General features: G+C 38.7%; 1 protein-coding gene across 2 annotated transcripts; it reads right to left on the bottom strand.

The window, feature by feature from the left end:
• Positions 1 to 129539: 129539 nt before the first annotated feature.
• LOC311285154 (leucine-rich repeat transmembrane neuronal protein 4) lies at positions 129540 to 243109 on the bottom strand. 2 transcript variants are annotated; one of them, XM_084400650.1, is made up of 3 exons: positions 243021 to 243109; positions 237269 to 238833; positions 129540 to 129995 (listed from the first exon to the last, which is right to left on the bottom strand). In XM_084400650.1, the coding sequence occupies exons 1-3, from the start codon at positions 243022 to 243024 to the stop codon at positions 129657 to 129659; spliced, it is 1908 nt and encodes a 635-aa protein (XP_084256776.1). In that variant the 5' UTR covers positions 243025 to 243109; the 3' UTR covers positions 129540 to 129656. The 2 variants fall into 2 exon arrangements, with proteins under 2 accessions (XP_084256776.1, XP_084256775.1); XM_084400649.1 differs by lacking the exon at positions 243021 to 243109 and having other exon boundaries at positions 237269 to 238990.
• Between the last annotated feature and the right edge of the window lie 45249 nt (positions 243110 to 288358).

Raw genomic sequence — 288358 nt, 5'->3', positions numbered from 1 at the left:
TCGGCCAAACGAAACATACAGATTTGACATAAATCCAAAGCGTAACTTGAAAATGAATAATTTTTTCTTACACAAACGCATCGATTCGCTTCAGAAGGCCTTTATTTACCCACAAGAGCCGCATGGAGCACTTTTATCATGGGTGGATGCACTTTTATGGACTTTCAACACAGAAACAACCATTCACTGCCATTTTAAAGCTTGGAAGCCAGGACATTTTTTAATATAACTCCGATTGTATTCGTCTGAAAGAAGAACGATGTCATATACACCTAGGATGGCTTGAGGGTGAGAAAATCATGGGCCAATTTAAATTTTTGGGTGAACTATCCCTTTATAGGTATAGTACACCAAAAAATTATATTTGTCATCACTTACTCATCCTCATGTTGTTCCAAATCTGTATGAGTTTCTTTATTCGGCTGAACACAAAAGAAGATATTTTGAAGAATGTCGGTAACTAGACAGTTGACAGTATAGCCATTGATTTCCATATTTTTTCCCACTATAGCCTATATGTCCTAATAACTACATATTATATTATTATGATATAATATTATCATTATTAGTAATTATTTTGAAAATTATAATAATATTTATCAGTAATAATGTATCAATATAGATATTACAGTACAATACCGTATAATTAATTACAGCAAAAGCAGATCAAATGATGAAATACAGTACAAATACAGTAAAGTACTATTTGGTAGTTTACAGTACTGATCTTGTGTACTGTAAAGTGAATTACAGTACAGTTACTGGAAATCAAAATACATGCAACCGTGCTGCCATAATGTACTGTAGAAATACAAGAAAATCGTTAACAGAGAAATTGTTTCAAAGATGCACACAGGAAATTACTCTAACGTGAATGCGTTGATTGATTCCTAGGTTTATTTTGTTATGAATAAACAAATGTGCGATCTATAAAGCAAAAACCTTACAATTAAAGTTGAAATGTTGTAATGTTCAAGTTTTTGATCTAAAAAAAGAAAGATGCGCAAAGAAAATGACTCTAACATGACCATATTGATTGATTCTAAGATATTTAGTTTGTTACAAACAATGTGCAATCTGTAAAACAAAAACCTCAAAATTATAGTTGAAATGGTATAATGTTGAAAGGTTTTTGACCTTGAGAAAAAGCTTTAAGTATATACTAACAATTTTTATGTTTATTATTTAATTTTATGTTGGTACATTTTTGTGAAGTACACCTGTTTTGACGTGACGTCCATTGAAATGGACAAAAAAAATTGCAATTAAAGCAAAACATTTTTTTTTTTTTTTTTATTTGGTCTCATTTATAGAAGCCTCATGAGCTGGGAAAATGTACTTTTATATTTTTCAGAAACCTAAAACATAATTCAGGTCTGAAGGGGTTAAGGCATCAGCCGTGGATAAACACCCTCTGGCTCTGCCTGCTCCAGTAGTCACGCCCCCAAACTCACACTATTGGTTGAGCTGGAAAGAGATTAACAGATCTGAGCTGACCGCTTTCAATGTTTTGATGGCATCTGGGAGGCTCAATGTTTACACTTTAGGGGAGATAAACCCATGAATGTCATATTACATTTATAGTGCCGCGCAGGGACCAGTCCGTCAAATTTTTTTTTTTTCAAATTAAGCTGGTTGAAAGACTTTAGGTGATGCTAATTTTTCCACCCACACTTTTAGAGGCTCATTCATCATCCACTTTCTGTATCTGCCACTGAGCAACAGTATCTTTAACCTTATCCTTCCCTCGCGTTTTGTAACAAATCCTTCCATCGTGGGTCAAAATGACCCAAAGCCCTAAGATTATACTTAATTATTTTTGTCCAGAAAGCTTATTTAATTTAATTTTGATTTATTTCATATTTTTTCTATTTTTTTATGCATTTTTTTACATTTTTTATTTACCTTTAAATTACTAGATTTAATCAATAAATAATCAATAAATAGCAATTTAGAAGCATATTCCTCACATTCTTTCAACTCCAAAATAACTTGATTTTAAAAATAACTCTAACCTTTTAATTCAACTCAAAATATCTTACATTGGGTGTTTTTGCCGACCTCTTGTGGAAAAATAATATAACATGATATTTCATGACTCTAGCCACTAGATGGCCTTATAGCACTATTTGGAGCAAATGAGCTGTTCCGCTGGGTCCTAAAGTCAGTTTTTCTTCAGTATGCATTCAGATACACAGGTAGACATTATAAAATATTGGGCAATTTGACCCAATTTGTTACTTTTTAAATTTCAACCACAAAACTCCTTGAATCCTTTACATTTTTTTTTTTTTTGTGTATCCGTGGTTCAAGTGCGACAAAAGTCAAGGGGTCCTGGACCCCTCTGATGAATACTCAATTTTAAAAGAAATTATAAAATAAAAAATAAATAAATTCCGGTTTAAAAGGGAAGGGTGAGGGTTAACTATTTGACACATAAGGTTATATGCGTATGAACAACAAAAACGTCTCTTAAGATCAAAGATGTTATAACCACCTTACTACCATACAATAACTTACTGTGCAATACTTAAAAAGTAATTGTAACTCAAATTTATATACATACATAGATCACAAATGAATATTTTAAAATATAAAAAGAAATATATACAAATATTCAAATTTTTTATATCTATATATATGAAGAGCTCCGATGCAAAAGCCTCTAAAAGCCACCTCTGTCAAAAATGAGATAATAATATTGACTGAATGCTCTCCGCACATCTCCGTTCATCAAATATTTTCACTTCAAACTCACTAAATCCCAGCCTCAGCCCATTCAGAAATGCCGGTACTTGGGTAGAAACCTATACATGATAAAAATGTATGATTTATTTATTTATTTTTAATGATAAAAATGTTAATATTAAACAATATTAAAAAACTTTAGACGGACTTCGAGGCTTTTGCATCTGAAGTGTTCACACATATAATATATATATATATATATATATATATATATATATATATATATATATATATATATATATATATATATATAAATATAATTATATTAACCATTCAACAATGTTTTCTAAAAAATATTTTAAAAGTCAAAGATACATATAAAGATCAGACTTAAATACTATTACATTAATAGCAATAATAATAAAAACATCAGCCTTTAATTTGATGGTTACAATCATGACAATTTAAAGTCAAAGATATATATACAAATTATCACCCTTAAATGATATTCAATTATAATAAAAAATAAATAAGTACAAATCAGCATTTAATATAGCTTCTAGTTAAAAAAACTAAACAAATTAAAATAAATGATCACTTGAAAATGTTAATTCACAGATATTTAAATAAAGATCACACAATTCAAAATAAATAAATAAATAAATCAAACAAACAAATCAATCAATCGACCAATCGACTGACCGACAAATCAATCAATCAGCATTTAATATAATCTACATATAATCTACACACACAAATAATCTATCTACATTACATATCTGCATCACGTTAACATTCATTCCTCCTTCACATCTGACATCTAGCAGGTGAGGAGACTTTTCTCATGGGCCGACAGACATCTGCAGTGAGAAGGGGATGTATAAGACAGAGAGCTGTTCGGAAGTTATCCACGGCTCTAGGACATAATTAATTTTCAATGAGTGGGCGCAATCCCTTAAAATGGCTTTCAACAATGCTTGATAACAGGTTTCTGTAATGACATCCTTTGTGCACTGTCGGTAAGTGGTTTAAAAAACATTTCTGATGTTTGTTTTTTTAGAGGGATGCCCACGAATCATGCATTAATGCATCAATCATTTAAAAAAAAAGTTGATTTATTTCTACATATAAGTGGTCCCAAGCCCCCTTCACAAATGTGATAACTGCGCCACGTCATTGTGTCTGAGCCACACAAACAAACAGACTGCAATTCTGACTATTAATTTAAACATTTAAAGGTAGGGTAGGCAAGTTCGGAGAGGCTAGCAATAAGCTAGCTTTGAAAGCATGAGATCCCATCCTCCCCTACATCATGTCTCAAAGCACATGACATCACGATAATAATGAACGTTAACAACTTACAGAGCTCTTATTGTACCGACTGCTGCAGATTCATTTCGGCGTTGACAGTGTTGACATAAATGCATAAATCCGAGACTGAGGACATGAACATATTTTAATATTTAGACCACTTTTTTGATGATTGCTATCAGGATGTAAAGATAGTTTTAACCAGTATAACAAAAAGTGTTAAAAAATTGCTACCCTACCTTTAAACATTTAATTTTATTTTAGGCTATAAAAATGTGTAGCTTTCAATACTATAGGCCACTAGTCTTACTGACATTATATTGAAAAGAATAAACAGCTTTGTGTCCACTTGACAATTTATTTGGTTTATCCAAAGTAAGTAAGTAAAAAAATGCAGGATTACAGTAATGAGACCTAAAATAAGCAGGTTCAGCCAGGAACAAATTCATAGTGAGCAGGGACCATGTGTACCACTCTGTGGGAGTGGGCAGGTGTGGAATGAGATTTGCACAGAGTCTGCACAGACCTTTATATTGCAGTGAAAAACATTTAAATGATCCGTGAACCAGAGTGAGAAATGTGATGGCAATTTACATGTTGTAGATCTTTTGCACTTTTTCCCTCTTTTTTCTATTTCAATTAAGTGAGATTCTTTTAAAAACACTTATTTTAAATCCTCATAAGTAATCTTGTGGCCTCTTATACGTTTTCTGGGGCCTCCAAGAGGGCTCCGGTCCCTTGCATGTGAACCACTACACTGAACAAAATGCATGAACCATTTGAGTAGCTACAGTAGAACTGAATTACTCACTTAGACAGTCCTGACCAACCCTTATTCAGGAGTGTATTAGATGGTGTCCTCATTATTGCAGGAACGTGACAAATGAAGAAGAATATCATCTACTTCCTACTATTTACAGAAGTTTGGCAATCAGGTCAGGGGGCAGGAGACAGTGAGAAAACAGCTACGCTGTGCTTTACTCAAGGGCTGAGAGAGAAAACAGGCCCTAAGTGATCTAAATGAGGAACTGCTACAGCACAGCTGTTGCTCCATTAAGAGTCTCCTAAAGGAGCTTCACAAGGAGCTCTTACAGAAAACCAAAACAGGGTCCATGCCAGGGAACCTAAGTTTTCCAAAGAAAATGGTTTACTTGTGAATAAACAAATATATTGGCCGCAACTGCTCATGAAGTTAATATTATCCCCTGCCGCATGTTAGTCAAGAGCTTCTAAATGTGACACAGCATGATACTTTTATTTGCATAAATATACATGGCGCACAAATATTTTGGGTTGTTTTAATTATTTTAAACTTATTTATTTTTATGAATACTTTTCCATATTAAACAAACTAAATGCATGTAGGATTGTTTTCGCTATGAAGGATATACGTGATACAGCCATCAAATTCAGCATAACTCAATACGCATTCTTTTTGTGCCTTAAAATGCTGCACCTGTTGGCAGCTCACTAAGTTTTGAAACGGAGCAGATTTCTTTTTATGACACATTTAGAGTGCCAAGACCTTAGAAAGCATCTAATGATTTCATTTCCTTTCAGTTTTCTTTTGAATTACTCAATAAGGCCATATAATATGTACAAAAACAAAACCCTTGGACTTTACCAACCAAGAATAGAAGGATTACAACTGGGATTGGTTTGTATGTTTGCTAATTTAAAACTTGCATTAAAAATGGGCAACATGCCAAAGTTAACCATGAATTACAGGAGGAATGTTGTCCTTCACATGTCAATCACAGGCTGTAGTCAGGCAATCATGGCGGTTACAGGCCGCACCTTATCAGGCTTCATAGTACATCGATACTCCCAGACAGCAAAAGCGAGTCACAGTATAGAATAAGAGAAAGAAAATGCTACTTGCTGTTATTGAAGCATGGCACTCCTGTCAAAGAGCTCTCTTGTGAGCACATATCAGTCATTCAGAGCACAAAGATAGTACCCAGTACCCCACGACCCTTTTGAATGATGTTCTTTTCCCTTTTTGCAATTTTACATCACATGATACACTATAAGACTGAGACATGCTCTTCAAAAAATGTGAGTACATGGCAAGGTGTACTAGGAGGTAATGTCATGCTAATGTTCTTAAACCAAACTGTATGTTCTCAATGGCTTTAGATATATTTGCTATGACTCATACACTTTGTTGCATAGCAGCCCAGGCCAATTAGGTGTGGACATTATGTGTGACAAATGCACTGACTATTCAAAGAACGAAGATAATGATTCATAGCTATCAGTCACAGGAAAAGCATGCCTAGTGATTGTTCACTCCGGCCAGCAGCAGTCTTTGGTGCAGAACTTTTGACTTGAAAATGCAATTGGCTCCAGGAATGAATATCATCCACTTTGATTTTACCACAAACTGGAGCCACTTTTGCAACCCTTCACCTCTTGAAAGAAAGTATTCTTTGAGTAATTGGATTCGTAAATACTTTTTTTCCCCTCGCCCCTTGTCATGATGACTTTGGTCATTGCCAAGATAAACCGCAATAGCGGTGGACCTCTGCTTATTTGACGATTGTGTTTCGAGATGATGAGCCAAATGCAGTCTTTGGGATTGCTTTGGCTGAGACCTGACCTTCCACCATAGGGCTGCTGGCGAGCTGAGATGAGTTTTCTTTCCAATCACACAAGCCATTTTCCTTTGAGAAAAAGACTGTGAAATTTGTAGTTCATCCCTCTTATGTGTAAAAGAACTCAACTCAAGGATCTCAAAAGAGACTTTTCCAAGAAAATGTATGGAAATCGCAATAAAATCTTCAAATCTTTGTATACGTACATTCTATGACTTTCTTTATTCTGTGGAATACAAAAGAAGTTTCACAGAAAGTTCACGCCGCCTTTTTCTATACAATGAAAGTGGTTGGGGCCCAGGTTTTTGAGTGAGGTCTAAAACAACACTGGACTCTGATCCAAGGTTATAATCGTTAACGAAAACGAACGAAAAAACTAAAACTAGGTGGGAAAAAACAGTGTCGTTAACTGAAATAAAAACAAAAACTAGGCATTACAAAAAAACGATAACTAACTAAAACTGTAATGTGTGTTTGGCAAAACTAACTAAAATAAAATTAGAGTAAATGTCCTTAGGTTTCGTCTTTGTCAAGGTGACCGGTCTTCCATTTTTTTAACGCTCTTTAAAACACGCAGCGTATTCGTTCAGCTGCATTTCCTTTCCCTGCTCTCCCTCTGTCACTCATGCGTCTCTCACATGCGCGCGCGCACACACACACACACACACACACACACACACACACACACACACACACACACACACAGCCCCTCCCCTCCATGCACACCGCGTCTCCATGAGAACGAGTGTTCGTTCGACGCTGAAAGCAAGTTCACGCAGTGTTGGTATCTCGTGAACATCTTTACACAATCACACATTAAAAAGTGGTATAAAAATATTTTTAATTCTGAATATAATTTTGTCAGTGTGTTGATGTCGACCCGAGAAGCGATTGCGCCTTCTTTAGAAAGTTAACTAGTCGCAAGTTTGAGGTAAAATGCACTTTTTGGTTGTGGTTGTCGATGTCAAAACACTATATAAGCTGTGATTCAAATATTAAATAATTTTATGTCATTTTTTTACTTTTACACTGAATGTTTGCTGCTTCAATCCAGATGAGTAGGCTATTGACTATATAGGGTAAATTTAGTTGGGGTGTGAAAATTGTACAGCTGTGGTATTTGTATAGGGTGTGAATTCTGTATAGAAGATGTGTCGATTTTTGGTACAGCGTGTGGATTTTGTAAGGGGTAAAAGAATTTCAATGGGGTGTGAATTTTTTTCTAAAATTGTAGGCTATGATGTTTTTGTTGAGTTATTATTACACAATACTTTTTCTGACCTTTTTGAATCTTGCCCCTGACAAATAACCCAAATTACAAAAAAAAAAGACTAAAACTAACACTAAAACTAATAAAAACTAAACTAAAACTAAGCATTTAAAAAAAATAAAAACTAAACTAAACTAGCAAACCCACTTTAAAAACTAATTAAAACTAAACTGAATTTGAAAACAAAAAGTCAAAACGAAATAAAAAAAAAAACTAATGAAAAATGCAAAACTATAATAACCCTGCTCTGATCTGGACATTGACTTTCATTGTATGAACAAAAACAGTTCAAAATACCTTCTCTTGAGTTCAGCAGAAGATAGAAAGTCAATACAGGTTTGGAACACCACAAGGGGTGAGTAAATAATGTCAGATTTTTATTTTTTTGGGTGATCTATCCTTTAATCCAGTGGCACCGACAGGTTTTCTGGCCCCCCTGGACAGCTTATTGCCTCTGGGCCCTTTCGAAATTGCGTTCCAGGGGTGGTGGCTCTCTGATCATGGCCCCCGGAATTGTCCTAACCATCCTTAGTGGTTTTTGGCAGCCCTGCTTTAACACATCCAGAATAAAGACCTCCTACTCCCCTGTGTAATCTTTTAACATTGCTGCTGTTTTCGTCAGATTTTATCAGTATAATACCACACACCGAAAAATTCTTTCATCACTCGCCGTAGTTCTGCTCAGTTTATATGTCATGTGTGTTGACTGGTCCTTTAACACAATCTACTCTTCGTGGACCACTGTTGCTAACCAGGACAAAGCACGTTAATTATAGGGAATGGGTTTCGGGACCTCTTTACTACCCACGTAATGATATTTACTGTCAAGGTTTCATATGGGGACTAACAGTATGTTGACAGCAGTGTCAAAACAACTGAATAGGATGTTGCGCTGCTTTAGCCCGGCTGGTGAGTAGAGGTGTTTGAGAGATTTAGCCTGCTGTCTGGCTGTGTCTGTGTTTGAGTTTGTGTGTTAGCGTACAGGGAGCTCTGCATTCCCTCTGGGATTCAATGCCTTTAATAGGGTTTACCCTAGACTAAGACAACCAGATTGGGAGCGATGTGGCACCTCGGGGGTAAACAGCAAACTAGAGAAGAGAGCGATTTTGCAAATGAGCAAGGCTAGCGTTTCATGCATAGAGTCATATGTCCATTAAGCACCACTGGCCTTCGATGTTTTCTCAATTACCCCCAGTGATTGCTTCATCCTCACTTCTAATGTTAAGCAAACATCCTCTGCGGCCAATTTTGTCTGTTCAATGGTAAATAAATTTTCGGCTGTAAATTTTGATTTAACGTTACCCTGCAGCACAGGACCAATGAGGGCTGAGTTTTCCTGAAGTCAATGTGAAATGCGATTGCAATGCAACCCATTACTTCTGTACTCTGGCATATTTGCCCAATATATACAAACACCCATTTATCCATCCATCTGCTTGTACTATGTCTTGAGGATGTTGGAACCTAACCCAGCATCTCAGGCCACAAGCTTTAGATTTTGGGTGATGCTTGGAGAGGCTGCTCACTGCAGAGCCAATGGGTGGAGCTTGAAATCCAGCTCCCCCTCTCTGGACGTAATGGGTGGGGCGAAACCCAAAATGGGTAGAACATGCAAACTCAGAAAGGTGTCCTGGTTAAGCCGGGGCTTGAATGGGGGACCTTGCTGTGAGGCGACATTGCTACCCACTGAGCCACTGAGTGAAATGTGTTCCAAACCAGTATGATTTTCTTTCTTCTGTGGAACACAAAAAAAGGTTAGAAATGTATCAGTTTTTTAGTCCATAGAATGAAAGTAAATGGGGTCAAAACTGTTGTTTCTGAACCCCATTGACTTCTATTGTGTGGACAAAAACATTTGTTGAATCATCTTCTTTTGTGTTTTACAGAAGAACGAACGTCACATGGGTTTAGAAAGAAATAAGGGTGAGTAAATTATGACAGAATATCCATTTTTGGGTGGACTATCCCTGTGTCAATACCAGCCTGTGTACTTGGACATAACATAACACTAACTCACTGATGCAGCTGGCTTATTTTGACAGATACTCTACTGGCAGAATCAACCTAGATGTTGCCATTTGATTGGATGTCCTCTAAAAGTCAGTTAACACGTGAGTGTTTAGCGGGCTGCTGAGTATCAGCCGGGTTTCAGGCTCACATCTGGTGCTGTCGAGGAGTCAACCCACTGAGGCTTTTGGATTATACTCCGTTAAATAGGGTCAGAGGCAGAACGCATGAACACACACACACACCCACCCAACCACCCACACACACACACACAAACCTCAGTTCGCCAGGTCGACTGGACCGGAGTGTGTCGGAGACCTGCAGGACTGCCGCAGAAACCTTTCCCTGACCCAGACGCACCTCTACGCAATTCCCTCAATCTTCAGGCCTCTAAACGGATTAACTCCACAGCTGGCTCTGGAAACAGTCTCGCCACCATATCTCGATCAAACACCTATTCTTTCCTCGTTCCATTCGTCCCTCCCACCCTACTTTTTTCCCACCCACCCTTCCTCTTCTGCCCTGTAACATGCCAGCCTGTTGAGGGATTTACTTGCAATTTCATTTTCTCCTCATCTCACCTCACCTCTCCTCTCCCATTTCCCCTGTCCCTCTTTCTGACGGAATTCTCTTCTAGTGAGCTTGTGACTCAAATGTTCACTCTCCTCTGTTTATATTCCCCCTCCCATATGTCCCCTAGCATAGCATCCTCCATAAGGAAGAGCACATGAGGTGATTCCTTGAGGGAAATCATTGCCTATTCTTTTTAAAATGGGAGGGCTCATTGTGTATTTGTTCCCAAGGGAGCAAAAGGTGCGGAATACCATTTTCTATTCCCCCTCCGAGGGATATTTGACATCTCTTAAGATATAAATGTCGGACTTGGAAACAGATATTCCGTTGAGATACCTGTGCACAATTTACAGATGCAAACTGTCGCAAACATATTTGGCCTTTCATGTATAAGGACTTTAAGCTAGATGAAAGAAGTGCCTCATGTTAAATTTGCTTCAGAGACTTCCCTTTAATTATTAACCATAAAACTTTCATTCACGTACCAGTCTACTCACCTTTCCTGACCTTTCTTAGCTATCGGCCTGAAATTCATCCCCCTCCTGCTGCTGGCCTGTTCCAATTAGACTAAATTAAGCCATCAGAGCTGGTGTATGTACTGAAATAGAATGAAAGAGCAGGAGTTACAGTATCTACCACTGAAATTATGCTTTAAAATAAAATTTTAGTGGTCCACAGAAAACTCTCACTATCACAATTCACCACATGTGTAGTAAGGTGTCCAGAGTGCTCACACATGAGCTAACACATTAGCATGTTGCTATGTGGACGGCCAGGTTGTGCAAAATTCAGAATTATCAAAATGGCTACCTTTCAATTAATGAGTGTGAATTTAAACTAATGAGTAGTTTAATTAATGAGTTCAATTAATGAGTGTAAATTGTTTCCTTACATTCAATTTTAAATTGCAATTCTGCATCCTGTTTGCTATACCTCAATTCCAATTTAAGAATTTATTTTTGGAATTTAAAATGTACGCTCTTGATATTTTGGCCCCTAGATGAATTTGCTCTTGCATGCAGAGTATTTTCTTTGTGGCAGGGGCTGTATTCTGTCTGGTATTTAGTCATTGCTTTTTGATCTATTAGAGGCCATTCACACAAGATGCTTTCTTGCATTTGAAACAGACGGAGCGCAATGGAATGGAACAGAACGCAAAGGGTCTCGAGACACGCTTTTCACAGTTGAACTGTCTTTGAACTTAACACAGAGTCTTACTGTCTTTGAACTAAACGCATTGTCTTATACAGAGAAATAAACAGCAAGACATGACACAAAGACCATACATCCCTCTGATAGATAAACTACTTAAAAATATATAGGCTACTCTTCTCTTTTCAGATAACAAAAGTTTTTTAGCCCAGGCCATTTGATTAGGTGGGTGTCGTGACTTTAGGCTGGAAACCCTGGACTATGGGAATTTGTTGCATCAGGAATTTACATTGTCCTACAGATGAAACCAGTATATCCATTCGCTTAAAAAAGTAATAGGACACCTCTTCTCAGCAAACTATGATTTGAGGAGTCATCCATGTTTGTAGCACAAACTGGAATTATGCATCATAAGGTAAAGTTTTTTTCAAATCACTAAACCTAGAGTGGTTTAGTGAATAGAGCATACAAACATTAATTATCATAAAAAGGACAGTATCTGCATTTGACTTAGGCTCTAAAACGGCAACATATGAGTCTGATGGACAAATAAACAAAGCTGAGAAAAGGTGGAGGGTGCGAGTAGGAGGGTGAGAGGGAAAGAAATATGTCCTAGCAGTCAGTCATCTCATCAGACGGATCGACACCGATCACTCACACTCTGTCAGAGAGAGAGAGAGAGAGAGAGAGAGAGAGAGAGAGAGAGAGAGAGAGAGAGAGAGAGAGAGAGAGAGAGAGAGAGAGAGAGAGAGAGAGAGAGAGAGAGAGAGAGAGAGAGAGATGTATTTCTGTGACGGATCAGCGGATGCATCGCATGCCGTTGCCCCAGCTGGTCTGCTTAATGAAATGTGTCCCATGACAAGATAGAGTAAAGTGATTTAAACTGAACCAGCCAGGCTTGCCTTTCTCTACCTCAAATGAGCCTAGAAATTGTCTATTTCCCCACTTCAGAGTGTACATCACATACTTGATTCTGCATAATATTTAGATAAAGTAAATGAAAATTGCTTTCCATGTTTGACAAGCTGTTAGATATTTGAATACACTCTCTAATAAGTACAAAAAACAAGAGGCGACAATAACGCACACACAACATTGTGAATACAGCTTTGATATTTTAATTCACCTGTCAGAAAACGTGCTCTACCATCAAGTAGCATCACATTTGGCCCCCTGGGCAGGGGAAACATACCATGTGTTTTCAGGCAAAAAAGAAAAAAGGCAAAGAACATTTTCATTTAGTCTTCATGTCCTCAGCTTAGCTCTCCAATGGATTCCCTGTGTGAATGACAGTCTGTGGAGAAAAATAAATGAATGATTAAAAGTGTCATTGAAACATGGTCACCAGGGACGACTGTCTAAAAATGCAGACTATGACAGAAATGACCTCAGCTCTGCTCAGTACAATTACACTTATAGACAACACACAGAGCAAGGAGGGAACACATTTTGCTAATTTTGTGCACCAACTGTGAGAGGTAAGAAAATAACCACAAAATGTAATATGTAAAGTTAGCCTGCCTTTTTTTCCTTTTTCTTTTCTCTGGGGTTTAAGTCCACAAGGGCTAACAATATAACAAGACACACCTGCGAACAATCAGGACTAATGATCCAGCAAAGTAGCTCAAGGGAAATATTCTAATAATTAATCAAAACTCAAAATATTTGGATCAGTTAATAAAATTAACTTGATGTTGCAGCATTAATATTCAAGCAATTAAAGTTTTTTGTCCAGCAAACACTTTGAATGAATCATCTATCAACTCTCAGAAAGGTTATTTTTGTGGCCACAGAAACATAACTGTTTCTGACTGGGGACAGTGCTGTACAGCATATAGTTGTAATCGCATCTTTAAAGGGACTTTGTTTTTTTAATTAACTAAATCATAAACACATAACTAGTCTAAACAAACACATACACACAATCACGCATTCATGGGTAAAATGGAAAGTGAATGAACGAAAATGAAACAGAAACGGGAGTGAAGTTATGAAAATGTAAGAGTCAGTTAACCACCTGAACAACCATCAGTTTATTAATTTAAACAGTGGAGCAGGAGGAACTGGTGATCAGGAGGAACTAGTGACCACCACAGTGGAGCAGGAGGAATTGGTGATCAGGAGGAACTGGTGACAGCCACAGTGGAGCAGGAGGAACTGGTGACCACCACGGTGGAGCAGGAGGAACTGGTGATCAGGAGGAACTGGTGACCACCACAGTGGAGCAGGAGGAACTGGTGATCAGGAGGAACTAGTGACCACCACAGTGGAGCAGGAGGAACTGGTGATCAGGAGGAACTAGTGACCACCACAGTGGAGCAGGAGGAACTGGTGATCAGGAGGAACTAGTGACCACCACAGTGGAGCAGGAGGAACTGGTGATCAGGAGGAACTAGTGACCACCACAGTGGAGCAGGAGGAACTGGTGATCAGGAGGAACTAGTGACCGCTACAGTGGAGCAGGAGGAACTAGTGACCGCTACAGTGGAGCAGGAGGAACTAGTGACCGCCACAGTGGAGCAGGAGGAACTGGTGACCGCCACAGTGGAGCAGGAGGAACTATTGACCAACCACGGTGGAGCAGGAGGAACTGGTGACCGCCACGGTGGAGCAGGAGGAACTAGTGACCGCCACAGTGGAGCAGGAGGAACTATTGACCAACCACGGTGGAGCAGGAGGAACTATTGACCAACCACGGTGGAGCAGGAGGAACTGGTGACCGCCACGGTGGAGCAGGAGGAACTAGTGACCGCCACGGTGGAGCAGGAGGAACTATTGACCAACCACGGTGGAGCAGGAGGAACTGGTGACCGCCACGGTGGAGCAGGAGGAACTATTGACCAACCACGGTGGAGCAGGAGGAACTGGTGACCGCCACGGTGGAGCAGGAGGAACTAGTGACCGCCACGGTGGAGCAGGAGGAACTAGTGACCGCCACAGTGGAGCAGGAGGAACTGGTGACCGCCACGGTGGAGCAGGAGGAACTAGTGACCGCCACGGTGGAGCAGGAGGAACTATTGACCAACCACGGTGGAGCAGGAGGAACTGGTGACCGCCACGGTGGAGCAGGAGGAACTGGTGACCGCCACGGTGGAGCAGGAGAAACTGGTGACCGCCACGGTGGAGCAGGAGGAACTGGTGACCGCCACGGTGGAGCAGGAGGAACTGGTGACCGCCACGGTGGAGCAGGAGGAACTGGTGACAACCACGGTGGAGCAGGAGGAACTGGTGACCGCCACGGTGGAGCAGGAGGAACTGGTGACCGCCACGGTGGAGCAGGAGGAACTGGTGACCGCCACGGTGGAGCAGGAGGAACTGGTGACCGCCACGGTGGAGCAGGAGGAACTGGTGACCGCCACGGTGGAGCAGGAGGAACTGGTGACCGCTACAGTGGAGCAGGAGGAACTGGTGACCGCCACAGTGGAGCAGGAGAAACTGGTGACCGCCACAGTGGAGCAGGAGGAACTATTGACCAACCACGGTGGAGCAGGAGGAACTGGTGACCGCCACAGTGGAGCAGGAGGAACTATTGACCAACCACGGTGGAGCAGGAGGAACTGGTGACCGCCACGGTGGAGCAGGAGGAACTAGTGACCGCCACAGTGGAGCAGGAGGAACTGGTGACCGCCACGGTGGAGCAGGAGGAACTGGTGACCACCACGGTGGAGCAGGAGGAACTAGTGACCAACCACGGTGCAGCAGGAGGAACTGGTGATCAGGAGGATCTCGTTATATATATATATATATATATATATATATATATATGTGTATGTATGTGTATGTGTATATATATATGATATATATCTGATGTGTGATTGAGTGAGCTAATTAAGTAACTAGGGAAGAGTTTCAGTTCACTGGCTTTCAGCTCAAGTGGTTCAGTATTACAGTGTGAGTGGATTATGTGAAGAAATTATTTCTACATTTTTCATTTAAAGAAAGTCTTTGTTAATCCACTTTTTTCTAATTTTTTTACATGAACAGAATGTTCCGATTCATTTAATTATAGTTATGGTACAGCACGTATTTATTTATTTATTTATTTATTTTTGCATTGTCTTATTTATCCTTGAAAAAAACTAAAAAACATTTACCACCAGACACTTCCGTCAGTAATTTTGTTGTTGATTTTAACACTGATTACTATTCTCCTTGATCCTCTTGATTCATTTTTGTTGTGTGTGTTTGGGACATTTGCTACACGCCTCTTTCTTTCTCCTAGTGTCTCTCCTTGTGTGGTGATGGGGTCTCCTGGAGGGCCTAAGGCTCTGTTTGCACTGACAGAGAGAGAAAGGGCCAAGGACAACATTCGAGAGCACTGGTGTTTACAAATTCGAGAGCACTGGTGTTTACAAATTCTCCTCCAGAGCTCCATGGGGCAAATCCCACATTTCCTAGTTTCCTTTTCTAATCCATGCTGCTTGTTTCCCTGTTTCATGTGGCTGTGTGCCCTGAGAAGAGGCACACTCACACTCCACTCCACACTTCACAAACACTTCTAGTCAACAAGCCTCCCTTTGCTGATGGCATATAACAAGTGCTATTAATCCATTTTAGTTGAATTAAATGCATTATATACCAATATTTGCTGAGAAAAGCCCTGAAATAAAGTCCCCCATATTATGCTTTTCAGAAAGGACCTTTCATGCAGTGTATAATATAGCTGTTTGTGAATGTAAAAGGTCTGGAAAGTGTTAAAGATCAAAGTGCACAATAGTTATTGTCTACCAAAAGAAAGAATTGATTCTTTTCCTGACTGCAAACAACATCTATACTTGACCCACCCTCAAACACTGTAGCTTTGTTCACCCATACAGAAAAAAAAAATATTGAAATATATTTTAAAGTGTCAAAAATATATGTGGCATATATTCCAAATACATTGAAATATATTTGCATTGTTGTTCACTTATATTTATCATTTTGAAATATATTCTGAAATATAACAAAAATATATGATGTTAAGTGTGAAATATATTTACATTTATAACATGTAATGTAAAATATATGACAAAATATATGGTCATAAAATGTTTAGCTTGCTAAAGAAGGGTCGAAAATGTATTTTGATCATAGTAATTCCTCTACCTTTTCCCCTATACACAACAGTAGGCTACCATATTTCACTACTGTATTATGACACACAGCTATAATAAATACTTACATTACATTTAAATGACTGCAATGTAAAATGACAGATAGTTGCTTTCCTAGGACTATTAGGCCATATTAGGTGCCACGTACCTAACATAAGTGCAATTATTAGATTTATTGTTGTGTTTTATTGACATCTTTCCTGAAGTCATTTAAATAGCTGTCAACTCAAAAATAGCTGAACTCAGATTTAAAATGAAATAAATAAAAATGTAAAAAATAAATTGAAAATGTGTTGTTTGTTTGTGAAAATGTTAACTTTTTAAATTTCTAAATATATTTCAAATGAAACAATTTGCAAAAGTTAAAACATATACAAACATATATGTTGTTAGTAAATATATTGACATAAATATTTTCACATATTTAACTAAAATATATTTTCAAAAAAAAAAGAATATATATTTACATATATTTAACTAAAATATATTTATTGGGCCAATTTCGGAGATGGTCCTCACTGCAGAACATGAAATCCAGGGGGAGGAGTCGGATCCAAATCCAACTCCTCCCACCTTACATATACCTAAACCTACCCATCTCCACCCCCTGATCCATAAACCCACCCCTAAACCTACCAATCTCCACCCCTTATATCTGGATCCAACTCCGCCCCCTGGATCTCGTGTACTGCATTGAGGTGCTACTGGGGAATTTCGAATATTTGCATATATTCCAAAAATATATTTCAAAATATATTTCTTTTGTGTATGGGCATGTTGTGTACATGTTGAGAATATGCTGTTTTCTGCACTGCAAAAGCAAATTCTCTTCTTATACACTTCCAAAAGATAAGTATGTGAAGAGTCAGTGGTTAAAATGACTACAGCGGTACAACAGCAGTATTGTTGTGTTTCCGTCATACCTATGACTGCTTCTCAAAATCTCATCGAGGTCAACGCAGGATTTGCAAAATGCATAGTCCATTAAAGAAGGGACAGTACCCCCTTTATGTGGAACAACTTGCTTCCCTGAATCACAACCTGTAAGTAGGCTATGATTAATTATTAATGCTTATATTTTCTACTGAGTGTTCAAAACAGTTGTGTTTTGTACACCCAGTGCCGCTATGGGTCTCCAACTAATCTGCTAACTCACATTATTATTGGCTTACTGAAATAGTTCTGCTAACTATGCTACTGTAGGGACCACTATTGCCTAAAATGGTGTTGATTAATGCAGATTGTCTGTCATTCTTATTAATTTGAGTAATGATAAAGGATGGAGCAAGATTTGTGTACAAACTTTAATGTTACATCCTGCTAAATAACAAGTTCTTCCAAAAAAATCTACGCCATCGTTCCTATCCTCACAATCGCTGAGGACTGCGGAAGCCTCCGGAGCAGAAATTCAGATATGGTAAAGGTCGTTTAATTTACGACATGAGCTGTAAGCGGTCGACCAATTACAATAGACTGGGTCATCTGATCAATAAGAGCAGAGTAGACTGAATCTCTAAACTAGTCGTTTTAGACTCTTCGAGAAATTAGGTGATGTGCAATATATATTATGAAAAAATGTATGTTTTTTATCTTTGATGCATGTAAACCTGTTGTAGGATACCTTCAAAACAGAATTAGGAACCTTTTAAAGGTGAACTAAGTAACTTTTTTACCTTAACTGAACAGCTTCAGAGTCATTGGAATGGTTATATTACTTATTTCGGGTTGAATGGTGGTCGTTTCGCACCCCCCTGGTGCCCGTGAGCGGAAAATCCGCACTTGCAACTTTGAGCCGCCGGCCGCCGCGTCAGGAAGCATCGCGTGATATCAGGTCTCGCGATGTAAACAATTGCTTTATGGCCAAAAGAAATCTGCTAAAATGCTGTCATTATTGCGCTCCCTCACACTGTTCGAACCCGAATGAAGAAGACGTTTTAAAGAATGTCCCATCTCCTTTGATGTCGTTGATCTGCTAGCCTCTGGTGTCTGAGAATCGCCAACGAGTTTTTACAACAGTGTTGTCAAATATCTATTCCGAAGCTGTGGGGGGAGCTCTAGAGAGAAACCTGCGAGCAAAAAGCGAGAATACAGCGAAGAAATCCCGAAACTACAGAGCCCCTCTTTAAATAGCATATTAGGGGCACTTTAACACATTATATTATTATGGCCAACAAGTGAATCATTTAGTACACAAAATGTGGCTTTAAATGTCAAAATACTGTTATATTTCCTTATCAGGTAGACTTAAGTTTTAGATTTTTTTGTCTATTTAAACATAAGATAGATGAATGCAACATTTTTAGCAACTCAGCGCCAAATTTATACTACATTTTAAGAGGAAAAATGCACTGAGACCCATAAATTCTCTTCCATTAACTAAATGAACACATTAAATTGACAGCCCTGCATATAACACATCCCCATTTTTCTTCTAGACTTTATACGTGTGTGTGAAATGCCTCATTTCCCTCCCTGGAATAATTGATTTAACAAATAGACGTTTGTGTTTTTGGAGGAAGAAGTGACAGGGTGCGAGGAAGTGAGCCGCGAGCCAGAGAGATTAATTAAGCCACAAAGTCTTCTTGATGGAAATTATACACGTCTAAGAAATCATGGCACTTATTTTCTAAGTTCAGCATCTTAAACGTGGGCAAAGCGAGAGAGAAACATATATTTTGAAAACATTTCCAGAGCAAAATGTAAAATTATAGTTTACCCAACATTAAAATGTCATGATGCTTTACATAACTTTGTTTCTTCTGTGGAGCTCAAAAAAATATGTTATATCCCATACAATAAAAAGTCAAGGGGGTCCAAAAAACAATTGACTTTCATTGTATGCAGGAAAAAAACTCTAAAGTTCTTTAAAATCTCTTCTTTTAATGTTCCACAGAAATAAGAAAGTCATGCAGGTTTGGATCGACATGTGACAGCGAGGCGTGTGACTGATTTTAATTTTTAATTTCTGTGAACTATCCCTTTAACTTATGCTAGACTATTGCATCATGGACACTGTCTGCCCGTTAATCATTTAAACAAGTAATAGTGCACTTTTTACATGATTTGAGAGGTCTTCTATGGGTCATGTTACATGTTAAAGTTTAACACTAGGCATCGGTAAGTATGCACAAAAATAAGAATATTGCTTGCCTTAGCAAATAAAATGAATAAAAATGAATGAAAACATCCATCTCAGATCCATTTGAAACAAAACAGGCACCACATTGAGTGCACACGTGAACGTGGTTAAATTACGCTAAATATCAACAGAGCAGCAAAACCTGCACAAACCAGATTACATTAAAATGTATGTCCGTATAAAAGAACCTTTGTGCTTAATGAAGGGATCCTACTGCTTGATGCAGCAGCCTTTTGCATAGCAAGCTGTAGGCTAACCCGTTCCCACAGGATCTGGTCTGAATTGCTAAACTGCTGGGAGAGTATCCATGAATGCAGGATTCTTTACATACTACGCGCATGGGGACACTGTGGCCTTTTGTGCATACTGATAAGATTTGGGCCAAAACAACATAATGCTCATTTAAGTCACGTACTGAAAATGCATTTACGTGAGTGTCGGCTGGGTGAATTAAGGCTGAGAGAGAACGAGAAGCGCTCGTCTGGTTAAATTTATTACTTTGATCACTCAGTGGTTGCCCTCGTTTAGTAGTTCTCGACGATTGGCTGCACGCTCCAATCCACCGCATTTCATTATAATTCAAAGGGATGATTGGAAGCTGAGCTCTTCCTCTTCAGACTAAATCAATAAGCCAAAATAAATAAATAAATGCTCACTTCTCTGCCTCCTCACGAAGCGATATTTATTTTCCCGCTTAAGATGCCTCGCAAACATGAGTCACTCCACTGCAAACACACTCACACAGGCAAAATACAAAGTAGACTTTTTGTGACCTTAATAATGGTTAAACAGAAATTTCTTATCACTCACTGCATTTCTGACTGCACTGTGCATGTGGGTGTCTTTGATGTTTTTTTTGTTTGTTTTTTTGTAAAAAGAGTTCCTGGGTCCACAAAAGAAATTCTTGCTCTTTCAAGCTAACCATTATTATATGTACTCAGGAGCACCTGTGATTTTTGAAGAGGCACCAGGGGCAGTCCTGGCACACTTAGTGTCCGATGAAAGCTAAGGCATGACCAAAAAAAAATGAATAATAAGTTAAAAATAAATAAATAAAAATAATAAATTGTGTAGAAATTTTACAATATGACACCTTTTTCAAATAAATTATAAGATAATAAAATGTATACCATGTGTCACTTGTGTTGAGATGAAGACAGTCAAAGCAGTTTTTAGCAGACATGTCAAATCCTTCTAGCTTTATTTCAGTAAATAGCTAAATCTCCCTGTTTTTGGCCCTTTTGCTCATTGAATAAATTGATCATGGCTTAATGTGAGTTTAAAGTCAAGTCAAGTCAAGATTTGCTTTTAAAATTACATTTAAAGGGGTGGTTGGTTACTAACATTAGTAACTTTAGTAATGTTGCTTTTCGAGCATAAACAACATCTGCAAAGTTACGATGCTCAAAGTTCAAAGCAAAGGGAGATATTTTCTTTTAAAGAAACTGCTGGTAGGAACTACACAACATTCCTCCCGAGTTAGTGACATCACGAACCCTAAAATTTACATAAACCCTGCCACCGGAACACAATTTATAGATTATCAAGACAGAATATGCTAATTAATGACTAGAAGATAACTAGGCTACACCTAAGCTACATAAATTCACCAACTAAGCATTTAGAAATGTTGTCTACATGTTGTCACTTCTTGAGTTTCTCCATCTTTCTGACTCCGGTTTGAACGTAAAAGGCTAAAAGTTTTTGGAATTTTAAGTGCATGTCTGTGTGAGGTAAAAGGACACAAGCTCTTGAAGCTCCGCCCTCTGTGTCGGGAGCAGCAGCTCATTTGCATTTAAAGGGACAGACACAAAAACGGTGCGTTTTTGCTCACCCTCAAAAAGTGACAACTTCAACATGCTATATAAACATATCTGTGGGGTATTTTGAGAAAACTTCACATACACACTCCGGGGACATCAGAGATTTATTTTACATCTTGTGAAAAGGGCATTATACCACCCCTTTAAAAACAAAGGTATCAGTACCCGAAAACCTTATGATGCTGCCTCCATGCCACCAGTAGTCCAAGAGGACTGCCACATGAAAAACTGCAGTTGAACTTGACAGCCAGCGATCATTATACAGATTATTATGAGGTTTTGATATACTTGAATTCAATGAGAAATTACTCCCTTAGTTTGAATAACTGAAGTGGTTAAAATAAAACCATTTTGTGTTGTGTCGACTATGCGACTGTGACTGACTCACAGAACCAAGTGGGACTGAGTAGTGCTATTTATCAGAAGGGCATTTTGGCTCTTTTATGATGATATCACTCCGCTACATCATCTTTGAATTGCTGTTTGTGTTAGTGATGAGTGCTATGCGAAGAGTCAGATATCACAATCATCTGAGACGCTGTGAGCTGCTGAATAGGCTCAGGTTATCATTCCCACTTACACCAGTAAACGAGCAAAGTTTCTTTCTCTCGCTTTTATTAAAACTGCCAGAAATAGTGAGAACTGTCTGTCAAAGTAGGACATGCCAGTTACAAACATTCAATGCGATCTTGTGTGTGAAAATCTGTGATTTTTTTTTTATGGTAAAGTCATGGAAAAAAGGCAATGGCTAGCTTGCTAGGATGCTAATTTATCAATGTTATTTTTTTTATACATGTTTTCAGATGTATATTTTTCATTCCATGCTTAATATGTGAAAGAAAGAATGTGAAAAGTTGAATGTGAAGCCCAGAAAAGTTAGTAAAGACATCGTTAAAATAGTCCAAGTGACTACAGTGGCTCAACCTTGAGTTTATCAAGCGACAAGAATACTTTTTGTGCACAAAACCCCACCAAAATAACGACTTTATTCAACTATTCATTTTCTTCTGTGTGGGCCTCTGAGTGAGTTCAAAGTCGTTATTTATTGATTTATTTTTTTGCTGATAAACTCAAGGTTGAGCCACTGTAGTCACTTGGACTATTTTAACGATGTCTTTACTAACTTTTCTGGGCTGGCAGATATCAATTACCTAGCAGCCTATGGAGGAGTGAGCCAGCTCTCAGATTTCATCAAAAATATCTTAATTTGTATTCTGAAGATAAACGAAAGTCTTATGGGGTTGGAATTACATGAGGATAATTACTGACAGAATTTTCATTTTGGGCGAACTAACCCTTTAATATGAGTTAAATATGAGCTGATATGTACTGGAAGTTGTGACTTTACTTCAGTATTGTGACACATTTCAAAGTGAAAGAGAATATTGAATAGGGGACAGGCTGTTTATGATTTTTTTTTTTGCACAAGCTCAAACTGACGTCATCAGATAAGGAACGCCATTCCTGGAGGAAGGACATTTTCAGATTCTGACTAAAGATTATAAAGACAAACTTTTTTTTCTTCTGTGGATTAACTTGATTAAACTGATTAACCCCTGGTTTCACAGACAGAGCTTAAGACTAGTCCTAGACTAAAATGTAAGTCTGAGCTGTTTCCACTGAAATAAACTTGCACTGACTGATCTTAAAAATATATCAGTGCCTTTTTAGTTTTAAGATGCATATCGGTAATGTTTTTTTCTAAGCATGTTTATAAAAATTACTTAAATGTCCTAATTGATCTATGGTCTAATCCTGGCTTAGTCTAAGCCCTGTCTGTGAAACCGGGCCTAAATGTTTAACACAAGATTAGTAATGCACACTAACAAAGTACATTTTTATTTGAAGCAAACTTTAAGAATCCCTCCCCACACTAAATCAGAAACCTAGGGCGAGAAAGACGCTGTGGAAACTGATCTTTACGGAACTGTCACCTTTGAGAACAGTTACCGAGGCCACTGTCTTGTTCTTTCAGACCTTTAGCTAAGTTTTAGTCAGACTGTGCATGCAAAGAGCTCAGACAGATTGATGGACAAAGAGTGAAAGAGCGTGCAAGAGAGACAGAGAGGAGTAGAGCTGACTGAAAATCCTCTCACAAACACAGCACCAGGTCATTAATCATTGTCTGTTAGGCCACGACCTCAAAAAACCTGCATACTTTACATAGAACTAGAAGTTAACAGCCTATGTCTGCCAGGATTCAGAAAGACAACTGTCCTTTCCTGTCCTTCTTAAGTTTGTCCTATTACTAGGAGAATAAGGAAGTACAGTACTTTTGTTTAAAATGAACAATACATCAGCAATCCTTCCAAAACGTGTTTTTGTCTTACCCAGACACAAATATTTTAGACCTGTCGGGATGGTTTTTGTGAGAAATTGCATTCAAACGTCACTCGCCCATGCATGGATCATCATAACTGTAATTAGAGAAAAGTTGCTCTGGCTACTTTGACGCGTGTATAGTGTGGGGGCATAGGTTGTCACAACGGGTGAGAAAGGTTGACATGGAGCACACTAAATCTTAAATCTCTGGAGAATCACCCGTTTAAAAAACGGTGAACAGAGGAGAGTCTGTTGGCAAAATGAGAATGCGACAGAGCTCGTAATAAAACAAGAATCAACATGAGCACGGCTTTTTGGAGATGGCAAGAACTAACCGTTTTGAAATGTTGTAAAAGCTACGTGGAAATGTTTTTTTTATTACTCAACAGGTGAGTATGGTATTTAATTGAACATAAATTAAGTAGCTCTCTAACAGAGTTCATTGTAAAGCATTATCTATTGTGAAGGGTCATACTATAATGGTTGTTGTAGCACTGTGCCTGAATTTATTTTCAATGAAGGTGTCAGGGTTCTGTCTTGAAAGTCTTGTCTGTTTTGTCTTTGTTTAACATTTCCTTGTCTTCCTTTTGTTTGCATTGGCCATGTGCTCCTCTCATCCTGCCTCCATGTTTCCCTTTACCACACCCCCTTGTTTAGGCCTCGTCTTGGCCTAATTGTGTTCACCTGTTCCTCATGTGCACTGCTCCCTTATATTGTGCTCCTTTCCTTCATGTCTTTTCTGGTTTATTGCATCTGTTGTGTGTGTTCACTGTGTACATGCGTTGTTTGCAGATCTTGTCAGACAGTGCTAGTTTTTCATATTTTCTTTTAGTAATTCAAATTTCCCTTGTTCCTGTGTTTTTACTCTAGTCAAGTTCCAGTCTTTTGCTCCAGGTCTCCCTAACCTTATTTTGTTTTTCTCTAGGTTTTTTTTTTCTTTTTTTCTTTCTTATTTTTCTCTCTAGTTCCGTGCAAGGTTGCAGTTTTGTTTTTATTTTCCTTTGTTTTTAGGTCAAGTCATTTATTCCAAGAATGGATTTCTTTTGCTTTTCTCTTTTTTTTTAACCTTTTCAATTTCAAGTTTAATAGTTGATTTGCACTTTCGCTTGTGTGTTTTGCCTTTTTTTATTATTTTGCTCTTGTTTCTGTTTATCTCTTGTGGTCCTGTCTTGAGTGTTGGTTCGGGCCCTGCCCTGCGTCCTGTTCCACTCTGGTCATTGACTCTCCTGGCCTGGCAGTTAGTCTGGTGCTACATCAAGTCTCATCACCAACTGTCAAGCCTCTGGCTCCTGGAGCCGCTGCCTTGTCTCCATCATTGGTTGTCTCATCTTTGGAATCTAACCCCGACCAGCCAGTTCTCCTATTGTGTGCACTTACCAACTGTTTGTCCTGTCAATAAATTGTCTTCTCATCTCTGCGTTTGGGCCCTCTCTTGTTAAGAATTCCTTACAGAAGTACCGTGTCTGTTAATTGGTATAGATACAGTAACGTCTTTAGCTAGTCAGCTAGAAAGCCTACTGTAGTAGTGAATGTTTTCTGAGCAGTAGGATAATATTTGTTTTTTAGTTTTGTTTTTTAGTTATGAGAAAAACCATACTCATCTGCACAAGCAGAGCTGAAGCCCAACCAAAACAATGTTCTTCTGCACAATGCAGGTAGTTTTGTTCTTAACCTCTAAAGGGCAAAAAGGTACATAGTGTACCTTTTAAATCTCTTTTTTTTTTTTGCCAAACAACTCTGCTGTTAATGCCATGTGCAGTACCCTTATTTGCTACTTGCTATTGTTGTTGCTGGCAGGTAGTATAAGAAGAGGGAACATGTTATTGAAAAAAAAGAAATTAGTGCAGGATGAGTCATCAATGTAAAATTAACATTTAGAAGTATATTAGCATTTAGATGGCCTCAAATACTGTGCACTTTAAATGGAAGAGGACTATTAGAAAAACTAAAAGCCTATGTCTTTCAGGATTCTTCAGAAGGACATCCGTCCTCTGTCCTTCCCAATTTGTCCAAGGTTACCAAGACTATCACTAGAGCAGTCGTGACCTGTCTCCTCATCTTGGGTCACATCTCCAGTGAGATACCCCCCCACCCCTCATCACTGTGTCTTTTTCCTCTCTCCTCTCCTTTTAGAGTGACGAATTAACCAGGCCGGAATCGTTACTGGACTAAGTAGATGGTGCATGTTAACAAGATCGCAGTGGCTCAGAGCATTTGTCGTAAATTGTTCACTTTTTACAGCTCTGAATCATGAGAGGGCATGTTTTGTTTGGCTCCAGTGCTCCTGTCATCGCGCAAACATGCAGACAGAATCACTTTAGACTTTACTGTTGCCAAGTAAAATCTACAAAGTGTGAGAACCAAGAGAGCAGCCAATGTCATAAATATTCCTAGGGTGAAGATGAACAAGTGCACTCGATTGGTGAACTTTTGTACTTTTGGTTAGAGCTTCAGGTCAGTCGCCCTCACTCTTTAGTGTGCTACAAGTCCACAGTCCACTGACAGACAGCACTCTGAACACTTGAAAATCACAAAACCAATGCACTTATCTGTGAAACATAATACAGTGATACAGTGTTTACAGTGGTAAATAGTTGGAAACTTTAGCAAACATCACAAAAATGTCAACTTAGGGTGATGGTGATGTGAGTCATTTTGTTTATGTTAAAAACTGGAAATATTTTAAAATATTCATGAGGACTTTGAATATTATGTTGGACCACAGGAGTGGGGTGTGGATCTTTGAGTCTAGGTTAAGAACCACTGCTCTAGAATGAGAGTGTCCCCTCTAGCCACCTGCCCTCCTGTTCCAGTATGCCGTATAACTACACCGTTCTAGGGAAAAAGCATCTTATGTCATTTATATTAAAGTTTATAAAGAGATCGTAAAACTAGTCCATATTAATTGAACGGTTTAGTCAAAATTTTCTGAAGAGACTCAATCGCTTTATATGATGAAAAGACTGAATTTAGGCTTTTATTTACATAAAAACATTGATCATTGAACATAAACAGAAGCTCAACCCAACCTGCTTGACACGCGAGAACAAACCTCAGTGGTTCTTGCGGAAGCTCAAACGTGCTGTGTAACACACAAGAATGAACGTCATTGGTTCTTGCTGAAGCTCAAATGTGCTGCGTAACACACAAGAATGAACGTCATTGGTTCTTGCTGAAGCTCAAATGTGCTGCGTAACACACAAGAATGAACGTCATTGGTTCTTGCTGAAGCTCAAATGTGCTGCGTAACACAAGAATGAACGTCATTGGTTCTTGCTGAAGCTCAAACGTGCTGCGTAACACACAATAATGAACGTCATTGGTTCTTGCTGAAGCTCAAATGTGCTGCGTAACACACAAGAATGAACGTCATTGGTTCTCGCTGAAGCTCAAATGTGCTGCGTAACACATAAGAATGAACGTCATTGGTTCTTGCTGAAGCTCAAACGTGTTGTGTAACACACAAGAATGAACGTCATTGGTTCTTGCTGAAGCTCAAACGTGTTGTGTAACACACAAGAATGAACGTCATTGGTTCTTGCTGAAGCTCAAATGTGCTGCGTAACACACAAGAATGAACGTCATTGGTTCTTGCTGAAGCTCAAATGTGCTGCGTAACACACAAGAATGAACATCATTGGTTCTCGCTGAAGCTCAAATGTGCTGCGTAACATAAGAATGAACGTCATTAGTTCTTGCTGAAGCTCAAATGTGCTGCGTAACACAAAAGAATGAACCTCATTGGTTCTTGCTGAAGCTCAAATGTGCTGCGTAACACACAAGAATGAACGTCATTGGTTCTCGCTGAAGCTCAAATGTGCTGCGTAACACACAAGAATGAACCTCATTGGTTCTTGCTGAAGCTCAAATGTGCTGCGTAACACACAAGAATGAACGTCATTGGTTCTCGCTGAAGCTCAAATGTGCTGCGTAACACATAAGAATGAACGTCATTGGTTCTTGCTGAAGCTCAAATGTGCTGCGTAACACATAAGAATGAACGTCATTGGTTCTTGCTGAAGCTCAAACGTGTTGTGTAACTCACAAGAATGAACGTCATTGGTTCTTGCTGAAGCTCAAATGTGCTGTGTAACTCACAAGAATGAACGTCATTGGTTCTTGCTGAAGCTCAAACGTGCTGCGTAACACACAAGAATGAACGTCATTGGTTCTTGCTGAAGCTCAAATGTGCTGTGTAACACACAAGAATGAACGTCATTGGTTCTCGCTGAAGCTCAAATGTGCTGCGTAACACATAAGAATGAACGTCATTGGTTCTTGCTGAAGCTCAAACGTGTTGTGTAACACACAAGAATGAACGTCATTGGTTCTTGCTGAAGCTCAAACGTGTTGTGTAACACACAAGAATGAACGTCATTGGTTCTTGCTGAAGCTCAAACGTGTTGTGTAACACACAAGAATGAACGTCATTGGTTCTTGCTGAAGCTCAAATGTGCTGCGTAACACACAAGAATGAACGTCATTGGTTCTCGCTGAAGCTCAAATGTGCTGCGTAACACACAAGAATGAACGTCATTGGTTCTCGCTGAAGCTCAAATGTGCTGCGTAACACACAAGAATTAACCTCATTGGTTCTTGCTGAAGCTCAAATGTGCTGCGTAACACACAAGAATGAACGTCATTGGTTCTCGCTGAAGCTCAAATGTGCTGCGTAACACATAAGAATGAACGTCATTGGTTCTTGCTGAAGCTCAAATGTGCTGTGTAACACATAAGAATGAACGTCATTGGTTCTTGCTGAAGCTCAAATGTGCTGCGTAACACATAAGAATGAACGTCATTGGTTCTTGCTGAAGCTCAAATGTGCTGCGTAACACACAAGAATGAACGTCATTGGTTCTCGCTGAAGCTCAAATGTGCTGCGTAACACATAAGAATGAACGTCATTGGTTCTTGCTGAAGCTCAAACGTGTTGTGTAACACACAAGAATGAACGTCATTGGTTCTTGCTGAAGCTCAAACGTGTTGTGTAACACACAAGAATGAACGTCATTGGTTCTTGCTGAAGCTCAAACGTGTTGTGTAACACACAAGAATGAACGTCATTGGTTCTTGCTGAAGCTCAAATGTGCTGCGTAACACACAAGAATGAACGTCATTGGTTCTCGCTGAAGCTCAAATGTGCTGCGTAACACACAAGAATGAACGTCATTGGTTCTCGCTGAAGCTCAAATGTGCTGTGTAACACACAAGAATGAACGTCATTGGTTCTCGCTGAAGCTCAAATGTGCTGCGTAACACATAAGAATGAACGTCATTGGTTCTTGCTGAAGCTCAAATGTGCTGTGTAACACACAAGAATGAACGTCATTGGTTCTCGCTGAAGCTCAAATGTGCTGCGTAACACATAAGAATGAACGTCATTGGTTCTTGCTGAAGCTCAAACGTGTTGTGTAACACACAAGAATGAACCTCATTGGTTCTTGCTGAAGCTCAAACGTGCTGCGTAACACACAAGAATGAACGTCATTGGTTCTTGCTGAAGCTCAAATGTGCTGCGTAACACACAAGAATGAACGTCATTGGTTCTCGCTGAAGCTCAAATGTGCTGCGTAACACATAAGAATGAACGTCATTAGTTCTTGCTGAAGCTCAAATGTGCTGCGTAACACACAAGAATGAACCTCATTGGTTCTCGCTGAAGCTCAAATGTGCTGCGTAACACATAAGAATGAACGTCATTGGTTCTTGCTGAAGCTCAAACGTGCTGCGTAACACACAAGAATGAACGTCATTGGTTCTTGCTGATGCTCAAACGTTTTACGAAACACGAGAATGAACCTCATTGGTTCTCGCACATCAAGGGAACACACTTGAGCTTCCGTTTACCACAACATGTGTGAGCTGATGAATGTTTATATGTGAATAAAAGCCTAAATTCAATCTGTTCATCATATAAAGTGGTTGTGTCTCTTCAGAAAATGTTGGACTAATTTGCTCAATTTACATGGATGAGTTTCACGATCTCTTTATGACATTTTTGAAGCTTCAAAGTGGTAGTTGCATAGCTGTCAATGGAGGGACATAAAGGTCTCAGATTTCATCAAAAAGATCTTCATTTGTGTTCTGAACATGTACGAAAGTGGGTTTGGAACGACACAAGGGTGAGTAATTAATGAACGATTTTTAATTTGTGGGTGGATTATCCCGTTAACAGCCATTGAAAAACAGAAGTGTATTCTGACTGAATAAATTAAATATTGAATTATGTTTTAGTAGTGCTTTTGTCAGTGATCTCTTTTGGAGGGCTCTTAGAGGGCTGTCAAATGGACTTTATGACAGAACAATGAGAGAGAAATAAAAATAGTTGGAGAGAGATGAAAGAATGGAAATAATAGTACCATCATGTCTGACCTGCGTCTCTGTGGAAGCTCCCCAGCTCTTATATGCTCCATGTTTTGGCTGTTTTTACGTTGATATGGTTTAGACTACTGTATGTTCATCTGGATGATTTAATTATTGCGGTTATGTTACAGTTTAGTGACACAAAGATGTACTACCCAAACTTCCTCTAGCATTAAGTGATGCGCACAGTCACTGTGACCAAATAACTGTTATTAATGACTGACGGGGCTCTATGTGTCCTAAACCGGTTACTGCAGGACACATATTCTAAAAGCACACATATAAAATCCATTTGGAATAGCCATACTAATTTATCTTTCATAACTTTAATAAATGCTATGTATCTTTTAAAAGGGGGGAAGAAAAATGAAAGTGCATTTGAAAATCTGCCCGGCAACCCACAAGGGAGAAACAATGTTGAGTCAATACTGTGACATTTTCCTTGCAAAGGGTAAAGACTGTCAGTAATTGGAGGTGAATTGACTGGGGTCTGACTCTGCAAAAAAGGCCTTTACTGGGCGGCATTTAAGAGTGAACACACACACACGTTCATATGCAATCATGCATTGCACACATTCTCAATCTATTGGGGTGATGCTGTAAATTCTTATCCACAAAATGCATGATCTCAAGCCTTTCTGTGGCTTCCATCTCATTAATGGTCTCTCTGATGGCAAACAAAACAAGCTTGTCAAGTTGAGTCCTCGAGAGATGCCATTCTCTCCAAAGCAACGTCACAGAGCCAAAGCCCTGTGTGAACTCTCTCAAAGAGCCACAACCACATCCATATGGGAGGGGAAGGAGCATGCAGGGATCACCTGCCATTCAAATCAAGGACCAGATGGACCCCTCTGTGTATGATGCATTAAAAACCATAACAGTTTCAGATGTACTGTTGATTCTGACAAACACTGATATATAATATTTAAATATTTCGTGTTTTTTTAATGGTCTTAACCAGGGCTTGACATTAACACCCCCCAGGTGGATTTCAGCAGTGGCGTGTAACACAGTCACTGCTACTAGCCACTTTGGCGGGTTGAATTTTATGTAGAATATATACACTTCTCATTTGTAGTCTTTTAAAAAGGCATCTGAAAAAATAAACTAAGTGCAATGTAGTGTTGTCAAAAATATAGATTTTTCGAAATATATCGATACTGGAATATCTGAAACGCTTCCAAAACTCATTTCCCACAGAATATACGATAGCAGCTGCGCTTTCTCGCTCACTCATCTCCGACAGCGAGTTGACACACAGACCCGCCTCCTCTCACTCACTCGTTTCATTTGCTCCAGATTTCTATTGTTGCTGTAACAGGGCTTGAATTTCGGCATGGGATTGTGCGTATTGCGCATCATTTTACTCATTCCCACAGATTTTGTGCACACACCCAAATGTAAAGTGCAACACAAATAAAATGTATTATTATTATTATTATGAGTTGTTGTAAAATATCTCCTAGTTCTTTTGAGTTTAATGTGAGACCAAATATTCACTATACGGTTCAAATCATGCCAAAACATGAGCCTGATGGACTTGTTCTCAAGCCAATTCTTGGTTGTCTTTGCAACTTGGGCAGGAGTATTGTCTTGTTGAAAAATAACATCTGATCATTCCTCTTTAAGAAAACAACTTTTCATTTGTGGGAAGCAAGCTATTATGCAATAATCTGCTCAACTCCAAAGCATTAAATGACTTTTCTCAGTGAAGTAGCTCACCAATACCAGCTGTTGAAAAGGGTCCCCACACAATGACACTCTTCCTCAATGCTTCACTGTGGTAGAGATGCATTTATTATTACTATATTTCTCAGCAGATTATCAAAAACACCGCTCTGGAGCATCACCATGCAACTCGTGTTTCATTGTGATTTCTTCGCTCAGCAAAAAAACGTCATTATGTCTTTGATGTTTTTCTGAGACAGCAATGGCATTTTAAGTAGTGCATTTGCTTAATTTTTGCTAATTTCCATACTGATAATTTCTGGTTGAGACTAATTAAAAGCTTAGTGTTTAGCCATTTTGGACATGGCCCATTTTTTATTCTTTTTTTGCCCTGGAGTGTATATATTTATTTGATGATAAAACAGATACAAAGGATTATAAAGGACAGATTCGATGACCAGCTGCGGTCCCAGGCCTCCACGACTTCACCTCACAAACTTGCAGAAGCATTATACTCTAAGGCCAGAATAAAACAGCTTTACCCGGGGTATTAACTCAAACAGGGAGGTCTAATGCCACGGGATCAAGCGTTCCGTGTCATTGACAGGAATGAGGGGAGTCCCACAGGATCATAAACTCTGTCCTGATCTTGTTACGCAGTCAGAGACTACATCTTCTCTCTTACTAAGCCTTTCTGTGCCTGAGAGGGACAGACTTGCAGAAAAAGCCTGGCTTATCATCTGCTGCTTAGGAAGCTCTTCATCCGAGTTTTCTGTGCATGTAGTTGAGGATCTAAACAGAAAAAGGCCATGATGATGGGAAAGAAAAAAAGTGGTTTCAAGCCAATCATGATATTCAGGGCCAGTGACAAATAAAACTACATTGATCATTTTAGTTTTGTTTTACTTTAATAGTTAAAACTAGAATACTTTTTAAATATTAATATTTTCCTTACGTCTTTAAAATGAATCTTTTCCTTGCATATTGTATAAAAGGTTTGAAAATCGTATTTAACCAATATTAAGACAAAGCACATTTGCAAAAACGTACATTTGCAATAGTACATTTATTTAAATAGCACATTTAAACATAGAAGATCTATCCATCCAAAATCTGTTGAGGTTCCTCTCATTTGCACACTTAGCAAAATGTTTTTTAGCAATATATTTGTAATTTTATAATGAATGACACAACTTGCAATGTTTTGTCGACATACTGCCCAAAACTGATCACAATACAATTGTTTTAATTTTACGAATTTATCTTTTATATATGATATATACAGTATATAGGCGAGTGCCTATTTTTATGCACAAAATAACTTATTATCGGGTGGTTTAAGCCTTAATTAAGGGGTCAGAGTCTCCACAAACACCCACAGAGATCGCACCAGGATTCAAAGTAATGATTTTCCTACAATTACCGTTCCGTTAAGCTCGTAGGCTGAAAATAACTCTTAGTAAGATTCCATGTGGTGGTGATGGAGGTTTCACCAAAGTCAGCACTTCCGGATTGGTGGTTAGCATTGAAAATGTAAATGGCGCAGCTTTAGCAGGCACTTCACATAGCCTCTCTGTCACCTCTCTATATTAGCCGCCCACTCTCCGTCTGCGTGACCGGCTAGCACGGACGCTTGGAGTGGCAGGTGTGGGGGCTGCCACATGATGGCTAATAATGGCGCTCATTAAAGGGGCTTTTTGAAAACCCAGCTAGCTAACTCTCCATCTCAGCTGAAAAGTGGTTGACTATTACAAACACATACTGTCCCACCACTTTCCCTCACCTGTGTCTTCTCGCCCAAACACCTCGACACGGTCTCCCATATCCCTCTTAAGAGCTTTCCAGGTTTGGTGAATCAATTTGATGGCAATGACACCATTTTCGTGTCACTTTTCTCAAGCTCCCTTGAATAGAGTGCTATTGTCCGATAGTTCCGCCGTGTGGATGGCGAGAAGGGGATTTGATGGTGGGTTCCCATAGCGGAACAATCTGAATTCTGTTCTATTTAGCAAGCGGGACGGGTTTCCAACAAGAGAGGAGGGGGGAGGAAAGAGGAGGGAGGGGATTGTCCAGTGGAACATCATAAATGAATGACGATCAGATAGCGTAACGCTATTCTGCTCGTCATATAATGCAAGGCCCCACACAATGGGATAGCAAGGCAGGTGGGTCTTTGAAAATGGTTGACAACATTGTCAGGCTGTTTGAGGCTTACAACAAATAAATCAACCATTAAGTCATCTCACAGTTCAAATCCCCTCAAGCTGTTAATAGCCTCTCCATTTTAAACGGAGAGATTAATTTCGGCGCCAAGGAGTTCGTTTTTGTGAGTATGAATTTAATTATTACTATTATTATTATTTAGCTCAGAAGTGAGCATTCATGTTTGTGGTTAAAGATAATTGTTTAAGAGATTCTATGACATGTAATCATTCATGAATAAATTAATTGAGACTAAAAAATAATCTTAAAATAAAATAATCTTTTATTTACTAATGTGCAAACTGAGTTGACATATAATGGTTATGACAGAAAATAAAACCACGTTTGCTTAAAATGAAATGGAAAAAAGTATCAGGTGAATCATGGAAAGACACAGACTTCGATTTTGCCTGATGTCATAAATGTTCTCATGAATATTTGACATATATATTATTGAAAAAAATAATAATAAAAAAATAATTATATATATTTATATATATGAAAAAAGGTATATTTTAAAATGAATCATTCTAGTCATAGCAATAATTCCTTTTCTTAAATTTAGTATTTAGTTATCGTCTGTGGGCAGGTGGAAACAAACAAACAAACAAACAAATAATGGTGCATTTGGAACACTAATTCAAATTAATTTCAAAGTGTACATTTTTTTCTAAATATTTCACAAAGCTGTTTTCATAATTAATGTCAGGTATAGTAAATGTCACAAGACACAATGAATGCTCATATTTCAAAAAAGACAACAGCAACCAAACAAATGAAGATGCAAAGGATGGTTTGAATATAATGCATAATTATGAAATATAAATATATATGCAGCTAGCCCATAAATCCTCTGATTAGTGCACAGTAAATCATAATAATTAGCATGCTCTTCTTCATGGACCAAAGGGCCCAATAAATAAAATTAGTCCAGTGAGTACTCGGAAAATGGACAACAACTGTAACTAGCGAGCAAATTATGTCCGATAAGCTGGTAAATTTGCTGGCAAGCTTTGCTGTGTGCAATAGGGCAGGCATAGCATTAATAATTTCAGAGATCTGCATTCCAAAGTCTCAGATATTAATGTGAACTCTTTCATTCATTTTATATGAAGCACTGTAAAAAAGCCAACTTACTGAAAGTTCTCCAAATAAACATAAAACAGTCAAATGAACTGAGATATTTTTATTGGAAGTGTTCATGCATCATACTAAGTTGATTCAACAAATTCGTTACTTAAATGATGAAAACGTACAATATTTTGTTGATCAAACTAAATCGTTTTAGTTTTCATTGAAGTCCGCGTTTTTTGTTAGCGTGTGCGCAGATTGAACCCTGAACGCATGCGCAGTTTGAGACTTCAGCTACTCGGCGGTTAGGTCTCTGTCTGCAGCTGGTGAGAAGCATAGACGGGTGAGAAGTCGGTAGCGGAGTGCTGCCTTCAATTCAGCGTTTCTGCCGAATCACTGGTATGTATTAATCACTTTTATAATCGACTGTATGTTATTTGTCATATATGATGTATTGTGCTCTTCCCAAACTGATGGCCTGATGTAATAGGGGTTTTGCAGAGCGCCCAGCGTTCGAACCGGAAAACAGGTCTAAGCATTTCCGCTTTTCACTTCCGTACACATCTGCAGCAGTAGGTGATCTCTGAGGTAACTGTTAATGTTCGCTTATTATAATAAAATTCTTATTTCTGATCAAACTTTAGTGTATTTGTTTTAATTAAAATGTCACGAATGTTGTAATTTCAGAAACGAGAACATCCGAACAGCAGTTTTTGTTGTGTGCCGATCTGCTCTGTGTCGGGGAAAATTGAGAGTCATAGTTACTCCTGCCGTTTACACGCGCTTTATTGAATTTCTTCACTTTTGACATTCAGAGCACTGGGCAGAAATCACATTGCGTCGACACCCGCCGCGGGCCTTCGCGATGCATTGTTTTAATTAAACAGTCGGATTCCCCTCGTCCCCGGAGAGCCCGCCTCGGCGCCGTTGGCCCCTACAACCCATATTGAACTTGCAAAACCTAACTATCGAATCTGAGATTTCTCAACGGCAATCGGGTGAAAAAGACAAATTTAGCCGTCTAGCCCATAGACTCCCATTCATTCTGCATTCATGGGCGATCGCCCCCAGTGGAACTCTGGTGGAACTACAACCAAAATTCGGTACAATAGGACTTAATAGGGAGTGGGCAGGCTCTCCGTAGACGGGCTCTGGTTTACCTCAGTAGCTGACGGCCGGAAGTAGTTAAACCTGTTTTGTAGAACCCGGAAGAATGTTGCGCATAACCCCTATTCACCAGTCCTTCCGATTTCGCACACTTTTGGGTGCTTTTGCCAATGCTGATTAGGTTATCCTGCCTATTCAATCCAGCGTTCAATCCAGTCACTGGTATGTATTAACGACACATTGACGGGAATATTGCTCTTTGTTTTGTTTACTGTATCGCTTGTTTATACAAGGGGTTTGTTACCGCCGGCGCTCTCTGGAAGACTACATTACCAATCACTGCCTAGAACTACAGCAAACTACGGCAGCTCAAATAGCTCAAAATACACAGCACTGCCACAGTATTTTAAGGCTACCGTCAACTGTTTAGTTACCAGCATTCTTCACAATATCTTCTTTTTAATTTCAATTTCAATTTAAGGGTAAATCAATGATGACTGACTTTTCATTTTTGGGTGAACTGAACCTTCAGGCTAATGTTCTTTAACATGCATTGGTAAGTACCATGCATTGAGTTAACAAATTCAAGACTTGCTACGATAATGTCATTGTTGTGCATCGGACACAAACTGTTAAAAAAAAAGAAAAAAAAAGGTCTGTCTCTTATTTAATTAAACTATTTAAATAATATATAATAAATCAATATAGGCCTATAAGATAATAGGCCCATTTGTGTTCAGCCAACTAAAAATACTTTGTTCTGTTATTCATTAGCTAAACATGACTATTTATGTTGAAGCAACTTATGATTTTAAAGTAATCTTTTGAGTTGCGTGGACTTCAGTCCCTGTTTGTGGAGTTTACTCAAAAAAGAGCTTGCGATAAGTTGCCTTATTTTTTTAAGTTGACACAACTTTTTTTTTTTTTTTTACAGTGAGTCAACATAAATATTAAATAAATTCACATCTCTTGCTTCCATTTTTATGGGAGAATTATCTGAGAATAAATGGATGCTTATGAAACATAACTTCGCCATGAAAGAGCTTTTTTTTTTTTTTTTCTTCATCACCCAATTACTGGCTCCAAGTTTTTTTTTATTTTTTTTACAAACACCTGCTAATGTGTGTATATCTGCACACTTACAGTCAACACTTCACAAGTCCAATGTGTGAGCTTCAGGCAGCAAAAATAATATACACAATCACATGCAGCGCATATCATAAAGCAGCCAACTCTGAGATCCTGCTCACATTTGCCTTTGTGTTCATAGATTGCTATTAGTATGAATTGCAACCTTGTAATTCTCAGTCTGCTAACAGGTCTTAAAAGCTGAGGCCATATAAATCACACATACTCCTACCTACACAATCTATCTATCTATATAAACGCTCATATATATATATATATATATATATATATATATATATATATATACAATGTGTATATATATGTGTGTATATGTATATAGATAGAAATTACATAGATGTCACGTACGCGGTTATTTCCAGTCGTTCGGTTCTGCCTATCTAGCTTCAGGAGTGTATTAAACCTTTGACATTACCTGGTTTGATTTTGCCTTTCCATAACATCTCTTCAAGGACCTGCTGTTGTGTGCCCTGAGGTGTTATTAAAAAGCATATTCAAAACATCTGTTTAGCATTTAGCCTAGATAAGATGCAGCAATGGTAAGAAGTACCCTAGCAAGGGTTCCTGCATTCAGTGTTATTTTTCCTCTGAAAGATTTGTTTTTATCCCTAAAAGCTTGTTGTAAGACTTTGTGTTGGAGCTGTCGAAGCGGTGTGAGGGGATGTGTCTTATTGGAGGGGACTGGAAGTGACAGGTGGGATTTAAGCGAGGTGTCTGGCCGCTATCTTTCGGTGTCAAACGCACTAGGTTTGGCCCTTCTGGATGTCCCCAGGAACCCTGTCACAACCCCAGCGGACCCTGAGCGGACGCAGCTGTGGGACCAAGAGTCACTATGTGATTGATCACCATTCGCTATAACACGATGACACACAGACACATATAGAGCGCACAGCACTGCTGCAACGCTGCTCTCAGCCAAGAGGGCAACAGAGGGCACGTCTCTCGACACGCGAAAATGCTCACGCCAGGCTTGCGTGGATTCCTCGCACATTCCAGGATAGATGTAAGATGGGATCACATAGCTTAAAGTTAATGATCAAAGCACAATTTCATGTCTAGAAACTTATTCTACTGCTTTATCGAGGGAAAAATGCAAAAGCAACGGGAGGGAGTTGTTTCAGGTTGATACAACAGTGATTTCAATTTCACCACGCTCTCATCAGATTCTTATTTTTTTCAAGAGCTCAGTTTCCTTGCATGCTATGTGTGGGAGTTGCAATGCATTGCTAGTCAGACAGGAGGTCTTTTAAATGAGCCCTGCAAAAATGGAGGCAGTTCAAAAGACACTATGGATACTTCCAAATCTCTTGTCGATCCCAGGTCCTTTAGAGCTTTGCCGTTGCTTAAGCCTGGCTGCCTAATGAGCTTGCGTTAGCTTAATTAAACCTTGCCCATCAAGATCCTTGTCAATTCATTTGGGTTTGTTGGAGAGGATGGCGGCGTAATTGGGAAAATGGCCCGGGGTCCAAAGCGGAGAAGTGAGTTTTCGACGGCGTCCCCAGATCTTCCCTGCAAAGCTTTCATGTTTTTCTTTCCCCTGGATTAGTCTCCTTTTTGAGCGCTTGAAATCTAATCGTCATAGCAACACAAACTACCACTTTAACGTCCTTTATCTGGCAATGTGAGAAGAAAGGTTGCATTTGGAGACAAAACACCCCGGCTGCCATGGTGATTGCTAACACGGTTACAAAAGCAGCCATGGCCGTGTGCATTTAGACAAGCATAAAGCACAATGGCTGGAGCTCGAGGGTTATTCAGACTTTATTCTTAGAATACCTCCGCAGTAGTCCTGCATTCTCAAGAGTATTAACACGATCACGGGTGCATTAAACAACGGGGCTCGCAGCTACAGAACAAGTAGCCAACTGAGAAGATAACCAGGGGCCTATACCATGAAGCTGGTTTAGGTGGTCACTACATAGCAAATGATTTTTAAAGACAAAATTGTCTGGCTTTTAGTAATGCTTATTTAGAATAATAAATTTGTATGATTTAGATATTATATATGTAATTATTATACCATTAATCTATCACACATGTACAATTTTAGTTCATCAATTATTATTACGCAGATTTTAAATGAATAAATATATAAAGGTAATATAAATACGCTTTAGAATCAATAGATGAAGCTATAAAATGACTACATGTGAGCTTAAATGGTCAGTTCTCTCTAACTTCACAACTTTTACTTGCACTGATATACAGTAGCGAGACTTTTTCTTTTAGTTGTCCTCTTTCATAGACTGCTATTTTCTTCTTGCTGTGTAAATTTGTTTAAATTCTTAATATTTTAATACTTTTATTTAATAAGTGAATTGCGCTGCTTCTCTCGCGAGATATGAATTTCAGTGAGTTTTGAATAAGTTTCACTCTTTCATGTGATCGACTGTTCGCTACCTAAACTCCTAAACTCAGGATCAAAGCCTGAGTTGACAGAGAAAGTTGATGATCAGCATCATGGTACCAACAAAGCCTGGTTGGATTGGTTTGGTTTTGTCAACTCTAAACTAATCCTGCAACCCTGAGTTTTTTCAACTACCATCATGGTAAATGAACACCCGGAGCTCCTCATGGTAAGTGCAAAGACAAGATTAGCCTGAACCCGGGCTGTCATTTTCTCGCATTGTTAATAAAGGATATTAAGTAAGGGTGAGTTCACACTTGTAGTTTGTTTTTTTTGGTTCCCTTTCGAGGTAACTCGCGCTGCGTCGAGAATCGACACATTGGGGAACGCCTTCAGCGTGACGCATCTGAAGCCTGTATGGAACTAGTCCAATCTCGACTGGTGTTGCGTCATTACGTCACTCGTGATGTCGCATGTGACGGTGATGCGGAAGCTATAAAGGGACGCCGGATCACAGCAGCGTCAGCTTTCTGGTCTTCAGCAAGTGTTCTGTGTTACTGTTCTGTCTTATTTTGTGTTGTCTGTCTAACGTTGCACTCAAGCACTTATTTAAAAGTATTATGGCGAGCAAAGAGAAACAGTTCAGGCAGTGTGCGTTCCCTTGCCTGTGCTATTTGAGTGAGGGTGACACGCACTCGCTCTGTGCTGTTTGTCTGGGAGTGGAGCATGCACGGGCAGCGCTCGAGGGCGCTGTCTGTGCAAACTGCGATCTAATGCCCCTGAGAACGCTTTGCTTCCGCCTTAGCCTGTTTGATGAATCAAGCCCGCTCCCCGTGGGTCAGGTCCTGCGTCTGTCGAGGCAGCGCGGCGCCTGCACACATGGGGATCGCAAATGGAGCTGGCAGATAATGTTGAGATGGCTTCGGCCCTTTCTCAGCATTCAGCAGCCAGCTCCATTGGTCCCGCGCACGAGTCGGAAACCCGCTCTGCGGCTTCTTCTGCCCGTGACGAGGACCAGATGCTCTAATTATCTGGCTCCGAAGAGTTCGATATTTTGAGCATCGAGGCAGGAGAATGTGAGGATTCGCCACCCCATTCTCCTGTCTTTGAGGAGAAAGCATATATGGTGGCAGCTCTCAAAGAGGTGGACGACAGCGGGGAGGTCGCCCTCGACGACATTAAAGAACTACGTTGAGCGGCTGACTTGCCTCTCCGTGCTACCAAGGAGACGGCCGGTGCCATCGGCCGCTCCATGTCAGCATTGGTAGCAACGGAGAAGCACTTGTGGCTGAACTTGTCGGGCATTGGGGAGAAGGACAGGGCCGTCCTTCTCGATGCCCCGATTTCGCCTTCTGGCCTCTTCGGCGACGCAGTCAACACTGCCGTCGAAAGGTTTCAGGAGGCGAAACGACAGTCAGTTTAAACAACTAATCCCCCGCCATCAATCCAGATCTTGTGGGTCTGCTGCCAGGGGGCAGTCCCACGAGGCAGTCGCCAGCTCCTCACACCTGCAGCAGCAGAAGGAGAGTCTTGCCTCTCGTGCCCCCCCACAACAGGCCTGGGGCCAGAGGCAACACCCTCAGATTTGAGGACTGTCATTTAGGCGAGGAAGGCCTCGGCGGAGAGGTCCTGACGCGATGCACAGGCCTCTGAGGGCAGTTACCCCCGCAATCGAGCATTCACGGAGCCCTCAGGAAATCAATGTTTGCCTCCTGCCGTCAAGTGCGCCTCAGGACGCATCAGTTTCCAGCGAACGCAAATCGCAGTGTCCGCCTGAAAATATTGCGCCCTGTCGAGTTCGCTTCCTCTCACGAGACCTGTAGAAAAATGTTATCGGTTAGTTCCTGCCAGTCAACTGCTTCAGGTCACCGAAATCCAAAATATAACATCTGAGGTCAGTCTCGAGAGACTGGTCCCCCTAGTAGAATATCTAGACACCTGGAAAGGTCTTCGAAATATATCTCAGTGGGTCCTGCGCACAGTGGAAAAGGGGTATAGAATTCAGTTTGAGTATCGTCCACCGAAATTCAGCGGGGTTGTGCACAAGCTTGTCAGTCCCGAGCAGGGTCGGGTCATGGAACAAGAAGTTCAGTCCCTCTTAGCAAAGGAAGCCATAGAGCAGGTTCCTCCTCATGAGAGGGAAGCCGGGTTCTACAGCCGGTACTTCATAGTTCCCAAAAAGGATGGGGGGGGTTACGTCCTATAATAGATCTCAGGGTATTGAGCCGGTCTCTGAGGAGATTCAGGTTAAAAATTCTAACCATACCTATTTTGGTGAGTCAGATCAGGTCCGAGGACTGGTTTGTCACGATAGATCTAAAAGACGCGCACTTCCACATATCTATCCTTCCCCAGCACAGGAAGTTTCTGAGGTTTGCTTTTGGGGGAAAAGCGTATCAATACAGAGTTCTTCCATACGGCCTAGCACTGTCACCTCGCACCTTCACAAAATGTATGGATGCCGCTCTAGCTCCAGACTTCAGGGCATTCGCATTCTCAACTACATCGACGACTGGCTCATTCTGGCACAGTCAGAGGAGATGGCTGTTCAACATCGAGATGCTGTTCTGAGCCATCTGAGGTACTTGGGGTTGACTCAATGTCAAGAAGAGTTCATTAATTCCTCTACAGAGAACTATATTCCTGGTGGTAGAATGGGATTCAGTTACGATGCGGGCACAGTTGTCTCCTGGTCATATAAACACCATCTTGACCACAGTAATGAGTATCAAGCTAGGCCAGGCCATCACTGTCAAACATTTTCAAAGGGATCTGGGTCTTCTGGCAGCAGCGTCCAACGTAATTCTTGTTGGCCTGCTGTATATGAGGGCCCTGCAGTGGTGGCTCAGGGCCAGAGGGTTTTCCCCAAGGGGCAACCCATTTTGCATGATCAAAGTAACGCGCAGATGCCTTCGTTCTTTGGTCATGTGGAAGAAGCCATGGTTCCTGTCCCAAGGCTCTGTGCTGGGAGCACCATGTCAGAGAAAAATAGTGACCACGGAAGTGTCCCTCACAGGCTGGGGAGCGGTCATGGAAGGCCGCTATACCAGGGGTCTTTAGAAGGACCACCATCTTTCGTGGCACATCAATTGCCTGGAGATGTTGGCAGTATTTCTGGCTCTCAGACATTTCCTTCCGGACCTCAGAGGCCATCATGTTCTAGTGCGAACAGACAATACATCGGTGGTCTCATATATAAATCAACAGGGGGGCCTGAGATCGCGCCCTCTATGCAGACTGGCACATCAGGTTCTTCTGTGGTCCCAGGGCAAACTACTCTCAATCAGAGCAATGTTTATTCCCGGGGACAAAAATGTGGGAGCAGACATCCTGTCGAGGCAGGGGCTGAGGCCCAGGGAATGGAGACTCCACCCCCAGACGGTGGAGCAGATATGGAGGGAGTTCGGTCAGGCGGAAGTAGATCTGTTCGCCTCTCACGAGAACACTCACTGTCCGCTCTGGTTTTCCCTCACGCATACAGCTCCCTTGGGACTGGATGCCATGGTGCGGGCGTGGCCGAGGCAACGTCTGTACGCATTTCAGAGAGGGTCCGGCAGCACGGGATCAGCTTGCTCCTAGTGGCCCCATACTGGCCAGCCCGGGTATGGTTTTCGGACATTATAGCTCTTCTAGCAGGCCCTCCATGGCAAATCCCGATCAGGAGGGACCTTCTTTCTCAGGCCGGGGGCACAATACTTCACCCTCTGCCAGAGCTGTGGAAGCTGTAGGTCTGGCCCCTGAGGGGGACCAACTCATAAATGCTGGTCTCTTAACTGAGGTTGTTGAGACCATCCTAAACTCTAGAGCCCCCTCCATGAGGAAACTGTATGCATTAAAATGGAATGTATTCAACTTATGGTGCAGATAACATCAGTTGGACCCAGTTAACTGCCCTGTGGCTTCAGTGCTGGAGTTCCTCCAGAGTTGCTTCTCTGACGGGCTCTCACCGTCCACGCTTAAAGTCTTTGTGGCGGCTGTAGCAGCCTTCCACACGCCTCTAAGGGTGGGCACCTTGGGGAGACACCCACTTATAGTACGTTTCCTTCGTGGAGCTAGGAGGATGAGGCCTGTCGTCCAGGGTCCCCACGTGGGACCTGGCAGTGGTTCTTGAAGGGTTATCCCTGGCATCCTTCGAACCTTTGGAAGAGACAATTTTTTATCTTTAAAAGTAGCTTTCCTGCTGGCTATTACGTCCCTAAAAAGAGTTGGGGACCTGCAGGCACTATCCGTTGCGCCTTCTTCTTGCCTCGAGTTCGCTCCAAGCTAGATTACATCTGCTATGCCCGGTCCGAGCTCTGGAGGCCTATGTACACAGGTCCTCAGGCTGGAGGAAGTCGGACCAGCTGCTCGTGTGTTTTGGGTCACCTAAAAAGGGTTCCCCTGCTTCAAAGCAAACTATAAGCAGGTGGATAGTAGATGCTATTTCCTCAGCTTACGAGGCGCGCAACTTGCCTTCGCCTCTTCTGATAAAAGCCCACTCAACTAGAGGATTGGCTTCCTCTAAAGCTCTGCTAGCAGGGGTTTCCCTTCAAGAGGTCTGTGATGCCGCTGGCTGGGCCTCCCCACACACCTTCATAAGATATTAATCTGGATCTGCCCTCTACACCGGGTTCACAAGTACTCTCGTCTTGAGTGTTCCAGATTGCTTCACACCAGGGCGTGTACCTCTCAGTGTGGCACAGTGGGCATTTCGTTCCCCAATGTGTCGATTCTCGACGCAGCGCGAGTTCCCTCGAAAGGCGGGTTACGACGGGTTACGACTGTAACGCTGATGCAGCTGAGACGCTGCGTCCCTCGGCCACACTTCCTGCGCTCCTGAGAAATATTTGCTTCGACCAATTATCAGGGAACGAGGGTTACAGTCGTAACCCGAGACGTTCTTTTGGTCCGGACCAAAAAACAGAATGATACATTTAGATTTGGTTCTCTAAGCATTAACACGCATTTTTAGCATTTTTAACACCGAACTTAAAGTTACAAAACAAAAGGCATAAGGATAAGGTCACACAACCTGATTGACAAGCTTTTATGACGTATATTTTGTGATGGAACTTACTGAACATCTAAAACAATTCTGTGTGCTGGGCTGAATGTGCTCATTGTATGTTTATATGATGGTATTTTTACCAGTTGAGAACTCACAAAGAGCTCATAAAATATGCAAAGGAATCTGCTGCCTGTACCAAACTGTAATGGGCAACTTAGCTCCTGTGACAAGAATATGACCAGGTATGCTTGAGCATTCTGTCCTGTTTTTGGTTGATGTCTTAAGGCCAATTCTCACTGCTGAGGACAGACGTTGACAGATGGCAACAGACACTTTGTCAGGTTTTGTGGGATCAGTGTGTTACCCATGTCGGTGTCTGTTGGCATCTGTCTGAGCTTGTTTTTGCCAACTTTTTGAGTCTGTCAGTGCAGTGTGAGTTGACCTTTACATGTCCGTGTCAAACTGCACCAGAACCACACCCCTGAAAATGTGGGTCTCAGTCCGCTTGTTTGTTGTGCACCAAGGTTCTGATGGCAGCATTCACACTTACTCAAAAGAACTGCACTAATAGAGCAATCAGAGCAGAGTTTGTTTTAATGAAACCAAACCTGCCAAGTCTAATGTGACAAGCAGGGCGGGGCCAAGAGCCGGTAAAAATGAGTTGTGCGAGTGCTAATGAGTCCCAAGGAGGAGCTCCGGAAGGATAAAGGGAGGAGTGACAACAGTGAGGGACAAGAGAGGACCAGGCCTGGAATTTATGTTTTGTTTTGTTTTAGTTTATGCGGCAGTCGTCCGTGAGGGGCTGCCGCTTTACTTTCATTTTGTTTATGTTTATTTGTTGATTAAAGTTATGCTGATCATTTGCCAGTTCCTGCCTCCTTCTTTCCTGAACTTGAACTTGGTTACTTCTGCTCACAAACTCAGACTTGTTTTGGTTGTGAACAACTTAATATTTTGTACTAATCAGTTAAGTGAATAACTCAATGACTCGCTTGTGCAGAACTGTGGCATAAAAATGTCAGCACTTACTGGCACAACATTGTAACCTGTCGAAAGGGTCAGTGAATGAATCTAAACGATTCTTTTCAATCTAAAAGCCACAATGAAACAGAATTTGCAACAGATTTTTTTCTTCTGTATTATGATGTACATCTGAGTGTAACAGATTATCAAAAAAAAAAAAAAAAAAAATCGCTTGTTCAATTTGCTGAATTTGAGATGTGGCATTGCACTCTAAAAATAAATACGCGTTTGCAGTCGATTGTGGAATGGCGGACTAAATGATTGGAGAAGTCCAGCATGTGTCACAGAGAAGTGTGCCATTTTCATCTGAAGACCCAGTTTTGATATTTTGATTAAACACAAGGTCCAAAAAAATAAATAAAAACTTTTAAATTTTAAAATGTAACCCACATGGATATATCATGCTCATATAGTATGCATTTAGAAAACAGATAGGGTGAATTTTAATTTCATGTTGAAATGTAGACAGACACATTTATTTTACATAAAGGCATATATGCTACAAGAAAAGGGTCTAAAATGAGCTTTTCATTTAGTTTAGACACACTTCTATTTTAAGCTCTGCTCATACCCAATTTTATTTAAAAGAAACAGAAACAGCTAATTTTATCAGTGCAACAAATACAAATAGGCTACATATATAGATCATTTTGCTGCACACACCCACTCAAAGGTTTTTGATTTAAGCTCTGCAGACAGATGAACAATAGCAGCTGGCACGTTATGTAAAGCAGACTTCCCTTTAACAAATCTCTGAACCAACAATAACTTAAAGAGAATCAAGGATACAAATTTGCATGCCAACACTGAAGCAAACATACTAGAGGGAGCTCTGTGACTCCACTTAGTTACACCGCTAAAATAATTAGGATATAATGTGTAAAGGAAACTGTGGAAAAAATGGCAGTGTTGAGTGTAGAACATAAGAAACATACAAATTGTCCAGCATCTGGACAATTTGGACACCATCTGACGTGGAGAGCAGAGAGGTGATTCGAGTGGGTGGAGATTACAGAACACTTAACATGTTGTTGCTTCAATATGAATTTTCCTTTTCTAAGCTATTGGATTTAGAATGTTAACCTGGCAGATGAAAAATCAGGTGGGAAAAAATCATTGAAAAGGAACTAGACGGATCATATTTCGGCATTTGAATGTCAGAGAGAATTGTGGGTCTCTTTTCTTTCAGGTCAACAAGCAGATTTTCAGTAACATCCTAGTAACCACCTAGCAATGCATTAGCAAACAAAACTCCCTTTACTTCTTCAGAAAATCATGTGTGCACTAAATGGCAATAGGTGTGCTTTTAATTCTGCCTGCTAACAAGTGTTTCTTGGATCATTTAAGTAGTCAGTTTTTCAGGCTAAACTCAGTATAGCTTTAATCTCTACAGTAAATTTCAGTCAAATTCCCAACTCAATCCAAACTAGCAGGTGCATGTGCACAAGGGTCTTCAACCTAAAACAAATTGCAACAAAAGCACGTCCCAGATCTGATTATCTGGTCGCAGACAGGCTGCCAGATTGACTATAAATACTTTTTCAATTTGGACGATTAGAAGGGGAATCACTCTGAAGAGCTCGAGAGCTTTTGGGCCACGGCAGGTAATCCCTTTTTCCGCTAAAAGCTAAATACCAGGAGGAGAGATCCATATCTATTCCCCTGTGTCTGGAGCAAAGTCTTATCAGTGCAACTTCCAGCATCACCAAAGAAAGACTTGTTGCGTTAAGACCACAAACGAGAAGAGTGGGGTATCATCATCAAAATGAAATTACGGCATGGACCAGTAAACTCTTTTTTTTAATTATGTATCTGGATGATTAGACATCTACATCCTTTGTTTTCATCTGAAGGAGCTTCCCTTATTATCAGTGCACCATGTGACTTCATGGATTTCAGGATTAAACTGAGAATCATTGGTGACCAATCGTGATTTGTCCACAGATAAGTGTGTGGCATGTCACATACGAGAATGAGAATCATTGATAACACTATCGGATAATTTCTCATTATGCTAGTGAAATTACTCAGAATTCAGCAGCCTGTTTTAAAACTGCACACAGGTTTGTCTTCATGCTTGAGCCACAAAGAATATGACATGCTTTCAGAAATGGCAGCCTGAAGAAATTGAAGATTACAAGAATAGCCACATAATTTGATGGTCCGGGGCTAACCCTCACCGTGAACTGCATGTCAAGTAGCATCTGCGTAAAAATACCATCCAGGCTCATAAAACTTATGTTCCTCAGCGCTTCCTCTGCTGTCATCTCTAGATAAATGGCCGTAAGCTGATCTCCTTCACCAAGTCGTTGTTATTATTAATGATATTTTTTGGCAATGTCACTCTCAGTTTTTTTCTTTATGTGGACAAAGAAAACAGATGAATTTCATGGCTGTTTGCTGTTCTGCCAACAAACCGGAGCGTTTCAAATGTTTTGCTAATCACCTGCGAGCCGTCCAATCAGAATGGAAGGACCTTGTTGACTTTTAATCAGTGTGGCTTGTGACCCAGTCCTCACTCTTGCGGTAGTGTTCTATACGCCGACTCTGAAATAAAAAGGAAATTGTTAATGGTTTTTTCTCACATCATGGCCCCAAATAATTGATCCAGCAACAAGGAGCAAAAAAAGTTCACATTCTTATTCAAATTCTCTCTTCTTTCTGTCAAATAAGTGTTGTGGTCTTGCAATCAAACAAATAATCATTGTATCAATTATAATCTGCTGTTGTTTGTTGTAAGTCCATGAGTTGTTCTTGGAACACAGCTTTGGAATGTTTGGAAGATGGAAAAGAGATGAGGAGGCTGTGAAAGCAATTAAAACCAATCATGGCTTATCACTTTGATAAATGCTTGAATTAATTCCATATTGCTGCACTAATGTGGAACGCATGTTTCCACAACCCTGTAATTAAAAGACTTGCATCACTGGAAGTCTTTGTTAACCATAATTTGCACTAGTGATTCATTATTTTCATGTCGAAATAATACTGAATAGGTCACTGGGTTTCGTAATTGTTTTATTTCTTTTTATTTGCACCTTTGTGTATATAATGAAAATAATAATAAAACAACTGTCACAGTAATTCAGTAATATATAAAAAAAGAGAGTGCTAACTCTAACAATACCTCTGATTATATTTTTGAATCCAGGTATATATTTAATTAAATAAAGCAAACAAAGTCATTTTGGAAAGAATGATACTGAAGACCTGATACAGCACTACTAAAATTAAATGCAATTATTAATAACACATACCAATATTCAGTCAGAAAGGACATTACATTATTATCAGTAAACCAATGCACAAGATCCTAGGTGTTTTTATGGTGTTTATCTAGTACTTAAAGGAGTCCTATTATGCAAAATTCACTTTTGGTGTTTGAACACTGATCCAGCCCACAGTGGTAAAAATCCAACCACTCCTTTTTTTTTTTTTTTTTTTTATAATCCCCATAAATCAGAAGCAGTGTCTAAAAATACGCTGCTCCAGATTTCCCCCTACTGTGATGTCACAGTAGGGCCAAGCCACACCCAGATCCCGCCCTGAGTGAGCCGCACAGTCCGCCATGTTTATATCCTCGCTATAACACCTATTGATATAACGTCTGTGCCACATAAATATTACAAATGTTCTGTTTTTGGATGTACCCATGAAAATAAGAGTCTCCATAGATTACTGGCATCTGAGCCACTGAGGATTAATTTCATTTATGAAAGAACTGTGCTGAAGAAACTAGGTAATGTCTATTTTGTGCAAATCATTTTGCTTCGCAAACGAGAGTCAGTTCAATGCTGGATTTACACAAAAGTTGATTATGAAATATGGGTCAATACCTACGTCCTACTACAGTTCCTACATGAGCACCTGTACAACAATTTATAGATGATCATGATGGAACATGCTAATCGATAAGATGAATAAACTCCACAATACCTTTCAGAAACGTAACTTCTTCCTGAGTCTGTGTCTGACTCCGGTTCGAACATGTAAGGCTGAACACTGCTACTGACAATTTCTGGCATTTTATCTGCGTGAGATTCTCCAGTTTTGTTGTTGCTGTGTATCCAAAGCAAGAGCTGTAAAGGCTCATTTGCATTTAAAGGGACATGGTGTGATTTTGCTCACACTCAAATAGTGGCAAATTGGACATGCTATAATAAATTATATGTGGGGTATTTTGAGCTGAAACTTCACAGACACATTCTGGGGACACCAGAGACTTGTAAAAAGGGACATAATAGATCCCCTTTAAACATTTATCATTATTTGTAGTTAAAATGAAAGAGCTAACACACAGTAAAATTATAAATTGCATGGTAATAACCTAAAGCAACTCTCAAAATATTAACAGGCCTGTGTTTTGAATCTACATGCAACAGTTGTAGAAACTGTGGTGAAAAAAAAAAAGCCCCTCAAAAGAACAAAAATCAAAGCTTGTTTCATCAGTACATGCTTATACTGTTAATCAATGACTAATTGCTATTGAAAGCCTCTTGCATAAAAATCCCCAGGGATAAAAGAGTGCTTCTGACAGGCAAACGGCTTTACAAAAGCAAAAAGTAGCCTGTGTGGTGCATTGACCTATTGGGTTTAATAATCTGAACACTGTCTTCAGAAGCCAAAGCTTTAAAGCCCTTTAGTAACTGTAACGAAACCGAACACCTACGTCGTCTAACAGGACTTAAATGATCTTTCAATGCCAATGAACTTTTTACTGATTGGTGTATTGTAGAGTGCAACTTAACAAGCTAGCAAATGAGATAGTGAGCTCTTCAAATCCGCAACAAAAACGCCCGGGGCTCATTCAAGCACCAGAGGCAACTTTATGTCTGCTGACAACTTGATTTAACAACACTGCTGCTATTTATGTGTTCTTTTATTCCAGCAGCATGCAGAGCTGTGGTCATCACAGAGGAACTTATTGCTTTTGAGTTCATAAAGCAAAGGAAAAGAGAGTAATTGGATATATTTGACCTCAGCCATCTTGCTAAATTTGACCTCTACCTTTCACATGGTTTTGTAAAGAGGTGCTCAGGTCCAAGACATAAGAACAAATGTCCTCTAGCAGTGGATCTTATCAACTTCCTTTTTAGTTTCTTCATGTGAAGATTTTAGCAAACCGAAGCAGATGATTACTGAGACTGGAAATGCAGCAGCTTCCTGTCACTGGCAAACTCGGAGCGGAGTGTTCCCTCCAGAGACGCCTTTTCTAGGCCCTTAGAGAGGCTGTACTGCACTAGACTGCCAATGGGGGAGAGAAGGAGAAAGTTGGAGGACCTAATAACTCCCAGGTTTTAATTAAGTAACATGTCTTTGAGGGCAGCGTTGCAGAAAGTTCACAGCGGCCTACTTCTGGCTGAGTATGGAGGGCCTTCGGGGGTTTCTCCTCAGTGGAACATTCAATTGATTACGACACCTCACAGCCGGGCTGGCAAAGAAGACCTCCTCCAACACTTTGCTTTCATGCTGTGCAGACTTGTGATGTTTCCAGCTTGTCTTTGGCTGACTTTAATGATTTCTCTTCTTTTATTTTCTCTTAATTTTAAGGTTGTCCTGTGTGTGATATAGTGTGCTGCCTTTAGAAAGAACTTCTTAATAAAGAATGGAGAGTTTGGGGAATATAGAGAACTATAAAACCGATCGTTTTGGTCTTGAATGCTGATTGGTCAATACCAAGGTCACATTTTCAAGTGAACCAAATAATATGCTGTTATTAAACCACATTACCATTGATTTTACTGTTCAAGACTCATTTTCCCAGGGTTGCTTTAACCCCTGGACAAGTACTCAACATAGTGCTCTATTAAACACAAGTTGGCATTTTTTTTTGCTCCATTTTTGACAATTAGATGTTGTTTTTCAACAATGGAGTTGCATTAATGCATTTTCTCACTGGGAATAATTATTGGCATCAATTGCATTAGAACATTTATTCATTTTTAGAAGTGTTTACCATGATGTAATGGCAAATAACACAATTGTTATTTGAATTTCTTCTTTTCAGACAAAACTGAACATGTTTGGAAACGGCTGTTCCAATTGACAACAATGAGAAAGTTTGCTTCAGGAAAAATATGATATTTCACAAAATTTTGTTGCATTACAGTACACCAAATAATTAAAGGGGAAAAATTTCAATTATATTGAATTATACCATGGTCTGTCTGAATATTCGATTCATACTGGCTTGAAGGTGTCCATTAAAACCGTTTAATGCACAGGTAGTTTAATCAGTCAGTGTAATCACTGTTCTATATTAATGCCCTGCTTTCATTGAAGCACACAGAGAGAGAGAGAGAGAGAGAGAGAGAGAGAGAGAGATTGTGCTGCGCACACACAGAAACATTCAGGAGCACAGAAACTTGTTATCAACGCTGCTATTAGTAAAATAGCTTCTCTACTGAATCTTTACATTATATTTTTCAACAACGAGTGTAACACCGCTGTTTTGAAGTAATTAAACTCGCAGCTTCATTGCAGGTAATTCACATCGCATCACTTTGAATCGGGTGGTTCTTTGAACAGCTTTTAATGCACAGTTAAACAGTTAAATATCCCTTACATTTTATAAGTATAAGTTAATATAAATATTATATTTAAAGCTGCAGTCCGTAGTTTTTCGCCATCTCTGAGCGAAATCTGCAATTGCAGTTATTCGCGGAATTATACATTTTACATTGGGTTTTGCCTCGACACGGCACAGCACGGATGAATCCAATGTTTTGAGGAGAATGTGCGGCTGTCAGTCACCGTGCCGGTGTGGATCCTGTCATTCGGAATCACAGATTCTTTTTTTCTGACCAACTAAGGGAAAAGAAGCATTGCGGTAAATTGTGCTGATTAAATCTATCGCTTATCATATCACGTCAAATCATGCAAATTATACTTTGTTCTCAAATTGTTAATGTTACATTTAATGCCCTTCTGATATTTATCCTTGTTTTTTCAATTTTTCACAAATAAATTACGGACTGCAGCTTTAAAGAAAAAGTGCTATTTGGATAATTTCCCTACTTTTCCCCATTTAAGTTATTAGAGATATTTAATAAAATAAATATACATACAACATAATTCTTGCCACACAGGGTTAAAGAAAGACCATAATCATGTTTGGTACAAAATGTCCTGTGAGTTTTTCTTTCATACAACAAAACCCACCAGACACACAGAAGGCCCTCTTGTTTGCCTGCCCTGAATATCACTGTAAGGTTACTATTTTACATTTTTCTGCCCTATATCAGCTAAAATATTTTAAAAATCAACATTCAGAAAGTAATCATACAGCAAACCTGTGGGAAAAAGACAAAGAATAAGCTCTGAAAAATGTGCCCCCCTTAAATGTCAGGGACACTCTCAGAAAGAAAAAAAGACGGAGAGATAAAATCAAGAAACAGGTTTGAAAAAGTTTCTATGGTTACTTCTGTGCCTTCAAGAATAAAATACTGTATGATAAATACAAGGACCAAGAATATTAAAAAAGAAAAACAAAGACTGAGAACGAAAGTGGAAAGGTAGAGAGGCTGCAAAGAGCCAAGGATGAATAGATGTTTCCTAGTGATTTAAAAGATGAACGACTTAATTGAGTGTTAGATGGTAAAGGAAAAGAATAATGCAAAATGATATATACTATTTCGATCAATGCAATAAATACCAAAATCTTGAATATCAAACAATAACGGATTTGGGTACCACTATATTGTGCATTATTAGTTCACTGCAAGTTATGAATTGACTCAAGAGTCAGTCGTTAAGCTAATCTTATTTCCTCCATGGAATACATTGGAACCAATTTTGTTTTGCAACACTATTAGTTTACACAGAATGCGTTTTTTGTATTCTACTGCACTGCTTTTCCATTGCCTCATACGTGTTGCATGTCTTTTGACCATTGTGCTTGTGTTTTGCCTCTCGCAGCGGCTCATGCATAACATACCATTCTAAAAACGTTCCACAAGTAAAACACTCTAGTCCACCGTCCTGCATCTCACATTTATAGGTCCAACCTTCCAGCCAAAGAGAACGCTAATCATCATAATGGTGACATCAAATGAAACACAGTAATGAAATATGGTCAATTTTTTATAGTCATTTGAACTGAACTGATTTTGCATTTATATTGCATGCTGAATACAGAATTTTACTGTAACTAGTTACAGTTAAATCAAATCCTGGAAATATTTTATAGTGAGTTTATGACTGTGCAAAACACCTCACATCTCTGGTAGTGCAGAATTATGTATCACTGCATTACATATAAGGAGCAGTCTTCAAACAACCTCATTCACCTGTGTATGAAGCCTTACGTGAAAAACATCAAGCATAAAGAAAGATCTCTGAAATGAACCGATGAAAGCACAGTTGTAACATAAGAGTGTTGTAATGTACAGCACTTAGCTGTGAAGACACAGTCTAAATCCGCTCTGTCTGAAGACTGACAGCATTAAACGATGACTAAGTGAAAGGAAGACATTCATTAAATGGTGATTTGAGGTGAGAGACCGCTGTCGCATGCATGGGGCCTGGCTGAGACACAGTGTAAGGATGGCGTTAGGCTGTAGAAGAAGTTGTGAATGTGCGTAAAAAGCGCCCGTGTCACAGGCCTGGCCCGCATTTCCTCAGTTAGCGGTAATCTCTCTGTGTCCAACCACTCTGATGATCTGGGAACCGTGCCACCCTGAGCTGGATTAGTGGAGAGCTAACAGGATCCTCCCATTTGTCGGGTGGAAATGGCGCGGGGAGGATCGCGGATGGGGCATTACATTAATTACAACCTTTAGAAAGTAGGACGGCTATTTCATGCACCGCTTTAGGGATTGAGATGCGTGTGTGTGTTTGTTTTTGCGTACTCCATTCTCTCTCGGTTTCCCTCACTTTCTCATTCATACAAAGGCGGTGGGTGCATTGACATCACATTACCTTCTTTAAACACTTGTACTAGAAATTGTGAAAGAAAAATCCCTTTATACCACAACTGAATTCCTGCTCATGTTGTGTCATGGTTGGCCTAGAGACTAGCCATGTGCCTGACCCTTCTTCCAAGGGTTGCTAAAACATAATGATCTTCTTCATATATTATTTGGCACTTTTTGCTCATGCTCAGAACACACACACAAAAAAAAAAAAACCCTGACAAACAGCCGATGGTCATACAGTACATATAGAGCATGACAGTTTTTGTGTCAAGAAAGTGACAAATTTTTACATGTACATTAATAAAAAAATTAAAACTTGTACAAATTTGAGAGCTTTGTAATGTATGAATGTGCAAAATATACACATGTAAATGCATTTTAATTAAAATTATAATAATAAAAAAATTTAAAGTCACCATGAAATCAAAATGGACAATTTCTATTTTGTAATGGAATATTGCTGTTTATTATAAATTATTTATCTGTGCACATAATTATTATTTTTTTAACTCTGTAACACTTTACTTCTATGGTCCACTTTAGACATTATACTAACTATGAGAAACTTTGCAACTGCATGTTAACTCACTGTTAACTTCACTGCTAACTCATTTGCATAATTTATTTTGTTAGTGGCTGCAATTCATTCCTAGTGAATTCCTCCCAGAATGTATGTGACGTGCTCTACACTCTTCAGTGGCTTCAATGAGTTTATTTCCCAGTTTCAAAATTCTGGGGTGGACCGAAATGCAATCCTGTGCTTTCTGTCTGAGTAAGAGAACTGTATCTGTGGCATAAAGCCCCTTCACCTCTGAGAGCAAAGAAAAGCCAACAACCTCTGTGAGGTTAACACATCCTGACAGTGGCCTCTCTGGGCTAAAGACTTTCGGCCAACTCTCTCTTTGTTTCTGCTCGGCAAGGGGAGATGTCTAGTATAGATGAAAGTCTTAGCATGGGAGTGGAACTTGTTCAAATTTGAACCGATAACATATAGGTTATTATAAGAGCAATGAGGGGAAAAATGATTGATTTTAGTTTTTTAATTATATGGGTGATAGACATTTTCAATGCAACCCCAGTAGTACACACACACACACACACACACACACACACACACGCACGCACGCATGCATGCAAACACATCATATATGGGTCAACGACAAATAAAGCTGCATAAAAGGGTTTTTTAATCCTTTCGAAATTGGTGTAATGCATATTTCTAAGTCAGGAACAACGTGTTTAAACAAGATTCAAGTGTTACATAACATTTCAAAGTGTTTAAAATTCATATTTTTACTTTACAATAACATATTTGTACATATATACCTCATTTTATTGTGAAATATTAGCAAAGTAACACTTAAGACTAGCATCTTTAGCATCTGATTTGACTTTTAAAGTCAGAAAAATAATCATACAAGAGTAAATGCATTCAATACAATAACTATTCTCAATCTATAGTTTCAGCCATTTGTTCACTTTGACCATTATTTGTTGGCTAAAATCAAGAAATGACATGGTTGCACCACCTGAATATCTAAATATGATAAATTATTATCATTTCAACACTGAAAAAAATGATTCGTTGAATTGAATAAATTTTTTTATGGTAAGTGGTTGCACACAATTGATTTAAGCTACATTTAAACAAATGTATGAAGTTGAACTCAAATTGAATAAGTTCAACTTAATGCATTTGTTTAAATGTAGCTAAAATCAATTGTGTGCAACCACTTACCATAAAAAAATTGATTCAATTCAATGAATCATTTTTTTCAGTGAATTACATATAAAATGTAAGTGTTTTAGTCAACAGTCTATCAAAGTAAAAGCAGTAAGTTGATCAAAAACAGAATAAATCATATGGCATCATATTCAAAACAGTGCAATAGATTGGTTAGATAAACTGTAATCGATTTTGACTGAATAACAACAAAGTCATGTTTCATATTGATGCAAAAAGAATCATCAGCTTAAGTCAGTTTAGAATTTTAAATTGAAATATCAAAAAATGTATTCATCAAAATGTTTAAAACATTAAATGCATAGCAGCTTTATTGAAAACACTATATAACTACTAAATATAATGCATCACCTCTCTTTTCTTTTTGTAAGATATGCTTCTCTTGCAGCCGGATCATTTTTAATGTTCTATTATGTTCTCAGTCCCACTTTATATTAAGTGTATTTAACTACAACATGTAAATCAATAATCTGCAATGCACTTATTGTGTATATATATGTTTTACATTGTACTATTTGAAAAAAATGCCTGCATATTAAATTTAGAATTCAATTCTGTAATGACATCTATAATTACAGTTGACCCTTTCCTTACCCCTTAATCCCTTAACCCACCCTTAAACCTATCCATACCACCAAAACCTGTTCCTAACCTTATCCTTATCCCACATCAATAGCAGAAAAAGCGTTTTGCAAAACAATATGAACAAGTACATCGTATAACCATTTTATGTGAGTACACAGTAGTTAAAGACACCGAAAATAAAGTGTGGCTGATTTTTCTTTATTATTTGTTTTGCTTTTCTTTACCACAGTGGAACCGTTGCACATCTCCAAGCAACACGCAATGGTGTTTTGTTACTGAATTAATCTTTTAAAGGGGTAATTTGAGTGAATGATTCAATAGCCTATTCATAAAGACATTCAACTTCATTACTGAATGAATCAGATGAATAAATGATTCAATGACTCACTCAGTAAGACTTGCTGCCATCTATTGCCAGTATCATACTAAATATATAATTTTCAATATTTTATATTTTAAGGAAACTTCATTTTTCCACCATTTCATATTTGTATTCAAAATGTTATATTTAAAACAATCTCATAATTTATGCAATTGCTACTGCTGTGTAAATGTATTCGTGCTACATCTGAGATGCATTAAAAATGCGAGTGAAGCTTGATTCGTTATTTAACATTTATGTAACATAAAACAATGACACAATTATAAAACAATGTTAATTAAAAATGTAAATTATACATACATGTATTTGAACATGTACATGTTTATTTAATTTAATTGATTCAATTAAATTGTAATCAGTTGGAACAAAGATGCAGTGCAATAAAGGAATTAGATGTGAATACATAATACAGAGGGCTGTGTTTATGAATTAATGGAAACATCAGAGCTGTTCCCTACTTATTGCCAAATGAGGCTATAGAAAACATTCAGCCGACACAATCACTTGAGGAAACAGACTAACATAAGCAAAAATGCAGGAAACTGTTATAAGTTCATTATCATCTCTGTGCAAGTTTCATGAGCAGGCCTAAATTATGGATGTCATCAAACTTTTGTCATTAGATTCCAACTGACACCATCTCAGTTTGTTTCTGATGTAGGCAAAATCTGCCACAAGAGTTTTTCCCTCAACTGGCTTGTGTCAAAAGGAAAAAAGGAGCCACTAAAAAGCTCTGAGCTTTAACAAGAGTTGGCCCTGGCATGTCCCACTGAAAAACTGCCTTTGCATAAATCTCTGTACTTCATGTTATTGAGGGTAATGCCAATTGGGCTAGTACAGTGTTTGAGAAGAGGGTCAACTTACTGCCGCCGCGCTAGAGAGACGACAGCCCTTTTTAAAAGATTTCTGGGAGCTTGGATAGAAAGAAGGGAACTTCTAGGATGGGAGGTGGGCTGGATAGCTATGCATTTGGGGTGCCTGACAATAATTTCTTAGAAAACTTTCCCACAAGCTACTTTATGCCAAAGTGGAGGTGGATTTGTAGATTTATTTTGAAGACACATTTTTGTCAAAAGGTGTGCTGTGTCTTTTACTAGTAGATGTTTGTCAATGGTTAATACATTAAACTCATTTTTTTAAATTTCCCCACCAAATGCATTATGTTTAAGTGTATAACTCCCAGACCCAGATTTTCATGAAATATGAAAATCCATCATAAAAATGATGAATCACAACATTTACAATGTTCATGTAATATACATGTCATACATCCATGTCTGAGTAGTATGTGTGTTGGCTAATACATAGCCTACATATGCATTTATTTATATAAATAATACTAATTATGCATTTATTATAATATTTTAATTTATATAAAATAAATTGCAATTTTAAAGCACAAATTTGAGTGATTAATGTTTGTTGCAATGTTTAATCTAAAAAAATGTCTTATTTAAAGGTGAACTAAGTAACTTTTTTATCTTAACCGAACAGCTTCGGAGTCATTGGAATGGTTATTTGACTGTTTTCGGGTTGAATGGTGGTCTTCTCGCACCCCTCGAGCGCCTGTGAGACGAAAAACCACCCTTGCAACTTTGGGCCGGCAGGCCGCAGCATCAGGAAGTATCGCGTGATATCAGGTCTCGCGATGTAACAAACTGCTTTACGGCACTGCACACATATACTATCTAAACATTTATATGCTAGCCTTCTGTGTATTATACATACCTCAGTGGACATGGCTCCGTGCGTTCGCCGGGTTCTTTGAAAACAAATGCACATGACCAGCGGGAGAAGATGGGACGAGCCAACGAGTTTTGACGACAGTGTTGTCAAATATCTATTCCGAAGCTGTAGGGGGAGCTCTATAGAGAAACCCGCGAGCAAAAAGCGAGAAAACAGCGAAGAAATCGGCAAAGCTGCATAATGCAGCTTTAACAGTAATCATAGTAGTTGCACTTATACGCCTGTCCAAATCACACCTGGGACTAATTTCATTTAATACTATCAACTCTTTCTCACCGCCTTTATTCAAACTTCTGTACTGAAATGCTGGGCACTTAAGATCAAAAGGAAAGCACATCAAGTGTCATTTCTTTTGTGTTTGGTGCACATTAGATACTGAGGTCAATACAAACCATGTAATGTAAATGTAGTGCTAATTAGATGAAAAGCTAAAAAGAAAGAAGAATAAAGGATTGAGAGTATACGTTCGGTTAGCAAGTGTGGCAGTTATAGCCCAGCAATTTTATATAAAGATATCGTAAATGATATCTTAGCTCTCAGAAAACGGTATTCAACAAAAATTCTAAACAAATAAGTAATTCAAGTGCTGGCGTATGTAACCCCTCTTCACCGGGTCCTTCACACCCCGCTCCGTGCGGGTCTCGAACCCTGGTCTCCAGCATGCTCTAACATGGAGGCTAAAGACTGCAGCCTCTAGCATCTGTCGCTTGAGCGCCTATTGAGATCAGAGGAGTGAGGTTTACTCGCACAGCAACTACTAGCTGGCCTCCGTTACACGTACACGGTTAGAGCTGTTACTGGATCTAGAATGCCAACAAGTCCAAAGGTCAATAAAGCCAAACATTCTGCTGGACAGCAACCCGAGTCAGCTCACTCACCATGGACTACAGTCGTACAGCGTTCAACTGCGAGGTTAAAGTGTGCTCTGTGTTGGTAGCGGGGCTAGAGCTCTCTACTCGTTTGTTTAGGCTCATTAGGTCAGTAATGAAGTATAGCCGAAGGGGAAGTTCATGAGTAACAGCCCATATTTGTACTAAAGCGACAGCCTGCATCGGCTTTCCCTTAGTTCTGGACTGAATGCACATTTAGCTGAGACATATGGAAAACTTTCCAAAGTCTGCAGCCGCTGAACCTAATGTGTGTTGTCATTTCAGTTAAGCTTATTATCTGTGTTCTTCCACTACCCCGTACTGAAGCAAAACACAAGCAGACATCTGCCGAGATAGATTGCGGGCAATGTTTTGATATCTTTAGCGTGATATTTAGCGACAGTAAGTGTGTTTTGGAGATGGATTCGATTGACCTTACACTGACATGCTTTCCTCAGTCTTAATCTTCTGCACAGGAATCGCCGCCTGACAGAAACTACTAGGGTCACATCTGGAGTGCTATAGATTGTTTAATCCCTAACAAGTGTCCACTGTGAGAAAGATCCATTTACTCCTCTTTTGTAGCTTTGGGATTTGATGAAAATAAAGGACCCCTGCGAGGTGAGATCATTAAAGTGCACAATAATAGCTGTAAAAAGACTTTGGAGGGGAGAGGGGGGTGGATTAATTGAATGAATTGTGGCTGCTACATTTGTTTTCATGTGCTACGTTGTCTTTGGTGTTTTAGTGAAAAATATTTGCGGAACAAAATTTGCATGCAACAATTCCCGTACTTGAATTTCTGAGTTGTAGATTGTGGAGACTACCGCAATCTGGCAGACTTTACAGTTGTGGTGTAATATCAGCCATAAGCAACAATTTCCCCCTCTAATTATGTCAGCATTCGGCCGGGGTTTTTCCGTTTTTTGGCCACATTGTGCTTTTTGTCTGATCCTTTTGGTTTCCCTTGTTTCCAGTTATTATTTGCACCTGTGCCTCGTTTCCCTTGAATGTATTTAAACCCTTAGGTTTCCTTAGTTCTTTGCTCTGTGTTTGAATGTTAGCACCCAGCCTCAGTGAAGCTGTGAACGTTTGGTGCTCCAGTTGGACTCTTTTGTGGTACTCGTTTATTTTTTGGATTATCTTTTGAGGCCTTTTCTGCTGTACCTACTTACCTTGTGGATTTACCTTTTGTCTTGGTGGATTACCCTTTTTTCTTTTGGAATTACTTTTGACGGTGTGGATTTATATTTTTGCCTGAAGGACTTTACTTTTTTTTTTTTTACATTATTAAAACACCGTCTCTAGTACTGCTGTGTCTGCCTCATCTTCTGGGTTCTGCTGACTAATAGTGGCTCAGTTTGCTAAGTCACCGGAGATCTGAGTTCGTAACCAGCTCCAGACAAATAAAGTTTAACTTTATACTTTAAAAATGTCTGGTTATGAACAGTGTGAACAGTAAAATCTCCAATTCCGATTCACATTTTTGTTTACAAGTACAATTAATGTTCAAATCAGAGAAAGTCACCAAAAGTTAGGGCCATTTTACACCAGTTTTTACCTAAAAGGAAAGCTGATAAATATGTCAGAAGTTTTTTTTTTTGTGTGTGCAAACATTAGTATTCAGTCTCCTTCACTGACCAGTTCATAAGATGTAAATAAACATGTGCATGTTTGTAAGAAGGTAAACGTATGTAAACACAGCTCTCTTATGATAATAAGGCTCCGGTAAACATACGCATAAAGGCATTTATCAAGCAAGTTATTTTTTAATCTGATTGAGAAGGTAGTTGTAATCAAGCTGTTACATGCTTAGTTCTGGGGTCTAAAAATGTTTTAAATATAAAGAAAAAATGATAGATTCTCCATTTGTGACGTGGTGGCGAGTTATAACACACCTCCGCGTTCTTTCCGCATGTCTTTTATGTGTTTATTAGAGGTTGAATTAAATTAAAATACTGTCAATCTATTCAAACTGCCCATATTACTTCTGAATATAGTCTACTTCATAATAGTATGAAAATGGCTTTGAATTTCTTGCAGTTTTTTCAATATTTTGTAAAATATAGTAAAGTATGTATTTTATATAAAATAAATTTACATTTTCATAAACTTCTACAATCTGTCTGTCTCCTTAAAAAGAGACCAAACTTAAGTCTGTGCTCCAAAGTATTCAAGATTTATAACAATTTAAAGTGGAACTGTCATTTTTGGGTCTATGCCCCAAAAATGGGACTGACAGTTAAGGGATGAAATGTGACACATTATGTAAGAAAATTATTAATATTTTAATTGCATATTATTTCTAATCAATCTTACATTTATATATATATATATATAGTGTGACAATATATTTTAATTTGTGTGTATTTAGGATACATAAAAGCTGCCTTAGCACCATTATAAATAGAAAATCTTTTTGAAAAGATATTGTCTACCCCCTGCTTTTTCTCTTATCTCTAACATGATCTCTTCCAGGGAAACAGAGCTGAGTTTTGTGAAAAAAGCACAATCTACGATGAGTCTAATTTGCATAATATGTTTTAGCAAGGAGGTGTGTTTACACTGAAAATGAGAATGTCCTACAGTATGTTAGGCTTGTTAGTGAATAAGATGCAGGTTACCCCCCAACTGCAAGACAGTGTTTAATCTATAACCCATGTGTGCACTCTAAACAGAAGGCCGCTTGGTATACTATTACAGCAGTTTGCCAAAAGAACCAACTGTGCGATGTATTTTGCTTCTCAAAACATTTCTCGCTGGGAAGAAGTGGCTGTCAAGCAATTTGAGAAAATTGTAATTCCAAGAGACCAATTTAGACCAAAAAGGTTTTAGGCTAATCATTCTCCAGACATCGGTCTCTCTGGGTCACTCTGTTGTGCTCTTTCCCTCCTCGTCTAAGCCCATTCTGCTTTACCTTTTTCGGAGGCTAAAGCATTCCATCACCAGATAACAGTAAAAACACTTTCTGCCGTGAAAAAGGTCAAGGCTATACTTTTGTGAAGGTCAGCTGTCATGTTGGCATGTCTGAGGGAAAGGACTAACCTGATTGAAAAAACCCAGCAGCCCGAGGGGTGAAGCCGCTTCCTGGGCGAAGGTGCGGTGGGTGTCCTTAGGCAAGGTGAGGGGTTACAGGGGCTTTTAGATTGAATTGTTACCCATGAGAAGAATGTCAAAGAAGTAAACAAAGGAGGATGCAGACTGCACCGTAAACAGATGTTCGCTTTGGGTTTATCTCACCTTCTACCTGGCAAACAACGTAATCTGACTCTGGAATTCTCCGGAATTTATATATTTGTCAACCAAATCCTTTAGCGCATAAGACAGATGACTTTGAGGGGAGGCTCGAGACTCAAGAGATAAAATCCCATCTGTAGCATATGCTAAAAGATAATAAACTCCCTTCATGAAGCTTATGTCAGGAATATGAATGCTGTATAATAGTGATTTTCTTAAACAAGCAATTGATTGTGTAGTTTAATTAATGTGAGTGATGAGCTTTGACCATGGCCTGAATCCGTGCCAATAAGAGAAGCTAAATCATAATCGTGTCAGAGTGTGGCACAGAAACCATTACAGAAAATCAATTTTCTCTCTCTCTCTCTCTCTCTCTCTCTCTCTCTCTCTCTCTCTCTCTCTCTCTCTCTCTCTCTCTCTCTCTCTCTCTCTCTCTCTCTCTCTCTCTCTCTCTCTCTCTCTCTCTCTCTCTCTCTCTCTCTCTCTCTCTCTCTCTCTCTCTCTCTCTCTCTCTCTCTCTCTCTCTCTCTCTCTCTCTCTCCCCTTTTTTTCTTGTTTGGAGTGATCCCCACCTCTCTCCCAGGTATCTCCTTTGAAGCATTTATTTATTGATTGTCTAACCCCCTCTACTTTGTTGTGCTTTCACTCTCTGCGCTCATCCTCTTTTGCTTTTTGTCAGGGATAGGTTTTGCAAATTTCCCAGCGGGCATGGTAAAGGCACTTAAGAATTTTTCTGAACATAAGGCTGTTCAGTCGTGAGCGGGGTGCTGTGTAGATGTCTGTTCTTTTTTGAAACTCGGAAGATTTTGAACTTTTTTTTGATAAAAGATTTGCCAGCACAACAGGCTTCGCTTAGAACACTTGTCTTTTAAAGTCAGGAGGAGGTTATAGGTAACAGTTTGACAGAAATTTTTATAGTTTTAAAGGCAGCACAAGCTATTCAAATTTGAATGTATTCATTTTCCTTTTTCTGCCATGGAAAATATAAAAATGATCTGCAATTTGAAAATCAAGCAACCTTGAAAAGGTAAATTTACACTAAATACAACCAGGGCCGTCGCAAGCATGGGGCGGGGCCCAGTGCGATTTAGAGGAAGTGGGGCCCCCCTCGGTCTATGCGCGTTTGCTTTCCAGGAGAGTGTGGGGACGAGGGTGTTGTGAACAGACCCCCCTTCGGTCTGTTCGCGATCGCATTTCTTTCTCTCCTTTTTCGACTAAAAACGCTGTATTATTCATGCCAGGCCAGTAGTCGGCGATGTCACTTTGCAAAGAAACACTATTTACCTATAGACTGAACACGTAATGCACATGACGTCACTGTTTTCACAAATTCTAGTTTTTTTTTTAGTTTATGGCAGACGGCAGATGATAACGGTATCATTTTCAAAAACTTGCACTTTGAAACCCGTTTTCAAAATTTTGCGTTTTCAGGCCCCCAAAAAGTCGTTGTTGTGTAAATGAATGGCCAAAACGCATACAAAATTTTCTGGTTTTAGTTGAAAACTGCCCCTTAGTTTAGTTTGAGGAGCCGTTTACAAACTTTTTCGTTTTTAGTAGGCCTACATCGTTGTCATGTCAGCGTATACCCTCAAATGCACTTCATTAGGCTACTCCAAATCTAAGTAAAATAAAAATGGCTTCAAATTTATTTTAATTTGTTACATTAAATAATATTATAAAACTCAACTCACTAATATTATATTATAAACATCAAACATAAAAATAACATTTAGACTAGACCGTGCTGATAATGATTTTTATTTTTTTTTATGAAACCAGTTTGCTCATTAGTGATGGGTCATTCATGAACGATCCATTCATTGCGTCTGTCATGTGACAAATTAACGAAAGACTCGGAAGGTAAAGTAATTATATGTTCCCTGTAAATTATTTTTGACTGCATTATAATGATTTCTTAATTCAGAATATGATCAAGATTGCATAGGTGGATGTGTTCGGGGAATTTGGCTGTTAAAAGTATTAAAGCCACTTGAATGAACGAAATGACTCGAAACAAGATTCGTTAATTTTGATGAACAAGAGAGTCGATAAAATGACCCGAACTTCCCATATTGCGCATTAACTTTGGTAGCCCTAAAATTCTTAAACTAAACTAAAATCTAAATAAACTGGAACTATAGGAAACTCAAAAAGCTAAACTAAAACTAACAATAATGTGAGACAGGGGCAGTGTTATTTATTTACAAAAATTAGGCACAAACTCAAAAACTCAGTGAAACATAGACCATCAAGGGTAGAATTGAAATCCCAGAGCAACAAGAAACAAAACTGAGCACATCGACAAAACAGCCAACACTAGACAAGACCTGACAAAGAACATGGGCAACACCGGGGTATAAATACACAAGGGCTAACAAAATAACAAGACACACCTGGGAACAGTCAAGACTAATGAACAGGGGAACCAATCAACAAAAGGACTACAAAAGACTACAAATCCTAACACAGGAACTGAACATAGGCAGTGAACACAGAAACAATAGGAACATATAACACTTCAACTTAAAAGTCCTAAAACACAAGACAGGAATCATGACAAGTGAAAAGTAGCTTGTTATAAAAAAATAAATAAAAATAAACTGGTTCTTATTTATTGCCCATCACTGATTTCTTTAATATTAGCCTATAGCCTCCAATTGAACTTTTGGGGTTGTTTAATGGAGCTTGCACATTACTGGCTGGCACGTCTAAAAACATCTATTCGTTTTCACGAGGACCCAACTTAAAGATATTGCTTAGCTTTAAACTAAAGATGATCAATCACAATGTAGTTTACCATTTCACCATCAGAGTCCGCTGCACTTAATCTTATTTTAGCTTTATGGTTAAATTTAATGACAGAAAAAATCGCATTATTGTAGATCTTGTTAGTCAGGATAAACCTTTGGCTTTACTTTTAACCCCACCATCCTTTTCTTGAACCAGCCAACACAGTCTTGGAATTGCAATTTTTTAACAACTAGATTTTTGGGAGCGTAGTAAATTGCTCTCTCAAAGTAATTTACTCTCCCTAGTCAAGTTATATTTTTGTAGGCTCTTAACTTACGATATAGCAAGGTCATCATTACTGTTAATTTGCTTTTGCTTAATTTGCTGTGCAATAGAACTGTACTGACATTTGCATTCCGATAGTGATCTCTGCCACAAGAAAGCTGAGAGGACTGCCAGATATGGCCTCGTTGTTCCGGAATCCTGCTAGATTTTCCCCCAGAACGCTTCTCAGCATTAGTGTCAGCTCAACCATTTCACTGATACTTGTAATGCTACCCAGGACTTTCTGAAGTTTAGAACAGTTTTGATACTGACTCCACAGAGCAAATACAGGTCATCGAATTTAAAGGGACAACCAAGATCTGACCTGAACAAATGTTGAGTTTTAAATACAAAGTTTATCCAAGAATTAATTTGTAACAAAATTAACATAATTTATTCACCTTCATGTCATTCCAAACTTGTGTGTCATTCTTTAATCTGTGAAACACACAAAAAAAGATGTTTGGAAGAATGTCAGTGCTGCTCTTTTCCATATGATATTGCCAGTTGACACCAGTTGAGACATTTTGAGAAAAGAGCAGCTTGGATATTTTGCCAAACATCTCATTTTGTGTTTCATGAATGGAAAAATAAGAAAAGTATATGGAGTTGAAATTACATGATTTTTAGTAAACAACAAATGTACTATTTGCTATATTTTCATGATTAGTACTACCACTAAATGTTCAAGATTAAAGCCTTTTTGGCCTTTGTGTTGGCTGCTTAATGTCAGACAAAATGATACAATTGAATAAAAGTATTTTTAACAATGACTTGCAAACAGCACCAAAGCTGCTTTGCACATAAAACCCCGATTACCTTGAATTTGAAGGCAGCTTGGCAACAGTGGAAAATTTTGGTCTTGTGTGGCCTTCATTAATCATAGTACGAGTTCATACAGTGCACATTCAATTAATCACGCCCCCGAAGAGAAATGTAAGGGCACTCTAATTAAATAAATGGGGTCTGGGTTGTGGGGTCTAATATTAAATCAATAAAAAAACAAGAAGTGTGTACACAGTAACCAGACTGCCATCGAGCTATGGCACAACACTGATCTTCACAGGGTGAGAATATCTATTCCTGTGCCATGGGAAACAATATATTTTAAAATAGCTGTTTATTTTAACTACGCGGTTTGGAGGCACAATATCATGCGACTGCTTGGGGAATGTGTCAGTGACAAAAGTTAAATGACCCAAACTAAAAGCAAAGATTTTTAATGCATTTGGATGTTTCTTATATTTATGCATATAATGCTTGCACAGTGACACGGTCAAGATATTTCACTTCATGCATTGCTGTTATGCAATAACACATTAGAATACTTACAAAGACAAATGATTTATGGGTTATTTTACAGGTCATAAGAAAGCATTTTACCAAGATGTACCTTTGTCATAAATAAAAATAAAATAAAATGCAACATCCTCATAAAATATTTATTTATTTTTGTCAAAAACTATGTGGACATACAGTATGTGCTTGGCAGAATATAAAAACTATGTGATAATAATATCTGAAATTAATTTTTCATGAACACATTTTAATAAAATCAAAATCAAAAACAAATGTGCTGATTAAAAAATATCAGTTTTATAATTACAAAAAATGAGTGCTGGGCAACGATTAATTGCGTCCAATCGCATCCAAAATAAAAGTTTGTGTTTACATAATATATGTGTGTGTTCTGTGTATAATTATTTTGTATATTCTGGATAAATACACACTTATGCATGTATACATCGCGATTAATCGTTGCCCAGCACAACTAAAAATGTATAGAAAAAAAAGCAGACGTGTAAATAATGAACAATGAATATAACAGGACAATACAAATAATAATTGGCTTGAGCCATTGAATTTTATTCTTCAATAGTTAAACAAGTTATGAAACTTATGCTAAGCTATGAGTGTGACTGTAGTTGACAGGACAAGGAAAGATGCTAGACAATAGGAGAGAGAAAGAGAGACAGAGAAAGAGCATTTGTTCTTCACAACCTCCCAGAGGGTAACAACAGACATCTTAATGCCAGCATGATGAAATGGAGGTACAATTGTCCCTACTCCTTTTTCTTTTGTGGATTTAATACTGTGGAAGCATCTTTCCATTCGCATAAAACTCTTTAATGGTATCTTGCTTAGAGATTACACATTACATCTCTTTGTTCTGCCACTCAATTGTTGGATAAGTCCATGATTGTGTGAAGTACACGCTCACGAAGAATATTCTAAAAGCATAGTAGATTAAGACGAATATACTACAAGAATAGCAATATATAATTCCCCCTGTGGTAGGATTGGGATTATATTTTAGAAGAGCAGCAGTGATTTTGTGCTTGTTACATAAGAAACTGGCATGCTGCATCTTAAACAAGATCAAGCTATGCAAAGTGTCAATCACCAACTCCACTTCAGTAATCAGAATGGCAATTTTTTTTTTTTTTTTGCCAGATTGTATTCAGAGGATTTTAAAATCACACGCTTGAAGCCCACAGTATACTTTTTTGGCTTAAATAGTCTGTTTTTATGTATGCGCAAGGGTTGCAGGTTTTTGTAAACGCAGGTTTACGCATGCATATCGAATTTAATTTGCATTAATCAGTTGTTCCACAAGGTGGCAACACTGGCCCGGGTCATTGCTTCACAATAGAACATGAAACTAAAGACGGAACAACGATAACAAAATACTGGAGACTGCAACAACACCAGAAGCTCCCATTGATAAGCGCTTGTGTGAGGGGGTAATAGTCGCAACTTTAGTTTAAAGGAATACAAAGATGTTATTATTGGTCATAACTTCTGGAGAAAAATAGCGCAGACACTGATGAAACTTTATAGAGTGCATGCGATCAAATGGAGTACTTTGAAAGTGCCAGCTACACATAGCTAGCTAGACGTCCCGACTGTAGTGCGCTTCTGTTCTGTGTTTACTTTTCGGCGCAGTACTAACCGGAGCAAAGTAAAATTCCGCCGCTGCTGAGAAACTAGTTCCTGTAAATGTAATGCGATCATTGAGATGCAAGAGTAGTTTGATTTCCAACATTATTCTCTCAACAGACATTTACATCGATAGTCTGGCGTTATCATTTATTTGCTTTTGGTGTACTGTGGAGTGGGTAAAACTGTTTTTAATGGCAGGCTAACAGATACCGTTGACTCGCGCTAGCCTAGCACCGGCGAACTATGCAACTGGAAGGACTGGGTGAAAATTTTTGAAAACTGTCTCCACTGATAAATAACACACAGGCTAACTTGTAAATGAGGTCCGATGTCCAAAATTCTGAACCACTCCTTTAACTTTTAAAACGTTTTGTTGATAGATGAGAAATCACAATCAAAATATCCAAAAAACAACTGTATTTACTCGAAAAAACTGAATTGTATAGTTAACTTGTGCTTCTTTTCTAGCTTTTCTTATCTCATTTGGAGTTAATTTATTTAAAATATAATATTGTAATGTGTAGTCAGTTTTGGTTTGTCAGTTTTTGACTGTAGTCAGTCTGAGGCCTCCCTCCCCTCCCTTTATCTACAGATAAAGTGCTGTCGGGATAATTCCGGTTCGCGTGGCTACATGGAAGTGATACAAATTCTGTATTATTAATTTTAAAGGAGACATATCATGCTTTTAAATTGTTCCTTTTTACATATAAATCATACATTTGTAGTCTATATAAAGCGGAACTGCAATGCTTGGGTCTGAATTCTTCATTATTATAGCTCCACAGGCCCCTTTTCTACCCCTTTTCTGATGTGCGTCTGAGAGCAACTCGTTTTGGTGCGGTCTCTTTAAATACAATTGAGACACTTCATACCCCGCCCCCTCTCCAGGTTGCAGAGGTTCAACTCCACCCCGTTCGGCCATTTTTGTAGTTTGATAGCAGAGATACGATTATCTAGCGGCACAGAAACTTTTTATTCACACGTTATTAACAAAATGTCAACAACGGAAGACTTGTCCAGCCAGCCTTACATGTTCGAGCCAGAGTCGGAGCAGGAGCGAGATGAAAATGAAGACGACGAACCTGTAGAACAACGTCTTCATATGGATGTATCGCACTGGTGTGTACTGTATTTACACATGAAACTTTGGTCTTCCGACCTTTTACCACCGTGTCGATTTATTTCGATTAATATGTGCGAGGGAGAGAGAGCAAGACAGCGTCTAGTTTGGAGACGGTGAAGTCTTGTTTACACTTTCGCCTGGCTCTGAAGAGAGAGAGTGAGCGCGCGCGCGACCGGGTCTCTCTCTGCTCGTTCTTTCAGTTAAACATGCGCCCTTGTCACAAGCGCGGCAGTTTATCTACATTAGACGGTGTAATGAAGCGTGTGGGTTACTACATCCAACAACCGAACATTTTAACTTACCCTCTCGTAACTTCTGCATCCTTTAGCTTGGACTACAAAATTGCAGCGAGAAATAAAAAATGGCGGATTGCTCGAAGTGTTGGGCCGGAAGTCAATGTCCTTATTTGGCAGTTCCGCTGCAAATACTGTGACGTAATAGTTCAAAAAACGTCATAGATAACAGAAAAATCGGAACAGGTTGAAAAATATGACCAAAACAGAATATAAAGATATCAACGAAGCACCTGAAGAGAATAATTTCATATTTTCTGTACTTCTAAACACTCCAAATATACAACAAAATGCATTTAAGGGCTAAAAAAGTGCATTTGGCATGATATGTCCCCTTTAAGGCCAGACAAGTAGTATGTTGAGGGTTGATTTGTAGGGAAGGACTACACGCCTGTGCACATATATTCAAACGCACATACCTATAGACTGAACTCGTAATACGCATTTGCACGCCATCGGCGTTCTCACTGGTTCGCGTTTTTGAAGTTTGCGCAGAAAGAACTTAAGAGTTTTCTGTTAAAACGGTGTCGTGTTAGCGGCCCCTAAGTTAATAACTAATGAACGTTGCGACGGAAGTGAATCAATCAAACTAACTTTAGCTGGACAATAACTTTATTCTAGAGCTGCTATGAAGCCAAAACACTTTACTTTAAATTTCCTATTATCAATGTAAAGCTGCTTTGGAACAATCTACATTGTTAAAAGCGCTATATAAATGAAGATGACTTAGTTCCTAGTTAGTTTCCTTGGTTATTAATTAGCTCTACACCTGTTCTATTTCAGTAAATCATCATCTATGTATTTAAGCCCTCAATTTCCTGTGTTTTATTGTCTGGTATCATCTTTATTTTACGTGGATGTGCGTACACCCACGCGTGACTAATACAATATAATATACTTTATGTGTGCCTATGTGTTTGTCTATTAATATATTAGGTAAAAACAGGCTGTTTCAGATATGAATAGCAATGCTGCAGTATGATAAATTAATTTTTAAAATATGCATAAGTTTCATAAAATTAAGCATAGTTTATCCTTCTGCATGTGATTTTCACAGCACGGTTCGGTTAAGACTGATATAATTCTTTCTACAACATACAAATCAAATCTAAGTGCATAGCCAGGAGGTCAGACATAGAGCGCTCATGTGCACACATCACACACACACACACACACACACACACACACACACACACACACACACACACACGCACACATGCACACACACACACACACACACACACACACACACACACACACACACACACACACACACACACACACACACACACACACACACACACACACACACACACAATGTAACAGGCCCAGGATTGTAATGGATTTTTCTCACTAATCCCTGTATGTCCCTTCCCCATACATATTTACCTCTGGATTTACACTTCAATGATGGGGGTGCACACCATGATAATGCCCCATACACTTCTGCCTGGATGAGACTGACACCTGCTACTGTATATGTGAAGGTGTTTTTATGTTTTTATAAACTACATTCATGATTATTTGCATGCAGCACCCTTTTCTGTATCTGTTCCGTTTTTTTTATTTTCTTTCTTTCTTTCTTTTTGGGCAGTTTTCAGCCCAATTTTGCTTCAGAGGCTAAAAACAAGTTGGGGCTGAGGTTAGTATTACCGAAAGGCTTATATTCCAACAAAAATATTTCGCAAGAGGAATTAGATCCGGAAGGAGCCGGATCCAAACACATTCTCTCAGGTTTGATTCCACAGGGAGGACTATCTCCATTTCCAATGGAAATGATATATGAACCAGTCCAATTTACATGACAATATGCACTGAAAATAACCATCAAGCGCGTCCTTAACATGAAACCTATTCACCTTTCCTTTACAGCTATCACCTTTACCATGTAATCCCCTTTATCATCCTCAACACTTTTCCCATCCCCCTCCCTTTCTAGGTCGACCACACCTCCTTATCAAATACGGTTTATTGGAACTCTCCGACTAAAGCCTCAATAAATCCATAAGCCAATGAAGATGACAGTAGAGGGAATATATGTAATGTGCTGAGATTCGTGTGGAGCATCCATGTGTGTGTGCGCGTGTCCGTGTGTTTAGCTGGGGAATGGCTCATACCTTGCTTTCTCCTTGTCATCCCTGCCAGGCGCATGACCAGTGGTGCATGAGTGTATATATATATATATATGTATGTGTGGTCTGACAATACAACTTGTCCTCCACTGTGTCCCAAAGGCATCTCCAAGAGAACGAGAGAGACAGAAAGAGACAACTAACTACTTACGACACATGGGGCTTCAATTTCCTGAGTTAAAGGTGAAGTGTGTAATTTTTTCGATAGTAAAATACTTTCTCCTATATCTGTGTAATGTGAAGAGACAACTATAAGTAAGCTGTTCTTGGGTGAACTTCATGAAATATAAAGACTGTGGCATCAACCCAACATGCCATTTTGTTCAAAAAAGGATGTACTTGAAAAAAAAAAAAAAAAAAAACAGTTTTAAGCATATTGTCACGTATGGGTTGTATATAAACACATGGCGAATAAGATGAATCACAAATCAAGTCTTTACTAGATAATCCATAAGACAAACACAGAGGAAGGCAGGAACATAGTATACACTGACAAGATCGGACAAAGGACTGAAAGACACAGGGAGTATATATACACTAGAACTAATGAGATAAGTGATAACCAGGGCTCAGGTGAATGACATCGACATTCTAATTAAAACTTGGTCACAGGGACTGAACCAAAAACACACAAGATACTGTTACTGTACATGTAACAGTTCGCTTCCTCCCGGCAAGGCGTGTCCTCACGCCGTATAAATGGAACAACTGTGGAGGTTGGGCAGGGGCTCTGGATGAGGGCGAGGAACAGAGGAAGGGTAAAACAAAAACAAGTCCAAAGAATTAGCCCATGGGGGAGTGGAGGGTGGGAGGAGCCAGGGGACAGCCAGGAGCAGAAGGGGCCTGATGATGTCCCAGGCCACAGTCAGCACGACGTACCGGCATTGCGTCGCAGGAGGGAGGAGCCATAGATGAAGCTTGGTCGGTGGAACCAGGGGTATGAACTTCTGCAACGAAACCGGCCATGATGGAGAACCAGACGGAGCTGAAGAGACACGGAGCCAGGGTGACACCGAGGGTCTGGAGGGCCAAGGCGGAGCTGACGGCTCATGGGACCGAGGCGGAGACGGAGATCCGGAAGAACGCTGCGGAGACAGTGCGACCGAGGATACCGGTGGAGCCGGAGGGAAAGCGGAGCCCGGTGGAGCCAAAGGGATGGAAGGCAGAGGTACAACCGGCAGCCTGAAATCCTGAGGTGGAACCAGGGTGATGCCTCACCAAGGCGGAGTTGGTGGGACAAGGGAGCCTGGTGAAGCAGGTGGGATGACGGGCCACGGTGGAGCTCAGCGCGCATTGAGCCAAGGCGGAGCCGATGGATCAAAGGACTGAGGTGGAGTCCAGGTCTCTGTGGCTGGAGGCAGAGACAGGGGATCCTCACGCCAAGGCGATGCTGGGACCGCTGTGGATGAGCCAAGGGGCAGACAGGAACCAGAGAAGTAAGGGCTGAAGAAATATATTGGTAAAATAGAGGTGGGAGAGGGAGGCTGGGCGGGCAATTTGAAGACACAGAGGGCACTGGAGATACTTGGAGCACAGGATATATAGGGGTGATAGCACTAGGCATTTTCAACAACATGGGTATCTTCAGTAATCACATCCGTAAACCAGTCTATTAATTCCACCTCTAAAAGGTCCAATAAGTTCCCATAGTCCATATTTACCATACACGCAACAGCGGGAGTGTGGGCGGGGCTAGCATCCATGCGCTCAAACTCCACAAGGACTCCTTCAGCAACGATCGTTGTAGCCGACTCACACACCTGGTCAGACATAATATTGGACTCAGGCTCCGGGGCGGAACACGGCTCAGCAGGCCTCGCTGGCTTTTTCTCCACGGCAGGTGCAGGCTCCGTGTCTGCAGTGGAATCAGGCTTTAGTACCGTCTGGCTGGGTTTGGCTGACTGGGCTCTTGGTTTGGTGGAGGGGTGCTGGTAGGCTCTGCGAGGCCGATAGTGAATGCAGAGTTGGTGTTTACCAGCACCCACTCCACACATGCGGCAAAATCTTCACGAGGACCTCTCCCTGGGAGGCGTGCCCGGGACTGCTCGCTGAGGCTGTCTGGATAGTGCATTAGGCACGCCAACTCCAAGAAATCCCTGGTGTGAGACTCCAGGGAGTGGTCCTTCTGCTCCAGACATAGCATGGCAACAGCAGGAATGTCCATGGTGACAGAGGAAAAAAAACAAACACCACAAAAAAATAAATTAATTGTCTTGGTCCGATCTTCTGTCACGTTTGGGTTGTATATAAACAAGACAGAGCATACATGTAACACATATGCCTGCAAAATACATAATAATAATAATAATTTTTAAAATATATAATTTAAAAGATTTACCTGTTAATTAATAAATACACAAATACCTGTTAACAGCGTGCCAAGTGTTTTGTTTGTTTTTTTTCATGAAAAAAAAAAACTTCCATTTTTATAATTTTCTAATATTGTTTGGTTCCCCTGTTCCTCTCAACGTTCCTTTTAGATAGCTATCTTGGCATAATTTTAGTGAAGTCGCATTCTTCCATTCTGATGGGCAATGGGCCTTTTTTTTTTTTTTTTTTACAATTCAGTCAATTGCCATGGATAGTATCAAGTCCCACCCAACATTTTTGTTCCTTTTTCACTTATGTAAAATAGGTAGCAACTGGCAATTAACATCATAACATTTTAATGAATGTTGCAGCTTTATCAAAAACAAGAAATAAATAATAGGAACCGGAGTGGAGAGAGCAGGAAATGTCTTAAACATCTCTTGTTTATCTGTCGCGTGTTTTCGATAAACAGAGCTGCTTCACACAGAGTGTGAATGAGAGGTCTGTATTGATTTGCAGTTCCTTAAGATGCCCCTAAGGCAGATGCAGCAGAGACTGGAAGAATAAAACAATGATTATGCATTTCTCTCTGTCTCTCTCCATCTTGTCTCCCACACAGATCAGTCTGACTTCCCACCATCTGCTGACAAACCTAAGAGATACAGCGGCCCTCCTTGTCTGGTCACCATCTGACTACAGCAGTCAAAGAATGATTTGCATGTTATTTGAATATCACACTGCTGACCCCGTCCCCACAGTTACTGAGCTGCTCTAAAACATTCTATGCTTCTTTATAATATTAAATGAATTTTTTTTTTTTTGTTATGAAGTATTATGTCTATAAAGCTTCACAAGAATTACATCACAACTTTTATGTTTATTGACAATTTTCACATTTGAATGCAGCCCATTCCAATCAGAATTTATAGTTGGAACCTTTTGTTTTATAAGGGGGAATTAAATAAGACTACATCTGAATCAGAGTGTTTTTGTTTCATAAAATTCCTCTTAACCTACTGACCTGTTTTCTGTGAATAGACTGCGAGAGTGTGAGTGTGTGAGAGAGAGAAAACGAGGGAGGAACATAATTTTTTTTTAAGCATTAAAAAGCCTTATTCACATAATGGCTTTTTATGTGATTAATACCACCATTGACAAAATAGGCAAATGGATTTTTTTTTTTTTTGTTGTTCTCTCTGTGCAATATCCATTTGGATTCTTCTGTGATTATAACCAGGGCAGATCCTAGCCTAATCCTGATGCCCCTGTCTGGATCTGCTCTCAGAGGTGAGGGCTTTGTGTGCAGGATTGGGCTTAACTCCGACATAGTTCAGAAATCTTCAGTTACTGCGACAGGACAACATGGTGTGAGAAAGACTTCAGTGAGGTGAACTTAGATGAATATTATTTTTTTATTAAAGTGAAAGAGTATTACCTGCCTCAAATGCTAATGCACAAAAGTAAGTTATTATTAGGAAGTTATTAATTATTAGCAGACTAAAATACGCAGACCTAAAATGTGCAGTAATGTAAAAAAAAATCACCTTGAAGAAGTTTTTATATCGACAATATTGTCTGTATCTGTACATTATACCGTTTGTATAACTGGTCCTACACAGTGGGATTTGAACCGTGGTCTCCGGCGTGGGAGGCGGGTGCGCCAACAAGGATGCTAAAGACCGTAGTCGTTAGCGTCAGTCGCTAGCACTCCTCTTGAGGCCAGGGGAGTGAGGTTTACACGCACAACTCTTACTGGCCTATGTGCGTTACACTCATAATGTATTCATAAAACAAAATAAAATAAAATAAATATTAGGGAAATCTATTGCATATAGTGTTAAATGAAATAGCACAGTCAGAATATACACTCACCTAAAGGATTATTAGGAACACCTGTTCAATTTCTCATTAATGCAATTATCTAATCAACCAATCACATGGCAGTTGCTTCAATGCATTGAGGGGTGTGGTCCTGGTCAAGACAATCTCCTGAACTCCAAACTGAATGTCAGAATGGGAAAGAAAGGTGATTTAAGTAATTTTGAGCGTGGCATGGTTGTTGGTGCCAGACGGGCCGGTCTGAGTATTTCACAATCTGCTCAGTTACTGGGATTTTCACGCACAACCATTTCTAGGGTTTACAAAGAATGGTGTGAAAAGGGAAAAACATCCAGTATGCGGCAGTCCTGTGGGCGAAAATGCCTTGTTGATGCTAGAGGTCAGAGGAGAATGGGCCGACTGATTCAAGCTGATAGAAGAGCAACTTTGACTGAAATAACCACTCGTTACAACCGAGGTATGCAGCAAAGCATTTGTGAAGCCACAACACGCACAACCTTGAGGCGGATGGGCTACAACAGCAGAAGACCCCACCGGGTACCACTCATCTCCACTACAAATAGGAAAAAGAGGCTACAATTTGCACGAGCTCACCAAAATTGGACAGTTGAAGACTGGAAAAATGTTGCCTGGTCTGATGAGTCTCGATTTCTGTTGAGACATTCAGATGGTAGAGTCATAATTTGGCGTAAACAGAATGAGAACATGGATCCATCATGCCTTGTTACCACTGTGCAGGCTGGTGGTGGTGGTGTAATGGTGTGGGGGATGTTTTCTTGGCACACTTTAGGCCCCTTAGTGCCAATTGGGCATCGTTTAAATGCCACGGCCTACCTGAGCATTGTTTCTGACCATGTCCATCCCTTTATGACCACCATGTACCCATCCTCTGATGGCTACTTCCAGCAGGATAATGCACCATGTCACAAAGCTCGAATCATTTCAAATTGGTTTCTTGAACATGACAATGAGTTCACTGTACTAAAATGGCCCCCACAGTCACCAGATCTCAACCCAATAGAGCATTTTTGGGATGTGGTGGAACGGGAGCTTCGTGCCCTGGATGTGCATCCCACAAATCTCCAACAACTGCAAGATGCTATCCTATCAATATGGGCCAACATTTCTAAAGAATGCTTTCAGCACCTTGTTGAATCAATGCCACGTAGAATTAAGGCAGTTCCGAAGGCGTAAGGGGGTCAAACACAGTATTAGTATGGTGTTCCTAATAATCCTTTAGGTGAGTGTATAAACTACAATTCCAATTGGTACTGTGTGAACACTGATCAGTGAAAATGACTAAAAAGGCTGTATTATTCATGCTAGGCTAGTAGTTGGCGATGTCAGTTTTTAAAGAAACACTATAGACTGAACACGTGATATAGGCATGAACATGGCGTCACCGCAAATTCGAGTTTTTGTAGTTTACACGGAGATGATAATGGTATTGTTTTCAAAAACGTGCACTTTGAAAACCTTTTTTCTAATAGGAAACAGGAACAGGGAACACAGGACAACCATGAAAACGAAACAGAACATAAACCTAACAAATGTAGTGTCTCTGAACTTTTTTCAGCCAAAATTGATGAGCATGATGTGCATATCATGTAATTAACTGATTTGATTCCAGTATTTTGACTGTCAGCCCGAAATTATTAACAAATTATTATTATTATTATGATTATCAGTGTGTGCATATTACTGTATATTTCAATATGTATTAAATAAAACATTGCAACATTTACAGCCTAAAAAGGAAATGTCCTCATCATTAACATCTTGCTATTTTGAAAGAGACTTTTCCACCTTGAATTCTGTTGAATCTATCAGTTATTCCTGGCCTCCATTTTCTGTGCCTGCTGATATCCTCTCAGTGTTCAAACATGGCTGTGTGGGCGTTTAGCCATTCGTTGTGCTCCACTGACTCCTCAGATTATCGCCATCCATCATTTGTTTACACATTCATTTGGAAAATCGAGCTGTTTTACTCCCTGAAATTATAATTTGTCCCCAAGGCCACGTAAGGTGAACATCAGCTGTGTGTTGTTGTTTTTTGTACTCTTAAGATGCTTTCTCAAGTTGGAATCGACCTCTTTGGTCTGTGGTGCGCTTCACGTGTTATGCTGATGGACGTTCTTTGTTTTTCCTTTGTTTTACGCCTTGTCTTTGCTTGTTTGCGAAGATGTAAAGGTGAAAGGGAGATGTCAGAATAGCTGGCGACACTACGTCAGTGTAAGAACACAGTGGGATTGATGCTACAGGCCAAGGCTTTTGATGCGAACTTTGTCATTGAAAACGTTCTCTATACAAGCTTAGGTTCATAAATGATGATACAACCTAAAGAAAGTCTCTTGAACCCACTTGTACAAAAGCATCACATGCTTTAGAAAACTCTAGCAGCAGAGCGCTGTAATACTACACATATAGCTGATGATAAAATAAAAATAAAAATTGAAACTAAATAAAATAATATTTTTTTTTTATAAAAAAAATAAAATGACATGAACTGAAAAATAAAATAAAATAAAATAAATAAAATAAATAAAATAAATAAAATTAAATAAAATTAAATAAAATTAAATAAAATAAAATAAAATTAAATAAATTAAATTAAATTAAATAAACAAATAAATAAACAAACAAACAAACAAACAAACATAAATAAATAAAATAAAATAAATTTAATTTAATTTAATTTAATTTAATTTAATTAATAAAATAAAATAAAATAAAATAAAATAAAATAAAATAAAATAAAATTAAATTAAATAATTTAAACAAAATAAAATAATTTAAAAATATATATAAAATGACATGAACTGAACTGAACTGAAATATCAAATAAAAAATATTAAATAAAATAATTTTAAAATTAAATAAAGATAATAAAATTAAATAAAATTAAATAATTTAAACAAAATAAAATAATTTCAAAATATATATAAAATGACATGAACTGAACTGAACTGAAATATCAAATAAAAAATATTAAATAAAATAATTTTAAAATTAAATAAAGATAATTAAATAAAATTATAACTGGGGTGTCATCAGTATTAGTGTGTTAATTCAAATAACACAGTCTGACTGTTTAATTAATTAAATTTTTATTTGACTGACAGACAACAATAATAACAACAATAATAATAACAATAATAATTATATTAAATAATATTGGTAGTAGTCATAGCAGTAGTAGTTTTATAATAATAAAAATAATTTATTAATTTATATTACTTCAGGATTTGGGGTCAAGGATTGATTTGATGAACCAAAAATAAATAATTTCCCTTGTCAGCATATTATATAATTATTTTTAATTATATGATTTTCATTTGTGTGACAACCCTAAATTATTGATTTATTTATATTTGTAGTAGCAATAGTTTTATTATTTGTATAATAATAATAATAATAATAATAATAATAGTACAGACTTTCAGGATTTTGGGTCAAGGTTTGATATTTGATCATACATTGCCTATCGGCCCAGATGGAATATGCACACTTTTTCTGCAGATTTTGGGGGAAGATATGTGGAATGGATTTAAAAATGTTTTAATGATTGCCTAATGTGGTGGCTGAAAGTATAATAAAATTAATCAAAATATTTAATGAATGAACACACAAGGGAACTTCGTGAAATACGAAAATGGAATTCTGCAGGCGCATATTCCGTGCGGGCCTGCTTATACGACGTTAAATCTGAAGGTGGAACACGCATGCATGAGAAAATATGACCTATCTATGCATGATTTATGGGGCACTTGAGAATTATTGGTATCTGGTCTTGCTCTTTTAGAGATAACACAGACAGAAGCTTGTATCACTGATGGTGTTGGTAAGACACGCTGACCTACAAGTTCTGCTCATGCGTGAAACCACAGGGAGTTCTCAACAAGAGCCACTGTCTGTGCTTGCTGATTCCACTCGCTTGGGCCAAAAATGGAGGAAACTCAAGGGACAGCTTTATTTTTGAAGACATGGGATCATAGAATTCCATAAATCTACCATGTCCTGCCATATCCGACATAGTTCATCTATGCATGGGCTGTTGTATGTCTGGAGAACATGTTACACAGATATGAGAGTGCATGATTCTCTATTCCTTTGGAATTCTTTCTAAACTGGCCCGTTTTGTAGTATTCAGAGTGAAACTGAACTAGACATAGTGTCCAAACACTACATATCCTATTTGTATGATGCTATCTGAAAGGATTTTATCAGCCTACGTAAAAATATAAGACCTTAAAAAAAGGGAAAGAAAGAAAGAAAGAAAGAGAGAAAAGCAGAACCCCCCCTTAAGCTTAATGTAACAAAGCATCAAATCTTTTGGGCTGAATTAGATTTTCTTTTGAACTTAGATGCTCCTTTATTCTGACCCCAGCACTTTAATAATTCATTGTTGCATTCATTGCACATTATTCACAGTCTCTTAAAAGATATTCATAAACCACCAAGGAAAATGTTTAATATTCTGAATACTTTTTAGTAAAACAAATGATGAAATAAAAAAAACACAAAAACTTTTACTGGTCTCAACCACAAATTATTGGTCAGGAAATTAGCCAAATTTAAGCAAATGCACTACTTAAAAATCCATTGCTGTCTCAGAAAAACATCAAAGACAGAATTAAGTTTTTGTGCTGGAGCGATGAATCACAATGAAACACGAGTTGCATGGTGATGCTCCAGAGCGGTGTCTTTGAAAATCTGACGAGAAATATAATAATAATAAATGCATCTCTACCACAGTGAAGCATTGAGGAAGAGTGTCATTGTCTGGGGAGCCTTTTCAACTGCTGGTATTGGTGAGCTACTTCACTGAGAAAAGTCATTTAATGCTTTGTTGTTGAGCAGATTATTGCAGAATGGCTTGCTTCCATTGAAATGAAATGAAAAGTTGTTTTCTAAAGAGGAATGATTAGATGTTATTTTTCAACAAGACAATACTCCTGCCCAAGTTGCAAAGACAACCAAGAAGTGGATTGAGAACAAGTCCATCAGGCTCATGTTTTGGCATCTGTCAAAGTCCAGATTTGAACCCTCTGAGGCTCCACGTTCTTTGACATGGAAATCTTCTCCGGTTAATTTATTCTTTTCAGTCCCTCAAGGTCGGACGTGAGCACACTAAAGAGCCACTTTATAGTGTAATATTAAGTTGTAATTCTAATTGAAAGAGACACTGACATGTTTTTTTATTTTTTCATGTTTAATACTGTAAAGCTGCTTGCTTTTAAACAATCTATTATAAAGTGGTATATAAATAAAGGTGCAAACAACCACATCCAGTGACATCCACATCACTGTAATGAGATGCTTTCATAACTACTGTACCCTTTCAGTCGCTCACGTTCGACGTAATTGGGATCGCCTTGAGAGACCAATCTACTTTGAGCGTATTAAAACGAGCCAATGCATATTGGCATGCGATAATTGCATCAGCTGCTCTGCATCAGCGCGAGCATATAACGAGCAGCGGGTGCCTTGCATATTGTCTTTCGCTTCGGAGCCGAGAGAACGCCTCTTCAAGCTGGTGTTGGTGTTACAGCACAAACTGCGCTGGCCGCGATCTCACAGAGAGCCGGCAAAACAGCTGTTTTCACAGCTCAGAATGTTGCGCATTGGCTCGGTTTAATACTCTCGAAGTAGATTGGTCTCTCAAGGTGATCCCAATTATGTCGTCACGTCGACGTTACGTCTCCCGTTCCCTCCTTCAGGGAACGAGGGTTACATTAGTAACCGAGACGTTTTCTCATTGCTGTCATATTTGTTGTCTTTATTTTGTTATTTCAAACTTCTTTTTCTCCTAAACCAAAGAACGAAAAAGAATTTTGCCGTAAGTACATTGGGCACTTTATGAAATAATTTAAGACATATCTCCTTATAGGCCTATAGATTCTTTTTTGACATAAAGGGTTCTTTAAAACTGAGTCAAGAACCCAGGGTTCTATATTGAACCCCACTGATTTTTTTTTCCTAAGAGTGCTTAGTGCTAGTCTAGTGTATTTAAGAAATATATATTATCATTTAAAGCTGCAGTCTGTAACTTTTTTGTGTTAACAATTATCCAAAATAAATGTTTGCACAAGTACATAACCAGCCAGTGTTCAAAACTATCTGCTTGCCTTAGCTCGATTCAAAACGGTAAGCTTGTAATAATGTTTTTAACTCCAGTGGTACTGGTGGATTTCCGCGGGAAATCCGAGCATGTCTTTGCGTCGTTACGTCACATCTGTACACATAGGGGCTGTTTACACCTGGCCACTTCATGCGTTTTCTCAGATCGGATAGCTATCTGATTTATCAAAACGATTCCATTTACACCTGGTCACTTAAATGTGTTTTTGGGAAACGGATTTAAATCCGATCTTCAATTCCCGCGCTATATGCAGATTTAATGGAGTGCACGTCACGAAAGCAACAGATATGAGCTGCATTTTATTGATCATCAGCTAAAATGTCTAAATCAATGACCGCAATAAGAGAGAGCAGTAACAGCCCTGGTAAGATCATTTCGTTTCTTTACTTTTAATGATGATGACTGTGTGTTAAGCGTCTGCGATTTACTTTCACTTTGATTTGCGATAGTTTGCACGTTGGCTTGATGAATAGATGCTCAGCTGCGGTGACGCGCGTGTTCCAGTAGCGTCGTCATAACTGGCTATAACATGACATATAGCCTATAACACGCTCTCACACGTTTATATTTTAGCATTTTTGGGAGGAGAACAATTTACATATGTGGTTTCAACAACCAGATGCATTTACACTTGTCCAGTTTCGTCTGGAATGCGGCCCAGACCACCTCCTGAAGTGGTTTGAGCGATCGGATTCAAATCCGTCTCGAATGCGTTTCGGAGGGCATTTACACCTGGTCTTTTCACGATCGGATAGCTATCCGATCTGAGAAAACGCATGAAGTGGCCAGGTGTAAACAGCCCCATAAAGAAGGTGTCTCGGCTAGTAGGCTATACTGCGTGTGAGGATGTTGGAGGTGGAGATTTATAGCCTTTTCTCACAGCACTTGATATAATTAAACTTATCAATTTGATCCAGAAAGTTGTAAAATGCAAAAGACTTCGGACTTCGGAGTGGCTACAGAAAAAAATAGACTGCAACCGGGCCCATGCGAAAACAAGGATAAATATGCATCTGATTACAGATACGTGTATTTGTAGTTCAAAGAGTACCAGTTCTAAGGAACATTAATTTGTTGGTATGACAATTAGAAATTAGACTGCACATAAATGGAAACTGAACTACAGGTAGCCCTAATATACATTAAATGTAGTCACACAATGCTGATGTTGTTAACATTAACAATTTGAGAACAAAGAATAATTTGCACGGTTTGACGTGATATGATAAGCGATCGTTAGATTTAATCAGCGTGATTTACTGCAATGCTTTTTTTCCCTTAGTTGGTCAGAACAAAAGTGGATGTTACTTACTTGTTCAGATGACATTTTCCGGTGAAAATTATTATGTTGGTCATACTCCCAAAAATCGGTGATTCTGAATGACAGGATCCACACCGGCGCGGTGACTGACAGCCGCACATTATCCTCAAAACATTGGTTTAATGCCGAGGCAAAACCCACATAACTGCAATTGCAGATTGCGGAGGCGCAGAGCAGTGAGAAGCGCTTGTCACTGCCCCGGGTTAATGTCGGGATAGCTTTTTCCAGGTGGAAAGAGCTAATGCAGGAGAAAGCTTTCAAAAGAGACGCTGAAGTTGCCTGCTTTCTTCTCGACAGGTAAGTCAATGTTACGGTCTTAATTACAAGCTTTTTTTTGATTGCTTGGTTGTGTACTTTATTATATAGACAGTAGAACATTTATAGTTCTACTATCTATTTATCTATTCTATTTATAGTAAGTTAAACAGGCTCTTTGATGAATAGCAGCTATTGAGTAAAGTAACGTTAGAGAAGGCGATGATGATATCTAACAATGCACGTACTTCAAAAAATATAACGAATAAAGAAGGCATTACTACTAATTGCCATAGTTCATGTTTTTCACAGTCAGTAATTCATACTGTATTTTTTTTTTTTGTTGTTTCAAGTGTCAGTTTGTTTTAAATAACAAGCCTGGTCACCCGAAGGAAAACTTGAAGTGCTATTATAAGACATCCTGTCATAGCTTTTTGGTACATAACGGCTACCGTAGATGCAACGCGCATTTGAAAAAGTGAGGCGCTGGAGAGCATTATTCGTTTGAATGCAAAATACAATTTCACCACTAGATGGGAGAAATTCCTACACATTGTCCCTTTAATAAAAATAATAATTTTTTTTTTTTTTTTGTTTTTTTTTTTTTACAGTGAGGACATGAAAAGTAAACTTTTAAATAAAAAATGAATTAAATTAAAATAATCATAGATGAAAATGTATTTGCAATTGAACATTACACTAATTCTTTAGTCAAAAAATTACGGTTTTATACTTTGGAAATTTACCAACATGCATGATAAAAGTATCTGCTCTCAGTCATGGGCAGCTGTATGCAATGGGTCCTTAGTATAGTAAATAGTAACATGACAAATATTGTGCAGTTTGCTAGATTACTCACCGACACATCTTACCCTACTCATCTTACCCGACTACATCTTACCCTACCCCATGTAGTCTGATCTGTCCTTAGGGGCTGCGCTGTATTAAAATAATAAGGGATTTATTTCATCATTTCAAAGACTGTGGACAGAATCAGCGCTGGAGTCTGTGTGGATCGCTTACTGTCATGGCCTAACAGCTGGCTTATTAAAAGCCATCCTGCCCGCTGGAAGAATTTTTTTTTTAGGAAGTTGCTGAAAATAAACTGATTATACAGACATAAATGTTAGTCATATGCTGTACACGCTCGGCCTGGTCTGAGAAGCACAGCAGGACAGATTTTCGCCAATTTGACAGTAGGAAATGAAGCATTTTTTTCTTTTTGCCTGTTTAAAAACAATTCAGATAATTGGAGATAATTAGTCCGCCAGTGTCATAATATGAAATAAGAGACTAGTATCTACAGTGGGTTCTTAAAGGCTCCTATAGTGAGAGGAACGTAAATTCCCAGAGTGGTAATTGTTGCTGGCTGTGATGTGAAAAGTTCGATTTATCAGTTCAATCCTAGCATATGCTGATTAAAATGAGACTTTGAAGGTGGTAAAGAAACATTTCTTTTGAAATATGAATGATGAACCTGACTGACCCAGTTCTTTGATCATGTTTCTCAGGCAAAAAAAAAAGAAGAAGAAGCTGAATCCCTTAGGAACACAACCAACAAAGCATCATAGTTGGGGAAGTCTGAAATGATGCTTTGAAATATTCTGGAGTCACATAATTTTCAGCTGAGGTTACAAAATCGGCATCATTATTATTATGGCACAGAGGGATTAAATGTGAAGAAATCCACTCAAAAAAGAAAAACATAAATAAAATAAAAACTAATTTGCTTTTTAATTGCACACTTTGAACAATAAAATGCTTTATTCATCCGTACAAAAAGTCTTCATGGCTGAGAGCTCTTCATAATGACTTTTGATTACAAATTGAGATTTTTAGATCCCAAATCAAGATATACATTTGACTAATATTAGTATCCAATTCAGTCATGAAACTCTAGATGGTGTAGGTTAATAGGTCCTTTACATGCAGTCTTCAAGCAATCACATCATTACCACATGGCACAAGCCAATGAGATTGTTTGCTCAACATTTACATCTGGTTCAGTGTTCGTTGTAGGCTAGTCCTGCAACATGCTCCCGCACAAGTTCCTCTGAAACCCTCCACCTCCCCAGCTCCACCTGCCTAGATCTGCTATGGGATTTATGTATGTCTATTCATGCAGCAGCAGCATATCTTACATGTTCACAGCAGCATGTCTGTGTATCTACTGGCAGTAGCAAGTCCATACTTGCTCTCCAGCAGCAGCTGCAGAATCCGTGGGAGAACAATGCCAGATTCATTAACATACTAAAACACTTCTAAAAATGATTATGCGTTGAAGTAAATACTACAGGTGAATTAGTAATTAGTACTCAATTTAAACTTGTAGAAATTAATGTATAAATATCAATATTATAAAATGAAGTAAAACCAACTCAACTTTTATACAACTTTCTGAACTGATTAATAATAAATAATGTTGCATTTTCACAGTTTTCCTGCTGTATTTACAATGTTTTATCATTGCTTTTGTTGTTAGGTTTAGTAACTTACTGTTTTGTGACATCTGGAGTTCATTTTCTACTCAAAATGACATTCATACTCAAAAATTATCCAACGAATGTTACTGTTATTGTGTATTGTGGACCAAGTTGAGGCATCTGTGTTTAGGTAACACATTACAGTACTTCTATCATGTGGATATGTTGTCTACACAATGTCTACTGTATTATTTAAAGATGTTCCAAGTAAAGCATACACTTTTAAAAGCATGGCTTAATTCAGTGTTATATTGTTTGAGTAAAATGTACTTTACACAGAGTATTGCAATGTAAATTTCAACAAAGTAGAAGTTACTCAACACACTTTGACTGGCCAAGTTAAAGTTACTTATTTTCTTTGTTAAGTTTACTTAGTTAAGTAGATGTAGCCTCTTTGGGAATTTGGTGCTAAAAAAAAAAAAAATAATAAAAAACACACTGGCAAAATAGTGAGTTAATAGTTTCTAGTTTGCATGACATGTGGACTTAATAAATCCTTATATTGAGCAAAATAAGCAAGCTGACATTCAGTAACCTACAACCTGTGTCTTTTATTTAGAATACATACAAATGTCATTTACATCTTTTAGTTTGTCAAGAGATTTAAAGCACCATTTTTGAAGAGTGCACATGTGTGAACGTGCTTTACCATGTAAGAACGAGGGCCCTATCTTGCACCCAGCGCAATTGACTTTGTACACCGACGCATGTATCATTCCTATCTTGCACCCGCGCACAGCGGACTTTTCCCTCCACAGACGCACGTCGGTAAACTAAGAAATACACTTGCGCTCCCGTGGGCGGTTCAGCGCAAAGAGGAGGCGTGTTCCGGCGCAAACGTTCCCTCGTGCTATTTTGCAAGTTTAGAAAACAATTCCGCCACTGACCGAAAAAAAACTAGTTTAAAGTCAGTGGCGCGTTGCGCATGTTATTATATGCTATTTTAAGGGCGCATGCTTGGCCATAATCAATGTAGCGTGTGCACAATGTGCAAATAGGCTACTTCGATTCTCTCATCTACACAGAAGCAGCAGTTTTCATTTTTGCAAATCATACATTATTACGATAGATAGATAGATAGATAGATAGATAGATAGATAGATAGATAGATAGATAGATAGATAGATTTATAGTTTTATAATTGCATACATCTAGCTTACATATTTACCCAAATTATCATACGCCTGTTTAACCGAAGTTAATTTGGGTGTGTTTCTCCATCCCCAACGTCACTTCTCTGTGTTTTACGGCCCTGACGAGAACGTCGGTCTCCTCGGCTGTGAACGTTCCTGCCGTGCGCCTGACAAATCCGCCGTTATAATAGGAATCCGCTATAGAACAAGCGCGCCTGCTCTTAAAGGGAATGTGAGATGACGCTCTGATTGGTTTATTTCACGTTACGCCCAAACCACACCTATGAATAATGAAGCTACTTCAGACCAACCCATTTTAGATTTGCGTCGGGCGCAAGAGTCATTTATCCCGCCAGTATAATAGCAACAGCGCCAAGACCCGCCCACAAAGTTACTTGCGTTTCGCGCTTGATACTTGCGTTTCAGATCGTTAAAATAGGGCCCCGAGCCTATGATTGAATCTGGAAATAAAGCAAAATAACAGAGAAAAATTTGAAATAGTCCTCAGATGTCATGTCTGTAATTTATAGCAAAATATCTAGTGTTAATTCGATCTCAAACAGATTCATTAAAAGAAGTTATTACTCCACCACTTGCGGGACGTCATAAACCAGTGTGGTTGAACGACCACTTTGCGACAATACAGTTTTGGGAAACAGTCGTGACTAGCTAGTTGATTTCTTCAACGATACATCGTACTATGGTAGTTAAGCAGCGAGTTACGTCATTGTTCAGGAAACGCACCCCAACTGTCATGATTGAAATAGCTCTATTAATGGCTGAAAAAAACTAAACAAAAAAGTAAAATCATTAAAGAAAACCACTGGGAATTATTCAGTTCAGATGTCTCAAACTACCAACTGAGATTTTGTAATACATAATCTTTAAATCCGGTCCACATTTTTCAATGTATTAAACAGCTGATCATTACATCACAGCCGCATTGTGATGTTCCTGCTCTGTTAATGGAACTGCAACCTGCCTCATCTGCAGGAGAAAATTGCAGTTCATCTCAGGCGTCATTACTCCGCTAAACATGCAGAGCAGTATACAAGGATGAGATGAGGCATTCAGCTCTGAAAGAAAATCCGTCTATGCATCAATAACCATATTTCTGTGCCAATAGTTAAAATTCATGGTCGTTGAAACATTTCTTTGTTGTGACTATTAAACTGGCCTGTGTTACTGACCCTCAGGTCAGTATTATTTGATGGTAGTTTATACATATATAGATTTTGAGTTAAGGCAAAATCAATTCAGCAGTTTTAGCATTTGCTTTTCACTAATGTGAGCCGAGCATAGCTCTAAGTATTTCCCATTTAAAGTAAAAGCCCAATGTTTTACTTCCCGCCGCAGCAGGTACTCTAATGAATTTACAGAGCCCCTCGTGTGCAGGGAGATACTGCAGATTATTTCCAAACATCTGCTTAATTAAACATGAAATAGGTGTCATTTACAGTCTTAATCTGTCAACATTATTTATTTATCAATACATTTAACTTTTAATTAGCAAAATTAATCATGTTGATTCTGTCTAATTAAACATTACAGCATGAGCTGCCCTGACTGAATACTGTACGCTATAAAGGGCTGCAATCGATCTCGTGCTTTCAGGGTCCAACTATTTGGCGACGAGGAGATAGTGCCAAGTTTCGGCTCCAACAAACAGGCCTGGAGAGTGTGCGTAAGGTTTTATTACTTGACTAATTTAGGAGAACTTTTGAAATCAAGAACTAATTCCTTATGCTACAGAAAAAAAAGAGATGATTAATTGAGAAATGGACTTGAACACATGAGCAAACCTCCTAAATTCTAGTCAAAATATTTCAAATTTATGTTGTAAACAGCAAAGCTTAATCACATACATTTTTCAGATTACAAATGGTTACACTTCATTTCGATAGTTCACATTAGACATTTTACTAACTAGAAGTAACTTTACTATACACGTCAACTAACTCTCATTAGAGTAGACTGTTAAGTTTGGGTTAAGGTTAGTATAATAAGTTGACATGTAGTTGCAAAGTTGCTTATAGTCAGTAGAATGTGTGTTGAGGGAGCATAAAAATAAAGTGTTAGCAGATATTAAGCAGACAGTCTACTGACATGTATTTGCAAAGATCCTTATAATTAGTAACATTTCTAAAGTGGACTATCGAAATAAAGTGCTATCATATTTTTTTCAAACCCAAATTTACTTTGGTTTTACAAAATCAAGGGGGAAGAAAATATTTTTCAAATCAAATATATTTCAAATATTTTTTAGAAAAATATATATTTACATATACTGGAAAATGTCAAATGGCCAAAACAAATAGGTGTATTATAGTCAAAATAAAAAATAACATTTATGCTGAAAACAGCAAGGTGTAATCACTTACTGTATATTTTGCTTAAACAATTTCGGTAGTGGGAAAAGGGGAGAGCACAATCAATTAAACACAGACCTGTAATACACTCATTATACAGACACATGAATATTAAAATATGACCAAAGAGAAAAATGGCCATATTCCATATTCTGGCCATATTTCAGGATGGCAATGTCAAGATTCATCCGACCCAAAAATGTATGCACCTCTTGATGATGCAACACTATCTCACGGCCAATTCGTACGAATTCGTACGAATGATAAAAAGTTGGCTAATTCGTACGAATTTGTACGATTTGTCTAAACCCACGTGATGGGTAGGTTTAGGGGCGGGGTCAGGGGTAGGTCATTCGTATGAATTCATACGAATTGGGCAATTCGTAAAATATGTACGATTTTGCAAAAATACTCATTTACTCAAATACTAATTCGTACGAGTGAGGTCGTATGAATTCGTACGAATTAGCCACCTCGTAGAATTTGTACGTTTTCACGTGAGATCAGGTTGGATGATGATAACATCACAATATTTAATTCCACCAAGAAGTGCATCAATTCTTGGTCAAGTTCTTGTCTTGACAATGCAAGAGTCCAGCACTCTGTAAAGTCTCCTCCAGCACAACCCAAAGACTTTCAATGAATTTAAGGTCTCGACTCAGAGGTGCCAATTCATGTGTGAAAATGATTTTTCATGCTCCTCCCAACCATTCTTTCTCAATTTGATCCTGATGAATCTTGAATATGGCCATGATGTGTCATCCTACATGTTTTTTTTTTTAAAGAAATTAAAAGCTACACACTCTATCAATTAGGGTTAGAAGAACTGTTGCCAAACATATAACATGTTAGAAACATAATCTCTGCAATAATGATCCAGTCATTAACTCTAAAGCATTTGCCAATTTAAATCCAAACAGAGACCTTTTTTTTTCTTTTTTTTTTCTAGCCAGGCATACATACTAGCCAACAGCATTCACATTGGATGTAATCAAAACAATTTACTTGCATAGACGTCATAACAATGCTATCATAACAAGATGATTCTTCTGAAGAGCTATCATCACTCTAAACCAACTTTAATCAATGATATATGTTGATGTGCAGGACATACCTGCATCCATTAACTCTGCTCCTGACCCCAAAAAGATGATATAGTACATCTTAAGTTTGGTGCGACACGAATCAAGACATGAAAATTGATGAGTTCTTGCTTTGATTGCATCTTTGATTGCAGCTATGTAAATGAAAAGGAGAAGGTCATTTATATAGGAAAGCATGTCTTTGTAAGAGTCAGAACCAAAACTATATGTTTTACTTCAGTTTCCTCTAGAAAAGAAATGCTCTTTTTTTTTTTGTGCTCAAATTCCAAATGCAATGTGAAGTTAGCGCTTAGCGAAAATCGTGCAATGTAATTTCTCAGAGCTGAATCTTTAAAGGTCTTCTGCAACGCTTTTATTGCTCTTCAAAAGTCCTTCAGGCATGATTGCATGCTTTTTAATTTCCGGTGTCGCACCACATCCACTCAAGCATTTAACATATCTGAACCAAAGTGACGGCACGCGACACAAGACCTTAATTTCTTTTGTCAAGAGTCACCGATGGTAGTCCACAGGTTGCCAACACGCAGTAAGAATAAATGCCAGACGCTTATACCTGCTGACACACTTATATATCATTTGCAGTTTCTGTAGGTGCAATCAGCAAAAAGCATTACAGCAGTTTTACTTAAAGCTGACAGCATTCATTTTAAAAAAATTACATTTCTGATATTAACATGGGAAAAAAAAAAGTAAATGAAAGGTCTCTACACCAGGCACACACATAAACACACACACACACACACACGCAAATGAACAAAATAAAATTTTGTGCAAAACCAGTTAAAAAGTGACTAAAAAGCATAATAATAATAAAATAATAATATAATATATATATATATATTTTTTTTTTTTTTTCTGTCAGGTCTACATACTGTCCTGTCCCAGTAAAGACAAAAATATTAAATATAACATACAAATAATAGTACAAGTAACAGTATAATGTAATTGAAACTATTTATATATTTATTCAGAATATTGCAGTTAAGGCCACTTACGTGTAAATAAATGTAATACATTTTGAAGATTACAAAAGCTTTAACAGAATCCAGCTATGTCGACGTTGCATGAATAAAAGTCCGTACAGCAATATTTCCCTTATAAGATTAGCCTAAAATGTAGGCTCAACATTCATCTGGAACGCTTATAAATTTACAAATAAAATGATTTGAGTCAGGAAAGGAATGATTATCTGTACTTGCCAGAGCTGCTTACCCTATTCAAGTCTCAATATAACGCATCCAACACTTATGCACCCAATCTGTGCAATGCAAGCTTACATCCATCATGCATTAGGAAAGCTCTGTTTCCAGAATTATTTAAATAACTTGGCGAGAGAAGGAGACCTTGCACTGTGGATCAAAGGGTGCGAGGAGACATCATAGGGGGGGTTTCTTTCATTATTACACAATACAACAGACCACGCAACTTTCAAAGGGTACGGTTCCTTTCAACTCAACATTTCTGCAATACAGCGCAACACTACTTTTTCAGCAGTCTTGGTTCTGGAAATCGTTTCCCCATTCATTTTCTCCACAGGGATTTGAAATAATTCTTCAATAAAGAGTTATTCGTGAACCAAAACCAACCAGCTCTGAGATGAATTGCACCATTGAACTCTTTGATTAGAAGCAAAAAGAATATGAAAATTTAAAGAAAAAAGTATATGTCTATGAAAAAATAAAAGGGATTTCTACTAGAACCAATGCTGTTGCACTCCATACTGACGTCTCACTGTATCTACTGTACGTTTTCTGCCTCAATCCTGCAGCAATTGATTGACAGATGTACTTTCTGTTTCCCTTTTTCTCCCCTCTCGTTCTCTTTCCTTCCTCTCACCATTTCCATTATCATCTTTTACATTTAATAAACATCTCTCTCCATAAATGACCGCATATCTCTCCAGCTTCATCTATCGCCTGGCAACTGGGGTTCTCGTGGCGCAGACCGCACACAGTCATCACACTTTTTAGTCCAAAACAAAAAGACATTCTTGTCCAACACTCAGTTAAATGACTCTCTCTGGGAGATTTATCGATAAGGAAATGTGGTTGAAATGGAGCGCTGTTATTATCACGCTTTGCAGATTATATTTAGGCCTACGTAGTTTAGACAAACACTTATCTCTATTATGCAGCTATAATGATGTTAATATGGTATTATGCATGCATACCATGCATGTATTCCACAATGGCTCTACAAAAAAAAAAAAAAAAAAAAAAAAAAAAAAAAAAACAATCGCACAGCACGAGGATAACACTCCAGTAGTTATGAAAGTGTATCAGAGGGCTAAACAGTGGGCTGAACATGTTTCAGCCATTATCATGAAGGCACTTATCAGTGTACTTTCAAATGTCGAAAGATTTGGTTTCTAAAATTACAGCGTGAGAGTCATTCATATGGAAATGACATCCCTTTCCTCTTTGTTGCTCCCTGTTTTCATGCTGAGTTGATATGTGGGTATTCGAAGTCACACTGTATATTTTGCATAGCCATATGGTGCACCATGAAAAAGCACAATGAAAATTTTCTTTCATTCTTTTTTTTACTTTATTTTTCATCCAATGCAATTTTTTTATTATTGCTGTTGACATTATGAATGCATATACTGTAAATTGGTCTATTTTTGAGGAACGTATGGCCTTTCTGATGTTAATTACGAACTATGGGTTGAGAAATGCTGCAATGGTAAAACATATAGACATATTAAAGGGCTCTTTATTCAACAAGACCGGTGATGTGATCTTCGAAACACACAGCCTTGATTATGTCATGAGTCACGATGCGTAGTAGCATTCATCACTGTTTGAGATCTCTGGCTATCAGCAATCTCACATGCTAATTAGCCAGCAATACTTCATTAAAATTCAAGGGATGCTTTTAAAGTACTGTAGTACATAATACACATATAAAGTAAACAAAACATTTTTATAAAACTATGGCTTTCACGTTGATAAACAGATATTTTCACTTACAACATATATTGTTGGCTGTTTAGAATGACCTCCAGTGAACTTGTCAACAGTAATAATAAAAAAAATTGCATTGAGGGAAAAATAAGAAAAAGCTTGATTTACAAGCACTGAATAAAAAAAAAAAATGAAAGAAAACTTGAAAGTTTTTCAAATAATGTAACTTATCTCCTTATTTTATTCAAACATTTTAAACAATTTTTAATGTAAAATCTTTATGTATTCATTTTGTAATACCAAAAATTGTAATACTCTTAATTGAATACAATTTTATTTTATACAATCTGTATGGTTTTAATGATGCAGATGCAGAAAAGTTAGTTCATGCATTCATGACCTCGAGACTAGATTACTGTAATGCCTTATTAGCTGGTTGTCCTGCATCCTCAATAAACAAGCTACAGTTAGTCCAAAATGCAGCCGCTAGAGTTCTTACTAGATCAAGAAAATATGACCATATAACACCAATTCTATCATCTCTACACTGGTTACCTATAAAATTCCGTATCAATTACAAAGTATTACTACTGACCTATAAAGCCCTAAATGGTTTAGCTCCTGGGTATTTAACGGATCTTCTATCGCCCTACAATCCATCGCGCTCTTTAAGATCACTAAATTCGAGGCTTTTGGTCATTCCTAGGATATCTAAGTCCACTAAAGGAGGGAGGGCGTTTTCACATTTAGCTCCTAAACTCTGGAATGGCCTTCCTGATATTGTTCGAGTCTCAGACTCGCTGTCCCAGTTTAAAACTAGATTAAAGACGCATCTCTTTAGCCAAGCATTCACATAATACTTACCTTTTATACTACAGTTGAATCAGATTGAATGCATTAATATTATGAACAGCAGCTACGCTAATTATTTCCCATCTGCTTTTCTGTTGTTATCGGTGTTATAGGTAAATACAGATCGTCAGCTCCAGTTTGTATCCAGCCTCCCATGGAAACTACAGATGCCCCAACACCCGTGAAGAGACGACTCGAAGCCCGTGAAGAGACGACTCGAAGCCCGTGAAGAGACGACTCGAAGCCCGTGAAGAGACGATTCGACGCCCGTGAAGAGACGACTCGACGCCCGTGAAGAGACGACTCGACGCCTGTGAAGAGACGACTCGACGCTGGCGATATGTTTATGCCCTAAATCAATACATGATTAACTAACTGTATTTCTCTATGTACATTTCTGAAATGCACTTTCTGTAAAGCTGCTTTGAAACAATATGTATTGTGAAAAGCGCTATACAAATAAATTTGAATTGAATTGAATTGAATTGAATTAATGCATATACTAACACTAGCACAGCCCCAACCGACCCTTTTTAAAGATATTATTCATGTAGGATTTTGTTTTTGTTTGTTTAATCTTCCTCCAAGCAAAATCATAAATATGTTTGCTTGGAAACAAATAGTAAATCTTTTCTTAAATCAGACACATAATTGGTATCATTCATGTTTGTAGGACTTATGTTTAATATTTTGAAAAACGCCTTCCCATTATGTTTGAAATACTAATGCTTGCCTTAGCAAGCACCGCTAATGATTAAAAATTAAGTCTAGAGTCGTCTCAGAGTTAAAAGAACATCTGGCATGTTAACTCTAAATGCATTATTAAATCAAATGGAATAAAAACCAAACCTTCCCCTCAACAAACGTTTTAACACTTTGACAAAATAAGCAGCGGCAGGTTGTTCTGGCAGGTTGTAAATGGCCTATTACATATTTTTATGCACAAAAAGCTGCTTTTTTAATCAATTCAAAGATTCTGTTAAAACCCACCACAAATACACCCTCATTTTCTCTAATAATGAGAGTAAAAGCATCTTCACCTGAAACTAATCATTTCCTAGATAATTGCAAATCAACATAATCACATGCTTTGTGTCATTGTGTGCACACAGCCATCTCTTAGGACTTCTCTGCAAAACACTCTTTTCAGCCACATTACTGGCTCTTGACTCAATACGCCTGGCATTTTTTACTTCAGAAACATGATTGATGCCAAAACAATACTTGGTCTTGATACATTGATTGATTACTGTGAAAAGAAACAATAGCAGCTATCAGAAAATCATTTCTTTATGACCCAAAATACAGGCTGATATGGGAGTGTTAAGGCTGCAGTGGACAATTTCTCTTACATTAGTCCCTCTAACGCCATGGCAACAAGGAAAGGTGATTAGAGGATAGCTTTCTTAGATATTGTTTGTCTCTGTTTAAGGTGGGTTTGTCACGTGTTTTAGTTCGGTTTCCTTGTACCCTTTCAAAGGAACTCCATGCTGCATCAGATGTTGATGCTATGGGAACGCCTCTGTGTGATTGCATCTCTAAGCATGTGTGAAATGTCCAAGGGCACGGCGAGACATCATCCCATAGCGTGTGATGTCAGGGTCCCGCTGCTGCCGAGGCAGTGTAGCAACTCCGATCATGGGGATCGCAGATGGATTTAGTGGAGGGATTTGAGACGGTCCTGGCCTTTTATCAATCCTCATCCAGCGCTGTCTCTCGGGATACGGAAGCACGCTCTGCGGCTTCTTCCACTCTGAGTGAAGGCCCGGTATCTGAGAAGGTGGATGAGTTGCAGTTTTGAGGCAGGGGAGATAGAGGACTCGTCACCTCCCTACCCTGCATATGAGGAACTCGTGGAGGTTATTACTTGCACCGTGGCCAGGTTAAATATCGAATGGCCGGCCGAGAGACAGGAGACTTGTAGAAGCTTGAAGGTCATGGAATAAACCATTTTCTACCCGTGTCTTCAGCCCCTGAGTATGGAACTACCCATCAATAACGGGGTTAGTTGAACACTGTTATGGGCCGATGCCTAAGGTAGAAAAGATGCTTGCGAGATATCTCTACCCTGACATGGCATTGCCCCTCAAGGCCCTGGCATTACCCACCAGGCCATGTAGAACAACTTTGGCCTTGGTGGGTAAGGCTTACACAGCGACAGGTCAGGCCGGAGCATGCCTGCACATGATATCTATCTTGCTGGCATATCAGGCTGACCTGCTCAAGGACCTATAGATAAAGGCAAGGGAGTGAGCCTGGACGCAATTTAAGAGCTGATTTGTCTTTCCGTGCCATTAAAGAGACAGCAAGAGCTATAGGTTGGTCCATGGCAGCCCTGGTGGTCACTGAGAGGTAACTATGGTTAAATTTGTCGGGTATAAAAGATAAGTACAAAGGCGACACTGTTACCTCAGTTGTCGAGAGGTTTCAGGAGGCGAAGAAACAGGCGGCGGCGTTCCAAAAATTTCTCCCTTGCCATGTCCAGGTCCCAGGGGCTTTTCTTAAAAAGTAACTAAGTAGCACAATTAGTTATTTTTTAAGGGAGTAATATTGTAATGCATTACTTTTCAAAGTAACTTTCCCCAACACTGATCAGGGTTATGTGCAACTGTTTTCATACCCTGGTGATGTAGAAAGAGCAATGTTTCTTGTCCCAGGGTTGCCCTGTCGTCGCAAAACTCTTATGACAGATGTTTCCCTCATGGGCTGGGGAGCGATCCTAGATAGTCACTCAACTCGAGGTCTGTCTGGAGATGCTGGCTGTTTTTCGGGCTCTGAAATACTTCCTTCAAGATCTCAGGGGCCACCAAGTGCTTGTCAGATCAGACAACACGTTGGTGGTCTCCTACATAAATAACAGGGAGGTCTGCGGTCGGGCCGTCAGGAGGGAACTTCTGTCTCAGGCAGAGGGTCATATCTGCCCGGTTGGTTCAGTGCTGGAGTTCCTCCAGGACTGATTTTCTGCAGGGCTATCCTGAGAAAGGAATGAGACGCTGCGTCAGCCTGACATACAGTATGTCCTACACACCTGTGATCAACTTGCTTCGGCCAATCAGAAGCTGACATTGTATGATCGGTGTGCTTTATAGCTTCCTGGCCAAGGCAGAGCCTTGTACACGCTACTGGATGATGTCTCGCCATGCCATTGGACTGATTTCACACGTGCTTTAGGGCTGTTAAATAAAAATTTGAATTTAAAATAAAAATTCACATTAGAATGCAAAAACGGTGCATTCCAATTGTAGGTGTCAGGCAGCCTTATCAGTGGCACACAAGATGCGATGATGATGATGATGATGATGATGAAAGAGGTATTAGTTTAATGTTTTTGTTAGCCTCTCCAATTGAACCCACTTGATGACAATACGCGGGGTTTCAAAGCACTGTCCAAAGTGCATGAAAATGAGCCACGTGATTGGCTGTTTGTTTCTAAGCATCTAGCCATAACATTTTAACACCACATCGTTACACGCTGTTCAAGCAAAAAAAAAAAAAAAACCTGCTAAGTGTGAAATATTCCTTTACCTGGGGTTAAGGGCAGTGTGAAAAGCCCGATTGAAATAAACATGCAATTTTTAAGTACTAGTATTTTCTTGTAAAGCATAATCCAATAATCTTTGTTTTATTTACAACTCTGAAAAAAAAAAAAACCTCTTTTTACAGTGTACTTTCCCTATGTCATTGTGGCGCATTACGAAGGGTACCTGTGGTCGTTTATCAAAAATACATCCCAAAGTACCTATATTCTTCATTAAAATGCTGCTTCATTCCAATTTGGTGAAATGTAATGGACTTGCACAGTATTACTAACAGCTTGATGCATTCTAAAGACTACATTTAGAGAAGAAAATGGATATATGAGTAGGGCTGTCTCTCTTCTTGAGTGACTTGTGTAATGGGCACTTTACAACAGTCACGCCTTGAGAGACTATCTTGGAAACTTAAAAACTGCCTTTTATATAACTCAAGCAAGTGTATAGATTGTGTTCGTAGTGCACAAAGGGATCTATTGTGACACACACGCTTCAGGTAATGAGCCCAAAGAACTGTAATTTCATCGGCTGATTACAGATGGTAATTAAGACACTGATCCTGCAATTATTCTAAGGCAGATATTGCATGCCTGGAATACTGTTCTTTATATGAAACATCCTGCTCTAGAGGCTGATCGGATGGGCTGCATTGTAAAATAGCTTATAAACACACACCTGTGATTGCCACATCACAAAAGAGATCACTTCAGTATCGCATTTGCTTCCCCTAGACATAAAAAAAGATTAAATGGAGAGCGAATGGAGATTTTTGCTCTATTGCTTCTCATATGTTTCTTCTGAAAAAAAGTCTACATTAGCCAAGATTTTAAAGACTGCAGATTTCAATATGAGCTCAAATCTTTTTGAGTTAAAGTTCTTAATGATCAAATTATCTGAATTATTCAAATTATATTTATAGCTCTGTCAACAATTGTCTCATTTGTTTCTGATTTCATTTCTCCTGAAGAGTTTTAGGAGATACATCTCAGACAACGCTGATACTTAAAGGGAAGGTTCACATAAAAATGAAAAATCTGTCATTATTTACTCTCCCTGATGTTCCAAACCTGTATGACTTTTTTTGTTCTGTGGATGAATGTTGGTAATCAAACGGTTTTGGTTCACATTGACTATAGACAAAATGCAATGGAAGTCAATGAGAACCGAAACGGTTCGGTTATGAACACTCTTCAAACTATATTTTTTCATGTTTGAAATTACATTAGGGTTACTAGGGTGAATAATAAAATAATTTTTATTTTTGGGTGGACAGTCACTGTAAATTAAAACATAACTGAGAAATGTATGGAGATATATATATATATATATATATATATATATATATATATATATATATATATATATATATATATATATATATATATATATACAGTGGGTACGGAAAGTTTTCAGACCCCCTTAAATTTTTCACTCTTTGTTATATTGCAGCCATTTGCTAAAATCATTTAAGTTCTTTTTTTCCCCTCATTATTGTACACACAGCACCCCACATTGACAGAAAAACACAGAATTGTTGACATTTTTGCACATTTATTAAAAAAGAAAAACTGAAATATCACATGGTCCTAAGTATTCAGACCCTTTGCTCAGTATTTAGTAGAAGCACCCTTTTGATCTAATACAGCCATGAGTCTTTTTGGGAAAGATGCAACAAGTTTTTCACACCTGGATTTGGGTATCCTCTGCCATTCCTCCTTGCAGATCCTCTCCAGTTCTGTCAGGCTGGATGGTAAACGTTGGTGGACAGCCATTTTCAGGTCTCTCCAGAGATGCTAAATTGGGTTTAAGTCAGGGCTCTGGCTGGGCCATTCAAGAACAGTCACGGAGTTGTTGTGAAGCCACTCCTTCGTTATTTTAGCTGTGTGCTTAGGGTCATTGTCTTGTTGGAAGGTGAACCTTCGGCCCAGTCTGAGGTCCAGAGCACTCTGGAGAAGGTTTTCGTCCAGGATATCCCTGTACTTGGCCGCATTCATCTTTCCCTCGATTGCAACCAGTCGTCCTGTCCCTGCAGCTGAAAAACACCCCCACAGCATGATGCTGCCACCACCGTGCTTCACTGTTGAGACTGTATTGGACAGGTGATGAGCAGTGCCTGGTTTTCTCCACACATACCGCTTAGAATTAAGGCCAAAAAGTTCTATCTTGGTCTCATCAGACCAGAGAATCTTATTTATCACCATCTTGGAGTCCTTCAGGTGTGCTTTCATGTGTCTTGCACTGAGGAGAGGCTTCCGTCAGGCCACTCTGCCATAAAGCCCCGACTGGTGGATGGCTGCAGTGATGGTTGACTTACTACAACTTTCTCCCATCTCCCGACTGCATCTCTGGAGCTCAGCCACAGTGATCTTTGGGTTCTTCTTTATCTCTCTCACCAAGGCTCTTCTCCCCCGATAGCTCAGTTTGGCCGGACGGCCAGCTCTAGGAAAGGTTCTGGTCGTCCCAAACGTCTTCCATTTAAGGATTATGGAGGCCACTGTGCTCTTATGAACCTTAAGTGCATTTTTTTGTAACCTTGGCCAGATCTGTGCCTTGCCACAATTCTGTCTCTGAGCTCTTCAGGCAGTTCCTTTGACCTCATGATTCTCATTTGCTCTGACATGCACTGTGAGCTGTAAGGTCTTATATAGACAGGTGTGTGGCTTTCCTAATCAAGTCCAATCAGTATAATCAAACACAGCTGGACTCAAATGAAGGTGTAGAACCATCTCAAGGATGATCAGAAGAAATGGACAGCACCTGAGTTAAATATATGAGTGTCACAGCAAAGGGTCTGAATACTTAGGACCATGTGATATTTCAGTTTTTCTTTTTTAATAAATGTGCAAAAATGTCAACAATTCTGTGTTTTTCTGTCAATGTGGGGTGCTGTGTGTACAATAATGAGGGAAAAAAAATGAACTTAAATGATTTTAGCAAATGGCTGCAATATAACAAAGAGTGAAAAATTTAAGGGGGTCTGAATACTTTCCGTATCACTGTATATATATATATATATATATATTAGTTATATTATGCCACTGGAGGCTGAGAATTATATACAACAGTCTTTTTCAGGTCATGGCTCACAATAGCACATAACCGCAGTAAATCCCTGTGACACCTTCAGTGGCATGTTTCTTATTTTGTTCTGTGAGAAGGCAGTATCCACTGCTCACTGGCTTTATTATTGATCAGTTATCAATCCCCCTAAGGTAAATATTGATAGAAATTCTAGTGATGCTTTTCTGTGTTCACTATTATTCCACCTGGGTATGAATATATATATTAACCTTAATTAAAGTTTAATGGTGTAACACAATTGTATTATTTAGTATGTCACACCTGGCTGAGTCATTTTTGCCCGGTTGGTGCAACTGGCCCCTGTTGCTTTAATATGAAGGAGCTGGAGAAACGGTTGCAGAAATCTACCCTCACAGAGTGATGTTTTGGTGTTTCTACAGGGAGGGGGTCATCTTCTCGCTGTGTTATCAGCAGCCTGACACAAACACCTCTAAATAAATATCTAGACAGACAGCTGTTTCAGGAGATGAGTAACTACACATTCTCTTTATGAAACACTATCACTCACTGGCACAATTGCATTTTCCACCCCACTTCAGTCTTTTCATGAAGCGACCGCTCACGTTTGCAGCAATCTTCTACATGCACCTGCAAATGCAACAGAATGTTTGCTATTGTGGTCGTTATGAAGTGCTTTGATTGCAATAAAAGCTCATTGTTTATTGCATACTGAATCCCTTTATTTGAAGAGAAAAGCCATGCAAAACATGCTTGTAATGGAAAGCATTTTTGTATTATTGTATTTTCAATAATGAAAGCATTATTTCTGAATGTACCCTGAACGTTTTTTTTTTTTATGTTTAAAAAACAACAACATGGTTATATGAACGTTATATGACCATTACATTTGATAATTTTGCAAATATTATGGGAATGTTACTTCTGAATGTCCTCTGAACATTCTGAAACAAATACTACAACTTTAGATGGACATCCATGTAATGGAAGTCGAAGAACCCAAGTGCAGTTTTATTAACATAAACGTGTACGAAAGACTTGACTGGGACTGGGACTGGAACTGGGACTGGAACTGGAACTGGGACTGGGACTGGGACTGGGACTGGAACTGGAACTCACCAACAGTGATAGCAGGGAACTCAACAGGGAACAATGGAAACATGAGGGCTACTTATACAACAAGACTAAATGACTAACAAGAAACAGCTGTGAACAATCAAGACGATCAGCCAATCACAACAAGGAAGTCACATGGCAAGAAACCAGGAAACATGACTATGAGAATTTCAAAATAAAAGACATGACATAAATGTTAATCAAAACCCAAAACCAAATGTGACATTCCGACTAAACAAAAAAACATTTCAATGAGCGCTGTAATGTTTTTGTGCTAACATTTTGAAAACATTAGTAAAAGCCAGATAACTTTGAATTTACATTCTATGTTCCTGGAAGAACATTTGTTCATAATGTTGACAGAATCTTGCCAGAAGTGCTGAGAATGTTCCCTGTTAGCTGGGAAGTCATTTTGTATTATAAAAAGATTATAGTGGCCCATTATGACCTCCTCTGCTTATTTAAGGTAATTAAGAATCTTGCATATCAAATGTGTCACAAACACTATGGTGAAAAAAAAAAAACATGCCTTGAAGAAAATCACACTTACTGTATCAAATAACTGTGACTTTTATGAATAAAGTCTTTACATTAATTAAGCCTAAAGGAAAGGAAGCATGTGTGCACTAAATTATGTTAATTAAAAATACCTTAAACAAACATCACAATCATGTAGGGTAAGTTTCAATACAATTCATATTAAATTACATTTTGTTATTCGACATATTTATGCTTAAAACAAGAGAGAGAAAAAAACACATTCCCAATAAGAATTTCTTTTACTTATTTCAAGATACTTCCCAATTTCAGTGCACCAACCGAACAAACTGAACTCTAAACATCACACTGACTCAGTTCACCACCAAAAGCTCTAGTGTGAAAGTGTTGTAAAACTGGACATCACTGAAATGAGATTTATCAAACCAACACAATTCATGTTAACCTTAGATGCCCTCTATGAAACAAACATAAATGCCCATAGGAGATAGATACTGCTGTTCGCTACTCATGATATACTGCCCTGCGCAGAGTTAAAGCATCATGTTGTGAAAGATCTAAGTTTATCCGAAGAAAAATCTTACATTTTAGTCTGTTCAGACACAAAGCTATTGTATCGCTTCAGAAGATGTGGCACACACTGCTCAAGTCATTTCAATTACAGTATATTTTTATGTATAATTTCATTGTGTTTAGTCCTGACTGAAACTCAAAAGCTCTAGTTCCAATTCCTTTTTAGCAGAAAAGAACAAAGGGTTTGGAATTACAGGTATGAGAGTAAATGATAATTAATTGTTAATTAGCTATTAATTAGCTATTCAGCAAAAAGGAACGTTTATTAATTTTAACAACATAATTCTAGAAGCAAAGAGAATCAAAAGCATTTTTTCCTTAATATTTTAAGCTATGCTTTGCTCGTTCAAATAGAGCTTGAGTGATCGAATGGAATTCAAGCGTAGTTCAGGCAGACCACTGATCGCTAAACAATATCAGCTGACGCTCATCTGATTCATTACTCTACTCTAATCAACTATGGTATTTAAGCTCATTCAACGAATGCTCCGCTCTCTGTCGCACAGACTTGTACACCCACCTCCAACCCCTAGCATCTTCATAATAGAGCAGTGGATTCTGTATAAAAACTCTATGTACGTAATCATTGAATCTCCTTCTGTAAACATATGCTAAGAAAAGTTTGGTTATTAAAAAGCTTGGGGGATTTGTGTCTCAAGGATATATCTCAAGCTGTCTCGTATGGCAGCTCGAGCACCTTAGAGCCTAAGCCTCTCGCCAAATCCAAAGATTGTCAATAAATTTCATTCTCAAAGTGGTCCTGTCTGAAATGACAGTGAGCACTGTGAGAATGATACATAAGTCTTATTGATATGTGATACAAAGTGAAATAGATATATCACGCTGTTTGGGTCTATCTTTTCTTTTGTGATATCTCAGGGAGAAACAGATTGGAATCTGGGATTCATGCAAAGCTCTCTCCGCTGTCACAGTGCCTTCACTTAAAAGACACTACCAGCTTTGAAGTTAACAAGTTTACACTGAAAACAGTATGTTGCAATACAATTTCAGCGATAACAAAAGAAGGAATTTCACCCCTTTTATCTGCTATAGAAGTGAAGAACTCTTCAGGTCAGCTTCTGTTTTTTTCCCCTTCAGTGTCAAAGCGGACACGATCCTAGCAATCCTGGCAATTTTTATCCATTGTACTATCTAATTTGAAAATTTGAACCTTGAGGGAACTGAATCACAATTACAAATGTAGCAGTAAAGGTGAGTAATATCAGCCTGATTGCCAGTAATAGCAGGATATGTCGGCTGGAAAAGAGTCCGACAATTAGAATTCTGATGAGTGGACTTTCAAAGCAATGAAATAACCATGTGTCTTTGAGGTTAAAATGCTGGTGTGATTTCAGGTCCATTGGTCACTAAAACCAGAAATTATTTGAAACGTCAAGAGGAGCGGTGTCATATAAAATGGCAGCTCATGCTAAACGTGGATAAACTATTGGTAAAAAGCGACAACAATCGGCTGTAAAAAAAAAAAAAAGGTGCTTTGAAAAATGATTGTAGAATTGAAACGGAATGATTATCCAATTTGAAGCTTTAAAAAAGCTATATATTTTTTTGCCATTTGAAAACTGTATCCAAGGCATTCAAATTAACACACTAACCTGAAACACACTATCCACAACCTTGACATCAGAAAAAGTAATGCAGTTGGGGAATTTTTCAACCTCAATTTTTCATAGCTTTGCATCAAGAAAAATACTTTTAGCTCAAAATTGCAAACTGTTGGTAGCACTTGAGTGCCATTAGTCTGTATGCTTTGAATGCTTATATTACAGCCAAGGAATATGAACCCATTTTGCAGGCTAGCAGCACTATTGTGAAACATATACTCTACTACCGTTCCCATACACTGGAATTATAATGCCAATAATTCCATTATGGCAAGTTTGGGAGTACATTTTGCAATGTAGATTTTCACATTTCGAATAGAACTGATTCTATTCTCTGTGAGAACTTTATGGTTTTCATATACAAACACACATTATGATTTGCTTTGTCAGATATTTATCTTTATATTTGATGTGTAATTGTTCCCAGCATTGTTTTTCATTGTTATCATTATTTACTGTTCCAGATGGACTTAAACTGGAGTCTGTTGACTAATTATTTGATTGTTTAACTATGATCATGATCACCTGAAGACCTGCTTGCTTTATAGTCATTGAGAATAAGTGAAATTGTCACACTGATGAAGACAAAGAGACAAAATGTTTGTTATCTTTATCTCCTGTTTGCAATAAAATATTTTTAGAGTGCAGACCTTTTTTGCATCTTTGTCAGTGAAACAAATTTGTATTGAGCTAGTTAAGACCTTTCCTATGACATATAGGAATATGACCGATCTGTATGATGATTTAACAGATTGCCTTTATATGATTTTAATCACACTTTAGATTAGAGTCCAGTTCTCGCTATTAACTATTAACTACAACTTTTGCCTCAAACTCCTAATTACTGCTTATCAATAGTTACACTGTATAAAAAGTACAAATAACTTGGACATGTATATCATTTCAACTTAAATTACATTTAAGTGACTTAAAATGAGTGGAATCTATAATAAAAAAGTTGAAAATTGCGGTAAAGCAAATGAAAGTTGAGGTAAAGCAATGGAAAAATCATACAGTATTTTGTCATAACTTATTGATTTTAGAATTTTTTTTACAGTGTATAGTTAAGTTTAGAAATTTGGTTAAGGGATGTATGCACAACAAGCCATTAATATGTGCTTTATAAGTAATAAACAGCCAATATCATATAATACAGATGATAATAAGAAATAAGCATACCACAATTTCTTGTTCATATTATTTGCATTTATTATTTTGCATTATAAACAGGGTGTGCGATTTGGAAAAAAAAACAGGGGGGGGGGGAGGGGGGGGATGTTTTAAAACACTTTTATTCATAAAAATAAATCATGAGAACATGAACTTCTGCATTTGCAGGAATCACTGCATTTGCAGGAATTGTAAAATCTTTTTTTTTATTAACTCATGAAGTAGCCTATTTTAACGCAATATTTTTTACTCTAATAGCTTATCTTTCCCCACACATATGAACTCATGCACAACGAAAAAACATGCAAGAATTAAATCTCCCTCCCAGTGGGAATAGTGCCACTCGGCTAGACATGTCAAAACACTTATTTATGAATGGCACATTACAGCGCTTTACTTAGTTTAATAGGCTAGGCTACTTCTATATATATATCAGCCTCTGCTGAACCACGGATTGATTGCAAAGTTAAACCATCACAGTAGAAACAGTTTTACTGCTGCTTTTAAAGTAATAACGTTAACTTTACACCGCGATGCTGAGCTACAGTGAAATGATAGAAAAGACAGATGCATTATCTGTGTTGGTCAATTCGTCCAGTTCGTGCGAATGAGGCTAATTCGCGTATACCGCGCCGCGCTAAACGTCTCATTCTCAAGTCTGCAGAGTGGTGATTACCGTGATTACAGAGAGGCTGCGGCAGCTATATCAGAGCCAGCCAAAGTAGCGCATTTTAAAATAAAATTGACTTTAATCAAACCATGGATCCGTGATAAGTTTTGTTATCCGTCTCGCCACTAGTGTAGTAGCACTGATCACTTTGAGGGGGGATAAAAATAATTAAGCAGAGGCAGGGATACATTGACCAGAAAGGGGGAAATCCCACGCATCCCCCCCGGCAAATCGCACCCTGATTATAAATAATAACACTATACAAAATGGTGTAATTTTAATATACAAAATATATATAATACATTAATATACTCCGTCCTGGAGTCTACCAAGGAGGGTGAACCGGAACAGAGGACCTCAGGACGGTACCGGCCGTACAGACGGTCAGGGCGGATCAGGCTGAGCAGGCGGCCAGGGCGGAGATGACCCTTCGGGCGGCCAGGGCGGAGATGACCCTTCGGGCGGCCAGGGCGGAGATGACCCTTCGGGCGGCCAGGGCGGAGATGACCCTTCGGGCGGCCAGGGCGGAGATGACCCTTCGGGCGGCCATGGGATTATGGCTCAGGTTCTGGGATGGTGACAGACTCAGAGCTGGGCAGAACCAGCGGCGAAATAGTCTCTGTGCTGGACGGGACCAGCGGCGAAGGGAGCTCTGGATTGGACGGGACCAGCAGCGAAGGGAGCTCTGGGCTGGATAGGACCAGCAGCGAAGGGAGCTCTGGGCTGGATGGGACCAGTGGCGAAGGGAGCTCTGGGCGTATGCCGTTAACAGTCACTGGCTCGGCGGGCATGACGTGAACAGTCTCTGGCTCGGCGGGCGTGACGTGAACAGTCTCTGGCTCGACGGGCATGACGTGATGAGCAGGCTCGGCAGGACTAATGTGAAGTGCAGGCTCGCCAGGACTGACGTGAAGCTCAGGCTCAGGCAAGACGTGAGGAGAAGGCTCTGAGAAAAAGTCAATCAAGTCAACTTCTTCAGGACTTTGGATGGGGACAGAAACAGGAGACTCTGAACAAGTGGTCATGGAAAGATGAGATTCTGGGCTCTCGACGACTCCCACAGTGATGGAGGATCCACACATCCACAAGGTGCGGTCGATGAACTCGACAAACGGCAGGTGAACGTCGCCTAACAGCAGCATCTGGGCGAGTAGATCGTCCATCCCACTCCAGAACTGCTGTTTCAGCGAATCCTCATCCCAGCTTGCGTCTTGATACAGGTGGAGGTGAACCTCCACATAATCCTCCAGCAAGCGACCGTTTTGTGATATCCAGTCTTCCATATTAAATTTTTATGGTCCGTTCTTCTGTCAGGGTGTGGTGTGGTGTAGGTTGAAGAAGACAAAGAGGCCAATGGCTCCAATACATAAATTTGACTAAATCACTCTGATAGGCACATACAGGGAGAAGGTTTACATACACCAAACACAACGTGACTGTGACTAAGAACGGACAAAGACTGACTGAACTGAAGGAACATAAATACTGACACTAATGAACATAAACCAGGTGACACAGATGAAGGTGATTGACAAGACACAGGTGAAGAAGATGAACTAATGATTAACATAACACAGGTGATACAAATGAACTGATAATGAAGACACTGATAATATAGGATTCTGGGGTTAGGGAAGGAGCTGGAGTATGTGGTGGTGGAGGTATGGGTGGGAATGGAGAATGTAGTGATAATCAACTTCTACAATCCATGTAAAAGGTTGGATATTGGTTTAATGGAAGAAGTAGAGGGACAGGGAGGACGAAAGGTAGTGTGGTGTGGAGATTTTAACACTCACAATCCACTTGGGGGTGGGAAGAAATTAGATGAAAATGGGAGGGTGATGGAGGAGTTAATGAATTTAAAAGGGTTGGTGTGTATTAATGATGGTAGAGGAACAAGGATTGAAATGGGTTCAGGAAAGGAGTCAGCACTAGACCTTACCATCACATCTAATGATTTAGCAAGGCTTTGTGAATGGGAGGTATGGGAGGAGTCGACAGTAGGGAGTGATCATTTTCCTATATTGTGCACAATTAGAATGAGGGTAGAAAAACAGTCTGGAAAGGGAAGAGGGAGATGGGTATTTAGGAGTTATGTGAGGAAAGGTTAGCCGGGGAGGTTAGGGATATGGAGAGTGATAGAGAGTATAATATTTTCCAAAATGAAACGGATGAAACTATTCCTAAGAGTTCTGGGGTGAGGAGAAGGAAAGTGGTTCCATGGTGGACACAGGAATGTACTGAAGTAATAAGAGATAGAAATAAGGCTCTCAGATTGTTGAGACATACTCATAATTTTGAGCATTTACTCCAATATAAAAGAATGCAAGCAGTTGTAAGAAAGACTGTACGCCATGCTAAGAGGAAATTTTGGCGCGGGTTCTGCAGCTCAATAGGAAGACAGACACCTGTGGGAGAAGTGTGGGGGATGATTAAGAAGATGAGTGGAATAAGGTGGAACTACCCTGTACTGGTCAGTGGGGAGGTGAAGGCAGTTACTGACTTAGAGAAGGCAGAGATGATGGCTAAAGCTTTTGTGTCAATACATAGCTCTGACAACCTGGAGGGTGAGTGGAAGAAGGGAAGGGAAATAACATTGAATGAATATCATGGGGTATTGGAAAAAAAGGAGGAAGTGGGTGATGCACTGAGTGCTCCATTTTCTAAGGCAGAGATGGAGAGAGCAATTGCTAGAGCAGGTTTGACATCGCCAGGAGAAGACAAAATGTGTTATATAATGTTTTCACATATGGGTGACGTAGCATTAGGAAGACTGCTTAGATTATACAACAGAAGTTGGGAGGAAGGACAGCTTCCAAAGTTTTGGAAGGAAGCAGTTGTAGTTCCAAATAGGAAACCAGGGAAGGATCCGACAAAACCTACTAGCTATAGGCCAATTGCTTTAACATCTCCAGTTACTGGATCCAGTAATATGCTTGGAAGACGAAATAAGGAAGGCCCAAGTCAATAAGGAAACAGTGGTAGCAGTTTTCTTTGACGTTGAGAAAGCGTATGACATGATGTGGAAAGAGGGGCTGATGATTAAACTGGATAAATTGGGTTTAGGAGGTAGGGCTTTTAACTGGGTGAAGGATTTCCTGTATGGACGATCTATACGAGTGAGAGTGGGGAAAGAAATTTCTGCCAGCTACCTCATAGAGAATGGGACCCCCCAGGGAAGTGTGATTAGTCCTTTGGTCTTCTACATCATGATAAATGATGTATTTTCAGAGGTGGGGCTTGGGATTGGAAGATCTTTGTTTGCTGACGACGGGGCTATGTGGAAAAGGGGAAGGAACATAAATTATACAGTTAGAAAAGTCCAGGAAGCAATTGATCTAGTTGGGCGGTGGTCAATGAGATGGGGTTTTAGATTTTCAAGGGAAAAAACACAGGTTGTTTTCTTTACAAGGAAATAGTTGGGGGAAGAGATCAATCTTAAACTATATGGACATGTACTGGAGAAGGTTGAGTCCTTTAGATTTTTGGGAATGGTGTTTGATGCTAGGTTGACATGGGCCGGCCATATTGAGAAAGTCATAGTTAAATGTAAAAAGGTATTAAATGTGATGAGATGTTTGGCAGGAGTGGACTGGGGTGCGAGTAGGAAAGCACTGAAGGGGATATATGATGCACTGATTAAATCAGTAATAGATTATGGTTGCATATAGCATACAGAGATGCAGCTAAAACCACATTGGCTAAGTTGGATGTTGTACAAGCACAAGCATTAAGAATATGTTCTGGGGCGTTTCATACGTCACCGGCAGTGGCAATACAGGTGGAAATGGGTGAGATGCCTCTGCAATTAAGAAGGGAACAGTTGACAGCCAACTATTTTGCAAACCTGCAAGGACAGGATAGGTCTCACCCCACAAGAGAAGTTATACAGGTATGCTGGGAGCATGAAAGGGTTAAAAGTCAGAGTTTTGGATGGGTGGGTGATGCTATTGGGAAAGAGATGGGACTAGAAGGAAAGGAATTTAGCCCAACAGTTCCGCTGCCAGTCAGACCACCTTGGCTTCTTTGGCAGACTAGTGTGGATCTAGAGATTTTAAATAGCCACACAAGGAGTAGTGAGGGGTTGGATGTTTGTCAGGCATTTTGTGATAGGATGAAGGTTAAGTATAGTAACTATTTGGTCATATTCACTGATGGGTCTAAAGACCCTGAATCTGGAAAAGTTGGATCTGCTTTCAGTGTACCAAAAATGGGGGTAGAGATGCAGAGTAGACTTTCTGATCATTTATCAGTATTCACCGTTGAGTTGGTGGCTGTTTGGTTGGCATTGAAGTGGATAGAAGTTAAACCAGCAAAAGTTGTCATATGCTCAGACTCTAGTGCAGTTCTGAAGAGTTTGCAATCATTTAGGTCACAAGCAAGACAGGACATATGAAATACTAGAACTTCATTCACGGATTTGTCAGATGGGGGTAAGGGTAAAATTTACATGGGTTCCAGCACATGTGGGGGTGAAGGGAAATGAAACAGCAGATAGGTAGGCAAAACAAGCCAGTAAACGGGAAGATGTGGATATAGAAATTACAATAAGTAAAGCAGAAGCCAAAGCACAAATCTGGTCAGAAATTAATAAAAAATGGCAGATATATTGGGATGCAGAGGAGAAAGGGAGACATTTATATAACATTCAACAAAAGGTTGGGACAGAGAGGGTCACGGGAAGGAATCGAATGGAAGAAATGATCTTCACTAGGTTAAGGATAGGACACTGTGGGTTAAATAAGTATTTACCAGGGCCGGATTGGGACTCATTTTCAGCCCTGGAGTTTCATGCCTTAGACCGGCCCACTTTAGTTCCCGACTGACTATTAAAATAATGTAATTAAACCCTCAGTATAAGGCCCAATCTTTCAAGGGCTATCTGGCACTTCCCCCAATATGGAAGCTTGTTTCCGCCACAAAATAAAAATAAAAAAATGATAATTGCGACTTTTTATCTCACAATTGCGAGTTTACATCTCGCAATTCTGAGAAATAAAGTCAGAATTGCGAGATGTAAACTCGCAATTAATAATCTTTTTTTTGTGTGTGTGTGTGTGTGTGTGTGGCGGAAACTTCCATAAACATCTGACTGTGTTAAATAGGAATCCATTGTAATAAAGTTATTCTCATTATTATGCAATAGGCTATTGCTCTACCTGCTCTCCTCTCTCATCTCCATCTCATTCTCTCGTTCTTCTTCTCTCAGTCTCTTTATCTTTACCTGTAAATCTCCCCTTCCTGAAGATGAGCTTAGATTGATACAGTCTTTGTAAAGTGATTATTTATGTCGGTCGTTTAAAATTTCTATCGTAAAACAGCCGTTTAGTTTGGCCACGCACCTTATCTCGTGAAGCGTCGCATTGGGATTCGCGCGCGGCTGCGGCTCGCGCTTCTGTGAACTTAAATCCCGCTTGCTTTGATCGGTCATCTCAAACATTTTGCCATTGCCGACGAGCGGTGTTTGAGTGCTGAAGCAGCTCAGATGATGAGGTCGGTTATCGTCGCGATATGCGAATCATTGCAGCAGGTAATATTAGGCAATTATTTCACAACGTTCATTATACACTCAGGAAAAATTACCGAGGTCCGGATCTCGGAGACCTCAATGGTGGGTACGGCCCTGACTCGTAGGCTATTTGGCCGCTTGAGTTTCTAGAGATATTTTATTATTCTGACCTTTTCAGCGCCGCCTTTGCGCCTATAGGCTATTATCCATGTTTTGTATCTCTTATTTTTTGTTCGCACATCTCTAACAAAGTGACTTTATTTTTTTATTTTTTGTGGGGCTGCGATAAAATAATAAAAAAAAAAAAAAAAAAATAGTGGGGCTGCGCTATGACTGGAGCCATAAGGAAAGCATTTAACCCAGTGCCATGACAACACCGGCCCTCCTGGCCAATAAAACAGACCGGCCCACCGGGAATTTTCCCGGTGCTCCCGATTAGCCAATCCGGGCCTGGTATTTACATATTATGGGTAAGGTCATATCAGTTAGGTGTGAATTTTGTGATAATATTGAATCTGTGGAACATGTGATTTTTGAGTGTCAGAAATATGAGAGAGGGCATAAGAAGGTTAGGGGGACAAGGAAGTTCACTTAAAGAGTTGCTGGGGAAACCATTAAATGATATGAGTACACTGTTATTTCGATTTTTAAAGGAAACAAGATTGGCAAAAAGGATATAATAATAATAACTATTATTATTAGAAGTTATTTTCTTCTAATGAGTTTTTTTTTTTTTTTTTTTTTTTTGTGGTTTAGTTATTTATCTCCGGCTCACACTCCAGTACAGTAGGTGGCGGAAATGCACCATTAATGTTGGATGCCAACCGCCGTTAAACATCAACGAAGAAGAAGACACTGATAATTTTAACTCACTTTAATGCTTAATAAAGCACCCAAGAGTGTCAGAAGATAATTTCAAGAATTTCTCAGTGTTTTTTGTTCATACAATGAAAGTCAATGTTGTTTGGACCCCAGTATTCTTCAAAATATCTTCTAAAATATCTCGTCAAACTGTACCAATTTGGAACAACCTTAGAGTGAGCAAAATATGTTTTTTTTTTCTTTTCTTTTTTTTTTTTCTGTGGGGTGAACTATCCCTTTAAGAATAACCTGTTATAGAAAAATAAGTCTTCTATATTTGAACCACGGATATTATGATTGACAAAGTGAAGTTGTTGAGAAGTGGTAGCATATTCTTAAAAGAAATTGCTCTCTCAAACTCCTCTGTTTTTCCAATAATTCACCCAAAGAAAAGAGATCTCTTCTCTCAGTGCTTGAGACTCCTCTTCAGACAGCCGACAACATCTATGACCAATGGTGCAAGGGACTTGGAGCCTCCCTATGGCCGTCTGCATGCTGCGTTGGTGATTATTTTTTTTCCCTGAGTCATTAGACCCCTACCAGTGAAGTCCATGCCCTGCTGGGACCAATGTGTCTTGATAAATTTGCCCTATTATGCTGATAAATTAGTCCATCTCCAGAGCGTTCGGGGGCTTTCTGCAGCTGTGACTGGGGGCAATGCTTCTGTCATTACACTCTTTTAAATGTCATTCTATTATCTTCCCCAAGCTCAGAAAAAAAAAATGAGACAAGAGGCAGAATTGAGATGAGAATAAGAAAGCGGTTTCACTCTTAGTTGTGCTGCGTTCAAATTAAATCTAAATAAAAGATTGTATACAGTGGCCCCAAAAAGTCAAATTTCACATTATGTAACAAAATATCAAAGTAAATGGCACTTCCTTACATAAAAGATCGCGCAAACACGCTTTTTAAGCGAATGTTAGATGTTACATACAGTATATAAAATAAATAAATAATAATTGCCAGTCACCATGGGCAAACCTGAAAAAAACTGCAAAAATGTAATTATATTTATATTTATGGCTCAGATAACATAATATTTTGAGTTTCTATTTTTTAAACCCATCTCCTTCATTGCATTAACTCAAATATTTTATTTAAATGAACTAACTTACAGTTTTAAGTTAAACCAACAATATTTTTTAACAGTGTAATCCATGTCAATATATTTGGGAATATATGTTATTGTTTTAATAGTTGGAATACATTTACACAATTGTTTACGTAATTGTTGCATAATGTATATATACAATCAATCAAAATACTTTTTGTCATATTTACACTGCAACGGTGGGACAGAAGCTGCATGTATCTTCAATATTCAATCAGCCAGATAAAACTCAAGATAAAACTACAAAGCAGGTGTTGATACAGCATGACTTTACACATTATCTGTGGAGAAATGGTCACAAAAGCCGTGAATCGTTGATATTCCGATGTCGTCTTTTATCAAAAGTGAGAATGGCTCCACCTGTATTGTTATTGCATCTGTTTGAAATCATAATCAATTATGTAGAATGTTAAGAGCTCATGCTGGTAGGAATAAATAAATGCATTATTTACCACAACAAATTCTCAAGGGATACTATGCAATGCATGTTTACTTTGGGTAAACATTACGATGCCTCGCAAGGAGAGAGAGAAATAACCTCGGATAACAGCAAAAAAACTTTCCCAGCATGCTACTCCTCTTCACTATTAAAGTTCACAAAAAGGTCATTTTGACTTTCAAACACCCTCTTCTTCTGGTGCTCCGGGCTGTTAAATAAAGCTCCTCTGTCCTGCTTTTTACTCGCAACCATTATTAAGTTTAACAACTATGCATGTTTCCAACAGAAAATCGGTAGCGGGGCATCAGAAAATGTTGGCCTCTGGATTCCTCCTTGACAGTGTCTGTTTTCACAGTCATTTGCTATCAGATGGCCTCTATTACACAAAACCTTTAGAAGAACCTGGCAATGGTGCAGCTTTAAAGGGCACGAGTGAAAACACACACAGAATAATTATGAAGCCGCTGACCTCTTGCTCGCGCAGCATACGCCATTGGCAAACATCTGTAGCAGAGTACAGGAGAGTGAGTTTAGTATTTCTGCAGTGTTTCGGGTATTGGATCCTACAGCTTTACTTAAGAGGAACCTGATTTCAGGGCAAATTTGTTATCGATAACTCTTTAAGGATTCGAGTTAGGTTACATTAAAGTGCAAGATTTGAAAGCCTTTTTTGGGAAATCCAAACAAATGTAGCGCTTGGAAGTAGCTAACAAAAAGGAACGCTGTTTATAGGAGCATGAGAGTAGCAGCTGTTTGTAAAACAGTGTAGCTTTTCAAGTAAATGGTTATTTTGTCTATCAAGCAGCAATGTGTGTTTTTTTTTGTTTTTGTTTTTTTTTGTCACACTTTAATGCTTTTCCGACATGCAAAATGGAATAGCAATCAAATGTGCTTTCATAGAATAGGTCTTTGGAAATGCCCAAATGATGCACTTGATGTGGATTTGAAGTCACACTTTCTTCACTTATGGCTCCTGGTTTTTCATCTTATGATTCAGAAAGATACCCCGTTCATTATGCCCTTGGGCAACAGTCTATTTTCATGTGCATGTGCAAATTTATGAGTTGGAACATCCTTTGATTTAATCTGTTCATTCAGATAGTTAATTTACATGAACTGGTTAAAAAAAAAAAAAGATGATTTGATTCTTTTAACCCTTCCATCTTCTTCTTTTTTTTATAGTGATCACTATGTTTTCTACTTGGTTATTCATTTGTTTACGTGCCCCTCTCACAGAGCTGTGAAATCTGATTCAGTTGATTGAATCTCTTCATTCAGATGGTTCATTTAAATGAATTGGTTCAAAAGGATTAATAGATTCATCTAAATCCTTCCATCTTCTTTTTAGTAATCACAATGTTTCTACTTGTTTATATAAATTTGTTTGTGTGCCACTATCATAGAATTAGGAAATCTGATTCATTTGGGTGAATCTGTTTATTTAGATGGTTTAAACCCTTTCATGTTCTTTTTTTTTTGACACTGAACAGTGTTTTCTACTTTTTTTGCATGTTTATCACTCTCATAGAACTGAGAAATCGTATTTGAGTAAATCTGTTCTGTAAAATATTGTAAAAATGCTATGAAAAAAACGTAATAGGTTTTTACAGTAAAATTTAATGTACTTTTTTTAGACGTAAACAGAACAAGTCAACTTATGTGAAAAACTGTAAACTGACATTCCCAGAATTCCCTGCATGATACTTCACATGTAAAAGTATGTTCTTTTTGTTTTTGTCATGTAATATTTTTGTTATCAGTTATGCTCATTTATGGGTTGTATGTTACATCTTATGTTGTTTAATGAATGTTTATTGCATTAAGTGTTGTGTGCTGCCATGGTGTTTTGTGTTTGTGTGAATGACTGTGCACCTTCTACTAGTATTTACTTCAGCTTGAGGAAAAGCTACTTTTGATGAACTTTTTTACTGTATTTTTTGACAGAATTATTCTGGTAACCACAGCTGCCATGTTTTTTATATACAAAACTGGATTTTTTTTTAAAAAAATTTAATGTATGATTCATTTAAATTGATTGCTTCAAAAAGATTTACATTTTTGTTAGTATTACAGTATGTAGTGTCGCTAAATACATGTTTTAAATAGGTAGCTCAGATTTAAAGAATCTTCCACACACTGCAGCACAAGTCAGTGGTATCATACCTTAACAAGAAATTATAGCATTTATTGTAGTGCTGATTGAGCTAATCGAGCGAAAGAATAAGAAATGCTCTACTACATAAGCAGCTTAAAGCTTCTCTCGGGCCCAGTTCATGTTTAAATGCCCCAGCGGGGTGCCTAACCTTTCAGCTGAAGAGGTTTTCCACTGTACTTTCTTGGCTTGACTTTAAATATCTCATCCCACCATTTTCAGTACAAGACAGATGATAACATCTAGAATGACACCTTTCTTCTTTGAAGGGGACAGAATCTGAAGGAGTGATCAAGAGAACAGTGTCTTCCTGACCTCGGATACTGGACCACTTTTGCACCGATTCAAAAAAGGATTGAAAAGAACTGGCCCATCATGTGATATTAGAGGACACCCTGTGGTGCTGGAAATTGCAAAATTGCAGTTTCAAAATCTTAGGACCTTTATGATAAGAGATCTTTTTTTTTTTTTTTTTTTGGAAATATGTATTTCTTTCGAGCATCAACGAGATGGCTGGCACACAGGTCTTACAATGCGGGGGCAGGAGTTCAGCAGAAGAAGAAAAAACAGCTGCTGCAATGACGTTCATGTGCGTGAATAGCGGTTGGCATTCTTCCTTTATAAAGTGGCACCGGACGCCAATTCCACTGAATCGTTCTTCTTCAGGGCATTGGCTTGTCACCATCTGACAAGCCCAACAGAAAGTTCCTCACCACAGAAAAGCACCTCTTTTTAAAATAGTTTTTAGTGAAATTATTTGACCAAAAGAGAACCACTGCATTAAAGGGATTCAGAAACCCTTGTTTTTAGCGACACCGGTGGCCGTAAAGTGAACTGCAGCCAGGAACTTACTGCTCGCGCAATGACATACATTGCAAGAGACTGAACGTGATTCAAGGCCCCAATATACTCACGGTGAAGTTCTTTTTCATTATTATTATTATTATTATTATTTTTTTGCTTAGAAGTAAAAAGAAGTTGGAAATGCCTTTGTAGAGATATACCAGTAACAAGCATCCAGACGCCTTCCACAATGCTGAGAGCAATGGTTAGATACGTAAATAATATTCTGCACACTTTCCTCTCAGTAACAAAATAAACACACAACAAAAATCACAGCGGTGAGAAAACAGTTAAGAAAGCATGTGGTCATAGCGATGTGGATATGTTTGCACAAGCTCTGCAATTCAGCTGCATCATCGACAGATGAGGTCATTAAAATTACACTGTTATGATAGTTTGATTATAGTTTGCATGACACATTGACATTATAGGATAGTATAGCTCTTTTGGCATTATCCTGAATATTGTATAAGCATTCATTTCATGCGTCATAAGCCCTATTCGGACGGGATTAGTTTTACATGAAGAGGTGGGGTAAAGTAATTATTACCAGAGCTTCTCATGGATTTGTAGTTCCGTTCGAATGTGCCATCTCAGTAATCATTACAGACAATATCATTAAAGATTACGGTGACATTTTCAAAAAAAAAAAAAAAGAAAAAAAAAGTCAGGTTAAATTACCTCAGGTGATGCTAATCTCATGCAAAAAAAAAAAAAAAAAAGAGAGAGGCGCTTGAAAAAGCATTCAGTTGTGTTCTAGGCGGTGGGACAAGTCTGTGGCAAGCCTCAAGTGTTTTCAGCACAGCATTCAGATCAAAAAGAAGGTCGAAAGCACTTGTTAGAGGCACACACCTTCTTTTAGCTTGTTACCAGCAGAAACCAATCAGAATTTAATTAATTTAATTGAAATATGATATATATCATGACGGAAGGGAGGTGACGGCGGTGCGTAAATCGAATTACCTCTCCCACTTCTGGTAGTTTTACTGAGATTTCTTATCTCATGCGAATTGGCCATTAATATTACAGACGCCCTGTGGTAAAGTTACATTACTCCATCTACCCTTGTAAAACCAATCCCTTCTGAATAGGGCTATAGTATGGAAGAGAGGCTCTCAGGAACACACATAAATGTCAGATCCCTTTGATTTTCATGGCAAAAATGTCCCGAGTCCTTCATGTAAAAATCAGTCAACATGCTTTCATAGAAAACCTAGGAAGTTGGGAAAGGCTTCGTTTTTTAAGTTCCGTTACAAGCTGTTCACACATTGGCAATAAAAGAGTGAATAATACTTGACAATTCTTACATATAGCCCCTTTAATATAATTGTATTATTTACTATTAACATTAATTATTATAAGGAAAGTGATTCATTTATCTAAATTTAAAGCTGCAGTCTGTAGTTTTTCCTCTTTGTCGCCATCTATGTTCGAAATCTGCAATTGCAGTTACGTGGGTTGTGCCTCGGCACGGCACGGCACAGCACGGATGAATCCAATGTTTTGAGGAGAATGTGCGGCTGTCAGTCACCGCGCCGGTGTGGATCCTGTCATTCGGAATCACAGATTCTACTTTTTGGAAATATGACCAACATAAGTAATTTCACCAGAAAATGTCATCTGAACAAGTAACATCTACTTTTGTTCAGACCAACTAAGGGAAAAAAAAGCATTGCAGTAAATCACGCTGATTAAATCTAACGATCGCTTATCATATCACGTCAAACTGTGCAAATTATACTTTGATCTCAAATTGTTAATGTTAACAACATCAGCATTGCGTGACTACATTTACTGCCCTTCCGATATTTATCCTTGTTTTTTCACTCAGGCCAGTTGCAGTCTCTTTTTTTCTCTAGCCACTCCGAAGTCTGAAGTCTTTTGTATTTTACAACAGGTGAATCTCCAGTTGTCACTGGTGATTGTCGTTTGAACCTTTCTGGATCCGTTTCATTTCAAGTGCTGTGAGAAAAGGCTATAAATCTCCAACATCCTCACACATATACTAGCCGAGACTCCTTCTTTATGTGTACAGATGTGACGTAACGACGCAAAGACATGCTCGAATTTCCCGCGGAAATCCACCAGTACCACTGGAGTTAAAAACATCATTACAAGCTTACCGTTTTGAATCGAGCTAAGGCAAGCAGAGAGTTTTGAACACTGGCTAAATGTACTTGCTCAATTTATTTATGCTCAAATCCAAAAAAGTTTACGGACTGCAGCTTTCATATAAAGTAATTAAATATGAACATTTTCCAAAGTACCATGACTCCTTTTTATATTTCACTATAATTCACTATAATCACTATAATTCAGACCAGTTGCAATAAGCTCTAAATTTGATCAGTTTTTAGAAATCACACAGGACAAAATAAAACAGTTAATAATCAGTAAGTGAATGTATTCATTTTGATAGTTTTTCCAGAAACAAACATGCATATAAATGACATTCAAAATGAGACAAATTAAAATCGACAGTCCTGTACATTAGATCGTTAAATTACTTTATTTCTGATCTCATCATCAAAATTTTTACAAAACATTTTTTTCTGACAATAATATACTCAAAGAAGAGCCACATTTTTGCATTTGGAGCAGGTCTTCACAAAACTGTTTTCAATCTGCGTACAGATGAAAACAAAAGAAAACAACAGAGAAGGGTTATAACAATGCATATTTACATCCCACAGAAAAACAATAACCCATAGCCCGAGACCAGGCAAAGCCAGAGAAACATGATTTTCATGGAAGTTAATGGGCCTGCGGAGGATGAAGTGGAAGGTTAAAACACAGGGAGAGAATACAAATGAGAGACAATATTGCTTTTCATTGTGTTTTTGCCCTATGTAATCCATTAATAGATTGAGTGGGGGGGAAATTAATCAGAACCAAAAAGCCAAAATTCTCTTGAATCGTTAGTTTGAGTTGTCCATAAATCATCACGGCCCAGATCGCTGATATCTACACAATTAGCAGTGATGTCACGGCTTTTTCTACAGCACATATTTCAATTCAACGGATGGTGTTTGAGGTCTCGGCTGAGCGCCGGTTTCTTTCATATAATGCGGCTCTGCTTTACAAATGGAACAAAACATCCGACTCAAGATGTTATGCTGCGGAACCTTGAACATGCTTGATGGGTTTGCAGACAGCCAGCTTAACAGACGTCATTTTAACAAAAGCGTTTTTTGCTGTTGATACATCAAGCACTCGGGTAAACAGTGAAAACAGATACTTTGGAGCTACTGCGACAAGCCTACTCTATAGCAGCCAAAATACAAAATCAAAAGTGTGCCTGCATCATATCCTTTCTCCTGCAGATGACACTTAAAAATGATAGACCGACAACTCAAAATCAACATGAAATACATAAAGCAATTGCTTAAGTCATTGTATTAGAAATACTGAAACTGCCACAAACAAAAGCAAGGCTGTATGGAATGAAAGTCCAGTCAACTCAAGAGCTGGAGTGAGTTTTATTCAACAGGATTGCATTATGACCAATTTTATATTAGTAATTTCAGGGGAAATTGCGTCTCTGTTCCAAAACCTAGCGTGCGGTCTAAATAAGCAAGATTTTAAGGCATTATTGGCATGTTCGCGACATTAAAAGCTGTTCCAAAAGGTATGATTAAGCTGCCTTCTAAAATCCCTACTTTTAGCTAGTTCAAAGGCATCCCCATACTTTGTGGACAAGGCAATCCCATAATGCATTGTGATGAGCAGTGAGGGAAAACAATCCATTACATAAAATCCTCTAAAAGTCTACTTTGTTATAAACATTTCCATGTGTGCCCCAATCGTATAGTTGGAGTCACTTTAGATTAATTGAAATCTGTCTGATGAAATTGAAAAGTCAGGTTACGATTTATGGCCAGTTGATTGGTGCATATCTAGTAGTCTTATCTAGTCAATGTTTTATAATTGGTAGCTTCAAGAGCAATTTCAAGTTTTATAGACAATTTTCCCTAAACTTAGTGTGCTATGTGTTTTATGCTTCCTAAAATATTAGCTCTGCGACATGCTAACACTCACATAGAAAGTGGATTTTTCTATGTAAAGCATTCCAAATAACTCTCTTCTGATGTTTTGTGATGGTTAGGATGCTGTCTATATAGGTGGTGAGGCACTTGCTAGATTTTGGAACAGATCTTTCGGCCCAATTTCATCCGGCCATTCTGTCCAACATTCAGTTGCTAAACTACGACACTTGATGTTTAGATAGTTTATGGGCTGAGGCTTTGGTTGAATGTGGCAGATTTAGTAGACAGAGAATAAGTATGGTGACAGGGCCAAGTCAACAATAGCAGCAGATGTTCGCCCCATGGGCCAACCTTCGTACGCTGACAACAGCGCTACCTCTCAGCCATGTGCAAGCCTGGAGATAAGCAATGTTTTTTTCTTTTTTTCTCCTCCAATTTCTGCACATATGAGCAGATGTATGCGTTAGTGTTTGCGTGTTCTATATAGCTCCTTTCACCAAGACTTTTGCCTCAATGTTTACATCTTTCTTTCTTTCTTTCTTTCTCTCTCTCTCGCAGGCCTGACTTCCTGTCCTGGATATTTGCATCAGACACTCATTTGAGAGTCGACGCAGGAGTATAAAAGTCTTCTCTGTTCCTTTAAATCCTACCCTTGAGGAAAAATGTGTTCCCAGAAGACACTGGGTCCCAAATCACAAGGGGAAAATAAAAGAACATGACTAAAACAAACAGACGGGAGGGGGAAACTCTGTGAAGTTGTGGTTGTATTTTGTTGGAACTCAAATGTAGCTTTTATGTGAATGAACTGTACTGGCCTATTCTTTGTCTGCAAAGTGCTCTCTGAATATAAGCGAATTACGCCCACGTCCTTAGTGGACTGAGACAAAGTTAATGGAAAATTTGCGTTTAGTGTGTTTGTTTTCTGCAGCTTAACAGCACCTGCTTGGATATTTTCTGTAAATCTTCCAGGAAATGTTTTGCTTTGTAAACATTACTAAACATAGTTTTGATTTAACCCTTGTGTCATATGAAACTGTGCCCACCTATGATCCTTGTGGCAAATTGAAATTTGATTGCACTGAAATCCATTAATAATTCATAAATTCTTGATTAGGGATTAGTCCCATTAAGGAAAATGTGTTTTTTTCTTCTTCTGGTTCTAAAGTGATGGAAAGCATGGACCCATTCTGCATAATCACTGCATAATAGAATGTGCGAGGCACTACATTTTTGAAAGTGCAAAATATTTTGGCCTCAAATATGATTTATAAATTAAATATATACACTACCGTTCAAAATTTGGGGGCATGGAGGTTTTTATTTTTTGAGGGAGGTCTCTTATGCTCACCAAGGCTGCATTTATTTGATAATTCAGTGAAAATACAGTAATATCGTGAAATAGTATTACAATTTACAAATAAATGTTTTCTATTTTAAAATACTGTACTTATTCCTGTGATGTCAAAGCTAAATTTTCATCATTACTCCAGTCTTCACTGTCACATGATACTTCAGAAATCATTCTAATTTTCTGATTTAATGTTTAAGAAACTTTGTTATAATTATCAATATTGAAAACAGTTGTGCTGCTTAATATTTTTATGGAAAGAACAATAAGTTTTTTTATTTTATTTTATTATTTTATTATTTGATGAATAGAAAGTTCAAAAGAACAGCATTTTTTTTTGTTTTAAAATAGAAATCTTTTGTCTTTACTGTCAGATTTTTAAGAGAGAATCTCTTTTAAAAATATGGTTGCGTATATAGCAGGTTCTTCACAGGGGCCAAATTTGACAACAGACAGTAGTTTTTTAAATAGTTATTTAAATAATAATATTTATAGAAGCAATTTAAAAATGTCAAATTATGTTTGAATAATTGTCACAATGTCACAAAGCCTGATTACCAAAATGCTCCATTTATAATGTATTGTTTTTACCCAAAATACAATAGGAGGGTTAAATACTCAAAACGGAAACTACAAAATGTGAAAGACAAGCAAAGAAATGCAGGGGCTTCCTCAGCTTTACGTAAATGATCGTAAAGCAGCAAATTGTCAGAATAATGGGAAGAGACAGTTACATAAGGCTTCATGATTTGGCGACTTTGTAGAGGAGGAGAATCGTTGCTGGGAATGACAGTTTAAGAGCTTAGATTATCTTGTCAAGGTAACTCATCCAAATAGCTGATTGGATCGGATGCTTTCATACTCATTCCTAGTTTATTTTAAGACAAAAATGATAAAATATTGCAGTTCTGGTTGCAACACAATCTCATGGCAATTCGTAACTATTGCACATTTTGGCAAATTGGTGGCTAATTCATATGAATTACAACAAACTCATTTAAATGTTTTCATACAATCTGCTTACAGGCACAGGTATGGATTTAGGGGTGGACCTTCATTCTTACTATTTTATTATAATAATCGTACAAATTCATATGAAATTGCCACCTAGTGCCATAGTTATATTTTCCTACGAGATCAGGTTGGAAAATTATCCTTTAGCATTCTAATTCATCACAATGGCAGTTGCTCAGCTGGTGCATTATATATGTTTTAACTCTTTCCCCGCCATTGACGGAATTTTCCGTGTTTTCACTGTTATAAGGTAGGGGGCGCTATGACACAACTTAGGAGTACTGAATCTCCTGATCAAAAGACACGTGAAAAAGAAGCAGAAACAAGTGATAGCATTATGTAATCATATACATATGTAAAATAACGTGATCATCAACATTAAACAGCATATAAATAAAAACTGCCTAACTGCCTTCTTTCTTTTGATATATTGCATGTTCAGATATTCATACAACAAAATATTCTAGGGGCCATGACATTTTTGTGAAAATGATCAAAAACGATGGCAGTGGCTGGCAACATAAATTAAAAAAATACAAATAAAAAAATCATTGGCGGGGAAAGAGTTAATAATGATATAATAAATACGTATACATTACATTACATATCTTTATTTTAAATATAAATTAGAACAATTAGAACGAAATATTCTAGTTTGCCCTAAACAACAGCCTGACATTGCCTTTTCAAATTCAGGACACAGAAAGTCCTATGGATTTTCTGCATCGCTGCCACTGAGCTAATGTCTTGCTGTAAGGAGCGTTTTATGAGGTTGTAAAGTTCTTGCGACTTACTCAGAATTGAAATGCGGTGGGCAGGTAACCCTATTAGCATTTACCTAACAACATCAAGCCTTTACTTGATACATCATGCATGAAGCCTCGGAGCAAAGTACAAGCCACTCTCACTGAACAAGTAGATATTATTTTAATTTGGTCTGGGCTTCTCAAATACAAGCCGAGGAGAAAGAGAGAGGGTGGTGGATCACAACGGTTAGGGCACATAGCAGAATCAAAGTATACTGTATAAGACATTAAAATGAGCACTGATATCAGTCTTTCAATTCCCAAACTGATGTCAGCAGTGAAGTGGTACACATAAAATGAAAATCTATGATGCTAATGAGATGAGGAACCGAATGAGACAGCAGATAGAAAAATATCAATCTTCCAAATGAGGGATCCTATTGAGTCTTTCTAGAAGCATATATTTTTTTTATCAGGATGCGCGTTTAAACAGCTGAGGCTTCTGTCCTTTTCACAAAACTCGTGTCAAAAAAAGCAAAACAATATGTTTCTTTATACTCTCTATTTACAAGATAAACATGTGAAGATAACTGGTGCCGGAGACCATCAGGACACGTTTCAAAATGTCATTGATCGTCTTGACAGCGTCAGTTCTCTCGAAGAGATTGAGACGTGACAGTGTGAAATCCGTTTCTTACCTCGCCAGCTCTCCACCACATTTCCTGTGACGTCTTGGCGGAGCGTTGCGTTCGTTTAATCGATCCGTGTCCGTTACAAACATGCCAAAGTAGAGTTCTGAAGGGGCCAAAGTGGTTACCGTGGCCCCTAAGAAGACGGGTGATGATGTCACCACCCGCCGTTGTTCCGGAGGCTTTGAACAGGTTGAAATTTGCAATATCCACAATAACCGTTGGTGAGGTACAATGTCCACATTCATTGTGTGAAGTCCAAACGCACAGGCACACAGGGTGAAAGAAAAAAACAAACAGTTTACAGGCAATAATTCCATATTCTCATGTTATTCAAAAGTCCTTTGAGGGTTAAAAGAAAGAAAAAATCAAACAGAACTTCTACACAATGGCTTGTAATGCCAGAGAGTTTCTTGACCAAAATGCTCTGCTGAACTACAGTGTGTGAACCTGCAAACCGAGTGATGCAGAATCAATGTAATGTTACTATTGGATGACCATAGTAGTCCATTAGACTAGTAATAGAGTGATGTTCAAAGAAAAGCCACACGGGAGCTGAACTCAAACTAAAAAATGAACAGGCCCTCGATGACTATGGGAGACCGGAGGTTATTGCAACACATATTCAGCGCATGTTTAGTAGAGATTACTTTCTGCCTGAGGAAAAGGGGGGGGGGGGGGGGGGGGGGGGGGGGGGGGCTGTATTTTTCTTCTGTTGTCTAAAATTTTATCTTGGAATAAAACAAATCTTTGTAATTGTGTGTATATTTTTCCATATTAAATAATAAATGACACGAATAATACATTTTTGTAAAACACAATTCCTGACATCTAAAAGATATATCATCTAAAGGTGAAAATGCTTCAGTAATAGCACTACATGTTAGATCAATAATACTATTATTTTGATGTGTGCTCTTATCAGAGATACAGTTGGGTTAATAAAAAAATGTGTGTTATGTGTTATGATTGCCCCAAGTCACTGTCACAAACCCATAACACTCTGACAACTTGAATTAAATTCAATTTAATGATAATATTACTTTTGGCAGATATATACGTTTCTTGCTTCAAAGCATGGCATGTAGATTTGTAGTAGAAGTTCGGGTTATAAAGGAAATTTCAGTTACAGTTGTCCCCGGTCTCCCATATGTCTTGCTGTTTTATCCAATTATAGCAATTTCATCCGTGTAGCTGCTTTGTTGAGTGACATCTAGAGTCAGAACATCTTTTGATTAACACTCCATGACCTGAGGTGACTGACCACCTCTTTCTGAACTGAAACTTGGTTTATTCAGCTCTTCAATACAACTGGAGGTTCTTATTAGAGGTTCTAGCTTTGTTATTGTCAGATCATTCCCTTAGATAATTAAAAAGCCATTTGAAAATGCTTTAGAAAGATCGTTTTGGTCAGAAACATGTTTTACACAAGTATATGAATGTAAACGCTTCTAGCTAAGCTCCAATTCACACATTGTTGTGTGCCAAAAAATAAATTCAAGTATGTGGTGGATTGCCAGCATTTCCACCATCAGCTTTTCCATTAAGGTCAATTACTGTCATAGCGTAGCAACAGTTTTGAAGACGACACTCTTCAATGACAGCTGGCTACCTCAATAGTAACACATCCAGTTTAACGCCACCCCCTGGAAGTTTGTTACAACAGCGTGTACAACAGGACAGTGCGCTTGAGATACGTCGCATACTTGTGAAGAAGGCGTTTCTGCCACTGTATGGTAACTCCAGCATGCTATCCATGTTAGGGATGTCTGCTCCTCCCCCTTAGAATTCTACCTTCTTGAAGCTGAAGTGTGTAATTTTTCTGTGGTTAACTAGCTAAATGCAGAGAGTATTTAGTAAAAAGTATGAACAGGCGGTTGATTTAGCAGAAACATCAAAACATAGTAGTTCCGACCAGCCAACATAGCAACACCAGCTCAACCAATGGTGTAAGTTTGGGGGTGTGGTTTTCTGTTTGCCTGACCAATGGCAGATAAAGAGAGTGTTTAGGAAACCTTTTGGAAAACAGTCATTATTTCTGACACTAGTGGTTGCAGAAATTACACACTTCAGCTTTTAAACTTAAAAAACACATACACACTCACAAGCAAACACATACACGATCTAGTTAACAGGTAGCCTTCAAACACAAAGCTTGATGTTTTTTACTCTGCATTTCAGTACTAAATTCTGCAGAATTAAAAATCAGGCAACATGTCGTCAGCCGTGAACGCAGCCGGCCCACACATTACAGTATGCGTTAGACACACTGATTCATTTGATTACATTTTGAAAGGAAACACAAGCTTTATGTACATCTAAGAAGCTTGATCTTTGGTACATGTGCACACTGAAAGACCTTGCCATGTGAGATAACATTTTCGAATTTAATGAATGAGTTTTCTTATACTCAAACAGATCTTCCATCTGACATTCTCATGTCTGGACAAATCTGTCTTTTGAATCAAATAATGACAGCATTTATGAGCACTCCCTGGCAACTAAATGAAAATAACAGCGAGAGGCCTTTGAGCTCTGGTGAACATTAATTTGCTTCTTTTCATTCTCTCTTTCTCACACTCTCTCCCTCTCCCTCTTCAAAAAAACAACAAAAAAAAAACACTTTTATTGCACATTCCTATTCATTCTTCAATCAGCATGGGAGAATCACCATTATCTACTCCTCGGAGAAGGCGTCCTAGCGTCGGTGCAGAGCGAGGGCTGAATGAAACCAAAGCCACGTTTAACGTCTCATGCATGTTGCATTGGATTTCAATTTGCCATTGAGCAGAACGGGGACAACAAAACATGTACTGGCCTTTGATTCGGAACAAAGAAAAGATGGAAAGAGACAAATGGAATCCCATTTTCCAGAATACACTACACTCCACAATAGAAGTGTACCGTATGCCAGATCCTCGTGTCCTCCAGCGACGTCGTTGGGAATGATTTTCACTTCTCTATATTCGCGAGAAACAGTTAGCGCGCAGCAGTATGCACAGTTTTCAGACGCGCAGCTGCGTTAATGCCGGCAGAATGTGGATCACCACCCAGGCACAGCCTCTTTTGAAATTACCCATCATGCCTTGCTATACGAGCGGGGCTGTTAGCGTCTAAAAGTGAGGGTGCTGGTGGAACGTTCTGTCGTTGGATAGTTAATGGAGCGTTCTGTGGTGGGGTAGGGGATGCTGGGTCCCTCCATGGGCGCTCTCTGGCTGGGTGGGGAGCAGGGTCCCGAGGTGCCCGTGTTGATGGTGGGCACTGCTGGAAGGGCCACAGTCTGGATGGTGCTCCTCTCGCGGGGGGGAAGCTCCTCCAGCCCCTCCAGGCTTTGGGGGGGACCATCGTAGCTCATGTTGAGCCGCAGGGGTTGATGCGCCTGGCAGTAGTCCACTATGGGCTGCTCGTACCTGTAGAAGGCCAGAGTGCTCATCTGGTGAGGGACCTGTGGGGGGTAAAGTAGAGAGAGAGCAAGAATGAGACAAGTTGAAGAATCTTAATTAGAATAATTAAACCACCAAGAGTCATTAAATCGTCATTAAAGGGGTAGTCGTTCAAAAATGAACATTTTGCCATTATTCACTCAGCCTCGAGTCATTTTAGACCCGTATGACTTATTTTCCTCAGTAGGACACAAAATACAAAATTGTACTGGTTGCTCTTTTCCATGCAAATATAATGAAAGGGGACTAGAGAATTCAAACTTTAAAAGAAATATTCAAAAGCACCATGAAATATCAAAAAGTGGTCCATTTGAATAAGCCACCAAAAAATTTGTGACAAGAAAATGTACGTTGTTATCCACTGATAACATTAACCGCTACAACTGGAGTCAAAGTTGAACTAAAAAAAACAGAATTAGTCTGATGTGTGAAGGAATCATTCAGACTCAAACTGAATTAATAATTCATTGAAAAGATCTGATTCAAAAAACATATCAGTCATTGCTTTACAATAAGGTTACATTATTTAAAATTAGTTAACCACATTAGTTAACATGAACTAATGATGAAAAATAGCATTTCTTAATCTTAATGTTAATTTCAACATTTACTAATGCATTATTAAAATCAAAAGTTTAATCTGTAAATATTATTGGCAACACTTTATTTTAGGGTCAAATTTTCATTATTAACTAGTTGCTGATTATCATGCATATTACTAGGATATTGGCTGTTTACTAGTACTTATAAAGCACATATTAATGCCTTATTCTGCATGACCATCTTCTACATCCCTTAATCCTACCCAACACTAAACTTAACAACTACTTTACAACAATTAATAACCAGTAATTAGGAGTTTATTGAGGCAAAAGTAATGAGAACTGGAGCCTTAAACTAAAGTGTGACCATGTTGTTTAATGAACCTGACTTAACATGTAATAACAATGAACAGTTCTATTTTTTATTAACTAATATTAATAAACATGAATAAATACTGCAACAAATGTATTGCTCATTGTTATTTAATTATTTAACTAATAGGACCCTATTGTAAAGTGTTAACAATCATTCAAACTGGAACTGAATTAAAGTTTCATTAAGAAGATCTGAATCAAAAGAATGATTTGTTTATGAATCGAACATTGCTAGTTCTCTCGTGAAGAATTTTAACAAAATCAATCACTCAGACTGCAATAGCGATTCATTTAAAAGTTCAGATTTGAAAGAATGATTCATTCACGAATCTGACATACAGTCCTTCTCCCATGAAGAATTTTCAATTTTCAAACAACTTACATTTTGGTCTTTTTTGATCACAAAAAGCTATTGTATGACTCTGAATATTGCACATGAGTCATACAGTACCACTTTTGACAGACCACGTTTATAGTGCTTTTTGTTGCATGAGAGTTCCTGTATTCATTCAATTTATTTTAGGAAAAAAAACAACAACAAAAAAAAAAACAATCAGGATATTCATCAATATCCATTGATGTCTATCTATTGAACCTATAGTGTTCCAAGGACAAATGAAAGACATACAGGTTTGGAACGACATGAAGGTAGGTAAATAATGACATTTTTCATTTTTGGGTGAACTCTCCCTTTAATTAGAGTAATTAAACCACCCCCTCACCACAAGAGTCATTAAATAGTCATAAAATATCTCGGATAATGATTCCACCACCAAGAGACATGCACACATTCCAACATCCCTCATTCCCCCATCGTTCTCAGCCCACTCGCGACTTCCTCTTTAAGCTCTGCTTCCGTCTGCATTTAGAAGCTGCCTCGTGGCGCCTCGTTTTCAAAGAGGAACCGCGCTGGTTGGGGTAATAGCTTTTTACACCGAGTGCAAACCCAGCATCTGTCTTGCTTCCCAGTGTGTGTGCTGTGCTCGCTGGTGACTCACTCTGTGTATACACAAGAGGCAGAACACACACGCACACACACACACACACAAACCCCCGCATAGGCTTCTGCAGCTATTCCTATGATAAGTGACACAAGCAAATATGCCTTTCCATTTCATGCCGTGACTCTCGGAGAGGCGTTGAGGAGAAACATGCCACATGTGGCTGCCTCATGCGCACTGCAAAAAATATTAAAATTGTACTGGAAAATATGACAACAAATACTGATAAAACACTGACTGGTAAATGTCCTTAAAACAAGATAAATTTGCATTATTTAAATAAAAATGCATAAATTATAAAAAAAAATATTTTCAGAGAACTCCATGAACTATGAGTTTATTTTTCTCGAACTCATCGACAAATTATTTCCTTGCATGTTTTGAACAAAACTCAGTGCAGTTTACACTTAAGGAATCAGTGAATGAATGAGCTGCCAGTTTATCCAGTTCATATTGAGCTCAACTCACTGACAACTTAATTTGGTTCTGTTTCTCACACACAACTATCATATAGCGAATGAGTCATACATTCTACATTTATGGTGATTTTATCATCATTTTTGGAGCTTATAACAGCTATGGTCACTATAAAGTGTCTTCATATGGAAAAGAATCTTCGAAATATCTCAAATTTAGTTCCAGATGAGGAAGAAAGTCTTTTTGGAACAGATTTGGAACAACAGCATTATACAGAATATGATTTTTTACGACGTAACTCGATGCCTCACTACCATAGTACGATGCATCGTTGAAGAAATCAACTAGCTAGTCACGACTGTTTCCCGAAACCAAATTGTCGCAAAGTGGTCGTTCAACCACGCTGGTTTATGACGTCATGCACGTGGTGGAGTAATAACTTATTTTAATGAAACTGTTTGAGATCGAATTAACGCTAGATGTTTTGATATAAATTACAGACATGACATCAGAGGACTATTTCTAATTTTTCTCAGTTATTTTGCTTTATTTCCAGATTCAATCATAGGCTCCTTCTTACGTACTTCAACGCTTTAAATCTCTTGACAAACTAAAAGACGTGAATGATATTTGTATGTATTCTAAATAAAAGACACAGGTTGTACTTGCTTATTTCGCTCAAGATAAGGATTTATTAAGTCCACATGTCGTGCAATCTAGAAACTATGCTTCTAACCACAGCTTGATAGCTGTCGTTCCAACTACACAACTGTGCGATGCTGTTTGCGAACGATGGTTTCGGGAAACACCGACTCGTTTAACTACGCTGATAGCGACGGAACTTGCGACCATAGTTGGCTAATGATGCTTTCGGGAAACGCACCCCTGAGCGTTACTGACAGACTGAGAAGAGAGGTGCTGCAACAATGTAAAATATGTGGAAAATAATGTATTTTTTGAACATTCATTGAAAGCCTGTTCTAGTAGACCCCAAAAACAAAATATAAAGACTTTTCAAAGAAAAAGTGCTTCATATTTCCCCTTTAATTCAAGATATATTCTATGAAATCTTACTATCCAACACAGTTTTGCTTCTCAAGTTAAAAAAATTAAAAAAATAGATTAAAAAAACTATTTTTTGCAGTGTTCTCATCTCTCGTACTGTCACACACAATGACAAATCATGCTGAACCAAGATTCCATGTTTTTCCACTGAACGACCAGAGTTCATTGCTTTTAAAGGGGCAAATTAGTGAACGCTTAGAGATAGTGAAGAGCGACCAGGCGCGATTACCGTCACCGAGCACTAAGTGAACATTAGTGACAAGAGAGCTCTGCCGGTGTGGCAGACGAAGAGATTTTACAAAGAGACTCCTGACAGGAAGCAAAATAAATAAGCAACGTCAAATGCAGGCCCGACTCGCAAGTGCAAATGAGATGTGTTGTGTCAGCGGATCGGGTTTAAAGCTCTTTGTATGCCACAATTAATCCACTTCCCCATATTCCCCTGAGCAGAGAGAATGGCTTTTGCATGGGCACAAGCAGAATGCACAGCTACTTAAAAAAACTGCTTTACTTAAAGTGTCATGGGATTTGTTAAGAAGAAATGGATAGTCATCTAGGGCCAGTACAAGGGATGTTAAAAGTAGTAAAGCCAACACTAATATACGAAAAGCGATTTTGTACAAATACATGCGTATTTGTGTTCATGTGTATGTGAAGAGCACTTGCTCATCAAGATTCCATTTAACATGGCCATGTAAAAATGTTATCATTAAAAATTGGATCTGTGCATTAGGTAGTGTAAATGTCGCTTAATATACCTGCTGCTGTCTGTTATGTTATTTTTCATCCCCATAAATCATAAGCAGTGTCTCAGAACAAACGTTTGCAGATGGTTATTCAATCAAGAGCAGTGAGTGATTTTCAGTTTTTCTTTTGTTTTTTGATTCATATTAAAAGCATATCAGTAGGTACTGTATATTACGCTGCTCTCACTTTAATACACAGATACACAGGGGGGGGGGGGGGGGGGAGCAGCAGCTCATTTGCATTTAAAGATACATGCAGGAAAATACAGCATGTTTTTCCCTCCACTCAAAAATGGAAACTTCACAGACACATTCTGGGGACATCTGAGACTTATATTACATCTTGTAAAAAGGGGCATAATAGGTCCCCTGTAAAGAAAGGAAATAACTAATTTACTGATTTAAATTGCAAATTTATGTCATGTAAATGATGTCGTATTATCATGCAGTGAAGACTGTGCCTATAATTTGAATAGTTTATTTTACATTTGACTACTTCAAGACATGATGCTGCTTTAACACACAACTTCAAGAACTTTTCTGTTGGATATAATTGATTCTTATTAATAAGCAAAACATTTTTATTATTGGTTATCAGTTGATGGTGATGGCAAATATCAATATTAATTGACCTGTCTGATACAGTATATCGGTCCTTTTGGCAACATCAATCACAGAGAAGAAGCAATCTTGCAAAAGCACAGGAAGAGACTGTGAGCTGATCTATTAAATAATGGTTATTGCATTTTATTACTCTGTGTGTTTTGGAGACAAGTGGGTTGGATCTTTAGTCTATGAGGACCCTCAGAAACATCAAAAGGTAGCAGGGTAAAAAGAGAGGAGCGCTTGCCAAAATCCAAACCACTGCCCCAGGTGGCTTGAAAAACAGCAAATGAATGAGAAAGAGGTTGGAACATTGTTGTCGAAATGAAAGACCTTTTGAAACTAATGTTTCTTATACAGTCTGACACAAATTTTCTGATGGCTATTTGTCATGATATTCAATATATATATGAGATAAATATGTATTTACTGTTAAATGACTTGCCATTTTAACCAAACAGACATTGTTGCCAAAAATATGTATAATGTTTGATGTATAATGCAATAATACATAGATTTTTCTCTACATTTTTTCTCCGTTAGGTTGATTAATAAGAACTTTGGAATATTTGGAATAACATAAACAAATTAATTAATATTTATTAAAGAGTTAGTTCACCCAAAAATCTATTCCAAACCCATAAGACTTTCTTTCATCTTCAGAACACAAATGACAATTTTTTTGATGAAATTTGATAACTTTCTGTCCCTCCATAGAGTAGTAGCTATGCAACTACCGCTTTGATGCTTCAAAAAGTTCATGAAGAGATCATAAAACTAATCCAAATGAATTGAGCGGTTTAGTCCACATTTTCTGAAGAGACTCGATCGCTTTATAGGATGAACAGATTTAATTTAGGCTTTTATTCACATATAAACATTCTTCAACTCAAATCAGTTGCAGTTAACGGAAGCTCAAGCGTGAACGTTTGACGTGCGAGAACCAATGAGGTTCATTCTCGCAGCACCTTTAAGCTTCAGCAAGAACCAATGAGGTTCATTCTCGTGTTACGCAGCACGTTTGAGCTTCAGCAAGAACCAATGAGGTTCATTCTCGTGTTACGCAGCACGTTTGAGCTTCAGCAAGAACCAATGAGGTTCATTCTCGTGTTACGCAGCACCTTTAAGCTTCAGCAAGAACCAATGAGGTTCATTCTTGTGTTCACTCTTGTGCTCTCAGATCCTCATTTGTGTTCTAATGATGAAAGCCTTATGGGACAGACATTTTCGTTTTCATTTCATACATTTTTGGGTGGACTATCCCTTTAAGAATGTAAATGGTCCATTTTGATTTGCTATCAACTGAAAGTGACTTCTCTGATGAAGAGATGTGTCACATTGTACAAGTTATAATGTGTGTCAGAGGAAAAGAGCGGTCATCTGAGAAGATAAATATCTAGTCCAGGATGTTTATCTAGTGGAATGCAGTGGACTATCCAAATGAAAAGACATATAAATGATGAACAGGGTGAATCCTGTACAATAAGGCAGACATTTGCAGTGAGTCAAACCTTTCCAATGAGCACTCAGTGGTACCATAGCAGTACCCGCTCACTCTCTCCAGCTCAGTGGGTTAGTCCCACACACACACACACACACACACACACACTCTCTCTCTCTCTCTCTCTCACACAGCTATTCCTTCCTTCGGCCACTCCCAACAGATCTGCAGTGTGGTGGCATTGATTAATTATAATATACTAACTACGAATTCTGAACAGTGCATGTACATAAATCTAGACTAATGTGTGTGTGAGGGACAGAAAGGGTGTGTGACAAGTCATAACTACACCTTTCAGCACGGCAAAGTGACAGACGTGGACCTTAGTCAGGGTAGACACTATATTTAATTTAACACAAATGAAAAATGGCCGTGAGAGACAGACAGACGTTCAATGGGTTTCACTGTCTTACAGGAACAGTTCATGCCATGAACTGACTTACGGGTCAATGACATCATGCTCATTTATTCAAAAATGCATACATTCATACATACATTGAGTCAAATACACATCTTGATGAGCATGTACTTCATTAAAATTAATTTAAAAAGTCAAAAAATATCAGGGTGACACAATTGTCCTGATATTATTATGAAGAAAAGCCTCATTAAAAGAATACATTCTTGGAAACCTTATTAAGCTGGTGGACATCATATTTTATTATTGATTCTTTATAAGTGAAAACTGCAAATATTTTTTTTAAAGCACTTGTCCACCAAATCATGTAGTAGCCAAAATTCAGAAACATGCAGAAAAAAGGGATTTTTTTTTTCTTCAAAACCACTTTACAGGGATAAACAGGAAAATAATGATTGATGCAAACAGCTCTAAAAAGAAAATAATGTAATTGTTCAGCTGAAGTCATTCAGTATTGATTCAGTTCTGGGCCGGGTTTCCCGATAATGATGTATCTTAGCTCTTAAGAACGCTTTCTACGTGCAAGGTTACGAACGCTCGCAGCAATTCCACGAGCGTTTCCCAAAAATGAACTTAACATGCGAGAACCCGCTCTACGTGCTACTTAAGAGTCGCTGTCCATTTGCGAAGTGCTGAAATATAACCTTATATGGAATCGTATTCTGAACGTTTAACCTAATAATTGTCATATGTTGTGGATTAGCAATCAAGAGAAGTTTATATAAAGCACCTACAGGCGGAGGCACTGACAAAATGGCTGAAAAAAAAACAAAAACAAAAAAACAAAACAAGAAAAGATACCTTTCAAAAAGATGAAGTTAATGTCCTTTTAGAGGAGATAAAGCGAAACAAAGATGTAATTTTTAACAGATTTAAAGGATTTTTATTTATTTATTTTTTTGTTCATTCATTTAATTTTGATTAAAATTATTAGATTAAATTATTTATATTTTTTTGTTTTGTTTTCTGACCTTTTTAATTATTTAATTTATGGATTAATTTAACCAACAACAAAAAAAGAGTAATAAAGTGTACAATAAAGTACAATCAAAACCTTATATTATAATCACATTGCATTTTAATAAAGTTAAAGGTGTAATCTGCCGGTTGTCCTGCAGGTGTCCTCATAAATCTGTCTTCTTACGACGCACTTGGGGATGTACGATTACTCCAGAGCACTCGTAGATCTACGAAGATTTTCAAGTGCTACTTAAGCTACGATGCTTTTGGGAAACAGACCATAATATTAAGATCAGTCGTACGATCGTTTTTACGATCAACTTAGGCTTACAATGCTTTTGGGAAACGCAGCCCTGTTCAATAACTGTGTAAAGATCATTAAAATATGAAATGAGTTCAATTCATATAAAGCAGGTCAGTAGAAAACAGTGATGTCATTGTCCAGCTCACAGAAAGGACACAGACCCTCAAGGTTAATAAGTCTCTGAAAATATCAGCTAATATGACTTAAATGAGATAAAATGACAAAATTACTTTTTTTATGTCAAGGCAAGGCTAGTTTAGGGTGTAACATGTCACAATGTGCGATTCATCCAAAACCTAATATTATAAAAAAAATAAAAAAAAGTTTAAATCATGATATTTGAATGAATGAACAAACGAATGAATTAATGAATGAATGAAGTTTACCAACATTCTAAAGTTTATGGGGTGGTAGGATTTTTAAATGTTTTTTAATTTTTTTAAAAATTTTTTATCTTGGGCATTCGTATTAGTCATTTATCCAAATGTTAGATTTTATTCTTTTTGGCTTATTCATAGCACACAGCAAGTAAAACGTTTTATTGTTGGTCATGTATGCCTGAATACTATCCCATAATGCCTTTGGTCTCACCCACAGGTGATGTTTAAATGCTTTCTATAAAGCATCTGTAACAAATCTCCTGTTTTGTTCCCGGTCCCGGGTGCCTTCATTTGGAATAGTACATATTGTGATGTTCCTTAACTCCCTGTCTCCTGCCCCATTACCCAGATGACAACACCATGGCCAACTATAGTCAAATCGCTGGGCTGTTTGTCCATTACGGGTGACTATGACAGCAGGGACTCATCAGTATGTGAGGGACATGGTGTCTCTGCCATTCCTGTTTATTCAGAGCTTAACAGGGAATTCTTGTGCCCTGGCCACTAGTTATGCAAATAAGCATGCTCACGTAGCATATTAAAGCCGTACAGTCAAGCTAACACTTTGATTTGTTGCACGCTGCTGGTCTTAGAAGCGTGCCAACTAGCTGACAGCGAAAGCTAATAGATTGCCTTGCCGAGCACCGTAAGGAATCTGTAGGATTCATTTCCAACAGTAAGGCCAAAACCTTTTTATTACAAGAAACATTACTGCTGTGCATTTGCAGTGCATTCATGCAAGAGGAAATTCGGTGCAACAATGTATTTACCATGTCTAAGAGGCTAAACAAGGCGAAATACATTCACCATCTGTATGCATGAGTCATCCTGCTACAGCTAAGCATGCACAGTATGGAATCTGCTAGACATTTAGTTAATAAGGTGACAAGTACGATAAGCAATATTAAATCACTCAGGTTTACCAGCACAGTCTGCATGTAAGAGGGAAATGTACACGCAAGAAGATGTTTCAGCCTTAAAACTTTCCTTCAGAAATTAAAGAAAAAAATATTTTTTTCTTCACACTTTTATGGTGTAATAATTATTTGGAAGTTGGCAGCCCCTATTGACAATTAACTACTGTAAGGCAAGAGTTGCATAATGATTCTTTAGATATTTCTACTTTTATGTTCCATGAAAAACAATGTGGGATAGAGAATAATAACAGAATTGTCATTTTTGGCTGAACTATCCCTTTTGGTTTGTTTACAAAAGCAGCAAACTGGCACCAGGGCAGGACGCGCAGTTACAAATTATCTTCACAATGGTTTGGCAGAAGTATTTTTGTCACTGTCGAGAGAGTTTAAATCGTCCCTGATAGGGCTTAAAAGTGTTTGCATGCATGTGCGTGTTAGTGTTGCATCAGGGTGCGTGAAAATTTAATGCAGCTGTTCTGAGTAGAGGAAGATGACACAGATGTTGCACGGGGAGCCTGTGTGACACTAAAGACACCAGACACGCTTTCAATGAAGTAAAACACATGTCTGAGGGCGAGTTCGCCTGAGCAGCATGAAATTTAAACAAGCGGGAGGGGAAGAACATGTTTAAGAGAGAAAAGACACTCTGAAATAAAACTGTTAATTGGTGGGTACAATTTTTCTCTAAAGGGGAACTATTATGCCCTTTTTTACAATGTAACATAAGTCTCAGGTGTCTCCAGAATGTGTCTGTGAAGTTTCTGCTCAAAATACCACACAGATAATTGATTATACCATGTTGTAAATGGCAGTTTTTTTAATGGAAGGAAAAACGTGCTGTTTTCGTGCATGTATCTTTAAATGCAAATGAGCTGCTGCTCCCCGCCCCCTTTCCAGAAGAGGGCGGAGCCTGTACAGCTCACCTCAGATACTCTGCCAACGACTAAAACATTATGTTTGGTTTTGATGATCATTTCTATCCAGGTCACGCTCACGTGGCATTGCAGTTCTTCATCATCATGAAAGTTTATGCATTTTAAAGCCGTATCAGTCTAAACTTCTGATATATGGATTTCTGAGCGCACACATCTGAAGCATGTGCACAGAAAGCTGGATGTCAGACGGTGTGTCCCGTGAGTATTAAACTAAGTTCTCTTTCACGTCTTGTTGCATTTAAGCTGTCAAATATACACAATGTTATGTCAAACAAAGTTCTATTATGCCTGTGAACATAAATAGCTGGGAAAGAAATTGCATGTCTATTATGTGTATCAAAGTGAAAGCAGAGTAATATACAGTACCTACTGCTACTAAGGCCCAATCCCAATTCTATGTTATACCCCTTCGCCTACCCCTAACCCTTCGCCTACCCCTTAACCTTGCCCCTTGAAACAGAGTGGCAAGGCGTAGGGGTGAAAATATTCCCCTAAGAAATGGGACACCACTACTACACCGTTACACGTCATTATACGCCGTTGCTAGCGCCTACGTCACAGGCGCCAATGTTTATCACAAACTTCCAAGATGCCGTCGTCAGCTGTAGTCTTGCGTGAGTTATAGCTATTTTTTTGCATTTTTCTTCTGAAGTTCACAGAAAACAACGGAGATGACGATATCTTCGATGCCTAAAGCTGCGTTCACACCAAACGCGAATAGAGCGTCTGGTGCGAGTGATTTCAATGTTAAGACGCGTTTACGCGCGTCTGGAGGTCTTGCGGCGCGAATGAAGCCTTGGTTATACTTTCGCCTGGCTCCGCAGCGCGAGTCTCCGCAGACTGCGCGCGCACCTCCCCAAACTGACGAGGCGTTTATACTCGACGCGCTCGCCGTTGTACTATTCTTTGAAACGATAGGGGGCGACTCGAGTAATTATCCTCTAAACCATCAGGAATCAGCGGTTAGAAGAAGAAGCTATACACACGTGACAATGTTTATTTTAGTACACCGCCACCAATACCACACTACAAAAAGAATCATGTAAAACCCAGTAAACCCTGAGATTATTTCTAGTGACAGTAAAACAAAATATATGGATATGAGAATGTGTATAAATAAATTAACAATCTCTTATATTTTCTAATTTCACTAAACATTTAATTAAGTTTCGTGAACATTTTTATTAAACATGGACCTTTATATTCATTAAAAATACTTTTTTATGCTATTGTATGCTCATTTTTTAAATGTAAGCAACTAATTTAGACGTCCAAACTGGGTGCCGGTGTGGTGAGAAGTTCGAACTCGGCCAGATTCGGCTCGAAGTCGTTCATCTTCGGATGCGGCGCCGCGCGCGTTGTTACAAAAATTGTCGCGCACACCGCCAGGCGAAATTGGGTCTTGCGAACACAACGCGCACGACCGCCCACACCGCAATGACGTAATTTTTGCCGCGCGCACCTTCGCGCTCGTGCGGACGCGTCGAGTATAAACAAGGCTTGAGGCGTTTAGCGTGGCGCGGTGGACGCGAATTCGCCTCATTCGCGCGTCTACTTCGCTACAAACTTTTGCTTTTTACACGCGTCATATTGTTAATGAACTTTAGCGATTTTTTTGCAACCGTTTATTTGAATAACATGACCGTAAATTTGAACACAAGATTGAATGTGACATAAAGAAAATGATTATTGGCAGTCATGTTGCCTCTGTAGCCGGTGTATGCATGTACATTTCTCATACCCCTTCGTTTGAAGTGTGGTCCCGAAAAATCTTCGTTTCAAGGGCTATCTGGCCCTTCCCCTTACCCCTACCCCTCCAACCAAAAGAGAATCGAGACAACCCTACCCCTTCACAGGAACGCGCAAAACGGAGGGGTAGGGGTGAATTGGGATTGAGCCTAAATATGCTGTTAATATGAATAAAAAAACAAAAGAAAAACAGAAAATCACGTACTGCTCTAGATTGAATAACTTTAGTAGCATTATTAAGAATAGTTCTTATTCGATCTACGTCATCAATGTTCGCGGCGGCCATGTTGTTGACATAGAAACCACGGCAACTGTCAGTCTGTCAATTGACAAGCGAGGCAGCGTCAGTATTTTCCATGGTATTATCGCTGTATTTATTTATTTTTTTTTACAGCGCGATGGTGTGTTGTGTAAATACACGGCTGTTCTAACAACAGCAATAAGAACCCCGAAGTTTTTATGCGATACCGACTGTCAGAAAACGTAAATGGAAGGAGACAGAGGAGTTGAGCCAGCGCAGGAGAGACTTGTGGCTAGCTAGGATAAATATAGTCTAAACTCCCCACAGCAAAGTCTGTTCCCATCATTTTACCACATGTTAGGGGGGATTGGGGGGATGTAAAAAAAAATATTGCATCACAATAAGTGTATTATGATTGTCAAAACATTTTAGCAACTAAACTGAATTTTATTAGGTTTAGTGACAACATGTTACAATGTTTACATGGTACAATTTCTGGTAAGCTACGCTTTTTTATTATTTCAATTCAATTATTGTGATTTGATTTAATATTGACTCATTTGGATAAATATTAGGTAGGCTACACAAATTTTTCTCAAGAAAAAAACAACTCACCTAATGCTGTAAACATACAGAGAGAGATATAATGCGTTTTTTTTTATTATAATAACTTTATTTAATGATATAAGTAAACATATAATAAATATATAATATAGTACACATATTTAGCAAAATACTCTATAGCTCTTTTTTCTAGCCAACTAACGTGCTATAGCCTATATTATGGTCATCAAATGGCTTTCCTGAGGTAAATGTTTTGTGACATAATTGTTCTCCAGCAGTTTTATTGAACCCTTTGTTTGTTTGTTTGATTGATTGGTCGATATTATGTATGAGGAATATACATTTCGGTAAGTTGTACTGTATCTTTCAACAGTGTTCGTGTTTATTTACTATTAGCTAGAGATGATCGGTTCACGTGCCGCTAGGGATCTGTCGCGTCACATTTACAAGCGCCAAAACGGTATTTATTGTTTGAATTTCGTAATAAAAGTGACAGAACCTGATAGCTGATATTTTTTATATCATAAGTAACCTGCTCTGTCTAGTCTGTCGGTCTCCGTGCCCTCTTTGCTTCGTGAGAAAATGGATGTGTGGCGTGAGAGCGTGTGAAAAGTGTCTCACAGAGTTGGCAGCTCTGAATTTAATTTAATAAATATCCGGATAAGTTACGGCTGGCAATAAGGACGGATCTTTACTTAAGGCTATTGGGTCTATTTGATATGGGTCCACACCAATCAAGCTTATCTTCTCTTGATACCGACGAGATGAAGCCATTAAGCTACTGCTCCCCTCAACTCAAACCTGCGTGCGGCTAGGCGCAGGACAGATGTCATGTCAACAATATGGCCGCGGTTAGCTACTTCCGGTGTTTGCGAATAAGGCCTACACATTTCTTACTTGAATGCTGCTGCTACATGCTCTGGACATTCAAGGTCCCCTTTAAGGACGTAAAAACAAGACAAAAATACAGATTTTAAGAAATGTAAGCTTAGCGTTAAGTTCTGCCAGGAAGACTCAATCAGCGCGTCATGAATTAACTCATTTCTAACCAATCACGAGTTAACACTCTCAGTATAAAAGAATGGTACTTACATCCGTCTGAGTTCGCAGATACTGACGGCGCCAATTACCTCCATCCTCCCCAACCACCTCCAAGATGGTCCTTTCCCTCCATCCTCCCCACCACCACCAGGATGGTCCCTTCCTTTACCTCCAGGGGGTCGGCTGCGCCCCTGCCTTCATCTTCAGGCGGGATTTGCAGATTCCGTTACCCTCGCATTGCTTGCTAAGGACGGGGCCTACGCCAAAGACTATGCTTGCTGAGCTATAAATAAATTTACTCTTGTTATATCATTTTATCTCCTGAGTCTTTCTGGTAGAAATGCATCTAATAAAATAATGAATTTTCTGCAGAACAGAAAAGTCTCTGTTGATTGGACAACAACTTAATTAATCTAGTTTGTGTTGATGACCACAATGAAAATACAAGATTTGACTCATCTCTGTCTAGCGCCATCATGCATATCTCCGTTCCTCTTTGTGACAACGTGCCATCTCCCGTCATCCTTTGAAGAGGTAAGCTTCGTCTGCCCGCCAAAAACTGCTGTGTCCATCCGTCCCAATCTACTTTCATTTTCACTCTGTCTAGCTGATAAACATTTCCAAAAAGTAAAAAGGGTTTTTGGCTCTGTGGCAGCCGCCCCTGTCAACTTTTAATCAGGGATATTGAAAAGGAGTGTGTGAACGGGCCTTTTTAAGCTGGGGCTAATCAGACATGCCTCCGTGAACTGGACCGAAGCCAGGCCTGTTTGAAGACCTCGCTCCGTCTCTGCCTTTGTTTCTTTCCCTGCTACTTTCTCTCTCCCGTCTGATTTCATTTCAGAGAGGCAGATTATCTGAAATGAGGCATTCTATCTGGAAAAAGGCACTCAGGATAAGCCTTTAGTGAAGATGCTTCTGTTTGAAAAGGATCGATGCGGATTGTCTTTCCCTCCTGTGCATCTTAGTCCTGGCTTTCTGCTTTAAGGTGCTCTTGAGAAAGAACTAGAGATAATTTACTGTTCTTTGGTAAATGGATAAATCCCCAATTCTAATAAATGGAGCTTTAGACAACAGGTTATGTTCTGTTGGCAAATCTTCTTGTCTGTTTAGTATGCTTCTCTCCACCTCAACTATAGTGTCAGCCTCAGACGGTACGCCCACAAAACGTTCACTGACTGTCTGATGCAAATTGCACACAAAAATGACATGAAACCACTAATTGGGATCTGATTGGCTGTTGCTACACACCTCTTAAAGAGATGGTGTGTAATTTCGTGCACAAAATGGCACAAAAATAGTGTTTCCAAACATACAGAAGCCCAATTTGGTCATGCCTTATTTTATAGTTTGCTCAATTTCAGAACTTATTGTATAGCTTTGTGTGTTTGTATACAATTTGGTGCCACCAGTGGTGCAAGAAATTGCACAGGTCACCAATACAGGTATTAATTTTATATAAAAAATGCAATTACTCATTGGAAAAACATGCCTGTGGCAAACTTTCTGCAAAAGGATATTACAATACTTCTTCCAATCTTGAAACTTGAATCTGGCAACATATTATTTCATTGGTTGTTGTACGTATTGCAGCAGTTTGGAAATGAAATGTCTAAACGGTTAATGCTCTGTTGCATTTGAAAATAATGTACCACCTACACTGAACCCTGTACATTAAACCTAACCGATACGTTTAACAGAAGCAAACGTGAGATAAAAAACTTTTGCTGAAACATCCACAAGTCTTTGAGCTCTTTTATTGTGACTAGTGTTTCACAGGACTCGTATAGCTCTCCACATCGCAAGTGCAATGATGTACCAGATGAGTTATCGAGTATATTTCCTATGCCCAGGGCCACATTAAGACTATAAGGGGCCCCTGGGCTTTACCTCTTGAGGGGCCCTTCATCCACCAGAACTATTGTCTACATTCACTCAATCTTCTTAATCACAAAGCCTTTTATTTTGCAGGAATAAATGCCATTGACTAAACATCCGAACTATAGGTCTGTCATATAAAATATACACAAATATTACTGCATGAACTACATATTGGCACATAGTCCTAACTAGTTGCACAGGCTACTTAGAACTACGACCTACATCAGCTCCATCTTCCTGCTTCCATCAAATCAGACTTTTGGTTATGCAGAAATTAATGTAATAAAACTTTATATACCAAATGTCATTTATTTGCATTTATAATTTCATATAAAAATATAGCCTACAAAAAAAAATATTACTTTCTAAAAGAAAATTGTATAATACTGAAAATGTAATCAGACTACCTTGCAAAGAATATTGTGTTTTGTACTGTGTATCTTCTAGCAAAATTCTAGCTTGTCTTTCTGTGGCTTGAATGAAATTATGCTTCATATAGAGAGATAATAATATTTGCCTAGATCAAGCTTTCTCTTTCCGTTTGTTCTGGGGGTTTTTTCAACACCGAACTTATCAACGCCACTTCTTGAAATAAACTATTACATGTTTTGTGATTAGATTCTGTCTTGAACTGAACGCGGCGCGTCTTGTGTGCGATACCTGTGATTTTTCCTAGCTGAGTGACATTGTTTTCTATGAGTGTCCACGTACAGCCATTTTAAATAAAGTAGCCTATGCTTTGTACAGATAGTTATAATGATATAGATGACACTTCCTCTTTCCGTTTGCTCAGTATTTTCAAACAACGAAATTCAAACTCAAACTCATCGACGTCACTCTGTTCATTCTTAAAGTGAACTTTTGCCTGTTTAGTGATTAGATTTAACTGTTTTAGACGGCTGTCTTGAACTGAAAGTGGCGCAGGGCCGCGGGAAGAGGTTTTAGGTTGGGGGTGCTGATTTTTTGGGCGTAAAGGGGTAGGGGCGTCACCACTTTTGAATAAGAAACAATATCAAGACTATAATAGACAAAACTCCGCGAATCACAACAAGCGTATCAGTGAGAACACTCGTTCAAATATAGCGCACACACTCAAACCTGACTGCACATCACATTTTTGACTTTATTGATTCTGCTTTTATTCGTAATGCAATGGACCGGTCAACGGGACATAAATGAATCCTTAAAGGATGGGACTTCATGGAACATTTGCACAAAAAGAATAAATAACTTACCGTAGCCTATTTTATAAGTCGCTCCGGAGTCGCATATCAGTCAAAAAATGCGCCATGAAGAAGAAAAAACATATATAGCCTAAGTCGCACTGGACTAAGTCGCATTTATTTAGAAAAATGTTACAGACGGGACAGTTCTCCGTTAAGGACGTGAGCGCTCTTGAAAGCGGCTCTAAAAGACTAAAACTAAAACTTTAAAACTTTCACAGAGACCTCAAACTGAAAGCACAAAGCCTGTCTTTAAATTTTATTTCGTTTTGTATTAATTGTATCTTAATTTTAATCAATGTTTCATCAACCAATTGTCTGGATTTAATAAATAAATATATTAGAAAATAGATAATCAGGACACGGAGGCGCTGGCGAACCTGGAGCTCGTCTCATAAATGAACCGAAACTCAGCGTATAAGGTACTAGGTAGCCTACTTGCCTCACAGACCTGAGACATATAGATAGCTTGAAATGTCTACTTTTAAACAGAACAATTCAAAACGAAAGAAAACATACTGCGCTGCTTTCATTTTGTTTTATTTTATTTTGTTGTAGGCTATTTATCCGCCACACCTTAAAGGCCGGTCCGTGAAAATATTGTCTGATATTAAACCGATAATATAAATATAGAAATGAACACAAAAAAACTGCCTAGTGCCATCCTTACAAAACACTGACAGTGAGGTTTTTGACTGTTTTTTTTTTGTTTGTTTGTTTTTTTGAGCAGCTGTGGACAAATTCTTTCGACGCACACACAATATTACATAGGCTAACACTCTGCGCTTATGTTTTAAAAACATAATTTAACATATAAATAAAATAAAAAAAATCGCCCACTTAAAGTGTTTATTACAAATAAATTACTAAATGCTAAAAAATAATACATTTGAATGAACAAACATATGCGTTGCATTTACAATTCTGTGAAAACAAGCACCCCCACTTCCCACGGCCCTGAAGTGGCGTGTCCGGTGTGCGATACCTGTGAGTTGCTAGTAGGTGTGCTGTGGAACGGTTTGCAATTGATCCGTGATCCATACGGACCAAGCCCCACAAATTCGTGGATTAAGTGCTAAATTTAACCATCATCGTACACCGAATTGATTCCTCTTTCGCATTTACATGCCCTTGAATGGACACATAAACACAAAATTATGTCTAAATACCCGTCTCGGCAAGTATTCTCTCGGTTATGAACAGTTGAAAAAGAAACCAGATGTTTGTCAGTTTTTTCGGTCCATGCAGTCGGTTGGTCTTAAAGTGCACACACTTAATATTCCTACTGTTGTCTGTGTTATTAATGTTAATAAAACAACAAAATACAGCTTTAACAAAGATGAAACTATATTTAATTTCTACAGTGATCAAATTTAGGCTTAATTATTCATTTCTGTACCTGAATACTACTGTTAGACTTTGTAACTTTGTTATTTAGTATTCATCTCTGCTTGTAATTTGTTTATTTGTTCTTATTTTATTACTGACTGTTCACTTGTTTTTAATAATGCTAGAACTTTATCAGTTAGGCTAGTAGTTTTTGATGTAGTATCGAAGAATTTCAAGTGAGCTTTATGTAATAAATGAAAAGCGATGTTACATTAACATTATCTTAAGCCCAGATAAGCCCGTGCATTAATGCGACCCTGACTCTGCCAGAACAGCCACACATATGGTGCTGGTTATCTGAAGCAAATGTCAGAATATATCATTTATAGAAATCAATATACAAATATGTAATAACACTACCATGCACTATGGTAAAAGTGTTTTGAGGTTAGCATTGTGCAAGGAACCCTGCAAAAATAAGTCTGTATTTATTGATAATCTGCTGGGTAATCATAATTTAAGTGAAAAGGAATCAAAGTTTTTAGCGTTTTACTGCCACAAGTGTTAGGAACTGCAGTGAATTGTATAGGTATACCACACAAAAACATCAAAGCATAGTTTTCACTACTTAAATGTAGACCTGGACTCCAGGTCTAATTTGACAATACTTTATGCATTTTTGTACAGAAGTAATGTCATTTACCATCAAGTTATATCACAACCATTAGAAAAAAAAGACAGATACCATATAGACAATCATCCTCACCACAGGCACACACACATACACACCTTCAATTTTCTAAATCATCACACTTTCATTTACAGATTACAAAGCTGCAAAAGGGTTGGGGAGGTGTAGAACTGATATGTAATTATATTCTGGTGTAATATCTCTCCCACTCCCCTTGCCTGGTGTGTGATTGCATTAGCTGCGAGCTGCAGTGCTGTTCTGTTCTGCTCTGCCTGCTGTGTTGTTGGGGTTGTTAACTTCAACGTGTGTGTGTGTGTGTGTGTTCCTCGTTCATGGTGGGTCTAGACCACTAATCTAAATTAAAACGATAACAACAACTTATTTGGCAGTAATTAAGATAGATTGTATAGTATAAAATGAATGAAGGGGCGTATGTTTTCATCTGCAGAAATAATTAACAGGAGGCAGGAATGAGGGGAAAAACACCTTACAGGGCCCGTGCATGGAAGCAGTGAAATGTCATTTTGGTACACTTGGTGATGATGACGGTATGAGCATCTTATATCAGTAATAGAGTAAGTCACAATAGAGCTATTTTCAACATTATAATCACTTATGTTTTGACATGTTTGTTAGTGATTGGCAAAAAACTACAACAAGAGTTTTTACTTTGCGTTTTTTTTTTTTTTTTTTTTTTTTGCGTACTGAGGACAACGTTGTCAAAACGATCCCTGGGATCTGTGAAAACGACTAAAAAGGCTGTTATTCATGCCAGGCCAGTAGTTGGCGAAGTCACTTTGTAAAGAAACACTACTGAACACATGATACACATGCGCATGGCGTCACCGTTTTCACAAACTTTGTTTCTGTTTACACAGAGATGATTGCAGTATATATTTTCTAAAATGTGCACTTTGAAACCTGTGTTCAAAAGTTTGCATTTTTAGTTGAAAACGATAGTGTAAACGGGTCCTAAAATTAAAACCATACTTTTTTTTTTTTTTTAATCGTTACTTACCTCAACTTAAACCAAAAGAAAATGAGAAGTTATGGCTTTGGCAACTTGCTGAAATAATTTTTTTTTTTTTTTTTTTTTTTTTATAATATATATATATATATATGATATATAGTATATCAATGATAGTAAAATAACACTGCTGTGCATGTTGGACAGCAAATACTCAGAAATACCACCAAGTCATGTGACTATCAAGAATTTTTATGCAATATCCCAAAATTTGCATAACATTTTGTAGATGGAAACCCAGCAACTGACACCATTTCAACATTTCAATTCAAGCAAAAGCTTTTTTTTTTTTAAAACCCACATTTAATATTACAGTAAATATATCTGTGTTGACAGTCTTAAATTTTAATTTCAAAATGTAGATACATTTGGCAAAATTATGAAAGCCATGTCCAAAGATGACCTGTGAAAAATGTCATCCATTTGATAAGCGGTTCAAAGAAATAGGTCGTTTTCAGAAACTCTGATCGGATGAACCATTCAAAGTCATAAAATATCAATCTACGCTCTTCAGATTCATGTACATAAAGAGTAAACAAGCACTGACATTTCTACCTTACACCAGATTATCTCCCCTTTAAATTCTGAACTTTGACATTTGAGGTCATATTTGTGTGGATAAACCGCATCACTGTATATGGATTCATATGTCTGGTGCTGGTACAGTTTGTGTTAAATGTTTGGATCAATACTGCTAATACAGACACACAAACCTACTGCCTCTCACACTGAACTTCTTATCAAAGCCCAAGCCTGTGTTGCTTTGATCTGATGTTCAGCGAGGAAGAGATAAGAACAGGCCATCCAGGCACCAGACCTTGACCTCAGGCCTATGGTGAGCATATTGCAGCTGGAAACATTTCACGATTATAGTGTTTATTCACTGACAGCTAAAACAATTCAATGAAGTGAACTCTAATTTTCGTTTGCAGTCTTCTAATCATCATTTTCTGATTTCTGGCTCAACACCTCTTAAAATGCAAGTGATTCTTTGACCTGTTCGGCAGTTACCAAGGAAATGTCACATCTATTTTCTCAAGATCAGGTCGAGGAAGTGGATTTTGAGTGGATTGCCTCTTTTATTTCGCTTTTCGTCCTTTTTTGCTTGAGAACTGCTTCCTTTTGAGGCGTGACTGCTGATAAGCCGATATGAAGTGATGTAATTTAAAAGTGTTTACTAAGAAACCAGATAGTGAGATGGAGGGTGGTCTAGCGTAGCATCTGCATAGTAGCACATCGATGTATTTACATACTTTGTGGGCCATTAAAATAATCATATACATTTACTAATATATAGCCAGCTAAATACTTATATACTAATATTCTTACTTGAAATTGTTTTAACGAGGGAGGGACAATGAAACAAGCACCTCAACTTTATCTCACCTTCAGACGCCCGACTGAACATATTCAACAAGTGATCTTAACTCTTTACCCGCCATTGACAGAAATTTCCGGCTTTCTGTGTTTTCACTGTTATATGGTAGGGGGCGCTATGACACATCTTCTGAAAAAGTAAAGAATTTCCTGATCAAAACACAGGTGAAAAAGCAGAAACAAGCAATCTCATGGAACGCATGTAAAATAACGCAAACATTAATATTAAATGGCATATAAATCAAAGGCTGCCTAATGTTACTGAATGAAATGTCGACCCAGGACGAGCTTTTGGACTGTGAAGCTTTGGGGGTGTTGATGGACTCGATCTACTGCATCTATGTTTTGATCATCGTTCGTAATCTGATCTGGATGTAGTCTTTGACAAAAACACGATTTTCTCAGCTTCTTGCTCAAAATGTTTTTTTTTTTAAAGAAACTTACCCATATTAAAGTGTTGATAAAAAAAAAAGGAATGCATGAAGCTTATTTAAAGCAAAGGGTCTCTTCTTTCTTTTGATATATTGCATGTTCAGATATTCATACAACTAAATATTCTGGGGGCCATGAAATTTTTGTGAAAATGATCAAAAATGCTGTCGGGAAAAGAGGTCATTGTATCCATTCTGATTAAAATAGTCTGAATTCCTTAATTACTGTCTGAAACGTATGTGCCTTAACAGCATAAAACGATACATTATGGATTAGAAGCTTTCTGAGATAAATAGCTTTGGACAGACAAACAACTGCATATTTTAAAGCTCCAGTCCAGAGAGAAAGATGTGACACTTCCAGAACAGCAGCAACAAATCCAGAGAGGAGCATTAAGAATGCATGCTTGAGTATTAAGTATGTAGAAGTGTTTTAAGAATGTATTATTTACGCTTCAAACCGATAATCCGAGTTTCACCTGAGCAACCACGAGAGGGTGTGTTTATCTCGCTTACATCCTACTGTATTTACTCCAACAACACTCGTCCATTGGCTTTTTTTTTTTTTTTTTTAAAGGTCATGAAACAAGTGTAGTGAGATGTTCACTAAAGCAATGGCTTATGGGTGTCTATTTGCGACTGCAGTTCTGCACATGGTCAACAAAAAAATCTCTGACTCAGCAAAGTGCTAGAAAGTAGAAAATCTTGTCAAATCTAAATGTAAAACTTGTTTCTCACCTCAGGGACCTGCAGAATGTGTTTTTCTATTGTATGACTGGTGGTTCACATCCTGCAAACAATGAGATGAAATTCGACCTCAATGGAAGATGAAGAGGCAGCGACACAAATAAACATTCAAAATTAAGTGGTAAGTAAAAAAAAAAAAATTGAATTAAAGTCAAATTTAAGTGGGGTATGGTTAAAAATCTGGCACTTTACAATTAGGTTATTTTTGTTAACATTACTTAAATTAGTTAACATGACCTAACAAATGAGGATACCTTTACAAAATTAATTGATTGTAGTTAATTTGAACATTTACTAATATATACATTTTTTAAATCCAAGTTATTTTGAGTGGTTGACATTAGTTAATGCAACTAACGTGTATAAGCAATGAACAACTTTAATTTCATTAAGAGTAATACATTAACAATTACTAATACATTATTAAAATCAAAGGTTGCATTTGTTAACATTAGTTAATACACTGTGAACTAACATGAACAATAAATAGCTGTATTTTTATTAACTAACATTAACAAAGATGAACTAATACAGTAACAAATGTATTGCTCATTGTTAGTTCATGTTAGTTAATACATTAACTAATGTTAACTAATGAACCGTATTATAAAGCGTTACCGCTAATGCATTAACTAATGTTAACAAATGAGACCTTATTGTAGAGTGTTACCCATAAACCATACCAATATATGATGTGATACAATGATCACAAATATGCAAGCTAAATAATTCTCACATTTTCTACATTTTTGCACATTGCCAGGCAAGGAAAGTTAATTTCAGAGTGTAGTTTCATAACACTCTCAGAGTGTTAATTCTCTTTTCGCCCTCCCAAGAACAAGAGTGAAACTCTTTGTTAAGCAAGGATAGAAATGCCTTCGACTTCGACCACATATTGAGAGAAAATGACTGTCTTTCAGCGGTTCCCGCTGCTGATCCGTCGTTCCTCCGTGGTTATCTGAAATGTGGCACGCAAGCACAGCAGGGGTGCAGCTCCGTTGGAAGATGAATGGAAGGTTGAGTAACCCCTAAAGCTGCAATTACCCCAAAACACTAAGTGGTCTTTTTCCCTTTAACCTCATTGTGACTCTTCATAGAGAGTGTGAGCAGTCTTATCCACGCCTGCAAAAACACAGAACATCAGCAGGCTCTAATCAAACTTTAAAAACCACCATTGATAACTTCTTGTTTGACTGCTCCAAAGACATCCAGCTGGGTTGTCCTCTGGTGACTTTCTTCTAGCAAAAACAATTGACCACAAAATGAGGCTTTATCCCAGTCTGAAGAAATAATTTCCTATAGAAAAACACTTTTGTTCCAAGACAGCTGTTCATCTGGCTGCGAGAAATAGTTCTTCACTTGAAATGTTGGAGATTATGGTGCTGACTTTGATGGTGTGCTCGACTGTTCCAGAGCAGAACGCTGAATGATACTCCCGCCGCTTCGTTCTCAGCCTCAGAGTTGCTCTTTGGCCCTCTGCGCTGAAAGTATGAGTCTCTACAGAGGTGTTCTGATTTCAGAACAGCGTGCCCTGGCTAGCCCTCCTGCCACGTCAGATCTCTTCCTGATCTTGGTGGATGTGCTTGGAGAGCGATGGGTAAATATTGGGCCTAGGCTCAGATTAAACCGGCCAGATATACCATCACAATACAGATGGCAGGTTTAGGTTGTGAGATTTACCCAGAGCTAAACATCAGATTGTGTTAAGGCTAATGGCACAGTTGCAGCGAGTTGAGGAAAAGCTTCAGCCAAAACATAAAGATTATGCACTACATGATTCTCACACTTTTTTTTTTACTAATTTGAAGTTTTTTAGGGTCAGTATGATTTTTTTATTTTGAAAGATGTCTTTTATGCTCAACAAAGCAACATTTATTTGATCAAAAATAAGGTAAAAACTATAATATATAAATTATACAATTTAAAATAGCTTTAATATTTCCATTGTAATTTATATGTGATTTTTAGCATCATTACTCCAGTCTTAAGTGTCACAGAAATCATCATGCTGATTATAGGGCTCAGAAACATTTCTTACAATTGTCAATGTTGAAAACAGTTATGCTGATTAATATTTTTGTGCAAATTGTGATGCTTTTTTCTTTTTTTTCAGGATTCTTTGATAAATACAAAGTTCAAAAGAACAGCATCTATTTTGACATTATGCTTTAACATTGTTTAAAAAAAATTATTTACTGTCCCTTTTGATCAATTTGATACAACCTCGCTAAATAAAAGCATTCATTTCTTTTACAATTTTTTTTTTTTACTGACACCCAACGGTATTGTATTTAAATATACAGAACGGCATAGCGTTAAAATTTAGAGATCAACTCGCCTTATAAAATTATTTAAAACACAAAATGCTTAGTTCTGTCATGAAACTAGCAAAAGCTTCATGTCACATCTGCAGCTAATGAGCTTGCTAATCAACATTAAAATGGCTGGTTACCATTCACTCTAGCTGTTGTGAATGCTCCGAGACACGAAGATTGATCCAAACGCAGCTTTATTAAATAAGGGTAATCCAAACTCGTAATCCAGTAAACAGGCAGTGGTCAAGGCAGGCAGCAATAAACAGAGTCCAATAAACAATCCAGATAGGGGCAGGCAGAACAGAGTCAGAAACGTTAAACAGTCCAGGGTCGAAAACAAACACGGGAAAACCACTCAGAAATGCAGACCAACAGTACAACAAGACTTCACAATGAGTGAATGTGAAAACCAGGGGCATGTTCAAGTTCAAAACGGTGCGCAACGTTTTGCTACGGTTTCCGGGTTGAACGTCATGTTTCCTGGAAACGGCGTGCACCGGTGTGCAACGGGGTTTGAGATACGTTTTCTCTTGTTTGGTGGGTGTGTCAGAACTGCAGTCCAATCAGCAGCAACATGTATATAAAGCACGCTGTATTAAAGTGAACTCGCACAATGGGTTCAAGGAAAATAATTTACAAATGTGTTTGATGCAGCTCGGTATATGCAAAAACTGAGGATATTAGATGACATGTTTGTTTTATTGTAAAAATATAGGATATCAACATAATGATGTATTGTTTATATTTTTAGCTTCATTGCAAGTGTATGACTTTTGGTATAGAAATAAACAATGGTAATTAAAGGGTTAGTTCACCCAAAAATGAAAATTCTGTCAGTAATTACTCACCCTCATGTTGTTCCAACCATGTAAGTCTTTCGTTCATCTTCGGAACACAAATTAAGATATTTTTGATGAAATCTGACAGAATTTTGACTCCTCCATTGGCTTCCAGTGTGACCGAAACTCACCGGCCCAGAATAGTTATTAAAACATCGTTAAAATAGTCCAAGTAACTACAGTGGCACTACATTAAGTTTATCATGCGACGAGAATACTTTTTGTGCGCAAAAACAAACAAAAATAACGACTTTATTCCACTTTTCATTTCCTTCTCTCTGGGCCTCGTAGTGTGTTTGCGCTGCGCGTCTGTGTTGCACGTCATCACGCAACACACACATGACCGGCGTCGGCCAATAGTGAGCCTACGTGGTGACGTGTAACACAGACGCGCTGCGCAAAAACACTACGCGAACCAACTAGAGGTCCAGAGAGAAGGAAATGAATAGTGGAATAAAGTCGTTATTTTTGTTTGTTTTTGCGCACAAAAAGTATTCTCGTCGCTTGATATACTTAAGATTGAGCCACTGGAGTCACTTGGACTATATTAACGATCTCTTTAATAACTTTTCTGGGCCAGCAAGTTTGGGCCACCTAGCAGCCTATGGAGGAGTGAAACAGCACTCAGATTTCATCAAAAATAGCTTAATTTGTGTTCCGAAGATGAACGAAGGTCTTACGCGGTTGGAACAACATGAGGGTGAGTAATTACTGACAGAATTTTAATTTTTGGGTGAACTAACCCTTTAAGTGCTTTTCCTAAAAATGAGAAAGAAAATACAGGGTATTAAAACAGTATGAACTACAAATAAAGTCAGTATGTGAGGCTAAATAGATGTGTTTTAGTCTGAATTAGGTAAGATGTGTGCTTCCATTTCAGTTTCAGCAATCCCTTCACTCTTTTGCTCTGGGCGGCAAGTGCAACTGTAACATCGGGCATATTTTGTAGTATTAAACACATATTTATACCGACTTCATCAGGCTCAGAAAATTCTTCACAAAGAACACAAAGAATGACCTTCTCAGCTGCCATAGTTGCAACTCTTGCGTCATCAGAACAGTGTGTTCAACGCATCACCGTTTCTGTTTAAAAAACGTTGTGCAACGTTTTGTCGGGGCTGAACGCAGCCCAGGTATTTATGGTGTGAGTGAAACAAGGTGATGAGAAACAGGTGAAAGAGATGAGTGTTGATGAGTCCGGGCAGTGCGTTATAGGAAATGTAGTGTTTGAAGGAGTGATCACAGTCTAGTGTTGAGTGGCCTCTGGTGGCTCTCGAAGGCACTCCAGCTGGTGACCGTTACAATAGCAGTTTGCAGCGCACTTTCAGAGTTTGTCTAAAACCCTCCTCCTTCCCCAGCTCCACCGGTATAGATCTGCTATGGGTAATCGATATGCTATTTGTGCAGCAACAGTATGTCTAACATGCTCACAGCAGATTAACGGAATATGTATTGGCAGTAGCAAGTTCCTGTACTTGCTCTGTAGCAGCAGCAGCAATAATCTACAGCAACGGCAATAATCTACAGCAACGGCACTAATCTACAACAACAGCAAAAATCAACAGCAGCAGAAACGTAGCAGATCTATTCCACCAAGACCAAACACATTAACATCAGCTGCGTTTCCATTACCCTTCAAATTGCGCAAATTGAAATTGCGACTTGAAAATACGGCCAATGGAAACACGTCATTTTCGCAAAAACCATTTACCGCAAAAAAAGTTTTTACGCTCGCATGAGGTGGTTTTTCAGGCAATTCGAAAAAGAAATATTTCTCAAAACTGCAATGGAAACAGTTTTTGCGCATTTACAGGTCACCTGACGTAGATGACACGGTATGTTTGGACAGAATACGAGACAAAGTTCTTTATTAAATTCATATAAGACAAAATAATTACAGGAATAATGGATTCTAAACCTCAAATAAATGCCACAAACAAGACCTCGAAGCAGATATGAGGGAGAAACACCCAGAAACACCTCATATATGCCACTCACAAATATAATAAGGGTCGTTTCTTACCATTAATGCTTGGGAAACACACATACATCGACACATACCTTCGATTAATAATAATGGTTAGTGCAAAAAAAAGGTTTTAGTCGCATAACATCGGTTAATGGAAATGGCATCATTTCGCAATAGTTTTTTGTCGACATTTAGAAAAAAAACGCAAACGTTTTGCGCAAATCTGTAATGGAAACGTGCCTAGTGTCATATCCATTATCATGCTAAAAATCTACCCGAGAGTTGATATAAATACATCTACTTAAACATATTTGTGAATTCGTGTTACTCACACAGGGGATCAATTAGAGTATTTTAAAAGTACATGCGAAATGATTAAATATCAATTTAATATTTTAGAACAGTGTAAAAAACTCCCTGATATTTTCAGTTTTTTCATGAATGTGTCAACCATATGTTTATGTGCTATATCATCATTTCCCCCTTCTCCTGCATCCATTTCTCATTCTTTCTTAGTTTCCTTCCCCCCAATTTCTCTCTCCATTACGCCCACAAACAGCAGCTGAAAAGGTCTGGCACTTGTTCAGAATCCCAATGATCACCCTTCCCAAAAATGTCAATGGATGGAAATCAGGCAACATCACCAGACTGAGGATTGAAGCGTGGTATTACGGGCGAGGGAGAAGCTCCGGCTGTGTGCGGAGAGGAGACGAGTGGTCTTTTCGCCACTCCTGCCCAGTCAGAGGCCTGGTGAAGGGTATAAATCAGCAGTTAAAAGCGAGGTGCCTCCGGCTGATTGGTGTATAATTGAGTGTCTTTTCCGGACATTTCTCAAGGCTCTGGCTCTGATCATTTTAATTTTGCAATGTAATTCAGGGTTCTTGCCTAATCAGAAGAATCTGTGCCCTGTGAGATTTGCACACCAGAGCCAGTGTGGCTGAATGGTGTTTAATATAAGAGAGTTGGTTTCTAAAGTCAAAAAGGGAAATGAAATTATGCTGCAGAGATTTAAATTTACATCTGGAGTACTCGCCTAATAATAGGAACCCACTTTGGGTTCTCATTGGCGACTGGAAAAGTTACAGTCTAAAAAGAGTGTAATAGAGTTAGTATGCACTTTTAAAGGTCCAGTATAGTTTAGTTTTTGAAGTTATGCCTTACACTGTGTCCTGACCAGATGCATTGGGTTGACATGCAATTATATGTATCTTTTCTGTTAATCAGACAGCGATATGAGGAGAGCTACAGGAGATTCTATTTAAAAAAAAAAAAAAAATATATATATATAGTTCTGCGACATACAGTAGTGGCCGACATGATTATCTTAGATACTTGTGTGTTTTGTACAAAATTAAAATGATTTCATTTGAGTTTGAATATCATTAAGTTTACAATAGGGTTTCATTTGTTAACTAGTTAACATGAAATAACAATACAAGGTACTTCTACAGTATTTATTGATCTTAGTTTAGTCATTTTTACATTAAATGTGTGAATGTTTCACCAATCATTATTACATATTCGGGTCTTTAGCGACCCGAATCTGTATCTAACACGGATGGATCACTACCTGTCGTGATAATATAAAACTCTCCTAATATTAGAGTTACAATAACAGAAGAAAAAAATAAAGCATTACTTGTTACCTTTTGGAGCTTGGAAGGGTTCAGTTTGAGCAGATGTTTTATACCATCACTGTCCTTGTCAGAGCTCATTTCCCAGTACATTTACCATCTGGCTCATATTCGCGATCTCAAGCATATTCTCAAAACTAAAATTTTCAACATCATCAAAAGCAATATTTTGATTGCTGACAGCTTCTTCACTAGATCCACCATCAAGTGACAGTGACACTAATATTTGATTGCGTTCAGTACTTGCTCTGCAGTAAATTGCTGAGCCATTTCAAGTTTTGCTGATGATGCTTCCTATTCTTTTGTTTTCTGCCTGCGGTAACTATGAGTGAAACGTCACTTCATCGTTATGTATCAGACATTGCCACCTCGTGGAATAAAGGTAAATTGCACTTATTCAGTCATCAAATATTAAATTATTGTTGTGCAGAAATAATATACTTACACTGTTACACACCTCGGGTCGTTAGCAACCCTATACAATTTTTTTAAAAACAATAATGGGAAAACAGGCATCCTTTTATATATATTTTTTATTTTGTCTTGTTACATTGTTTATAATGAATTGATTGAGGAATACTAAGAAGGTTGATGTCTAACTTTAAAAAATAAATGAGGAGGAGGGTAGTGAATGACATCCCGGGTCACTAAAACCCCAGGTATGAATTTAAGGGTTAAAGGTGCAAAAGTTCTGAAATTATTTATCTTTGTTTTACATCACAAAACATAGGGGAAAAAATAGGGATGTGTAGACATTTTATATCCACTGACTGTAGCTAAGATTAATAAATGCTGTAGAAATTGTTTTATTTTTAGTTCATGTTAACTAGTTAACTAATTTGAACAACTGAAACCATATTGTAAAGTGTTACCCATTTGTTTCTGCATTTCGGTAATGAGAATGTTGGGGAATTATCTGTTATTTCTCATGAAAGATATCATGAAAAATGCATTTAAAAATAAATCAAAAAAATTATTTTTCCATTAAGAAAAATGATTTGAGACTGAAATTGGATCAGTTAGCAAGATAAAACCACAGCACATAAAAAAAAGAAAACGTACCAAATATACTTTCCTTACATATTATTTAATGGCCTTTGGCATTGATTGACTGTTACCCTCTGGATTTGTTTCGATAGACAATGGAAGACCAGAACTAGTGTCATTTTCGTACTCAGACAGCAGCCGCACCGCTGATGAGTGATTGCTGGGTCAGGGTAGATTCCTTTGAAATATCTCTCTGCATCTCTTTGTTTCACCATCATACCATCCATCATTCTCAGGTGCCACCTCTGCTGCCCCTTTCCATCACCTCCATCCTTCCTGTTTCACTGTTTCCATAGTGATGTTTGCTTGTGCCCATAATGACTAAGTATCTTTCAAAGAGCCTGCAGGGACTGGCAAGAACCCCTCTAATTTTTCTCTGCCTTTTTCTTTTCTTTGTCACATTGATGCAAGCTCACCTTTTAAGAACAGTCTATATAGAACATGACAACGTCAGAAAATGCAAAGTGCACATGGTGTCTGTAGAAGGGTGTATAATGTCAGCATGTCCCTTGTCTGGGTTAGTCACATCAAAACAAAGTGGTAAAAACAAACCTGTTTAAAATAAATAGATCTTGAAAAGTGAAATTTGACTCACTCTTACTTCTTTAAAAACCTGGAACATCAAAGGAGACAAGTCCATTCTGCATTTTTGAGTGAATGGTAACCACAACTTTTAAGGAACTTTTTTGTTAAATAATGATTTCAATTTTAATATGTTAATATTCTTACAAAAATACATTGTATGATTTTAGTATGATTTTTAATAAAGTGGGCAGGTCATATGGACTATATTTTATGTTGTTCTTTAGAGATTGACATTTTTGATGTGAAGTACCCCTTTAAGAGACGAAGGGGAGATTTCTTGGAAGAAACCTGACCGAATGAGACAGAAACAGTAAGAAAGTGCACAGGGGAGAGAAAACAGGGGCTGCTACATCTGCTAAAGCAGAAGAAAATATATATTTTTTGCCCTGAAAACAGAGGGGGAGGCTTGCAGAGATGAAGAGCTAAAGCAAGACCGATCTAGAGGAAGAAGGTGGAGGGGGGGACGAATGCAGAAGAGCATTGAGCCGTGGCCTGTGTAGCAGCATGTAGGCACTCGTTACTGATGTGGCAGAAAATATGTGCCGACAGGAAACGAGGATGCCAGCTGTCCCTCGATTATGACATTACAACGCAAGAATGGGCGTCGGCAAAATCATATACGACTCACAGACGATGAATAATAGGGGCAAGAACCATGACCTTCTGGCCCTACATTAGGTGCCACATACAACCTCCCAGCCTCCCTATGCAAGACCAACACTGCATATAAACAATGACATTAAACAACTATGAGATGCTTGAGGGATTGCATCGACACTCAATAATTAATAGCAATTAAAATGAGTGTCTATGCATGCAAAATCACATCTGGAACAGCTGAAAGCAATGCCTCTAGCAAAAAGCTTGTTTTTTTCCCCTGCCAGTAACCATGCAAACATCCAAACAACAGTGTTGGTGTGTGGGCAGCAAACATTAGTATGCGGATTATTTTTTTTTCAGCGCAAGTGACCTTGCCTTTAGAATCTACTGGTGCAGAACTGTAGGGAAGTGAGAGTAGTCTAATACCACAAAAGAAGCATTATACAAGCCCATGTTAACTGAATACTGCATCAACATAAATGCATACTTTGACTCCTCGAGTACTTAACTGCAAAAGTTCTCTAGGATTCAGATGGACAACTTTAGTTGTTAACTTCCAGCATGAGTGTTGCATTTTTAAGATGCAGTCAGGTTAAAAATAGTTCAACTTTTTAAAATGTGCTCCAATACCTCTACATTCTGTTCTTTAGCTGGGCCCTGCAACCTCATTTTAATCAAGAACACAGTGATATGTCTGCAGTTTTTTGACAGGGGTGGCCATGTGACAATCAATCAATCAATCAATCAATCAATCAATCAAACAATATGATTGAAAACAACATTGATAATAATAAAATGTATTTTCATTACAATTATTTTTAACTGTTTGTGGAGGTTTTTTTATAATGGCAAATATATTTTTTTTGGGTGGCCCTGCGAGTCCAGACTCCCCAGACTCCTCCAGTCGAACAGCATCACACTGTGAGAAAGAGATTATCATACAGTATGTGCATAGTTATTCTGCCACCTCCATGGAGGGATCAGACCTTGTGTTTATACAATGAGCTGTGGACTTTTTTTTTTAAATGCATTGTAATCCGCTTCCTGAAGCCAACGCAGTTGTGGTAATATAGTTACAGATGGGAATTGCCATTCGATGGAAGAGAATGGGCTATGTCCTTGGTACTTGTCAACTTGGCAGTAACACTATTTTCTGCAGCTCGAGTCCAAAAGTTGCTTCGAAAACACTAGCATGGGGCAAGAACTGTGGCCCAGCAAGCAACCGCTGCGATGCAATCCGCATACCAGAATGTGCATGCTGCTAGTTCGGTCCCTTCGGGGACGTAATCTCTAGAGAATAATGTTCAGCATATGAGACAGGGGAGAGCCATCAAGACTTAGCCATGTGCCCCACGGCACTGGAGATCATGCATATTTCATGGAAATGGCAAAAACAGACAGTAAGGGCCGCTAGGTCTCTCTGTGGTCCTCTTGAATGACAGCGGTGTGCTTTGGACCGAGGATTGGTCGGTCATGTTTGGTAAGAAATATTTGAAAATAGCATAATAGACTTCTTAAATGGCTTTCTAAAGGTATTTTGGAGAAACCTATGAATATCTGAACCCTTACATGAGGGAATAAAATACAGAAAAATGAAATGCATTTCTGGCATGGCAGTTGTCCATAATGCAATTCAAGATAACACACAAAATAAATAGCCAAGCAAAACTGCTTCCAATGCAGTGTTAAATAGACTACTGTAATGATCATTTCATATTATCAGTCAGTCTATCTCTTTCTCCCCCATTCAAACACACACTCACACACACCATGACATCAATAAATGCAAAAGACTGGAGAGATTCAGAATCCCTCTAAGATTTTCTCTTCTGTTTTATCCATGATTGAATAATTGCCACAGCTGGTTTCAACCATCCTCTTCCATCTTTCTCAAGAGTGTTAATGACTTCATATCACATAAGTAATATAAAACATTGATGCCTCACGTGTACACTGCATCCCTTTTATCTTAAATTGCATGTGCGAGGACATTCCTACAGAGACATGTCAGGAGTTCTTTTCACCTGCTGAAAAACTGCTAATTGGTAGATCCCCAGTACACTGCCTCAATTGCATGTCTCTATGCTCTGGTGCTAGGCTGGACCATGTTGCTAAAAAGTTGCTAGAGTGTAAGCTTTCATGTAGCACAAACAGTAAAGCATTGGTGCTTACAACACCAAGGTCATGGGTTTGATTCCCAGGGAAAGCAAGAACTGAAGTAATGTGTACCTTGAAAAGTAATGTTATGCTTTGGATAAAAGCGTCTGCCAAATGCGTAAATGTAATGTGTTATTGAATGGCTACCCGACCCTAAACTCTCTATGGCATTCTGTTCCTGAGATATGATCTTTCATTTCAACGTAAATCCATGGAATTTTTCATTCGCCAGGCAAAAAACTGTAATGTGGAGTGCCTAGAAATGTAATAGCACAACAAGCTGCATGATTTGAAGTATCATATATGGGTAAAGCTGTGTGGCCAAACGTTTTGTCTAGAAGAAAAATAATATGCCATAAGTTTTCAAAAAAAGGTTTCCCAAAAACTCTTCCATTGTTCAGCCAAACAGGTAGTCGTGCCCCAAACTCAGGACAATGCTGAGCCAATGTTATAGAGTCGGGTATAGGCCAGGGTGAAATAGCTTACTTATATTTGTCTCTGCACATTAAATTTGGATAGAAGAAATTATTTTAACAAATTAAAAAAAAAAAAATCTGCTATGGCATTATAGAGTTGGTTGGGGTTAAATGGACTTTAGGCATCAACCTACTTTGAGAATTTATGATTATACAAATGTGCATACCCAAAGTGTGCTCCCTTTAAACTGTAAACAAAGTCTAAGTTGAGATGCCAATGCTCTGCAGTTTGTTTAAGGCCATCTGCTGAGAGCTTTGCTTTTGCTGTGTGATGGATTTAAAGCTTTTCAAATGGGCTCAGAGATGATACTCCTGCCACAGTGGTTTTAATCTCAGCCGTGGCACTGTCTCAATGCCCTCTGCCTTGTGAGCTTGGTAAGTGTTGGCCTCTATGAGAATGTCGAATATGAGAGAGGTGTTTTGGTTGTTTACTGAGCAAGGTAAGAAATGGTGCACTTTTTATTCCCGGCATCTTCGAGAGCTTAGGCTATAGCTTCGGTAATGGGATCCTTCCGTATAGGTGAGGCAGCAATCAGAAAAAGCAAGAAACTGGGATTGAGTGGGGGGAAATACAAGATGAGGCGGAGGCAGGAAAGAAATAAAAGAGAGACAGAAATTCTCATTGACATTTGAATAGACTGCGATGGCGTTTCAGAGGTTTGTAGTGTGCACAAGATGAAAAGCCAGTGAATAAAAATATCATGTCAAGAAGCCAGAGAGATGCAGGGAGACATCGATAGATAGACTGAGAAGGGGGATGGGGGTAGAAAGAAAAATCTCCACTAGTGGTGATTTTCAATCCCCCCATGTCATCGCGAGTGGGTGTAAAGTTCAGCCTCCTCACAAATTGGACGGGGGAATTTGTTCTCCCTTGACATTCTCTATGGAGGTGTCACACAGAGGAGCTGGCCGCCTGCTCTTTGGAGGGAGATGACAGGGGCATTGTCAGGCCAGGAAACACAGGCCCCACTCCCCCTGCGCTATCTGTTGTACATCACAACAAGAGGGCAGCTTTTCGAATGCCGTAGCTTGCCTCAAAACAGCAGGGTGGAGAGGGAAGCAATGTAGGCACTCAAATGAACTCTCGTGAGAGGCTGTTTTGGGATCGGCAGATAAAGAGGTTGTAGATCATGACGTGTTTTGGGGAATAAGGTGAACGTTCATCTTAATTACCTCCCTGACATCTCACAGCTGTCCGTGATATTTGCAAGATATATGAAAATGTGGATGATGAATCCCTGCGAGGGTTTGGAATGTCTGAAGACAGAGGGATCCTGCCTCGCTCTGTACCAATCTCTTCATCAACCACATCATCATTTCTCACACTCAGCTTGCGATGGTGGCCACATGGGAGTTGGTAGGAATCTACCCACCCCCATCCGACACAATTTCACATGCTTCGCAAAATAAACTCTGCTCTATCTGGGGAAATAGACATAGACACCTTCCAAATTAACTGCGAAAAAAAGAGCTAGACATGATCCCCCGACGTTTCCGGCTTATCACAAAATGTCTGGTCATTAGCAGATTTGCCAGTTAACACAAATGTGCATGCTTCTCCCAAAGGGACACATCAAGGTTCGACGTTTACATACTGCTACTTTTCTAAGGCGAAACCAACTGAAATCGACTTGATTACTGCATGCTGCTGAAACAAACGAGGTCAATAGTATTTGGTAAAAGCTGTTCGTTAGAATTCACATTGATCTGAATGGTAGTTGCTTAACTGGAATGCGACGACATAACTTTTTGAGCAACTCCCACAGTTCAACGCTGTGATGATGCAGTTACCATTTAGCATCTACTATTTACATTTATGCATTAGGCAAACTTTATATTTGGCCCTCCAGGAACAGGAATGTACACCCCTGAGGGGTACAATACATTTTATCAATTCATGCATTCCCTTGGAATCGAACCCATGATCTTGGCATTGCTGGCGCCATACTCTACTGTTTGAGTTACAGGGAGGCAAACAATAGGGGTTAACTGGGCTATACAAACCAGCCAAACTTTAACCACTTGGCATAACCAGAGTGCAGAATATGTAGCTGTCATGGGTCCTGAAACCACTGCAATTCAATTGAGCTGTACTGAACCAAACACAAGAGGTAACTGTCCAGGGTCCTGAAAATAAGTACACTACACATCTGCCCACCATTCTAGCCAGCTGTCTGAACTCGGCCGGCTGATACGAGAATCAGTGTCAGTAGGTTGGCACAACAAAACAGAGAACAAAGAGAACACGGGCGGCAGACGCACCACGTTGAGACGTCATGCGACCGGATTATAGGCAGAGTGACACTGCAGAAGCCCTAATCCTTATCTGTGGGATTAGAAAAACATGACACTGTGATCATCAAATCCTTTTAATCATCCAAATGTTCTGGTCTCCTCCAAATTTACAAAAATGTGGCCAAATGGAAGGAGAAATGGAGCTGTCCTGAAGTTACTGTCTGGCATCATTGCCCCACATTGCCTCAACACCCTTACAAAATATGCCTGAAAGTTAAATAGCATAAGGGCATACACTGCAGTTGTCTGCATTAGACTAAGAAATAATTGATACGTTTAAAGGCAATTTGCATGCAACTTCTTATAAGTTCTGTCTAATTCTTTCTTTATATGATTCACATTTTCAGGAACAATAGCTGTTTATAAAACAGCAGAATACGGTTGTCAGTCATGTTTTAATCCTCTCGTACTGTTCACATGCCGGTCAAAATTGACTGATTTGTTTTCCTCAATAAAATGTATATTTTAGTACTTTTAACTTTTTGAGCATAGACCTGAAAATGAAATTTCCAATAAGTTGTGTTCCAAATTTGAGGTTGGTATCTCAAAAAAATAGCTTTTAGTTTTAGATTTTGTTTGGGCGCAGTACCAAACGCTTCCACTAGATGAAATTTATCTCTCATTCATTTCCAATGCATTTCCAGTGAACAATTAAAAACTATTTTAGTAAAAAACAAACAAATTCAAGACCATTTAACCTTTTCGACTGTCAATGATTTTTTGTGTGCAAGTGCCACACAGCAAGTGCCAAAACCTTTACCAAGTTATCAGCACCAGAGGGTTAAAGTGCGAAATATGACTACATTAAAGCAATTCAGTTATAAGCAAGAGTGATAACTGTATTCTAGAACTGAAGTGACTCCTCAACTTTTTTTCCTGAGATGGAGAGATGGGCTGTGTCACTCAAAGGTTTTAGACCCAGTCACCATTTTTCACATGGAACTACTATGACTATAGGGGCTCCAAGAGGCTACTTTAACATGGGGCTGCAAGAGGGTGCTAATGGGTCCAAGGTAAAGTACAGAGAAAAATAAATAAATAATAAAATAAGATAGAATTTGACATTATAGTTACAGTATAGTTTCATTCTACTTTCTAAAAATGGAATTGACAGCCATATTAGAATCAAATTTCTCTTCATGGTTATACATCTAAACATTCACTCAAAAATACAGTCAAATAAAAATGCAAAAATAATAGAAAGTAAAATTTATATTTGCTTTTTAACAGCATAAATGGCAGTTTACCCACTTACCAAAATCTTTAAAAACCAAAAAAGAAAAATACAAAATCTTATATCATACTGTACATATGTGTATGTCTCCACACATTTCTTGCAACAATGCCCTAAGGCAAAAGACACATGTTGCACCTGTACCGCTGTCATCTGGAATTGTGTGATGGGACTCAAATTAAGTTATTACTACAGGCGCACTTCCTTCTCCCTGATGTCACATACAGCAACCGCAGAGAATTCCGCTCTCAGCCAATTCTACGTGCATGGGCTCATTCTCATGTAAACATAAACACATGCCCACTCCAGAATCCTCACGGGACTTTCCCAGAGTCTTAAATTCAGTTATTTTTCATTTGATCTGCTCTGAAAACCACACAAACACATTTCCCATATCTGCAGACATTGGAATGTGCAAAACTATGTTCAAAAACTGACTTTCCAGAATGACAAAGATAAATAACATCTGACTGTACATGAATCATTACATATCAGAAATCACTGGTCATGGATAAGGCTTTAGAATTCACGTTATGTTACAGTACTTACATGTTCATGTTACTTACTGTACATGTTGTCGCATTACTGTCGGGTCCATATCATAAAAGTCTGTTTGCAAAGCCTGCACCAAAATTGCGACTGATTTACCAAAGAATCCATAGTGAAATGTACCGCATAATGCTCAACCGAGACATTCACATTGTTGAAAATAAATAACCACATTCCTAGCATTAGGATGCTTTGGAAGATAATGTTATTTGTAGTTCAGTAATCCTGTATTGCTCTTCTCTCCTTGTCATCTCACTAAGAATCGTGGGTGAACAGTGATCTCTATTATCTATATCTCTAAAAAAATTCAGATTATCCAGTCTCATAAATTAAGCTTAAAAGAATATTTAGGCCTAATATGTCTGGCATCTAATTTATACTATTAACACTAATATTAAAATGTAAAATCTTACAGACTAGGAAGTCTTTATGAAACCTATATCCATTAACAAGGATTTGGGACAATTATAATGGCGGATTCTTTTGGTACGTTCCACGATCCATGACCTGTACTATGGTAGTATTGAAAGTACTATGGTATTTTTCAAAGAATCACAGTCTTACCATCTGAGACCATCAATGTGTCACAGTACGCCGTTACATTACTGTATGTTGCTAAATGTATGCTAAAACAAAAAGAAAAGAAACTAGATGAACTGCTCTACCTCATTAATCAATTGCTCTGTTGAACTTTGATGACTTAACCATCGTGATTTATTCCTAGATGAGCTTTTAGGTAAAACATCCACTCTACACATACCCAGCAGGCAACTAGCTGCCTGAACTTTCTCACAGAATAAAAAAAAAAGCATCATTCAGTTCCGCTGACTGTGTCACCATGAAAACATTCTCACAAGAGCGCCTTTCCCCCCGAATGTATTCAGAAATCAGGGAACATGTCCATACACATGCATGCCGCTGTGATAAAGTGCCCAATTGCACTATCAGAAAGCTGTGCCTCCAGTGTGTTGTAATTGTGATTCTTGTTTCAGAGTGTGAGCCTTCGGGCTGCTCTTTTGGTTTATTCATGAGTTGGGTTTGAGGATGGGAGTGGTGGAGAAGAATCTTTAATTTTACTATCAGCCCAGGCCTGGCAGATATATGTGAGGAAGCCTCTAATTAAAGTCAAAAGGAACATCTAGCATTATCTAATGGAATAATTCAGATGAGCCATGTTTGTCCATGCCAGTCTCTCATCCTCCATTCTCATTCATTGGAATGCATTACACTCATGTGATTTCTGGCAGCTTGTATTTGCTTCAAGATCACAAGCCAGTGTTGCCGTCAAAGAGAATTGCACTCGCTCTCTCTCTCTCTCAAGTGTGTTTGCCAGTTGGTGCAGGAAGCGACCCGATGAGGAAAGCGAGGGATTATGTGCTTTGGTTAACCCTGTAAAGCTTGACATTTACATTTTTTTTTATATATATTTTTTTTAAATGGAATCGTTTCTTAAACCTTTAGATGAAATCTAAAAACAAAAGTAGCATAATTGATACATCAGGCTCATATAGTATGATAAAGAAAAGGAATATATGGAGCTCATACACCAAATTTATTCAAATGCCCCAACTGAGAAAAAATATACAATTTGGTGCAATTGTTATTTACATGGCCAAAAAGTTAAATACAATTCTGATTTGTTTTGTAATGTAAATCAATGAGATGTTCATAAAAGTATCTGTTGTCACTCAATATCTTCCAATAATATATCAGTATAATTATATTTAAATGCTTAGTTTTTAAAACTCTGTAGTTTTCATTATGTGAGGCAAAACATGTAATGTAATGCAATGCAATACAAAGATGACTCAGAGATGAACAAATAAATGTTCCTCAAAAACCTGATGTATCATACTTGATACATTTTAACATGATGTTTTTCTTAAAAGAATTATGTACGGATAATCAAGTAGACCTAATTCACTTTAGTCCAGTAAGTGTTCTTCTTGAAATATTATGAACAATACAGGAACAGCCTTCAGTAGAGACAGTAAACAGTAGAGCATTGGCACTTGTAATGCCAAGGTTATGGGTTTGATTCCCAGGGAAAGCAAGAACTGATAAGAATGTAAATGTGTTCCTTGAAAAGTCTCTTTGGATAAAAGCGTCTGCTAAATGTAAATGCAAATATAAAAGGTTTTCTTAAGTTTGCTTCATTCAAATCAGTAAAGATTCCACTGCACAAAACAGTATCAATCAGACGACAGAAAACAGGTTTTTCAGCAAAGGGTCATAATTTTGAGGTCTTAGAAATTTGTGTATCAAAATCAACAGAAGGCTTTATAGGGTTAAGCAGAGGCAGAATATGAGCGCAGTTGGTTTTTTACAGTGTTGCTGGAGAGGGTCCGAAGTAGGGCTGTCCCTTTACGTTCGGAAATCGATTGCACAATTGGACCAACCAACACAAGTTTCGAAAACGAAAATAGGGAATCAATTTTAATGGCCTTCTCTCGGAGCGCGTCCAGCTCGTCACGATATACCCGCAGCGAACGCGCGTCACGCAGCAACTGCAGGCTCTGACAAACACACATAGCAGCAAATTGTCCTTCTGCATAATGTGTCTCTTTTTACTACAAAAATGTGAATTCTGCCAGTATTCAGACAGTCTCATGCATACAGATACAGATTCGGGCTACGGTCTACAATCGCCTAAGTAGGTGAAATTTGTTTGACATTTCTAATCGTAAACACAGCCATGTTGAAGCCTGCAGTAATGTTTTTCATTGATGTTATGGCAGCCCACTCTGCTTATTGTTTTTCGAGAATGTTGCACTCCTGTTTGTCTTTGTGCACGAAACTTCCCGCCAATAAATCATCAGAAATATTGCTGACTTGTGCGCGTCTCAAGCGCGGCGCGCCCTCTTTACGTTCGTCCTAATGCCTGTTAGTTGTCCGTGGATTTGCCCATATTTGGCGTTTAAAATGGAAACGTCTTTAGACATGGAAAATCGATTTTACAATCGATTCAATGAACACTTATGTCTCAAAAATCTAACAGGATTTTTTCACAAAAGTGACAGCCCTAGTCCGAAGTAATCGCAGGTAACACGAGGCATGAAGCTATCAATAGTTTCACAGAATCCAGGTGTGAAAGAGGGGATGTCAGAAGAGGACATGGCAAGAATATACTGTAAAAATGGCACATTAAGAGACTGTTCTACATTGAGTGGTTTTATGACTGGGGGCATTTCTGTGTGGTTTAAAAAGATCTCAACAGCCCAATTATGTAATTTGTGATTGCGGTGAATAAAGTCACTACTAACCACCATCCACAAAAAAACACTGCAAATCAGGCTAATCTGATTAGGACCACCTGAGGGCACATTATATTGAGATACTGTCTGTATTAAATCTCATTTTGAACCATCTAGTTATTTGAGGGAAAAATTTAATTTTAAATGGGAAGAGGAATCTTTGAAATATTTAGGGGTTCATATAACCAAAGATATCACACACTTATTCGATGTAAATTACAAGCCACTGCATTCTACGGTGAAATCAGATTTGGCTAGATGGAATCTTCTACCATATCTAGGATTATATTGTAGAATTGAATCAATTAAGATGAATATACTTCTGCAATTTTTAAATCTTCCGATAGAGATAAGTATACATTTTACTGAATGGGATAGGATGATATCATGATTTATATGGCAAGGGAAACAAACAAGAATACAATTCAAGACACTACAATTACAGAAAGAAAAAGGTGGCTTTGCCTTGGCATGTTTAGAGGAGTATTATCGTGCGACCCAATTACGACCTTTATTATGTCTCCAGATTTTAAAACCAGATGGAAAGAAATACAAAAGGCTAACCTTAAAAGACCTCCAATACAAGCAATAATGGCAGATGACCATTTGATTAAAATATGTATAAAGGAATTCAATCCATGGACAAGTACCTTATTAAAGATTTAGCAAGATATAATTAAAAAAATTATTGATAGAATTGGTATCTACATGAGCAGAAGAGATATCAAAGCAAAAATGCAATCTTATGGAGAAGGTGTGACTCGAATGAAGCCAATCATAGCCATACATTCTGGGAATACTTTAAAGCCTAGAAATATTGGCAAGAAATCCATAAGAGTTTAGAGAGTATATTCAAGGTACCCATCCAATTTAGATTTTTAACTCTATTCTTTGGTCTTACAAATCCTAAATTAGCAGCCAAATCTGATAAATATTTGATGAGGATTCCTGCAAAAAACCTCTAACCAGAAAATGGTTATGATGAAATACAGGAAATCAATGATAGGCTGGGAATAGAGTACGAAATCTTCATTTACAGTCTGAGAAATTTGCCACGACGGGAAAATGGATAGTTTACATTCACCCACTAAGACCAGACCTAGTATAAAAATTATGATAATTAAGAAGAGTACGGACATCTTGAGAATTATTGAGAAATAGGGTTACGAAAGAAATAAGAAATGAAAGAACTAGTAATTTGAATAAAAATAAAAATACCCAAATTGGGAATATAGTATTTCTGGAGTCAAATATACCAGGTTCCTTTTGTATATAGTAAAAAAAAAAAAAAAAAAAAAAAATAGCATAAGAAGCCAAACCTGATAAATGGATTTGGTACTCAACCTACTATATTGATTATTGATTTACAAAAAGGCTGTTTTACTGTAATAGCTAACATTACTGTGTAACATATTGTATTGTTACTACAATTGATGTCATTTCTGTCTTTTTTTTTATTTTTTTATAATATTTGTTATCATTATGGATGTCATTTCTGTTTCTCCTATTTTTTTTCAGCCAATATTCAATTGTTAATTGTCTTTACTATCAAAGATTTCAGGTACATTTCAAAATGTAAGGGAATTTTGAAATTACTAAAATAAAACCTAAATGAAAAATGAAGAAACCAATAAGCATGCAGCAATTAAAATGTCAGTCACCTTTAGATAAATATGTTTTCACATAAAATACTGAACAGATCGTCCAACAAACGTACTTTCCTCCAATCCATTAGTGCAGATACATGACGAATGGCTTTAACTACCATTTCAAAGCTTGTGAAAAAAACTAAATGGGAACTCAGTTGCAGCGAGACCTAAATTCGCAGCACTTTGAGGAGGATGTCACGCCACGTGGTTCCTTTGCGGCTTGCGAGCGAGTTCCACTAAACCTTGGAGACGGATGCCTCTCTAGTTCCCACTCACTTCCCTCTTCGCCAAGCATAGATGTTCATCCAGTGGTTTTTCTGAAGACTCACTGTCAACATAACGACATGACAAGGATTCATGAAGCCTGACAGAAACATTATCAAATATGCATTAAATATCACGACTAGCGACATGGAGTCGCTCACAACATTTGTTGAATTGAGTGAGTCATGCATGGTTTGTTGCCGTTACGGGACGTTGGGGAGATGTATTTTACCAAAAAACTGAAAAAAAGTTTCCAAAGTTACTTTGCTTTTCTCCGTGATGTACATTTGCTCAAGCGATCAATCAAAATCTCTTGAGGTGTTTTCTGAAATTTTCACATTTAGCACTGCTACATCCTTTTTTCCATTAACACCTAGCTAAACCCGCTAATGAGATTCTTTAACCTGTGGCTAATTAGGACAGCGGGAGCCGATGTGGGATTTAATCTCCCAGGATTTAGCTTTGATCATCCCTTAACCCCGAGCACGGCCCTGGGGGTCTAGTCTAGTCTAGTCTGGGGGTCTAGCCCACACTCAGCCGTACAGAGGTGTGAATCACAGCAGGACGGGTCTAAAGTCGGGAGGCCTGCGGTCAGAGATGAAAGCCAGGATTGGGAATACAAAGGCGAAACGAAGGACTTTGCTACTAGGAAAGGTAAGTCTATTTACAGCAACACCGTCAAGGGAGGAGGAGGAAAGAGAACAAGGGAGTGGAAAAAAAGACTGCTTCGGGAAACATTTCCCCTGATTGAGGAAAAAAAACGAGGTGAAACAAACAAACCGAGCACATGAAATTCAGAGAGAAGAGCTTCAAAGCCTGCAGGTTGATTTAGCAATTAACTTCATTAGCATATGGTTGACTTAAGTACGTAGTTTTAAAACACAAAGGCGTCTTGTCGAAAAACAACACAGGATTATGCTCAGAAAGAAATCATACATGACAGTGATACTGTTAAGTAACACTAGAGACACAATGTTCGTACTAAATACCCTCACATACTGTATCTCTCCATGTATTCCTTAGAACGTGGCACCCGAGATAGCGTTTCATACCCAAGATTGTGAATACACATAGGCTGTCTCTAATGGTTTACTTTTGCATTTTTTGGCTAAAAACTGAGGTGCTTAGTCAAATCACTGAGGCTTGAAGAGCAGAGAGGGCTAAATTATTTACACTCAAATGAGGACAACACTGATGACTTGTGCGTTGTAAACAAAAGAGCCGGGACATTTACTGGAGTTATTTACCCTGGCAAAACGTATGCCAGTTAATGAAGTTCACTCCAAAAAAGACAAGGTAAAGTAGCAGCTAACAAAAGCGACAATAAACAAGCTCTTAATAAGGGATGTTGTCAACAAAGTGTTCTGCTGTTGTTAAAGCCAAGGTCATGAGTCCTTTACAAAAAGTACTTAGTAAATTAACTCTGACTATGACCTCGTCATAGTCAACAAAAAACAACAAAAGCTGATAAATGAGCAAAATGGTGATTAAAAAACATTTACCTCATCGGCCAATATCAAACAATTTTACGGATACCCTACCTTTATATCGAACTAAAAATGCATTATTTTAACCTACTGTAGAATTTTGTGTACTGTGTGTTTTTGCGTTTATTAGTGTATAATGGCATTAGCATGGTAACATGTTACCGCTAAACTCTACCAAAAACAATTGGGAACAGTATCCTGTTCACTTTTATGTTTGATTAGCGCTTTTTTCTACGTTTGCTGCCAATTTTAGGGTGCTGCAAATCTGTCACTTATCACTTAAATCAGCTCTAATGAGAGGTAGGATGCTGCATTAGTAGTAGAAAACAAGGCAGCTCACTAGGTTTTGAAACAGAGCCATTGTTTTCAGAATTTGTGCTTATTATAGTTTAATAGAATAATATCTGATCTCCCATTGATCGATGCGATTGCAGTGCGAAAACTACAGTAAATTTTCAGATATGAATGCCGGTTGTTGCCTAATGTTTTGTGTAATAAATCAATGCTAAATGGCTAGCTCCGTTTGATAATTCGAGCTCTTGGCGTGCGGTGCAGCAGGCTGTATTTGACAGCTGCGCATTTTGACTCCAAAGTCTGTTTTCCCTGGGCTTCCTGAAAGAGATGTTACTCTCTGCGCTCAGTAGGGGGACTTTTTTTGGCACCAGACAAAGTATTATCCAAATGCACCTATCTACATCAGATAACCTAGCAGCTTCAGTCTGTCTCTGGATTTTTCCAGTTCAATTTCCGTGCAGGAAGTCCTCAGAGACGGCAAATTATACAGTCCATAGCAACACAGGTGCAAGCTGGCTGATATACTGAACAAAGCAGCAAGGCCACCCAGCATCATCTCAGGGGAGGGAGGGAGAAAGCAGATAAAATGACATTTATCCAGACATTTATTTTGCGGATTAAAAGATTAGATGGGCAATGCAACAATGTATATGATGACAAATAGTAGCTTTTTTTTTTTTTTTTACTGGAGATAGCTGCTCACCCAGATATTCAAGGGCGCAAACGTATACGCTAGCAAAAATGACACACTGATAGATATGGTTTTCTCTCTCCGACATGTGTCAATTTTCAAAGCCGTGAAAGCGACTTGTGACTAAAATGAGATGCAGAGCGGATCGCTCCATCAAAACAACATAACCTTGATGTCTGCAGTTCAATAGTTTCGGTTTGAGCTACACACCATTTACTCTACCATCTCGGGCTTCCTGTAGATAAACAGGTGAATGAGAAGTATGCAGAAGAAAAATAATAGCGTGGGAGACATGGGAGGAAAACAAGCAAAGGAAATTCAGGAACTGACAAAACTGACAGAGGGGGTGATAGACAGACAGAAGATCAATGGGTTTCTGACAAGACAGCTGCATTAATAAATCTAATGTGTTAATGATTGTGACATATGACACAGTTTTAGATCTGTGGGCAGAAAAGAAATAGATAAAACACTATTTTGAATGTGCCTCTGTGGTGCACTGAAGGGGTTACATACTCACTAGACATTGGGTTGTCTGAACCAGGGCTTTTCGAAAGTTTTAATTTTAAAGGGCATCCAAATATAAAGATCACTTACAAGGAACTCGGGCTATATATTTTCATGTATAAAAAGTTTACCATCTGTTGTTAATAAAACTAATGACTTTTTTTTTCTTTTTCTGTTAAAATGTTCCATATTTTTTCTCCCTATCAGTTTATTTTTTTCTTTCTAGAACTCTCATGCAGTTTGAAACCAGTTTGAAAACTCCTGACCTTGTTTAGGTCCTGAGCATCTAATTGGCCAGTCGGTCTGAAGGAAGTACTGTATGGTTTAAGATGATGTCAAACAGACATCAATTAGACACATTTCTTAAGGGACGTTGCAAGTTTTCAAATTTAGCAAGATGCATGCAAGAGAACAACAACCAAAGACTGCCCGATTTTAATGTCAGCATTCTAAAGAACATTAAAATCCCTCTCTTATGTCTAAATCGATCCTCGTCAAAGCACTGCTACTAATAATACTAAAACTGAAACAAAAAAAGTTCACCACGACAAACAGTTGACCATTCTGACCCTATTCTATGCTAAAAATGCCAGAAATGAATAATCCACCTAACATTTGTGGCCTCCACTCATTGACCACTTCATTAGATTCACCTTTCTAATACTAGGTCTGATGCGTCTACACTGTAAAAAAGAATACATTGATTTTATTGATATCTAATTAATAAAAATAAGGCAACAGATTACAAGCAATATTATTAATTAAATTTAACAAATTAGAATTGAGTAATAATTAATCAAATGAATTCCTTTAAAGGTAACCATTTAAAATGAGTAAAATTTACAAAATATCTTTTATTGCCAACATTGAAGACACCTGGTGTTAACAAGCAGAATCACTGAAGGAGAAAACCATAATTAAAGTCACCATTGTGGTGATCAGTGTGTGTTTTAGTTGGGCTCTTGACCTTAAAGGGTAACTAAACCCCAGGTCAGAGCCTGACTCCACCCACTGGCAATATTTGAAAAATGCTGGAAAAGTAGGCAGAGCCCAGTGGAGAGGGGGCGTGCATCTGAGACGTATCTCTCTGCAGGCAAGGGCGTGGTTTGCTGGTACACGCTGACATCAGAGTGTACCACAACTTCCAATAGGAAAATTCAACTGCAGTAGCCACTGTTCAACCTGAAGAGGGCAGCACTCAGACGTTTTTACACCATATTTAGTCAAATTAAAATACTTTAAACACAAATGTCAAAAAAATTACTTGAATCAATGAACAGCACTAATAAAGCCCCATTCTTACAGATCATTAACTAAAAAAAGTTGGTTTAGGGTTTAGTTACCCTTTAAATTATTAACTTTAAGTTTTGTTTGGCTGCTGTACATGAGTTATAACAGCCAGATGAACAAAGAGAAAATGTGATGTAATGGCGTTGGTTGTGTTTTAACATAATCATTATTTCACAATCATTTGACCTGAATCACTGAACTCATAGAGTCCAATTTATGAGTTAGATTAACTATATTAATTATAGCAGCACTGGCCTTGTACGGCAGAATATTTTTAAACTTTTACAATGTAAGGCAAATAATTTCTAAAAAGTTTCTCTTACATAAAAAGGAGACACACAGCCATCAATAATCAGCCTGTGAATCTCAACAATGGTGACATTTATAAAGCATGTTGCCGTGCATTCTGGGTTCCACCAATCAAAACTCATTCATGGCTCCCATCATGCATTGCTGCATGAATAAATAATGAGCTTATGTTCAGAGGTGATCTGTTCGTCACCATTGCTGAGATTCATGCGCAAAATCTTGATGTGTGTTTGTGCCTAAAAAAAAACCATATATTTATTTATTTTTTATTATTGATTTGATCATTTGGATTTCATTGAAAAGGCTAAAAATATTATACTGCTGTAATTAATAAAGTTAAATTAACTCATAAATTGGACTCTATATGAGGTTCAGTGATTCAGGTCTAATGATTGTGAAATAATGATTATGTTAAATCACAACCAACACCATCAGATCATCTTTCCTCTTTGTTCATCTGGCTGTTATAACTCAGGTACAGCAGCCAAACAAAACTTAAAGTTAATAATTTAAGGTCAAGAGCCCAACTAAAACACACACTGATCACCACAATGGTGACTTTAATTATGGTTTTCTCCTTCAGTGATTCTGCTTGTTAACACCAGGTGTCTTCAATGTTGGCAATAAAAGATATTTTGTACATTTTACTCATTTTAAATGGTTACCTTTTAAGGAATTAATTTGATTAATTATTACTCAATTCTAATTTGTTAAATTTAATTAATAATATTGCTTGTAATCTGTTGCCTCATTTTTATTAATTAGATATTAATAAAATCAATGTATTCTTTTTTTACAGTGTAGTGTTTTGCGCTTGGTGAGTTATCCAGCTGGAAGCAGCTATGACAAGATAGACAGAATGTGGCTATAAAGGGCTGCACATGGGCAGCAACAATACTCAGGTACGCTGTGACATTTAAACAATGCTCAACTGGTGTCCACATCATTACACCAACACTACAAGCCTGAATGGTTGACACAGGGCAGGATGGATTCATGGATTCAATGTTGTACGCCAAATTCTGACCATAAAAAAAACAATATTTTCCTGTTTTTAACTGACAGAGCTACAACTTGGAGTGGCCGCTGTTGCTGTAGCATATTATCAGATTCAAGGTTTGATTCAAGGTACATTCAGTGATTCTCATCTGAATAGCACTGCTGTAATACTTGGTAACTGTCGCCTTCCTGTCAGCTTGAACCAGGCTGGCCATTCTCCTCTGACCTCTCTCATTACCAAGGCATCTTCGCCCACATAACTGCCGCTCACTGGATGCTTTTTGTTGTTCGCAACATTCTCTGCAATCCCATAGAGACTCTCATGCATGAACAATCCTTGGAGGCCAGCAGTTTTCTGAGAAACTTGAACTTGACGCACAAAGTAATGACGGCAACTGACGCCATTTGATGGTTCAAACAAACAGGGCTGGTCACCTGCGTTCGTCATTGCGTTGTGCGTCAAGTTCAAGGGTTACTCTTTTGGCGTAAATCGATGCATACGGCCGTCTCCCGGAAGCTAGTTATTTTAGTCGATAAAGTTTTAAATATGGATATTTTTCTTACACTTCACTTCAGAAGACCTTTATTAACCCCCGCAGAGCTGTGTCGAGCACTTTAATCATGAATAGATGCGCTTTAATGGACTTCCAAAGTCAAACAGCCATTCACTCTCATTTTAAAGCTTGGAAGAGCCAGGACATTTTCTAATATAACCCCGATTGTATTCGTCTTAAAGAAGAATGTCATATACACCTAGGATGGCTTTAGGGTGAGTAAATCAAGGGCTAATTTAAATTTTTGGGTGAATTATCCCTTTAATTAAAATCCTCACCACTTCTAGCTCCAGCTCAAGTCTGCCTTCTTGCTGCCACATGATTGGCTGATTAGATAATCACATGCATTTTTACATGTATACCTTTTACATATATTGATACTGTATATGAAAGCATTGCAAATTATATTTATGACATTTTAATCAATGATTACAAGACTTGTTCAAATCATGAAGGACTGTCCTTTATTTTTAACAAATCGTTTTGAGTCAATGATTTAATGACTGACTCATAACACAAACATAATAAAATATTACTGGTGTGACAATGTAACCAGCAGGTCACTGAATGACTCAGTAAAGGAATCTGAAAACTTTTTTTGGTAAACTGATTCAGAAGATTACGAAATTTCAAGAAACGGCTGAAGACGCCTCTTTTTCGGCAGCACTTGATCCAGAAATACTAACACTTTCTCTTCTATTCTATGTATTTAAAAATAATAATAATAATAATATGTTTTTACATGAACTGCGTTAGATTAAACTGAGAAGGGTCATAGCACTTGCATATTGTTGTCTTACTGTTAGTTTAACTGCTTATATTGTTCTCATTTGTAAGTCGCTTTGGATAAAGCGTCTGCTTAAATGAATAATGTAAATGTAAAATGTAAATTAAAATTCACTTGATTAATTCACTAAATCAAAATCCTCACCAGTAATAGCTGCTGCTCAAGTCTGCATGCTTTTGAGCAATACGATTAGATTTTTGCATTAGCAAGCAGGTGTGCCTCATAAAAGCTCCCTGAATGTACTGTATACATCACATTCATTAGGAACTCAAAGCTAAGGCTGTAACGAGAACGATCTTACAGAGACGGCAGAAGACAGACACAGGAATATAATCTGGCGAACATCCACTTCAGCCATCAACCCTCCATCAGCTACAACTACCGAACAGGATTAAAGGGTATTAGATATTCACAGAAACTACAGGTTTAACCTTTAATTGAGTTTAGAAATGATATTGAGCAATTATTTATATTTGGCCTCCATTAATTAAACAAAAATCTAAGGGGTGCAGTGACATTTGCACTGGCTTCCCCCAGTACCTACCCACTGATGCATTAGATACAAAGGGCTAGGCCTGTTTCTTTAAGGCTATGAGTACCATAAAATAATATATGCATATCAATTCCACTGACCTTTATTAAATTCTGTCAGACACCTGGTGAACAAAAGATTAGCTGGAATTTATCGTTTAGATTTAAGACATCTGCACCACAGATTTTGTATGCAACAGCATCTTCAAGTAAAAAAAAAAAAAAAAAAAAAAAAAACCTTGACAGTTGCTTCCTATACAAAAATGATGAATTGGTGAAATGGTAAATGTCTGAGAATATTTTCTAAATACGACGTCCTGACACAAACCCTGTAGCAGCAGAACTGTCAGTAAAAAATAATGCTTCTTCAGTCATAGCGCTTTGTTGTGCCTGCTCAAAACCAGAGTTGTGATTTCGGCTAAGAACCACCTCAGGTGTGAGAAAAGTTTGCAATATACATCTATCCCATTTTTTCAGATAAAAGGACATATGTCAGATCCAAGTACGAGATACATTATTCTGTTTCCGACGAAACCAGACTGTCACACTTGTTAGGGAACTACATCTAGCAAACAAAATTCTAATAGTGGATTGGATATAAAGAGGGCATTTATCTTCAGATCGCACCTAGCGCTTTCCGCAGGGCGCTGCTTCGTTCAAAGAGCAAAGATAAAGCAATGGAATCTCATCTTTGTCATTTTCAGTCTCAGTTAACTGAATCTGGCGGGGGGCCACCGAATCGAAGATAGTGCGGCATTCTAGCTGCGGGTAAAACCCCTGCAGAGCTCAGATTTATCTTCTGAATGTCTGCCAGAGCTATACAGGGAGAGGCGAAGAAAAGGCCATCAGAGAGATTTTTTCCTCAGCTTAGCCGTCTGAAACATGGGGTTGTGGGACCAGTCTCGGACAGCCTCAGAAGTGAGATGGAGTCCTGGGGAGGGAGCTCTCTGGGGAGGCTGCTCCAGGGGAGCGTGGGGAAATGTAGCCAGAGACGGAGTCAATCTGCTGTCAGCACGCCAAACACAGGACAACGAGACAGACAGGAGAAAGGAGACATTACCAGTCCTCGGGGAGACTTCTCAGAAGCTCGGCTGGTGCAGGTGGATGTGGCAGAACAAATGGCAAAGGTTGTGTTTTGAATGGTAAGTCACAACAGAGCGTTCTGCGGCTGTGAAGGACAAGGGCACGCTTCGACTGGATCCTTTCCAAATATCTGTCAGCGTGTTTTTTGCAGTGAGGGTGACATCTTTTGGACACAGTCCCTGCAGCTACAACCGTCAAATTCCCTTTTTTTATCCCAGCGCACGCTCTCTATGATACACTGTCAAGTAAAACGGCACTGTCGATGTCGGGAGACCTCGTCAGATCCGTGCTCTCGCTTGAATGATCGGAACCTGTAAAAAACTATTGATTCCTCGCTGGAGGTTATGTTGTATTTAAAACGTGCTTCTGTTTTTAGAAGCCATGACAGCCTGCATCCAAAGTGAAGTGTGCCATTTTTGTGACGCTACAGTCACCAAACAGGAGTTTGCCCAACACACCATTATAAAGGGGGACACAAAAAAAGATGTCCTAGTTACAGGACATATTAGAGCTGGGTTGAAAATTTTGATTGATTCTCATTTTAATGAATATCGGTTCTTAAATTCCAAGAATATATCTTTTAGATACGGTTTTCAGGTGATGCGTGAAAAAAAGAAAAAAAAAGAAGAAGTGTACACTTACATGTATTCAAGGTGTAAGAAAAAAAGGTTACTTTTTGCTAGATGGTTATGTGCATCATGTGCATGTTTTGAGTCAGTGTTAACACTTTTTAGGTGAAAACCTATTAAGTGTTTACTTACCGGTGTCTCTTCATATTAAGCTTTAAGTGGGACATTTACATAAAAAAAAACTGCACATTTCATGTATACACCACGAAACATTAAAGAACAAGCACAGAAGGAAGGTCAACAATGTTACTTGTAGTCAATAAAGCAAGAACAAGTATTTCCTGCTTGAAGATGTTTTGTTACCTTACAAAATGTTCCTTTTAAAGGTGAGTTGAACCTTTACACTCTTTACAGTCTCTCTGCCCTACTTAGGGCCTGTGTTATCGGTCTTCATAACCCAAACTGAATGCCTTTGTAGCACTTTGCTAAATTCACCTTTCTCTTGAGGATCTGTGTCTTTCTCTTTTTTCCCCCACTTTAAAAGAAATCATTTCCATTTGTCTCTTCCTATGTCTATCTATTTCCCCAGTATGTAAATGACTGTCCTAGATAAAAGAGTAAAGCACCTACTGGTGCATTCACAGGGATTATATGTCTAATCTCAACACTTCATCATATCATTTTCAACGGTACAGCTCATAAAAGCCGTAACAACCCACAACGTGAGAACATGTGGAAAAAATACACAAAACCTCTGTAAGTGTCCTCAAAATGAACAGGATCCTGAGATGTGTGGAGGAGTGAATTATTCATAAGCAGGGATGAGAATTGTAAGGAATTTAAAAAATGTGGGTTCTGATTCAGATTGCAGTTTCTATAACGATTGTCTTAGAACTATTGAAAAAGAAATATTTGGAAATAAGAAACACAGTTCTTATTACATTTACAGTCAGCCCTCAGCAGTTTGATGACACATGATGAGATCATTTCAGACTTTTCAGAGGCAGTTCAATGCAAATGCAATCCAATAACTGGCTCTAACTGCACTCCTGCTTAAAAGTTTGAGGTTGGTAATAATGTTCAATACTTTTGAAATAAGTCTCATATTCACTAAGGCTGCATAGTTTATCAAACATACAGTAATATATATATATATATATATATATACAGGGCTTGACATTAACACCCGCCAACCCGCCAAATGCGGGTGGATTTTGCTCGTGGCGGGTAACGCAGTCACTCCAACTAGCCACTTTGGCGGGTTGAATAATTGTAGTCTTTTCAAAAGGCATCTGAAATAAGTGTGACACTACGACACTACAAATCCCATAGGGCTGTCAACGAATATTCTAAATTCGAATATATATTCGAATAGTTTTAAAAAACAGAATTTCGAAGGTGAAAATTAATATTCGAATGTGGAAAAACGCCCGCGGTAGCAGAGGCGCGGCTGTCTGCTTTGCGAGTGGGCGCGCTGCCTGAGGGATCATTTTATTTAACGTTAAACAGAAACATTTCTGAAGTGTAGGCTACTGTACTGACTGAATAGATATTGCATGAATAAGGTAGATACAGCAGTTTCATGCACTGCAGGCTTCCACTGGTTTGATTATTTACCGTTTCATGTCAAGGAAAAGTATGTTTACCACAGCACAGCTCGCTCGGAGCGTTCAATGTCGGTTCTATATACTGTAAAACTTCAATTAATGTTAATAATATTTGTTTCAATCACTGAATGAAGCCTGCTATATAAGAGTCGCGACCTTAAATTGCTTGCACAAAACTCTTGATCAGCACTCAACATTTGCTTGTTGTTGTTCATTTAAACTGCACAGAGCGCGTGACGCCTCATTCATGCCGCAAGACCTCCAGACACGCGTAAACGCGTCTTTACACTCGCGCCAGACGCTCTATTCGCGTTTGGTGTGAACGCAGCTTGAGGGAGGGCGAGAGAGAGAAAGAGTGCCTGCGAGTGAGCGAGCGAGAGTGAGTGAGGTCTGCGGTCTTGGCCATTAGTTGATTTACTTGTTTTCGTGTAGGTAATACGTTGTCAAATATGTTTAAACTTAAATAAACTACCTATACAAGTAGTTATGTCTCTTTGTATTAATTTGTCCTGTTATTGACGTAATGCGTCATTGACAAAATGTGCAACCAGATGTTCGAATAGTTCGAAGATAAGCTATGTGTTTTTTTTTAGAGGGAATATTCGAAGGTCATTTTTGAGCAATTTTGACAGCCCTAATGAGTATTGTCGCTAGTGACCGACAACAAAGAATCGAAGAGACAGCTAGCTGCCCTGCTGGAGTTATGTCGTATGCCGGTGGAGCAATGTGGCAACATATAATACATAATACATGGTTTTATTTTAAAAAAGGAGCTTTACACACAATCTTATCAGAGCTAATGATAATGACCTGTATTGTTATATATTTATGTAGTCTTGATTTGGGTGGATGTAACAATGGTTTTACATTTAAAAGGGTTGTAAATCTAGTTCAAGTAAATTTTAGCACGCCATAGTCCACTTTTATCAGGTAATTTCACAACAACAAAAATGTGGCTAGTAAAAATGCTGTGTGGCTAGTAACTTTGGAAAACCACTAGCCACATTGGCTAGTGAGGAAAAAAGTTAATGTCAAGCCCTGTATATATATATAGCTGCAAGAAGCAATTATCAGGGCCAAGCACAAAAGAGACATAATGAGGAGTTATCAGACTGCAACAATGAGTAATTAAAGACATACTTAGAGGATTTTTGTCAAAATGCCTGAGTAATCTTAAATACAATCTCTAGTAATATGATTAATTGCTTTTGATCAAAAGGAGGTTAGTTACCAAATTGATGAGGTGTGTCAGTTTGAACTGACAATAACAAATACAAAGTTTGGTGTCAATATGGCAAGGCGTTGCAGAGTTACAGCCTCAGAATCAGCTTTGCATGCCATCAAATGTTTTGATACTTTATTCGATAACGGCTTGATTAATCAAAAAGCTTTTAATAACTTTATGCCAGCATGGTCTCACGATGATCTGAGCCGGTGAAAGTCGGACCAAGGGACTAGGAGGAGACTGAAAAAAATAGGCTTTCAACGGAATTCAATTCAATTCAATTCGTAAAATATAGCATTTTAATTAAAAATTCAACATGGCCGACCCCCAAAATGGCCAACATGGCAAAATCGGATATCATCCGACTCTTCATGCTGTACTTAATCAAAATAGACCAGTTTTATGATTTTGGGGCAAATGTTTTAGAAGTTAAAAGCAAAAACTACTACTACTGAACTAAGCTTTGTGAAAATCATTTAGACATTTTCTGAATAAGAAGTGGTTCTTAGATTCCAGCCTCATATATAAGTAGATTCGACCTAGTTGTGCTATGAAATTCATTATATAGGCAGTGTCTTATTAAATGTAGAGGACTATACTGAAGGGATGTGCAAAGTATGGCCCCACGAGACAAAATCTGTCCTACCACATGGTTATCAGTGGTAATTTACCACAATCCAGACACTTTTTGAAAATTCAGTTGCCATTTCCACACTGCAAGTTATAAAGAACAAAGTTGTCTACAATTCTAGAGAGTTTGATGACTGTAACATGTCTATACTGCAAACGCGAGGCACAGCATCAAAACTAGATGTGAGTTCTGGTTCATTACCACTCCAAGTGCTTAAAATTTAAGTAGCTATGCTGTGCCATACATTTAAATTACATTCAATTGTTAGTTATCAATTTAATTCAAAAATGGTGCTGCAATATTATTCATGATTTTACAAACTAATTACATATTATAATGACATTATTTTCTTGAATACCAAGTATAAAATGTTCATGTAAATCAAAACATTAGCTAACACGCTAGAAGCATATTAATTTTAAGAATGCAAATATGAAAAATTAAAAACCGACCAGCATTCATGACCTTTTGTTAAATGAGGTCCTAAAAATAAGAGGCTGCTGTAAGAAGATTTTAAAACCAAATGAAGATCAAGTATCATTACAATTACCAGGTCATTTGAATCACTGGCCCTGGGTCACCCTGCATTTTTAAAAGTGCCCCCTGAGCTATGTCATTTTAATATCCCTGCTATACTATAGAACTGCCATACTGTACTTTCAGAATCTTTTGAAATCTTTCTTTATCAGAGCAAGCGTTGTGCTAGCATGCTTTATCTTTAACTACCCTCATTATCTTTCCTCAAAGCACAAGTTTAACAGGCTAGGAAGATACCTTCAATTTATTTTCCTTTTATGACTAATTAAAGCCAGGATGAGCTATGCCGTTTGAATCTTCTCCTTGCAAACTTATTAGCCAAGATATCCATAAAACTTGTTTTCTAGAGTGACTCAGAGGAGTAGAAACTTTACACAGACTTGCAAGTCCTGTTAGTGATGGGCCAGAGAGGTTAAGAGCTTACATGTCTAAGTCCAAGAGAGTCTGCTCTTGGTCCAATTGGCTTTAGCATTGCTACTCTTTTGCTACATTCAAAGAGAAGAAGAAAACTGTTATCAATCCTGTTTAGATTGATATGGCTATGTCGCAGAACGCTTTATTGATGATTTAAAAAAGATACTTGCCTGTACATTCTGAAAAATACAGTACATAATACAATGAAAAAGAATATACTTAAATAAAAACTGAGGCCCGGTTTCACAGAAAAGGCTTAGATTAAACCAGGATTAGATCTTAGTTTAAATATGACACTTAAGTATCTTTTATAAATGTGCCTTAGGAAAAAAAAAAAACATTACTGGTGTGCATCTTGAGACAAAACAATGCACTAATGTATTTTAAGATATGTCAGTGCAAGTCGCTTTCAGTTAAAACAGCTCAAACATGCATTTTAGTCTGGGAGTAACTTAAGACTGTGAAAACTGGGCATTCATTTTATGCTTTTGGACACTTAATTGCATGTTAACTAGATGAAAATTAATTATAGTTTAAATTTATATTCAAAGCAAAAGCAATAGCTGGAGGGCTTTTTGATAATTAAATAGGACTTAAGTACTCTACATCTTCATATGTAATTTTATAATTACTCCAATTGTCTTTGAACGATGGTTTAAGTGTACAGCCCAATGTACTCACAAACATTTATTGACATTTATGCATTTAGCAGATGTTTTTATCTAAAGCGACTTACAAAAGAGGAACATAATACTGTATAGTTTAAGCTAATATACGTTTTTGTCATTTCTATTGTAACTTGCATGTAATGTATTCAAATTTATTTGTAATAACACATGAGGAATACACATCGAAGTCTAAATTTTGCACATTCAAAATACATTGACTATTATGCACAATATCGAACAACACACTACAGTTCAAATTATAATAAAGTACTTTACATGTGCTTTAGGATGTTAGTCAATACATCAAAATAAGTGTTCTTATTTAAAGCATGACAAAAGACTAATAAAACAATGATTTAAAATGTACTTCAAAGTAAAACCTTTAATTTGACATTATTAAATGTAGGGTAACACTTTATTTTACAGTGTTACATATGTTACACATACTTACTATAGTAATAACAGTTAATTAGGCATAATTACCTCAACCAAACCCTAATCCTACCCTAACCCTATAGTAAGTACATGTAGTTAATTAATATTACTCAGTAGCCTACTTAAATATTTAATTACACTGTAACAATGACACCTTAAAATAAAGTGTAACCAAATGCAGTTTGAAGTGTACTTAAAGCGATAGTTCACTTTGAAATTAATTTTTGATATGTTTTAGCTTACCTCAAGGGCATCCAAGATGTAGGTGTCTTTGTTTCCGCAGTAGTTTCAATTTTGATATTTTTAGGTCAAACCGTTCTTGTCTGTCAGTCATATAATGCAGGTCGATGGTCATTGTCTCAAAACACAAGCACAGAGTCCAAATTAAAACAATTCCCCATCGTCCAAATGAAACAATTCCCCATCATAAGTACACATTGATGGCCTAAGACACGAAACGAGCGGTTTGTGTGAGAAAACGAACAGTATTTATATCGTTGTTATCTCTTGAAAACAGCACACGTCCAAATGATCTGAGGGCGCGGGCGGGTATAGATATATACATAGATGTCGCATTGGCTACGGTTTCGTTCCAATGAACTGCAGTAGCCAAGGCGACATCTATGTTTATATCTATACCCGCCCGCGCCGTCAGATCATTTGGACGTGTGCTGTTTTCAAGAGATAACAACGATAAATGGGGAATTGTTTCATTTGGACGATGGGGAATTGTTTTAATTTGGACTCTGTGCTTGTGTTGTGAGACAATGACCATCGACCTGCATTATATGACTGACAGACAAGAACGGTTTGACCTAAAAATATCAAAATTGAAACTACTGCGGAAACAAAGACACCTACATCTTGGATGCCCTTGAGGTAAGCTAAAACATATCAAACATTAATTTCAAAGTGAACTATCCCTTTAAGTGTGCTAAAAGTGAACTTAAGTTTCCTGTTTAAGTACACTTAAATCAACTTTTAATTCCTTAGTTTTATTTTAACTGCAAATAGAGATTTTGTATATATACGTACTTGTACTATATATATATATATATACTATATATATATATATATATATATAAGTACTTGTAACAAGGACACTAAAATAAAGGGTTTCTTAGGTACTTTAGTACAGTACAGTACACATAAGTGCACTTACTGTAAAATAAAGTGCAACCAAATAAAGTGTTACAGTATATTACATTCAGTACAATTAGGCACACTTCTTTTTCACAAGGAACTGTACAACTTTTTCATTCAAACAGACAGTATGTGAGTCACACCTGTTAGCAAACACGGTTTCCCTCCCTAACAATTACTTAGTGAACGTAGCCTTGCCATTCCCCACCTCTTGTATTGCTTAAGCACTAGCATTCTCCACACAAGCGTTTCTTAGCAGTCAGCAGCATTTACAGCCATTGACCGGGCCGCACCATTTGATCAGCAGTTAATGACACTTAACGCAATCGCTTCAAGACAACCCAGTGCTGTTTAGAGCAGAACAGATGTTTTGGCAAAGCGAGCTCATGGTTTAATTAGCCATTGATACTAAGTGCATTAGCAGTGAAAAACGTCACAGCTTGAGATATGGCTGTCGCACTGCACGTGCTAACGCTAATAGGTACTCGAAGGGATATTGTGATGATAGTGGAAGACAATCAATGGGTATTCGAAACAGCTGAATGGAAGGTGCCGACATTGAGGATTGTTTTTGGTGTGAGCTGCTTAAGGAGGTGTTTAATGGCTACTAACATCTGGAGCTTAGGCAGATGCGTGTGACAAACAGGAGGACGCCTTAATAGGTCTCTCTAGGTGAAAGTCATTACTGCCCATTACACAGTCGACTGAGAATGATATCCACGGTGTTCTGAAGAGCTTAATAACTTAATTAAATGCTTTGATTGATAATACAAGCATATATTGTCATCAAGCTGTGATTATGAGAGCGGAATGTAAGATTAGCTTATGTAATTTGCAGCTCCCCCCCATCCCCCCACATCCCCTTACTCACCAGCAATTATTCAAAACCATTCATTAAGCTTGTGCATTACGCACAAGATATAAAACAAGGATTAGTGTTTGAAAGTGTTATACTTATATATGCGAAGTCATTCAAAGTCACAAGGTAAGCTTTTACTCAGCCAAACTAAAAGCCACTTTCCTTATGTAAACAAAGCCCAGCAAAATATGAAGGCCTGAATTATTTGGCTGAAAACATTTAATATATCAAATTGCTGTTGTTTGAATAAAGGCTAAATTATCAAAAAGCCATACAAGACATTGAAAGAGCAGCTCTCGTGAATGTGTGAAAACTACAAACATGCAAGCAATTTTTTCCCTCTAAATTAAAATATTGAATTTATGCTCAGCCCACGCTCTGATGCCAATAGTTACCTTTGAGGGTCTTCACACTTCTTTAAAAGACCCAAACTCAGACTTAGACCCAACCACGTTCAGGCCCCAAACCATGTGACAGTCACACTGTTATTTAATAATATAATTTTAGTAAATGTACAAGTATTAGTTAAACTATTAGTAAATACTACTACTACTAATAATAATAAACTAATATTAAAAACATTTTAAATTACAGTAAAATATATAAATCTTTTAAATAGTCAATAATAATAACAATAATAATATTAATAATTATAATACTTTTAATATAATATAATTTAATAATAATACGTTTTTTTATTATAGTGAATTATTATAGACTGTGATTGAAATAATGTGCTGCATGATTGAAAGTGAAGAAGCTGTACTTTTTAATGTGCTTAATCATAATAATAGTTTTTATTTAAAATGCTATTACTATTTATTTTTTAATAAAAGCAAATTAATAACAATAACATCATCATCATTAGTATTAATGTTGTTGTTGTTGTTGTTGTTGTTATTATTATTATTATTATTAAGTATATTACAGAAAGAACAGAGTACCGCTTCACTTTCAAGCAATAAGTCTATAAAAAATTAACTTAAAATGTTTTTATAATAGCATATTGACAACAACAACAATAATATACTATTATAAAAACATTTTTAATTAGCAAAAATATCATTATTAATTTTCTTTTATTTAAAAATACATTTTAAATAATAATAATAATTATTATTATTATCGTTGTTATTGTTTATTATTATTATTATTATTATATTACAGAAAGAACAGAGTATACTGCTCATTGAAGCATGCAGCACATACATTCTATACATTTATTTAAATCTCGAACAAGGTCATATAGCAATCTTGATTAATTGTGCAACTCTAACTGAGCTCATATCCAGCCGGGCCTCACACAAGGCAACAAGATTGGCTCTCATCCACCAGCGGTGGTTCAGCCACCTGGCCTCCGCCAGCTTCAAAAGTACCTCATCAAGCTTGCTGTAGCCCCAGCTGAGGCAGCGTTTAACCTTAAAGACGCTTGTATCTGTTCCCCTAGTGCCACCCTCTCCTCTCTCACCTCGACCCACCTGCCTCGGCTATCCGAAATGTCAGGTCATGGGCCACTGGCTGCCTGAGAGCTCCCCGGTCTCAAACGACACTCACTCCGCCCCTCCCAACCACCTACACTCAGCCACACGATGATCCACTGACCGTAGCGCTGGTAAAAACGACCTTTCAAAGCCGGTCTGAAACTGGATTTCTTAAATAGCGCAGACGACCTGAGATTTTCGGAGACTTGCTTGATCAGAGCAGGAGGGCATTTCTCACCACAACCTCCCTAAGTGGCCTGTTTTTCGGGTTTCATCTGCCCTAAGGCTGGTAACTGTAGCTGATGTAAAGGACGACATCCTATTAAATGACACCAGAAATGAATTTCCAGTTAGAGGTTATTGTTGCGTGTAACGGGCCCCAAGCTGCCAAGCTTTAAAGGCATTTAACAGGGTTTAACGGTTCTCTGTGTTGACGAAAGAAAGCAGCACATCGGAATTGTATTAAAGATGATACATCAGACCCTTCGTACGCTCGTAAACACCTACAGAAGATTCAGAGCTCATAAAGAAAGGACATAAAACATGGCCGGAGCTCATAATCTTAAGCTTTTTGCAGTATGGAGCATCAAACATGCAACTTTTATATTCGCACTCCGAACAGATTATGTTTTCAATTAAAAATGCACATTTCCAGCATATAATTAAAGGATGTTTGTCACATGAGGATGAATGGTGCAGTAAAAAGTTAACAACGAACCAAAGAAATGGAATTGAGAGTGGTAAATGCCTTAGGGGTACAGCTGATGCATGCTGGGAATGACAAAGGGACTTTGGGAAGCTGAAAGAGAGATGCAACAATTAAAACAAAAAAACATGTATTTGCAGGCAAAAAACCTCCTGAGTAATCAGTGCAAAGATGCATAAACAGAGACAGATAAAAGCACTTTCTTTGAAAAGGATGGATGTTACAAAACATATCGACGCAAAACGAATTTTTACAAGTTCATATTTTGCTTAAAGACAATGAAGCTTACTTTAGGTCCAATAAGATCCTCCCCCATTCTCAGTTTCTCATTCTCATTACCATAATGTGAAAAAAATGTGGTCCCACTTCATATTAAGTGTCTTTAACTGCTATGTACTAACATTGAAATTAATCATTTGATACAATGTACTTATTGTATACATGTTTTTACATTTATATATATATATATATATATATATATATATATACAGTGCAATGCATAAGTGAATACACCCATGCTAAAGTTGACTAAAAAGAGGAATAAAAAATCATATTTTGGAAATTGAACTTAATGCCTTAATTTAAAAAATTAGGGAAAATCCAACCTTTAAGGACACCAATTTTCTTTGTGAATGAATAATGTATCGTAAATAAATAAATGTTCTTCCTTAAAATACATGGTGCATAAGTGAGTACACCCCTATGTTAAATTCCCATAGAGGCAGGCAGATTTTTATTTTTAAGTATTTTTTTTTATTTTATTTTAGGATACTATGCATCCTGATAAAGTTCCCTTGGCCTTTGGAATTAAAATAGCCCCACATCATCACATAACCTTCACCATACCTAGAGATTGGCATGGGGTACTTTCCATAAGATCATCTCTCAATGCAAATCAAACTAGCTTTTAGGCTAACTGAAATAAAATCATGCCAATCTCTAGGTATGGTGAAGGCTATGTGATGATGTGGGGCTATTTTAATTCCAAAGGCCAAGGGAACTTTATCAGGATGCATAGTATCCTAAAATAAAATAAAAATAAAATACTTAAAAATAAAAAAAAATACTTAAAAATAAAAATCTGCCTGCCTCTATGGGAATTTAACATAGGGGTGTACTCACTTATGCACCATGTATTTTAAGGAAGAACATTCATTTATTTACGATACATTATTCATTCACAAAGAAAATTGGTGTCCTTAAAGGTTGGATTTTTCCTAATTTTTTAAATTAAGGCATTAAGTTCAATTTCCAAAATATGATTTTTTATTCCTCTTTTTAGTCAACTTTAGCATGGGTGTATTCACTTATGCATAGCACTGTATATATTATACACAGTTGACCCTTCCCTTACACCTTAACCCACTCTTAAACTGACCGATACCACCAAACCTGTCCTAACTTACCTGTATCCCAGCAAACGTGTTTTGCAATACAACATGAACAAAATAAGTACATTGTACCCAACAATTATATATATGTATACAGTGGTTAAAGTGGGATTTGACAGGTGGGGGAACCCTCAAATTTTGTGTAGGTGCAACAGGGGAAAATGACTCACCGTGGGACTACATATTGAGTATTGTGGTATAGCAATACTTTTTGGGACAAGAGTGTCACTGTGGCACCAAGAATCACACCGCAATATGGAACAACCTTGTTTTCCACAATGTAAATTTAAACATAAAAATGGGAAGTCCAAAACTGATTCAAATGTGAGGTAGTTAGGGGGGTTCGGGGGCATGCTCCGCAGAGAAAATTTGGATTTCTCTGACCTACATATGTGCAATTTAGGGCTTTTGAAGGTCAAAAAAATTGATAAGAAATGTATCAATTTAAAACCTTGTCATTAGATTATTTGTCAATACCTGCTCTCTCCTCATCTTCATCTTTCTTTTTCTCTCAGTCTCCTTATCTTGCCCTATTTCTTCCCCTCCTAAAGCTGAACTTTGACTGATAGTCTTTTCATTTTCGTCTGTGTCAGTGAAGAAAGTAAACATAGGCTCAACTGATATTTATATGTTTTATGAATCATTTTCTGAGACAAGTTAATTTACTCAAGGCTATACCAGGAAAGCTGTAGCTTAAGTCAGTATTGCCAATAGGAACCTTCTACAAGCTTTGGAATTTGAAAACGTCTGTTTTAAAATGTTAAAAGTAATTTTAAATAATACAAATTATAGTCTATGTTTACCGCAGTTGGTGGAATTGGCAGACGTTCCCTTAGGCATCATGCGCTGTGGAAACCCGTCAAAGCATTCTCAGGTATAAATATAATATATAATGTAATAATAAATAATAAAATATATTACAAGGGAAAACAAATGTCCGGCGAATATCGAACCTAAAACTAACTTTACTGCGCTCAACCACCGTGAGTGCATTCACGCATTAGTAATCGCTGGCGTTCAGCGGGGAGGGGAGGCGTGAATCGGTGCAGATGCACTAAAATCAGACAGGAGAACCGTGACTGAGAACATAACGTCGGGAAGCGTGTTTGTGAATGCGGGGCCAGGGGGGGATATTCAGTTTTGATTTGATGAATGATGAGAATTATTGAATTTGATGAGAATGATTTGATTTGATTTGAATCTATTTATTTATTAATTTATCTGAGGTGCCGGAACGCAGTTCCGGACCGTTCCGGCCCACTTTAACCCCTGTATATATACACAGTAGTAAAGAGAGTAGTATTTAAAGAGAACCAGTATAAGGTGTGACCTTATTCATATTATTTAAACAGAGAAGCATTTATATATCATGAAACCATTTATTTTCTTTAAATTTAGGCTTATTTTCTTTAAATTCTTAAAATGTGGGCTTCTATGATAGACAGAGAACAAGCAATATACTCTCTAACTATAACCCTATTGGAAAACAATTTGTTATTATAGTGTCTGTGCACATGATTACAGTATCACTGTATTACCCAGCTAATAGACCGATTTGTGGGGCAGAACCTTGTGCAAATCACTCATGGCCGTATTTTAGAGGGAGCCACTGAAGCTCTTTTCTGTATTTCCATAATGGCTCTTGTGGGTTGTGTGAGGTGACAGATTAAAGGCAAAGAGAGGCAGGGGTATAATATCGGGTAAAAGCAAGGCTGTCGAGTGTATTTTTGATGTGGAGCCCATTGTGGCAAGTGCTATTGTGTGAGGCCATGAATGTATGAGTGTGTGTGTGCTATGGATGTGGAGTGTGTGGGCGTTAGGTTGTGTGTTTGATGTGAAGGTAAAAAGCCTGATTGTGTTTTCTCTGTCCCCGAGGAAGTGACAGGGCTTTATTGTAATTCCACTCTCATTTCCTGCACCATGGCGACCGCAGCTCTGTCACTCAAGCGCATGAGAGAATGGCTCTGCCAATCAATCAAGCCTCCATTACGCACAACCTCCTTTTCAAACCTGCTCTTTTTCTCCTGTGCCACTTTAGCATAACTAAATTTGAGCTCTTTGTCATTGGCGACCATGGATTGTGATTGGTGTGGTAAGTGAAAAGAACGAGATGCGTAAAAGAGTGGGCATAGCGCTACTCAACACACGGTGCATAAGCCGCATGCGACGTTTTGTGGTTTATGTGACGAATGTCTTCTTACCATGTTACTGCGCAAGTCTTACTGCGCACCATCTTACTACGAAGAGCAGGGTTGGGCGGTATGCCAATATGTACCTTGTTGGGGGGGGGGGGGGGGGGTTATGTCATGATTTACTCACCCTCAAGTTGTTCCAAACCTGTATGAATTTATTTCTTCTGCTGAACACAAAAGAAGATATTTTGAAGAAGATCGGTAACCACTTGTGGGGGGGGGGGGGGGGGGTTATGTCATGATTTACTCACCCTCAAGTTGTTCCAAACCTGTATGAATTTATTTCTTCTGCTGAACACAAAAGAAGATATTTTGAAGAAGATCGGTAACCAAACAGTTGATGGACCCCATTGAATTCCATAGTATTTTTTTCCTACTATGGAAGTCAATGGGGTCCATCAACTATCTGGTAACCAACATTCTTCAAAATATCTTCTTTTGCGTTCAGCAGATGAAATAAATTCATACAGGTTTGAAACAACTTGAGGGTGAGTAAATAATGACATAATTTTCATTTGAAGTAAACTATTCCTTTAATGCATTGTTTCCTTCTGGAGCATCAATCAATGTTTTAACTTTTTTTAATAGTTGTGTTTAAATTGTCCTCAGTGTGAAAAGATGGATCTCCAAATCATACAGTCACTGCTGGAAAGGGTTAAAGGGGTCATATAATGCCATTTTTGTACAAGCTAATATGATTCTTTAGGGTCTAAATTAAAAGTTTGTAATATACTTCTCATTAGTATTGTAAGAAAACACTAATTTTACCTGGTCAAAAACAACTCTGTTTTCAGCACGCCGTTTAAGTGCATGTGTCTTTAAATGATAATGAGCTTTGCTCACCCCGCCCCTCTGTTCTGTGCATACACCGTTTTTAATAATAACACAATAACCATAACACGTTGTTCATTATAAACGTGGGATTATGAATTATATTGAGAACGTTGTACATAGAAAACATGCCGTAATGTACCCTCAGTGTAAACCTTAGCCGCATTCATCGTGAAGCGTGCTAGCGATTTGCAAAGATTAATATAAAGATTAATATAAAGGTTAATAAAACGTTACACTCACTTCTTCTTCTGGAGGTGCAGCAGGAACACGAATAGTTGGTACCGATCCTTTTTTCAGGAGCAGCTTCTTAGCAAAACCAGCTTTATAGTGACCCTCGTTTATAAAGCAGTCTGGTGAGAAATGATTCGCGCAAACATGAAAGCATTGACGTTGATCGTGGGGAATATTCCCTTCGAAAACAAACTCAGCCACTGCGTCTTCAGCGGTTCGGATTTAGGAACATCAAAATGACTGCTGTGTTCGTTATTACACCCAAGAACAGAACACCACAATCGCTTAGACGCCATTCTATCAACAATGACGCGCGGGCTATGATTGACAGCTCGCTCACGAGCGAGGGCGGGTCTGTGTTGAAACGCTGCTGTCAATCAACAGTCGTGGGAGGGGCGTCGATTTTGTGACTTCACAAAATCGAACGGCTTGATTTGAGACGGGGAAAACATATAAGAAGATTTAAAAAAAAAACACCGGATGGATTTTTATCATTTTATGATGGTTGTGTGCAGGCACTACCAACACACATTTCAGTACAATCAACTCGTAAAAGTGCATGTACCATTATATGACCCCTTTAAAATATGCAAAAGATGATGAAAAACTGAAGAATTTGCAGGAACCTGATGGATTTTTTCTGAAGAACATTGGGAAGTTTACATTCTGTATGATCCCTCTTATTTTGTTAAAATCATTAACATGTATTATGCAGATTCTGCAAAGATGTATGCAAACTTTTGTGCACGACTGTATACCGCCACTGCAAATGCTTTTCTCACTTTTCCGTAATCGCGATTTCATACCTCAACATTTGTGTCTATTTTTTTAAATTGTGACTTCATTTCTTAAAATTGCGACTTTACAGAAGTGGTCACGAATGAGAGATATGAAGTTACAATTACAAGGGGAAAAGTCGCAATAACGCGTTCATATCTAAAATTGGTGACTTTATTTCTGTCATTTCAAGTACAGGACTTGCTACTGCCAATACATACACGGCACGCTGCTGTTAGACATGCTGCTGCTGTACAATATAGCATAGATGAATTACCCGTAGCAGATTTATACAGGTGGAGCTTGGGAAGGTGGAGGGTTTCTGAAAGCACGCTGCAATGCTGACCAAGTATTTGAAGGTTGAGCAGTGAGCTCATTGGCTACTGATACAGCAGGAACCAATCATCTGTGCCCTATAGATAATGATGTGATTACGAGCAGGTTGAGTTAAAAGAACTTCTTAGCCTGCACCATCTAGAGTTTCATGACAGTTTCACATTTGTGACTGTATCTTGCAATCGCAAAAAACTCTCATAACGTCAGTTCTCGTATTTGCAACTTCATAACTCATATTTGTGACTTTATTTAATCTTACGTCTTATTGTAATCAGACTTATTTTACACTGGAAACAAATTCTCGCAATTGTGACTTTCTCTCAATGTGATTTTATATTAATAATATGACTTATCTAAATATAGAATAGTTTAAATTCTAATATAAATTAATATAAAAAAATAAACCGTATAGCTAGCATTCAAATATACAGTATAAAACTATATAAAATGATTTTTAATAATTCCAAATACTGAAAAAAAGAGATGTTGGTAATGTCGGTAATGTCACATACCACACAAGTCTACTCTCCTCATTAGTATAAAACAATCATAATAAACAATTATAATTTCATAACTGTACTACAAAATGATCAAATGTTATGGCCCCTGAGCTTTCAGCAGCACTGGACTAGAGTAGGGGAATATAGAAAATCATTAGCTTGCATAACCTTATCATCCATCAGACCGACAGAAAGTGAAAAAAATTAAATAATTATGCCTCATCTATGTATTCACATCTTGAGATGTTGACAGGACATTTTGGTATGAAAGCGTCTACTGGGGAAATAAACGTATACGAAAGTGTGACAGCCCTATAAATTGAGCCTCCAACTCTTCAGTCATACAAATCTGACAGATATGCACAACTTGCTCTCTATTATCTATTCACAGCTCACCTTTCCCTCTAAAAAAATGTAAATGTGAAAAGACAGAATTGAGTTTTCCAGAAAGAAAATAGATGGGCATATGACACTAAAAGGGGATAACGCAACACAGACCACAATGGGATGAAACCCTGATGTAAAGAGAAACCATGACAGTCAAGATGTGCTGGGTGACGTTCAAACGGAGCAGAACATTCATTTTTTATTTCCCACAAAGACAACACAGCCATGTTGAGTGAGAGCAGGAGAGAAGCAAGGAAAATTAGAAGCAATAGTCTATCTTGAAACTGTCAGTTGGTCTAATTTTGTACGCTGCACCTTGTCAAAGACTTCTACATTACACAAAATTATTTTTGTGACACTTTAAGACAACTAAAATTGTTCCAAGCTATGACATTTAATACTCCCTCTGTCTTCAAAAACATATTCTTTTTCAAAGTAAATGTCCTCCTTAACCCCCTGGGTTCAACATAACAATAAAGTGTGGTGAAAGGCACAAACTTTAATGACATATATTCTCTATTTAAACCAAGGTTCAACCATGGCTTTGTACCTACATATACACCATGTCCAATAACTATAAACATAAATATTTGTAAAAGTAGAAAATACAAAAAAAGTACACTAAACACACACCAAGAGGATATAAATAAACCAAGTTGTCATAAACAGTAAATGAGGTTTCTGTGACTTTCTTAAGTCTTCAGGGCATTTCCAAAAAAAAAAAAAAAAAAAAAATCTAATGTAATGAATGTCCTTTAAAAAAAATTATGCTTTTCTTCTATCCCACACTAAGTAGGCTTTAGGCTAGTCATACAAACTGAGGGTGACATTTGCAGAGGTAGGATATACATGCTAATAAAATGTCAGCCCTCTCTGACAGTGTTTTAAGTAGTTCCTGACACATTTCGATGCCCCTCTACGATCTGCACTGCAGCGGGTCACAGAGGCTATTTTCACAATAGATGTAGTGCAGATTTAGCCTTTAGTTATTCATTGCGGATCTACAAAATGGCTTCTGCACTTTTGTATAGAAGCTATACTGAGGTCAGGGGCAAACATGCGGTAGAAGCCCAGGATCAACTCTAAGGTTAAGTGCCTTGCTTAAGGGTGCTGGACTGTTGGACAGGGAACGGACATCAGAACTTATGACCTTCAGCAAGTCAGATAACATTCCCCACTCCACGGGGAGATTCAATGACCTCTGGTTTGCTGGTGTGAAGTCTACCTGGCACTTTCAACAAATAGGGCCTGAGCCTTGAAGGTGTTTTTTTTTTTTTTTAAACCCTGCCTAAACCCATAATATTCAACAATATTATTGATCTGCCTGCATTGACACCATTATATGAGAACTGAACTGAACTGGACGATGACATCACGATTTTCTCCATGCGGCTACTGTATATATACATGAACTAAATTAAAAACTTTTTTACAACAAAAATGAAAAATCACTGAACTTACTGTGACGCTATTTTCTTGGAAACAAACTTTGTTGCATTATTTTCCTGTTATCTCTGTAAAGCTGCTTTGAAACAATCTGAATTGTAAAAAGCGCTATATAAATAAATGGGACTTGACTTGACTATTAAAAGTATCAATGTCTCTAATGTGTATTAAACAAAGTAAAAAAAGAAATAAAAAAGAGTTGTGTGATTTTCAAAAGATGAACAATAAATAAAATTAACAAAAGATAAATAAAAATCAAATAAATAAAATTTCAAACTGAGCCTAAATTAAGCTGTCTCTCAGTACGGCTGGTATGTAATATATTTCCTATAAATTAAATAAATTATTAAAAAAAAATAATAATACAAAAAAAAAATGCTTACAATAAGTAGCAGGGTTGAATGGCTGAGCTTGAAAAACTGCAGTCAACACTACAATTTGTATAAAAATTTGGAAAATAGAATGACGTTTTTAAACACATTTCAAGTGAAATGAAAGCTTTAGCATAAGTTCTGCCGGGAAGACTCAATTACTACGTCACCTATTGCCTTCACTTCTATCCAATCATATTCTTATGCTCACTGTATAAAGCTCGGTACTTACACATGTTTGTATATTATCAGCTTGCTGAGCTGTCAATAAATGTACGATTTGTTGAAATAATTCTCCCGAGTCTTTCTGGTAGAACCAGGGCCGGCCCGAGGCATAAGCGAACTAAGCGGCTGCTTGGGGCCCCCTCACCACCAGGGGGCCCCCAATCGAGTTTTTTTTTTTTTACATATTAATTAACTTAAATAAGTGACATAAATGAATGAATGGATGAATAATTCAAGACAAGAAAATTCTGATTTCATGATCAATATACCTGCCTACAACTGCTGCTGTGTCTGCCGCTATAACGAACAGGCTGCGATGTCAAGATTGCAATGCTGGAATATGTTACTGGATATGGAATAACATACTCCGCATGTTCATACAAGACATCATTCAAACTGCAAAGTGTTGCAAAACGTTGGAGGATAATATTTTGCAAATAATTTATTTTATGTTTTGTGACAGTTTGTTTTCAGAAGTTTCAAAGAGTTAGTAAAAGAGTAAAGAAAAAGTTAAAACTTTAAGTATCTATTTTTTAGTAAGTATTTATTTTGTATTAATACATAACCTTATTGTATTAATTTATAATGTAACATTATAGTGTGACATTTGTGTCAATAATCGTCAAGCACAGGTGACTCCGCGTGGTGGGAGGGGGCCCCCAAATCAAATTCTGCTTAGGGCCCCCAAAAGGCTCGGGCCGGCACTGGGTAGAACTAAAGGTTTTGGAAAACATGTTTGGAGTTTTCATACTGGATGTTAGAAAAATATTGGTAACCAAACCGTTTTGGTGTAGCCTGGCAAGCCAGACCAACATCAAGATGTTGGGTCTGGCAACTCACCATTGGCATGGCTCAATCCGAGGGGCGGGATAAACGGTTGTCTCTCAAAATCCCTCTGCACGCAATAGGATAGCGCTACAACCAATCAGAGCAACGAAGAAAGCTAGTTGGTATATTAAACTTTTGCCGAATCCAGTCGGCAAAACTCCGAACACATCTTCCTTTTTTAAAAATAACTTAAGTGCCGTTCTTTGCTGTTTTCTCAAAGAAAAGCTTAACTCCAAGTCCTCCAGAGTCGCGACCAAAGCCGATTCGAAAGACCGGTGTTCACCACAGCAGCCGCCATTCTTTGTTTTCAAGTAGCATGGAACCGTCGCAACTCTGTCGTCATTATGTTAAGCCCGCCCACTGACTCTATACACGATGTGATTGGCCTGACCTGAGTTTGGTTTTTCCAGCTCGAAAGTCAACGGAGAGTTGCTAGACCACACTGGCTGCAAAATACATTTTGCTGCCGCTAGGGTGCGTCTAGATTTCTAGGCTAGTTTTAGTGCCTATTGGCAAAAAAAATATATTATACTAAATATTTTATGTTATATTAATATTCATTAATATTCATTATTTTATGTTCCACAGTTTTGACACTACTGTCTTCTGTAGAGCTGATTTATAGCTGACTTTGTTTTCATAACTGATGTAATTTCATCCTGTTATTGAACTTTACCGAATCAACATATATGTCAATAATGACAGCTGCTCATATAGCTGAATTGGACTCTTTTCATAACTAATGTTATTGTTATTGAACTTACCTGAATAATGACACTATTGTCTACCGTAGAGATGCTTTACAGCAGAATTTAAATTTGACTCATATTTGATGATATTTGCATAATTGATTCTGTTATTTTCCAGTATATCATGTAAAGCTGCTTTTTAAACACTCTATATTGTATAAAGGGCGATAGAAATAAAGGCAATTTTAATGAAGAAAAAATCTTTCCGTTTTGGGATGAGTAAATGACTTAATTCTCACTTTTAGGTGAACTATCCCTTTAAGACCTTGTATTACCCTCACAGCCTCATTATTTTAGATGGTATCCACTATAAACAGTGACTCCTGACTGCTGAAAACTGCGTTGGTTGTCAATAATAGATCATGTGAAAATGTGTTACGAACCATTGTCATAGATGGAAACATGCAGTCTTACAATATCATAAAGTATCTGTCCCTGTGAGTCCCAGAGATATGTTTTTCTTTCTGTTAACATCCTACCAATGGAGACCCTCATTAATCAAAAATGATTGGCCAGTTAAAAACACTTTGTGCCTTCCCCTCCCTGCAGAGCACTACATCCAAACCCGCCTCTCTTTCAGTTGCTCTCTGTGCCAGAATGAAACTGCTGGCACTAAACACACACAGGTCCATAAGGGACAAGCAATCGATCGCTCTGAGTCAGCTCTGTCCACTTTAATTCATTAAAACCCCCCTGTCAATGCCCTTTGGGTAATTCCAGTAATGTGAAAGAACCTGGGAGTGCCTGTGTATGCACACGCATAGGGTATACATGTCTTACTATATACAGCTTTCCTTGAAGGTACAGGATTCGTCAATCGATAAAACATTTTAAATGGAATTATTAACATTATATGGCAAATACTTAAATCACAATTAATTGCATGTATCAATATAATTAAAGAAAATAAATGAAAATAATTAGACAGTAGACAGCCTCAAACTGTTGTGCTGGTCATGTCAAAAATGCACCTGCATATGCGTTGAATGGGTTTATTATAAGTGAAAGAGTGTTATTGCTTACTCGCGACACATAGCAACACAGCTAAAAGTAGTCCTAATATGCTGGACCTTTTATTTAAAGTAGCCTACTTTTACCTGTTGAGAAATGCCTTCTGAAGTACCCGTAAGAGCTGTATTCGTAATGTTTGAGTTGGGGAGGCGCAATGCGACGCGCGGAAGGGGTGTTTTTACAGGGGTGTAATTCCGCTAGCTGCCACTAGTGTTGCAGAAACTACATACTTCACCTTTAAATGTTCACATTAGGCCGTCATACAGTTCTGATAATGCCGTCTTTATCGGATGTTGAATGTTTAGTTAGGCATCAGACACAGTGAGGCATGAGCCCCACTCTCAAGCTATTACAAGCCCGTGTTAAAAGCGGGGGACAGAGCATTCTGCGACAACAACGCACTTGCGAAACGCACACAATCACATTCCACACTTGTCAACTAAAAAGGTCACTGTATTAGTGTGGGCCCTGCATTCATGCTGTTCATTTTCAATGCTCTGTTCGTTCCAAGGTACTTGATGGGGAGACGTAGCATGGAAAATAATTGGATGCGTATTTTGATGAATTCATGAGCCGAAAATAATCTCCATCTTTAGTTTGACATTAAAAACTGCTGTTTCACACAACGGCTGAAGTGGAACCAAGTCTGAAATGAGAATTACAGGCTAGTAGGAACAGCACAATCTGACAAGGCTCAGAACGTATACTTGTTTAAGTCTACGTCTACTTTAACATAAATCTGTAATACACCGGACAAAATATTAACATATATTGAAGGTCTTTTTCATATCAAATTAATAATGCCAACTTCTCTAAGCTTTACCCGCATAGTACACTCACATAAAGTGATATATAAGCAGCTTGATTTGTTTATATCATCACCAAAACTATCCTATTGCTTATCTCTAAACTACTAAATGTGGATAATTAGGCATTAAGGTATAAACTTTTAACATCACGAATTTCTGTAAAGCTACTTTTAAACAATGTGAATCATAAAAAGTGCGGTACAAATAAAATGTGCTTAATTTTTAGCTCACACAAGGGTTCATGCCAAGTTCTTATCAGTAACTTCGAGTATAATAACTTAGAGGTTGCGTTGGATTTGTAAATAATGGAAAAATAATTTTAATACGGTTCATTTTGCGCACATGCTCTCACACTTCATCTTCAAGTCAGAGGTTAGTGAGCTGTTGCTGTGAAATTTTGAGTTTGGTTTGGGATGGCACTTACAATTTGAGCTGGTCATCTCAGGTCAAAAGGTTTTGTTTACAGTGCAGATTCGAGATTCAACTTAATGCCTTTTGCAGACCTCTACCAGTTCTCTCCATAATCTTACATACTCACGGCAGAATCTGCAAGATGGTAATCATTTTTAAGAAAAATAAGCATCATACGCATTGTTTATGTAGTACATCCTTGTAGCTATTTGGTAACAGAATAACTAAATAATAACAAATGATTCTGTTTTTTTTTTTTTTACATACCCTTAGTACTTAATATAGAGTGTTATTTAAACCAAAAATCATAAACATCTTACAGATTCTGCAAGGGCAAGTAAACTTATGAGGGCAAAACAGCCATGTATACTTGAGCAATACAGCCACATTTTTGCTCTTATCAGGATTATGAATTATGGGAATGAAAACAAGTAATAATCTGACTCCCACTGAGTCATAACACCCCCTGCAATCCCAATTACTACCACACAAAAATCACACACCAACTTCCATAAAACAGAAAAGTGTGAAGGTTTTATCCCTTGAAGGCTTTATCCCCATCTTTTTGCTCTTTTTTGGACAAAAACAGCATTTGGATTCAGGCAATGGATGTTCCTTATAGCAGCCTTTGCCAGCCACTTAATTTGCCGTTTATAGTTTCACCATGGCAGTAATTTAATCTGTAGCCCGCATAATATTTCTGCCAACGCCGATGTGTGTGTGGCGATGTGAGAGGATGTGTCGTGCAGATCCTTAAAGGGATAGTTCAGGCGAAAATAGAAATTTTGTCATTTTTAACTTACTCGAATGTCATTTCAAACCTGTATGACTTCCTTTCTCCTGTGGAACACAAAAGACGACAATTTGAAGTCTGCAGTCAAATTTTTTTAGGACTGTAGCATTTAAGTTCAATCCAAGTCATGTGATAGATTTGTGTGAGAAACACACTCAAAATTGATGTCGTTATTCACAGATAATCTTAACACTCCTTAGCATATTAGAGAGAAGTAGTGATGTATGATGTGTGTTTAAATAATTATTTAATTATTAATTTTATTCAATCAGTTCACACAACCAGTCTAAAAGTTCACAAATCACACTGACTCACTGACTGGTTGCAGCTCACTCAGATAATCAATAAATAATCTGTACACACAGTTAATTAGGTTTACAACTCATATTGACCTCTTTTATGATGCTTTTGCATTCTTAATGAAACATGAAATCTTCAGTCCTTATTCAGTGTAACTGCATGTGTGGGAGAAAGTATGGAAAACGGTCTTCAATTTGAAGAAAGTATGCAATTAAAAGATGAGAAACAATGACAGAATTGTTGGGTGAACTGTCTCTTTAAGAAATGTTTAAAAAGCATTTATGCTAGGGAGTTTATGGGTGTGTGTGTGGACATCCTAAACGGTCGGTGAACGTGCGCATTAATATTACTGATAAACATATTTTGTGGGAGAGAATGTGTATTTTCGTGTGTCGGTGTGTGTTTGTAGTTGTTTTACCAGTTAGCCTCGTGGGATGAAGCAGCAGTATTCAGATCCTCTTATTTAGATGCAAGTCCTAGCGTGGTTGAACAGTGCTGGGAGATAGAGCGAGGTGGGTGGGAAATGGGGGGATTGGCTGTCCTTGTCTCCAGTCTGCTGCCCTCTGGGCTTTCCGAGACCTATCGAACCCTCTCTAAAGGCATAAACAGTAATAACAAAAAACCCTTTACAGCATTATCACAAAGTAATCACCCCTACTGTCCCTTTTTTAAAGAAACTATACTTTGAAACCAGGCCTGAAATGGCATCAGGCCACTTAATATTACTCACATCAGTGCAGTTTAATGAATCACGGGCATGGCGTGAAACATTTCTTCATCAACATATATTGAGTTGCCCAGAGAGCTTCATCTTTATCTTTACAAATATTCCCAATGACCTTCAATGGTGTATTATTCTTTCCCAGGCAATAATTATTCACTCACAGGCCAACGAGAGTCAATTATGGACAGTAGATGTCATACTTACATGCTTATTTAATTTAATCGGACATGTTGCTGCATGATCTCATTCATTTAAAAAAAAAGACAGTTATGCAACAATCCCTTTGAGCTGCAACCCAACTGATTGAAGCCTGTGAGAGCTAAGAGCCCCATTTTCCCACTTAGATATCCCAAAGTGCCGTGAGGTTCGCCCCTTCAATTGCCTGTTCCCAGAGGTCTCTTCAATTGTATACACCTTCACTAAACCTCTTCCCTTGGTGCTAATGTCTGGATTTAAAAAAAAAAAAATTACAACCTTTGAGAATTTCACTCTGCCTCTTGCCTCAATCTTGCAGACAAAAGCCCCCGAATTTCAACTCCTGCTAAACAGACAACAGACGGAAATGTTTGCCGCCAGAAAGCGAAGGTAAAACCACATAGCTGTCACAAAATGTATAAAAAAAAATCCATTGGAAGAGCATGAAAATGTCCTGTCCTAACCTATCAGTCACAACAAAATGGCTGCTTTTCAAGAGCTTCATGACAAATTTACAAGTCGGGTGGCTTAAGCCTGGAAGACCAAAGATCTCCAGCAGATCTAAGACTACATCTGAATAAGTGATTTAAGCTGTGCTCTCGTGCTTTCAATCCCTTTGTCGATGTGCAGTGAGATCAGAGCCTCACTGTCTCCCCTCATCTCATCCGCCGACTTCATCTGTCCGCGCCACTCGAAGAAAAGCGTGCCTGAACTTCAGAGCTTAATGAACATGTCGGAATTCAATGAATTCTAATTTGCCTGTACTTTCGAAAGAGCTCGGGGAAAAAAAAAGGGGAGGAAATTTATTAGAGAGAAAATTGAAAAGGGGGCCCTCTCTTGCTGCTTGATTTCCTGCACACGTTCCAAGAGGGGCTGAAAAGCAATTAGCTCCCCGGCTATGATAGTAAATGAGAGGTATGAATGCCCAGGATGGATAGCTTTCCAGGGATGAAAATTCTGCAGTGGGAAGTATTATGTTAAACAGTCCATACCAAAAATCAAGGTGCTTGAGCAAACACTCTGTCAGACGTAATTCTCCCCGGAGCCCAATTTTCTATCCATGTGTATTGATTATTTGAAAAGGATGAAATGAAACAAGATTTACAGAGAGCATGCTTTATAGAGAAATGATAAATACATCAGTGACGAGTAACCCGTTGAACTTAGAAAAGAAATCCCTTCAAAATCCCTGCGAGTGAAGGTGGTAAACGAGAGGTGTTTGCTGTCGCAACCTTTGCGAACCAATTTGTTTAGACAGTCCTTAGTGAAGTAGGTAAATTGCAGCGCTCTGACTGCTTTGCATTGTTGTGTCGGAAGGCACGCTCGCAAAGAGATGCTCTCTCTGCTAAACACTTAATTAGAAGCCGGGCTGCCGTGCGCTGCCCTGAGTCTGTCCAGCCTCTGGCTCTTCCCTGCCAATCAACAGGAAATGGACTGCACCTATATGTCAATCTTCGGGAAAGTCTCTTTGGTTGCGCAGCAAGAGCTCAGCTTGAGATCTGTCAGGTTCACAGTTTTAGAGACAATGATGCTAACCCAACATGCTAACCCAGCTCAGCTGCATAAGTGAGAATGGGGAGTGTTGTAACACTGTCAGTTTAACCAACTAGAGCTAAGGTGGAGTAAAATCATCATATATGACCACCAGCCTCTCGGGATGATGGTAAAAGTGTAAAAATGTAAAATGTTAAAACACTTGGGGCCAGATTTACTAACAGCTTGCGCCGTAAAAAAAATACTGTCGGGATTTACTAAAGACACGCGGTGAAAAATTACCGCTGAGAAGGCGTGGAAGGTGTGGCTGACCTTATTGCATATGCATGTGTAGGAGTTTCCCTTTCAGAGGCAACATTTATGGGAGGAGAGTTTTTAAATGAATCATACAAGGTGATTTACTAAGGTTTGCGCTAGTCAATTTACTGGTATTTGCGCCATTATTTAACGGGCCAAAAAAAGCATGTCTTAAACCAGACGCTAATTTGCGCTGCTCTTGGTAGATTGCATTGGTCATTATGGAAATGATCCGGCTGCGTCTGTGTTCTTTAATTTGCGTGTCGTCAGTAGATCACGCGCAGAACTTTCCACTCCCATCTGTGCTTTTGTGGAATTGTGTATATATATAACCATGTGGTGACTTTTTTTGTTTTGTTTGCATTTCACGAGTTCACACTTACAAATAAGTCAGATAGAATAAATGCGTATTTGGCGTGCTGTCCGAGGAGAGGGCTCCGGGCTCGGTATTCGGCCCGAACCCAGAGAACTCCCCCCGTATTCCTGGCTGTGAAAGAACAAGCCAAGAGTGAGGAGTTGGGGTGGTGGAGGGATGCTGAAAACTATCAAGGAATGTTAGGTGAGTTGACAGTGAATATATATATATGCTTCCTCTCATGCTGATAGGGTAGACATGGTAATTGTTTGATGACGAGTTGATTGATTGATTATTTGAACGTGCTCCTCCCGAACTTTGTGTATAAAACATCATTTGTTAACAATTGCAAAAGATATTGAAAAGTTTTCCGTTGGATCATCAAAAAAGGTATCATGATTTATGAACTGACCTCGATGAATGTAAACCATAATATGTGCTGCATTAAAATTTAATAAAACAAATTGCATCTTTAATTAGGCAAACTCAGATCATATACAGTACATATAACCACAGAAAATATTTTGCAATTTCCCTGCAGCTTTAAAGAGACCCTCAGATGTTTTCTAGTCATTAATTACTACCAGGCACATGTAAATTATTTATGAGTGCTCTATTGCATATGCAAATTAGCTAAAGCTATACTCTCCAAAGCTTATATAATGCCCTGGGCGTTATGTCATAAGAACACGCATACCTGCACTTACACAGGCTGACTGCCAACCGTTCTCCTTCTGGTGATTTATAGCACTTAAAGGAGGTCACAAGATGATGCTGAACTCTGCCATCATATATTTCCCCATCATACATGTTGGTCACATGAGAGGTCCAGCGCAGACGCCCCTGTCATTACCTGAAGCCACTCGCCTCACTGACAGACAACTGACAACTCTTCAAGGAGAAGCACAAAGAAGGGAATTCAAAAAATATATATATTTCAGTCACTAATAGCATTATTTACTGGCACACGCTGCCCGCATTCACTAAAGTGGCACATCTTTTTAATAGATTTTCACCAAGCATCACCTAACCGAACAAACATCGGGTCATTTTACTTTGCAGAACTTTATGGAGATCTGAACTTTTTTCAATATAAGAGAGTGTGTGAGAGAGAGAGAGAAAGAGAGAAAGGGGGAAACAATAGAGAGAGAGCTGTGTGGTTATGCTGTTGCCTGGTGACTGACTCCATCCAGCTCTCATGGCTCATTGGCCATGTACAAGTATGGCTAAATTTTCCTGCAAAGAGAGAGGTGTCACGCTATTTGCATGAAGAGTGTGGCAGAAAAGCTCTTGCTCGCTCTTTCTCGGTCCCGCACACCCCCGTCCATCACAGTATGTGAGCACTGTGGAAAGGAAGGAGAGTGGGTAGTGATGGAAAGTCATTTCTCTGAATCAGTTCTTTCATACAGTTTCCAGGAACCGGTTCAGAGGTTCATGATTTGGTCCCTTACATCCCAGGTTGACATATTACCTGTTTTAAATCATTCCACTAAAACCACATGTAGGTATACTGCTGTTTGTTATAGGCTTTTTTATTATTATTAATTAGAGTGTTTAGTCTAATTTCATGTTCCCGAGTTCAGCTATGATTCAGGTCGTAATCATACCTGAAAAACAAGTAAAGTTATTCAGAACCTAAACATACAGTAATAGCCTTCCTGATACTGTTCGTTGCTCAGACTCGCTCTCCCAGTTTACAACTAGATTAAAGAAGCATCTCTTCAGCCAGGCATTCATCTTTAATCTTACAGTTAAATCCTGTCTCTAGTTCATACACGCCAGAGGAGAACTGGCCCCCGACTGAGCCTGGGTTCTCCCAAGTTTTTTTTTTCTCCATTAGGTCACCTGATGGAGTTTTAGGTCACCATTAGGTCACTTGATGGAGTCCTTGCCACTGTTGCCTTTGGCTTGCACAGTTGGGGAAATTTTGGGGATATTTAATTTTATCAATCAATAAATTCCACTAGAAACAAACCTTGTTGTATTATTTTAATTTAATACTGTGAAGCTGCTTTGATACAATCTGTATTGTGAAAAGCGCTATACAAATATACTTGACTTGACTTAATGCTGGGATAGGCTCCAGCATCCCCGCGACCTTAGGAATGGGATGGATACATGGTGAAAATAAACATAATTTTCTTTTGAAATTAGCAATACTCCAAATACTAATACCATTTACTCATCTCTTGGATGAAAAAGTAATTGGATGTTTGTAATAAAATTATATTAATTTAAAATTAAATATGTTTTGCATATTTGTCATACAATCAAGACATTGACATATTTCCAGTATGCTGATTTAGTTCACATTCTACTATTAAACATATTTTCCACCCCATAACCGTATTCACACCAAATGACTCAATAACTACTTGAACTGATTCAGACTACAAATAGAAAATGGCTTTGACTTAAAGGAACCGTATGTAAGATTGTGGCCAAAGACTGGTACTGCAATCACTTTCAAATTACTGTAGAGCGGTGTATCCCCTCCCCCTCCCCCTGACTCGAGGTTGCCAGTTAGGCTGCAGGATCCAGCAGGAACGTAGGCTGCTACAAGGAGCTTCCAATGGCAAGTGACGAGTCCTACACAGTAAGGTTGTTTTTTTTCTGTTAATTATGTTTATGCTTCATGAGAGATGTTTTGCGTATTTCGGATTCATAACGAGGTCTTTTAGGTTTCGTAACGGTAGACATTTTTTATCCGACATGTTTGTAGCTGCAGCTGTGGTAAATAGAGCAGAGCTGGCAACCCGGATGCCGAAAACTACTGACTTCGTGATTAGTAGATAGGTGGAGGGTGGTGCATCAGGCCAAAACACAACATGACAACATCAACATCAGTTGAGGGCTGCAACTTCACTTTTAAATGACAATATCCTGGCCGGACTACTGTTGTCAGTGATTTAAGTATTTGAAATTAACATGATTTCTTAATGTCTAGTGACATATCAGGGCCATTTTATGATTAATTGAAATACATTTCTTACATACGGTTCCTTTAAAGGGACACTCCACCCATTTGCATTAAGCTTTGCATTGTTAGAAACCCAGTCATACTATTGAATGGTCGTGCAACACTCTCTCATTTTCCCCTGAGACGGGAGAAATCCGTTATTTACCTTTTACACTTCCTCCTACAATGACGCAAAAATCGTCATTTTGCGTCATTGTAGGAGGAAGTGTAAGAGGGGGGGATTTCTGTTGAGACTACAAGCACTAGTTCCTCATCTTTCCCAGGGGGCGGGACCCGCTCACGCTACAGACCTATTACAGATCAGTGGGTGGGACTTTACTCTCTGAAACTGAAAGCAATATCCTCCATCTTGTTTGAAGCTAAGCTAACAGGCGCTGTGGAGACAGATGTAAAGTTATGACAATAGCGGAGGAGAGTGCTCAATATGATATAGAAGAAGAGGATTTCGGAAGTCTGATGCTTGAATCAGGTGTTTGTGGCTACCTTTACAAGCCGCATTATAGCGAAGAGCAGCCGAGGCAGAAGACCTGCCTGCCGCGGACGAGGAGCCCGGACTGGCTCGAGTTAGGGCGGACTGGTGGCGCCGGTGATCTCACTATGCAACTCATAGACTGTAAGATGCAACTACGAACACAGAGATATAGAGTCCGTCTGCGGCAAAGAATTTCAACGATGACAATTTCTCCTGGACGAAATCTCTGAATCAGACGAGGACACGGACGTTTGTGTTGAGAACTATCCTAGTTTCGCACCGCATATGTTCTGACTGAACATCCAGGTACCATGCAATAATTCACCTTTTCGAAAGAAATACAAACGGGGAGTAATGAGTTCGCCAACTAACTAGACATTTTGTGTGAATGTGAAATGAATTTCAAGCTCTGGTGGTAGCTAGCCTTGTAGACGGAAGAGTGATTTCTCTTATAGGCAGATATGCGCTTTCTGGATTAGTGGGAGTGGCTTGCGGAGCTGTGCAATGTGGTGCATTGTGGGAGTTGTTGTCTTTCATACAAATGCGTCCTGAAGTTATTTTTTGTCTTTCCTCGGTCACGAAGGCACCAAATTCAAAATTTATTTTACATTTCGACTACATATATGACCCACTTTAAATAAAAAACAATGTTCAAATGGGTGGAATGCCCCTTTAAGTGTTAAGACCAGCATTGTGAATCCGTCATTGAAAATATCCAACTCTACAATATGTTGAAAGAATATGTTGAATAACTAGTATATATATATATATATATATATAGATATAGATATAGATATAGATATAGATATACTAGTTAATATATATTGTCAAGAAAACCATGAATATTTCCTGTCAATAAAATCTAAAGGTGTCATCTTCCTCTTACACAGACTGTGTAGTCTATTCAAAATTCCATCATCCCCACAACTGTATTAGAAATTGAGCAAACATGGTTTTACTCTATACGTTTCATGCACAGACTTACATCTTAAATTTATAGTGGAACAGTGGCGTGTGAATTCTGAACACAGAGTGGTAGAAATCCAGAGTGAAATTGGAGCAGAGTAATTACAGAATGCTTTTTGCAACAAATGCTACCCTCACACACTACAATCCTTTAAAATACTGTGTTTATCTTAAGCTAATTTCTGAACCGTCCACAGCATTGAGGTTATTTGTATTCATGCAAGCTGTGGCGGTTTAAAAGTAAACTCTATTAACCCAGCTTAAAGACCATTCAGTAGAGCTCAGATGTACAGAGGGGACTCTTAGGCAAACTCAGTGTGGCAAATTAACAGCAACACACACACACAAATGTTTGTAGTTGGCATTATATTTAGAGGTAACACTCAACACTTCAGTCTTATTACAATTCCCCATGCATTGGGAAAATAGGCTCCACTACAAAATGCAGAGCTCGATAATGAACTTCAGACAAAATGAGTGAATCATTTATGAGAGGTAAGGAAAACATAATGGGTAAATAGATTAACTCAACTCTCCTACGCAAACAAATAAACAAATGAACCCCCACCAACAACAACAAAGCTCTTTAAATGGCGGCTTATTTGAGTAGAAGTGAAGGGAATGTTTGGCGTGTTTGTGTACAAGTGGAGCCAAGCCTGGTAAGAGACAGTAAAGTAGCTAATTACCAGTTTTGAAAGATTTACGAGCTATTACAGAGCAGGCTCACCGTTTGTGCATTTGTAGATTTCTTTATTTATTAAAAGGGGGAAATTAAGTGATTAAAAACAAAGGTAATGAAGGCTTTTGTGGCTCTCAGCATGAGCCAAACAGGGTGGTTAAACTCAGTGGATAAATGGTGCCGTTGGAAGAGAGCTCAAACCTCTCTCTCGATCTCTCATGTGTATGTGTGGTGAGGGTGCTTAACGTTGGCCCGAACTTTGGACTCTACAGGGCCATTTATTTCCTTTGGCGTTCAACAAATCACCGCTTTAAATCTCAACTGTCATAATGCCATTTACTCAAAATGGGACCGCAACAGCACGTAATTCAATCTGACCCCCATGTTCAATTCAATAAAGAACACGTGTTTAGATACACAGCTGCTCTTTACTATTACTGTAGGGAACCGTGGTGGTGAGAACAGAAAGTTCTCTTTTCTCATTGGATGGGCTGGAATCCTCTTGCATTGGTGCCATGCAGGAGTATCATGCACCTGTTTTGTTTGAAGGGGTAGAGGGTGCCGTACTTGCTGACTTGGGATGCTAGGAAACATAAGACATGAACAAAAAAAAGTGCAGAAATAACGTTTGCAAAATAGTATTTGGTTGGTTGCCTAGATGACTAGTCAGCAAAAAGTACGTCTTAAGGAAGCCCTGTATAGTGTGACTGATTTTGAGTTCACCTGACCCAGATTGGATGTATTTCTTAGGCACAATTTACACAAGATGCATTCTTGCAAAAACAGCAGTATGGACTGCAATGGAATCAAACAGAATACAGGGGTCTTATGAAATGTTTTAAAAAGTTGTTACATGTTATATATGTAATCTGATGTGCTTAAAACTTAAAGATGCAAAAATCTGTTAAAATATCTCAGTTTGAATGGGCACAATGCTTCTGTTGCTTGAGCTGTACCGCGGATGGGTTGGCCCCCAATCACAATGATCCAGATGGAGGGTGCCAAGAAGTGAGCAGTGACAAAAGACTATGTAAGGAGGAAAACGAGATGGATAGAGGACTGCAGTAATGGGGAACTACAGGGGCTGGCAGAGACAGGTAGAAGAGACTAAAAGTAAATAGGAAGGAGAGCCAGGGATAGGGAGAAAGATAGAGGAGTAGGAGGATAAATGGATGGCAAGCAGAAGAGAATGAAAAGACGTCAGTTCAGGGAAAATAAATGGCTGGCGGAATGCTTACAGGTGAATTTAAAGAAGGATTAGTTGGTGTGTACACATAGGAGAGAGATGTACTCTGTTCCAAAACCTAGTGAGCTGCCTCCGCAGGCTGCATATTAAGGCATCATAAGCATACTCGAGTTGTGAAGAGTGTTTCAAACTGGTTATAAAAGTAACTAATACAATACTGACATTTACTGGCATTCTTCTCATGTGGAATACTAATTATTTGTATGAGGTGTTGAGTTGCAGAGCATCCCAAACCAGTAACTTCTGAGGTTCTGTTTTAGTTATGATGCTGCCCTTGAAGGAAACTGTCTATGTTGGCAGTCAGACTCTCTAAGAAAGAAGTTGAAAGAAGTTGGTCAAGGTCTGGCATGAAGAAATGGGGAATGAGGAAGAACGAAAGGGAGAGGCATGTCCTAACTCAGTCTGGCTCTCCTGGGGAAGGTCTTAAATTACACTCGGATGTGGACAGCTTGTCAATTGCGAGGCCAGGGCCCTGGCTCCAGAGAAACGCTGCATACCCTTCATTAGGTTGCAATATCAGTGGCCGTCTCTAAATCTCAAGACCCTTTATTTATTTATATATATACACACTTATTTATGTATTAACCTTTCACCTCTTCTTCTTGACTCGTGATGTGGGCTAGATCCCCTAGGCTTCCTCTTGAATAAGAGATAGCAACAAACCTTGCACTATACTGACCAATAGGGTATAAGAGTATAGCAGTCACTATGGTTGCAGCTTATCAGACTCTTAATTGCTCATGTGTGTCAACATATTGAGCAGAATACATTACATTTTACCAGTGTTTTGTGTTCAGTACATTCACTATGGCTCTGTTCCAAAACCTAGTGCTTATCCTTCCTTGACAAAAAAAAATGTCTTATTTCACAGACCACTGTAGCTTAGCCCAATTTGAGTGCTATTGTTTTTGAAGGCAAACAAAAGTCTTGGAAGCCCAAGGTTGTGATGATGCAGCTATATATTCAGACACATTAGCAACAGTGACAACCAAGCAAAAGCAAGTATGATCTGTTAATCCCTGAGTGTTAGAGCAGGGATAACCCATGTGTGATGTCAATTTTAGGCTATGGAGGCATTTCTGCTTGATCTAGCCCCTAACAGAAATAATTGTCATTTACATTTGATTTCACAAGGCAAGATATATGCTTAGTGCTAACACAAACCAATGGCTAGAAACTCTCCTCCTAACCTCAGGCTAGACTCTGCATTCAATGATTTATTGAAGGACAGTTAATTAGCCTCCTGCACTGAGATGTCTGCAGGCGCTGTCGAGTGGCTGCCCGTCACATACATCAGTACTGATGCCTGTCAATCACAGAGCTGGCGGCTGAGCCCCTAAAGCCCGTAAAGCTCCTGCTGGGCCCACGCCAGCATGACCAGTTTTAAATGAGAGGAGAAGCTGCATTAGACTGGACTGAGCTGTTCCACAACTCTGTGATATGAAATCATGAAATAAGTCAGAGTCACACTCAGTTCTCCTTCGTTTCACTTATTTTCTGGGCTCCCACTCCTGATGTTACCACCCAACTGTACCGAATGTCCATCTCCCACTGAGATGAGTTATGTGAAATTCCCTGCTGGAATGAGCCAAGCCGCCCCATAACACATTTGATGCACCGTAAAGGACACCAAAAGTCCATTCCCACATAGTGAGTTGAAGTTGAAGTTGAAGACTGCAAAAGTACACCAATGAATTAAGTCCTTAAGAGGTTCATTTAGAAGGGTTCAACTGTGCAAGGGACAATCATTCTTAAATTATTAGTTGACCCTCCAAAAAAAGACAACAAAAAACAACAACATAATTTAGTCATCATTTACTGACCATCATAACCCGTGCAATTAACTGTAATACAGAAAGATACATTTGGAATTATGTACTGTACTGGTCACTCTTTTCACAATAAATTGGCACAATAGTTTTCAAACTTCAAAATGGATGCAAAAGATTTACAAATTAATAAAAGATAACCTTTCTTAGATCAAAACATGCAAACATAGGGCAATTTTCAGGAAAATAACAGGGTAAGTAAAACTTAGCAGAAGGAATATGTTGCTCTGAATCTCAACAGGCTTGGTGAGAGGAGCTGAAAGGTAAAGTACCAGGAGAGTCAATACCCCAAGCCTCATATCTGTTCTCCATATTTCTGAGCACCCTTACTCAAGAGAGGCTTTGAGCCTTTTCCCCCTCCAGTCAAACCGAATGAGCTGAGGAAATATCGCTCAGCTTGAGTGGTGGTGTTGGGGCTAACCCCTCCAGGCACTGCAGCAGGTGATGGGATGAAGAAGGGAGGAAAGGAAATAGAAAAACAAATAGTGAAAAAGAAAGACAAAAAAGAAAATGTGTGTTGAGGTAAATTGATCAAATGAATAAACTATTAAAATAAATAAACGAAATATTTTACTTATCATGAATAGGTAAAATATACTCTGATCATGTGACAAAAAAAATCTGTTTGGTTGTATTAGTGTTATTTGGCAGGCGATACATTGCAAAATCATATTCGGATTGTTAGGCACTAAAACATCTCACAACTCTTAACATCTCAGTTGGATTTTCAATTTAAAACCTTTTCATTTGACTCATCTTAACTTACATGGACTACTTAGGTAAAGACTGCCACATGTCATTTGTCTCATTGAAACTTTAATATATTCCTTAGGTAAAGACTGCCATATGAAATTACTGAGGTTGCTCCATCAATGAAGTAATTTCCACAGTGATTTGGTTATCTGCAGTGCGTTTGTTGGAGACTGCTTTATTTTGACAAGGATGTTAATGCAGCAGAAATGTATTTATAACTCAGAGAAGGCGTGAGGATGAAGAGTGTGTGTGTGTGTGAGGGAATACAGGAAAGGAGATTCATCGGGAGGCTCGTTAGACAAGCATCAGATTTCAGCCCTGTCAAAAGAGGTTACAGTACACCTCCACAGAACTTTGTGCCCTGGGTCTTCAACTCGACTCACATCTTTGTAATGGGATTCAGCGGTCGTTACATCTGCTCGATGAGTCATTCTGCTAGACTTTATGATTCCTGGTTGGTTCTATTTTCCAGTGTGCTGCTGTTGTTATTATTGCAAGCACTGCTGCTAATATTGACATTTCCTTTCGTACTAACAATTTGAAAATAAAAATGAAGTAGAACCCCTCCCCCTGTAGATCGATACCAAAATGAAGCTATGAAACACTGGAGAATATCCCAAAACTCTTAACCTCTCCAAAGGGTTCCTCTTGTCAGATTTGACCTTGCTGCATGCTAGATGGTGGGGCTTTATTTCTTTGCCTTCCTACTATTCAGCGGCTCATTATTTATCATCCCTATTGTGAATTAGCTTCCTACGACTAGCCCTGAACGTCTGGACCATCATAAAGGAGACTGCTGTGCCATTTCAGGACTCTTCCGAATCGCCTACAGTGCATTAGCAAACCCACAAGGGAAGCACCTGCTGGTCCCACAACTCCATATGTGTCTAGACACCGCAGCCCGTCGATCAAATGAGTCTGTGGATATAAAATAAAACTACAGAATATTCCACTTTCACTTTTACCGCATTTGTGGATTTACACAGTTGTGAAATCAGTATGTGGCAACTACAGGAAGTAGTGTGCACACAAGGATAAGGCTATGGGAGTAAAGTTATCTGTGACATAATGTACTTATTTGCCTTCTTCGGCACATCTCAGCATGTCATCTCAATGTCGCCAATTTCGCTGCTCACCCACTGCTTGGTAATTACACCACCCATCAAGACTAAGCCAAACTCTGGAATACAAATGCACAGTCTTGCAAAAACAGCTAAACAGGGCAACACAGTCAAAATCATCTGCTGTTCAAGACTTATTGTGTCTCTCATAAGTGTCTCCATGTTATCTTCAGGGGAAAGCATAAGCTTTCTCAAACTATCCGGCCATCAGTGGAATTGGAACCACAGACTATTCAAAAGCCGGACACTGCTACAAAGCCCCTCCTAAACCAAAATGGAAATGGAAATTGGAGCCATCATCTCTTCTCTGACTGCCCATATGGTCCTGCCTGCTGGAGATGTCAAGCCCTCATGGGACTTAACAGCTAGAAAAAAGAAAAAAAATCTCTGCTTTCAGAATTCAGAACCATTTTTTGAAGTGGGCTGTATTATTTTCAGGGTCCAACGACCAAGCTGTATACCAATTGTCTCAAAATGTCTTGTGTTTCCGCTTATGGACACTCGCGTATATGAGACAGAGAGTTTGGGCTTCCACTGTCTCAGTCTTATTTGTACTCCAGCAAATAGGCTCCAAATAAAGGGCTTGTCTCGATCTCTCTTGCTCAGTGGAGGGGAGCCATTGATAGGCGCAGGAGCAGATGGGGATTGACAGAACTCCTAGGCAGAGAGCTAATTGAAGGAGACTGGGGAGGACTTTGACGGCAGTCAAATGCCAGCAATGATGGGAAATCAATGAAAGCTTCAAATGTACCACTTACAACAGAATTCAAGGAACTCTTTGCTAATTTTCATGTAAGTGCAAATTATTTCGTTTTTCTAGTTATGGCCCCAGAGAAAAAAAAAAAAAAATCCAGACAGCTTCTCTGACAGTTTCCTAATAGTTTCTTATATTTAGAAATACGTAGCAGCAGACTATGTGAGGGGGACTGGACCAAAAGCAATTTCCCCCTTAACACTTAAAGCATTCTGTAATCACTCCACTCCACTCCACATCACTCCAGGTTTTTTCCCACTTTTCACTCTCCTTCCATTCACTGGTGAGAGAAAGCCTTCTCCAAATTCACTCAATAGTGAGACGTTATTTCAGTGTGTTTTTATTTTTAAAGGGATAGTTCACTTTGAAAATAAATTTTGGTATGTTTTAGCTTACCTCAAGGGCATCCAAGATGTAGGTGTCTTTTTTTCCGCAGTAGTTTCAATTTTGATATTTTTAGGTCAAACCGTTCTTGTCTGTCAGTCATTTCATGCAGGTATATGGTCACTGTCTCAAAGAGCATGCACAAAGTCCAAATTAAAACAATTCCCCATCGTCCAAATCAAACAATTCCCCATCGTAAGTACACTTTGATGGCCTAAGACACGAAACGAGCGGTTTGTGTGAGAAAACGAACAGTATTTATATAGTTTTTACCTCTTGAACACAGCCGCGTCCAAATGATCTGAGGGCGCGGGCGGGTATAGATATATACATAGATGTCGCCTTGGCTACGGTTTCGTTCCAATGAACTGCAGTAGCCAAGGCGACATCTATGTATATATCTATACCCGCCCGCGCCCTCAGATCATTTGGACGCGGCTGTGTTCAAGAGATAACAACGATATAAATACTGGTCGTTTTCTCACACAAACCGCTCGTTTCGTGTCTTAGGCCATCAATGTGTACTTACGATGGGGAATTGTTTAATTTGGACGATGGGGAATTGTTTTAATTTGGACTTTGTGCATGCTCTTTGAGACAGTGACCACAGACCTGCATGAAATGACTGACAGACAAGAACGGTTTGACCTAAAAATATCAAAATTGAAACTTATGCGGAAAAAAAGACACCTACATCTTGGATGCCCTTGAGGTAAGCTAAAACATACCAAAATTTTATTTCAAAGTGAACTATCCCTTTAACACTTTACAATAAGGTTTAATGTTAAGCATCATGAACTAACAATGAAGAACATTTGTTATAGGGGTGTAATCGGACAGTTAATCACGATACGATACGACATCGATTCTCTCAGCCAGCGATACGATTTTTGCCGATACCTCAAAAAATTCTACGATACGATTACGATTCGATTCGATTCAGGGCTATATCGATCGATTAATCGATATTTAGATATTATGTGCCAAGTGTACACAACCAGTTACGTTTATTAACTCACACTAATACATGCAAAAATATATAACATGAACGTTTAATTAAACTCTTTGAAAATTGCACACCCTCTCCCAACTGGGACATTTACAAGTTGTTTGTTACAAGTTTAAAAAAAAAACATGATATATGAAAATGAACAAGAACGGAGTTGCAAATGAACTCTATAACAAAAACTCCTTTTCATATATCATGTTTTTTTTGTTGTTTTTTTTATTGTATATATATACATTTTATTTTTATTTTTTGTGGCAAAAGCTGATAACTCCACATTTCATGTTTCAGAGTTAAACAAAGCCAAGTAGTTGCTATGATACATAATAAAACACTTGGTTAATCTTTGTAACGTTAATCTTCTCAGCTGACATAGACGCCTGTCAAACTTTGTTGTTGTGATTAACGTACACGCAATACAGAGAGCTTTTCCCTCACCACTAACGTGCTGTTTTAGCAAGATTCCGTGAAAAGGTTTCACGCCCCGAAGAAGATATCACGGGTTCATCAAGTTCGCTGAAATCCATCCTCGATCACTTTTAGTCAGCTTTGACGAAACTCCTCTCAGCTAGTGCGTCTTTTCAAAGTGACACCTGACCTGAATACTGCGCACTGATTCGCTAAAACAGACTTTTAGGGGCTTGTCGTTTCTGCTGTAAAACATGAACTCGCGATGCCTTGACAGTGGAAAATACCGGCTTTTGTGACAAAGGGTTCAGTCAAACTTGTCAGGCGTCTATTTCAGCGGAGAAAAGTTATGTGAGGATGTGGAGTGTGTCAAAATAAAGGTACCGTATATCGATATTTTATGTGTGGTATCGATGCATCGTATCGTTAGACGTTTGATCGATGCATCGATCCATATTGATGTATTGTTACACCCCTAATTTGTTATAGTTAATAATAAATACAGGGATTAAAGTTCTCCATCGCTAATATATAAAAAAAGATATATATATTTACTGTGTGAAAAAAGTGGTTAGGTCTGCAGATACTTTGGATGAGCAAGTGTGACAGTTCCACTATGACCTTGAGCCACAACGATCTCCACCTATATATAATCCCAGATATCAGTACACCACATAATTTGCAAGATGTAAGTGAGTCACTCTCAATAAGAGTTATAGGGCAAACAAGTGGCTATCGTCACAGGCGATTGATGTGTTGCATGACTCACCAACATAGCCAGCCATTTCATTTTACAGATGGCATGAGACAGACGACAAAGTGGAGCACCTTCAGATCTAAAGTGGGAGAGGATGGCGCAGGCTGAAATGCCCAGCAAACAGATTCTTCAGGTTGAGTGACAGAGTCGAGCAAACTCAATCTGTGATTCATATTTCCTTCTGCTTAATACCATGGACCCACCATGTGAAAACCCTCTTACAAAGGACCCCCCTTAAACGAAATAAACAGATAGACATCTTTAACTTGTGTCGTGTCTTTCACTGCACCACAGAGACTCTTAAAAGCAGAAACATTTTAAATAAGCCTGAGGCTCATTAAAGACAGATGCTCAAGGGACTGTGATGAGAAATTATTTATATTCTTGTGAAATAAAATAATAATAAAACATTTGGCAATGAAACTCTTGGGGGCATCTGCAACTTTGATTGTTGGGAGATTGTGCCTTTGGTTGTAAATGAACAAATTCAGCATTCATGGGGAGGTGAAGTGCTGATTATGACTTGATTATCCCTCAGGCTTTTTGATGTCAGATAAGTTGCTAAGCCATTTATAGCCGCCACTCGATTTCAGGCAGATATAAGGCATCTAAATTGTAAATGAAATAAATAAAATGACAAAGATGCACAAGAGACACACAGGACACAAAACAAAAATGACGAAAATTCATAGGCTTATAGAAAGAAAGTTGCCTAGACAAAATTGGCCATGGTTGTGTGTTTGTGTTGCCACAGCTAGCAGAACCAACACTACTGTTTTGAAAACATTCAGCCTACATAGTGATGCGTTTAGTTTTTTCTGCGTTCTCGTCTATTTATATTGCTCTAATTAATCTCTACTATCTTTAGTACAACTTGATCACACACACCTAGAGTTACACAGCTCCTAGCTTTTAATGCTTTATCAACTGGCATTAAATACTCTCTAAATAATTTTTTTCTAACATTTTGAAGATATTTGGCTTTTCTATTGTACCAAAGATAGTAAAGTGTCCATCGTATGCACACTTCAGAATCTAGCCAGAAGTAGTACGTCATCAGGGTACTTTTTGCCTACTCTTTTATGAGTACTGTGAATTCGGACATACTTATTTTGTTACATACTGTAGGGAAGTATGCGATTTCGGACGCATCCGTGGTCTTGCTGTCCAAGGCCACTCCCACTAGTCTGCTAAGAATACGCTTACCTTGTCAAAAACAGCCAAATACCACCTTGCTTGAGTAGGAAATACTTCTTAGCCAACTTTTAGTCATAATGGTGTCAACTTGTATTGTCCCCGGGTGCAAGAACATAAAGAGTAGGGATGGCGAAAACTAAAAATTTTCTTGACCGACCACCTAGCCTCATTAGCCAGTTGAAACCGGTTAACCGATTTGTTTAAAATATGTTACGCTATTTGAAATAACAGCCATTTCGAGCCGCGCCTGCAATTTCGCAACTCTGTTGCATCTCTATGCCGCTCTGCCTCCCGCTCACACACACACTGCCGCCCTTCCACTCACGTCACTTTTTTAAATCCCCTACAGCGAGAAACATGAGTCCCGCAAACGCGGCGCCGAGGAGCTTGTATGTAATCGGGCGACAAATGGCTCCTTAGTTTCGAAATGGTTTGGTACAAGGCAGGGTTCGAAATGACTTAGGACTCTTGGGGGGTCCCCTAAAATTTAATTATTAAATTATTAAAAATTCTGAAAACTACCTTGCTACACTATACTATAGGCAAAATTATATGGAGCAATGTTGAAGTGTTGAAGGTTGGATAATGGTCTTGGGATGTTTTTCATGGTTTGGGCTAGGCCCAGTATTGTAGTGGTGTCTGGAGAAGTGGCTATAATCTAACAGGTAACCCTCTAACTCATAAATAAAATAATTTATATATAAAACATATAAAATAAAACATTTTAAAAGATAATTGCGACTTTTTATCTCACAATTGCGAGTTTACATCTCGCAATTCTGACTTTATAACATGCAATTGCGACTTTATTTCATGCAAATCTGACTTTATATCTCGCAATTCTGAGAAATAAAGTCAGAATTGAGAGATATAAAGTCAGAGTTGAGTGAAATAAAGTCGCAACTGCGTCATATAAAGTCAGAATTCTGACTTTTTTTCTCGCAAAATTGCGACTTTATATCACGCAATTCTGACTTTATAACACATAATTGCGAGTTTATATCTCTTATATCTCTATAAACTAACAATTGTGAGATATTTAAGTCCATTTTTAAGATATTTAAGTCCAATTCTAAGGGAAAAAAAAGACAGACTAATCATTACACTGGGTATCTAGTTAATGCAACTTTTGATATAGGAACTCGAACTCCTAATATTTTACTATAAGCAATTATAGAGATATAAATATAATCGAAGCACTTACAGGATTTCACTCTTTGTGAGGTTTCGGTTTTGCCGCGTTCAGCTACAGTGCGTGTCTGCGGGAGCACCACAACAACAATCTGTGACGCTGTATAGGAACTCACTCGGCTAATAGCTGCCCTGATTGCGGCCTCGCGCTAGGAAATAAATGAATTACTGTTATAAATATAAAACGTCACTAAAGACCTATCATTTTCACAATTATTTTTAATGTTAAAATATATTTGTCGGGGACCCCCCAAAATCCAAAAATAAATTCTTATGGGGGGTCCCTAATGACTTATGGAGGGTCCGGGACTCCCCCAGACCCCCCTCATTTCGAACCCTGGTACAAGGTGATCGCGTTGAAAATAAAGGCGTTTGTCTAGCGTTAGAAGCTCATTTGAAACATTGCCGTTTCTCATTTCAGAAAATGACAGCTCCGAAGAGACGCCGCTTTAGTTTGAGGTAGTGCTAACAATAATAAAGAAAGATGATGATCATCATCACCTTACATCATAGATGATGTGCTACTACTGTAATTAAGCACTGTATCACACAAGTTGCAACTTACATCTGTGTCATTCTTTTTGGTGAAATGGTCCCACACACTACTTTTCTTTGCACGCTTCATCCTGCCGTCTGCCCTGGCTCTAACCTCGAGTGTTTTAGCCTGTAGCCTTTACTTTTCGCAAACCTTGTGAGCGCGCGTACCCAAACGCTGTGACCTCGCGCCAAATGTTTTTATTGGTTTAAGTACAAACAGGCGAGTTATGAAAAATTGAGTGTGAGGGATTTGTTTACTTCACACAAAAAGATCTTGGAATGAGATGGCTAACTGTAGTAGCGTTTAGTCCACTGTCTATAATAGCCTAATTTAGAGATCACTTTTTTTTTTTTTACCGACAACCGACAACTTTGATCGGTTAACGTTGATACGGTCAACCATCGGTCAAACGGTCATCGGTTAACATCCCTAATAAAGAGTAAATGTTACTTTTGGGTGTCCAGTGAAGGATCCAGCGCATAGTAGGCAGTGGCTAAAGGCTGCAAAGAATCGTAAATACCAAGAGAACGGCGCAACCGAAAATATGAAAATATGTTTGGAAACCGGAAATATGTTTGTAGTCAACATTTCAAATTAGATGACCACGAACACAGTGTTTTCATGAAATCCCAAAAGTACAAGATCAAAGCTGTCAAAAGTCTGCAGCATTTTTTGTCATCTGGAGGACTTAAGCTGACAAATAAATGCACATTTCTCGGCCCAGGACACTCAGAAAATGAGTAAACATTTTTAATTTACATATACTATGGACATTGTAACAATACAAAGCGGGTTGAAAATCGGCAGTTACTCTTTGACCTACACATCCCTCTTGATGCTCAAATGCTTTTTCAGAAGCCAAAAGTGAGCATACACAAGACATAAACCTCACAAAATACGACTCCTTCACAAAAACAACTGCATCACGAATTTTACATAAGCACAAGCTTGTGTTGCCTCTTTTTTCCTCCTCTCAAAAAACTCCTCACTCGGAGAGTAAGGCAGATTAGTGGGTGGTTTGGGTAGCATCTGACTTATCTGACACAGCCAGAGATAGCCTGGAGGGTGCCATGCTAAAGAGGCATATCCAAAAATGTGGAGCTTGAATCAAGCAATACAGTAGTAGAGTTGATAGTACCTTCCCTTCAAACTAAAACAAAGCTTACCTACTCAAGAAGAAAACACCCCAGCACAGGTCTTGTTTGAAAACACAGTACTGAGCGTAAACAACAATGATTATGTACAAAGAAGTGCAATATGAAAATCAAACAGAGAGCATATTGCATGTGTAATCCCCATGAGGAAACATAGAGATCTTGGGAGCTAGCATACAAGGGAACAGTACCTCTATGATAGAGGAGAAGTATGTTAGAATTACAGATGGAAAGTAGGGGGCTCTTGAGGATGTGAGGGGCATAGGCAAAGTAAATCATAAGTGGATCATTCCATTTGGGACGGTCACAAGGTGCCAGTGTTGAAACGAGTGTTTACCACTGCAGCCCCTCGATGGAGGTATTAAGGAGCCCCACTTTAAAAAATAGGCCATCTGTAAAGCGCCAACCAGTACACTAGAAAAAGAGCCAGAGCAGATCGCCAGATTCGCCACACGATCTAAAAATTGCAGAAAGAGATACAGCAAAAATAATTGCACCCTGCATGAAAACCCTAAAGGGGGTTACAGAAAGGCTCAATTATAAGTGCATCGTTCCTCAGTCCATGACTGCTGTGGTACCCTTGAGCAAGGCACTTAACCACTATAAGCTCCAGGTGTGCTGCAAGATTCATTTATGTTGTGACGCACTGGTTATGTCCGAAAGCAAAGGTAGATCAATCAAAGTGTTAACGTTTTATAAGAAGGTTACTAGTTTTAGACAGGGTCAGGACTAATCAAAACTGACCAGATTAAGGTATATTAGAAGACAGGTTGTAAGGTGAAATATTGAATCTGGACACGCCTTGGTGCCTTTCTCAAGTTATTGGGCACAGCCCACAGCCCAGTTCAGGAAAAAAGTGCAATGTTTTGGATGAACTGCACCTGAAATAACCTCAGTTAAATTAACCTAATTTTATTTAGCAATACACTGACTGAAGCTCAATATTTATAGACATCCTCCTAAATATATTATAGATGTTAAAAGCTAAACCTGCTGAAGATAATAATGGCTTAGAGAACTGCAGCTAATGAAAATCTGGGGCCAAAGAATTACAGGTGCCAGCAAAATTGCATATCAGCTTGGCACTATACTTCGAATAGCTCACAATGAGACCCGTGAGACCTTCAAGACACTGAGCCCCAGTCACAGGGAATAGTCATTACCTGCAAAACCACACTTGGTTATCTCACCATTCTGACAGGAGGCAGGCTGTAGTCCCAGGGCTCAGTTAAGTGCATGCTCCCAACAGGCCTTGGCGGCAGACAAGACATTGCAGACATTGAAATGATGCATGAAGGATTATATGGCCGCCAAACAACACTTCCAGTGATGGGTTAGACATGTCATCCTCCCACTCTGTCCAGGGACAATGTTTTTCGACCTCATTGCCATTGAGATTGCTCTCTGAGCACTTCTCTTGACACGAAGCCGCCCTATTGCTCAGAATAAGCGTTCCACATGAGCTTGCTCTCTTGTGAGTGTCTTTCCTAAGATAAGTAAAACATACATGATGAACCCCAAACGCCAATTAAAATGAAGATTGTCAAGAGTGCCTGGTCAAATCTAGGGTTGAACGGGTTGTCGTTTTTGCTGATTAATTAGTGCTGATAGCAGCTTACATACTAATCAAATATTGAAAAAAAAAAAATTTGTTAGGCTTTTTCTCTGACAGCATACATTGCATAATACTTGTAGTAAATAAGAAAAACCTATATATCTATATTAGTGAAAAAATATAGGCAAAATGTATAAATACATTTTTTACCTACATCAAATATAGAACATTGATGACCATGGAGTTCATTTTAACCATGAGTTTGATGGTGTCCCTAAAAAATAAATAAAAATACATTTAATACCATATTACCAGGGATTTATAATGGGCACTACTATTCTGAATCTACTGTTAATGTATTGTTGTTCATATTTGCTATATGACAATATGTACTTAGTGTTAATATTGTAATGTGTTATAGAAGACTGAATGTGTGTATATTTTGTTTTGCTTATCTGTTAACCACCGAGGACCAATTTCAAAACATTCTCTGGTGTATTTTGTATGTATATTTTTTGTTTGAAGTTAAAAGCCCATATTAAGCGCATTAAGCTTTTTTTTCCTCCAACTTAGTTGTCAGTATTGGCAACATCCAATACACTCTAGGATGAAATTATTGTAAAAACTGAATTCTGGCAATTATACCCACTTGACAAGCTGTCTGTCAAAAAATGTCTAACCATTGGGGAATAAATTTCTGAGACACAACTTAAAAGGTCATTTCCCACATCACCTCTCCTTCCACAATGAAGGCTCTATCGTACTTGTTTCATTTCCTCAACCTTCCTTAGTCTGCCCTCTCCAAAGATGAAAAAGAAGAAGTCATGACAAAAGAGCCAAAGAGAAATGTGGCGAAATGGTGGCCATGGTCGTGAGGAAGGGGAGATGACCTTGATACGCAAATAGACCATCTTTAAAAGAGAGAGAAAAAATATACATATCTATCATGCAGTGGGCCATTGGCAGGAATGTAGATGGGACTGTCAAAAGGGAGGTAGGGCCTATTTAAAAAACGATAACGCAAGTTTAGTCATGTGACGCATTTTGTACCACTTTAAACGCTGTTTTCAAATGTTTCCGGATTAATGTAGACATACCCTAAACGTTTTAAAGGAGGTTCAAACTCTGTTCATCGGAAGAAGTCATACAGGTTTGGAATGACATGAAAGTGACTAGAAGATGACAAGATTTAAATTTGTGTGTGTTCTACCCATTCAAGCACAATGAACCTCTGCCTGAAAAAGGAATAAACAGCCGTTGAAACTGACAACACCCTTTCTTTACAAACGTATGTGCTGTGTGGAGTCTTGACATTTGAGGTTCTGCTAATTCTACCCTTGCGTCGCTGCACTATAATCATAATCAGCGGTATTCTTCTGCTCAAAACTGAGCCTCTGAACGAGAAACATGCTCAAGCCCACCATGCGCCGTGTACTTGAGAGGTAAGAGCTTCATGTGTGCCCACTGGGCCAAATGCCTGCTCAAGCCATGACATGATCCTAATCGACATGAGCACACGGGAGGGCTCAAGCCCAGGGCCGTGGGCCAGACACTGAACACAATGACCAGCTCTCCCATTCCGGCGTCTCCGAGCGCTTTACAAACAATGCCCGGTCAGGAAAACAAGCCCTCGATATCAGTCCACAGCTGTGCTTTTGTCTCTCTCTCCATCCGTCAGAGACGCACCACGCAGGCTTAGACACCTACGCCGTTGCCTCTGCTGCCCTCTGTGACGGAGAGAGCTTGTTTATCACACCGAAGCATATTGCCGATGTCCTCGCAAGGCGAAGAGAGAAAGAGAGAGACGGGAAGATAGAGAGACAGACACAAGAAAAGGGAACGAAAGAACAGAACAAATAGTGGCTGTGAAAAAGATGAATAGAGAAAGAGCAGCAAATAAAGCGAGAGAGAAAGGACACAGTAAAAACTGCTGAGATAGAGAGCGAGAGAGAGAGAGAAATGGAGTGAACACATTGGAAAGCACATAATGGAGGGGACAGAGGCTAATTAAAGAAGGCCGGATTAATTAGGCTTTCAGTCTGCCTGCCTCTCATTCTCCCACTGTGTTTCCTGCCAGCACCACCCTCCATCCCCTCATAAAACACGGCACATTGTTGTTGGACGGACTTTAGGGCTCTGGTCTTTGGAATGTACATAAGTCTGTAATGTACAGTGGGAGAGTAACTTGGTTACCTTTGGGGGCAAATACAAGGTAAGGCTGGGCGGTATGATGGTGTATACAATGTGTGATGGGAGAAATGTGTAAAACATGCTATACCACTTATACCACAAAATGATCCCACAACGTAATTAAAAAATCTGACATCAAGCGTAAAATTATAGCCTGAGGCAGCAAGTTTTATCGCTCAGTGAGGTAGTTAGTGATTCCAGCCCAAGCATCCAACAATTTCCCCCAAAAAAATAAAAAATAAAAATAGAAATGCATAGATATTAAAGTTCTTTCTGATACTGACAAGCTGAAGCTGATCATTGTTTTAACTGATAAATTACCAATTTTGAAAATGTTGCATTATTTTGTAAAAAATAAGACACTAACAACGAAAATCAGTCATTTACAGTTCAGAACAGTATGAAAATGGATATTAATTTTGAGATTTGCTAAAAATAACATTTTAACAGTGTTGCTAACTTAAAAGACTCTATATATGTAAAAATAATGAGCATATACAATTAAAATGTCCAATTTCATTTGATACATACATAAACACTCACACACACACACACACACATACAAAACCTCTACTCCAATACAAAATGAATCAAACCATGATAGAAGATTTTAGATATACAGTAATTAATTATTCACTTCCTTGTGTTTGCATTTTTTTTAATTTAGATTTAACTTTATTGTCAGTGTGTCCTCTTGGACATTTAGCATGAACTGTTGACATTACGTATCGGTGCAATCCGTGGTTTTTGCTCATGTCACCAATCTAGTAAAAGAGTACTAAAGATTTATGGGAGTTCAGATGTGAATAAACCATTGAATTACAGCCACTTTGCAGCCAAGGGCGCCTGCACTCCAGAAGACTGTCATTTACAAAAGCCTCAAAACAACATCTATTCTTTAAATAGACGACTTGGACCAGCCCCCCGTACAATCCAATTAGGCATCAAATCACTTCAACTATGTTTTTCATAACACTGAGTTACAAGAGGCCATCTGGGACACAAAACAACCCTCTCTCACAATTACACCCCCCCCCCCCCCCCCCCCCCCCCAAAAAAAAGACTACTCTCTCTTTTCAATGGCACTGATTTCATGAGCAGACATGAGGGGCCACTTTTGCAGCGAGAGCCCTCATTGGTTCTGTTCCTCCTCCCTGCTCGCTGGAGCAAACGATGAGGACCCTTCAGTCCTGTTCTCTATGTAGAATCCTTGGCCAAAAATGACAGGCATGATGGGCATAAATATTTATCAGGTGCCAAAGCTTTGCCAACCTGAAGATACTGGGACAAAAATCAGAAAGTGCGGTTAGCCATTTCATGATGATTGACGTCCAGGCTCACTATCAGAAAGTCATCCTGGAGGGGGAGGCTGGAATGCCCTTGTGCCAGGCTGCAAGCTCAAGTTTATGATAATCCCAATAAATTATAATGTACTCCGCAGACATTAAAAAACATGATTTGTACTAAATTAAATGGGCTGTGACTCACAGAATCTAGAACAGATTCCTCTCACTCTCATCCCTTCTCACTTCTTTTACTATCAGATAATATTCTTTTCTGCTGGACTCATTCAGTAATATTCATTTGCAGTAGGAGAAAGTGGGGTAAGCTGTGCAACTTTATAGTTAAAGCCCCCATGAAATCCAAATTGAAGTTTTTTGGCTTTTAGTATGAATATGTTAGCCTCAAGTTTATCAGCTAGTGTGCTCCACAACAAAATATGCATTTGGAAGATATAAGCGTTGAAAACTTTCAGTCTCTATAACTTCCATCAATATGGATCAACAATTTTGATGACATCACTCTGCACTTCAGCTTCATATCAGATTTCTGTCAAATCAAAGGTAACATTTTAACATTCATGTAGTTACACGTTACTACATGTACTTGTATGTAGTACAAGTATGTAGTACACTACATTACTATGTAGCTACTTACTATAGTAATAACAGTAAACTATGCATAATTACAAGTAACTAACCCTAAACCAAACCCTAACCGTAACTCTATAGTAGGTACATGTTGTACTTATTTGAGTAAGTACAATGTAACTACGTCACCCTAAAATGAAGTGTAACCCAATCAAATGCTCTCTAAAATCTGAAGCGTCCCACCCCCTACACTAAACAGACGCTGAAGCTGTGGCTGAAATCGGTAATTTGTTCACACATTTACTATTTTCTATAAGGTTAATGGTACATAGTGCGCTATATAGGGGATAGGTAAGGATTCAGACTATAAATATGCTTTATATTGGGGTGTATGAAGTCTGGATTTGTATTAGCGTCACGCGAACCACTGATGTGCGCTCACAGGCTCTGGTTCAGAGACACAACAGCACAGAGCGGATCATCTGCGCGAGTCGGCCACAAAACGTATCGGACCCATTTGAATTCTGCACAGAATGAAGGAGATTAGGAGGAGAAACGGTTAGACAGACTCAGCATTAGAAACAGCACTGGCGAGTAGAAGAGATAACACCGGTGCCATGCCCCAACATAACTTACACACTTTTCAAACTACACATCCTCAACATGATTTTGTTCATTGTTTTGCTTTAGTAACAGTTTCATCTAGGGACTATTAGAATCTATTAGACTGTGGCTGTCATAAGCAGTCAAATGTGGCGTTGCCAAACTCAACGGCTCCGGCAGAGCTCTGATTTAAACAAAATGCTATTGACTATTGAAAAAAGGGGAGGATCTGCTCAATATTTTCCGCCCTGTCTTCCGTTTTCAGTGGAAATTACGTCAACACACTGAATAACGCGGCCTTTAAACCGTTCTCTTCTCAAAGAGAAATGTGCTAAAGGTGCAATTAATACTCCTGATTATATTTCAGGATGTGTGGTATCAACTGAAATTAGAAGAACGCATCTACAATAAATTTGACTTTAAAAGAGAGAGAGAGAGAGAGAGAGAGAGAGAGAGAGAGAGAGAGTGCTTATCCCATGTTAGCAAAAAAAAAAAGCATCATGTCAAGGGGTACAAGTCGAATTTCCATTTCAAATAAACATGGAGATTAAGAGAAAAAAAATAGATAAGATAATTTTTTTTTAAGAAAATAATGAATTTTAAACATATGCTTTGATATACATGAGATTAATTTAGAAAACGTGTAGGCAGTTTACTTTAACATGCAAAGAAATTAGTCAATTTTCTTATTAACACAGGGAGATGCATGCATTATACCATTTTTAAATACTAGATTACATGCCAAAAACATGCATAATTTGCTTGATTAAGGGAGTCACACACCTACCACTCTTTCACTCATTTGACTTATAAAAATATAAATAGTTTGCCTTTTTTGATCAGTGAGCACAATGGACTTAATTGTGTGTGCATTTTTTTCTACTTCACCTTTCTCTCCCTAGTTTAGTATAGTTCCTAGTTTTTAATTCATGAGCCCATTCTGAACTGCTAACCAGATTTGTGTTCTGAACGTTAATCTCCAGCAGGCACTTTTGTCTGTTTGGTGGAGGGGGGAAATGGGGGATTAGTCCATTTTCATTATTTGCAGGGGTCAAAGGTACTGTTGAACACCAATTTGTTAACTAAAATTTGTTGAGTCTAATGATGATTAATGCCCTTGTTGTAGGCCTTCCACTGTTACACCGAAGCAAAGTTCTTGTTGTTTTTTTTTTCGTTTTTTTTTTTTTTTTACAAAAGCAATTAGAGCACTTTTAAAACCACGAAACGCATCACGGGCTGACAGGTTAAGCTTTTAATACAAATGCGACGGCAACATAATGTACAATACGACAAAATGTGATGGTACTGGCCTAATTGCTCACAACTAAAAAGAATTAATATTAAATGAGGTGCCTTCAAAAACACGCTTGACGATTTCAGCGCCTAAGGATACGTACATACATGTACAATAGCCCCAATGGGCCTAGCAGTGTGAAGCCCTTATTCCTGCACTCATGTGAGTATTTTATGTTTTATGACAACATGTAATGAGGTAAAAGCTGCAATGTTAGGATAACTGACCGGTTTGGTGACATCTCCTAACAACTACAATAATAAATAGTGGAAATGGATGAACGTGTTACCTATTCTAAATGTCAAGTAGGGTTTTTTTTTGCTTTTTTTTTCACAAGTAATTGTATTAACCAAAAAGAATAAATCACAACTACATTATCAAGAAAAATAATAGTGCAGTTCTAGTCTGCTATAGCATGATGACTGTTCAGTAAAACAAAGTTCATCACCTAAATAAATGGATAGAATGGGTACTTCATCCACAGCTGAGCCTTTATGAGTTCTGACGATAAAGACTTTCGGTTGATCTAAATCGATCAAAGAAGACATTAGATCTTGGCTTTATATTTTACGATGAAAGGTGTCCAAATTGCATGACAGTTTAACGGAGAACCTCTCTCAAAGTGAGGTCAGAGGACAATCCCTCTTAGCAGTCTCTTCCACACTTTTATGCCATTTGTGATTCGCAACAGAAGTGATGTAAGGCATGAGAAGAACACTGGTTTTCAAGACAGGAGCAATCTGAACTGTGTGTTTGAATCTAGTCTTTTGGCTTGATGTGAAAAGCCCGTAAATCAGGTGTGCGTGTGGAATACCAAATCGCAGGAGAGAGAATAGAACTCATCAATCATGGGTGACGTGCGCTTTGCTGCACGGGAGGGAAGCCAAACCACATTAGTGTTGATGTAGCAATGCTGTGGTATGGAGGACGGCAGAAGGAAAAAAGGAGGCAAACAATTCAGAATTATAGACTATTAATGGAAAACATTATGGTCAACTAAGTGACCTCAACATGAAGCCTTTCGATGATTATGGACAGGTCACACTAAATTTAGGCAATAGTTAGCAAGGTCTAAGCAAGGAGGTATTTAGTACCTGTAGAAAGCACCATTACCAGTTCCATTCATCTCAGAGTAGAGTTCAACCGATAGTGGATTTTACCGATAACGATAATGTTGGATATCGATATTTTACCGATAACGATAAGGTAGGTTGGACCACACTGACCAATAACCGGTTTATCAACTGATAGTTTTTCAAATTGATACTGAATAAAACCAAACATAACATTCCAAGTAAATAGGGCTGAACTTTATTACAAAAAAGAAAGAAAAAACTGATCTGAACCATGACTGTACTTGTACTGTACTTGAAATATTTTACAATTTAAATATATAAAATATATAAATATGAATTATAAATATATTAATTATAACTTTACTTTCATGTTAGTTCATAGAACATTAACTAAAATTAATAGAACTTAAACATTTTTAAAATGTATAAGTAAATGGAACTTCTAGAGAATTTATTAACCTTAGTTAATGTTAGAAATGGAATTTTATTGTAAAAGGATACCATTTCATATAAATACAAACAGTCATGCTTAAAGATGGTCATCTTTAAATATCTACACAAAGGCCATAGCATTTAAATTAGACATTAACAAATGTATAATAATACATAACAAAATATGTATTACAGTGATGATAAAAAAAAAACTGAAATCGAATGCAATTCTGATTTGTTTATTGTTTCTGTCAGCTGCATGATCATTTCAATTTGCTATCTCGTCACTAACTTTAAATGTGCAGCTTCGCTGGCTAACGAATGCATAAAAGTGACCAAATGGATATAATTACTTTATAATGGAAAACATGTACGGTAGTGTACTATAGACAAACTGTTTTCTTCTTTCAGTTGTTCTTTCTTGTGTTACCAAGATATATCATCATAAGGGCAAAGATGCTATAAGAGACTTAGGGATTTGCACGTAATAAAGAAAAAAAGTTTGTTCCTTGACTTGGGGAAATCACAAGAGAAAAATATGCCAATCTGCTGGACTCTAAAGTGCACCTCTGATCACTTCAAAAACGCTTTGAGGCGACAGATCAGAGAACGGACACGGGCCCATGTGGAGAGGTCAACGTCATTGTCAGAATGCCATTCTGTGTGCCTTTGTGCTCTCACCCACCTTTATAGTCTTCTCTTCCTGCGACTTGTTTTGGCATCGCCTGTTTACCATCATGCCAATCGGCCTGCTAGCATGTCTCCCTGCCTTTCTTGTTTCACTCAGGCCTGTCTTGCTAGCCACAGCACATATGCCCTATCATGGCTCTGCCAGAATCAGGTCTGCCTTTAATGACACCTTACTGTGTAATGACACCTTACTGGCAGGTTTCTTAGCCCGAAGGAGTAACGGTAACAGTTGCCTTGGGAAAAGCATGAACATATGTAAATATAGTGAAGCATACAAACAACACACAAAACCAGCTCCTTAAAATGCATCAATTGATTCCAACACATATGTCAGCGAAGTCCTGAGTAACACACTGAGAAAATTAGTATTTTGTAAATTGGAACTGCAGGTTGTGCTGAAGTATAAAAGGGGGTGATCTAAAATGAGGGAGAGATGATTCAAGAGAGAAAGACGAGTGTGAAGCAAAGATAAGAGGCCAAAAAATAGGTATGAAGTGATACACATGGAAGAAGTCAAAAAGAGCCCTTGGAAGACAAAGTGGGGGTGTCATTAAAGACATTCTCATAGCCCCGGGAAGATCATGAAAAGAAAAGAAGAGAGAAAATATAGAAATAGAGCCGTTTGACTGAGCATGGATCAAACAGTGTTGAAAGAACCAATGAGTGTATAGGAGTCAGGATTAGAAGGATGGTTAGGAGGTTTTTCACTAACAGAATGTGTTTGAAGTTCCCAATAGACAAATCCATTCCATTTTGGTCTTGGGAGCAGTTAAGCACACACACACATATTTTAATGAGGACAAATAAATAATTGTGAAACAGCAGTTTTTTGAGGGAGTTTGTTATCCTGTGATTACTATAACTGAATTTTTCAAAGAATCACACATCTTTATGGGATAAAAGAAGAAGCAAGAGCCTGCCTGAGAGAGCATAATTAAAACCACCCTATCATCTTCAAGTAGATGTCTACCAGGTAGAAGAAAGTATTGCAGGTACACTTGTATAAATGTTACAGCCTAGAATAAAACTGCTCCTAAAAGAAAAAAATCTAATTAATTAACAGGACTCCTCAAATATGCACTAACAAATCAATATGTAATTGTAAATGAACACCTCATCCAAGGTTAAACAAATCGCATACTGTGCCAAAAACATTTAAAAAATGTGTCCCTCCTAAAATATATCCCTGCCAAAAACATATCCCTCCCGCGCAACAATCTTCTAAAAATGGCATCAAACACAGCACAACAACAGAAGGACTTTTTTTTAGCAGCTAAAGAATTGACCTCTTTTCCCACCAAACCCAATGGATTGTAAGTCGAGGTATGGAGTCTTACCTCACATTCTCTGGAGCCAGAGATGGTGTAGGTACATGGTCCTGTACCATTGACTAGCATATCTGTGCCCTCTGTGTTATTAGGCTTGTAGTCCACATAGTACTCCTGCAATGGTGTGCTGAGTGTGCGCTCTGTCTCCCGTGACTTTTTCCGACGTTTGCGAGCTGCAGCCGAGTTTTCCTGCAGCTGCTTTACACTGCTTGGATAGCGCTTCCACGAGACATAAATTACCAGGAGGATCATAGCAACTGACAGGAAAAGGGCAACACTTCCTGCCACTATCTTGTGGAATGATACTGGTTCGAAGTCTTGCTCAGGTGGTGGGACAGCGGGCTGAGAAGGTGCTGAAGAGGTGGTACCTTCCAAGGATGTCCCCAGACCCCCTCTGCTGTCTCCAGATTTAAGAGTCGGGACAAAAGAGCTGGCTGGGGTCTGTGCAAAGGCGACAAAAGGGGTAGAGGGAGCAATTACGGTTGATGGCATGGCAGGAGCAATCATGCAAACTCTATTGGCGTCAACTGCATCCATAACCTTCTCCCCTTGAACTTCTTTGGGTGATGCGCAAATCATATTAATTTCTTTGTTTCCACGGAAGGTTCTCAGCCAGGCCACTAGCGGACACACAACTGGTCCACAGTCCCACATATTTCCTGCCAGACTAATTGCAGTCAGAGAGATCCAGGCATCCACAGCTTCTTGAGACACATTGACAAGCTTGTTTGAATCCAGGTTAAGTGTCTGCAGATTCGGCATGGCCCGGTACACTTCTGCATCTATCTCCTGCAGGTCATTTCCTGAAAGGTCCAGCTTCTGCAATGATGTCCAGGTCCATGTAAGGCCTTCACTCATGGTCCTAATGCGGTTCCACTGTAGGTAAAGAGCACGTAAGTTATAGAAGCGTGGGAAATTGAAAAAGTTGATTTTGGAGAACTGGTTATGCTCAATATGCAGCTCAGTTAGCTTCAGCAGGCCAGACATTGAATTGCGAGTAATGCTGCGCAGACGGTTGTAGCCAAGGTCAAGGAACTCAAGATTACGACAGTCCTGAAAAAGGCGAGAGGGAAGATTCTTAAGGGAATTTGAGCGCATGTGCAAACTAAGTAGCTTGCGTAGACCCTGGAACTGCCCTGGCTGCAGAGCTTGTAGCTTGTTGTAAGAAAGGTCAAGGTTTCTCAAGTTTGGTACCAGGTGAAATGTGGTGTTATGCAGAATTGTGATCTTGTTGGAGCTCAATATTAGCTCTTTGAGCCTCCGTATCCCTTGAAAAGCACGTGCATCCACATTGGCAATGTAGTTGTGGTCCAGGTACAGCCAAATGAGCTGGTTGAGGCCAACAAATTGTCCAGCCTTTAGGCTTGCCAAGCTGTTATACCGCAGGGACAGGCCTTGACAGCCACCAGAGAGGTTCTTGGGAACATCACGGAATGCACTAGACTCACAGTATACAATCTTGCCATCACATCGGCAGCTCCGAGGGCAAGGACGCTCACCAAAGCAAGGAGTGGCAGAAAGCCATGCCTGCATTAGCAGTGGCACCATGAACCAGCGGTGCCTCATGGCAAAGCCTGAAATGCAAAAAGAAAAGAAAAAAACAGTCAAAAAACGACGTAATCTCTGAATGTACAAATACATTACATAATTTGATAACACCTAAATCATGCCATTACAAATGGGATTATTCAGTTCAACTTATATTTAATGTGTACAATACTAGACACAATACTGGGCAAAAGTGAAGCAAACTAGAGGTTGACCGATTCATCGGTTCCACCGATATATCGGTACCGATAGTTAATTGGTCGAACTATCGTTATCGGCAAAAATCCACACCGATAATTTTTCCAAGTTGCGTCCGTTGCTGGAACGGCTGAGAAGGAAGCGTTGTCATTACACAGTACGAGATTCTATTATTTTTTATCACTGTAATACATACTGTTAGTTTGATTAGATAATCATCAAGTGTTCTAATATAGAAGCAAATAAAGTGATAGACTATACATGTAAAATACTTTTATGCAATTTTAATGTTCTGGCCTTTGCAGATATTTAAAGATGGCCATCTTTAAGCACGACTCTTTTGATTTATATGAAATGGTAAACACTTTACAATAAGATTAATTTTTTAGCATTAACTAAGGTTAATAAATGTTGTAAAGTATTATTCATTGTTAGTTGGTTAATTTCAACATTTACTAATACATTTTAAATTAAAATCCACTATCGGTCAACCTCTAAAGCAAACAGTGCAAAAGAGTTTAAAACAGATACAGCAGATTCACTTTCCCTGACAAAGTATCTCTCACACTTGTTTGGCGCAGATTCAATCGTGATCCTATTAGGACGCTGTGATATATTGCGACATGTTGAATCATAAAATGTGCATTGTGGTGTGCATCATATTATGAGGTAATTGACAATACCCAGCCCTAATTGTTGAGCAGTTTCAAAGCAGAGATTAATACGATTAATGAGAGAAGAAATATTGTAATTGTTCTGTGATTATAAACCCTTGAAATATTACATTTATACAGCAATATGATACCACACAGGACCCAATTAACAGTGGTGATTGTGTAAATCAATCCAGTCATGCTATGTTGTTTAATTCTTCTCTCTGGCAATGGCAAACATGCCTGTCTTCCAATAAGCTTGGACATAAGCCCACTACAGTATGAAAGGAAATGTCCTGAGAGATATGCCTCGGCCATCGTATCAGTCGCTAATTATAATCTAAATGATTGTCAGTCAACCAAATCATTTATATTTGCCTGGATGTTCAGTGACTCTGCTAGCAGCCTTTGTCCATCTTTCCTTATTGCACAAAGGAAAGCCTAGGTGTTGTACTTGTCAAAACAAATGGGAGGTTGAAGTGAGGCCTTATATCAGCAGTGAATTCACAACTAAACATTGGATCAAGAGGTTAGAGGTCTGGGTAAAATACGCATGTTCTTTATGTGAAGGTCTTGGCTGAAGTCTGGACATTTTCCAGTAATGGGATTTTATCATTTGTGCTGTGTCTTTCCGGCCTTCATACCCACACTGTGTTGCTGTAAAAGGGTTTCAGTTCCATTCCTGATGCAACTTTTACAAAGCTGGCTAGAAATAGCATTCTGAAATGAAGTTCCTGAGGCATTATCTGTCTGTCTGAGACAAATAATGTGGTGATGATACATTAATATTGTCATAACAAGAAATCATGAAAGTGGTTATATGAAATATCAAAATAAACATTTAGCTTAAAGGCAAATTTATTGCAAAACCATCCAAATAACACCTTTAGAAACGTGCATGGAACCAAATGGTTTATCTGAATCTATACAATGTTAAAGTAATTCTACCAGATGTTCTCTAAGGTTGAAAAGGAGAAAATATTCATAAGGTACTTCACTGCATTTAACGGCTTATCAGGACCAAACATTTAAATGGTCAAGAACATTATTAATGCACCTTCTGTTCCTGATTATAATATACCATGGCCTAAAAAATCTTGCTGATCTTGATGTGATTATTAGTGGATGTATTAAGTCAGTTAAACCTAGTTAACAACCAGAAAATGTCTGAATAACTGTCTTAATTTTTGAAAACCATATTGATTGTTACAGTATCATGTAGAACCTAAAAATGTCACTTCGTTTGATATCTTCTTATTTAACGCAATGACATTCATACATTTCTGCGTGTGGCTTCAGAGTCCAAACAATTTTTGGGATCCACTGATTGCGATTAATAACAATCACAAAAACAAAGCACAGATGCGCTGATGTCCATGAGCATACACTTGCCAACAACTGATGCACAAGCAGGCTGCAGTACAATAAAGTAATTACGTCACTGGCTTCCATTCACACTAACCAGACAATCAGACTGTATCCGCTTAATGACATTTGCTAATGAAATGATGCTGATAAAGTTAATGATCCAAGTGAAGTCTAATGAAAATTAATTTGTAACAAACATGCTCTGCCACTTTTCTTATTTTAGATGCATCTACACTTTTTCTTCTCTTGGTAAAACTGATTTTAGGCCTACATACCCTTCACAGTGATGCTCCAAAATTTTACCAGGTTGGTTATTTTATGTTTGCTGTCAAGATCTCCCACTACAGTGCCGCAAAGCAGCAAGCATAGCTCATCATTTTACGAGCTGTGGAAGGCCATCTCGCCGCATGCCGCTAACGAATAACAATCAGAGCAGGTCACATATCTGTCAAATAGCCCCTGTAAAATGATTGAAAGCACATCCATAATCAAGTACTCTAATGTGGCCATGAGAAGGTCTGTGACTTACAGTTAATTGCAATGCTTAGTTAAATAATGATGAGTTTAGTTTCAATAATCATGAAAAACATGTAAGAAATATAACTCTGGTAAATATTTATGCATGTTGTAAGCATGCGAAATGCATCCGTTAATAAATGCTAAATTAAATGCAAATTAACATCGAAAATCACACTGTTAACACTGATGCAATGCATACTGTCAATTTGCTTTTCTGTCAATAAATAAAATCTATGTGGCTTCACCTTTCTTTGATGAAGAAATAACTCCAGCTGCTCAAACAAGTAATTAATGCAAAACTATTAGCCTTCCAAGCATTGTATGCACAAGTGTACAAATGACAATGCATGCACATAATGTGCACCTTTTCCAATATAAATCTAAGAAAGTATATTAACTATCGCTGTACGATCTCCACACTATCAATAATGCACGGGCACACTCTGAGAAATTGCCTTTTTGCCAAAAATGAGGTTCAATTAGCATTTCAGTGTTAAAAAATGAGTTGGCATCAGTCTGCTATATTTAAATCAGTGAGAGATAAAAAAAAAGAAAAAAAAGTGATAGGCTGATAATCAGTTGACCAATTTCTTATTTATTTTTTTTACATTATTTTTTTTAATTACCGATATTCACACTTTCCAACTTAATTGGTTGTCTGGTCTATGGTTGGATGGCACAGTTTGGATCCCAACTGAAAAGCACAACATAGTTTACAGGTACAATTAGTTATTCAATTTAATGTTTAGACACTCAAACTTTGCATATAGCCATTGATTTTCTAGTGAAAAATATCTAGCTTAACATTTAAACCTTATCACTAAAGTCCACACCACAGATTGACATCAGTTTGCTACCAGATCACCAAACAGCTTTGCATAAATATAATGGCATAAATAACAGCAATACATACATTTTCTAAAAATATTTACAATTTTGACGATATGTTACAAGTAGCAGCATAACTAAATAAAATATTCATCATAATACATAATGTGTTTTTGTTGTAGGATAGTAGCCTAAATGATCATTTATATTATTGTGACAAAAAAAAAAGAAAAAAAGTCAAAGATCAGTTCTGGTTTTCAGACACTTACACATATAAACGAAAAATATACAAAATATCATCGAATCAATGAATGGACGGATACACTTGACTATACCTCAGCAGAATCATACCACTGTGAACTGAATGCAGGGTCAGATTTGATCAAGAAATATGTATTATTATCATATGCAAAATATGCATACAAATTGTCTTAAAGACAGCACCATATGAATGCATGCATAATAAACATGTTATGCTTCAGAGTACATGCGGTCTCTTTTGTTTTAATGCATAGACACCGTTTGAAGACAATTCACATCTCAAAGAAAACATAATTCAACTGCAGGAAATGTCCCCCTAATTTATCACCATAAACATCTACCGTGGTTTCCATGTTCACTTATGTCCGAGTGATAGTCAAACTTACCCATCACCGCGTCTCAGTCAACTCCTCGCCACAGGTTTTACAGCTTTCTACCGCTCGAGACCCGAAACGGCATGGCACGCGCTCTCTTCAGATGGTTCGGTTCTTCCACACGCGCACGTTCCCGCCTGTAGTCCTCCACCGCAGAGCAGACGCGGGAAATCTTCAGTCTCTCCTGACTGACCACTGACCATATCTTTTAATTCCCCTCAAAACAAAATGTTCATAATAAACATCCACTCGAACAGAAAGAATCCATTTTAAATCCTAACATTTTTACATCAAGTCACAAACAGAACCGGAGACGCGCGATTCCAAATCCAAGTTAGGCTATCTACCACAAGTCAAACTTATGGAAATCCCAGCAATCCCCTTCCACCTCAGTGTATTCCATCGCAGCATAATGCGCAAACACTGTCTTTCCCGAGATGATGATGATGCGTACCGTAGATTAATCCGTGGATATTTTGTTATAAATAAGAATTATGATGTTTAAGAGATTTCAATCCAGTCCAAAATTATTGCACTCAGAGAATATTGTTTAGAAGTGTACTCCACTCCATCGGGAATGTTTCTCCTCTCCTGTACAGTTCCCGACAGTACAGAGATGCAGCAGGATTGTGAGTGGTTAACCACAACCGCCTGTCGCACCATAACTTTGTCAGACAGAATCCGAATGCCCTCTTCTGGCGAACTGTCATCTCCAGCAGCAATCTCTTCTCCTCTCATTTCACTCTCACTCGATATTTCCAGAGGAAAACGAGTGGGTGACACTACAAGTCTATTAAATCGACTACCATAAAAGAAGAACACACGATCCAGCTGAAGAGGGACGTCTATTTCTTGAGCCAACAAGAAATCATCACAAATATCAAAATCTTTTTTTTATGTAGGCCTACTGCTTATGTTCCTTTTGAAGTTTTAGATTCTTTATCCGAAAATAAATGAAAACTGAATTTCGACTTTGCGTGGATTGCTGCGTTTTAGTGCTTGTGAAAATAACTAATGTCACTACGATTTTATTTGAAATAGCCTAAAATTGACTCGATATAGTTTATGTTTCTTTCTTTCAGCTTCAAACTTTTAAAGGGAAATTATTCATATTAGGTGAGTACTTAATTATGTATCATGCTATTTATTTTAGCATTCTCCTGCTGTCATAGATGATGGTGTGAAATGTAGTTTTTTTAAACGTTAATTTATTTGCACATAGGCTACTTAAAGGGAAATTCATCCAAAACTGAAAATTCGGTCATCATTTACTCACCCTCATGTCATTCCAAACCCAGACTTCCGTTTATTTTCGGAGCACAAATGAATTTTAATAAAATATGAGGATCGCTTTATACACTGAACAGATTTAAAATAGGCTTTTATTCACATATAAACATTCATCAACACACACACACACACACACACACTTGTGATAAAAGCTCAAGCGTGTTCCCTTGATGTGCGAGAACCAATGAGGTTCATTCTCCTGTTATGAAGTACAGCTTCTGCAAGAACCAATGAGATTCATTCTCGTGTGTTACACAGCACGTTTGAGCTTCTGCAAGAACCAATGAGGTTCATTCTCATGTGTTAAGTTTGTGCACGTTTGAGCTTCCACAATAACTAATGAGGTTTGTTCTCATGCGTCAAGCAGGTCCATTTGAGCTTCTGTTTATGTTCCCTGATAAATGTTTATGTGAATAAAAGCCTAGATTAAATCTGTTCATCATATAAAGTGATCGAGTCTTTTCAGAAAATTAGGACTAAACCACTCAATTAATATGGATTTTATGATCACTTTATCATAAACATTTTGAAACGTGAAAGGGGTGGTTGCGTAGCTGTTAATGGATGGCCAGAAATCTCTCCGATTTTATTAAAAAGAAGACGAACGAAAGTTGTACGGGTTTGGAACAACATGAAGGGAAGTAAATGATGACAGAATTTTTATTTTTGGGTGAACTATTTAAAGTCGACAATTGACATACTTAAAGTTGACATGAAATGGATGTTGCTATAGTCTTTTCTTCTCTAAGTGAAACTTTTCTTTTTGAAAGAATTTAGGACAGGATTTGATTTTGTCCATCAGGAATTGATTGGATCATCTCATGTGAGTTATAGGTTGTCCTGCCCTCGTGCTGGTAATGAGATTGCCATCATTGGAGAAGAGAAGAAATGTCATTGCAAGTGGAAGGAGACGTTTTTTTTGATTGAAAATTAGGCGGGCTCATGAATTAAAAAATAAAAATAATGATGTGCACAAATAAATAATTTATAATAAACACTGCTATATTCAATAAATATACATTAATGCATATTCCATAAATATACAATATTTGAAAATATACATTTATATGTGTTTACAAATTGTTAAAGTAAAACTATTTTTTTTTGTTCAAAATGTGCCAAATTTATATAAAGAGCGAGTACATCATTAATCAATCTTCCAAACCGGGTTTTTGTCCTATCCTGAATCACTACAGTGCAGCTATTCTGACTATTTTAGACAGAGCGGGATGCCAACTGGTGCATAGTAGCTCACCTGTGTGACTTGTCATTTACTGTACATAAACAGAGAGAAGTAGCTCTGGCTACAATGTTCTTCCACAGGACACATGCAGTTTTGTATATTATCCTATAGAGTGCTGTATCTTTAAGTAACTAAATGGACTACAAACACCACAATGATTTAGTCCTGCTTATAAGTTGTCCCTTGTTTTCCTTATATATGTTTTATCTAAATAATATGTCAATAATTATTTCAGATAGGTTTCAATTTGACATAGACTGACCTCAAGGCCCTGGGTTTGATTGACATTGCTGTCATGAATTCCACAATGACAGTCTAATAAATTATTATGGGTTTTCACATGGACTTGAATCTGATTGTCTGTGATTGTCCTCATTACAAAGGAAACGTTTGAGTGGCACTGCTATTTCCTGCTTCATCATTAGCACAACCATACAATTTCTGTCCATCAAGTGTCCCCTTCAAACTAACAAGCCAGTTAACAGAAGCATTCAACCTCTCGAGGCTAAGTGAACTGATTGAGCAAAGACAATTACTGTGAAGCTGACCATATATGTATTTTACAGAATATACATTACATAATATGTGAATGCCTGAATGAGATAAAGGTATAGTTGCCAAGAATGAAAGAGGCTTGTGTTTCCAACATTTCCTCTCTGTCTTTAAAGAAAACAGCTTATCACTGTGCTCTGAGTCTCAGCAATTGTACAACTGCTTAGAAATCGAGGCCAGACAGCAGCAGTCTTTAACAACAGTTCAGAAAGAGGTCATGGCTGGAGAAAAGTCTGTGTTCCTGACTACGTTGGTTTATCCACCTCAGGACCACAAATATTTTTTGTGGGTTTTGGTGGTTCGCATCACTGATAGGGTGCTATTCTGTTGCTTAAATATTCTGCGGTTAGGGCATTCTGGGGTGTGTTTCCCAAAAGCATTGTTGGCCAACTACGATTGCAATTTCCATTGAACTCTATTGGTAACGACAGAACTTGAGACCATAGTTGGCTTTGGGAAGCGCACCCCTGGATGGTTGCTATTGGTTTGCTTACAGGCCCAAGTCAAAAGAGCCCATCTGCAAGTATATTTACATTATGGCTCCCTCAATGTAAATCAATGGAAGTATTTTTTCCAGTGTTTTTTTTTTTTTTTTGCACAGCAAGCAAAAACTAAATCTTTACCCATTTGCATACTTTTTTTTATGAACACTAAAAACTTTCTCTGATCATTTATTGAGCAAGCTGTCATTCTGTTAGTAGGTATAATTGTCAGTTGCACATTTCGAGAGTTCTACCTGGCCTCAGCACTTTTTCATGAAATTGAGCTTGACACCTTGGTCTGTAATGCGAAAACATAATTCCCTGGAACTCTTACTTATATACCTACTGGACTTCAATTTGGCTGATGGGCCGCTCCTTGGCCAGGGTTCAACGAGCAGAGACAGTCCTGCTGACAGCAGTGAAACAATTAATGCCCTGTGAAGTTATGATGCTGGCAGCTGCCCTTGTCCCATGTAGTGCTTCCACTCTGGTGACAGTGCTATCCTTCTTTTTGCTGCTTCACATGCTGACGTTATTTAGATATCTGTCCGGGTTTACATCACGGGAAGGAGTGGAAACATGAAGCTAAATCTGGGGCTTTTACGATAATCAAGTGCGTTACCATTTCAAAATATTGACTTAATAGCCAAGAAAACCATTATACTACAATAACAAGTACACTGTAAACCTGAATTTTTACAGTTACATTTTTTTTACTCAAAAAAATGTAGGCAATCAGTTCCATCAATTCTTTTAAGTTAAGAAATTCAAAGTTTAAGTAAGCAGAACATTATATAACATTTCATTTTAGCATTTACTCTCCCTTTGAGTGTCGTGGAAAAGCATGCAGGGAAATAGAAATCCCAGCCCAGTTTCAGTTAAATTAAAGTTAGTCTAAATTAAAAGAATCAAGTTCATAAAACTCAAAACAACGAAACAATTCAGATTACTTAAAATGTGTCAGTTTTGTGAACTCAGAAATAAAGAAGGTTCTAAATACTCATAAAAGTTGATTTGTTTGAACTAATTTGTTTAATTTAAGTTGGCTCTACTCAAACCAATTAATTATTTGAAGTGTTAGCGTTTACATAAATAGCGCAAATGTACAAATTGCAATAAACCACAGAAAAGAACTTGCTTTCTTCTTTGAAATTCGGTTTGGAACAACTTGAGGGTGAGTAAATGACAGAATTTAATTTTTTGGGTGAACTATCCATTTAAATAAATAATAAAATATTAAATATTTAAAGATTAAAAAGAAGAACAACTCTTGGCCAATTCTTCTCTGTAGAAAGTCATTATGTTCGATAGACTGGTAGATATTCTAATATATGAGCTGCTCTTTTTAGTCCCTGCCACATCATCTCAAAGGATTCAGATCAGAACATTGACTAGGCCACTCCAAAACTTGCATGTTTGTTTCCTTTCAGACGTGCAATAGCTTCTGGATTTTGGTTTGTTGTCTGGCTGCATCACCCAGTTACACTTAAGCTTCAGCTTACACACAGATGGATGGATATTCTCCTTAAGAATTGCCTGGTATAGAAAAACGTATGTTTCCCACAGTGATAACAGCAAAACATCCATATAGAATCAAACTGTCACTATTATGTTTTACTAGATACTGTATGAAGTTCTTGCAGTAAAATGATGTGCTCAATGTACTATATTTTCCTAGAATTCATCCAGGGATCATTCAGGTGCAAACATGAGATGAGCTTTGATGTTCTTCTTGGCAAGCATTTGTTTTCACCTTGCTACTCTTCTTTTTGTTCTATTTCTTCAAGTCATGAACACTGACCTTATAGCTGATGCTAGAGATATCTGCAGTTCTTTGATTTTTTTTTTTAAACTTCCCAGAGGAGGTGCTGCTATGACCTTGGAGAAACTTTGGCAGGTTGGCGACTTTTCTGTGCATGTTCTATTTGCAGTTAATGGCTCGCACTGTGGTTCAATTGAGTCCATGAACCTTTGAAATAGTTTTCGAACCCTTTCCAAACTGATATATCTCAACAACATTATTTTCTCAGCTGTTTTGGAGGAATTGAATGAGGTGACCACATCTCTGAGAGAATGTTTCAGTATATATGCAATTTAAACTCAACAGGACTGGTTGCACTAAAGCCTACAACTCTGCATTCGGAACGCGCTGATGACGTGCGATGTCTGTGCGGAGGTATGGAAATACATATGTTGACAGGCATGTAGGACATCATGAAAATTTTTTGGTCCTGAGACTTCCACTGATGATATATGTAGCCTACGTTTTAATATTTAGACCACTTCTAATATTGATTTCTATGCGGATGTGAAGAGAGTTTCAAAAGTGTTTATAAAACAAATTTGCCTACCCTACCTTTAAATATGCTGTAAATAGAAAGCTCTTACAGAAGCTCTCGAGAAAATATACAAATGTTGCTCTCAAAAGGAACCAAACTGCTTTGGTGCAGTTTTTTCTCACCGGGGTCCAGGACCCCCGATCCCCCCTAGAAAATAAGGGTACTTTTGTGCTTGCCTCAGTACTGATGAAAGGCTCTAGAGACATGCAGCGCTGGTTTTCTTATATTTGTCTTCTTAACAAATCCCTGTTCCAAATTTAAAAGGTTGAGTAATCACCAGGTGGTGATTGTTACACTTTCACTAAACTGTGAAATAAAGTTAAAGTCGAAACATTAAACTCACCAAACTGAGGCAAATATAATGACAGATGTTTTGCTGGTTTGTTGGCAAGACTTGTGAAGTGTGGCGGCAATTTAGTTCTGGAGCGTTTGCATCATTTTGTGTGTGTGTGTGTGCGCGCGTGTGTGTGTGTGTGTGCAACTATCTTTGTGAGGACCGGTTTGAGTTTTAGACCATCGGAGTAAGGACAAAGAGAGAAGACATTTTGGCCTGTCCTCACTTTCTGGGACCCCTTTAAAGGCCTGTAAAAGGGTCAAGACTTGGTTTTATGAATAAGGTTATAATTAGGTTAAGGGTATGTTTAGGGTAGGGGTTCAGGTTAGGCACTTAGTTGTGATGGGTAAGGAGCTAGAAATTGCATTGTGTCAATAAATGTCAAAAAAATAAATAGATGTACAAGAATGTGTGTGTGGTTCTTTATATGATTTATAAGAACACAAATTTGCATAATGACATGGGTATTACACTGGGATTACAACGTAAACGTGGTTTATGAGGACATTTCCTGAGACCTCGTAATTAATATGTTTAAAAAACATTATAAACAATAATTTATCAAAAATATAAAAATGCAGAAAGTGTTCTATGATGGGTAGGGATAGTGGGGGAGAGAATATACAGTTTGTGCAGTATAAAAATCATTATGCCTATGGAATGTCCTCATAATAATAGGTGCACCAACGTGTGTGTGTGTGTGCGCGTGTGTGTGTGTGTATGGGGGGACCTTACCAACCTTTGCACATGCTGTGTCCCAATCTGGAGAGCTGTTATCTAAACAGAGAATCATAGGATGCTGGGATTGGATTTACAGGAACAGGACATATGGATCTTTTTGTAAATTACTGCAGAACAAAAAGCATGGATCAGAGTCACACATTAACCACCATGGTCTTAGAGAGAAAAGAAAACCGCAACCCATCTTTAGAAAACATTCAAAGTAGATAAACCTTTTGGAATGAGAAATAATATATATATATATAAAAGAAATGCCACAGAAAATGCCAAGATACTATATATTTTTTAAATAACAATTCTGTTATTTAGTGCATATTAGCAGTGTGTTTATTGTGCTATCTTGTGTCTTATTTACAGCTATGTTTTTATTCTGTTCATTTGATTTTATACAACCATAGTTGTTCAAACTGAGAATTGAACTAAGAATAATAATGTTTTTAAACACTGATGTACTGTATACATATTCTTTGATTTTCTTAATGCTTCACAGCAATGTGTGCAGTGTTTTAATATTGGCTGAGCAGATTCATTTATAGCCCCACAGAACCTGGGACAGAATCTGAAACCAGGGCGATTTATGGCCTGTGTTTCTGCTGATACAGTCCTGCCTGTCAAAACCATCAGTGTTAAACAAGCGCCACTCATCGTAATGCCCAGATATGCAAACAAAACATGAAGAGACCATCAGAGGGAACAGCTAAAGTAAAAGAGGCCTTCAAATCAATACCCTGTCCCATCAGTGTCATAGCAATTATGAAAGGTCATTAAATTATACTGTTTCATATTCCACTCAGACAAAATAGGAATTCAAGCCCAACATTATCTGTGCTTTGTAAAGGAGGCAGTTTGTGTTTCCACTTTCATTTATATCATTGTGTGTGGTTGGCTTGTAAACACTGATCTAGAGCTGAGTCATTTCATTTTGGTCTTTTATATACAGATGAATTGTTACTAGATAGGGGAATGTTCGGTTTAAGAGCCAAACAAACATTTTGGCAGTTTCTTTAAGCTCTTTTCACACTCATTGAGTTTGCTTATCACTCCCTTGCTCTGTTATGAAACCTTGTGAGCTGCCAACATTATTATGCCAACACACAGCATTATAAGACATGCTCCAGATGACAAGGCTGTTCCAAAAAAAGGGGCAGTCTTGCTAAATTCTTGTTGACCAACTTATTGAAAAACACACCAGAAAGCCCATTGCAGATTGCCCTAATTATCATAATAAGCACGTTCAAGAAGGGTGTACTCACACTAGGCACGGTTGACTTGTACCGTGCCCTGACACGATTGTACCCCCTCCCCACTACCCCGCTGACCTGCACTCACATTGCACTTAAAGGCCCACTGAATTGCCTTGGAACGTGCAGTTTTGTATGATGCAGTCTTTAATAAATCCACAGAGAGAGAGAGAGTAACGTAACACACATCCAAACAGCAAAAAGACCCGACAACAATGAACAGAAACAAGGGAGCTTAAATACACGTACAAACAAGGCTGATTAGAAACACACATCTGAACTGAATGACAAAATCAAATATCTGACCATGACAACAAACAAGACAAGGAGAAATGGTGCGAATGAAAACCAAGTCCAAACTGAGGTGACTGACACACACAACAGGACCAAACAATACTGATCCTTGGTAATTGGAACTCATTACTAAAACATAATGTTTTATGAAAATTATAGTTTGTTATGGGAGAATACAATTCTCGCATAGCACTGAGATTTTGGCAGAAATATGTAGGCAGTCGGCTTTCATACAATCCATTCTTTGGTACCACTCACATCAGTAAGACCATGCTGGTCAACTTAAGTTGTACTTATCAATAGCATAGCCAATACAGGTCCACCAGCTGGGACCTGCATTGCAATGCATGCTGGTGTCTTTTAGCAGGGATCAAATCAGAGGTAAAGCTCTCAAATTCATTAAAAACAGTAAACCATGGTAGGGGACATCAATGCATCTCCTAAAGCCAACTTTACTTTCATATATTAATGGTAAGCCAAAGCTGCCATTATCAAAAATCATTGCAGTGTGAATGTAGTTGTTAAGAAGAAATATTGCCTGATAGGGTTGTTTTGCCCGTACGTGAGCCTGGTGAGGAGGAGGTCTATGGAAGGTCACTCCTGCAGTGCATAATTAGGCAGCAAACTGCCTCACTAAACATGGCGGCTGCCCTGCAGAGCACAATCCCACACACACATACACACACCACGAAAAAAACAAAACACATGCACGTCTATGAGTTTAATACCAGCTGGACAAATAAGCGAGCAACACTCTCTCTCTCTTTGGCTCGATTATTATTCTGTCCGATTTGGAGTTCTGTCAGGATCGGTAAAACTGCCAGTGTAGTATGCTCTAGCACACATGTTCACAGTCTATATTTTATGTTCAATAATATATGCTAAGAATTCGGAGGTACGTGGTACTTTGCGTAAGTGAATTATTTATAATCTTCAAAGGGTTTGATAGGGGCAAATGTAATGTTTAATATTAAAATTTAATGGAAATAATTACATATTGACCACACAGAGACTGCCGCCCAGAATACTAATGCCACTTAGGCTTTTATTTGGTTGTTAAATAATAAAATATCTCGAAAAATCTTCTATTCTGTAGCACACTGGATCAAAAATTATTATTAATAGATTCCTGCTCTGCGACTTAAATAAGGATGATTTTCAGTCTGTCATCATAAAAATGCAGCATTTTATGTATAATTTATGTCCGGAATATGACCCGTGGTTTCTGTTTATATTAATAAAATTGTCATAATACTCTAGCACCTTTGGCAACTTGGTGTCGAGCAACCATCTCTTTGAGGCATTTATTTCCTCATTCCTAATTCATTTTACACAGTGCAAGAAGAGCTTTACTGGTATTTCTCTTCAAAACATTGAACAATGAGGTACTGCTCTAGGTAGACTGTGGGCACCTCTGGCCCAGTAGCCATACATAATTTAAGTAATTTAGCAAGGCTTGGGGTTGGTTTGCATCCATAAAATGTTGGTTAACCTTTGAAGCCCTGCCAAGCCCTGCAATTTACAAAAGATAGGTGCACCGCTTGTCCAAATGAACTGATGGCCAAACATTTTTTGTGAGATTTGAGCTGGTGTGAATGGCTAGATTTGATCCTTTTTAATAGCATTAGGGTTGTGAGGGTTTTCTGTATTGATGTTTAGCTTCGTTTAACCATAGTCACCCCTCGAAATGGCCCCAGATTGTCTCGATTTATGATTCGCTTGCAGCCTCCAGCAAGCCCAGCTGAATAATTTACATTGTGCTGAGGCCTGCGTGCCTGGAATGGCTGATAGCATTGTTGCATGCGCGGATGTGTGTGTGTGTGTGTGTCTGTGTGCATGTCGGGCAGAAAGGAATAAGGCCAGCAACAGAGTTTCTTACCTTTCAACAAAGAGGTTGAAAGGTAAGAAACCTGGGAAGGCAAAGGTTTGGTGACATATGCAAGACGGAGATCCCAGCGAAGCTAATTTCCCCCTCAATTTATCATTGCAGTTGTCTAAATTTCAACTGCAAAACCCGGAAATTTTAGCACTTTCGGTTTCAGTGTCCTGAAGTCAATGTTTTTTTGTTGTTTTTGGAATGGGTTTTTGGTCGAATGCTTGAAATAAGGCCTGTGGTGAACATAAGCTCAAGATATGTTCACATTTTATTCTACAATATAAAATACATTAGTAATGATTTAAAAAAAAAAAAAAGAAGCTTTTACTTGTCTTGTAAACGGTGCAGAACCTGATTTCATCAAGTGCAACATGTTCCTGGATCAACATCTTTGATGATCCTGGAACAACATTTCAATCAATCAGTCAGATTTGAGGGACAAGTTTAAAATGTATGTCAAGTTAAGGCTTAAAACCAGGGTTAGGTGCTTCTACATCACGTGTCACCTATCATTTCCCTCTGATTTTAGGGATGACATATGGGTTTGTTGAGGGAACCAGGGTGATATACGAACTTCCGAATTGGCCTACAAAAATACGTCATTCCTGCACCACTCTATTGAATGCCTTCAGAAGACTTGACCACTTTTATTACCCCTTTCTGGTGTCTTTTGGAGACTTTATTTTTTATTTTTATCTATTTGAAAAATAGCTGCTTAAATATTCATGGACCAAAATAACAAGTAAATAATGACAGGATTTTAATTTGAGAAAACAATCCCTTAAGAAAACTGCAATTTACCGATCAAAGATGTGAAGATACAAATCTATACTTTTAATCTCCAAGTTATTGAATTGTTAAAGCATAACCTTAAAATATATCAAACATAATGTATTATTCATTAAGCAGTCGAGACATTGGGATATAAGCCAACAAATCAAAACTAAGACAACTGAAAGCACTAAAGGGATGAATTTTTTATAAGAGCACTTGATTTGTCTATTCACATTCACATGTATTTGATACAGTGAGTATTTCAACACAAGATCCTTGTTTAGGTCTAATCTAGATGAACAGTAGCAGCTCACTGCCAGTGTTTTGGGAGATATAATATCTTGTGTCTAGGGCTCAACACATAGAGTGTGAGATTATCCCATGTGTAGATGAAGTCGCTCAGCCTTTATCCTTCTGCCCATCAGACCGCCCTGCTTCCCACTCACCCTCGCTCTTCATGACACGTTCTCAGTCGAGGTACAGCCTCAGGGAAGATGCTGTGGAGACCTTGATCCCTTTTCCGTCTGGATATTCTTTTACTTGCCTCGTATTTGCCTCGTTCCCCTGCCATTCTCTCTTTAGAACTTAAGAGCAGGTCCTCTGAGGCTCATTACATGCTTTTTCGTATTTAAATCCTGGCTTTTTGCCAAGTGTAATGTTCTTCTTCTTGGAGACCGACATCACTTCTTGCCAAGTTTGATGTGCTTCATCTTGGAGATCGACATCACTCATGAGATCTGTAGAACATCATGGGTGCTTCGCTCTCATGTGTCATGTTGATGACTGATCTTGAGAAGTTGCTTGCCTGGCCTACCAAGAAGTAATTTTTGCAGAAATCCAACTCTTATTAACTGAGGTACAAATTCATGCATGACATTTCAGGTCTGATCAAAAGGGACAAGCGAGACTTGGAGGAAACACTCTCATTTAGTCGTTGCATTCAGCGAAGTGCATTTCGAGTAATTTCGTAACACACAAATAAGTTTCTAGCAGTATTTCTCAGCTATAAAAATGGATCATCATCTAATCCTTTGCATGACTCTAATAAGATCTAAATATTCCACTAGGAATCAAAATATTGTTACACTTGGATGCGCCTGAAACAGCATCATCTCTCATCACCGCAAAATCACATATCCACTGTGCCACTCTATGCATTCAACTGGAGAAATTTGGATTTAGTGGGAAAGTACATTGTTGTACTCAACAATTCAATAGCCAACACTAATCTGATCTAAATTAGGTTGAGTCCATGCACACAAAGACAAGGCACGTCTCAAGAGAAGTTATGGATGGTTAATGATACAGGTAAAAGTAAATGAAAAGTTCAGATGCAAAAGCCTCTAAGTGCCATCTGAAATTTTCTTCTAGAATGATAATTTTTATCAAGCTCATGTATTTAAGTTCAGTAATTTCACTTAAATGGCAATGCAAATGACCTATTAATTGTCATTTAAGTGAAATTACTTAACTTAAATATACAAGCTTTATAAAAATGATCATTCCAGAAGAAAATTTCAGAAGGCACTTAGAGGCTTTTGCATCTGAACTCTTCAAATATTAAATATGAAATAATAATAAAACCCATATGAAAAACATTACGCTTTTTTTTCTAGGAAAATGGACCAAAAAAATGGATGAATCATCCTGCACAAAAGATTTCTGACCAATCAAATGCTCTCTAGAATGTGAATGTCAATCCCTCTAATCTCACCTGCAACCAACTAGAAAATATATCCTTAAGTCATGTTTTCATAACAGCAAATTGTAATAAACAGCAAGAAATCCAATATCAAACCTGCTGTGCAATATACTGTGCAATTTGAATTTGACTTATAATGTAGATATAATGTAGAATATATAATAATTCTGAAATACTATGTGCACACATGTCTTTCCATATTTCTCCATCAGGGTAAATATGTGTATACTTAAGTGTCCTGCAAGCTTGGGCAATCTCATTATGCTTATAAGATTGAATGCAGTGAGCCGTGAGGTTACCTAAATATTAAAACCTACCAGACTCATCCATTTCATGAGTGCTACTAAAAGGGTTCGGAGCAGGAGTTCGGCTCCAGGGATGGGTCATTAATTCAATTGGGAAACCACATTTTTGGGCTCAGGTGATCCTTGCAGAAATCTCACAGCTTTTAACACAGACTATTTGTTTCACGATATTACTATTGTTTATATGCCGCATATCCCTCCAGCAAAAAACCCCACATCTGTTCAGCTTTTTTTATTGTTGTTGTTTTGTGCACAACGCTGATCTCTTGGAGTGTGTAGTCAAGTGCTAGATTACAGACAGACAGATGATGCCAGGATTAAAAAAAGGTATTTTTGAACCAAATGTTAGGGGGAAAATGTGAGATTGCAAGACAAAAGTTGGTTGAAGTATGATTGAGGGCAATATGATTATACAACCATGCTGTTGTATTTTAAGCGTTTCTTTTGTTGCTTGTGATAATGATGCATATGTATCATGCATTTTTGCATTAAAGATCAGTGAATGCAATTTCATTATTCATGGGGAATTAGGCAAATGTCTAGTATCTGTGTAAAATGCATCCCTAGAGATGCACACAAACAAAAGCAGAGGTATGACACACATGCGCACGCACACACATACCGGATGGCCGTTTTTTAAATCGCAGCAGGAGCGCACTTCTCTAGCGTAGCACTAATAAAATATGGTGCTGCTCTGGACAGGATTTATGAGCTCAATCAATTTCCTTCAGCCCGATCTTCATCTTGTCCCTCGGTTTCTTTCTCAAGAGCCTTATCAATTATATGTAGCCAAGGGAGGCTGTATTGCTTATGTAGGTGTAGTCAGATTTGTAAAGGAGCTTGGATAATGGATCCACACCTATGGCGATAGTGGATGCCATCTTGGGGTGGGCACTGGAATATGTGAGGTGGGCAACTAATGTCATGAGAAGAATGAAAACCATTTTACCATTAAAAATACAAAACACTGTATTTATTGCAATGCAATCCGACCATATACATATGTTTACCAAAGTCACACCCTCATGTTTAGGGTTTCAGAAACCCCAAGGCCAATTTAATAGTTTGGACAACTTAAAGGGACATTTCACTCAATAAATACATAAAGTCACTGGGGTTTAGTGTTGTTTTGGACCCCATTCACTTTCATTGTAAGGATTAAGAACATGAAGGTGAGCAAATTATTAAATTTTGTGGTGAGCCATTGATTTAAATTTCCCCTTTGTCTCTTTAGGTTTTATCTTGATATGAAAATGTTGCCCTCTCTTACACGACACTAACCAAAAATCAAACTGGGTTTTTTTTTATTATTTTTTTTGAGAAGATTTTAAGCTATTTGAATTCTCAGCCTTCCAGAAAAACAACAACATCTTACTATGCAGATTTATATTCAGTTTGTAGCGTATCCGTTTCGCTCTATTGTTTATGATAACCCAACACGGATTATTAGTTATAGCCGTATGCATGAGCAAAGTCTGTTGCAAGTAAGAAATGGAAACATGAAACAAACATTTCCTTTGATATCAATATCCCACCCAAAAGCTTTACCTGATGTGTACAGTGTTTGCTCATTCATTAAAAGTAATCAATCTGGGTTCACTCTAATGAATACAGCTGTGGCCAAGACATTTAGGAACCCAAAGTTATTACTCACGTTAAATGCTCTGCGTCCTTAAATCATGCGGACAACATTAATAAACATTTCCCGCTGCTTGCTGAGGCAGTAGATGCAAAGACTGTGATTTCCCTAAAGTGTAAACACTCTGAGCAATGTTCTTACAGCAAGACACATTCTAGTGTCTTTTCTCGTTGGAATTCAATGGAAATGTGCTGTGATTGGCAAAATGCTAAACAAACAATAGGGGGAATGGGGTAAGCTGTGCCACTTTCTAATTAAACTGTCTAGTCAAGGAGAAATTAGATAAATGAGATATAAAAATTGCACACTTATTTATATTTTAGGATGTCTGCTATTATCAGAAATCAGAAGAATGTGTCTATAGCACAGGGCCATAGAAATATGGCCTCTCAAATATGACCTAGACACATTTGAATGCAAACCTCAATATCACTATTATGAGAGTTCACTAGCTAAATCCCAGTTACTATATTAGGAAGTTCATTATATATCTGATTCTGAATTCCTTGAATCTGACTACTAGAGCAGTTTTCCAATGGATATCCACCAACACTGGATCTTTTCACTGTTTGCATCTATCTACTTGTCTTTCTGCACCATTAGGTGGCGACAAGTGACAGTCTTAATGAGTGAATCATTCATTCAACCGATTCGTAATGATGATTCATTCAGGAACGAAACAAGTCACTGGCTTTATGAGCTACTCATTAAACCATTCTTTCAACAGAATCGTTAAAAACACAAACTCATCCAGGAATGAAACAATTGACTGCCTTTGGTGACTCATTGAATCATTCATTTAACCGATTAGTTGAAAAATGTGAATTAATTCAGGGAACTAAATAAGTGAATAAGGGTGTTAGACTTGAAGCAGCACTGCACAGAACGATTGGTGTATGACATCAAAGTACAACGAGAGCGATTAGAGAGCAAACGGTTCTATATGCTTTCGAACTGCTCTCGCAGTACTGTGATGTCATTTACCGATCGGTCTGCACAGGGAAGCGTCAAGTCACTTCAACACTTCAACACTTCAAGTCAAACACACCTAATGGCTTTATGAGTGACTGAATCGTTATTCAACCGATTCATTCGACAAAGTCGAGTCATTCGAACGAAACAAGTGACGGTGAATTCATTATAACGTCCCACTTACAATTTATTCAATTGAAATAAATATGCAACATGACAGAAGATTAGATAGTAGCTATTCGGAATTTAAACACTGTCTTTATGAGTGAGTTATTGTTTTGAAACACACTGATTCCATCAGTAATGAGTGCCAGTAATTGAGTAATTGAATCATCGTTCTTCACCGATTTGTTCAAAAAGGCTGAATCATTCAAGAACAAAACTCCACTACTATGAGTTGCAACAATTTGGCTGTGGCTTTGTTTGGAACTATTACGAAGGAACTGACATTTTATTTAAAATGTAAGTTATTCGATACTAAACTCCTGTTTATTTAACTGCTGACTGCTAACAAATGGACCAAGTCGTTGTTACAAGAAAGTATTTCCCCACACAAGAGAATCTATGTGTCTTATTTACATAATTGAGTGTTTTATTGCCATATTTGAACTCGTTCCCGGCCATTGACGGAATATTACGTCAGTTATGAAAAAAACACTTCTTCGCCTTTCCGTGTTTTCACTGTCATACGGTAGGGGGCGCTATTAGGCATCTTCTGAACTTCTGAAAGAGTACAGAATCTCCAGATCAAAAGACATGTGAAGAAGAAGCTGGAAAAAAGCAATAGCATTTGTAAGCAGATGCATGTAAAATAACACAATCATCAACATTATACAGCATATATATCAAAAATGTCTAATGTTACTGAATGAAATGTCGACCCAGGACGAGCTACAGTACTGTGAAAGCTTTGGTGTTGATGGACTCGTTCTACTCCATCCATCCATTTTTCTCAACTTTGAAAATGAAATTTACCCCCATTGAAGTGTTGATAAAAAAAAAAAGAATGCATGAAGCTAGAATTATTATTATTGTTTTTTTTTTAGCAGAGTGTCTGTTCTTTCTTTTGATATATTGCATGTTCAGATATTCATACAAAAAAAAATATTCTGGGGGCCACGAATTTTGTGAAAATTATCCAAAATCCTGGCGCTGGCTGGCAACTAAAGAAAAAAAAAAAGCTGACGGGGAACGAGTAAACAGGTTTTGGCAGATGTTAACAGTTTATATAGAGCTCTAAATGTTGAGAAAGTTGATTACTTTTGCCTAACTTCATTTTCTGAGCATTTCTCTCTCATTCGCCATAGAAATAGTTGAGAATGAGACAGAATGGATGTGAAGTGTGGGTCCTGGCTTTGAGCCAAATCTGTGCCCACTGTCTCATCCGAGATGACAAGAGGACATGAGGCTTTCATCATGTGAGCTAATGTAAAAAGGCATCAGTAGTAGAAGTTCATACCGCTTTATGACAACATGAGAGGGGATTTTAGGTAACTGCTTACTGAAGACATTTTTCAATGTAAAATTCACTGTGGTAACTATTATACAGACCCTTTCCAAAAAAATTGAATATCATGGAAAAGTTTATTTATTTCCATAGTTCCATTCAAAACGTTAAACTTCCATAGATTATAGATTCAGGGCCCACAACTTAAACGATTTCAAGTATTTAGTTGTTTATTTGTACATAATTTGGGCTTCCAGCTCATAAAACCCACGAAAACAGGATTTCAAAAAAATTGAATATTACATGAAATCACACAGTAATTACACAGTGATACCATGGTCACTGAACCAGGTTTTGGTTCTTTTGTCAGTGTGGGCAGGTGCAAATCCTGCTGGAAAATGAAGTATATATATATATCTTAGTTCTGTCATTTACTCATATCGTTCCAAACCTATATGACTTTCTTTGTCTATGGAACACTAAAAAATATATTTTGAAGATTGTTCTAACTTTTTTTTTTTCCTTCATTAAATGAAAGTCAATGAGGACCAAAACAACAGTGGACCCCAAAGACTTTCATGATATTATGGACATAAAAACAGACTTTTAAAAATGTCATCTTTTGTGTTCCACAGTAGAAAAAAATCATGCATGTTTACACCAACCTAAGGAAGATTAAATAATGAAACAATTTTCACTTTTGGGTGAACAATATCTTTTATACAATGAGCATGTAGAACAGGGATGGGCAACTTCGGTCCTGGAGGGCCACTGTCCTACAGAGTTTAGCTCCAACCCTGAAAAAATCACCTGCCTGTAATTTTCTAGTAATCCTGAGAACCTTGATTAGCTTGTTCAGGTGTGTTTGATTAGGGTTGAAGCTTAACTCTGTAGGACAGTGGCCCTCCAGGACCGAAGTTGCCCATCCCTGATGTAGAACTTTTGAGGGAGAACTAATAACTGGATTTACCAAAAATGTCACTGGTTGGTGGCATCAGAACTTTGAAAGATATTTATGTCATGACAACTCTCTGAGAGTTTGGCATGTTGATGAGGATGACAAAGTTAATGTGTTTGGTCTTGGCGGAATAGATCTGCTACACTGCTGCTGCTTTTATTGCTGCTGAATCACCCTAGTAGCAGAGACAGGTGGAGCTGGGGAAGTTGGAGGGTTTCTGAAACGTAAAGCAAATAATAGACAAGATTTTGAATGATGAGCAAGCAAGCTCATTGGCTACCAAAACAGTGGGAACCAATCAGCTGTGCCCTATAGAGAATGATGCAATTGCCAGCAGATTGGGTTAAGGACTTATGAGCCTGCACCATCTAGAGTTTCATGACAGAACTTTGTTATTTGATTAGTTAGCATTAAATGAACACTCATCCTATTATGTAAATGCATGCTATTATGTATGTGTAACGCTTTTGACCCTGTAATTTTTGATAAAAAACTTTCTGTGATGTAGTGACGTATGCTGGATTTCTCCAATGATTTTGTCAGCATATACCTTGCTCCACCACAATTGACTGCAAGCTTGCTTTCATTTTTGAGCGCAACATTCACATCTCAAAATCTGCCTTCCACTTTTTTATTTTTATAATCCGTTACACTTGGATGTATGTCACAATCAAGCGGCAACCTTCCGGTCTCTCTGTTGAATCCAACACCGAAATGACTTAAACTGCAATTCATCGACTGGCCGCTAGAGACAGGCTCCAAAAGAGAGTCAAACCCATATAACCCCCCATGTTTGTCACGGTTCATAAATTCATTGCTTCCTTCTTGTCTCGTGTAACTGTTGTTCTGTGTGTGTGTGTGTGTGTGTGAGTGGGCGTGGCACTCATTCCGGATGATCAGCGATCCAGCTGATCCCATTCAACACTCCAGCTGCAGCTCATTCAACCACCTATAAAACCTCACCGCACTTTTCTCTCATTGTCAGATCGTTGGTTGATGTCTCCCGTGTGTTATCCCAGTTTTGTCGACGTTCCTGTTTCGTGTTCCAGTTCCTGTTCCTCGTTCTTCGGATTTCGTCTTCACCTGGGTTTCACGGTTTCAGCACTTCACCACGGACATCTCGCTGACCATCCAGTCCCTGTGTCACCAGCTACTCACTCATCACCGGACTTTCACTTACATGTATAAGAATAAACTGAGTTACCTGCATATTTGCTTCTGTCTTTTGTTCGCCATGACAGAACGATCTGACCATGCTATGGAAGCAGCAGGTAAACCATCTTCATTCGAGACTTTTGTCAACACCAGTATACAACGTATGGATCATCAGGAAAGGAATATCAACGACACAGCTCGAGCAGTTCAAGCGCTGGTGACACAGGTGTCCGAGCTCACCCAGCAATTACTACTCCTGCGAAATCCCACTGCGCCACCCACACCGTCCGTTCCCCTCACACCATCGGAGAATGCTTTCCAGTCTGAGCCACGCCTTCCCGTACCTGAGACCTATGCAGGTGAGCCTAGTTTTTGCAGAGCGTTTTTGACTCGCTGTTCGATGCATTTCTCCCTGCAGCCAAGAACATTCTCCAGCGAATCGGCCAAGGTGGCTTTCGCTCTCACGCTCTTGACTGGGAAGGCAGCACTCTGGGGAACGGCGGTGTGGGAGAATCAAGATCCATGCTGCACCTCGTTCCAGACACTCTCCGCCGAAATGAAGAGGGTCTTCGACCGCGCCAGCACCGGGAGAGAGGCGGCCCGCATCCTAGCAGAGCTCAAGCAAGGAGAGAGGTCAGTCTCTGACTATTCGATTGAGTTCAGAACCCTGGTGGTAGAGTGTCATTGGAACGAGGAGGCGCAGTGGGACATGTTCCTGCATGGGCTGGCTGACCGCATCCAGAAGGAAATCTACCCCCTGGACCTGCCCACATCCCTTAATGGACTTATTGAACTGGCACTTCGAGTAGATGCTCGTTTATCCCGTGTTGAACGACAGAGGTTGCCTGGTCGAATGGCGGAAAGAGCCGGGGTTCAACGGTCCAGCGGTGGGATGCGGTCAGCCCCGTCTACGATCACGAGCCCATGCAGGTTGGGCGGGCTCGGCTTACTCGGGAGGAGAAGGAAAGGCGGAGATCCCAAGGACTTTGCCTGTACTGCGGGGCATCAGGACACTTCGCTTTCGGCTGTCCAGTTAAAGGGGCAGGCCCGGCAGTAATTCTGAGGCGACTGTCGGGTGGGATCTCCGCCGAGAAGACCTCATCAACATCGACGCTCCTCCCAGTAAGACTGAGATGGTCAGCTCACGAGCACGACGGACAAGCACTGGTGGATTCCGGGGCCGAGGGTAATTTTATGGACTACACGTTTGCACACAGATTTCAAGTTCCTCTCTTACCGCTCACCCACAAGATTGAAGTCCGCGCACTCAATGGCCAAGATCTACCTAACATTTCACTCACCACCGGACCCGTCACGCTCATCACATCTGGCAACCACACTGAGACCCTGTCATTTTACATACTGGACTCCCCTCTCGCACCCATAGTCCTAGGACATCCCTGGCTTATCGAACACAACCCCAAAATAGACTGGCAGCAGTGCACGGTGTTTGAATGGAGTACTAAGTGTCATGAGTCCTGTCTTGTCTCTGCCTGTCCGTCTGTTTCTGTCTCTGTGTTTCAGGAGGAGGCAGGGGATTTATCTAACGTGCCCACGGAGTACCTGGACCTGAAGGAAGTGTTCAGTAAGTGTTCGGGCTGCTTCTCTTCCTCCGCACCGTCCCTATGACTGTGCAATAGACTTACTGCCAGGTAAATCTCCGCCTAAGGGCAAGTTATATTCGCTTTCTGTCCAGAGAGGGGGGCCATGGAGAAATATATTTCTGATTCTCTAGCAACGGGGTTCATCCGTCCTTCCTCTTCTCCAGCGGGGGCGGGGTTCTTTTTTGTGGGGAAGAAGGATGGTTCTCTGCGACCTTGCATTGATTACCGAGGGCTGAACAGCATCACGGTAAAGAATACCTATCCTTTGCCGTTGATGTCTTCAGCCTTCGAGAGGTTGCAGGGAGCGTCCGTCTTCACTAAATTGGACTTACGTAATGCTTATCATTTGGTCCGCATCAGGAAGGGGGATGAGTGGAAGACTGCTTTTAACACCCCCAGGGGGCACTTTGAATACTTGGTCATGCCCTTCGGGCTGTCCAACTCCCCAGCAGTCTTCCAAGCACTCGTCAATGACGTGCTGCGAGATATGGTCGACCAGTTTCTATATGTCTACCTGGATGACATATTGATTTTTTCATCTTCTCTCCAGGAACACGTGCAGCACGTCCGACGAGTGCTTCAGAGGTTGTTAGAGAATGGGCTTTTTGTCAAGGCGGAGAAATGCGATTTTCATGCACAGTCTGTTTCTTTTCTAGGGTACATTGTGTCGGCTGAGGGAATTCGGATGGATCCGGAGAAGGTTAAGGCTGTGGTGGAATGGCCAACTCCAGATTCCCGTAAGGCCCTACAGCGGTTTCTGGGGTTCGCCAATTTCTACCGGCGGTTCATTCGCAGCTAAGGCTGCGTTTGCCAAACTCAAGAGTCGCTTTGTTTCGGCTCCCATCTTGATTACCCCTGATCCATCACGTCAGTTCGTGGTGGAGGTTGATGCGTCAGAGGTGGGGGTAGGTGCAGTGATCTCTCAGCGTTCTCCCTCAGACGATAGAATGCACCCATGCGCGTTTTTGTCCCATCGTTTGTCTCCTGCCGAATGCAATTATGACATTGGTAACAGAGAATTGTTGGCGGTCAAGTTAGCATTGGAAGAATGGCGTCACTGGTTAGAAGGGTCGGGGGTACCTTTTATCGTCTGGACAGACCATAAGAATTTGGAATACATTAAGACTGCTAAAAGATTGAACTCCAGGCAGGCTCGGTGGGCACTTTTTTTCGGACGTTTTGATTTTACACTCTCGTACCGCCCGGGTTCCAAAAACATCAAACCCGATTCTTTATCGCGAATTTTTGATCGTTCCGAACGCCCGTCTACTCCCGAGTGCATTTTACCCGAGAATCTATTTGTCTCCACACTCGTATGGGAGGTCGAATCGAAGGTCAAGAGAGCCTTAGAAGGGGTAACGCCCCCGGCCGGTTGCCCACCGAACCGCTTATTTGTACCGGAGGGATTACGGTCCGACGTTATTCAGTGGGGGCATTGTTCCAATGTGGCTTGTCATCCAGGAGTTAATCGTACCAAGTTTTTGGTCAAGCAACGATTCTGGTGGCCACTCATGGCTCGTGATGTTCACAGTTTTGTTTTGGCTTGCTCAGTTTGCGCCACTGGTAAGACTTCCAATCGTTCCCCAGATGGGTTACTCCAACCGCTGCCTGTCCCTTCGAGACCCTGGTCCCATATTTCGCTAGATTTTATCACCGCCCTCCCACCCTCTCGGGGTAACACGGTAGTTTTGACCGTGGTGGACCGGTTCTCGAAGGCGGCCCACTTTATTCCCTTGCCCAAATTACTCAAGGAGACAGCGTTGACCGTCGTTAATCATGTCTTTCGCTTACATGGCCTCCCGACAGACGTGGTTTCCGACAGAGGACCTCAATTTGTGTCCAAATTTTGGCGAGAGTTTTGTAGATTACTAGGGGCGACTGTAAGTCTGTCCTCAGGGTTTCATCCCCAGAGCAATGGGCAAACTGAGAGAGCCAACCAAGATTTGGAGAGAACGTTGCGATGTCTGGTTTCCAAGAATCCTTCCTCGTGGAGTCAGCAATTGTCTATGGTGGAGTACGCACACAATACGTTACCAGTGTCATCTACGGGCCTATCTCCGTTTGAGTGTAGTGTAGGTTACCAGCCACCAATGTTTCCTAGTCTGGAGTCCGAAGTCGCGGTTCCCTCTGCCCACGCATTTGTCCAGAGGTGTCGTCGCACCTGGACTAGAGCCCGCGAGACTCTACTCCAGGTGGGAGCGCGCACCAAGGCCAAGGCCGATCGCCACCGGTCTAGGCCTCCCGTATACGTCGTTGGTCAAAAAGTGTGGCTTTCTACTAAGAACATTCCGCTCCGCTCCGTATCTAATAAACTTGCTCCTAAATTTATCGGCCCGTTCACTGTCACCAAGATCATTAGTCCGGTGGCAGTCCGCCTCAACCTCCCTCCAGTGTACAGGAGGATTCACCCCGTGTTTCATGTATCCAAGATTAAACCCGTGTTTTATTCCCGTATTAATCCGCCAGCCCCGGTTCCCCCACCGCCGCGTCTCGTAGACGGGGAACCAACTTATTCGGTAAATCGTATTCTGGACATGAGGCGGAGGGGACGCGGAGTCCAGTACTTGGTGGACTGGGAAGGTTACGGTCCGGAGGCGAGAAGTTGGGTACCTGCCAGAGACATTCTGGATCACTCCCTTATTGATGATTACAATCGACAGGTAAGGGAGCCTAGGGACGCCAGGAGGCGTTCCTAGGGAGGGGGGTACTGTCACGGTTCATAAATTCATTGCTTCCTTCTTGTCTCGTGTAACTGTTGTTCTGTGTGTGTGTGTGTGTGTGTGTGAGTGGGCGTGGCACTCATTCCGGATGATCAGCGATCCAGCTGATCCCATTCAACACTCCAGCTGCAGCTCATTCAACCACCTATAAAACCTCACCGCACTTTTCTCTCATTGTCAGATCGTTGGTTGATGTCTCCCGTGTGTTATCCCAGTTTTGTCGACGTTCCTGTTTCGTGTTCCAGTTCCTGTTCCTCGTTCTTCGGATTTCGTCTTCACCTGGGTTTCACGGTTTCAGCACTTCACCACGGACATCTCGCTGACCATCCAGTCCCTGTGTCACCAGCTACTCACTCATCACCGGACTTTCACTTACATGTATAAGAATAAACTGAGTTACCTGCATATTTGCTTCTGTCTTTTGTTCGCCATGACAATGTTAATATGCCGAACTTTACAGCAGAAAAAAATATGTTTACAGTCTGGTGCAAAAAGTGGTTTTGGTCTAATTTGGCCGTCATGTCACCTCAGCTAATCCCGCCTCTTTGCCCATTTTCGGTTATCCGGGAGTGACGCTGCCAAGATGGCAACCGCCGGCTCCGCCCACTTTGAGCTTCAAAAATGCTCTTCAGAAACCTTCAGGTGACGTCACGGACACTACGTCCATATTTTTTTTTTACAGTCTATGGTTACAATATGTCTATGCTTCCATTTCATTGCAGCTTTAAGGTTTTGTTTGACACATTTAGCAGCAAGTATACTATATTTACAGAGTAAAAACAGTTTTTTTCCTTTTGATGTATGTCTGTGAAATCATTTGAATTTTCTTCAGTGTTTTCGGTACAGCCGGTCACAGACTGACACTGCTGTGTAATTGTGCTTGGACGCTTTCCATGTTGGTCAGACACCTTTCCTTCTAAGTGGGCGATTCTTGGCTAGATAAAGCGGAAAACTGGACCAGACTTGATGGTCACAGACAAAAGTCAGTGTTTTTTAAAGGAACTTTGTTGGCTAGGTTATTTTGGAGTGTACAAATGAAACAAATACTGATGCAAGAATTCAGTTGGTCAGGCGAACTCTACTGTCTCCTAACACAGACAGGAATAGTATATACAAAATGAATAATGGAAGTGCAAATAGGAGGCCCCACATGGAGGGTGTGATGCTGAGTGTGGCGCTGACTCAACAAAACCTTCTGAGAAGCAGATGAGCAACAGCAGCAGAGACTGGCGTTAGCATCCATATCTGCCCGGGGACAGAAGACTTACTGTGCACAGGGGGCCTCCCGCATTGGTGGGAAACGACCTGTCTGCACCGAGCTGACACTCACTCCATCTTCAAGCCCAACACAGGTTTGTTTTCTCAATAATGTGCTTTAGCAATTTAGCACCTGGAGTCCAAATAAGGGTGGAGTCCTTAACAAAAGTAGTGAACTTTTCACAGCTGGCAAGATACACAATTTATCATGTGAAAAATTGCTGCATTTTTTAGTGTACTAGGTCTGATTTTCTTTCTGATTTACGATATTTTTTGTTGCATTCATGATAGCTTAAACAGCAAGAGGCCATCTGATTGACATATAAGTAAACAAGCCCAGTTAATTGTATTTGTTGTTTAGGAAGGTAAATATATGATACCACAATAATAGCTTAGAAAACACCCCATTAGATTATTGCTGCAGTCTCTACAAACAATGACGGATAAGAAAGTAAATGTTTGACATGTTTCACATCACATCCCCCCAGTTTGACTAATGAAATGAATCTATTTCAACTAAACTGCCAGTAAATTAAACAATGCAATGTCAATGATTTGCAGTTTATTTTATAAGTGTATTTAGTTAATTCCATACAGTTACAATCATATACGTCTATGTAAAATACAGAATGGATAGAATGTGAGTCAACATTTTCATGGAGTTCCTACTGGGAATTCAAAAGGGAATTATTTGAAGCTTTTCTGATGAGTCAGTAGAGGAAACAACCTTGGCTTTTTCGTTTTGTCTGAACAGGTTAGAGGTCTGTGCACTGGGGAATGGTTTTTCTGTGCTCATGTTTGCACCCAGCATCCACTTTCCTCTTGACCAGGTGTTATTTTATTTATCACACCGACATAAATAACCTTTACATCTGGGGTGTTTGCATCTGTTGGGTGGGGGGAATGATTCGGTCAGTGCTTGAAGTGGAGAAAAAAAGTGCCTATACTCTCTTGTGCACAGGCTGGCATATGCAAATTAGCATAATAAAATAGAACTTTCACTAGGGTAGACTGATTCTGCTTGCATTTACGTTATTTGTCGAGATGTAATTACACAGAGGTAATTCACGTAGTGCCCCCTGGGTAGTGTGATGTCATTAGGTGTGTTCGACTTGAAGCGGCACTGTGCAGACCGACATTAAAGTACCGTGAGACCGATTAGAGAGCAGACGGCTCCGTATGCTTTCGAAACGCTCTCGCGGTACTTTGATGTCATACACCGATTGGTCTGCACAGTACCGCTTCAAGTCGAACACACCTAGAGATTGGAGAAACAAAGCCTTTCGAAACTCCGAATTAATTGAACCGCTTGCTTTGCAAAACGATTCACTGTTTCGAAAGCGCTTGAAATGCAACACGCTGGTGAAACTTTCTGGTCAAAACACTCAGCTCAAACATGTGTAAAAACACCTTTTACGAACCAATTGCAAATGTTTTCTTGAAAGGTCAATCTATTAAATGGAATCTACAAATCATCAAATACCATTAAATATGAGTTGTTTGTATAATGGGCTTGTTTTGTGTGTTTTATGGAGGGCATTGCTATCAGGCTAATAAAATAAAATTAACTACACTCTTCTTTTTTCATTATACAAATGTCTACAACTTAGATGTCTACAACAACAAAAAAGAAGATCCGAGATCAGGTACAAACCACAGCTTTAACCCTAACTAAACACACCTTTTAATTGAGGGCATATTAGGTAAACTAGAAACTTCCAGGCAGGTGTGTTGAGGCAAGTAGGAGCTAAACTTTTGTTTCCTTTCTTTTCTTTTTTTATTACATACATCAGCATAGCTGACAGCAATTACCACCCAAAAAGGCTCCTGTGCTCATGTCCCTACAATTTATTACAATTTGCTGCAGTTGCACGATAATCACACAAAAGGAGTCTCTCATTCAGTGTTCACCTTTGAACATTGTGCAGACAATCTAACTATGGCGGCTAATCAAAAAGAGATGCCTGGTGTTTCAGTTGCTATCCCTATTGATAAGAGACTGTCTGAGTAGTTCTGTTAGGTTTGCAGGTGATTTATGGACTATGTTGTTACACTGTGAGCGTCAGATAATGAAGGAAACAATGCCCTTTGTGTTCTAGTCTGTGTACCAGCCTTTATCTCCTTTAGATTTAATGATCAGTCACCAGACATCCAAATGGATGCAGTTAAAGCAATCAGTATGGACTTAAACTGCCTTGTTTCACTTACTTCCTTCTTGTTAACCACAAAAATGTGTCTATTTAGCTTGCAATTATAAGCAATTTATCAACATGTTAGGGTACTAGGGTACTATGCATTTGAGGTCAGTACAAAAATCATAGTTTTGGAAATGTCGGTATAAATCGCTATATCAGTTAAGTTAACAATATCTGTAAGCAGCCAAGTCGATTACTTTAAGCAGCTGATGGCTGCTGGAAGGTGCTTGTTAATGGACGCGCTCGCTTGGGTGTTATTCACTGCAATGTCCACACCAAGTTAATATGCTTACATTGTAGATTTATTTTACCGTGACTGGTCCTCATTTCTAGTAAGCAAGAGTCCAACAAACAGTCAATAAATCCACAGTTCCAAGTCCTTTACCAGTACAGATTTCCTCAGCATGGCATACAGTGTAGCATAGCTTAGCGGTCAAAAAACTGTGTGCACCTTCCCTCCAGCAACACATGTCACCTGAAGGAAGGTTCCTACCTATATTCAGCAACCAATTACCCAAAAGAGAGACCCCTACTGGACACACACTTACATAAGGTTTAAATAAAGACAAAATGGCTCTTACAATATCAATACGTTAATGTATTAATTTGTGATTAGTTAAATATTATGCTTTTAGTGCATAATATACTAAATTGGATAATTTTTTTTTTTAATAAAAGAAAAATCATTTGCCCTCATTTACGAAACGTATGACAGAAATTTGGGCATACAGTCATTGTGGACGCAAAACTTGCATTTATCAGTATAGACGGTTGCTATGATCAAGTCTTACGTCAGGATTTAGGTTATGTGCAAGTTTTTGAGTTTGCGTGAATTTGCTTGCAGCATAGCAAATCTGGTGAAAAATTGTTATGAGAGCATTTTGTTCATTTAGATTATTTCCCTGACCGACATCTGATGCTTTTTAACCGATCATTATCCATTACAAGTGACAAAATAAGAATGTAAAATAAATTCAATTAAAATCAATTAGAATAGATAGGTGTCTGTGACCCAATAAAAATACCACAAATGTTTTGTATTTTTCTAATAATTCAATGGCCCGTCGTCAATTATTCCTTACAAAAATAACAGAAATAAGCATATAATAATAACATAACACATTTATAGCTCCCCTTAAAGACAAACAATAGACTCGGCTTCCGGTTGCTCCAACGCGACACTGGCTATATAGGCGCTTGGGTTTGGCCAGCTGATGGAGAAAAAGCAACACAAAAGACCAACTACACAAACAAACACTGAACACAATCTTAAAGGTGCTCTAAGCCATGTCACGCATTTTTTAGGATGAATTATTTTTATTTTTTTATATCAGAAAACATCTCCTCACTATCCGCTAGCTGCCTGTCCCCTGAATACACTGTAAAAAAAAAATATATATATATAAAAAATGTGCCCTCTGTAGACAGCCCAGGCTCCACAAACGGCAACAAAAACACACTGGGCCAACCTGCACCACGAAACATAACAAACAGTGTTCCAGCCAATAACCGACAAGAATGATTTGGGGGTGGGGGTTGGGGGGTTAGTGCGCGTGCACATGAAGGGGGGTGTGGGGAGTGGAGGAGAGAGAAGCATGAAGAGGGAAGTTAGCTAGAGGAGAGATGTCCTAGACAACGACTAACGTTAGAATTATATTCTCTTGAATTTTGATATATCATATGGCTGACACACAACCAAAGAGACGACGTTCCGATGAACAAATAGCAAAGAAGAGGGAAAAGGAGAAGGAACGGGGAGGGGATGGGATGAGGAGGAGGGAGGGTCGAGCTAGCCTCCGTTTTGTTTGACAATACTTCGAACGTCAACAAGAAGTGACGTCACCCAACATCGCTTAGAGCACCTGTCTCACGAGATTTATGATCTTTACTGCATGGGGGCGATCGAGACGCTTTGGCTTCACTTTCAGGACTTGTGTGGCCCGATTGGTGTGCACCATAGACAGTAAATTCACGAGTTCACACTTACATATAATTTGAAGGGGTAAAGTTTAATGCGTATTTGGCGTGCTGTCCGGAGGGAGGGCTCCGAGCTCGGAGTTCGGCCCGAAGCCAGAGTACTTCCCCCGTATGTAAGTGTTTAGGACTAGAAGCGTGGAGAATGGGTGGTGGAGGGATGCTGCAAAAACTGTCAATGAAATGAGGTGAGACTGCTGAGTATATATACACCTCTTACCATTGATTGCTGAGTGCTCTCCACCTGTGTTAATTATCTGAACGTGCTCCTCCCGAACCTTGTTAATAAAACATCATAAGAAATGGACACATGGCGACCCCATTGGATTCAAGGGAGAAAAGTGAAGTCAATTAGAAGCACTCACTTCCTGATGACTGACCGTACTGCGCAGACTCAAACTGAGCTTGACGACGTAGATGTGACATGAGCAACTGTCTTCTAGTAGCAGTGAAATCTGAATCATTCCCTTCCGAAACTTGCAGAGACTGAGAGTGTGAGTAGGAGATGTCCATGAGCTAGGAGCAGGAGCAACTTTTGCTAAGTATTCTGATGAATTATTTTATCAATTTGCCTCCACGTCCCCCCCCGATTACCCCCTTGGTGTGCACCATAGACCATAAAAAAAGATGGACGACGCCCCTTTGCTCTCTTCCATTGGTGAGAAGTGAAGCCGCCAGTGTCCAGATATGGCGCTGACATCTCGGGATCTGAGTCTGCAGTAGCGATCTCGGGACGCAGTACTGAGCAGGAAGTAAAGCCGCGAAATCAAGACCCCGCCCTCACTCTCGCAGAATCAATCGCAAGCTCACGCTCCTGCACTTTTATAGAAACGGAGGAATGAGGTAAGATGTGTGTGCGTGTGTGTGTATGTGCGGAACACAAAGGACATGGTGGTGGAAAAAATATGATTTTTTTTTTTTTTTTGCGTTCCCCCGAGAAACTGTTCTCTCGCAAAACTTGTTGTGAGTCGGACAAACACTGATGTCCCGCTGGCAATGTTTCAGACAGCTCCGTAGTCCGTATGTTAACAATGGAGCGGTTCATAGAGTTATATTTGAACTTGGACTTAAGTATAAAGAAATACCGTCAGTGCTAGTTCAAGGAGTTCAGTAAAGTTGGGAATATTCACAGATTCGAACTTCAATAAGTTCAATAGATCAATAACTCGTGAGCTAAATGTTGTAAAACACAATTTCCAATTTCCAATCAAGGTAGACAACGAGTTGCAACCTAATTTTCCTTAAAACGAGCCTTATAATATCTATGAGCAGGCGGCTGAGATAGTCTGCAAAGTGCAAAACCCGAAAAATGTTACTACAAAAATAGTTATGTTAAAGTTAATGTTACAAGCTGTAGTGTCACCAAATTCAGTTTACACAACAATGGTCCCCTACTGGTCATACTACAACACTTAGTTTGATAAAATGTGCTTTTGATTTTTTTTTATGATTTTTTATTATGAAAAATATTCAATAACGGCACTGTAACACACTGTACTGTCATCAAATTCAGTTCAGCGCTCTCCTGCCGGTTATACTACAACACTTAGTTTGATTAAAAAAAAATATATATATAGATTATTTTTTATGAAATAGAATCAATAACTTCACTGTTACAATATAATGCCATCACATTCAGTACGTAATTATCATGCTAAAGATATGTTTTTAACTAGTATGTTAGCTGCGTACAAATATAATTTGTGCAAAGAAATAGGCTTACTTATTTTTTATATGCTATTACTTGCCAAACTAAGTGTTGTAGCATACCCAACAGAAGAGCATTGATGTGTGAACTGAATTTGTTGACAGTACAATGTGTTACAGTGAAGTTATTGAATATTTTTGTAGTATTGTTTTTCGGGGTTTGCACTTTGCAGACGGTCCATTCGGACTTGTCTCTCAGCCGCCTACACGTAGAGATATTCGTTTTGAGGAAAATTAGGTTGTAGCTCGTTGTCTACGTTACTATGATTGGAAAGAGAAGTGTCATTTGTGTTTTGACAACGTTTACCTCACGAGTTATTGATCCGTGCCAGCAGGACATTAAACAGGAAGTGTTTGTCAGAACTCAAACTGACAGGAAGTGTTTGCGAGAGAACGCAAAAGCGGTTTGTTTGGATATTGCGGAATATCTTTGTTCGGAGCATATGACTGCAGGTTGTTTTGCAAATTAAATTAATTATTCACAAATAAAGAGAATTCAGTGGCATGAATGTGCCAGGTGAAAATCACTGAATAGACAAAAAGGAACCTTAGAATCTATTTAGGTATTACTAAACATAAGCCTATAACTGGCCAACAGTCCAAAGTGATTCATTTTACAATTAGGTTTGTCAATATGTGTGAGGTAAACTTTGGGGCAATTAATAACAAAATGAAAATGTTAAATTGCATAAAATAGTTTGTATATGTATCTCATTTTAAAGGTGTCCTTTGTAGAGACTTAGAAATCATCATATTATAAATATTCCTTGCACCTCTTGTTCAGGTGCCCTATTTTCTTAGGTAGCAGCTGTTGGATGCAGCACCAGGGATGCATGCTGAATGAAGTCACATGAGATCCGGTTTGATTCAAGAGCAGGTTCGTCTACGCTCAAAACTTCAGGCAAATCTAATGTGTGTTCAGCAAGCTTTCACTCATGGATCCTACAAGACTTGTCAGTTTTGCAAAACTTAGCAGGGCTTTTCTGTACCATTGCATCTGCTCACGTGTTGTCTGTGGGCCGGTACAATAACGGCTGCCAGCGGGAGTTTAGATTTGTGGCTGGAGGCATTTTCCCACTTTGTGTTTGCCAGTGGGTAATTTTCAGGTTTTTTGCAGCTCCCATTTGCAAAATCAGTATTTATTCAGAGCGCTATGAAGCTGCACATACTTCGCCTCGGCCTTTTCATTATCCAAATGTTGTAAAAGCCAAAGGCACAGCAGCCTTGTTAAGAAAACCTACATCATTAAAATGTGTGCCGCTAGGGAAAAAAAAGGAAATAACTTCCATTTGTGCCATTCAAGAACAAAATTACATTACATCTCAGCTTGTCTCCTTTGAAATAATGTCTCTGATAAAGAAAGTGTCTAAACAGAGAGATTATTCATTCCTTTAATTCTAAATAACATACTTATTTACCAAATATTTCACCCTCAGTGATAAATTGTAAGGTTACTGTCACATAGGGTTGCAGTAATGACGACAAAATGATTTATTCACAGCAGTGTGAATATTTATTAAACAGAACTCAAAAACACTCAGAACAAGAACAGAACAACCACTATATCACGGCGAGAACTGACAATCAACAGAAAGAAACAGAGCTTAAATACAAAGACCAAAAAAAAAAAATCACGAAATTAACAACAGGTGTAAATGATAATCAATCAATGACAAGCCATAGTAACTAACTGAAACAAACTGAACTAAACATGTGAAAACCCACCCTAACATACAAATAATGCAGATTTGAGTAATTTACAGGATCTCACAAAAGTACACCCCTCAGATTTGAGCAAACATTTTAGTATATCTCCTCAAGGGACAATACTATAGAAATGAAACTTGGATATATTTTAGAGTAGTCAATGTGTTGCTTGTATTGCAGTATATATTTACTGAACTCTGAAAATAACTCAACATACAGCCATTATTGTCAAAATAGCTGGCAACAAAAGTGAGTACACCCTAAGTAAATATGTCAAAACTGTGTCCAAAGTGTCAATATTTTGTGTGAGCACCATTGTTATCTAGCATTGCCTTAATCCTCCTGGGCATGGAATTCACCAGATCTGCACAGGTTGTTGCTTGGATCCTCTTCCACTCTTCCATAATGACATCATGGAGCTGCTGGCTGTTAAAAACTTGGCGCCTCTCCACCTTCCGCTTGAGGATGCCCCACAGGTGCTCAATAGGGTTCAGGTCTGGAGACATACTTGGCCACTCCATCACCTTCAGCTTCTTCAGCAAGGCAGTTGTCATCTTGGCGGTGTGTTTGGGGTCGTTATCATGCTGTTCGGCCCAGTTTCTAAAGGCAAGGGCATCATGTTCTGCTTCAGAATGTCACAGTACATGTTGGAATCCATGTTTCCCTCAATGAAGCACAGCTCCCCAGTACCAGCAGCACTCATGCAGCCCTAGACCATGATGCTACCACCACCATGCTTGACTGTAGGCAAGACACAATGTTCTTGGTACTCCTTACCAGGGCGTCGCTACACATGCTGGACACCATCTGAGCCAAACAAGTTTATCTTAGTCTCACCAGGCCACAGGACATGGTTCCAGTAATTCATGCTCTTGGACAGGTTGCTTTCAGCAAACTGTTTGCAGGCTTTCTTGTGAGCCAGCTTTAAAAGAGGCTGCCTTTTGGGATGACGGCCATGCAAACCGACTTGTTGCAGTGTGCGGTGTATGGTCTGAACACTAACAAGCTGACCTTCCGCTTCTGCAACCTCTAAAGCAATGCTGGCAGCGCAGCGCTCATGCGCCTGTTTTTTGAAGCCAGCTTCTGCACCTGATGCACAGCACGAGGACTCAACTTCTTTGATTGACCCTTGCGAGGCCTGTTCCAAGTGGAACCCGTCTTGGAAAACCTCTGCATGACCCTGGCCTGTACTGTAACTCAGTTTCAGACTGTTACCAATCTTCTTATAGCCTAGGTCACATTTGTGGAGAGCAACAATTCTAATTCTCCAATCCTTGGAGAGTTATTTGCCATGTTGAACATCCAGTGGTCAGTATGAGAGAATTGTACTCAAAGCACTAATTTTAACTGCTCTAATACAAGATACACAAATTTGTATGGTCCTGTCAAGCAGACAAATACATTAAAATGATGAATAGGACATGTGGCTTTGCATGGTTAAACGACGTATAGCTATTCTCACTTAGGGTGTACTCACTTTTGTTGCCAGCTATTTTGACAATAATGGTTGTATGTTGAGTTATTTTCAGAGGACAGTAAATATACAGTGAGGAAAATAAGTATTTGAACACCCTGCTATTTTGCAAGTTCTCCCACTTAGAAATCATGGAGGGGTCTGAAATTGTCATCGTAGGTGCATGTCCACTGTGAGAGACATAATCTAAAAAAAAAAAAATCCAGAAATCACAATGTATGATTTTTTAACTATTTATTTGTATGATACAGCTGCAAATAAGTATTTGAACATCTGAGAAAATCAATGTTAATATTTGGTACAGTAGCCTTTGTTTGCAATTACAGAGGTCAAACGTTTCCTGTAGTTTTTCACCAAGTTTGCACACACTGCAGGAGGGATTTTGGCCCACTCCTCCACACAGATCTTCTCTAGATCAGTCAGGTTTCTGGGCTGTCGCTGAGAAACACGGAGTTTGAGCTCTCTCCAAAGATTCTCTATTGGGTTTAGGTCTGGAGACTGGCTAGGCCACACCAGAACCTTGATATGCTTCTTACAGAGCCACTCCTTGGTTATCCTGGCTGTGTGCTTCGGGTCATTGTCATGCTGGAAGACCCAGCCTTGACCCATCTTCAATGCTCTAACTGAGGGAAGGAGGTTGTTCCCCAAAATCTCGCAATACATACAGTGCAGTCGCCCTGTCCCATGTGCAGAAAAACACCCCCAAAGCATGATGCTACCACCCCCATGCTTCACAGTAGGGATGGTGTTCTTGGGATGGTACTCATCATTCTTCTTCCTCCAAACACGTTTAGTGGAATTATGACCAAAAAGTTCTATTTTGGTCTCATCTGACCACATGACTTTCTCCCATGACTCCTCTGGATCATCCAAATGGTCATTGGCAAACTTAAGACGGGCCTTGACATGTGCTGGTTTAAGCAGGGGAACCTTCCGTGCCATGCATGATTTCAAACCATGACGTCTTAGTGTATTACCAACAGTAACCTTGGAAACGGTGGTCCCAGCTCTTTTCAGGTCATTGACCAGCTCCTCCCGTGTAGTTCTGGGCTGATTTCTCACCTTTCTTAGGATCATTGAGACCCCACGAGGTGAGATCTTGCATGGAGCCCCAGTCCGAGGGAGATTGACAGTCATGTTTAGCTTCTTCCATTTTCTAATGATTGCTTCAACAGTGGACCTTTTTTCACCAAGCTGCTTGGCAATTTCCCCGTAGCCCTTTCCAGCCTTGTGGAGGTGTACAATTTTGTCTCTAGTGTCTTTGGACAGCTCTTTGGTCTTGGCCATGTTAGTAGTTGGATTCTTACTGATTGTATGGGGTGGACAGGTGTCTTTATGCAGCTAACGACCTCAAACAGGTGCATCTAATTTAGGATAATAAATGGAGTGGAGGTGGACATTTTAAAGGCAGATTAACAGGTCTTTGAGGGTCAGAATTCTAGCTGATAGACAGGTGTTCAAATACTTATTTGCAGCTGTATCATACAAATAAATAGTTAAAAAATCATATATTGTGATTTCTGGATTTTTTTTTTTAGATTATGTCTCTCACAGTGGACATGCACCTACGATGACAATTTCAGACCCCTCCATGATTTCCAAGTGGGAGAACTTGCAAAATAGCAGGGTGTTCAAATACTTATTTTCCTCACTGTATACTGCTATACAAGCAGCACATTCATTTCTATAGTATTGTCCCTTGAGAAGATATACTAAAATGTTTGCTGAAATTTGAGGGATGTACTCACTTCCGTGAGATACTGTAAATAATAATAATAAATCACTTTACTCTACATATTTTTCTTGTCGTGAAAATGTTGGGCTATGTTCAGACTGTCAGTCCAAATCTGATTATTTGTGTATTCCGATTGGAATCTTATTTAACATTATTGATGTCCACATTGTGTATCGCAACTGTTCAGATCCGATTTTTGTGTCCATGATGCTCTTTCGTTTTCCGGATTATCTGCATTGGTTTCTATGGCAATGGCGTTGTGTATGCATATGCAAAAACAGCAACAAAAACCATAACATGGACGAGTTTGCAGATGAAATGTTGTCTTATTTACATTTTACAACATGGAAATGTGTAGCCTTGCGCTGGACAACTGCGTCTTCTGGGGCCGTGGCAGAAACATAGGAGGCTGGGTGAGCAGTTTTATTCCACGCTGTCAGACTGAAACGGATTTCCAGATAAATCAGATTTGAACTGAAAGTCCGAATGTAGCCTTTGTCTTTCAAATTAGATATTGCATTATATTACCGAAAATTAAAATGGTCAAGTTAATGTTTTCAGTTAGCAAACAACATAGCCAGTTCATAGATATTAATATTAAAGAAGAATCAATTCTACGTCTGTATTATCATTGCCAATTCAGTAAGTCTTGTAAGGATGTTAATCTTTATTATACTGTATTATCACTTTGTCTTCTAGGTAAATTTCATTTTCACAATTATTATTATTATTATACATTTTTTTTGTCATTTGATGTAAAGTCCCTTTTTACTTCAAGAATGTGTCAAAATCTTTGAACTCAAAGTCTTCGAAAACATAACATCCTTGAGTCTGTTGTAAGGAACCTTTAATTTTTCATAGTGACAATGTTAAATAGTTGATTTTTTTTTTATTGTTGTATTTATTTAGTTTTTCTTTTCTTTTCTTATTCCGTATCCCCCCATTTCTTACTGTTAATACTTGTAACCTTTCATTTGCAAGAAAAAAAAAAAACATAGCCTACTAGCTTAGCATAGCACTAGCTGGTTTGGATAAGATGTTTTGGATTAACTAGCACAAGATATCACAATAACACTTTTTGATCAGGCATAGAAACTTACCATTTGCATATGTTGTTTTGCGTATGGGTCTCTAGCATATGATGTTGGTGTTCTGAAATTCAAATCTCTAATGCTGGCGCACAGGAGCACCTCTTGGTCTGCACCCTCTTACCTAAGCACTCACTGTGAGATTTACATTCCCTCCCACTCAACGAATGCCATCACAGCGTGGTACAAGGTCACTTTCAAAAACCTTCGTATTCCCTCAGTGGAGGAACAAACTATTAACCTTCACCTGAACAGCAGAATCCATTGAAATCTTCACATATGGTTGAAGACACACCTCATCTGGGAGTATTTGACAAACTAATCAGTCTCTGATTTGCACTTTTTGCACTTACTACTCTTTCAAGTGTAGTGTATATCTACACTGCACAGTACGCATTTTTTTATAGAGTGAAACAGTCCAGTTCTGGAAGTAAAAATCCCATTTATTTTCTCCATGGGGAATTGATTTTTAATGATAGCTGATAAACCTTTAAAGACAGACCTACTGTGAGCAACGAGGTTGTTAATCCCTGAAATATGCATTACTGAAGCCACCCGCCTGCATTATTTCAACTTTTTTTTTTTATAATCCTGTTTAACAGCAAAATTCCTGGTGAAAAACTACATTACCATTTTTATGCAGAGAAATCTCCACCAATTAGAGATCTGCAGCAAACAAATCTCGCCAAATGAACACTTTAGCACTCAGAAGAATGATATAGCGTTACTTTCCCTATGCTCTTAAACTTTTTACATGTTTGCATAATATGAATATTTTGCAATAAAAGTAAAATATATTCGTTTCTATATATAATCAACAACATCTTTAAAATAATAGTTTTATATTTCTCCATTGTTTTTCATTTGATTGCCTTCCACAATGCTTCATATGATTTTAGTTCTTTCCCTCATTAAAGCGGTTAACGAAGGCTGTCCCAATTCACAGGCTGTCCCAACTCCTTCAAAAGCGACCTCCAAATGCATCCTTTGTTTTGTGTGAAATGATGGATACAACAGATGGATCCTTCCTACCCTTGTCTACCCCAAAATGTATTGTGCGCCAATGTCCTTCAACCTTCAAGATGGCTGAATTCGATCGGTTTCCAGGTCACGGGCTGGAGGACGGGAGCGAGGAAGAATCAACTTGAGTATTGAGAAGCTCCCTATGGCGGTGTCTGAAAGCTTAAAGGGATAGTTCACCCAAAAATGAAAATTACCCCATGATTTACTCACCCTGAAGTCATCCTAGGTGTATATGACATTCTTCTTTCAGACGAATACAAACAGAGTTATATTAAAAAAATGTCCTGGCTCTTCCAAGCTTTATAATGGGAGTGAATGGCTGTCTGTCTTTGGAAGTCCATCAAAGCGCATCCATCCCTGATTACAGTGCTCCACGCGTCTCCGGGGGTTAATAAAGGCCTTCTGAAGTGAAGCGATGCGTTTGTGTAAGAAAAATATCCATATTTAAAACTTTATCTTTATTTAAATAACTAGCTTCCAGCATAAATTTATAAAATTAGCTTGTTCTCTTTTGTAAGTTACTTTGGAGATTTTGTAAGTTACTTTTTTTCTCAAATTTGTCTGACTTCATAAATAAGTGCTCATCTGCACCTGAGGAGAAAGTTGGCCTGAAGGAGTTGTGGGACGAACTTAAACAAAGCCTTGCCAAGCTGCGAAGAGTGGAGAGGATCCGGAGGAGGAGGAAGAAAAGAGAGAAAAAACTAACCAGCTTCTTCAGAGATCCCTACAGGTTACCCAGAGAGTTGCTAGATGAAAAGAGGAGTGGGAAGTTGGACATCAGTAAAGAGGAGTTGGAAAAATACATCAAGATCCAATACAGTGACAACAGACGAGCTACACCACTCGGCTCCCCAGGCCACGTACCACGGCCAGCCCTATCGACAGTTCCATTCGATACATCCCCACCTAAGGTGCAAGAAGTGGAGGAGGTTATCAAGAAGGCAAGGTCAGCATCAGCCCCCATGCCTAATGGGCTTCCCTAAAAGCTGTACAAGAACTGTCCCCCAGGTGGTCAAAGTACTCTGGAAGCTCATGAAAACAGCTTGGAAAAAGGAGCAAGTTCCAGCAGAGTGGCAGCAAGCTGTTGGTGTGTTTATTCCCAAAGAGCAGAACTCCCATACCATCAATCAGTTCAGAAACATTGCCTTGTTGAATGTGGAGGGGAAGATTTTCTTCTCGATTCTGGCAAGGAGAATGAGCAATTTCCTCATTGGGAATGGATACACTGGTACAAGCTGTCAGAAGGCCGGAATCTCAGGCTTCCCTGGATGCATTGAGCACTCTTCAGTGATTTGGGATCAAATTCAGCGTGCGAAGAGAGAGAAGAATGACCTGCATGTGGTGTGGCTAGATCTTGCCAACGCATATGGCTCAGTGCCGCACAAGCTCATAGAATTTGCCATGGAATTATTTTATGTCCCAAGTGGTGTGCAGAACATCATCACCGGATACTTCAGCAACCTGCACATGTGCTTCACTCTGGAGGGCTACACAACAGGATGGCAATGGCTGGAATGTGGGATTGCCATTGGGTGTGCCATTTCCCCCATCCTATTTGTTTTAGCCTTCGAGGTAATCCTCAGAGGGGTGTGATGGATTTTTTATAGATAAGATAGTAAACTGTCTTTTAAAACTGACCATGTTTCAATCTCTAAATCTGACTTCCCCTTCTAGGTCTAACGTTCTGACAAACTCTAAATCTTACTTCCCCTTCTAGGTCTAACATTCTAACAGACTTTGGACACAATGTACCAAAATGTTATCAACTGAACTCTTAAACCTTTACAATGTTTTTTGATGATTCAAGACATTTTTGCTTATGCCAGTAACATGGTAAAAAGGTGGGGGCTTGCAGGAACAACATTCATATGCTTTTGAATTTTAAATGTATGTTTCCCCTTTGGTGAAAACTCGTGACTTTGGTTGTGTGATTGTTAAAATAACAAATATAGGAAATGAAACTAGACAGGTGTCTAAACTTGAAACCTTGTGATTATGAAGTAATCAAGAAAACAGAGTTTGCTTCTACCAGTAACAGAAGGCTTTGCATATGAAGAACCAATCAAATTGTTGGGAAATTATGTAATGTATCATGTCATTTTCACCCATTCTCCTTTTCTATAAAAACTGTTGTATTTGTGTTTACTGGTGGGATTCTCTCTGAAATTTGTCTGAGATCCTCCAGCCATGCTTCTTCTTGGGGGAGATTCTCTGAGAACTGCTCAGGAGATCCCCCGGCTGTGAGTAAAGCATTTAAAGGACATTTGCTGAACTCTGTCTGTTTATTATTGCTGCGCAGCAAGTTAGTTAGGGGAACAAGTTAGGATTAGAGCACTCAGCCGACGTCGATGTGTAGACGTGCTAGATTATAGGATTAGCACCCAGTTGACGTCGACTGTAGATGCGCTAGGGTATAGGATTAGACTCGGCCGACGTCAATGTGTAGACGCGCTAGAGATAGGAAACTAACGTCGACTGTAGACATTCGGGGATGCTGATTGTAGACGAGACCCAGGTAGACTTAGGTCAGCTACGTAGTTAGGTTTAGGGAAAAATCTACCACAGGGGCCAGGCAGGTAGTCAGGTGCATCAAGCTACCATCAGGCGAGAGGCTTCCACCATTGAGGATCTACATGGATGACGTAACAAGCATCCTTCAGACGGCTCCATGCACGACCAGGCTCCTCAAGTGCTTTGACGAGCTGCTCAAATGGGCAAGAAGGAAGAGAAAAATAAAGAGGTCTCTCAATAAGAAATGGCATGCCAGGACCATCTTTGTCGCTGGAGGGAGTTCATTCCACAGGATGGACAGCCTCGCAAATAGCTATATTCGAAAGTGGTTGGGCTTGCTTCGCTGCTTTTCGGATGCAGGTCTCTTCGGCTGGAACATGCTGGAGTTCACCGTCAAATCCATCAGCCTAGGGTACAAGCAAGAGAAGGCACATCTTGTACTGGAGCTAAAGGCCTCACAGACCCACTTATAAGGAGTGCGAAAGTCTCCATCCGCACAGGCCACAAATGGAAGGTGCAAACTGAAGTAGAGCATGCTATCTCCAGTCTGCAACATCGAGAGGTGATGGGGTTAGTTCAAACCAGTTGGGCTGGCTTAGGCTGGGGAGTACCTCAGCAGCTCTGGTCTAAAGCCACCAAGAGGCAGCAGAAGACCATGGTGGTGGATGAAGTTACCAGGTTGGAGCAGGAGCGCTTTCACGTAAAGGCAATATCCAAGGGCAGTTAAGGAGCCTGGACGTGATGGGAGGTGGCACAGTGCTCATTCATTAAATGCACAGCTAAACAGAAGTGTTTTGAGTCTGGATTTGAAAGTGACTACTGTAGGAGCACATCTGATCTCCTCTGGAAGCTCGTTCCAGCTGCGGCTGGCATAATAGCTAAAAGCAGACTCGCCATGCTTAGAGTGAACCCTTGGTATTTCTAGCTGATATGATCCTAATGATCTGAGTGATCTGTTGGGTTTATATTCAGTGAGCATATCTGCAATGTGTTGAGGTCCTAGGCCATTGAATGATTTATATACCAGTAATAATACTTTAAAATCAATCCTAAATCTAACTGGGAGCCAGTGTAAAGACCTGAGGACTGGCGTGTTATGTTCATATGTTCTGGTTCTGCTCAGAATCCTGGCAGCAGCGTTCTGTATGAGATGCAACCTTCTTATGGTCTTTTTGGGAAGGCCAGTGAGGAGTCCATCACAATAATCCACCCTACTGGTGATGAAAGCATGAACAAGTTTCTCTAAGTCTTGTCTGGAAACAAAGCATCTAATTCTTGCAATATTTTTGAGATGATAGTATGCTGATTTAGTTATTGCTTTGACATGACTACTGAAACTAAGGTCTGACTCTAGTGACACACCAAGATTCCTAACTTGATTTTTAGTTGTTTGACCCCTAGAGTGAACGTATGCGTTCATCTTGAGAACTTCATCTTTGTTTCCAAACGCAATGACTTCAGTTTTGTCTTTGTTTAACTGAAGAAAGTTTTGGCACATCCAACTGTTGACTTCATCAATGCATTGGCACAGGGAGTCAATGGGGCTGTAATTGTTAGGCGATAGGGCTAAGCAGAGCTGTGTGTCGTCAGCATAGCTGTGGCAAGCAATTTGGTTCTATTTCATTATTTGGGTCATTGGGAGCATATACAGGTTGAACAGGAGTGTGACGCAAGAATTGAACCTTGAGGGACTCCACATGTCATGGATGTCCACTAAGACTTATGGTCTCCTATACTCACATAATAACCTCTCCCATCTAAGTATGACCTGAACCATTTTAGGACTATCCCAGAAAGCCCCACCCAGTTTTCCAGCCTGTCAAGAAGTATGTTGTGATCGACAGTGTCAAATGCAGCACTGAGGTTGAGTAGTACCAGCACTGATAATTTGCCTGTATCAGTATTTAAGTGAATATCGTTTATTATCTTTATGAGCGCTGTCTCTGTGCTGTGGTGCGGTCGGAAACCAGATTGAAAATTGTCAAAGTATCCATTCGAGCTTAAGAATTTGTTCAGCTGATTGAAAACAACTTTTTCAATGATTTTGCCTATGAAAGGAAGATTTGAGATCGGTCTATAGTTGCTTAATATGGTCTTATCCAGATTGCTCTTTTTCATGAGGGGCTTGACAACTGCAGTTTTCAGGGAGTTTGGAAAACTCCCAGAGAGAAGTGAGGCATTTACCACTTCTAGAAGATCTGCTTCTAAACTGTTTAACACACTTTTGAAAAAAGATGTGGGAAGTGTGTCAAGAGCGCAGGTTGATGTTTTAAGGTGCTGTATGGTTTCTTCCGAAATTTTGCCATCAATTTCTTTGAAATCAGACAAAGTTACTACTTTCTCAGGTGGTCTGATCTGTCTGACCCCAGCGCAACTCAAGGATGTGCTGATCACCTTTCTGATATTATTGATTTTCTCAGAGAAGAAAGGAGCAAACTCACTGCACTTGCTGTCTGAGAGCATTTCACTGGGAATCTGGCTTGGGGGGTTTGTCAGTCTCTCTACAGTAGCAAAAACAGTGCGTGTGTTGTTTAAATTGCTGTTTATAATATTTGAGAAGAAAGTCTGTCTAGCTTAGCCTAGTTCCATATTGAAAGCATGGATGCTGTCTTTGTAGATGTTATAATGGACTACAAGTTTTGTCTCCCGCCACATGCGCTCTGCTTTTCTGCATTGTCTTCTCATATTTTGCACCGCTGTTGAGTTTCTCTAAGGTGCTTTTTTGTCTGCCACTCTTCTTCCTGACTTTCACAGGAGCAATATCATCAATTACACTTAACTCTTGAGTTAAAAGAATCAAGGAGAAAATCAACAGAGTCCGCAGATATGCTTGGTGTTAAGGATATAGCCTTCATAAATAGTACACTAGTGTTCTCATTTAAGCATCTCTTCTTGACAGACACAGATCTAGCTTCAATGGCAGGAGAGATGATCAGACAGTGCTACATCCTTAATAACAATCAATGAAATGTTTAGACCCTTACTGATAAGTAAATCTAGAGTGTGTCTGCGATTGTGTGTGGGTCCTTGTCAAGGGGCAACATTCTCATCTGAAAAATGAAGCCTACCCGGAAGTGCGAAAAACTGCAATACATCGAAAATCCGCTAGGGGAAGGTCCCAAAAGGGAGCAAATCTCCATAGCCCCCATGTTAAAATGTCCGTTTTCACAGCATAAATTCATGTTTTTACAGGTTGGTCCCATGGACTTTTATTGTATTTTTCGATAGGTTCCGAGTGCCTGACAACCATGAGGGCTGTGAATTTTTTTCTAACTTGTTAGTTTAGATCGTATTTAGATATAAAATGTAGGACAATAAGGGCGTGGTTAACTTTGATTGACAGCTTGATTGACAGCTGACAAGGCAGCGCCACGGAGAATGACAACATAAGAAGCGCCATTTTTTAATACAGTTGACATATAATACTACTGTTTCTGTATCATGAAATTTAGTTTTAAGAGTTTTTCAGGCGAGAATGTAGTTGTTTATAGCTCAAATCTGTGGTTTATTTATAAAGATTTATGAAAATTGTATCCAGTTGTGAGATCCAGCGATGACCGGGCGCTCGGCGCGATGTACCCCGCCTGGAACAGCCTTTGCTCGGCTAGACGTTCTGAGGTGCCGCGGTCTCTGGCGTCTCTGTAGTGGTTAAACATGATTAGTCTTGTGTATATCTAACGGGCGATCTTTGGTCTCGTAACGAAAATCAATAATTTGTTCCCTGGGCAATCGTTTTGGCTGAGTAAGTTTCATAACTTTATAAGCTATTTAACTGTACCGTTGTATGGTTAGACTAGATCGAGCGCTGACTTTTTATGTTTGACTGAATTGTTTGCTTTGTTTGTATAGCTTCTTGTAACTTTACCTTTTACTTTTATATTGATAAAACTGAAATATATCAAAAAGAGACTGGGTTGAGTTTTGTCATTTTAATACAACGAATATGATCTAATGTTGTTTACTGCAACATCTGTTGTTTAGTACAAATGCACATATTGCCTGGACCATATTAAAATTTTTAATATTTTTATATTATATTTAAAACGAAAAGAGGCAGGTTTGTGTTTTATATTTCGTTTTGTTATAAAAAGGCAAACGTTATGTGCAGTGAATAACATTTGTGTGGCTATAATGTTTAAGATTTCTTTAAATGAAAACGAAAAGAGTTAGTTTGGTGTTTTACATAGATGGTGTTGGTGTTTTATAACATATTTCGTTGCCTAAAATATACACAGAGATAAGCAGAGCGAGTTGAGTGACGCGCGCTGCGTCAGAAGGTGGGCGGGGTTAGGATTTCCCAAGATTTTCCAAGATGGCGCCGCCCATACCCCCCATAAACGGCTTCAAACCCGTTCTTCAGAAAGTCTATGGGTGACGTCACAGACGCTTTGTCCATATTTTTTACAGTCTATGGTCCTTGTACATGCTGAGTCAGATCAAAAGTTTTTAACCCTCTGGGGTCTGAGGTGTTTTTGGGGTCCTTGAGATGTTCTGACATGCCCTGACATTTGTGCTTTTTTCAGTTGCTTATAAACATAGTAATGGCAAAAAAAAATTACACACTATTTAGCACAAACAGGGCTACCATAATATGTGAGCAACAAGAATGTACATGTCTGCATTTTTGAGAGAATAATGTTTATGCGTGGTTATTGAAAAAACTAAAAACTAAAGTTTCTGAAATAAGACCACAAAACACACACTAAATATGTGCCAATAAGACTTTTGTCTAATGGATGTCATCGCCTAGTGTTTTTTCTTCAAAATTATGTGAAAATCACCCTGCCTAATCCTTCACATAACACAATACATTGATTTGAATTTTGCAAAGCACTTTCTGTTTGGAAAGGCAATATTCGAGTGGGCGTCGACGTCGATCATGCATATGTAGTGGTTCACACCTGAGGACCGCATACTTAATGAGCCATTCATTCAGGTGAGTCACTGAGCCACAAGAATGCAAGAGCAACAGTTGGAAGCATCTCAATTCTTTTTTTATTTTTCCACATAT

This window comes from Rutilus rutilus, assembly GCF_951802725.1.
Source record: "Rutilus rutilus genome assembly, chromosome: 25".
In the NCBI taxonomy this organism is placed as follows: Eukaryota; Metazoa; Chordata; class Actinopteri; order Cypriniformes; family Leuciscidae; genus Rutilus; species Rutilus rutilus.
Note: the sequence above shows the minus strand (reverse complement) of the source record. Positions and strands in the feature narration are given on the sequence as shown.

What these genes read in the sequence shown, in the direction of transcription:
- LOC311285154 (XM_084400649.1), bottom strand. Translation starts at nt 238,900, where the DNA reads ATGTATTTGTACATTCAGAGATTACGTCGTTTTTTGACTGTTTTTTTC. An exon ending in CTGGCTCCAGAGAATGTGAG is followed by an intron (nt 129,996 to 237,268) that starts GTAAGACTCCAT and finishes TACCCCCCACAG; the next exon opens with GTCCCTCACCAGATGAGCAC.